A 238414-nucleotide genomic window follows, 5' to 3' on the forward strand; every position below is an offset into this window, starting at 1 on the left:
ATTCCCAATGTTTTCCCTATTTTTGTAGTTTGTGTATCTTATGGGGAAAAAAGAGAGAGTTTCTGAATGTGTAGAAGGTAGTACCAGCCTAAATGAAGAAAAGAGCACCTCTTTTTTGGGACAAATGTCTGTTGTTCACACCCTCAAGGACAGATGAGCTATCCTGGGCTATCTCCAAGAAGCCTATCAGGACAGAGTTCACTGGGTTCTGCCCCGTCGTCTGTTTAGTGCCCTCCAGTTTCTGTCTTGATTCTGACCAAAGCAGGTACATGTCCCTGACTCAGCTCTAGGCAGAGCTGGTGCATGGCTGTCACACCCTCCTGTGCAGCCCCTGAGCCCCCACACTGCAGCCAGCATTGCAGTACCCAGCCCTCAGCCTGGAGCTGCCCCTGACTGCCCCTGGAGCCAGACCCTGCTGTTCACACCAGCTCAGCTGGAGCTGCATGCCCTCAGCAGTGGCTGGGCCTGCAATGTGCTCATGCTGAAATCCAGTTCATCTGCTCTGAACACACAGGTGACACATGGAGGGTGACCAATGTTTTGACAGGCAGGCCCCGAGGGTTTGGGATCACCATTTTATTCCATCTGTAAGCTGGAGCAATTGCAGTACTGACCTCCTTCTCCCTCTGTCACACACAGCAAAGTAGATTAGAAGGAGAAAAAAAAATCCCTTAGTTTTCTTATTTCTTTCTGCAGGGCAGCCCTGACCCTTGTGGCACACCTGGCCATGGCTGTGCCTGGGGAGATTCATCCTTCCCAGCTGGAGCTGGTCCCAGCACGGGGAACTGATTGCTCAGCAAGGCTGGGCACAGGTGAGGGGCATTAGCAGCCATTAGAAGGGTTATAAAGAGGGAATGAGGGGCAGTGGGAGAGGTCTCTGTGCTCTGGAGGTGACTGGCTGGGGGCTGCACTCAGAAGAAGGTCAGCGATGGATGGGGAAGTAAGTGAGTTTTTTTTGTAGTAGTGGTGTGAATCTGTACACAGTGTAAAAAGCAGCTCTGTGTCCTGAGTCTGGCCCCTGAGCTTCAGGCAGACTCTGGGCTCATAAAGGGGATAGATCTTGAACTGTGAAATGGTAGACAAGGTGAACTCTCATTTTGGTATGTGCTTGCCTTTCTTACTTCTCCATTTCCTCTTATCTGGAGATTACAGCAAAGCTGAGAGCTGAGTGAGATGGAAGGCCAGGGTTTGTTTTTGAGTGCCAGGAGCTGGGGCACCCAAAAAACCTGAGGCAATGCTGGGGGAATTTGAAGTAGCAACTGTCCTGTTGCCTGCTCTTTCCCTAGGAAAGGATCAAGGAAGCAAAACAAGAAGTCACTGTGGCTGCCTTCCAGATGTGCTTTCTGGAGGAGTCTGCTTTGGGGAGAGCTGGGCAGGAGAGAGTTGTTTGCTCTTGAGGGCCAGAAGCCTTGGAAAGCCGGCTGGGCCTGAGCTGGCTGGAGCTGTTTGTTCCCTGTGTGGTACCACTGCCCAGCCTGCAGGCTTCCCTGGTGGGGAATTGTGTGGCCAGACTGGAAAGAAAGGGCCTGTCCTGGCACACAGTCAGCTTTCACAGTAAGCTGGACGTTAGCAGGTGGTTGTAAATCCTTGTGAGGTGCCATGGAGGGAAGTTGATGTGTTCCCCCACTCATGTTTCCAATTGCTGTGAAGGTGCATTTTTTGGCAGGGCAGTTGAGGGAGGCTGCAAAGTGTTGTTATTGTGCCATGTGCTTTGTGTTTGTGCTCCAGGGCTCAGCCAGGTTAGTTTGGGTGCAGGTGTGTCTGTGTTCTGCTCAGATGGGTGTTGGGGAGAGGGGCTGTTTGCCTTGCAGGGTGCCTGCTGTGAAGCCCAGAGTTTGCTCAGCTGAGCCCTAAGATCTCTTGATCAAGTGAATTCAGTAGTTTGGTTATTTCCTTACTTGAGGAGTGTGCTGCCTGCAGGTTGGCCTAGGATTACCCTGCCTGAAATGCTTGTAGGAATGACTTCACTGACCCAAGCAGTGTGAGAGGCCTCAGCAGAGCACAGGTGTAAGTTTTAATGGCAATGCACAAGGGTCCCAGGCTGTATTATCAGAGACCTTACTCACTCCTTGAAGTCTTCAGATCTTTAAAAGCAGAAATTGTGCATTGCAGCCTGACTTTGGCTTGTTGTATTTTAAAGGCTGTGATTCCTCACCATGCTAAACTGCCTCATTTCTCTACCCTTCTTAAAGAAAGAAAACAATGACCTGGGAAAGAAAAGTCCTTTTCTGGAGAAGTGTTGTTTAGACCACAATTCCTATCCTATTGTTACAGCTCTCCTTGCTTGTGAGCACAGCTAAGGGGCCTGGTTATATTCTCTATCTCAGCTGGTTCTAGACATGGAGATGAGCAGCTGCTGTCTCATTTCTTAGTGAAATCCTCATGGGACTTATCTTGAGGGTGTGGAGCTAAGGGACAGCTTCCCTATGGGTGACTTGTTAAAAATGCAAACAAAACTCCAAGAAGCAAATCCACCAAGTGCTGGAGAGGCTCATTCTGCTGGCTCTGAAGAATTTCAGGCAGGTGTCTCAGCCAGGTGGTAGATTCATTGTTGTGCTTCTCTGCATAGCCTAAGTAGTACATCAATGAAAATAGGCAGAAATCAGTCCTCAATTTCAGAATTGTAATCATAGAGTATGAAAAGAAAAGCTGCCACCTTCTTTTGCTTCTGCAACAGAGCCTCACAGCCCCCTTTCCTGGTCTGCTCCAACCACTGCTTTTACCTACCATTTTCCATTACAGGTGGTAGAATGGGAGTTCCTGTTTTCTGTATTCCAACCTCTGGTCGATTGTGAAAACCAAATGGGAAGGGTTTTTCTTTATCTACTTTTGTTTTACCTGATGGCTGTAAGTGCATCATGAACACTGTCACCGTAACTGTGCTCCCTTCTTGGTGTCTGACTCAGCCAGTTGCTGTTCTGTTTCCTATCCCTGATGCTTAGTGAATGAGGGCTGTTGATTTCTGTGTGGAGATGAGCTAAATCAGCAGTGATTGTCTAGATCTTTGTGCATTTTTGTAATTGCTGGAGGATGTGGTTATCTTGGGATAATATCCTTGGGATGATATCCTTATCATCCCTCACAGGAGATAAGGTTGTTTCATGCAGCCCTTTTTATTCTTGAAATGATAGCACCCTTTTACCTTTGAGATTTTTAACAATGCAGGGAGATAGTATTGCATGACCTTGCTTTTGGCAGTGAGGATGACTGAAGGCAGCCTGCAATGTTTTCATTTGTTCTCAGCTCAACTTCTTCCTTTCCAGACCTTTTTTCTTATTTGCCCTTGTAATTGGAGATAAGATGGACACACACAGTTATGCAGCATCAGAAATGTAATCTAGACATCTCTTCCATGAAGCACGTTTCTAATGTGCCCTTCAAACACAAGTCCGATGCCTACAGTCTATTTTCTGTGAGCTGCTTGGAAAAATCTGAGCTGCAGCTATTGAGGGATACATGTCTGAGGGACACCTGGAGGTGTCTGATGTTCTCACAAAAACAGCACAATACTTCACAGAAAAGCAGCTTTGCTCAAGGACAGCTTTATCCCCTTCCTAAAAGGAGATCAAGCTCTTCATAGGAGGGCAGACAGGGGCTACTAGGGACTTTGATAGGGTGATGAAAGCCTCTAAGTGTTTCATGTTTTGAGCAGAACAGGAGCTCAGGCTGTGCAGATCATCAGAAGAGATTTTAAAATACCCTCTCATGCTGTCTGTGAACAATGGAGGACTAGGTGAAAGATCAGGTTTGCTTTCTGTCTTTGTGCCCAATCCAGGCCATTTTGTTACTGAACAAAAGCCCTGCTTGCTGTGTGATGAGAGCTAAGCAAGTTCAGATTCCCAAAGCTGGATCTTTTATTCAGAACATCACTGAGGTCTTGCCTTCTGTTCCAGATTGAGAAACTTGTAGAACCATGGAGAGGAAAGTCGTAGCTGAGGGGAAGCCAGACAGGGGTGAGCAATTACATGCTGGGATAAGCAAGAATTTTTGACAATTGTGATTTTGAAGTGCTCCAAGTATAAGACAATTCTTATTTCCAGGACTTGTCCCTATCCTCAAGATCTCCCTCTTGGGAGGTTTCATGGCTGCCTACAAGCACAGCTGTTATTTGGCAAGGCTGAGGCCAAGGAAATGGGAAGCCTGGAGGAGGGTTGAGGGAAGTATCCAGACCAAAAAAAGGTATATGGGTTGAGAACTTGAGGCTTTATTAAAAACCCAAAGGTGTAGATTCTGAAGCCTGTAAATACAGAGTGAGTTGTTCAGATAAGTGATTGCTCTGAAGTTTCTGGTTGTGATGGCTCTGTGAGTTCTTGGAAACACACAAGTTATGCAAATACTACTGCATTTGATTGAAATTGTGATTATGTTCCTTAGGTTTCCCCTCTGCACAAGTCTCTAGGGTCTCTGAATCCTTTAAGTGGTGAAAATGAGATGTAATGCTCTGGAATGCTCTGGCTGAGTGGTCAGTGAAATCCTGTGTTGTGAGGCCCAGTAATGCTGGGTTATCCAGATTAGACACTGCATCTGATTATCCTGCTGATAATCCTGCCCTCAGTAATTTAATCAGGATGGGGATTGCAAGGCCAGGATCAGGCAGAAATAATGGGTGATTGCCCCCTTGTACATCTGTAGCAGTTGGAACTCCTTGTTTGTGGCAATATCAGTAATGCATTTAAATAAACGAATGTGTGTGGTTGTGCTCTGCTGTCACTGGTATTGCAATGGGAGTCTCCTGGTGTTCCTCGCAGTTTGTGAGAGGTTGGTTATCAAGCAGCTTGGGGGCTACAGAGATTCCTGCATTGCCTCCTTTTAATTCTCACAAAGTGCATGTGTGAGGGAGTTGTCGTGTGATGCCAGCTTTAAACGATTTGGGATGGTAAAGAGAGTGACCCAGCCCAGTAAGAGGAGCAGATGGTTTCAGCTGAGGCAGGACTCCTTGCCCACTGCCACAGGAGAGCTGGGTGAAGTGATCCATGTCCTGATCCCATCTCTGGCAAAGGCTCTCCCACTGTGGGGTGGGAAAGAAGCTGCCTGGACACGTGTTGGTAGTAGTGCCTAAAAGGGGGGCTGTGTGCTTATAACTGAGTTTGGGCAAAAAGGCAGGGATTTAGTTCCTGACACCTGCAGCACTAGGTCCTACTGGTACCCAGTTTATTTAGCTCCCCAAACCAGAAATGAATTACTGTGAGAACCACCTAAACATGTGCACGTGGGAATAAGAACTGCTAAATGGAAAATAAAGAGGCACCTTTTGCTGTGTACTGAATGAACCTGGCTCCAGCAGCTAAGCAGAGTGTTACTCAGGGATAATTGTGCCTTAGCATTTGGGATAATGGGTGCGCTTGGAGCAGCTCCATGCGCAGCTGAGTGCCACAATCTACACGGGGCTTTTACATCGGTGCCTAAATGCGATTTATCGGAAAGGCGTTTGCGAAATGCCAATGTCCATTTACACTGCTCGCAGAGGTATCAGCCCTGTATCATCCTGCGCAGCCCCGCGGCATCTCGGGCATTGTTGATGCCGAGCCTGATGCTCGCTGGTGCGGAGAGGCCGCCGGCACCGGGAATTCCCCAGCCCGCCGGGAGAGGGCGGCGGCGCCCGCGGGGAGCCCGGGGCAGCGGGGCCGGGAGTGGGGGGTCCAGGGGAGCGAGGGGCCGGGCTGGGGGAAGCGGGGGGGCACGGCGGGCGGGATGCCCGGTCCGGAGCGGTGATGCCCGGCCGGGAACAGGGGACCAGGGGGAGCGGGATCCCCTGCTCGGAGCGGTGGCCCGGGGGAGCAGGATGCCCGGCCCGGAGCGGGGCAGCCGCGGCACCAGAGCGCTCTGTTGTGCCTGGAGACTCTGCATTGGTGGAAAGCGCACGGGGAGGAGGAGTTGGGGGGGAAAAAACCCAAAGAAGAGAGAATGGGTGCTGCGGGAAGGGGAGGGATAGCAGGTGGCAGCGGGCACGGAGAGCAGCTTTGCCTTGTGTGGCAAGCGCGGCTCGTGTCTGTGTGCAGCTGCCGGGATCGCAGCGCTCGGTGCTCGTAGGAGGCCCGCACCGGGAGCGGGGGCAAAGCTTGGCTGGGGAGAGCCTGCACCACGGGCCCGGGAGCTCCGGTTCAGCATCGCTCCTACCCGGGATGGCACATTAGGGTGCAGCTCTGACCCCGGCACTGAGGATGCTTTTTTTTTTTTTTTTTGCTGACAGACTCATGATGTGGGAAATCTTCAGGATCAGGCATGGTTTCCAGTAAATGTTTTTAGTTTGGAGCCCTTTGACGGTGCTTTCTTAATCTGACAGGAAAACCTCTTCCTCAGGAAAACAATTCCATTGCTTTTCTGCTTTTCCCACTTGCTGGCCTTTTTTTCCCCTGCTCCCCCGACTTGGCTGCACATCCCATCACTTGGTGTTTCTTGGGCTCTCAGCCTTGACAATGCATCTTCCTATTTCTTTGCTGTCAGTCCTCTTGTTTGCTGCAGCTGATCTCTTCCCATCCTGAATCTCTCCTCTTCTCCGCTGCAATGTGGCACTTGTTGATTCCCAGTGCTTTTCACTCTAACCTGGGCTTCTGCTCCTGTTACTTGGAGGGTCTCAGACTGTATTGCCATGCTGAGTGTGCTAAACTTTTTCAGTTTTGCCACCTTGCTGACTAAATAGTTTTCCTTCTCTAGCTTTTTTGTTGGCATGGGATTCAGTCGCAACTGGCTTCCTGCCACCTTGAGTCAGTCCAAACCTTCCTCCTCTGCCTTCATTTCTTTTTCTGACCAAAATCTCTTCTACATTTAAAAAGAAATGCAAGATGATATGCTCTTCTTTCTTGTCCTAGTCTCTTGGATGTGAGCACCAGCACTTCTCCCGTCTTCCAGACTCCCTATATCTATTCCTATCCATGCTGTTATTCTTTCCCTTCAGCCCACCCTCTCTTCTGGCAGCTCTTCCTTAAAAAAACAAACTTGCTATTGAAGCCCCCACACGTTTCTCTAAATACTGCACCTTGACTTGCAAAGTGCCTCCATCAGCCAGCCCTTCTTTCCTCTCATGTCCTTACTCTTGTCGCTTGGGATGTTACTCCTCTGTTCTTCCCTTCTCTCCCTGGACTGTTATCCACAAAGTTCCTTGGGGGATGCTGTTTTTCCCTTTGGCCTTTTCCAATCTAAATTTGTTCAAGTGTCCTATATCACGCTGTCCTTGGGCTCTTTCTCTCCTCCCTTTACATCTTATTTGACTGACCTAATCCAAGCAGTAAATTGCCTTTGTGGCTGCCTTGTCTGGTCTCCTCAGCCTGAGAACAGGAGGGGAGAGGAAGATCTGGAAGATCTCTGTGCAGATCCAGGTATTTGCTTCAATCAGAGCTCTCCAGTGTCCCCTCACCTTCAGCCCATTCCTGCTTTTCCAGTGACAACTGCCATTGCTGTAAGGTCCTCAATGTGCATGTCACTTAACTTGAATATGGCACTGGGTTCTCAGGTCACAGTTATTTTAATGCATGCTTCTCCCACACCACACAGATCTTCACTGGCACCTTTTTCTTTTACTGACACAGTTTTGCCTTCTTGGTGAGAGTGATCCCAGGCTTCTTCTGTCTATGCTGAGTGTTGATTTCAAGGTGATCCCTTCCCTAGCCCAGAAGAAATATCTGGTGGAGTTGGTGCTCTACAAACCTGACCCCTAATGCAGCAAATGCTGTAAACGTGCCCAGGGGATTGCTTGGTTTTTTTCCTCACCATTCAGTATCTGTGCAGCTGGTCCTCTGACAAAGAGAGGAATGTCCTCTTAGCACTGTTTGCTGAAGCTGCTGCTTGGTTCTGATATTTAAGTTTTAAAGGGTAGCCACTTTGACTAAGAAAGAGAAATATACTTTTTGCTCATCAGTCAGCTGAGAAATGCTGGGCAGAAAAGGCTGATTATGTGTGGTAGAAAATTAAATTCTGGGAAAGGGCAATAGTGATGCTGCTTTGACCCTCCTGGAGCCAAAGGAGATCAGCTTTGGGCATGGCTGGGATGGGCAGGGGCAGGACTGTGCTCCTGGGCACCCTCCTAGCTGGCTAAGCTTTATGGCCAGCTCTGGTCTGCATGGCAGGTGTGTGTAGCACTGAATGCTAAAATCCTCTGCTATTCCAGAGCTTCTGGGCCATAGCAGGGCAAGGGTGGAAAATAGGTAGAGAAACAGGAGCCTTTCTGATCTCACCTAGGTGTTGAGTGCTTTCAGAACTTGGTTCTTGAAAATGCCTCTCAAACCCACTTGGTCATCTCTCCTTCATGGGAAAATCAGCCTCTCACGCTTGTTAAGCTCTGTAGAATAAAGGAAGACTCTTCCCAGGAGTGGGGGGCTCTTCCAACTCAGGGCTGCACTTGCTGCAGTCTATTTGAACATCTAACAGGCAGCAGGTTACAAATGCTGCCCATGAGCTCAGTCTTGCTTCATCATTGCTGAAAGGCCTGCAACAGAGCAGAGATGGGGAACAGATGTAGAGTGAACAAAATTGAAGGAACTTGCTGGCTGCACTGAGTGCAATTCCAGGTTCTTTCTTGAGTCTCCACTACTTTCTACATTTATGTTCAGCTGTTACTTTGAAAATGCTGCTGCAATGTCTAGAAAGAGGAGAGTTGTACTCACTTGCTGAGCTCCTTCTAAGCAGCCATGCTTTGCAAGGCTTGGGTTACAGGCATGAGGTTTGGTTGTGCAGATGGGAGGGCAGCTGAACCCCCCAGTGAAGAGTTTCACTCCTAAGGACTCTTCATGCCATTCTCTCAGGTGACAGTGAGTTCAGTTAGGATTGCCCTCTGCCTTTGTCATTTTCCCTTCTTCACTTGTCTTTGCCTTTTCGATTGTGCATCTCGCTTTTATTTGAATTTCATTTCTCACTATTTGTCATGACACGGGCCAAGAGGAGTTTAAGCTCTGAACTGGCCCAGCCAAAAGGCTGTCAGTAGTGCTGGTATCAAGCAGTGCTTATCTGTCTCTTGTATTTGAACAAACTGAGTTTCAGCCTAAAATATCACAGACATCCAAGTCCCTGAGGCATGGAAAAGCTGCACTATGAATACACTGATGATAATAGTCCTGGCTTTGCGGGTTTTATTGCATTTGTTATTTTCTAACATTCTGGAAAACATAGCATTAAAATGAACAGGGTAAACACAGGCAAATAGAAGATGTTGGAGCTGGATAGGAGATGACTCTGTGCTCAAGGCTCTGTTGTCCCCTACATCAGGGTCACTGGAGCAGTCTGGCACATGCTTAGGGTTTTGGGGGTTGTCCCTTGGCATTGAATAGCCATCTTAGGGGGTGTCTCAGGACTGTGGTGTCTGAGGGCAGAGATCCTTGTTCTAGAAATGGCTCTTATGGGGTAGGAATAAGGCAAAGAAATTGCTTTCTGGGCCTTGGCAGAGGTCAGCTTGCTGTGATTTCTTGAAATAGCAGATAAAGAATGTGACTGCTACTCAGCTGATGGTGGTAGAATAGTGATGAGCTAATAGATTTATTTTTTAATTGTAGGAAATAGACATAGACAAATAGGATTTTAAGGTGAATAGTCTATTGTCTGCAAGCATTCAAGCACCTGGCTCTTAGCAGGGCTGAGCTGACAGCAGGGAGCTCTTTCCTGCCTCTGCCCTGTAAAGCTTTTTTATCCTGCATAAATTCCAAATGCAGGTAATTACCTTTTCCAATCAAGTCAAAAAGGGACTAGAGCTTAAGGAGCTCTATTCAGCGGCTAATTTTCATGTTTTATCTACTTACATGAAATTCTTAAGCTTTTATAATGATATAACAACCTGACTTCAGACACCTTCCTCCCTGTCCCCATCTGGTTGAGGATTTCTGACAAAGTTATTTACCATACTGAGTAACTAGAAACCTGCAGTGGGGCTCAGAGGGTCAGAGAGTTAGCCCTGAAAACCCAAAGCATTTTGCTGCAAGGACTGAGAACAACATCCACCTTCTATAGGTTTTGCTGAGCTTGGGGTGCTCAATATCTCACAAGAGACTACAACTGGGAGTTGAGCTGTCTACCAATAAAATCAACACCAATACTCTTGTTAGTGTAAATGGTTATATACAGATGTTTATGAAGAATAGTAGCAGAGGAAAGCTGGTGCTCAGAAGGAACTTCCTGAGTCAATAACAGGATCGTTCCCCTATCCAGGATTGTCTTCCACAGTAATTTTTGACTTTGCTGCAAGTAATTGCAAAACCTCTCCTTTGTTTTGGTACTTTTGGAACATTAGTGTTTTTCCTTTATTAATAAAATACTGACTGATTAATCTCAACAACATTTAATCAATAATTTTATGTAATTAAAATCTGAGCTAGCTCAAAGGTTGTGGTTTTGGTCTTTATTTCACACTGAAGCTCCTAATGCACTACTTCTGCTTCTAGCAACTACTTGGGTGATGTAAGGAGGTGATGATGTAGTAATAATTTGTGTTTTGTTCATAATCAGAACTTATGTACATCATTCTCAGGGTGACGGATTAAAGTTTGTAAAAATGATTTTGTATTTTACCTATATTATTAAAGAGTTATGGTCTCTGTTTATTCCTCTTTCCCTCCCCACTGTGTTCCTTGCTTTCTCAGTAGTGTTAGAGGTCCTTCCTGCTGCTGCTGTGTCATGGCCTACTTTCTTGGAACCTGCTGCTCTGGCTTGTGCTTATCTGAGCACAGCTCATGGCACGTGGACATCTTCTGAGCATGGTGTGGTACAGAGCTGATTTCTTTTTCTATCCTTAAGGAATCTGCTCTGCTGGCTAATGATGGTAGCTAGCTAACAATGCCCATTGGTAGCTTTGGATAGATGCTTCAGAGGTCAAAAAAGGAATTCAAGAAGCACTTAGCTGATTCTTGCTTGCCATTGCAGCTGACTTTGAGGTCAGGCCCACTCAGAATGTCAAAGTTAGTAGTTACTTCTCCCTCTTGGCCAGAGCTCAGGGTAGTTCCTTTTTGACTGAGCTGTCCATTTCCTTTAAGAAACATCTTCTTTAAACCTTGTGTAGGAGAAGTGATATTCTGTTGCCTGCAGTGAGAGCAGCTCTGTCTGGCTGGGAATTCTTACTTGGGTGCTGAAGTTGGTTTCTGGGCAGTTTGGAAACAGGCTGAAACATTGGTACCTCAACTTGCACTCTCTTGAAATGAAAGCAAAGCTGACTTGTGGCTGCTTTTGTGCAGAGCTTGCTATAGAAGCCAGTGGGTCACCTGGCCCTTGAGACTGTGCCTTTTTGCCTTTGTTTCCATTTTGGATGGTCATCCCCAGGAACTGGCACTGGGCAGGTGATCTCCCCCCAGTGGCAATCTGCTCCCTCCTGGCACTTCCAGCCCCATGCAGAAGTAGCCCCTGTATGCATGGCAGCATGTGTGGCTATCTGCACACTTTGCAGGCTGGCTGGTGTCTCTGCCCCTGGGAATGGAGGTTCCCTCTTAGAGAAGGAGGCTCTGTGCCAGGGCAGCAGATGGGCAGGAGCAGCAGCAGCTGGGACACCATGCATGATCATCATGCGGACTTACTTACAATCTGCAGCAATGCCAAAATGGCCACTTGTCCTTATCCTGTCTGTGGTCAGGGCTGTTTCTAAGCCAGCAGCTTATGGAAAGGTGCAAGGGCAGGCAGTGAGCATCCACCATCAAGGTGGGGAGCAGCAGGCTCTTTGAGGGCTGAAGGGCCAGGAAACATTTCTATGTCTATCTGGAGCAGCCAAGCTGAGCCCTTGCTGCTCCCTCTCACCTGTGCAGGCTGAGCAATTTGTGAACCTTGCCTCCAGCAGTAGGACCTTGCATGTCCTGCCACCCTTGGGAAGAGGGGGCAGCTCTCTGCTCTTCAGAGTGGGTCAGTCTGGTGGAGAGGGCAGGTCTTCAGCAGCACAGGCTGAGAAAAAGCCCCACTCATCAAACAACAGGGCAGGTGGCCATGAAGAAACCCTGTGTCTGGAGCCCCACAAAAACCACTCAGGACTAAGATCAAGGAGTAACTCTGCCTTTCCCAAATAGCAATGTCCTTGCCATGACAGGGGCGAAGGATATGCTGAGGCGTTTTGGGAGAGCAGGGTCTGCACAAGGTGGTTTGTGTTTGGATTGAGCCACTTTGTTGATTGCGCCATGATTCCAGATTACTCACAAAGTTTGAGCATGTGAAGGGAGCAGCCCTGGCAGCCCTGTGGGCTCCACACAGCACAGCAGAGCTTCAAAGGTGGCTCTTCCATCTTGGCTGAAGGGTATGAGTAGCAAAGATTCCAGGCTCAGCACATCTGCACCTCCTGAGTGCTGCAATGCATTCTCCTGCTGTGGTTTGGGGAAGAACTCGATGCCATTAATGTGTGTGGTGTTATTTGATGCTTGATACTTGCAAAGCCAGAGTAGGCTCAGACTTTCCTGAGGGACTAAAGGAGAAACAGTGATCTAACTTGAGCTGGTCCAGCTTGCTTGAGACTTTAATGCAGGATGTACTTTAATGTAGAATGGAGCACAGGCAATATCATATTTCTCTCTACTGATAAGTAATTTGAAAGATGACCTGTAAATGGCAAGGGAGGGAAAATATTCACTGGATTTATTCCCTTGAATTTGCTTCTTTGCATTGAGGAGAGAAGCCTTGAAGGAGCAAAGGGAGGGACTTCTCTCTTCAAGCTGGCTTTTTAAGAATGTGCATCTTAAGGCCTTGTGATGGTTTCATGATTTGGAAGTGAAATTGTCATGTCCCAGACGTGACCCAGAAAGCTCTGATAAACTGTGATTGAAAATTGAATGTGTGGATTAGTGGGTTTGGATGTCTGTTTGATCTATGTTTCTACCCTCTGTTACCTCAAAGGAAGAAATGCTTCACATCTCAAAAACAAAACATTAATTTTGCCTTGCTCTGCAAAAGCAAGATCTCTGAACAGCTAATTAATGTCCCCCTCCTTTGACAGAACCTCCACAAAAACCCCAAACCTCAACCTGCCTTTGCCAGTGGGGAACATATTATGGCTGATCCTGTCAGGACACTGGAAAAATACATTTCCTCTATTTGAGAAACTTGGTTTTCATATTCTGCTGACAAGCAGTGGGGCTCAGCTTGATGCCTTCAGCTAGGAGCTGTTGCCCAGCTTTCTCAGTGAAGCTGAGTTATTGATGGCTGTTAGCTTTCCAGGGAGTGCACAGCCTGGAAATGAGGCTCTTGGTTCATTGGTCCAGTGCCTGCTATTACAAATGGTGCCTCAGATTGTGCTCTTGGTAAACAGCCTGGCTGCACCTTAAAAGTTAGGGTATTTCTGTGCCTTCTCTGTCTGTTGAAAGTTGTTCTTGAACTTGGATGCCAGGAACTTTAATGTCCTTTGAGATTTTGCCTGATGTTTAATCTGTGGGAGTTGATAATTTGAATCCAAGAGTTATAAAAAACTGGCTAAGGAGTTGTGGAGCACTCTCGTGTATAATCTGATTGTATTTTGAAATGTTAGTGAGAACTAACAGAACCTTGAATGAGTCATTGTTTCATTGCTTTTCAGAAAAAGCACACAGATTGACCCTGGAAGTGTAGTTGAGTCAGTTTGGCATTGATGGTGGGTAAAGATACAGCAACAGGGAAATAGGATCCCACATCAGTCAAAGAAAGAATTGATGATTTGACTAGAAGGTCAAAGTAAATATCTGTTGCATCTTCAGTTTCTGAGTCTGTTTCATCAGTTCTCTATAGCACAGTTTGACTCACAGCTTGCCTACAGTACCTGACTATTCAGTCCTCAGATGAAAAACCCTAATTTCATTCTTCATGATAGTGTAGGACCTAATAAATTGATAGGAGCCAGTTAAAATGTGCTGGATTTTATGTGCTGGGTCTTCATCCTGGGCTGTTTCTAACTTAAGTTCCCTGGCACCTTGTGGGGTGGCAGCTGAGATTGGAGCAGGTACTGCTCTGAACTGCCAGGGAATGATGTGTGCAGTGTTCACCTCCAGAACCAAACTCAGGGTTTGGCTTTGGGATGTGAATGCCCCTAGGTAGTGTCCTCAGGATGGTTTGCAGTAGCTCAGAATGAGAGACCGTGTAATTACAGAGTGTTTTGCCAGTCCTAGGTAAGAAGGGAAGATCTGAACACCAGGATGTATACAGGAACAGTAAAAGAGAGGAGTTACTGTTCCTGTATTTAGAAACTTAGATCGTGCTGGAGCCATCTATCCTCTATTCATGTAGCTCCCAGGATGCCACGAGCTGCTTTTTCAGTAACACAAATCATAAATGCAGAACTGGGTTTTACCATCCCCATTGCACAAAAGTTTAAAATCTGAAAAAAACTTAAGAGGTAATTCCAGGGACAAACTGGAACATCTCTGGTAACAGGAAAGAACTCTTTGTTCTCCAAAAAAAAGTGACTTGATCCTGGTATGAATGTTTTATCAACTTATTAGCGGGGGACTGCTTATTTTATTAATGAGTTGGAGGATGAGTGAAATGCAGGAATGAAATCCACCGGCTAAATGCAAAGGTGGAAAAGCATAAACTAGCCAAGAGGTGGATGTTTTATGAATCAGCATAATTAATCTTGAAACAACACATCTAGGGAAGGCCTGAACCTGAGACCGGGCATCTCCTGAGAGCTGCTCTTCGAGTCTGCAGGTGTGCGGACTCAGCCTGGCGCAGGATCGGGGCGGCTGGGGGCGAGCGGAGCGCGCTCCCCGACCCGCCTGGTGTGGGAGTTGTGGTCTGGGGGTTTGCGGGGCACCTGCGGGACCGGCCGCGCTCCTGCAGCAGCGGGGCTGTGGGCGCACGGCTGCGGGGTCCCGGCCCAGGGGCTCCGCTGGCGCTGTCGGTGCCCGCGCTGAGCACCGAGCGCTGCCGCTCTCCGTGCGCGGCCGGTGCCGGTTCCCCGAGCCCGGAGCCGCTGTGTGTGCGCGGCCGGGGCCGGTTCCCAGAGGCAGAGCCGCTGTGTGTGCGCGGCCGGTGCCGGTTCCCCGAGCCCGGAGCCGCTGTGTGTGCGCGGCCGGGGCCGGTTCCCAGAGGCAGAGCCGCTGTGTGTGCGCGGCCGGGGCCGGTTCCCAGAGGCAGAGCCGCTGTGGGTGCGCGGCGCGGATCCCGCAGCCGGGCCCGGCGGTGCCGCGGTGCGGAGGCGGGGCGCGGGCCGCGGGCGGGGCGCGCATGCGGGCGGTGCCAGGCAGCGCGGCGGGCCGCGGAGCCACTCGCCCCCGCAGCACCGCTCGGCCAGGGACAGCTCCCGCCAGGTAACGCGCTCCCCCCGCGCCCAGCCCCGCTCCGCTCCCCGCGGGGCCGGGAGGGCCCGGCCGCTCACGCCGTGCCCCCCGTCGCTTGCTTGCTTGCTTGCAGCTCCGGGGCTGTGACAGCGCCGTCCCCACCGCGGAGCGAGGCAGCGGCGGCCGGCTCTGCCCGCCGGGCTCTCGGCTGAGGAGGGTGCGCGTCTTCCCGCAACTTGCCGGCGCTCGCAAGGCTCCGCGATGGAAGGGAAAGGTGGGTCGGGCGCGGGGGGGCGGCGGCGGAAGGACCGCAGTGGCCGGGCTGGTGCGGGGCCGGGCGGCCGAGGCTGCCGCTGTGCTGGGGACATTGCAGCACCCGCGGGGAGCGTCCCTGCCGAGCCGCGGGCTGCTCGGCCCGCTGCCCACGGAGTGAGGGGAGAGGTGCCCGGTTCTGTAAATTTATTTTCCTTCAGGGCGAGACAGATGTTAGTTAGTGATTTGTTTTCTTAATGCTAAGGATTTGTATAATAAATATGAGGTCTGTCCCATGATTTTTAGCCAGTCAGCAATGGGGAGGTTTTTAACAGATGAAAAGCATTTTATGATTAGAATGGGTTTAAAAAAAAAAAAATCTAATTTTTCTTTTTTTCTTAAACGAGATCAGGGCTATAGAGCTCTGCCCTCATTACATTGCATATTTAATACATCAGAACATCCTGATAGATTGGAAGAAATGCAATGAGTATTGTGCTATTGAACTGTCCACCCTAGAAAGAGGAGATAATTAAACCTTGCCTGGCTAGCTTGTGTGTTTGCATACAGAGGTATCTCATCCACATATATCCCTTCAGGTTGTGCATATGCATTTTGTTCCCATACATAGCTGTGTGGTCCTGCACACTTATTTACCTATCCACCTCTACAATTGCACTGGAAATCACACATTCAACTGGTACGTGAACTCAAAGCCTGTACGTGTTAATTGCCAATGAAGTACTGATGGTAAGTCAGTGCATGCAGAGGAAAGGCGAGTTGCCATTCCCACCCAACGTAGCTGCCAGCTCTCCTGTACAACACAGATCTGTGAGCAGTTTAATTGATAGTGATCAGGGCAGTGGGGCAATATGGACTATATTAATTCAAGGAAAATTATGGTAGACTTGTATAACACAATACTACATACCTTCCAGGGAGACGAGCAAGCTATATTTAAACCCGGGGTTTATTTTTGTAACTATCTTGTCAATCAGGGCTATAGTTCTCCTGTGTGGGAATATCTGATTATATGCTGATTAAGGAAGGAAGCTATTTCAATCATAAGGAGGCAGTATGTCCTATAAAGTACAGTTTCTTGTGGGCAGTGATCAATAAACATACCAGGGCTTGAGGAACACGTAAGTACCTCTTAAGAAGGCGTATCTGCAAAGACTTTACTTAAATTAAAAAGCTCACAGCAGTCATGTTAGCCCTAGAGATATTTTTTGTACTCTCCATGCTATTTTCACAGTTAACCTGAGATGGCCACCTTTGCCTTTTGAATGTCCTGTTGGTACTTGCCTTGATGAGAAACAAATGGACTGTGACTTGAGTATAACACACTGCGTGCCTTGTCATGCACTACAGGGGCAGGCAAAAGGCTCTCTGTGGAACTTCAGATGGAGCTCGTGTAGCTGGAGCAGTTGTGCAGGGAGCAGGAAGGAAACATCTGCAATGAAACAAGGATCCAGGTAGCTGGTGGCAAAAGCACCTCCAGAAGGAGAGTTGCCCAACTCCTATCGTGTGCAAACAGTGACTGTTACGCTGCAGTTGCTGCCTGAATTGGCAGTGAGTGTCTGCTGAGGCAGGTTTTGGGGCTGCTGGTACTGGTGTTTATATGGGCTCCACAGCAGTCCATGTTTCTAGGTGCTTGGCTTTGGTGGGATAGTGGGATTGAGGCATGCCCAAGAGTCAATACTCATTTTGATGCAAAAAAATTCAGAGCAGTTTGCTGCTACTAGAGATTTTCCTCCATGGGGTAGAGGATGGGAACAAATATTCTCTGGGTTTCCTCTATCTATGTAAAAAGAAGGGCTGTTGAGAGCAGCCCAGGAGAAATCAAGGTACCAAAATGGGACAGGTCCAAATCAGGGACAACCTTAAAGGAAATACACAAGGAACTTTGGCATCTCAATGAATAAATGAGAAGGCAAAGGAAGTCTTCTCACGGCAGGGCTCCAGTTGTGCTGGCACTGAAGTAGTTTTTGTGACTTGGGTAGTGTTGGAGTGGCACGAGAAGGCCTATGGTGCACAGGATCACAGAGCAGTTTTGTGTAGGTGTACAGTGAGGCGCAATGCAGGACACCTCCCCAGAGGAAAGCTGTGAGCCGGACTAAACTCTTCACATCTTCAGCTTTTGAGGCTAATCCTGGATGGATTTGCAGCTGCATAGCCTGACTATGCACTGGTTCACATTTTGTTTTCATTACTAACCAGGCCTCTGCATTGCCAGTCCTCTGTTAGGAGATTGTTGCTTGCAGATGATGCTTCTCCAAAGTCATCTCTTGCTTTTTAAATGCTTCGTCCTGCAGCCTTTCTCCCACCTCTCCAGTCTTCCTCAGTGCAAATCTCAGAACATCTCCAACTCAGTGTTGTGCAGATACTGAGGAAGAGTGTGTGCTATATTAAGCAACATAGAGTCTGTTTAAGAAAACCTGCCGTCTGGTCCCTGAATTCAGCTATCCCTGATGAATGCTGTGGACATTTCTGCACAGGATTTGCCATCAGTAGAACTTGGTTTTCTGAATATGGCTGGGGCTGGTGCTTTGCAAAGCCTGCAGTCTGCAGTAAAAAATGGGCTAAAGAACCATCTCTGGCACTGCTTAGAGCAGCCATAACTGATTTCACTGGTTGGGCTTACTCATGAGAATGAGGGGAGAAAGATATATCCTAGTTTTTGTGCAGTGGGATGTGGGACTAAGGACTTTACTGTTAGGAATGTAGCAGTAAGAGTACAAGCCAAGAGGGCTCTGTTGAGGTTTGAGGAGGTGGTGCAGCCTGCCTGTGCCATCTTCCAGCAGACAAAGCTGGCTAGAGCCAAACATCTCTATCTCCTCACCATGCCTAAAAGATAAATAACACTCTATGGAGCTGCAAAATTACCAACACATCTTGGTGATCTAAAAGTAGCATTTGGCCTCATCTAACTTACAGCTTCTGTGACTCTGTTCTGCACATTCACTGTCTGCAAACCTTTTGCAGAAGTAAGGAGCTTAAAAGTTGTAGCTGTTCCCAGAGCTCATTAGGCAGTGGGGGATGCAGGGCACCGTGGGTGAGAGCTCTGTTTTGCATCTGCTACCTGATCCCTGTTCTCTGAATCTCGCCACTACAGCAGTTCCTGTGGGCTGCAGCAGTAAGCGATACCACACCAGGCATCCCGGGAGCTGGGCTTTGCCAAAGCTAACAATAGTTAATGTGGAGGTTAAAGAATACTTGGTCACTTGCCAGATTCTTCAGTCACAGTTAGAAAGATGCTTAGCAGAGGCAGGAACGTCATGCAGTGATGTTCAGACTCAGAGGCTGGAAAAGGAATCAGTCGAACAAGAGTCAAGCTGCACGGTGTGGAATGGATCCCTGGGCTTCTGGATGGAGTGGAGAGGGACTGCAGACTGGCCTTGCTGCAGGGAGAGCTCCTCTCTTCTAAAGGTGCAGTATGCTTTTCTGTACTCCTGAAAACACAGAAATCACATTCTCCCTCACTGCTACAAAACACAGATTACTACTTTTATCTTGCCTGAGGTGGGGATTGGGGTCTTGATGTGTCAATGTTGTATGAGGGGCAGGGCCAGGCTGCCAGTCTGAACCTTCCTCAGGGGCTCAGCCAGTTCTTGGGGCTCTCTGCTATCCCTGGAAATCAATGCTGGGTACTGGTGGCTCTGGGGTGGCTGGGCAGGCTGCCTTCAGCACAGGATGCTGTTAGCTAGGAAATATAGCAGGACTTGTTCCTGTCAGCTGGTCTATGGGGACAGCAAAGCTAAGGCATGTAGCTGAGATGTGGAGATGCTCCCCTGAGCCATGGTCCTGCCTTGCTGGAGAGACATTCTCCATGCAGTAGGTCTGCCCACAGGATCCCCATCCTCGTGCTCAGGGGGCTGTGTGGGGGAAGCCAGGGAACCTGTCCTTCCAGCTCTCTTCTTCTCAGGGTCCCAAAGCAGCAGGGCTTTGAGGAGATGTCTGCAGAGGACATCTCTGCAGTGTGACTGTCCTAGGCAGGTGCTGCCACAGTAGTGCTACCTGAGTCATGTTCTTTTCCCAGTGACAAAGCTGGGAGCAGGATTTTTCCTTTGTAGAAAAGCCACAATGCTGCTGTTTGTAGACATGGGATATTCAGGCCTTTAAGTGGAAGGCCTTAAGCAGTAACATCCCATTTACTCAGGGCACAGAGTTCCCCTTCCTGGGAACTCTGGAGCTCTTTGCATTGTGCTGTCTTGTGGATATGAGAATGTGGAGAGTGGTTTGAAGCATCTTGTCCCACCAGAGGTGCTCTGAAGCCTCCTTGGCCAGCCCCAGCACTGTGGGCCTGCTTCCTCTGTGCAGCTGCCTGCATGCTATGTCTGTAAAGGACGGAATCTTCACCTTGAAGAACTTGTGATCAAAACCCAACAAGAGCCAGTGAGTGTTAGGATTGAAGACAGACTTTGTGGACAAGGTGAGAGAGGGTGGCAAGTGAGAACATGCAGTTCTGGAGGTTAGTGTGCACTGTTCCCACCTCTGTGGCTTTCTTCAACAATCAAAGGAAAGATCTTAAAGATCCAAGACATAGTTCATGTCCTGAAGCTGAGATGCTTATGTCAAACTTCTGTACCCCATAATACACCTTCCTGACCTGTCTTGTGTTTGTTGGGGGTGAAGTCTGCAGCACATACTGTCACATGTGTGTTGGAGTAGTGCAGATTGCTTTGGAAAGTCTGGGTCCCACAGGACACTTTAGGTGCTTATTTGTAATGCAAACAAAACAGTGGGACTGTTACTTTTGTTACAGAACTGTTTTCTTTTTTGGGGGGGGGCTTGCATGTCTGTCAAGATGGTCAGAGGCTCCTCTGAGCAGTGCATTTTGCTCAGGGGAGGCAGCTCCATGTTCTCAGCCTTTCACAGTGATGTGCTGTGTGAGATCCAGGGCATGTCACTGAGGCCAGCAGTTCTCAAACTGGCTGCTTGAAGTTTGACACAGGGAAGCATATTTGGGGAGGTAAATCAATGGCCTGATCTTTTTTTGCTTGCTCCCCCATGCCCCAGGCAGTGCATTTCAATGTAGGTACCAGCTTTCTGTATAGTAGGGGAGCACTTTGATTGCCTGACCTTATCACCTTATCCCTGAGGCTGGAGTGGGGTGCTGTGAGAGACTACTTTGGTGCTGTGCTTCAAACTCCACCAAAAGAGGAGGGGAATGTCAGGCACTAAGTTAGTACTGCAGTCTTGCTTTTCTTTAATGCATTTCAGAAAGAGAGAGAAATGTCTTTTCCCATTGCTTTAGAAATCAACACAAACATGACTGTCCTGGGAGGGCTCAAAGAGAAGAGCTTGGGTTGCTGTGTGGCTCTGGCAGAATGAGCCAACGTTGGCTATTTGCTGCCACCTAGAAGTGCAGGTAGGAGTCCAATACCTTTATTAGCCATCATTGGATAGCTGCTGAAATACTGTGGGTGGGCAACTGCAGCTTCTGAATGAGAAGGGTGATCCAAGCCAATCTGATGCTGAGGGAAGTAGATGTGGTACCCCAGGAAGCATCTGAGCTCTAACAGGCCTCTAACATGCTCGAGCAGGTAATTGGGGGGAAAAGTAAGTGGCCATGCTCATGGTCCTCCATACCAAGAAACCCACCATGTTACTAAACAAAAGTGGGAGGAGGACCCTATTATTAGTCTTAAGTCTTATAAAAATTGGTTCAGGACTTGGTCATCAGGCTCTTGTGAAAATCGTTCAACCCTTTTACACAATCTACATGGGAACTGTGGATGTTGCTTTTGGACTGAATGGAATGCGAGAGTAATTGAAAGTAATTTTTTTTAATGCATTCAGTTGTTCTGACATACCATTTATACCCAGAGTGGCTGGAGGCATAATCTGTGGATACTTTGAGTAATGACCTGCATACAGCTGTTTTCATCCCTAGGTCACATGGGGTCCAGAAATTTTTAAAAAAAGTGTGTTTTTTTTTTTTTTTTTTTGAGGCTTAGCTTACCAGAAGATTTTCCTTATTTGCTCTTATCTTTCCCTCTCTATCTACTCAGCTATTCAAATCTTGTCTGAATTGCACTCATTTTTTAATGTGCCATAAAACTTGATATGCAAGAGCTAGTTATTTAGGGAGAATTGCAGAAACTATTTTAGTCTGTGTGTTTTGACCTATAAATGAGGTAACATTATTAATTTTTACATGCAAATCATGGTGTTTATTAGCATGGTAAAAGGCAATTTGACAATGAAAAATATTCCTGATGGATATAGTAATTAATGCTTTCACTCAAATTGTAAAGACTTTAATAATGCTGTTATGCTTAAAATGATTGAAGAAAAAGTTGACTATTTTCCTGTCAGTGATGCAAGGAGGTTTCCTTTTAATATAACTCCTGTATCCGTGCCTTTCCAAAGAGTTCTTTATAGTCAATAAGACTACAAATCACCAGGCTAATTCATTGAGTTTCTTCTCCCAGGTCTCGGGTTTGGATGAACCTTATGATTCGATACTTCTGTGGGGATGCACATTGAGAGCTCTGGCTTTTCTGCTGAGATTGAATTAAGGCATTTCTGGTGTCGTCATGTTTCAGTAGGGATCTTGTGGCTGGAGATGATGGCTGCTCCGTGAGCGCTCCTGCGGCGCGCGCGGCCGAGGGAGGCTGTGTGTGCATCAGGATGTGCACTTGGAGAGGAGAACTAAGGCGTTTCTGCTTGCTATTTTTAATAGCATGTGCAAAGCAAGAAATCAGGGAAGCATGGAACAGCATTTCTAATTTGGAAAGCTGTGGTTTTTTTTTTCCTTGAGCTGTGCTTCTTTCTTCTGTGTTTCGTCCCCCCGCTGGAGGCTGGCTTAAGGCTGGCTTTATCTGCCATCAGCCTTCAATAGGTAAGGTTAATTTGCTGAATGTAGCTACTTGGATTTTCTTCGTAAATCCTCCAGAAGTGCTGAATTTCTTATTGGTATAATGAGGGAAAGTTGCCTTCCTTCTCAGTCACTGGGAATGTATTATTAATGTAAAAACACTTTCCTGGCATTTAATGTTATTTCCAATAGAGGCTGACAAGCAGGAAGGCCTCTTCATGTTGACTGAGGCCCATCTGGTCACTGAGAGTTGTATGCAATACTTACTCCAATGTCAAGTGCTATCATTGGTTATTTTTCTCTCCAAGTCCAGGTAGACAAGTTTGTTGGTAGGATGGGTGTACTTGAGTGCTGTCATTCCACCATGCAAGCAACTGTGGAACTGGAGGCCCTGAGGGATCGTCAGTTGATGTTGGTCTCTAACAAGACCCAACTGAGGAGCTTGAACACTCTGGTTCCAGATACTGGACCTCACCTCTTCCTCCTCTCACTGGCACTCTGGTCTCTACTTCTCATTTCTGTGTTTATCATTACTTGGGGCATTGAGGAACAGAATCCAGAGGTGGTGGTGGTTGTTTGGCTGTGATTTGTTTGGGGTGGAGTGGAATTACAGGGGTCTGTGCAGGTTGAAAGATCAAACCTGTATGAAATTGAGCAGGGTGAAATAAAGTTCTTCTTTGAAGGACAGCCCTCAGAGCTTCATCCTTTATTGATGTGTAGTTCTGAATATATATTTTGGAACACTTCAGTGAATATGACACTTGTCACAAATATTTTGCAGCAGTGGCTTTAGAAAGATCAGAAACAAACACTAACATATTCCACATATGCAGAATTATCATTCCATTATAGATATTATTTTAAGATTCAGTTTAGTTTTCTGAGTTTTTTCAAGGAGAGCACATAGAGTATTCATTCTCTACTTGAGAATCTTTACACACACTGCTTGCTATGATGCAGAAATGTTCATTTCTCTGCCCCTTTAGAGTGGCTCTGAAGTCAGTCTTATACATGCTAGTGGCTCTACCATACTGTAAGTGACAGGGGAACAGCAGTAATGCCAAAATGAGGAAAAATGTAGAATCCAGCACCTTCCAGTAAATGGAGAGGAAGAAAAAGTTAATTATACATGAAGGGAGATTTGGATTTCCTAATTTGATACTAACAAGCCATTGCAGCATAACTGGGCTGACAGTAGAATAAGCTTCCTCAGCAAGACCTGCTTTTTATAATATTTCCAGCTTATTTGATCTCTTTGAAAGCTGATTCTGAGCTTTTGAGATATTTTCTGGCCTTGAATTCACATTCCCTTTTAGTATTGACCAGCGCTCCTGGTATTCTGAGACTGCCCGTTAACTGGTGCCATACATTATCAAATAATTGCATTGACAAAGTCATCTGTTAATTTTTAAACTTCTTATTCCTATCAGTGTGCCCCAGTGGAGAAATATCATGCTGCAAATTATAACCATTTTGTTGCAATATGAGAAGTGCTGGGGGAGTCAGCACAGAAGTTTAAAAATTACTGTCCTGAGTCTCCTCTTCCAGTCAAGATTTTAAATGAAGTACATGAAGTTCTTGATTTGCAGTGGTGAGATAAATGCCTTATTTGGTCAGTAGGCAAAGGCCAGGTCTCTAATGCCTTACTGAACTGAAAACAAAGGAAATAATACTGATGATATGGTGTGAGACCTATTTAACTGCCTTTAGACCTTGACTATTAACTATTGAAGAAGTAGTAAAGGCTTGAAGAAGTAATTTTGTGTTGGTTCAAGGGGATGGTAAACTAACAAACATTTGTGGCTTATTTACCTTTTACTTTCTTCCAGCCACTTTGAAGGCAATTTACTTTATTGGTACAAATTATATAGCCTTGAGGCATTTGTGTTAGCAGCTGCTATTAAAATTGCTATGTGGTATCACTGAAGTGGTATTGGGGACAGCTAAAGGTGATACAGAGATTTTATCATCAGAAGGCATGAAAAGACACTTTATTATTAGAAATCTACAGTTCTTATGGAAACAGTGGTGGACCTAAGACCTGATTGGCCTTTAGCAATCTTCTCTTAGACTGTTGGTGAACTATGAATTGTACACTCTAGAGAACCATATCTATAAACAATGGTTACAGAAAGAGAGATAATAATTGTTTGAATTATTTTTCTCTAAGTTTCCCACAGCTTCTACACAGCCTTCCAGGATTTTCCTGGGAGAACAATGTCTCTCCCTGTTCAGAGGATATGTCATTACTACAAAGTGATATCTTCAAAAGTCAGATTATCCACCCCATCTTAAAAATGACTATGAATTACACTACAAGTGGTTCTGTGCTGAGGCATGTCTCTGCCATTGCTACTAAACATAGTGCTGGATATCTAGATTTACCTGTCAGTTTTATTTGCATGATTCATCTCTCAGTAACATGCATTGCAGGCTCTCAGACCTAAATGGTGCTTTTAGTGCATTCCCCTCTCAAAAAATATCAACATCCAGGAACAGCAAGACTTTTGGGGTTTTTTGTTTGTTTCTTTAAAAAAGGGAAAATAAAGGCACTAGGGATGAATTTCTCCCCTCCTTTGATTAGAAGGTTCCCAGAAATAGTGAGGACAAGCCTGACATAATAAAGCATACAGCCGTGGGCAGTATACAGAGACAAAGAACAGAGTGTGTTTAAAATCTTAATTATTTATAGTAAGAAAATACTGGTTTTGGTTAAATTGTCCCTTCTGTGGCACCACCCTGAGGTTGATGACAGCAGATCTGAGTGCAGAATTTAGCCTCATGCTCTGCTGTCTGTGAAATTGAGACCCGGGCGTTGAGGCTGATGCTGAGCTTTGCATTCAGGGGGATCTTCTAGTGCAAGCAGTGCTCTGTGCTGTGCTAGTCAGCCAGACAGTGGGGATTTTTGGGTGGATGGTCCATTACAGACATACTGCTGTATACATGAAAACACAGGCAGGTCCTTTTTTATTTAAAGGTTTTCAGGAGCAGTGAATCCAGAAGAGTCTCACTGAATCTCAGTACTGTTAAAGCTGGCATTGCCACCACTGAAATGCATTTATGCTCATGTGAAGTATGAGTTTCTGCTCGGTAATCTCAAAGGCAGGGCTGTTACTGTATTCCTGAAGTCAGCTTTATTACCCAGAAGCTGCATGGTGATTTGGTAATCCAAACCAAACAGAGCATGTCCTGACTGTAGCTCCAGCTGATTTTGAAAGTAGCTGTGGTGGGCAATTGGCTTGGAGAAAATTGGGATTGTGTAGGTGGGTATCTCCCACCTCATTCCCCCCTGGTACCTTCAGGTCAGTTCTGTCAGTGTTCTAGCAAAGCTGAAGGCAGGACATTTTGGGCTGTTGTCTGTCTGTCAGAAACACTGAAGTTTAGCATCTACCTCTTTTCCCTTCTGTTTGCAATGGAGCTGCCTAAAAATCAGATCTATTTTGCAGGAAATCCAATTTTCTGACATTTCTGTGCTGAGCTGGATGGGACCCAATAGTTCCCTTACCATCCAGGCCAGTCAGGGCCTGCCTGGACTCTGCACTTTCTGATGGATCTTGCCTTAGATTCACAACAGTTTGTCAGCACCTGTGGTAATATAAACAGCACAAATGACAGTGAACTCATGTTTGTAAGCTAAACAATTTTACTGTGCGCTGTTTTTGGAAGGAGGTATCACAATAGCCAACTCTTACAGATTTCTGAGGGATTGGGGATTTCATGGGATGCTTTTAAGGCCTTTCCAGGTGGAGGTACATATGGACCATAAAGCTTTATCACGGTTTTTAGCTTTTGTACTGTTTCCCTAATCAACTTTACACATCTTCTATCTGTTGAAGTATGGAGCTTAAGTTGTTGGGAAAAGTGATTATTTCTAGGTTTCCATTTCATCTTCCTTTGTAAAAGAGACACAGTGCTATTTGCCAGAAAGGAGAGATACCTCATCAGAGAAGCCTGTGTATTCTTCTCTTCAAAAATACTGATTTTCAGTTCTAAATAACATGTTAGTTTGAAGTTGTTTTGAAATTATTTCCTTTGGGGGAAAATATTATTAATTACTGTTATTAATACTATTAACAAACAATAATGGGTTATTGAAAGCTTTAAAACTAACTTTTTCCTTAGGGTTTCCCAGGACAGTTCAACAGAACTAATCTCTACATTGCAAGAGTTACAATTGACTGTATCACATATGTCTGTGCAGAAGGTCCCAGCTGCAAATGTTCTGCCCGTTGTTTGCCAATGGTTATTGGCTCAAATGTCATGCAAGGCCATGGGAAATGGTTTAGTTCCATGAAGATGTGACCTCATCTGCATAGATTACTTTGTAGCTTTACCAAAAAAGCACCATTCAAACCACATTGGTTTATTAACTATGTGGCTTTCCCCCCATGTCCCAGAACAGCCCCAGCTGGCACTGGTGGCTATGGACTCCATATATTTATAGTGGTGCTGCTTGGTCCCAGAAATGGTGACCAAGGTGGCCATCAGCCAATGGCTGCTGCATGCCTTCCCTGAGTGTAATGAATTGAAAATCTCATGTACCTCCTTGAGGGGAAAATACAATCAGCTTGTCTCTAATTATGACCCCAGATAATGATGGAGCAATCCAGAAATATCACAGCATGGGCAGTGAGCTTACTTGATATAAGACAAACCTGAGTGGGTCTGATATTGGATCCTTCTTTTTTGCTGAAAGACATATTGGACTGTCAGTTCTGTTCCTGGAAGGGCTAATTACAGCTACATGAGGCAATAAATCAGCTCCTGCTCCTCTGGAAAAGAAACCCCTTGGCTCTCAGCTCAACCCATGCTGGCAAAAAAGTGTGGGGATGGAGAGCCAGAGTTTTACACAGCTGTGCCAAGTTCTATACACCAGTTTTTAAATCACTTGGGTTCAGCCCCTTATGTCTGTATTCCATAAAGAAAGAATGGTTACAGAACTCTGGTTAGTGGAGTTACTGTGCATGGGGACTGATTTTGGCTCTGAATTTAGTCTGAGGCTGTCTGGACAGTACGTGTTGATGAGTGCACTGGGGTTGAGGTCTTCATTTTCTTATGTAGGAGTAATATGAGGAACCCAGCATGGCTTTAGTGTGAGATCAGTGCTGATCTGAGACCTTTCCTGGGCAGCATTTACAATTTGGGAGTGGCTGGATCCAGCTCTTGATGTTGTGTTGTTGGCCAGACAGCTCAGGGAGCTTTGGAAAAATCATCTTTACGGTCATAAGGAAGAGGATAGTACAGAGCAGCAGGACTCCTGGGTTATATCCTGCCTCTGAATTGTAAAAATTGTTGAAATTGCTTTTAAATCTTCTGTGCTGCTCAGTGGAATGAAGATTGGTACATAATATGCAGCCTTGAAAGCAGGGCACTGATGTTTTCTTTTCTCCTGCTAATCCTAAAGGTTTTGAGCCATTACACTACTAAAACATGTGTTCACCCCCAGCCTAGTGCGGTGATGGTAGCTTCCCTCTGCACCTTTTTCTGAAGTTCATAGCTCACAGCTGTCTCTGAAACATCTCAGATGAGTTTAAACTGGAGAGATGTGTCCCATGCCAGCTGCCATCATGACTAGCAAAGTTGAAGTTTACCAGTTATTTCTTGGAGGATGAATCCCAATAGCTTTTCACCACTTCAGCAACAAACAGAGAGCAGTGTTCAGTAACTGTGGGTAAGATGATAGTGTTGGGCCTGGAGGCATTGCAGTAGGGCTGCAGCAGCCTACATGGAGGTTGAAGATTGTAGAAGGAGCTCTTTTAGACAAGGACACAAGGAAACCTCTGTTCTGTTTGTTTGGGTTATTTTTTTGAGTTTTTTTGTTTGTTTTTTCTTTTCCAGGTGATCACTATTTAACATCTTGTATTCTGTGGGGTTTTTTCTTAGCTGTTATCAAGGGCTGTATGTTTAGGCACTCCCCTGACATGGGTCTCATGGGGTGGTTATGTCCCTGCTGTGCCTCAGCCCTAATCCTGTCCCTAGTAAAGATGGTGATGCAGAGGCACTAGGAAAACATGGGGTCTGAGAAGTGTTCCTGTAAGTTTGCTGTGTTCTCTAGGCTGATCTGGGCTCTCACTGAAGGACACCCTTATGGAAACAGAGATGAAGGGACAGAAGTAGCAGTCCTCATAGTTGTCCCATTTCTGCTACAATTGCTAATCACCTGGCATTTCATAACATCTTTTTCTCCTCCTGTGCTGTCAGCTCCAATACTTGCTGTACAATCTTGTAGTCATTGGGATGGCAGAAGATTGCAGTCCCATAATTGTGTTATAGCTGGTTTGCTGTGAGCCTGGCAGATGAAAATTCCCTTGACTGGTAAATGAAATTAGGAGTGCATGTGACCAAACGCTGAGTGCGTCACGTTTTGTCAAGTTTTGTCCTCTCCACGTTTTGTCCTGCATGTGTAACATTTCCATTAACCAGGACTGAAGGACTTATTCAGTTGTTTGCACCATTTTTCAGGACACACCAGACTTCTGTGCAAAAGATATTGTTAATATTTTTCCTACTAGAAAGAGCTGATTGATAGGCTCTTCCTGGTGGGACTGAAATCCTTGGGATAAGAGAGCTCCTCTTACATAAAACATTTAAGACTTTAAAATATCTGAGAATTTTTATAGAGCTATGAAAATGTTATAGATTGTGGATATAATCACTCTTAATTTTAAAATCTACATGTTTCATGAAATTATTATAGTGACCATATTTTAAGTTTTAAATAGTGTAGTTGGTTTGGCTTAATAATCTGTAAAGGTTCCATGCACAGTAAATCTAATTTTTCATGCAGAAAAAGATCTTCGAAGACAAATATTTGAAGTAAGAAAAGTTAACATAGAGAAATGATGTGCAAGAACATTATTCTTTGGGTAATTGTTTCCTTTCTTTTTCTTATGGCTCTTTGCTGGAGGTAAATACCCAGGGCTCTCTGTGTGCTTCTAACAGGTGGCTATTTTCAATCACCTTTCTATGAAGGAAGGGGAAGAAGAGTTGTGCTGTCTTGATTTTGAGTGGTCTCAGGTACTAGTTGGCTGTTTCTCTGGGTGATGGATGTGTTTGGGACTGTTCAGAGAGGTCAGTGAGTCCATCTCACCAAACCCTGACAGGGGCACACCACTCACAGTTACATAAAAGTGTAAAATGGCCATTGAGAGGCCCAAATCAATAAGAACCTGTATCAGTGGGTGCTTTTCCTGTATTTGTCTTGTCATGTTCCCTTTGACTTTTGCAGTCACCCCTGTCCTGGCACTCCCACCTGTGCCTGCAATAGAACTGGCACAGCTCAAGTCAACATCTCAGGCTCTTATGCATTTTATGCTCCTGGTGCTTAAGCCAAGGTGCTGTAATGCTCCCTACCTGATCCTGTCTGTTTGAATAATGTTGCTATTTCACCAATACAGGGTAGAAACCAAAGAACCCAAAATATTTTTCTGAAAATGGTCCATTTTGTTCTGTTGCAAAGCTGGGTCAGGGAGAAGCAATGACAGCTCCTTATGGTGGTGGTGCTGCTCACCATGTAACTGTCCTGGGAGTAAAGTAGAAATATTGGCAAAGGCAAAATCTTTCAGCTCTGGTAGAGACTTGAATACCTTTTGAAATACCTATTTCCTAAAAAGTTCAAATATTTCAATACTAGCAGTTGTTCAGACTAAGGAAAGATGGAATGGGGAATTTGTGGGACTTGAAACCATTTCATCAGTATGGAATTGCTTTGTTTTGATTCTTCTGTTTAAGCCTAGATCAGCATCTCAAGGATGTTCAGGTGACACATGTTCATGTTACATTTCATGTTTTGCCAAAGGAGCCAAAACTTCATTCTCATAGGTTTCAATGTTTTTCCTAATGCTACATGGCTTCTGGAGCTAAGTCTGGCAGCTGGACTCCATTCTTCCCTCTTCTCAAATCAGCCTGCCTGGTGAAATGCCAGCCTTTGTGACATGCAACACTAAATTGTTGCATAGCTCTTTGTGTTTGTGGATATCAGTGCTATAAAAAGGAAACCAAGAGCTTTATCAGTGTTGCAAAGGAAAAGGAGGAACAGAGTAGAGCCACTTACTGAAGGTCACCCTTGAAAGTGCCAGGAAAAGTCTCATTCCAGCACAGTTAGGAGTAAAACACTTTTCCATGATGCTCTGAGCTAGAACATCAGAAAATTCATATCTCTAATGAGCGACAGGGAGACTCCTTATTGCAATGTGAAAGATGTAGTTCTCCAGGGACTTTCCCTTAATAGGAGAATGGGGGTGTGAACCACAAGTTTGAAGCAGTGTGTTAGTAGGGAAAGGTAGCTGAACTTATTAAAAATATTCAGCTATTTTTGGGTTAGTTGAAGAGGGCAGAACATTTTTATTTGTATGATACTTCACTGCAGTCACCCTGATGAGATTGTCTCTTCGTTGGAAAATGCAGAGTTGCTCTTGCATAATTGGTGGGGTGGGGTAGAAATGCAAAAGACAATTCTCAATAGTGGTAATAAAGAAAGTCATGGGGCTTGTTGAGGAAGCACCTGTGGCCCTGGTTCATATGCAGATGACCTCTCTGAGTGAGGATATCATTGCCTTCCTTTGGCATAAAGAAATGGAGCAGCAGTAAGTCAGCACAGTAATTATGCTTGCTTTTAGCACATATGATTCCTGGATTTAGGGGTTTTAAGGAAATGTGATGTTTTCTGCTATTTACTCATATGTAAATATCTCAGTGGATATACAGAGATTAAAGGATGTGGATTTTAGTCTTAAGTGAAGGTTTTTGGAGTTCAGAGAAAGCTAGATCTCTAGGGTGTTCACTTTCTTTATCTACTTGCCTGCATCCTGAGAATTCCCATAGGAGTACTGTGGTCCTTATAAACTGGAGTTCAGTGCCTGCAAGGGTTTTGATTTTCCTCCAAGCACGAGGCTCCCTGAAGGAGTAACACAGACTCAGAAGAGGGCTGCTCTGAGGACAGCAATGCCTTTGCTCGGCGTGGCAAGCATGGAGGCTGTGCTTTTGGAGGCATGGCCAGCCTTCAAAGATAAACAGCCTTTGAACTGCAACTTCAAAAACAAGTTACCTGCTGGAAAATCAGGGAGTACAGGGAAATGGTTACATAATACAGATTTAAAGGTGTGGTTTTGCCAGAGGTGGATGTGAACTGCTCAGAGATTGAGAGGTGAGTACACATTCATTAAGGTGTGCCTTTCAGTAATAGGGCCTTGGATCCTAAGAAATTAGTAGAAATGAAAATATGCAGAAGTATCTATGTGTAGGTGATACTCCTGCCTGTTATGGAAAAGGAGATTTCAGATCACAGTGTTTATTTCTGTAGCCTACACATAAGGATACTTTGTGAAAAGATAATATAGCTTTGCTGGTCCCCAGTTATTATGAAGTGTAATTTATTTGAAAGCCTACACTTAATTTAGAAAATAGCAGATATATCTGGGCAGATTTAATTTTTGCTTTTACTCTAAATTGAAACTGTTCACTCTCAGTGGTTCAGTGTCTCATGGTTGATTGCTCTGTATGGAAGATGGATATTTCTCAAAGATCTATGCACAGTGTTCACAACATCAGCTGCTAATCTCTGCTCAGATAGTATTGAAAAGCAACAAACAAATACTAAGACACTTCTCAAAACCTGAAGGAAAAGTCTCAAGATAAGAACTGCTGTATAGTGTGTGCTTTCTTCAAAAAGCATTGTATCCATATGAAATGATTTCTTAGATTTGTGTAGATCTGTGCTGCTGGCTAGTTATCTTCAGTGCTTTTACCTGGGTGACAGGCTACTTCTTGTATAAGCCAAAAAACCCTGGTTTTGTTAAATTCCATCTAGAAACTAGTCAGAAGCTTAGGGCAGACATGGGAGTGTTATTGTAACACATTCCTGCATGGGCTGTAGGTTGTCAGGACCATGGACAGAGTGTCAGTTTAAACCCTTTAGATGCTTTCTTCATGGTGGTGTCTTAAAGGCAAAGGGCTGAGTTCCAGTGTGAGTGTGGGCAGTGGTCCTTGCTCCATGGGGGCAGCAGCAAAGCAAGTTTATTTTGAGCTACAAACTGAGCTACCTAAGCCAGTACAGAGCTCCTGCTGCTGCAAAACCAGTCCTGCAGCTGTGCAATCTCACTTTTATTCTGGGTTTTTCCCAGCCCAGGGTCTCATGGCACAGTGGTCTGTATGGGCTGCCCTGGAGGTATTGCCCTGTCCCATTGCTCGTGGCAGTGCCTGGTCAGGAGCCCCTGAGCAGAGGCTGGGCTGTGCAGGTGGGGCTGGGATGCTGGCCTGGTTTTGGAGTTGTTCTCCCTCCTGGCTGTGTCAGAGCTGCATGTAGGGCTGTGCTGGCAGGGTTTGCCTTCTCCCAGGTCTGCAGTCCTGGTGGGAAAAACCTGCTGCACAGAGCTGTGAGAGAAAAGCTATCAAAAGTGTCAGCTCTGTGACATGTGCTGTGGGACAGCAGAGTGTGCTCCCACTGCTGCCTTGCCCTGTGCCAGCACTGCTTCTGGAAAGCTGTTTAACCATGTAGACACTGACTTTGTATCTGGCCCTGTGTGAATGACAGAAGAGTGTGCCAGCACTCCAAGTCACTGGACACCAGCCTTACTGAGTAATTTGCCTTTGCACTTCATTCTTGTTTTTGGATAGGAAACACTATGCATAGCTGTTTATAGATTTTCCAGGCCTTTTCTGAAGCTCAACCAACAAGACATTAATGGATGTTTCTGTCATCAAGAAATTCCTTCCTCTGTTGGTTACTTGGGTTTATTGATTTATTTTGAACTATACTTATTAGCATATTACACAGAAGGATTATATTGAAAAGTATCTGGTAGATCTAGAGTTCCTTTCCTTTCAGTCTCTGCGTAGTTACTTGAGAAAACAGGTGACAACCCAAACCTTCACTGCTTTGTAGGCCAGCAGGGATGCCCATAACAGGGATGTACAGTGGGATGCAGACACAGACACTTGGTATCCTTATCTGTCCAGTGCAGGATGGTTTCTTCCCAATTCTATCTTTATCAAAGTGTGGGGACAACCAGAGATGGATGTTTGAGGGACCTGCAAATCACTGACCAAAGCCAAGCTGAGCTGAGGGCTGTGGTCAGTAGAAGGGACATTTCCTTTTGCTGAGCCTCTGCAGCCCCTCAGAGCAGCAGTGCCTTGTGTGAGTGTGGCTTTTTCCTTCCTATCCCTGCCTAAGAGAGGAGAAGGAACCACCTGATGCACCTGAGTGTCCCAAGGCATTCTCAGCGAGCTGCTGTTAAAAGGCACTTGGTTTGAATGAAGAGAAGAGGGGTCAAATTTGGTTGTAAGGAGCACAAATTACTGCAATTTTATTGCAGGGATTTAGGGTGAGAAGGTCAAGCAGGTGAGCTCACAAGTCACAGTTAATGGACAAATTAAAAACCCCCAAGCATTTGATGCTGTGCAGTTTGAGCACTCATGAGCTGCTCTTGGGTGCCTTTGGCCAGCAGAGTTTTACTGGAGAGAGAGCAGCATCAGATCCCTGCCCTGAGCTTGAATTGCCCATAAAATTTGTACATCTTGGATCCTCCTTGGGTGCCTCAGAGGAGCTAAATGAATAATGTACAACCTTGAGGAGAGTAGCACTAATTATTTAGGAATAACCCTTGCTAAGGCAAATATATTTTAAGTGGAGTCTCAAATGTTGCCTCAGCAAGCAGTTTGCCTAAGACACCCTGATGGGCAGGTGCTGAGCTCCAGCAATTCCTCTGTGTGGTTATCATGAGATTGCTTAGGTCTGCTAAAATATGCAATATGGTGTGATCAAAGAAATTACAAAATCATTGTTTGTCCTACAGAATATGGATCTGTGAAAGCCTATTTTCCAGCTAGGCACTTTGGAGAAGTTTTAACGTGCATCTAAGCACTGCCTTGGCATTGTATGTGTGTTTGTGTTTTTGCCCCCCACCGAGTCTCATTTGCCAAACAAATTAGTGTCCCACAGGTGACGCTTTAGAAAGTGAAGTCATCCTTGAGTGGTCAATACCAGCCAAATCTGCCCTGAAATAGGGAAAAAAAATGCCTTCCTTCTTGGATGCTTCTGAGTTGCTTCTCCTCAGGCCTTTTGTGCTCTTCTGGAAAGTCCTAGAGACTTGGATACAGCATGTCTGATGGTGGCAGCTTGTTTCTTGTCAGAAGAAGGGAAAATAATTTTTTAATTGATTTTTTAATTGCAGATGAGGGTCCAACACTGGAAAAGTAATGGGCGTAGGTTGATCTGATTCCATACTGGATAAGTGGCTCTATTCAAGCATTATTGGCTCTGGTACCCCTGTGCTCTGCAGTGGGGCGGTGGCTTGGGGGAATGAAACAGGAGTTTCAGGCTGGGAGTGTGTGTGGACAGTGCCCATTGCTGGGAGAGCACATGGTTCCTGCCCTGGAGGAAGGTCATGAGCTTCAGTCTAGGGTGGCTTTGGCAGCATAGGGTTCACAGGTTTGCAAGGTGTTGGTGGAGTTTGATTATCAGGCATAGGTGTTGCTAAGCCCAAGCTGCTGTGATGTCAGGACAGGCAGTAGCTGTAGAGAGAAATATCAGGGGGATGGGGAAAGGTGATCAACTGAGTCCCTGGTCTGAACTCCCAAAATAACCCTGAAATCTATTTTATTCCGCTCTGAAAGAATAATTTCCTTGCCTGGGAATTAACATAGCTGTGATGCTATTCTAGCACCATAAATGGGATTGAGAATGTGATGTTCCCTGCCCTGGAGAGTCACTGCCTCAGAAATGTGCTGGGGCTCTGCAGTTGTCACTTGCATATTGTGTCAGCATCCTCAGCCTCATCAGCGTTTCAGTTTGAAGCAGCATGGGCTTTTGATCGTAAACCATTTTACTTTTGGGACAGCATGAAGGAAAGTGTGTTATGCTTTGCTCAGAGAAGGGGAAGGAGGGGTCTGTGCCTTTCTGTGTGTATTTTTGCAGCACGCTGAGCCAAAACCTTCTAATTTAATGGGACAGATTTGCAAATTCACACCTGCAGAGTTTGCCTTCACAGGGTTTTCATGCACAAGCTTTTTATTCGTGCCCCAAGAGCGGCCTGCACCTGCTTCATCTCGCCTGTGAGACCAGCAGCTCAGATCTATTGACAGTTCACTCTCTCTGGTAATAAAGAAATGCCTCATCCTGCAGCATGGGCCCCCTTTAGAGGGTAGTAAGGCTCTCCCAGGTGAGCAAGGACCACAAACACAGCCCTGCCCATCTGTGCTGCAGACACTGCCCCAGCACAAGTGGAACATGGATGACACTGCTGCTCTCTAAGCCTGCACATCTCCAGGCTGTCAAGAAAGTTTTTTGGTTGTTTTTTTGTGCTGGTGCCTGCATGTAAAACATCAAGGAGCTGTTCTACACAGCTGCCTAGAAGTCTGGCCTTGTTTCTGCTGCTTCCTAACAGTGGCTCATGCATTGCATTTTTTTGCCTGAGATGAGTAGCTCAGGCTCCCATAACCATGGAAACCTGGTTTGTCTTCCCTAATAGCTTCAGCTGAGCTCAACATCTGTCTGCCTGGGAGAAGGCAGGCTGCAAGCTACAGGTTAGCTGTGCACACCTCTGGGGGTGCTAAAAAACCCTTGAGCACCTCCAGCAGCACCCTGGTGCACCAGGATGAGGCAACAATGCTGAGATAATGCTTGAGGGGCTTAGAAAAGATATGCCAGGCAGGAGGGGAAAACAGGGAGTGAAAGAAGGCTCTCCTGAGGCAGGAAGGTGTTAGGAAGCTGCCTAAGAAGATAGTGCATTATGGTTGTCTTGCTCTGTGTGTGTTGGCTTGACATGCTGGGCGTGTGGAGCATTCTGTTGTGACTTTTAAGCTTTAAAAAAGCCATTTTCCATTTTAAGTTAGAAACCCTTTAAACAGCTTGCTTGTAGCAGAGAAGGAAATCTGGGTATAAGCTCATGAGCATAAAATAAGCTTTGAGATGGGGTAAGTGCCTCTCTGTGGTAACAGCAGGGTTCCATGCAGCTTTTCACTTAGTTATTAGAAGAATGGTTGTTGATAAATGTGTCTCATAGCTCTAACTTGGTGCTGGCAGTGTTGCTGGGCTAGTTAACATGGGGGAAAGTGGGGAGGAGTGTTCTTAAAAAAAGCTTAAAAATAATTCAAGAGGGTTCATTCTGCTGCATTTCTGTATGGATGCACATAAATTTCCCATGGGCTGCAGTTTAAACTTTGAAGCACAGTTGCAGCCCTGAACTTCAGACTTCCAGGAGCAGCCTGATAGTTGCCAGCTTCTCAGAAAAGTCATTGTGGAAGCTGCCAAAGCTCCTTTCCTGATGTGCAGATCCTGTGTCTTTGTTAAATTAGCAGCAGGCCTGGTGCAAGCTTTTGGAAGTGGGTGGAGAAGTTGTGCCCACACCAGGGAGGTGCTTGGTGCAGGGACCTGTGCCAGGATGCTCTGTAAGCTGGAGCCAGAAACAGAAATAGAAGTAACATTGTCCACTGGCAAGTCACAACCTCAGCGTGTCCATCTGTGAAAGGGAGGTCATAATGTTTCACTGTGGATGTCTTAAGGCTCAGATAGTGTTTATGAAATGTTCTGAACTTTGAGATGGTGCCTGCTGCAGAGGGCACTTAAAATGGTCCCCAGATGTCTGTGTTGACACAGCACACACATAAAAACACTGGCATCTTCCTAGTGCATAGAACAAAGGTGCTGGAATTACTCTCAAGAAAAAAACTGACACTACTAAACCAAACATTTAATATTAATCTGACAGTTATCACCTGCAGGTGTTGCAGAATGAAAAAGAAAATACCAGGCAATCCCTAGTAAAATTCTGTGTTGAGATTAGTGCCTGAACAATAAAAGCTGTTTGGGAAATTCTAAATAATATATTATTATATATATATAATATATATTCTTAATATATATTATATATATTATTTATATATATTTTCTGAATATATAAATATTTTCTGAATATATATATTCTTAATATATATATTCTTCATATAGCTATTGATGTTTTGCATCTAAGCACAGAGCCCTGACACTTTCTCTGTGGACATGACGAGCATAAATGCCTGCTTTCTCCATAGCAGCCTGGCAGGAGGGTTTTCATGCCAGTTGCTGCAGTGTTGGAAGCCTGGGCCAGATCAGGGAGCCAGTTCTCCCGAGTCCCCTCTCAGTGGGGACTCTGGCCAGCACAGCTATGCAAGATGCAGCCTGGCAATAACAATATGCTTCACAGAAACTGTTCTTGGATTTCTGGCTCCTTGGGTGTTTGGTGAGCAGGGAATCAAATGCTGGTCTCTTGTCTGCTAAATCCAAGTTAAGAGCTTGGGAATTATCTTGTGTTTCTGCAGCCATGTATACAGCAACTGCTGCAGGTTATGCTACTGGCAGTTTAAATTGAGTATTTTTTTTTCCTCTGCTGCTTTTTCTTGGTAATAGATGCTTTTCTACTGCTTATTTAGACAGAAAGGAATGGTCTGGATACCTGGATAACCCATCTGTTCAGAGTACTGGTCTCTGTTGCTAACCTGGACCTGAGAAACCTTTTCCTCAAGTAAATTTAATCAAGATTGCTTCTCCTAATTAGGCTTCAATTAAAATGCATTTATGACCAAAAGACTTCTTTAAGAGCTACCTGGGAGCACTTTTTTCCCCTTGGAGCAACTGGGAGCCAGCAGTTCCACATGTTGTCTGTGTCAAAAGGCAGAAGTGCACCAGAAGTACACTGAGCTGCTTCAGTACTGTTGGATGGTACCATTAATTGGTCCAGGTGTGCAGTTTTGTCCTCTTGTATTATTAGGGTTTTCTCTGGTAGTACCAAACAGCAGCTCTCTTTGGCCAGTGACTATGGACAAGAACATACACACTCTGCATTTTTATGTTTGTGTCTACACAGAAGTACAAGAAATACCTGTGCTTATTAACTACAACAGCAGCTGTTTATCACACTGTGTGTGCCACTGATAGAAGTAGTGATGGCAAATGTTACCTGAACTCTGATAGCAAATTTGCTTAGTTAGAGCTACACTGCAAATACTGGGTTTTGGCTTTTTTCTAAGTCGCTTCTAAAGTTACACAGGTAAATTCAAAGGTAATCTCTCTATCAGCACTTCAGAACTGAGAGTGCAGCTCCAACAACATTCAGTTGATGTAGCATAGACATTGTGGGGGTGTGAGAAATTACCTGACTTGGAAGCAGAAACAAAGTTGGACCTTCTGAGGTGTTCTAGAAAATAACTGTTCTGTCTATACTTGAGAGCTGGGCAATGACTTTGAGCTGGGTCTCAACAATGGAGATGGGAAAATGAATGGAAGTGTATTTATGATGAGCAAGTTGGCATCAGGAGCTGGGCTGGTTATTCTTGTGCACTCATTGATTTGAAGTTGCCAGGGGTGACTTTGGTTTCCTGGGGGTAGTGATAGCTGCTGGTTCTGTCTGCTGAATTACATTTTCCTGGTGACCTGTTTCTTGCCAACCCAAGTCTATTTTTGGATCAAATGGTGAATGAATGACTACTGTTTGGACTGTTTGTGGAGCTGAGCACCCAAAATGAATGTTGATGCAGAAGTGACAAATCATCCCGTGGCTGCTGAGAAGAATATCTGATGATGACTGCAGCTGTGGTGCAGCTCCACTTACTGTTTACATTTCTGCATCAGTAAGATAGGTCTACACAGAAATAACAGCCAAGGGCCATGTTCAGCAGGTAGGCAGCTGGTCAGGGAAGGAGAAAAAGCTGCTGGAAGGGTTTCAGGACATGGTGGTAATAGTCTTGTCTGTCCATTTATTTGCTCTGACCCTTGGTCATGTTTTGTCCCTTTACCATGCTTTTGATGTGCAGCCAGATTTTTTTATTTACCTATTAAAATGCAAACACTTGATAAGAGCTGTCTCTTTTGTGTGTCTGTGTCTGATACCTGGTGCTTTCAGTCCAAGTTCCAGTCATCCCTTCAGGGCATTCCTGCTGAAAAGGATCAAGTAGCAGTTATGGTCCATAAAGAAGCTGAATGTGACCATCTAGGGAAATTTTTCCCCTTTCAGGGATTATGTCTTTAGAGAGTTCAAAAATGGTTTATATGTTTCTGCAGTGTCTAATAACAAGCTCTCTAAAGCTGAGGGAAATCTGGAGGTGATGGTTTGGTCTTATTGATGCATGAAATAGGGGAGCATAGAAAACAGTGGGAAAAACTTCAACACCTTTAACTTCCAGAAGTGCTGCACGCTCAGGCCTCTTCATGCCTGTAGGCTGAGGCCAGGCAGAGGTGGCTGTGGCTCATTCAAAGCAGCTGGAAGCAGAAGTGGTCTGTAAAGCTCTGCACGTGGGCCAGCTCCTCCTTGCAGATGTGCAGCCTCCCTTTGGTGCCTCAGAGCTGCAGCACAGCATTACACTGTGGCAGCCTCACAGCCTGGACTCACTGGTCAGTATTTCTGGCTGTCTTGAGTGACTGCCTCCTAAATCTCACTGACAGCTTCTGGTGTGGTTACAGGTGCTAAAGCAGGAGTGTCACATCTGGGCCCCGTGCAGAGGGAGGTAAACTTGGTGCTGTCCACACTGGAGGGTGAGGACTGCTGAGAGCTAAGCAAGCATTAACTTTGTTCAGGAGAAGGTAGTGCTGATCTCAGGATAATGAGATCAAAACACAGCTTTGCTTCAATATGGCCAAGCCAGACACACAGTGCTGTGCTTTGTGTGGGGCAGGTTAAACCCAATTACTGCAGCAGCTTCTCTTGGACTCCCAGGCTGAGAAGTGACTATGGCTTGGCTTCTGGTGTGTCATGGTATGGTCTGTCAGAGCAGCATGTGTGCAGGAATTACTGTGTCATCATGCTGTGTAAAAGGAGCATCTCTGGTTTAGCAGGAGCCCTTTAGCTGGATTCAGGATCTAGGTTTTCAAAAGATGATGTAATCTTGATTCCAAAAAAACCAGGGACAGACAGCTTGGCTGGTACAACACACATGGAGAAAAGGCAAGGAGCTTCTCTGCTCTTGCTGTTCCCCCTGGCTGGGAGCTCAGCTGGGCCTGAGGCTGTGCCTTTCCCAGGAGGGAGGTGCCCCTGATGGGCTCCTTGCCACTGGCAGGGGCGTGTGGCTCCTGGCTCTGGCAGCATGGCAAGGTTGCATGTGCTGAGCAGATGCAAAAAACTGCTTGTCTGAGCAGAGGGAGTCAGGGAGGGGACCAAATGGATCTGAGCTGTCATGCCAAATTTTTTGGCTGTTCTCAGGTTTGAATTGTGCATAGGTTCCAAATGCAGAGATCCTTTTTGTAAGGAACAAGTCTAATGCACCCTGTTTTTAAAAGTATTATGGATGTCCAATGGAATTACTTCTGGCATTGCTGCCCTGGATGTGAAAATGTACACTGAAAAGCTGGCAAGGTATGGGCAGGGATTTTTTGGTGGTTAGGAACTGTAGTGCCTCTTTGAAGAAATGAAGTTGATGATGCTTTGAAAGGTAACAGATTTGATAAATGATTGCACACTCTTTTAAATGCAATTAGAAGCCATATGAAGAGTCTCAAAGTCTCAATTTAAGGCATCCTCAATCACCAATCATTTCTGGAAAGTAAGTAATGTTTTATTTCTTTAGGAGTGCATTCAGAGCTAGAGCTATGTAACTGAATCTGGAAAAGAGTCTGATAAAAATCTCTATCACTCCCTCCCCAAATTCAAAAAAGACAGAAAAGCATCTCTAATTAAAAATTTAAAAGGTTTCTTGGCTGGCGGACTGCTTGTGTGTTCTTTAAAATAATACATTATTTTCATCTTCTTTTCTGAAAGATCTCTCACTGAATGCTCTGAGTACCTCCCTTGCTTTATGCTCCATGATTCTTGATATAGGAGAGCCAAACCCTCATTTTCTTGTTTAAGAGGGCTTTTCCAGCAGCTGAAGTTAATAAAAGTGAAGATGATGTAAACCTAAGCCCATAGAGCCTCCACAGCTGGATAGTAGCTTTGAGTCTGTGAATTCTGCAGTCTGTTTTGACCATGTGCTTTTAGCTTCTAGTGGTTACACTGCACAAGGCAAAGCAGGCACTGCCAGCCCTGGATGTGCATGGTTGGTGTGGAGGGCTCTGCTCAGAGCAGCACCCAGAGGTGACAAGCATCCCTTGCAGGAAGGTCTCTCCTGCTCTGTGCAGCCCTGTGGGGTATGATAAGGGGTTGCTGGCCTGCATGGGGACTGGGGTCAGTAGCAGGTGGGGTGGGCTCCTCACTGCAGCTCTGCCCATCATTTAATTTCTTCAACTCTGTCCCTGATTTAATTTCTTCAACTCAGGCTGGGACTAGGAGTTGATCTTTTACCCCCTCTATTCTTACTGGAGTAAGAATTAGCTCCAGCTGATCCAGCACAGCTTTCCTTGCTCATGGAGAGCTGAGGGTTGTGCTGTTTCAGATGACTAAAGGCTCACATGGACTGACTGCAGAAGCCAGAGCTCATGTGAGCATCTAGTGATGATGCTCCAGTTTTGTTTCCAGTTATTTATGTCTGCTCGTGCCTTGGAAATTTCTTTGTGGGTCTCAGCTACTATGGAGCCCTATCAAGGAGACAGGTTTAAGTCTAAAAATTCAAGGGCTCTAGAGACTGAAATCAACCTCTAAGGGGAAATGCAGTTTTCCTCAGCTTAAAATAACTTTGTAATGTCCTTTACTCTCCAAGGTCTCTTTCAAGGCTCTGCCTGGGTTTGCTTTTTGACTTGTGCGGAGTCAGGCTCCTGTGAGAAAGGAGGGCCGGGAAATTCAGAAAAGGCAGTTGGGGAGGAGAAGGAAGGGGGAAATGCTGATAAGGGTGACGAACAGTTTCACCTTCAGGAGTGATGAACTGTGGGAGAGTTGGCTGCATTGAGGGTCTGGCACAGCTTCAGCACATGCACGTGGGGATGGATCAGCTGAGAGAAATGACTGCATTTATTCAATGAATTTACATGAGGTGCCTGCCTTGCCAGAAAGGGATGGGCTCCCACCCCCTCCAAAACATCAGTGGCTCCATGCAGGAGCGAGGAGTGGAGCAGAGGGAGCAGGGCTGGGAATTTTTCAGCAGAGCCTTTGCTGTGAAGGCTTCTTCATGATGCACCTACATTCAGAATAGAGTTCAACTGTGCCCTGGGCTGTGGCTCTTATGAACTGAATTAATAAATAGTTAATTAATAAATGGTTACACACTGCCAGCCTGCTGCTGGTTGTTCTACAGGCTGCTTTTGCCTCTAGCCAAGCTCCCTCCCCTTCTCATCCAGGCCCTCATTCCTAAAAATCCACCAGCGGCTTTTTGTACTTCTGGTTTGAGGTATTAGGTTCTATTCTGTAGTTGTTTCCCTTAAAAACAGTGCCTGAATGCTGTTTGTAGGGCAGGAAACACGGATTTGTACTTAAATGTAAGGGACAGAAGAGGAGGATTAGATTTGAACCAAAAGGTTGGAGCTGCAAATGCTTTCATACAATATGGAGAGAGAACTGGGGCTTAATGTGGGGGATCCAAGGCCCCTCATGCATCCTTAGGGTTTCTCAGAGTGTAGGACACTGCAGTGCAAGCCCTGAGGATACAAACCTCTGGCACCCAGGAGTCAAAGAGCTTCTTAAGAAAACTGAAGAGCTTAAATTACCAAAAAGGTGGTGGACTGCCCACCCATGGATGTGTTCAAGATCAGGCTGGATGGGGTTCTGAGTAACCTGGTCTAGAGGATGATGTTGCTTGGAACATCTTCCCCTGAACTAGAGGATCTTTAAGGTCCCTTACAACACAAGCACTTCTATAATTCTACTTATTCCTTAGCACTGCTGGGTTATTAACAAAGTGACTGTTGAATAGGCTGCCCAGGTCTGTGGCTGGGGTGTTTTTATACAAAAGGCTCTTCTCAGTAAAACCTATGGAACCAGCAGCAGCTGGGGTCCTGCAGCTGATGCTCTGCTCCCTCAGCTTCCAGAGCCAAAGAACATTTGAAAGAACGGCACATCCCCCAGTCCTTCTAAAAACAACCCACAGTAAGCAATGAATATTTAATTTTAAAATGGGATTAAGTGCGGATTGGATACTTCACTTTATGCCTGTTATAGCTGTTACCTTACTGCATGGGTGCTGCAGGATGTGACCTGGGCTGAAGGTTCATAGGCTCCGTGGGAATGTGCATGTTCTATCCCAAACAGTCACATAGTGGGAGATGCTGAGGGATGAGGTACTGTGATAAATACCAGCTTGATGTGGGAATGTTAGCCAGCTCATGGTACAGCAGAGAAGCTTCAGTCTTAAAACTTTAATTCCTAATAGATGCCAGAATGACAGAGCCTGTCCCTGGTGCACGTCACAGTCCCTACCTTGGAATGATGCTCCTGCTGTAGGGGCCTCAAGGGACACAGAGGGCTGCTCATGTAAAGCCTCTGCTGTAAAATTCCCTGGCTGCTCTGAATTAATTCTTTTTTAGCTAGAAAGCTGCCTCTGAGTAGGGGTGGAAGAAACTCATGCCATCATGTTTTTAATGTGTGATTGAAAATCCATGACAGCTTTTACTGTCCTGCATTCAGCCTTACTGACAGGTATCCATACTGGTAATACTGCCAACATCAGCTTTAACTGGCTAACCATCATAAACATATCTTGGTTTGGGCCTAAGTTTGTCTGAATTTTGCATTGCCTCTTGTTAGACCAGATTTGCTAAAGGACAGAGCTCTTTGATCGAATTTCTGTTCCTTACGTAGGTACTTGAAAACTGTGATCAGATTGTCCTATTAACCTTCTCCCTTCATTAAGGAGAACAGATGGTGCTTCTGGAGTCTTTCTCTAAGCTGCCCTTTTGGTCCTTTAATCATCCTCTTGGAGGTTCTTTGCACTGGATTCATTTTTTTCAATATTCCTCTTGAATTGCATGCATTAAAACTTACTATAATTTTGACAGAGCTAATCCCACGTGCTGGTTTATTTTTTAGTTTGAGCTCCCACATCCAAAGTTCTCTGAGCTTCCCTTGAGCAGAGGACCATTCCAGCACTGCGTGCTCAGCTTCCCTAACTGCATGTTGACCATGAGGTTCCTGCCAAAATCAATGAATGGCTTCACTGGAGGCTGCCCCATTGTTTGTGTGCTCTGTGTGTGGGTGGCACTACTGGAGTCTCTGCTGTGTTCCTTGGGGGAGGTTATTTAGCCATGTGGATCTGTTGTTCCCTTCTCAGCTATTTAGCTGTCCTACAATGTTTGCCATCCTCAGGTTTGATAAGTAATGATTTCAGATTCTCTTCCACTCATTTACACCACAGAGCCAAGGAGCAGCCTCCGCCAACTCCTCAACAGGAACATGTGTGTGTACCTGTGACTCTTCAGTGCCCACTGCATGGAATGATTTTCATCCATTAATAAATGTCATATTATTTCCTCATCTCCATCAAATAATAGTATAGCATGAAGCCAAATGCTGTATGGACAGTCTACAATGTCATTTTAATGACTAAAATCATGTTGAAGAGTACTTTTTAAAAAATCTATAACACTAGGTACTGTGCATTCTGGAGAATTTCCAATTTATACAGATTAATTTTATCACACTCATTTATTGGAGATCATTCTTAGGATTGTCTATTTAATTCTTAAAATACTTGGCACATCAGTGTGTTTTTTCCCAGCTACTGTGACTTCCATGTACCCAACATATTTAAAATTGATATCAATAATAGAGTGTTTCAGGATGTTCTTTTAAAACTGTGGTGCAAGTCATCCAAACCTGCTGAATTTAGGTTCTGTTTAATTAGCTGCACTTTCAGATTCTGCTTAGTTGGTAATAGAATAAGGAGTGTGGAAGTGATGATGTAACACATGCAGGCACCACTTAACTGCTGCCACTCTGCAATGAAAAGCATTAAAAATATCTTATCATTTTTTGACCCCTGCCATGTGGAACTGATTGAAACAGCAGTTAATTGCCTTAAACTCCACCTCTATGGTTCTTAATTTTTCTAGCTAAATTTACCTCTGAGCCTTCCTTTGTTAAACTTACAGTTGCTGGTTTTTGGTCCCTTGTCATCACCTTTCCCTTTCTCCAGGGTGATGTGTGTTTAATCCTGTGCTTCCAAGTGGCTGATTGTCGGACACAGCAGTTTTGAATTAGTGCATTGTCATCTGGGGGGTGGTGATAATGCTTGGAGGGCATTTCAGTGGCAGCCATGTGGGACCTCCAGGTTTTCTGTGCTGAAATCCCCTGCAGTATCTCAGGTTTTATTCTCCATCCATTCCTGATGATTGTTAAAGAACAAGAGTAAAATCTCAGCTTTATCTTTTATCTGAGCTATCATTGACTCAAGGAGAGTTGTTCCATTTCTCCTGTATTTGCCATTCAGAAATACATTAAAGCCATTTATGGCACTGCTAAGGAGTGGAGTTTCAGAAATGAGCAATTCTGGCTTCTCTGGTGTGTTGTAGTCTTCTGCTGCCTAGACAGATGAAACCAATTAATTTTAACCATATGAGAGACAGAGAGGAAACAATTCTGAGGTTTATTTGCTTCAATTTTTTTTTTCTTTGGGAATCCATGCTTTGCTGTTGGTTTCCAGTGAGAAACCCTGAAGAAAACCTTTCCTGTGCTAAATTGTACATCAGACTCTAACAGTTGGTGGAGCATCATTGCACAAAGTGGATGTTCTTTCTCTGTGCCCCACAGGGTTCCCTGGTGCAGCACTCGTTAGCTGAGAAAGATAAATATGTTTGAAAAAGAGAGGTGTTACCTTCCAGTGAATTGCTCAGATGTGGCTGTATGCAGTGAATCACTATTAGGCCCTTGGGATATTTGCCAGCAAGATTCAGAAGCCCTGAAAATTTCCTCTTGTCCTGGATCAGGTAGGACAGCAGGCTGTTCTGTTGTCTTGCCATCCCAAAGAACACTCCATGCAAGGTTTGAGAGCTGTTAGTGCAGAGGGCTTGTGGGGATGAAAATTCCTCCCAAGTACATGTATTATGAAAGAGCATGCATAGTTAATAGCTAAAGACAGATTTCACAGGGACAGAATAGTGCATTATTCCCAAAATATATGTAGCTCACCTGTATGCACAAGTCAGTGCAGTGCATAGTGGGAAAATCAGCTAATCCACAGCATCTGAGTGCAGAGCATTTGGGGCAGGGGAGCAAACACAAAGCAACTCAGGCGTGCTCAGCTTGCTTTCACTGAAAGATGAAATTATTCAAGTTGTTTTGTGTTGGACTTGAATTTAGGGCTTCCTTAGCTTGGTGTAAACAGGGTTCCTTGTTTGTCTTGTGCCTCATTTGTCTTATTCTTTAAACAGTGAGGGAATTCTTTGATGATTTGTGTGGCACTCAATTAGTGGGATTTTTATAACTAGAATCAGCTGATTTGTAGAAACAAATAAAGAAAATATTTTTAAAAGGCTTCCTTTGTGAAAACCACGTCTAAGCGTTATGGATGACCTTGATATCGAAACAACAGACACATCACACAGCTTCTAAGTTAGCCTTTCTGAAATCTCATCCATACTCTACCTTTGAAGCAGTTCTTATAAGGATTATCTCCTCTACCCTCAGCCTCTATCCTCCATAATTGAAAGTTTATACAGCAGCCATGTGATTTCAATATGGGCTGCTGGCAAATGTGACTTCTTTAATTCTCTCCCTGTGCCACGATGTGATGGGAATGACAATGGCAGTTGTTACACTTGATAACTGCAAATACTGTTAATGTTGGCAGACAAAACAAGTGTTCAAAATTGTATGGGTTTTTTTTCCCCTTTTAATTTTGACCCTCCCATCTCAATTGGGCTGAATTGAGATGTGATGAACTCAAATCTACCAGCTTGGTGATGCAGAACAGTCTCTGTAAGCCAATGTCCCACATTGGGCAGGTCTGTTAGCTCTGTATTATTGGTATGTTCTGTGTTATTGGCTAGTCTGTATTATAGGTGTGTCTGCCTTCTGCACTCAGCTGTAATGTAGCTGTTAGTCACTAAAAACACACAGAATGAAATATGGCCCTTGTCAATGCTACTACTGTGGTGCACTCCCAAGTCAGGACCCTTGAGAGCAGCTGCAGGTGTTGCCAAGCACACACTGTACCTGCAAGAGGGAAGATGTCCTTTGGAAAACACAGGTTGTGGGTGGTTAGGAACTGATGCTTTAAATTGTAGTTTTGTGCAGATGGCAATAACAAACAGCATTTTTACCCTTCTGCTTTATAGTGTTTTTTCCTGTGCTGTATGTCTGCTTCATGTGAATGTACCCTAAATTTTCAAAGCAGTAGCTGGAGAGGGCAGCCTCAATTGTCCAGCTGGCCATGAGCTGGAGATACTGAGCCTCTGTTAATTAGAGCAGTGTGGCAGGATCTTTTCATTCCCTGAATAGTGGCATGCACAGTAGTATGATGCTGGAAAATTTTCTTTTGCCAAAGACACATCTATATGCTTTAAACTTAATGTAGCAAGCCCAAGACTTTAAAGATGCCTCAGAGGTCTCATTTGTTATTGCAGATGGTGCCTCTGCTGTGTGATGATTTATGAGAGATGGCTCCTGTCTGCTTTGGAGAAAGTACTCTGTGCCCATAAGCAAGTCTCTCTGACACCCTGTTGGCAGTGGGGTGTGAATTCATTGCAGGGGAGATGTTATTTGAGTCACCTCAGAAGTGACTTATGGTAAACGATCCAGGTTGCCTTCAAGAGCTGTATTTTTGCTATGTGTAATGTTCAAGGCTTGAGATCAGATTTTTGGGACATTTCCTGCTGGAGCAGGATGGAGGCTGAATGTTGTGTACAAGACATGGTCAGGAGCTGGTCAGACACAGTTGACAATGGGATTCTGCCTGTCTTCAGCAGGAAGCTGGAGTGTTTGTTCCTGGGGTTCAGTTCCAAAGCCACCGTGTGCTTGATGTCACAAAGCCACCCAGCAGTAGGTTCAAGGAGCTCTTGTTGCCAGAGCATTCTTGGCTCTGAGGACGTGGATCATGTCAGCAGAGCAGGTGACTTTGGGTGATGCAGATTTGCAGTCCCCCAGACAGAGTGGGTGTCTCTGAGCATCAGCAGGATCTTGCTGCAGGCCTGTGCTGACTGTGGCCAGAACCTTCACTCCCACATCTCCTCTGTGCTTCTAAATCCTTGATGCTACAGGTGACTTTGGAGATGAGATCCTGGCCTGAGATTGTTCTGGGAAATGGCTCAGGAAGGAAATTCCCCTGAGATACCCTGCAAGGGCTGTGATCTCCCCTTTGGGGATGATGTGGTGGTGGCTGCATCCATCCCAGGGGAGCTGCACTTGTCAAAGGAGATGTGAATGGGATTAGTGAACACTGATCTCCCTCAGTGTTATCAAATCACAGAATCACTGGTTCAGGAGACACTAAAAAGTGTAAAATCATCAGTGAATGTAAGATTATGTGGCAGTAGCTAATATGTGGTGTGTACCTAGATCCCTCTCTCTCTCCCTGCCAATACTCTGTAGAAACAGGATACTGATCTGTGCAGCCCATCTTTATGCTATGAATGGAGAAATCACTGTTTGTGACAGTTCACATTTCATATTAAATTTCAAGTTCCTCATGCGCTAAACATTAAATCAAATACCATGGTGCCAGCTATGTATTTTTATTTTAAGCATTTTAATATCTCAGCTGCTTCTTTGCTGTTCTCTCTTGTTCAGAGAGACAGTTCTTGGCATAGAAGATAAAATGTATTTGTTTTCACTGTTAATAAACGTCCAGTTAGATTCATTGACAGGACAATGAATCAGTGCAGGAATATGCCAAGTCTGCTGAGGCCACTTCAGGAATGTGGTGCTGCAGTTCCCTGCAGACCAGGCACGAGGTTCTCATGGGTCTGTTGTTTTCTGCTGTCCACCTCAGAGAAAATTAATTGCAGAACATGGGAGCTTTTTCACATGCTGCATATGCTGTGAGCAGAGATGAATGGAAAAGGATTTTGAAAATACCTGAGTCCTCATTTTGGAAAAGGTGGAAAAATGATCTATTCATCCCTGGTGGGATTCTGCCAGTGTGGAGTAAATCACAAGACAGATTTGTTGTCCTTACAGTGTTATCTTTCTGTAACAGCACAAACTTGCTTATTTGGTGGATAGAAAAGGTTTTACAGCTTAGTTATTAAAGAAGTGAGAACCCATCTGGCTGCACTATGAAAGAGATGTGCTAATGTGATTTCAGCGTGAAATGGTCCCAGACACTGTGCTCCTTGAAAAGCTTTTAATGTTTGGAAATAGTTTCTAGTTTTAGAATTTGGGAGGAAAAAGTGATTTGATTTTTTTTTTTTTCCCCACTTAGCTTTTCCTTTCTCTTTTTTCACTTTATATTTGAACTAGAATGTAGGAGAAATTAAACTGTTTTGCTTTAGTTGACAAAGACAAAATTTTCCCTTCTGTTTTGTAATAGATTTTTTTTTTTTTTGTTTGTAATAATTCGTTTATTTTTGTCTCCAGGCTAAGAATATTTTCCTGTCCTCATCCCTGTAGTTGAACATAGGTCTTGGAGTCTGTCTCTTGTGTTTTTCAGCTTTTTCCACGTCAGCAGGCTTTAGCATCAATAGGGCTTTTTTCCACCAAGCTACTTTGATCTACAACACAGGTAATGATATCCAGGGCTCACCTCCCTTCTAAACTGGAGCATGTCTCTTCACAGGAAAAAATCTAAAGAATTACTTGTAGCAAGGAAATAAATTCAGCGTGGAGTTTCATATCTGATTTCAGCTATGAAAACTGTTCTCATAGCTAAAGGGAATATACTTTGTTCTTAAAAACAATTACTTCAATTATTTTTGCTATGCTGCACTCTGCTGATGGCATGTGTGGCCACTGGGACTTACTTAAAATATGTAAGTTCTTAATATCAGCTCAGAAAGAAAGCTGGAAAAAAATAAATGTAATGTAAAAAATTAGATTGTTTTTCCATCTGACCTTGCCTCTATCTAGTTATCTCAGATTTTGATGTTGAATTTACAGATTAATAATTGTAGCTGCTTGAGCGAAGTCAGGGCAGAGAACAATTACAACTGTAAACAAATCCCTCTTCAACTCTGCCTTTTCCTCATTTGGAGTGCAGTGTCTACAGCAGAGCTGTAACTGTGCATACAATTACTTTCCTAATAACTCTGGGAAAACTAATTACTTTTTCAGAACCATTTGTAGCCAAAGGAGAGTTTTCTGCTGCTGGTGGAGCTGAGGGTCTGGGTTTATCCTGCAACATCGTGATGTTCCTTCACTATGTAGCAGCAGCAGCAGCTCAGAGCCTGGTTAGGGCCACAAAGGGTTTTTCAGGCTGGTTTTGTTAAGTCTGTGCTGGGCTTTACTCAGTCCTTGTTTAACCTGCTCTGTGTCCCTAGTTCAGTGCTTTGTCTGGCTCTGATGCCTCCCCAGGCAGGCTCTGGGTGCTGTGTAGGGCACATCTGGCTGTGCCTGGGCTGCTCCAGCTGTGGTCAGTCACTGCTGCAGGGGCTCAGCTTTGCTTTGGTCCCTCACAGGTAACCTTTAGAGCTTGGAGTCAGAAATGCTGCAGTGCCTGTGGCTGTGTCAGAGCTGCAAAGGTCAGGGCCACCTGCCCCCCAGCAGCTGTGGCATGTGACTGCAGGTGTGGCTCCCTTGCAGTGTGTCTTCAGAGCACACTCTGTTCTTGGAAGCCAGACCTGAAACTGGCTGTGCCTTCAGGGGTTTGTAGTGGAACAGCCTGTTATAGCTTAACTACCTGAATTTTGGACTTGCAAAGACTCTTAATCATCTCATAAATCTAATCAGTGCTGTAATTTTTGGAAAACTCGGGATTCAGCTTGGAGTTGAAGCCAAGTGTTCTTGGAGAAGATCTAAATCTGTTGGAGAAGGTGGATCCTTGAGCTAGGAGTGTGATATAGAACAGACACCTGTCCTCAGTGCTGCCGACAGAATTGAAGAGCTGGCGTCCATGCTAAGCAGGTTTTATTTTGCATCTGTAGGTTTGATGGTGCTTTTAACCCAGAGCAGTGCTCACCAGATCAAAATGATGATTAGAAAATTAAATGTTTAATTATTGTCTCATTAGATATACGGACCTGCTGTACGGAGCCTCCCTGTCCTGCCTCTGAAGTTTTTTCTAAAGCTTAAACCTTTGAATGTAGGGGTTTTCTGTCTACTCTAAGGCATTTTTTAGGATTAAAGACCAACTGATTTGCCTGTAATTTGTAGCCCAGATCTCTGTTTGATGCTAGTGGAGTTTGAGAGCTGACTTAGTGCTCTGTCCAAGTGAGAATGAACCCCTCTCTGGGAAAGGGGAGTTCTCATGAGTCTTTCATGCCTCCCTCACTTCATCTCTGCCTGGATTTCCATGACTGTGAAATGACTGATAAACTGTGGAGCTGTGAAGGTGCAAATAACTGCAGTGCTCTGGGAACCTCTCCTGTGAAGTGGTAGTGAGAAGCAGTTTTATGGCTATTGCTCCTTTTGTGCTTTATGCACACCAGCCACAATCACCACGACACCACAGGTAGCTGCACTGCTTCTAGAATTAGCTGATGGCATGGGGAGCAGTGGTGAAGTAAACTTTCCTTGGAAATACATCAGCTACTTACCCAATCTATACTGGAAAGGGCCCTTTGAGTCACAACTAGCACTATTTCAAATGTTCTGTATGTGAAAGGAATTAGGTTTTCTAATCTAGTGTTACAGCCAACTAACTGCCTCACTAAGAGAGCAGAAGGGCATTAAAGTGCTGAATTTAAAGCAGCATTTAAAAATATTTTTGACTAATAAGTCATTCCAGGAGGTGGATTTTGCCATATGCCCATGTTCCTGTTCCCACCAGCAGCCTGTTTGATCTCACATGTGGTTTTGCACCGTGTCATATCCTGTCACAAAGTTCTCCCTTCTCCCTACCCAGTCCTATCACTGACTTCAATGTTGCTCCATTCAAGTGTGAATGACTCAACATGGAGGAAGTCTGGGAGATGGGGACAGAGCCTGAGCAGAAGGATCCTCCCTCTCTTCTCCCTACTGCCAGCCAAGCCATCAGAGGAGATAAATCCATTTTTCTTCCCCTCCCTATTTGCTGTGAGTTTTCCTGGAGTGTTTCATAGGCTGAGCACTGCCTGCATCTCACCTTGTGCTGTTGGCTGTGTGGGGTTTTGGGGCAGTAGAAATAACCAAGCTGGGAGGCTGGTGGTTCATGGGGCTACAAAGGTGATGTCAGCCCTGAGCATCCCAGCTCTGTGCTCCTTGGGGCCTGGAGGCTTCCCCACAGCCCTGTCCTGACCAAAATGGGCTCTAGGCAGGGCAGCAGGAGATGTGCCAGCTCTTTGACTGAGGGTCTGAGGGCAGAAGTAAGTGTGAGATTTGATGGGAAATCACAGAAGCGCTCATAGGGCAGTAAGTGTGGCAACTTGCACCCAAAAAACCCAAATATTCATTTTGATCTGCTTCAAAAGTTGTGTCAGGAATGACAACTGTTTCTGTAATGAAACTGGGGATTGAATTCCATCTCTGTAAGGAGCTGTTCAGTTCTGAGGTACCTGTTTCTGTAGCTTCCACAAGCCCCAGCAAAGGCAGGAGTGTGGGATGCAGGAGAGGTCCTTGTGTTGACAAGCTGGTGAAACACTTGAGTAAACACTTGTTCCTTTGTATGGTCCAGGGGAATCTCTAATTTAAATGCTGGTGGATGCAGAAAAGATGCTAATGAAGCAAACCTAGCAGCCTCATTTACCCACAAGAAATCACTATCAGTGGATAACTCGTTCTCCTGGAAAACACAATAATAGTAATGTAGTATACAGAACACAATGCTGCCCTCTAATAAGTCTGACAGGCAGATTGCAGTGTATATTTAGACTGTATTAGCCAGCCAGAGATTGCAAATGCTTTTATGTGCAGACCCTTGTTTCTCAACTCCTGCTCTTTGCTGGTTGAGCTCAACTAATTAAAGAAAGATGAACTATAGCTGAGAAGTCTGGAAAAGCTAAAAGCAGGCTTTCTAAACAAAATAAGCCTCCAAAATGAACAGCTTTCAGTACTTTTTGCAGAAATGAAAGTTTATTTGTTGTTCTTTGGGAATGGATATGGATATGATGCTACATTTTGTTCAGAATCTTGGGTTCATCAATATGTACCTTTATTTTTGCAGACTATAAGCACTCATAAGGACCTGCATTACCTGGCTCTTCTGCTCTTACAACGTGAAGTGACAGTTCTGTCGAGACAAAAGTCATTTAGTGGTGCATGATATATGGCCTGCAGCCTCCGAGCAGCAGCACTTCTGGTGTGTGTTTAAAGGTTTAGAGTTCATTGTGGCTGAAGTGTGCAGTGCCTGAGGGCTGCCTGCATACCCTCCTTAGAGCCTGTGAGCTCTGCAGGGCTCTCCTGCTTCTCCCTTGGTGTGCGTGCAAAGCCTGCCCCTCTGCTCCGGCTGCCACAGCACAGCTGTGTCCTTGGGGGCTGCACTGGGAATGGCTCCCGCCTCAGGGCTGGAGTGCTGCTTGGGATCTGCTGAGTAAATGTGTCAGGGCTTTTGTGAGGGGGGTGTTACAGTAAAACAGCTGCCAGGTGCTGTGGAGCTGTATTTAAAGGGTGCCGGTGGGTTTGAAGGCCTTACAGCTATGGGAGGTAAGTTCCACAGGACATCCTCTCCTCCACACAGCTCCATAGGGATCAGACATAGGTGGGTTTGGGGTCTGTGCATTGAATTGCTCAGCAAAAGCACCATCAGGATCAGTCTATCGGTGAAAGATGGTCATGGTCTCACTGGTGTACTCAGATACCTAGAGGAGTCCTTCCCATGTCCTATGCTATTCCATGGGTTGGAACAGAATCCAAAAATCCCAATTTCATCTATTTTTTGAAGACAGCTTGTTCTTTCTGGGATATCTTCTTCTGAAGAGCAGATTAACTTTCTGAAGCAGTGAACTTGTGCATTTTTCTCTCCAGACTGCAAACACTGCATGCAGCTGGGACTGGACTGATCTGTGCTCATCTGGGTTAAACCATTGCAGAGAGACTTGGGCAGGCTCAGGCTCCCTCCTGGCCTGTCTGAATTTAACTTGAGTAGCCTGTTCGTATCTTCCTGATGGTGAAAATTGGCCCAGAGTAGGAAAACTTTTTCTGTGCATGTAATGTAGAGGCAGTATCTGCCTTGAAGTAGGAATGTAGGAGCTGCAGTGCTCAGCCTGTTCCCTCTGCTGCCGGAGTTTGGAGGACGCGTTTGGCGTTCGAAGAAATACTGGCACGCTGTGCTGTTGAACGCTGGCCCACTTCAGCTGCTGATGGAAAGATAAAATACATTTTGCTCTTGGCTGGCTCCCTTGCTTGCTGATGCTAATAACATCACGAGCTAAGCATTTCAAGGGTCATCTTGAGAGAAGCAGAGACCTGAATCCCCCTGATCCCACCTTCCTGATGTTGTTGCCATTTCAGGGAAACGTTGTTGGGTCAGAGATCAGTGTTTGCACGTCAGCACAGTGGGTGCCAGGTGACTCCGAGGGCTGCTGTGCAATTGGAGTCATGATCCAAAGCAGGATGGTGGTGATTCTCCTGACTGGCAGGTTTCTCCATGCCCACCTTTTAATTTTTGCACTTTTACAAAGGTCAGACTGAAGACCTGCAGGACTGCAGCTTTCAAAACCACCTTTATAGGATACAAGGCTGAGGAATACCTGGTCATGTATGTACATCTTTATTGTCCTCTAGGAAGTTTTCTAATCTCTTCAACATTTTGTAGCACTCCAGGGAGCTTTTCTGTCTCTGCCAATTAATTTGCTGTGGTTATTTCAATTTTGTTCACAACCTGCCCAACAAAAACTCCTTAAAGCTAGACTCTTCACATCGAGAGAGGAAAAGCACAGGGCTGGTCTGGATCACAAATAACAGTAGGAGACATAATGCTTAGCCATAAAAATTGCATACATGCTTATAAGCTGATGCATTGAAAATGCAAGTGCTTCCTCAGCTGCCTGCCACTATGAATTTTAAAGATGATAGAAATAAACTTTAATTTGTTCATTAGTGTGAAAATCAAACAACTGCAAAGCCAGCTTTTATTATACCTCACTCAAAGGGGTTTTGTGACTACTACTTAATGCCAGTTATTTCTTGATCAGTCATTGTCGTAGACAGCACTTTTCTTTCTTCTAGACTGATAGCGGGAATTTATGCTTTTGGCACCTGATTATGGAGACTTTGGTTTTGCCTGGACACCCAAGAAAGCTGGAAGAGGAGGGGAAAGCACGTGGTGTCACCAGTCACTAGTTCTAAAAACATTTAATTGTGAAATGACCATGCAGAGTACTGTTTAAATGTTCCACTAGATATGTTCACTGTCTCCCTCTTCCCCACAAAAGGAGAGAAGGATTTTCCAGGATTATGATTTCCATGTGCATGCTGCTTCAGTGCAGGGCTTGGCAGGTAGTGGAGGGCTGCTGTGCAGTGCTCTGGCTTTGCTCAGGGAGGCTGTGCCATCTCCCCTGCTCATGCTGTCAGGCAAGCTTTGACTCATGGATGTTAATTAACCCCAAATCGTTTTTCAGCCTCTACTGTGGAATTTTTCTTTCTCAGCACTTAGGCTTCTGCATGAAATTGGCTTATTTATCCCACATTCCCCCAGAGTGGAGAATTGTAATTCTGTAAGCACCAAATGTCTCTTTCTTCCTCTACACAAGACTTTTTATTGGCCTGCTGCTGCAGATCAGTTATTAGCTACAGAAGGGATGTTTGCAATAGTATTTTCTACCTGGGGAGGTTGCAGGAGGTGCAGGGTGGCAGCAGCTCAGCCAGTCCATAAGCAGACACCCTATTGCCAGCTCTGCTCCTGTTTGTGCTCCATCTCCTGGCAGCTTTCTCTAAGGGTGCTGCATAATTGCTCTGCTGGAGGTATTTTCATTAATAATGGAATTTAACTTTTTAATGTGCCATTAACTAGATTTCCCTCCCTTAGGCTGATATTAGCTGTGGTGGTTTATGGGGCTTTTCATGTGCACACAGATGGAATTGTGTGCACAATTTGGAGCTGTCACTCAGGGTGATGGGTCCCAGGGCTGTCAGTGAAATTTGCCAACTGACCTGAGGTGAGGCACTTGGATCCTGTGAATGTGAGTTTTTCAGGAAGACTTCATGTTACTGAACTTAAAAGTGCTGGAGGCTGCTCTGGGAAAGGGGGGATGTCCTGTGCCTCAGTTTTCTCTAGTAATTTTAGTCTAGCTGATAAAATCACTCTGATTGCCTGGAGCCTTGACGCTTGAAGCAATTTAAAATGGTGTTGCCTCTGTTGAGGATTCACTGCCATACAAACATCAGGAAGCTCATGGACCCTCAAGAAAGATGGCTTGATAAAGCTTCCCCTTGCAGATGTGAGGATGCCCAGAGAATCCAGGGGGACTTCATGTCCCCTCCTGGGAGAGTGGCAATAGGGACTGTCCATGTCCCATCTCAGCTCATTGGCACAATCCCATGAGGAACTTGGTGTTTTCTTGCAGAGCTGAAAGCCAAGTCAGATATGCTTATCTGGAAAGGAATTCTGGCTGGTTTCAGGTCCCTATATTTATTAAAATCTTTTTTTCTTCTCCTGGTTATAAATTAAGGCAGTGCTTTCAAAACTCTTTAATTGGGGCTGTAACAAGGCTCATCATATCTGGCAATGATGAATAAAGGGTTTGACTGGAGCATATGTTAATGCACAGAGAACAATGACGCTTTAAATAAACGTCCCCAAAGTGCCATATTTGGCAGTGGCTGCAGGAAATCTGTAGTAAATGATGCAGTGCTGCTGTTGTGCTAGTGAAGGGACCACAGCAGTTTCTGGCTGGTTCAAGGATTTCATTCTGCTGAGCTCCTGTGTGGGCAACAAACTGCAGTGAGTGTCTTGCATGGAGGTTTTCAAAAGCAGCCCCTGGTCTGAGCTGTGTAAGAGGTTTGTTCTCATTCCTTCTGCAAAAGGCTGTGAGAATGCAAGGCATTCAGCATCAGATACAGGGACTTTGGGGTTCTGGGGGGTCAGTGGGTTTGAAATATGGGCTGGAATTTGATTATTTATTTAAGGTTTCTAGACTGCATGTAGTCAGAGTGCTGAGTGTCTATTTCTGGAATACAGATCTCTCTGCCTCTGTTACAAGATGCCATCTACCAAAAGGTGGCCCTGAATGTTTATTTGCATTTGTGCTATGTAGCCTAAATCACTTGGATGTAAGAGCAAAGTGCCATTTGCACACAGCTTTTGCACTGACCTGGTGTTTATATCTCAAGCAGAGCTATTTTAGCATAATACAAGCTACTTTCTTTTGCAAAATTGATCTTTTTTGTCTTTTGCTCTTATATTTACTGCCTTAGCATGTAACTGAAACAAAAAAGTGCCTCTTATTTATCACTGGCAAGGGTTTTAGTGGTGGCAGTATGATGGCCCTGGAAAGTCATGTATTAAAAAGCTTGGGGGGGTTGTAAGCTTTCTGATTAGTAAGAGATTTATTTCTCATCTGTGGGAACAAAATTTCTGTTACACATCAATTCATTAAGCAGATTAAATAAAGCCAACCAAGTTGGCTGTGAGCATAGTGGCGTTTTCACATGGAACAAGAAGGGATGCACAGACAATTAATTTATCATATATTTGGCAGTAAAGTTCAGCTCAACCCTTATGCCTCCTACCATTGCTTTCATTTTAGGGGACAAAAAATCAAATCTGAAAGCATAGGTGAAATCTGTAACCCTGCATTTCCAGAAAGGAGGTTAATGCAGAGGACAGGGCAGCACAAGGTAGAGAATGGGACTGATTGAAGGGTTCTGCTCCAAGAGGCTGCAGCCACCTTGCAGGCTTCCCAGGAATGCATCTGGAAGATGAGCAAGGTGAGGGGAAGGAGAGGGAAGCACTCATATGGGTGGGGATCAGTGTTTGCAGTCAGTTCTGCTGTTCCAGAAGGGTTCCATAAGTGTTTGCACCTGACCCAGGCTGGTGCTGGGCTGGCCATGGGCACTGGAGCAGCTCCAGCACCCCATGGCATGTGGGACAGTGTGTCCCTGGATGCTGCAGCTGGGCCAGGGTCCCATCCTCCTGGGGAAATGAACCCTGCAAACTGCCTGCCTGGCTTAAACCCAGCCTGCCCAGAGCCTGGGATATAGGCAGGTTTTTCACCAGACCCTGCAGGGCCAGCCGTGTTTTCCAAGCAAGCATCTCCAAGCCCTGTGGCAGGAGCAAAAAGCATGGCAATGTTTTTTTCTCTCTGACAAAGCAGGGCTGCTGCAGATGCCACAGAGAAGATCAGTGTTAGACAGCTTGTAGCAACACCCTTGTCATAGCTAGGAGTGGACTAGGGAAAGCTGAGTGGGAGAATGAGCTGCATGCCTGTGCCAGGATGATCTTTTGCTTAAAAGATTCAGGAGACTTTTTTTTTTTTTAGCTGGAATGGCTACAGATATAAACTTGGAGTTATGGAAGCAATTTGTATAATTGCCCTAAAGAACTGTGGTTGAGAGTAATGGGGATGTAGGATATTGTGAATAATAGAAAGAAAGAAACCCCATTAAATAAAAAACAACAAAAATCTACCTCTCCAAGCAAAACCCTCTGCTAGAGGGTTTCCAAACCTCAGCTGGTTGTTTCTTGTTCCATATTCTGGGAGGGCTTATTAAATCAGCACAGTGCTGACGGTCTGGCTGATGGGTCAGATTTTCCTGGACCTGCTAAGTCAAGCCAGAAGTCCTGTTAGTTGTGACAAACCCTGCTAGGTGTCAACCAAGCCTCCCAAAAGGGGTTTTGGGGGTTGTGGTGCCACTGATCTGCACCTGGGGAGCCTGCCCAGGGCAGAGTTTGGGCTCCTCTGGCAGAGCTGTGCAGACACCAAGGAGACAGAGGTGCTCTTACTGACAACGATCTAGAAAAAGAGAGTTGTTTTCCTCTTTTCTGAAAATAGATATTGCCTGAATAAACTCCCAGTTCTTTAAAGAACACCTGACAACCAGCCTGGCTTTTACAGCACGCTGGGATTCAATGCTGAGTGAAGGCTTGGTTCACTTTCAGTGGTTGCTTTCTCATTAGGATTGTGCTAGGGAAATGCACTGTCAGTTCAGCAGGGAGGGAAATTAGACTAATCCTTTGGGGATTTTCTTGTTCTTACTCCAGATATTGCTTCATTAATGAAACAGAGGAAAATAGGGGATTTCAGACTTTTCTTCTTCACCAAAAAAAGGCGATAAAATGAGCTTGTAACAACTTTTAACTTTGAATGAAGAGCTGATATGAATTAACCAAAATATTTGTTAAATAGTTTAAATTTTTTTATCACTGTGGGAAAGGTAACAAGGATGGATCTACACTAAGATCAGAACCCTGAGCTGGAAAATCACCTTAAGACAAACCCTATTTGCTGCCCAAGTTACAGCTTCCAACCCACCAAGGCTACTCACACAGCAGAAACATGAATTTGTGTTTGTCCTCGCCCACCCAGTCACCGCTCATCTGTAGGTATGACATCTGCTCCCAGTCACTGGAAGCCAAAATCTCTGCTTTTCCTCATGCTAATTCTGTCATGTAGCTCTAAGCAGGCTTCACTGGAGATTAACATGTTTAAAAGCTTGTCCTGTAAATTATCTTCAGCTGTATTAATTGACAAGTTCTTTAGTTCTTGCTAGTGTTTCACTGAGCCTGAGCTGCCTAAGAGGGAAATAAATGTCACTGCCTTCTCTAGGACAGCAGGACTTCGTGAGCTTGCAGTTGAACTGAGACATCCCTTGGGATTGCCTTACAGGCAGAAAAAGTCCTGCAGACTGCATATTAAACTTCCTATTTTTAACTTTATGTCAGGTTTAGAGAGCATAGCAAGACAACCCGATTTTCCCCTGAGGATTCAAGCAGAAATATCACTGTCATTTCAGTTCATTTCTTGGGGATAATTAATTACCGCTGAGGACAACTAATTGTTTTAAGGAATTTTTTTTTTCTTGAGAAGGGCAGGAACAAAAATAGGGTAAAAGTTTCTGGCTGACCCCCCATTAGGCCAAGCCAAAGCACACAATATACAAAATATAGTAATCATTTGCAGCCCTGAGCCGTGGGGGTCCAGAGCGGGTTTGCTGGAGTTTGGGTTCCTTGGTCCTGTCCTTGATGGGTGAAACCACAACTCAGTTGACATGGACAGTTTGTTCAGTAGTGGTTCTTGATTTCAGGGGACTGTGGAGAAAGCTCTGCCTGTGGGAAGGGCCAGAAGGGCTCAAAACTATATAAATGAGTTGTTCATTGGGCTTCTTGGGCAGTTGAGGATGAAAGGGCCTTGAGGCTTCCTGGCTTTCTTTTCCATCAGGCCAGCACCACAAGCCCACTCAGGAGGAGGTGTGACAGCCACTGAAAATCTTTTGCTGTGCATGTGATGGCTCAGGACTTGAAGATCTCAGAGTGCCTTAAACCTCTCTGATACCAGCTGCTGCTCTCCTCCCTATCATCCCATCTCATACTGATTGCTGGATGCTCTCTGTATTGCAGAGCCAGCCTCCTAAGGACATGGTAAAAAAGGAGCTTGACATGAGCTGCCTTTTGCCAAGTTCAGCTGTGTTCCCTCTGTTTTCCTGGCAGGCCTCATTGCTCTGATAAGCATATCCACAACTTCCTGAAAAACAAGGTGATTCTCCTTCCAGGACTCTCAGGCATGTCACAGGTTTACAGACCCTGTCCCTTCCCCACACCATCCCTGAATGTATCTTGACAAAAGCATCTTTCTGCTCATGCTGCTGGTACCAGTTTGCAGGCTTGTGGTGGCAGAATCATTATACTCTGATGGTGGTTTTGAGCCCTGACAATCCTCCTAAATGTCACATGTGGACTTTAGATCATGTTGGCAGAGCAGGGGCACACTGAACCAGAGGGAGTGCATGTTCTCGGCTTCAGCCTTTTTCCTGTGATCTCAGGACCACCTGCTCAGGTCCTGATGCTGTTGGGCATCAGCAAAGTTTTCTCCCTGTTGCTCTTTCAGATACCTACCAGTTTTTAAATATGCTTGCCATTGCTTCTGTACTGACTGCTAGGGAAGTTTGGAAAAGTTGTCTGAAGGAGGAGAAGCAAGAGTCCATTCCTAATGCGGCAAAAGAGACTTTTATAGAAACAGATGGAAGGTTTTCCTGAACTCTGGTAACTCTAGCTCTCCAGCAGGATGTTAGAAGGCATCTATTTTCTTGTTTAATTGTTGCTTTTTATGAGCCCATAAAAACCACAAATGCATTTAGAGTTTCTCAAGCTCTGTTTCACAAAACCCTGTAACCACCAGAGGTGATGCAGTGGCAGATGTTGCTGAGACAATCCTTTCCTGCCAGTACAGGTAGCCAGCACCAGCCCTGCTGGTGAGCCTGGGGATGAGGGAGGGGGAAGATAGACAGACACATTTAGTGTGCACAAAGAGGCCTGTCAGGGTCAGATACTGCCCTTGAGCCATCATGGTGCATATCCTAGGCGATCTCACTGGCTTAATGGAGGATTTAATCAAGGGTGATGTAAACCCAGACTTTCTTCTTCATCGCATATCCATTTTCTCTGACCTACTTGTTCTTACAGCATCAAGAGCTATGGTGTGTACACAGGACAGTGGGGAAAAGCAAAGGGTCAGTGAAGCCAATTGTATAAAGACTTGTTTTGTAAAGTAATACTGTAATTATGTAATGTTTAGATAACTGGCCCAGTTGAGGATGGGTGTGATCCAGCACTGCATGTGCAGCCTTTTAGTGCATGGCTGAACCATCATACTGTGAGCTCATCCCAGGGCTCCTGCTGAGGAAAAACATCACGCCCCTCAGGTGGGAGAAACCAGGTACTGCTGGTGCTTACCCAACAGGCTTATCGTGCCATGGTTGCTTCTCTTTTTCTCCTTAGGCCATGGTGTAAGTGTTAATGTAAAGCCACGAATCTCTCAATGTGTTTGATATTGTGACTTCCATAGATATGTACAGGGCAATTATATGGATTGATTTCCAATGAACAGACACTTCAGAGCTAAGTGGAACATATTCTGGTAATGTCATATCTAGAATGTTTTATAAATAAGTCATAGCTGTGATATGTGGTGTGAGAGTATCTTATGAATAAGTTAGACTGCCTGGGGTCAAGCATGCTTTCTTTAGGTCATTGTAAATGTGACAGAAAACTCAGTTTTCTACCTATACTGTAACTTGCCTAGGGAAGTGGGACAGACTGGATGGTGGGAAGAAACACAAGCTAATGGTAGAAAAAACAAATAATGTTGCCTGGACACTTTTCCAGAAAAATCTCTCTCCAGACTGAATAAGTGATACTTTAATTTCTCAGCACAAATCCCAAATACACTTCTTGCTTGGTTTACTCTGTCCCCAGTTAACCTGGCTTTGTCCCAGTCTGGCTTCTCTGAAGGAGAGTCATGATGGAGTAACCCCGAGGTTTTAAATATTCAGACCCTTGTGCAGCAAGCTCATCTGCAATGGATATTTGGGATTTTGAGATCCAGGCATTTGGAATCGTTTCCCAAGGAAGTACAGAGAATAATCCTAGTATGAAAATATGTCTCCAAGTGGAAGACTCCTTATTTTGCAGGCACTTAAGTAGCAAATATGACCATGCGTGCACCTAGCCTTTGGTCACGTACCATCCAGCTGGTGTCCTCTCCTGCCTGGGAGTTCTTGCTGGACTCAAGTGGTGCTTTAGAATCTGACCTGAGTTGGAGGTGAAATGCTCCATGGGCAGGGACAGTGTCCTGGCTGGGTCTTTGCTTCATTCTTGCAGCAAGAGGCTGTTGCAGGTGCTTTTGCTGCAGATGAATTCCTCAGTCATGGCTGCTTTGCTGCTGGCTGCCTGAATTTTGTCCAGAGTCTGCAAATACTGCCAACAGATGCAGCAGCTATTTTTTTTTCCCCCTGCATAGGATTGAGGACAGCAGAGCTTTTACATAAATCAGGTTTATTCCTGCATGCATGTAAGTCCCCAATGCTGGCTTGTATTTGCAGCTGGTTCTAGCCCTCTGTTAAACAAATTCCTGAGTTCCTTGTTTGTTCTTATTCCCGTCAAACCTGTGCTGAGCTGATTGAGCATTTAGCAAGAGTACATCTGTAAGAAACACTAATTGAGAGCAGCTGTTATTATCTTGAGGGAAACATAAACGTGCATCTTCCCTCAAGGTATTTGTATTTCAAAACCAAGAGAAAATGTTTAGACAGTGGCTGGGCCATAGGGGGAAAATGAAACACATTTATAAAGAGGGGTCTGATTAAAATCCCCCTCCATCTTCACAACCTGCCATTATGCCAGCCAAGGAGGGGCAAAGACATCCCTGGCCAGCTGCCCTTTCTTCATCCACTTGCTGAAAACCTCATTGTACACCATGTTCATGAACTTCGAGTGCCCTCTTAAAATCCATATCCTGCTGGGAACCTGCTTTGAAGCCATCTTGTGCTGATCAAACCTTGCTTATTTCTAGGTTATGTGTATTCTTGGCCATATTTATCTGCACTGGGCTCCAGTGCTGTCCTATAAATACCTCAGGGAGGATGATATTCCCTCTTGCATTCTTCTTTGCTGGGTTTAAGTGGGCCAAGCTGTTTTAGTCTCTGTTGTGCAGAGCTCTGCTTGCAGCTGACCCTGCTCTGCTCCTGCTCCAGATGGGATCTATCTCACCCCAATGCTGCAATGCAAGAAAGCCACTTCCTTAAATATAAAAGTCTTTCAGGTTGATAGGCTTAAAGATCAACATCTTGTCTGGCATAAGGCTGGAGTCTGCAACTTCAGCATTTGGACTTAAATAGTTTTTCATTTTTCACACATTTTTAAAAAATTGCAGTATACACAGTAAACAGATGATGCTCAGCAGGGCACTGCATAAGCGGCTTTCTGTTGTGTATTGCTCTCAGTGATGGATGAAATTAAGCTTCAAGAGTTGCTGGCAACCCTTTCCCAGATCTGTAGCCGAGGATGTTTTTTGGTGATTTCATTTTCAACTCTTGCGCCATCACTTCTTGAAGTGCTTGTTTAGCTCTGCCAACCTTCACAGAGGCTGAGGAATGTAGGAACACTTGGATCCAAACACCTTAAAGGGTTTATGAAGTTCAGATCCAGCTATGAGTCTGGCAAGTGCCAGCTAATGGAAGCTGTCACAGTAGCTGAGATTTATGGTTGGTTTTGTCCATTATCTCCCTGGCCGTGTCCAAGGGCCAGTGCCTCACCAGACCTCTCACAAAGCAGCCACAGCTCAATGGCTCTGTAGGAAAAGTGTCTTCCCAGCCTCCAATATTTGGCTTATTCCCTAAAGCAGGAGTGTTATTCTTCATAAAATGTGTCAGCCAGTACCTTTGGATGTTTTTTCTTATAAATAGATGATCCTTTGTGGATTCATGCCAGTCTCTTCCAATATAAGGCACTATTACACTGAGTTTCAAAGGTTGTTATGGCTGAATCGTGCAAGGAGAAAATAGAGTGAATTTTGGAAATGCTGTGATCCAGCTATAAGTCAGACTTCTTTAAATTTATGAATTTTTATTGAAAAACGGAGTTGCACATAGTATTGTGCAACAAATTCAATGAAGGCTAAGATTTTTGTAGTATGACTTTTTCTTTGGTCGTTTAATATACAACCAGAATTACATGAATTTATTAAGGCTCATGTTAATATCCTTAGTTCCACTTTGTTACTGAACCTTAAATTAAGCTTAAATAATTGGTAGAATAAAAGATTTGCTAGGAACATGGGAGTTAAATGATTTCTGATACTTGTGTGGAATGAGTGAATGTGAACGAAGCAGCAGAGCAGCAGTTTTGAGGTGACTGCTTTCCCAAGCTGGTGTAAGCATGCTGTTAATTAACATTTTGCAATGCTTTGAAAATGTAAATTGCTCCAGGAATGTTAAGTATCATTATTATGGCAGGCTTGAAAAGTAATACTTAATCTATGAAATTGAGTCCATTCTTTAGAATTACAAGTGGGACCATGATGTGGCTGCTAGAATAGCAAACTCCAATTCAGGACATTTGGTTCAGCTCTTGTGGCTTTTTGTGGGGTCTGTCTGAGGTCAGCTCGTGGCTGTTTGCTGCTCACTGTGAGTGACCTGGAGGAAGGGTAAGGCAGATGAGGACAGGTCTCTGATGGAGAGCCAGGAGTTGCTCAGAGAATTAGCACAAGGAGCAGTATGAAGAGGGTTACTTGCAAAAGCAGGATTTGGACACAGAGAGCTGAGAGGGTGGCCTGTTTATGGGAAGCAGAAAGTCTGCAAAGGCACAGAGGGCTCTGCTTCACGTGGCTTCACTCACTGGTCAGGTGAGGCAGAGCCCTCAGGACTTGAGCTGAGGACTTGTTCCCATCCCTTGTGCCTGTGATAGGGCAATGATGCTGCTGCCCCAGCAGCCGAGCCCAGCCCAGGGAGCTCCGTGCTGGGAACTGAGTACAGCAAATGCTGTCTGTGGGAGGGCAGGCACAGAAATCTGGAGAAGTAGGAAGGTGAATATGTTTTCTCCAAAATTAGCACTGGTGAGATCTCTTGTAAAATACCTGAGGCAGTTTCTGATACCTGTAATTAGAAAAAAAGATACTGGGGGGAAAAACATACCAGAGATAAGTCAGAGAATTGCATGTGAATGATCATAAGGCATGATTTATAATGAGAAGCTGCAGCAATTTGATTAATTGAAGACTGATTTGATCTGTCTGGTATCTAGATGGAGAATAGTTTGTAATGTACTGCAAGATCCAGTGGTTGAAATGAAAGGTAGGCACATTCTGACCAGAAATAAAATGAGATTTAACTGTGCACCTAATTAGCCATGGGAACTGTATCTGATGCTGAGGATTATGGTGACCTCTTCATCTCTAGGAAATGTTAAAATGAAGTTTAAATGCTTTTCTACTCCAGCTTTCATCAAAATTGATTCAGGACTATGTCTTGGTCTCTGCGTAAGGTACAAGACCCAAACAGATAACAACAGTGGCTTTATTCATTCACTGTTTTGGGCAGGTTTAATGGGGGTGTTGTAATTTTAAGTGCTATCAATGAAGTCGAAGCTCTAGGGTTTGTTCAAAGGCAAAATTATGACTGAAATTTCCAGGGTCAAGGTTTCTCTGATGCTGACTTTTAAGAATCTTGAATCCTCCAAAGTCTCTTCATTTCAACTGGAGTTTGCTCAGCAGCTGTGAAAATACAGCAGTCAGCTGGAAAAATGAGTGTCTCCAGAACTGGAGGTCAAGAAGAACTGTGCCTCCAAGCCCACATCTACAAATTTTGCCTTACCCTTGCTGTGAGGGCAAGTTTATATTCCTGTGAAATGAGAGTTGATGTTGACCATTGTCTCCTAAGGACACTTGTGTGACCTCATGAGCTTTTGGAACAAGTCTCACAGGAGGGTGGCTGCATTGTGCCCGTCCCCTGGCGCTGCCGGCATCTGACGCTGCCAGTGCTGCCTGATGCTGAGCTGACCTGCTCTCTGCCCAGGGAGCACCAGGGCTGTCTTGCAAAAAGGAAAAAAACCCAAACAGTCAGGATCCTGATGTGCATTGGCTGTAAATGCTTCTGTATAAAAACCTGAGGAGAGGATGTGTGAGTGCTGTGAGCAGGACTCCGAACATGGAGTGCTGCAGGAGGAGACTAAAGCATCACTTCTTCCTATTTTCTTGGAATCGTTTTGTTTGATTGATTTTTTTTTTTTTTGCTTGTTGTGGCTTTTTGTATGTGTGTGCTTTTGTTGTTCTGCAGTGTTTTGTTTAAAATGTAAGCTCTAAGCTCTGTTTTAAACAGAGCAATTCCACTGAAACAGTTTAGTTTGAACGAGCTAGTGTTTTGCAAGAGAGGCATTTTTACCTAAGTGAGTCTTGGTAACATCAGAATGGTCCCTGGTCAAAGGGGAGACCCTTTGGAGTCTGCAGCCTCTGACAGGGAGATGGTTTGAGGCAGGCCAGCTGTGTAGGGATGGGAAGGTGTTCCTTGCTTTAGTGTGCAGGTTCCCCAGTGTACAGTGAGAGGATAAAGGGGATTTGTGTTCTTGAGGTTCTTCTGGTTTGCCTGAACTCGCCTCTCTCATCAGGGTATCTGCTAAGTGAGGGACAGGGCTGTGAGTGCTTTCTGCTGTGGTGCAGCAAACAAAGAACTAGTTGTCACCAGAAGGTGACAGTATCGAAATGAGACCCCGTGTGCACAAAGTGCTTTTATTTGCATGCAAACTGCCTAACCTGGTATTAATGGATACATCTTGCATCTATGGGAACCTAAGCATGACCAGTCACTCCAAATGCACAGGCATCAAAATTTGACCTATTCAAAGTCACACGTTGAAGCAGGAAGCAAAAGCCAAGAATAGATTCAGGGTCCTGAACTTCCCCAACCTCCAGAATGGGAGCCAAATTTCATCTCTCACTTGTAATTATGGTCAAAGCCTGGGCTGGAAATGAGAAGCACTGATTTCTGTTTCTGCTCTGCAGTAGATTTGCTGTATGACCTTGGAGAAAAATGTGTCCTTCTGTGTCTCAGTTTACCTCCTACTAATGGCAACAATTACACAGTAAGCTTTAATGGACTCTGTTGCTGCATCTACTGAACTTAATGGCCCTCCTTGCAGTGGGAGGAGGACCAGATGCACTGTTTGAAGTGTCTGGATGAAGGGAGGTTGCAGAAGGGAGGCAGATATTCTTTCTTTTAACATATGGGCCCAGGTACAAGCCATATATGCTCAAGAGTGGATGGCTCACATAGACAGTCAGGGATCACAATTCAGCTGCAGCACAGCAGCTGTCCTGACCCTCCTTGAGCTGCTGCTCTGTGTGGTCTCACCTGGTCCAGGTGCTGCTGGAGCACCTGAAGGAAGGTGGGAGTAGGGGAGTGGAATTTGTAGGAAATCCAAGACCCAAATTCATCAGAAATTCACTGAGGTGAGTGCTAACCTTGATGCTACGTGTGATTGAGCAAATACAGTATGTGGAGAGCTTCTGGCTGAGCAAGGTTCTGTCCTGTGCCTTGTTTCCCTCATGCATTCCTCCAAGCTAGCTGTTTTTTAAGTGTGCAGAAACTACTTGCAAAGATAAAGCTGAACATTGACTCACCATGGTTCATAATGCTGAGCTAGAGGAGTTATCAGTCCCAGCACCATGGAAATGAGTGCAGCACCTCTGGCTGCTCTGCATCGCCTCCTGTGCATTGCAGTGGTCTGGCTGGCTCTTCTGGAAAGGTAAGCTAATGTTGCCAAGTTTATCTGATGTGTTTTGTGGTAACTGGTGTCACCAAGTGGAGTATTTCTGGCAAGTGGAATCATGTTTCTCTATTCTGTTAGTAGATTAGGTCTAAGCACTACTATCAGCTTACACCTTTTGTGCTGATTCTTTGTTTCCTAGGCCAAGGGGTAATAAATCACCATCTGATCTGCTGACCAACCAAAAGTCTGTTCAAGTAAATTATCCCACAAAGGCTATTGCTGTGCATTTTACTTTTCAGTTTTTCTAAACCTGATTAAGAAGTCCCTGTTTTGTAGTATCGAGGTTGGTCAGGTCTCAGTGCATCAATACCTCCTCACTTCTAGCACTGAGGTCTCTAGACCTTCACTTATTGATGAATTGTTGGTTTCCATGCTCAGCAGGGGACTGTGGTGCCTGACAGAGACATGCAGCTACATCCAAACCTGTGTTACTGCTCAGGTTTGTCAGAAACTGAAATAGATTCCATTGATTTTACCAGGTGCATGATTGCATGCTAAATACATCTTTCATCCCAAAAAGCTTATGATTTGGAGAGGGCAGAGGGAGGTTTAAGCCTCCAAAGTTCCTGTGTCAGGGAGCAGTCAATGTGTTCCACTCCTCCTATCCAGGAGGAAGGACAGGATTGTTCCTTTGCCATTATGAGGCTTCACACATTCCCATACACCCTCACCACCACTTTTTTTAAATTCTAAAATGATTTTCTCATAAAATTGCCCTTGATCTCCAGCCTTGAGACACTGATGCATATTTATAACCCGTCCTCTGTACTTTCTTCTCCCTTGACTTAACCAAATCCCAGTCCTTGCCTGAGCTGGGGACAAAGCACAAGCTGCAGCCTGAGTGGGGTTGAGGCCTGGAAGGACTCTCTTGCTCTGCTTTTACTCTGTTCTGCTCTGAGCTCCAGATGTATAAAGGGGCACTGTTTTGCTGCCTGCTTATGAAGACATTCAGTGGGATGAAACCTGTTCTTATTCAAATCCCTCCAGCTCCAGGACACCTGGTGTCACTGTACAGCTATCCGAGGTCCTCTGTGAGCAAACAGTGCATGGCAAAGTCCCCCCACAGAAGGGGGGCTGCTTCCACATTCTTTCCAGAGGTGTACTGCTAAGAGACTGCAGAGCAGAGGCCAACTCTCAGCCAGTGTTGCCTGTCACAGCTCCATCATCCCCTGGTTCAGTTGCCCTTACAAAGGGCTCATGCTCACAAGCCTGGGGTTTGTCAGACATCTCCCAGTGTCTGGATCACACTGGGGAAATTGCAATCGTGCACCCCCAGTCAGTGAGCAAAGCCTGCACAGTGTCTGAGGCTCAGGCTGTGGCAGTGAGGGTGCTGACAGCCTCACAGCTTCCTCTGAAAAGGTCCCTCTTCTCCCTGAGAAGCAGAGCACAAAGCAGGACAGCATCTCAATGCCAAGCCCTGGGTTATAATTCAGCAATTCCTGCACCATAATCCCAGGGGCTACAAAAACTGCATTGGGTTGGTGGGAGGCTGTTAGGAAGAGCTGTAAAAGCATGTTTTACACTCTGCCCTTGGATGCAAAATCCATATTCTGAGGGTAGTGAACATTTGTATTCAGATGATTGCCCAAGCTCTGGTGTTGAACGCTGTGGAAGAAAGTGATTGCTGTTGTTTTTTCAGGCAGAGATGAAGTGCAGGGTGGTCTAGTGAGCTGCTTTCTGAAAGCTGCTCTTGAAGATGTGTTTATTGGGTTCTTTTGTTTGTTCTCTGCTTCTATAGAGACAGTCAGAGCATTCTGCTTTCTTTCATCTGCTGTTGGTGCAAGACAAAACCCGATTCCCTGCACAGGTCTCAGTGAAAGGCCTGGTTATAGTTTGGCAGGTGGATTTCTGCCTGCTGGTCTTTGTAAATTATTCTGGTGTCCACTAGATGTGAAGCATATTCACACAGAGAAACACTGCCTGCCTTCAAGAGTGTCTGGGTTTTGAGGTTTTTTTTGGTGGTGCTTTTTGCTGCTATTCATTTTGGGTTTTTTCGCTGCAAAACAGGGCTTTGCTGTGGCTTGGACAGGGGCAAGCCTTTTTCTCTTCTGTCTGACCTGTCCATGTCAGAGCCTTGGCTTCCTCCCTTGTGGGAATGAAAGGAAAATGTCCCTCATGAGCTGTGCTGCAGAGCTGTCAGCCAGGAGTTGCTGCATGGGTGTTCTCTGCTCTGCATCTTTGCATTGCACTGTGATGCTGCTTCAGTGGGGCTTCTCAATCCTGGCAAGGCTTCTCAGGAGGTGCTGAAAGGGCAGGGTGGCCTCTGAAGGCATGGAGGGCTCTGCATGGTGGGCTTCATCCACTGACACAACACACCTTTTGATGGTGCAGGGGGAGTTCAGGGCTGGTGCTGAATGGGACACTCCAGCTGGTGCCAGGGATCAGCTGTGGAGTGCTGGCTGAGCACACTTAGGGCCATCCCACTGAGTTCACCAGCTGTGCCAGTTAAGTGCTGGCTGCACGCTTCATTCAGAGCCACGGCCTTCTGGAAGCCACAGAAGTGATCATCTCCACTGGGAAGGCAATTTCTGAGCTGCTCCTGTGGAGCAGGTGTGAACTGTGTAGAAGTGGGGTCATCTTTAGTTAAGTGCCCTCAGCATCAATCAGCTCCCAATATTTCATCTCCCTTCCCTGGTGCCTTTGGAGGCATCCGACATCCATCAGATAAAGCAGTCTCCAGATGGCCCCAGCATATGGCCCATGTCTCGGAATAGCTGAAATCTAAATGCTTGCCTCCTTGGGAAGCTGCAGCCCCTTGCTGAGTCTCAGCATCCAAGGGAGATGCCTGCTGCTTTAATCAATGTGTGTTCCATTTTTTTTTTCTGCTTTGTCATAGTCATAATAATAAGCAAGTCTCGCTTCAGCATCCCTGGCTGCAAGAGCCTTTCTGTGCTTGCAATACTAAATGCGTGTCGGTCTCTTTCTTTCCTCTTGTCTTCTCCCTCCTCACTAGGACCTACTGATCTTCTGAATCCTCACAGCACTAATTACCCTCCTCTTCCCTCCTGCTACTGCTGCTCTTCCTGCCTTCCTTCTTCTAATCTCTTATTTGTATAAATCACCAAGGGTGAAGGCAGAGTAAATATCAATAAAGCAATTCAAGCCACTCATGATGTTTCTAAGGGCTGCCCAAGGGGAATGGCAATTAGTGGCGGCTGTTATTGGTCTGTCCCACTTCACACCCAAGTTTGTCTCAGTCTGTCATCTCTTCATTCCTTTGTCCTCACTCTGCTAAGCATTGTGAAATGGCAAAGCAATTCCTGAGCCTCCTGGGATAGGCCTCCAAACGTGTACTCCTTTATAATAATATTCTGTCTGATTTGATGCTGTAGTCCTACTGTGTCTAGGAGTACTACCACCATAAGTACTGGGAATTGGGCTGCACCCAAGGAAAAGTAATATTGAGTCTATAATGACCATTTTCCTTGTCCCTGTTGAAATCTGTTTGGAGGGAGAGCCTCCAGAAGAAGACACACTTCTGTAACTCCTGCTCCCTATCAAAGCAACAAGTCTTTAAAAAGTAATTCTAAAAAATAGGTTAAATTATTGAAGTTGGATGGAAAAAAGTCTTTGCACAAGAACTTCAGATGGATCTCTTCCACTAATTCAGTAAATATATCAGGAAAAAATGTGTGCCTTTAAAAGTGGCACATGTGACTAAATATGTCACATATCACTGCATTTAAAGAATGTAAGTAGTTATGAGATGATATTACTGCATTTAGGGTATGTAAGTAGTTATGATTTGTACATATTTGCTTTGTGTACAGAAGTATTTGGTCAAGACTTACCGAAATCAAAACTGCAGTTAAAATTCCCATTGAAAAAGGGCCCTGCCAATCCATCTCTGCCAATCCAAGCCCTGAAGAGTTGTTTGTGCTGCAGTAGATCTGTCAATCCTGCAAGGTCCATAAACTTTATGAAGTTTACCTTGTGAGTGATGTAACTCCATGTTACAGATGTCAGAGGCTGAACAATCTGGGACTCGTGCCCTGGTCCCCTAATGGCTTTGACCTGCTGAGCTCTGCACAGGTTTATTATAGCAGAGCTGAGTTCACACACCCTCCAGATGCTGATACTGCCCCTCCAGTGGTGCAATCTGCTGGGATGAGATCTGGCCTTGTGTACTTGTCTGTGTAATCTGTGGCTCAATTAATTTAGCCTGTGGCATCCATTTAGAAGCCCATTGCTTTTTATCTGGCTTGGTGGTAGTTCTCTGCCCTGTGTTTGTAATCAAGGCAGCTGCTCCCTAGACTGTACCTGAGATTTTAAAGGTCTTGATAGTGGAGAGCAGAATTAGATTCTGCAATGTGAGGAGTTATTGATACCTTGGTTTCTCTTTAATTTTCCATGGAACTTCATGCTTTTTGGAGCCCCAAAGTCAAGGAAAACCATCTCACTTATTCTAGTCCAGGCTGCACAGAGATGTGGGTTGAAAGTCCTGATGCTTCATGTTCCACCACTGTGACACCAGACTGTCAGAGGTGATGTGCAGCCTTTGTCTGGGCTATCTTTTGGGGTCAGACCTTGCTTTCTTATACCTGTTTGCTGATACTTGTCCTCTCTGCTACAGCTGCCATCAGGGACTCCTGTTAACACCCACTGCTCTGGTTGATTTAGTCAGATATATCCAGTTATGTTACCTAAGTCACCAAAGAGCAACACATAGCAGCAGCTTCCCAGCATGACCCTAGAGCTGTCCCCATCTCACCCTCTCCCTTCCCCCGAGGTGCCAATACATGCATGAGTGCTGTGGAGTGAGCAGTTCCCTTGTGTGCAGATGGCGGCCTATTCATGTCTCTTGTAAATTATTTACAAGTCTTGATAATTATGTGCAGGAAGTATTGTGTCAGTGTTGGGATTACATTAAGGAATTTAGTCTTGAAGTTACAAAAGAGTTCATGATGAGCAAAAGGGCAGGGCAGCCTCGTCCTTGGCTGTGTGGGGCACAGGGCATTGGTGGGGCAGCAGTTGAAACAGGCCAGGAAAGTGTCTGCAGTGTCTCTGCCTCCCCAGTCCCATGGTTTTCCTTTGCCTAAATCCCTGCTCACTTCCCTCTGCTGTTCCCAAAATCCCCATCCCTTCCATTTCCCCCCTTCCCTGGCACCTCAGTCACCTGTCCCTACCCCACACCTCACTGCCTGCAGCAGAGCTGGTTAAATAGATCCCTTGCCATGAGCTGGTGTCCTCAGTGAGCAATGGGAATTGCAGCAAGCACTGTCAGCCTGGAGCCTTCCCTGCACCCCAGCACAGCAGTTCCAGCTCTTTGTCACCAAGGGCAGATGCCTTTTATAATTGCTGCTGATAATGGCTGTAAGACACATCCTCTACAAGATGTGAGGGGGTACTTAGCAGAAGGAGAGAAAACTCTTCCAAACCATATGGTGGTATCAGCACTTGTTTGATGCCAAGCTTGGCTCTTGGTTAAATTGGGATCCCACTTTGCATGCCTACGTCTGCTGAAGGAAAAAAAGTTTGAGTTGGGGCCATGCAATGATGAACTTTTTTCATGTTTATTTCCATGCTTTCTTTCTACATGTAAAGCATACAGCTTAAAAAAACCCCACAACTATAGGTATAATATTTTGGACTATGGCATTGTACTAAGATGAGTCAATCCTGTCTCCAGTGAGAAGGAAGAAAATCTCTGTGACTGTCATGCTCTATCACCTTTCCTAATTGCTTTGAACATACATTTCTGAAGATGCCCTCTCTATTGTCTCACACACCAAATGATTTATACTGTGCTTTGAAGACCACCTCTGGTGTAAGGGAGTACACCACATCTCTGGAAGGCACTCAGGAATGTTTCAAGGGTGGCAAGCTCCTTATTTCTGTGGTTATTCTCTGTGCATTTATTGGTATGTTGATGGGTACAAATAAAAGCTTGTGGTTTTTCATTGAGACCTTGTTTGGTCTACTCGGGAAGATGATGCATTATGAAAGAGCAACCTTTTTTCTTTTGAGTTCACCCTTGAATAAGAAAATACAAGAAAATTGTTGCTTGTACAAACAGATATTGAAAAGAAAAAACTGTTCTGGAAAACCTCCTGAAGTAAAACTGGGACCTATGGAAAAGGAGGGGTGGGAGGTGTGAAGGGAATTTTAACACAGTTTGTTCATGTAGATGTGGGGTCTGGGATTGTGAATACAGGAGGTGTTTTCTATGGATGCTCTGGGTCAGTTTTATGCCCACCATGTGGTTTGCCAGACTGGCTTAGTGGCTTGGGTGGTCAGAGGTTAAGCTGTAAGTCACATTTCAAGTGATGCAGAGCCTTGTGCCTGTGTTTGAGACTGTGCTGAACTGTATGGATGTAGCCGGTGTGTTTTGTCCCCAGAATTTTGATTTAAGTATTTTTCTATCCTACTTTCTCTTTAAAATGCTCATTTACAAAGCTTCATATCACAGTTTTTACCAGTTCGAAAGTTATAATTAAATCAGCCAGAAAAAGAAGAGACTGAACACTCAGCATATCTGAGATGGGATCAATTTAAGATAAAAAGGTTTTTAATGCATTAGAAGAGCTTTGGGTGTCATCTGTCTCAGCCTGTGCCTTCCCCACTGCCTGATGTGAATGCACTTGGAGCTGCTGCTGAAAGCACACTCACAGCATGATGTTATTGTGGAACCTGGAGTCTGCACACTAAACTTGACAGATAGAATTGTGAATTGGATTTTTTTTCCTTCTGATGTTTTATATCTTCATTAAAAACTAGAATCATACCTAATATCCCCAAATAGCAAATGTGTGAATCAGAAGCTTATAGATACGACATTTTGAGGATACTGCATTTCTTAGGCAGCATTTAATCTGAAATACCATAAGAAAATCCTGTATTATCTCCTCTCAGAATTTGCAAGCAGAGCTTTGAACAGAAATAGAGTTTTAGTAGAGGCAAGTATCAGTTCTCCAGGTAATCTGATCAATCCTTTCCTGTTACACCACATGCTCTGCAAATGCTTTTTTCTCACACAGTTTTTCATAGTGGGAAATGTGAACATTTTTCCCTACCCAGCCAAACTACTGCACTTCTTCCAAGCTGCTGGGGAGGAACCCAGGCCCAATGGTATATTTTTGTAGGGAATGTAAAATGAAACAAAGATTGTGAAGTCCTTAGCACTTCAGTGGTTAGCCTGACACAAGGCTTTTAGCAGGAGCACAAGTGTATGCTGGCAAAATGAGTTCAGTTGCATGTTGACTGACTGAAGGCAAAAGCAGGCCTGTCCAGACAGACTTCATGGTGAAGTTCAGCTGCCAAGCACTGATGTTTAGTGCCATTTCCCTCTCCCCAAGAAATGTAGGATGTTAATGTGGGCAGATGGAGCACCAGTGCAAGCAGGACTAGTACAGCCTGCAGACCAACATGAGTGAAACCTGAGTCTAAGAGTGGGTATTAAGTTAGTGTTAAGAATTTTACTTGGAGAATCTTTATTAGTGCAGTGATGCAAAGGTGCAAGGGCTAAAATAGTTGTAAAGGCTCTCTTCTTGCTGTGTGTTTTGGGACTTTTCTGACTGGGTAACTTCCATTACGATGAGATCTTAGAAGTTTCACAGGAGAGGACTCCCAAAGAGCTCACAGTGCCAGTCTCTGCCATGTGATTTGTCCACGGCTACTGGTCTGCATGGACAGAGCTGTGATCCATTACAGACCTTAGCTCTGTGTGCCACTGTTTGCAGGACAAGACAAAGGGTGTATAGGACAGGTATGATGTTGTGCAAGAGTGCTGTCTGTTGTATTGCTTCTGGTTTTTTTCTTTACTAAGGCTTGTTCTAAACCCTCTGTCTAAAATCCTTCTGTCTGAGTCACCCAGACAGGCTCCGTGAGAACACGATCTAACCACCGTTAGCAGACTTTTGCTTTTATTATCCTTTGGTCCAGATTTCATCTAGCTCTCACTAATTCAGATCTGAATATGAATGCCTTTGTCTTCCCACAGCACTTCTGTGCAACTTCTGTCATGCAAACTTGAGTTTAACTCTTCTCTTTCTGTTGATTTGACCATCTTTCTATCCTTACTTTCACCCTGCAAGAACTAAAATGACTAGGAAAAAACAGGCTTCTAAGGGTGGATGTTTCTTGAGTGAGAAACCATGGATAGCTTTTGTCATGATTTTTTTTTTGGTTGTTTATTGGGACGTTGTCAGTATCTCTCTTGTCTCATGTCTCTGTGCTCCGAGAAAGCCGGTCCAAGCTTGTTCTGTAAAACTGCCAGTCAGTTGTGCAACAACACGTGCTCCATCTTCTATAGAAAGGGAGAGTTTTGCCAAGAAAGGGCATCTGCTGGGCACGGAGGACTTATTAATGTACAAGGACCTTCTGGCCTCTGTCCCTGCCTTCAGGGCTTGACGCAATGTCCTGAAGAAGTCAGGAGCAGCAAGGCTGGAAAAAGGGTTCGGGACCTCCTAGCTGGCTTTCTTGTTCCCTGAGCAAAATGTTTGTCGCGCTGCTTTCCATCTCTGTGGTAATTGTATGTTTGTGCAGACATGTCAGTATGGGGAAGGTCGTTACCTTAACTGCATTCAGTCATTACATAAAAGACTGTCAACTGAGGAGCTGTAACTACTCAGGAGTTTTAATTACGCCCTGACGTGACGATATTGTCCTGGCCTTGCACACTTCTGTGGGTGTATTTCTGAAGGAGGTGGCTTTTGTTGCTCCAAGCAGATGACTCCTCTCAAGAAGTTGTTCTCTCCATCAAGGTGACATTCTGGAATGACAGTGTGACACGTCACTGAGGAGGAGGAGGAGAAGTGCCTAACAAGGAACTGCGACTTCAGTGTGATGTTTCCCCATATTGCCAGTCTTTTGCAAAGGGGAATGTTTGTGATTCTCCAGGGTTTCCTGTGGCATCACTCCTAATAACCATCCTTTTAATCCTGAAGAGAAGTTGTATATTCTTAACAGCTGTACCTTCAAACAGACTGAGAAAGGACCTGTTTTAGCTCCTTGTCTTGTCCTAAGATGTCTCAGACTGCAGGTCAAGGAGAACTTGGTTGAATGATTTGTAATAACAGATTAATTTATATTAAATGTCCAGACATATTGGACAGATGAGGAATCTCAAATTGAGATACCCATGCTCTGACTACCCTATCAAGGATGCTCAATGCTTCCAAAATATGTTGTCCCTTTGAGGTCTCCTGACCCCAGCTCCAAGAGAATGAAATCGCCTTTATATATTGGGTACTTTCTTTAGGAAGGTCTGTAAACTGATCTTGCCCAGACTGTGCTCTTGTGCTGAGTGTCTGCTGCTTCACATTTGTAATTCATGCAGAGGCTGTAATGGAGGAGTGAGCTGCTGGGCTGGATTTAAAGGATGCTACAGATTTTTCGTAGCACTACAAGAGGGTGATGCTTCTGGCATGTTTAGCTTTGGTGTCTTTTTTGAAGAGCCTGTGAACAAAGGTGTTTGCTGTTGGTGGGGCAGGACTGATAATCAAGTGCTCTACAGAGGCAGAAGCTTTTCCCCAGAACTGGAAGTCTGCAAGAACCTTTCCTCTTCCTCCCATTGCTTCCTGACAGTGTGGTAAAGGGCTGGTTCTCAGGTCTGGCACAGCACCTGGATAGAGCAAGTGGGATAGTCCAATTAGGAGTACAATTTGTGGAAAATGTATTTAGTGACTTTCACATCTCTGTTATGGAGACTGAAAGCAGCTGCTCTGAACAGATACAACTTAATCCGTGCTGTCAGCTGCACTACAGTGTTAACCTACTGGGTAAGACATCCCTGTAATAAATAAATAGGATAGATCAGGATAGGTTAGTTTGTTGTACCTTTTAGCAATGGGCACATATCAAAGACTTTGTCTTTTAGGGGCTGGAGGATTTCTTTGCGCTTAGGTCTAAGTGAACAGAAATTTTCATCTCTGCAAGTGCAGCTGGATGAATAATTTGTAGCGAATAATATATCTCAAGGCTTTCACTGCATTTGGGATTGACAGAAAACACATCAAAATTTTAATTATTGGGAATGATTTGCTGAAATATTCAGGAGCTATTTTTGGTTCCTGCAGACTTTGCATGGAAAAGTTAGCTATTTAAAAGCCAGACTCTTGTCCCCCCACCTCCTCCCCTGTGCTACTGTCTGGTCTCCTTTCCCCATATAAGCTTCCCAGAGCAGGGCAGCAGGTCTCCCTGCATCCTGGCTTGAGACTTAACACACAGGAACCCTGAAATAATAATAAAAAAAGTTATTGGAAGTCTTCCTACTCTTACACTCAGCAGAGGGCATGAGGGTGATCAGGATGAGGTTAGTTTATTGGCTTCTTGAGGTGCTTGTGGAGCTGAGGGCTTTCTATGTGACTGGGGTAGGAATCTGCAGAGTGGAGAATGGACACATTTAGAGAGGCAAGGAAAGCATTACAAAAATATTATGTCCCTTCCTCTCCTTTTAACAGCTTTGAAACAATCAAAACCTCAGGAGTAGCCGTTGCTGATGTTATCTGTTATCTGAACACTGTACTAGCAAGGATGTTGGGGTAATCCAGACTCCTAATGTGGTGTAACCAGTTTTCTGAAACTGCTGGAAACAGCTTTTTGCCCTCCTGACCCTCTTCCCCTCCTCTTGCCCCCCCAAGCGTGGTACCCCACTGCTGAACCATAGGCCATCCCCACAGGACACGGCTTGCTGCCCGCTACTGCAGGGGAGAGCTGGCTGGGGAGGGATGCACACTATGAAGAAAAAAGGGAGAAACAAGCTTCTTTCAGGGAGAAGGGTAGGAATAATTGAAATATAAATTTTCCTTCTCATTGGCGAAGAAAGCAAGGCGGCAATTGAAAATGGAATTGCTAAGCATGAAAAAAATTGTAATTTTCCTGAATAACTGAAATAGCAGCCAGAAAGTGAGGAGGGAGAAGCAGGTACAGATCAGGCTGCTTTGCCTGGGCCTCTGTCAGCTGCTCTCTAAAATGCTTTGCTACCCTCTGGTGGCTTCCTGAGGATCTGTGCAGTCTTGTTTCCGTTCCTTGAACAGTCCCCTGCCAAGTTTCTGAGCTGCATTGAGGAATCCAGATCTGCTGATGGAGGTTTATATTTTCTCTGATTCCAAAGCAGCAGTGCAATAATAATGAAACAGCAGTTTTGGGGTTTTTTGGTTGGATTTCTAGTTTGAGTTTAGTGTTGGTTTTTTTCCCTGTAGTTTGTATGCACTCTCTTTTGGTCTACAGTTATAATGACAAAGGTAGCTTGGTTGGGATGTTCAAATGAAAGAATAATAGCTTTGTAGCTTGGTTGTCTGTGTAGTGGGGAGTTCAGAGTTTGGGAGTGACACGGGTTTTGTAGTCCTGCAGAATGCAAACCTTGTCCTCTATTACCTGCAAAGGACATGAGTACCAGTGGAATCAGTAACAGCCAACATCCCATCATCTGCAGGAGTTCAGAACAGATCCTGCTCAGCGTGGTGCAGGGGCAATGTTCAAAACTCCATCATCCTTCACTGTGCATTCATCAGTCAGTAGCTTCTTGTTTCTTCCCTTTTCCATTTTCCCTGTTCTTTAATCGATTTTCCATTTGACTTCATAGCACAGAAGCTGTAGGTAGGGATTTAAAGGGCAGTGGTTTGACAGATTTTACAAGAAACTCCTCCCAGGTATTAATTCCTGGGTTATGGGGTCAGAGAGGCTCTTGTGATTTTTCAGTCTGACCTCCTGTGGAGTGCAAGTCACAGACTGCCCTCAATTGACTCCTGCTTGAAGTGCAGTGCTGAATAAAGAAAACATCATCCCCTCTTGCTTTGAAACTTTCCATGATGGAAGACTCACCTTCTTAAATTGTTCCAATGCTTTATCACCTTCAACATTAAATACTTCTGAACTTTGCTTTGTTTAGTTTCAGCTTCCAGCGTTGGGCTTTTTTTTTTTTTTTTTTTTTTTTTTTGTTGCTTTGTGCATTTGGGAAGCCATGTGTTGCCAGAACTCTGTCCCATGGACTCGTGGTCTTGAGAGAGTTGCCAACCCGGTGAGCTCTGAGAGGTACCTTGGTTGTAAGAAGTAAAAAGTTGTTAATGTTATTGGCTGGGTAGGTGTGGGGTGGGATGTGAAATCACAAACTCATCACCCAGAATGAAAAAAGCAATACAAGGGCATGATGTGTGTGTGCTTTTCCCCAGTGTTCTGCACTGGGTGTTTCTAGTGTTTACATACTTAAAGCAAACACTTAAGAATGATTTATGCAGGTTTTCAAATGAGATCTCATAGAAAAAGTCTTGCAGAGGTTTAGTTTTACGGGAAATTTCTTGAATTACAAAAACATTTGTTGTTTTGAGTGTGTGTTTTTGTAAATCAGCTGTGCTGAGGTCCTTGGGGACGTAGGCTGCTATGTTCAGCACAACAATTGCTGTTAGCTTCTTGCCCTGTTCCAATTTATGATACATTTTATAAGCAGCTCCATCTATCTCACAGCTTGGCAGAGGTTTGCAGTGGAGAGCAGCCAGTGCCTTTTGTGCAGGATTAGCCTGAGAGAGAGTATGACCACAAGCCTGGCAGGCAGTAAGCCCAGCTATAAGGCCACCTTAAAGCAAAACAGCTTCTTGTGGTTCAGGCAGAGGACACAGATGTGGTAGATTTGGATTACTTAAACCAGAATGTGCTGTGACAGCAGATAACCAAACTTTTTCTGTGGCTTGACCTCCATCAAGCACAACTTGCTCTTTTTAAAGCCACTGGACATCCCACAGGAGATGGTGGGAAGTCAGAGGTGTGGGACAGGCTTTTAGGTTTCAGAGCCTTGCCTCTTCTTGGCAGGCCAGCACATGGCACCAAGAGTCCTCAGTGCAAAGCCTCTTGTAATACAGCTCCTTCCAGGCCTTGTGGGCTGCTTGTGTGAGGCTCTGGGAGCTGCTTATTGCAGTCCTGCTGCAATATCCGTGCCTGTGAAGTGGGGACAGAAATGCCAACCTCAGCGTCTGTGCCAAGGCGGGCTGTGAGGGTTTGTGAACGTACACAGCTGCTGTGGGAACAGCTCTGCTGCTGATGTTCAGCACACCCAGTCTATCTTCTGGCATTGATGCTTTCTAAACTAAAGAAGTGTTTTGAGCTGATGCCAGTAGTCATGGGTATGTCTTACAAGATCTTTTGCAGCCAGATGCAAACTTGTCTGGGCTGTGTTTTGGGCTGGCTGGACTCAAGTCTGCTTCAAGACTGCAGGCTGTGTAATTACACAGCTGGGGTGTCTGAGCTGATAAATCCAGCCTCCCAGCAGACCTTAGTGGCCAAGTGTGGTGCTTTGCTGACATGGCTACAAGGCTTCGGGCTGGAGACAGTTTACATCCCTCCCTCTTAGGGAAACTTTTGTCACTTGACAATAAAAGAGTGTGAACATTACTAAAAAGAAAGCATGTGCTCCAGCCTCTGAAAGCTCTGTAGCCCCTTCCCAGGAACTCTAAGGGGATGGAATGGAGTATGAAAATGAGAAGGCTTCAATTGAAGTGTTTCACACTTTAAAATCACTTTTCTTTTCAATGTCCATCTTGATCTTGTCAGACCACAGCTAGTTCTGGAGGAAGACAAGATGCAGACTGACAGCCTCTAAATCAGGCAGTAAGGGAGGTCACAAGGTATGAATGTGAGCACCTGTGCAGAGGGGACCCCAGACTGCTGCATTCCCCCTGATACAGCCTCTCTGTGTAGTAACAGGAGATTATTTTCCTGCAGGAAATCATGAGTATTTCAGGAAATCAGTGTTTCTGGCAGCTCAGCAAGAAAGCACTTTGCAAGCTGAGGATGAGGGTATATCTGTGATCACTGGGACTTCCTGAAAGCGGTTTCTTCCCCAGCTGCCTGTATAAGAGGGAATCAATAATGGAGGTGTGAAAAAGTAGAGTCAGAAGCAATGAATCACCCACCACTCCAAAAGGATAGGGAAAGAGACAAAGGGAGAAGAGCTCTCCAAGTCCTTAAAAAACAGTCTTTCCCATCAGCTTGAGAAACAAAACTGGCAATGGTTAGGAAAGAACAATCCCATCTACAAAATTCACCAGTGGGGTTTGGCTTCTTAGTACTGAGGGGAAAAATGGACTTTGCAAGCTGCATTCCTCCCTGTTTTCCAGGGCACTGCACCCTCTGGCTGCAAGTGCATCAGACAACTTTCCCAAAAAGGCACTTTGATGATGTAGCCTACATCTCTGGAAGGAATTGAATGGGGAGTGTGTCTCTGCTAATGAAAGCTGCAGCCAGAAATAAGAGTTCTGGAGGTTGAAAACTAGGTTAAAAGCAGCCAGCAACGGAAAGCAGCTGAAGATGGAGTGGGTTAAAGAGCTCTTGAGCATTAGACAGTGGATGGTTTAGCTTCACTCCCAACTCCTGGGTAATGCAGTCCTGGCAGATTGACAGGGCTTCTGGGGTGAGTTGTCTCAAGATGCTTCAGCTTGTTGGTTTTTTCCCCTTAGATTTTTATTTTTAGTTGAATTCTCCCATTTAACACACACTACAGTGACCCCTACTGCTGCCTGTAGTCAAGAACCCATTTCAGTACAACCATGAAACTATGGGAAAGTATTGCCTGTAGTCGTAAAAACAGATAGTATCATTTATAACCCTTAATTATGCGGAATGTTTGCTGCTAAATTCCACATCACCAAAGAGGAAAGCTTCTGTAAACCCTTGTGGTGCTTAAATTGTGGGTAAAGTCTTTGTGTAAAGAATAAGAATCAGCCAAAGCCTTCAGAATAAACCTGTTCTCTCTTTTCCAAAAAAGACTGGGGAGGTATGCTGACCAGCTGGGCCTCCCACATGGCAAAACTGCTGTACTGCAGCACATGCAGAAACAGCATCCTTGTGCTCCTGCTTGGTCCCAGCCACCAGGAATCTCCTATTTTTAAGGAGCACTTGTGGGGTAGGAAAATCCTGACAGCAGTAAGAATATGAAAGGGTATTCAAGGCTACTGCCCTTAGGAAAGTGGATGGCAGCTGCTCTGTCTTCTGTAATGCCTTGTGATGGCTTAAGAGCCTCATACTGGTCTGCACACAGCATTTCGTGTCTGTGTTAAACCTATCCTGACCCTGGGCTGAACCATCACCTTCTTTATATTTGAGCTCTCTTTTCAGCAGGATTTTTCTGGTGTGTAAAATCTTAGCAGGGACATTAGGATCTTACAAAGAGATGGTGAGGAAATAAGAAACTTGTAACATGGAATAAAAGGAAGTTTGAAAAGTTGGAATATTAGATGTAAATAGCAGGTCTCAGTGAAGTGCAGTGCAAACACAGCTGCTGTGTGGCAGGATGGCCAAGTCCCCATTTCCATCAATCCTAATTTGTATAAAAACCCATAAGGAAAATGATAATTGGCCTCAGCAGGCATCTTCCATGAAGCCTTCCTTGGTGAGAGTGCCACTGTGGAAGAAAAATTATGGGGTACCAAAGACATGGCCCAACAGCTTCTACAAGGTGAGTACCTAACTAGTAAAGCAAGTTGTGGAGGAGCAGAACAATACTTTAAAATGAGATTATTCAAGCACTCTGCCTGCATCCCTGACAGACCAGAGCAGGCTTTCCCCTATGAGTTGTTCCCCAGGAGTTGCTCTGTTTCAGTTTTAGCAGCTCAGACTATGTCAGCTCCGAGGTTGCACCTGATTGTTAATTTACTTTGTGTTAATGTAGCCCATTACCAGATGCTTGCCCCAATGCTGTACAAGTAAAGCTGTTGTCTGTTCTAGCTCATCAAAAGCACTGCAAGTTTTACCTGGAGACTGGAGCTGCCAGGTGTTCTGTGCCCATTGAGAATTGGGCTGGATAAATGGGCAGAGACACAGTCCAGGTGCCCTGCCTGAGCCTAGGGGAGCTCTGCCCAGGGGCAGGGTGGTGAGTGTGGAGGTGCCCGAGCACCAGGAGGGATCCCTGGCTCTCCCTGTGAGTGATGCCTGCTCCTCTGTATGGACAGTCTGACCCATGGCCATGCTGTGTCCAGTGCACATCCATGGGCTCTGGCAGCCAAAGCTTTTCTCCCCAGCTGCAGATTTAGTGATGCCTCGGGTCTGAGTTACTGCAGCTGTGTGGAGAGCCAGGAGTCCCACTTATGCACTCTTTCAGAAGTTATCTTTGACCATCTGTCCTCTGAGAGCATCATCCTGAGATGGATCCTTCTGCCTGCTTGCCTTCGTGCCGCTGGCTGCTGACATGAACCACCTTGGGCATTGGTGGCCTTGCCTGACAGCTCCTGCTGTACCCAGGGGGTGACTGAGGGAGCAGGCTGAGGAGCCAGGCTGTTCTGTGCCCTGCCTTGCTCTCACTTGCTATTGCTGCAGTTCTGGGAGCGAAGTGTATAAAAATGGGGAGTATTTTGGTATCAGACTCTCCTCCTTCCTGCAACACTGCACACTATGGCATACAGCTCTGCAGAGCTGAGCCAGAGTGCCTTTGTGCACTGCTGAGTGGTGCTGGATTCCTTATGGCTTCATTATGGCTTGACACTGAGCACTGGGGAATGAAAAATAGATGATGTGGCTGTGACACTTGCTGTAACTCAGCAGGGAAAAGGAAAAGACACCACCTTGGGAGCCCCCCTTCCCATTCCTCACAGCTTCCAGTGTCGTGTGCTGCTCACAGAGTGCCTGACACTGACCTCAGGAGCTCTGGGGTTCTGCTGTCATGAAAAGCAAATAGCTAAACTTGTGTTTTACCACAAGCTGCTCCTGTGAGACTTAGGCAAGGACAAGTTGGGGCTGTGACAGAGGGAAGCAGCAGGAGGTCCCATGGAGTTGGGTCTGTTTTTCCTCAGAAAGCAGCCATTGCTTCCCTTTCCCTTGTGCAGAACCTCCAATCCTGACCCAAGGACCTTCTGGAGACAGGCAGTGATTGCTCTATAGCAGGAAAATGTTGAGCTGTCATTCCCTGGTTCTGAGTCATCCTGCTAAATCTGTGCACAGCAGCTGGCTGAGAAGGGGAGTGGGAGATGGAAAATCCCCTTTGGGATCAGGATAACAGTCAAGGAACCAAAGTGATGGAGAAAAATAAGTCAAGCCTCTGAATATAGGGATTTGGATGTGGGGCTGGCCTTCAAGATATCTAGATAGAGCAAATGGAATCCTCACTGCTGGGATGTAACATCTAAGGAGGGTTTATGTGAAACTGAATGCTGCATAGTTGAGGTTGCCTCTGTGTTGGGGCTTTAAGCAAATGCCAGCTGAAAGGAAATAATTTTGTCAGTGGTCTGAGGATGTGGATGCATGACACATGAGAACTGGCTCAGAACAGCTGTGCTTTAATTGGACATTTTTCCCCATTGTAACTTCTGTTTCCCTGCTGAGTTGCAGGATGCAGCTTGTTGGGAGAGGAAAGTGGTGCCTGTGGTTCCACTCACTTGTGAGCCCCCTGTACCTGGTAGGATCCTTTGTACAGGGACAGAAATGGTGTGTGGGGCTAAGGCAGCACTGGGGACTTGGGACAACTCAAGCCTGCAGTTGTGGTTTTTAATTCTGCAGAGGCTTTCTCATTTGAGGGAAATTCCCAAAATTTATTGCTGCCATTGGGTGACACTTGTTTAGATAATGTCTGTGACTGTCCCAGTGTAAACAGGCAGAGGGCTAATGCAGGTCTGGCTGGAGGTCAAACATGTCCTGTAGCAGAGCCAGTGCAGTGGCTCTGCCAACAGCCTGGCACACAGCACGCTGTGGTGACTTTTCTCAAGTAGCTGGAAAAGGCATCCTGGCCACATGCCATTCACAAGCTAAGGTGAGGATTAGAAAAGGTGTGTTTTAGTGACTCATAAATAGCTCAGCACATGCTGACGGAGCAGCAGCTCAGCTTTATGATTTCAGCTTTGCATCCCTAAAGTGCCTGTTAGAAAAAAAATAAAGTACCTGTGCCTGAAATGCATGGGCTAAATTCAGACCTCCTGGAGCAGTATCAGTTTAGCAGATCAGAATCTAGCCCCATCTCTCTAACATTATTGGAAAATCCTCTGCACCCACCCTTGTCTCCTTTAACCCTTCCTCAGTCCATTCTGTTGTTGCATTTTGTGCTGTGCCAGGTCCATCTCATGTGCCACGTGTGGGGTGTGGTCCAGGTTTTAAACTATGCCTGTGGGAAGTAGACAATCAGTGCAGTGCTTCACCTTCAAGGCCTCTGGTAATGCCTGATAAAGAATTGCCTAGTTGATTTACCTGCTCACACACAAAAGCATTTTCCTCCTGTATTTTACTCCTCTTTTGAAATTCTACCCATTGGTCATCCATCTTTTGTGATTTCCTCTTTCTTGCTGTGCTCCACAGCAATAATCACATAAATAGTGCTTCATCTTTGACTTTGAACGCTTCTTATTCCTCCCTGATTTGCCAGATTATGCATGTTTTGGAATGGGATTTGCTAGAATCTTTATTCCATCTTAAGTGAAATATCTTCAGCTGTTGAGGAAAGCAGGATTTTTATGTTCTTATAGGGGAGCAGAGTTCTCCAGAGGCTGATAATCACTCTGAGCTGCCTGTGGGCTGGCAGTGCTGTGTTTTCAGCAAAAGCAGGGTAAGGCCATTACTGAGTATGTCACATGTCAGCAATGATTCCTGTCCCTGGGAGCCAGCCATGTTACCTGTCACTGGTGTGGTTATTGCAAACTGGTGTTGCTAACTTTTAGAAGATTTGGGGCCTTTCTTAAATCCCTGAGCCATTATGTAAGAATAGTAACTTGGCATATTTAGATTTCCTGGTTCTAATGGCTGCAGAGAAAAGCTAACAATAGAAACCTTTAAAGATGCTGGACCATGAGTCAAATGCAAAAAAAGAACCTAAAATGTGTTACTCAGGTTTGTGTTTTCTCTTACAGCAGAGGTAGAGAAATTGGTTCTGCCTTGTAGCTGGCACGGTCTGAGCCTGGTCGTACCAACTGCCTTCACCATTTGTCCTGAAACTATAAACAGAGAAAAAACCTTCTCTATCCCATGAAGCTGGTGTGTGGTATGTGGATATCCGTGTGCAGGGGGCTGCAGAGCAGAGGGGGACTCTTGGGCTAATGGGGAACAAGTCAAGTTCTTCTCTGTTCACAACACTGTCAGCCAAACACTCCTGGTATTCCTCATTTGTTTGAGAATCTTACAGAAATGTTTTGTTTTTATGAGATCAAAGCCTGTCCTTGCAATTTTATTTTCATAATAGTGCTAAAGTACTTCAGCAAAGTTGAGACACTTTAGAAAAATGTCATTTTAAGGAAAATAACATGTTAATTTTTTTTTCAACTTCCCCAAAGTAATAGTGTGCTCTTAGAAATAGACAGATTTTTTTTTTGTTAGCTCTCTTGCATTATGGTGAGGACTACATGATATGAGTCTCAGAAAAGGAAATTTTCCAGACAAGAATTTTTAAGTTCACCTGGAAAAAAAATGTACCCAGTAGGAGGTCCTGTCCTAACAACCCAGGATTTCAAGGGTGGCTCTTAAAAAGGTCTTGTAAATCCCATCTTCAGATCTCTTGAAACATTAATTTTCCTTTACCTACATAGACTTTTTATAACTGTGCTGTAATATTATTATTTAATACCTAGCTTTTGTCATTTTCTTCCTTTCAGAACCAGCAGGGACAAGCCTGTGTATAGGTCTGATAAAGAGCCTTAGCTGTGCTACACTGCAGAGACTGGCAATTGCATGTTCCAGAATAGTGGTCTTTCTAGAGAAATCTGGTTCAGATGTGTCTCTGAGCACTCTTCAGCCATGGCGGCCACTTAATGAGTGAGGGTCTGATCTGTGTTGTCCTGATCGTGGCTTTTCTGTCATTGGAGCGGCTGTGAATTGGAGCAGAAAGCATTTCTTGTACCATCATTCCCAAGGCAGGCAGTTAGGCAAGTACTTGCTTGTCTTGATGAGGCTGTGCCACATGTGTTGTGTTAGTATGCCAGAATAAATACACTTCAGGTCTAGACAACAGTAAAAGGCTCTGTAAGTGTCACTGGAAGTAGGCAGATGGGGAGACTTGTGCTTCCACAGCTGCTGCTCCCAACCTCAGATGCCCTCTGGAACATTAGGAGTGAGTTTGCTGGAGGGGAAGGGGAGATGGCTTTTGGCATGCTTCGTCTATTGTACTTTTACCCTTAGAAAATCCCCTTTATTAAAGCCTGACAACTTTTCCCTGTGAGGTGGATGGATTGGTTGCACTCCTAGATTAGGAAAGCAGCCTGCCAGTTGTTCATGTTTCACGCAGGGAGCTGGGGGGAAAGCCAGGAGCACATCCTGAATTTGGAAGCTGCACCTATTCCAGCTCTGGCTGTGCCTTGGTGGCTGCCTGCTGAAAGCAGAGGAGCCAAGGGGCTGTTGGTGGGCAGAGCCCAGGAGCTCTGCTGGCCAGCAGGCTGGATTGCTGCCCACCCCAAACCCTGGCTCAACTGTGATCTGCTGCCCTCACAACCTGGGTCATGCCTCAGGAAAAGCCATCATTACCTACTGTGGATTAATAACCTCAGTTACTGGAGCCCTGTGGGTCAGATCTTCCTGTGCTGGCTGCATTACAGCCCTTTAATCTGCTTTCCCCTCTCATAACCTCAGAGCCTGGAGGGATTGGCAGGCAGGGGAGATCTTCTGCCTTCCAGCATGTTATCCCTTGGAAGGGCTGCAGATGTGGAACAGCAACCACAGCTGGCAGGGGACTTGAACCCAACAGAGAGGTGCACCTAGAAGGTGCTTCTGCAGCTCTCGGGTTCCAAGGACAAATGTGGCAACGCCTGGAGGTTTGCCATGAACTACATCTGCAAAAAATCACAGCAGCCATCCTGTGGGGGACTGGCAGTCAGGCTTGGTCATCTAGGCAAGGGGCTGCGTGCCTCTTGAGGGGAACATCCCCCCAAATTCCTTAATGTTCCCTGGGCAGCTGGGTAAAGGTGAGACACAAGTCTGGATTTCTGAGATGCCTCTTCACTGGGTGTTTTCCCTAAAGAAAAAAGGGCAGGTCTCATGAGTGGGGAAATGGCCAGTGAAGAGGGACTGAGCTGTGCAATCTTGGACATGCTCCTAAATTATCTTGAAGAGTGAGAGGATGAAGAAGAGACAAAATCTTTGAAGTAAGAGAAACAGAAACAGACATAAAAGAGCTGCAGAAGGAGCATCTGATATGGAGCATCTGCTGAACTAACAACAGTAGAAACTGGGGAGGAGTGCAGGGTAATGCACCCATTGATGAAACCCAAACATATGGGGGGATGTATCTATAAATATTTTATATATATATATATATATATATATATATAAGGGTAAGGGGTGCTACTGGGGTCCTTTTCACACATTTCCTCACTGGAAAAAGACCACAGAGAAAGTGAATCTCTCCAGAAGTGCTAGCTCAGCAGATGCAAGCAGAAATTATTGGAAAAGGTACAGAAAGCAAATAGGAGCTATCATCCTGCTGAGCTAGAAATCCCTGGAGCACTTGCACCTTGAGTACTGTGTGCAGCTCCAGTTATCCTGTCTCAGAAAAGATGTGATAGAACTAGAAAGGCACAGGAAACAATGACAAGGCCAGTGGAGCGTGAAGAGGAGCTGCTGCCCAGGGAATGATGGAACAGATTAGGCATTTTCAGGTGCCTTCAGAAATGAAACAACTGAAGAAGGAAATACGACAGAGGGGTATAAAACCATGACTGTTATGGAGAACATAAAATTACTATTTCACAATATAATCTTATAATGCTCACCTTAGAAGTTAAGGTGAGCATTAAATGATTAAATGGAGCTATAGAGAAGGAGTTTTAAACTAATAAAAGCTTTTTCCTGCCACATGATTAACCTGTGGAACTCCTTGCCAAAAGATGGTTAGGAGGCCAATGGTATTACTGGTTTCCAAAAATGAGTATAAAAAGTAATTGGGGAGAAATCCATCCAGGGTTCTTAAAAACACATTGTGAGACATCCTGTAGATGAGGGCATCTGCTGGGCAGTGGAAGTGGGTGGAAGGAACAGTGTCTGGCTACCTTACTTTTTCCAGAGTATCTGTTCTGTGCTGCTCATACTACTGCCAAAATGTTTGGAGATGCCCTAGAAGTTCAGGTTCTGAGGAAGTGTCACTTTACTGAAAAATATTCAGAATAACCACTTCTCCCTAATTCAGACTGGAGACACAAAGCCTTCTTTACATGTAATATTAGATTTCTTCTTAATGTCAGGAAATTCAGCTCCTGAGTGCTCATTACTATAAGCTCTTTATGTGTCTGAGGGTAAACCTATTAAATGATCAAGGCTATGGGACATCTTTTCTTTTGCTCTGGAACCTGCTTTGGTGAGCTCAGAAAGGGCTGAGATTTTACCAAGCCAGTCTCTCCAGCAAGACCTGGAGTTGGTGGTTTCTGTTCACTCTTGCTCAGAAAAGCAACTACAAAATTAATCTTTCTTGTCTGATGCACGAAATCAAGCTTTTTTATTTTTGCACCTTTTATTTGCTCTCAGAAGGTGTGTGGTATACTTTATCCATGGTAGAGTTTTCAGAAGAACCTTTCTTTGCCTTAGTGCAGTTTTATCCTGATAAGGAAAAGGCTAATTCTCTCATTAAATCACCAGAATGAGGACTGACTGATGATTCCCTACTTGTCCACAAATTTCTTATGTGACCTTCAGCAAACCCCTCACCTTAGTGCTGCAGTTCCCACTGTCTCTGGTGTGATTGTGCTGTGCTTTGGTGGAGCTGGGTGCAGTAGGAGCTGTATGTGGCTGTTATGTCCCTTGCCAGCTTCACCAAGAAGGGGAAAAGGGTGAGCAGAAACAGCCAGAGAGCACAGTGGTGACAGTGGTTTGCACTGAAAAGGGCTTGGCCCGTTTTGGTAGATTTTGCTCTTGCAAGGAGATGTGTTGTGGAGTGGTTCTCTGCCACCACTGAAGAATATGCAGTCAGTGATCACATATCAACCCATGGAGTGAGCTTGGAGAAATGAGCACCAAGTGCCAGGAGTTTTGTAAATTTACAGAGAGAGGGACAAGGTGCAAGCTCTGCATCAGCACCAGCTTGGACAAAGCTCTTAAGGTTAATGGGCCCTTTCTCATCATATCCGCCCGTGTTTGGCCAGAAAATGCAACAAGGGCAGAGACTTGCAGCAAAACCCAAACCAACCAACCAGAAATAACACACCTGCACAAGCTGTTTGTGCACCCATCACAATGTCCAAACAACTGCCAGTCAGTATGGATGACAACAGAACAGCAAAGATTATTACTGCCTGTGTTTGAACACAAGGAAATTAGCTTTCCAGCTACTCTCTTCTTGGAGCTTTTGTAGATTTTCTTTTTTGGCTTTTGTAACTGGTGAACTCACACACATTATGCTATTTTAATATCTAGCAAAGAGCCTTGTCGGCTAAATCACCTTATTTTTCTCTGATCAGAGTGCAGTACATTCCTCTTTTTAGCAGAAGGTATTAATTTAAATTCCATAATCCTAAACATATTCTCGTTTCTGTTCAGTGCTTCAGAAGGCCAATGGCATTTTAATTTAATAAGGGAGAAACACACATGACACTGTGTTCCCTGTAAATGTCTTCTGACCTCAATGAGGCTTTCACAGCTTTCTTTGTGTTCCAGCAAATGCAATCTCTGCTTTTATTCAAGCACACTATCATTTCTAATACCTGTGTTCTACCATGGGTAAAAATTTAAATATCTCCAGCGTTTTCACAGTAACTTTTGAGATGTTATTAGCATTATTATTTAGTAGTGTGAGCTCATCAATGGAGCCATAGTGAGATTTATGCACCGCTGTGTCCCATTGAAGTATTGTTTGGGTACATGCTGTCTCTCTGCACTAAAGTAAATTTTATTTTGGTTTACCTTGTTTTCAGATTAAAATGAGTTAACACATCTAGCAATGTCTCAATTTATGTCAGCTCCATTTATCTTTTCAAATTCTTTAAGCTTTGTTTACTGGACTAAGATTTACCTAATTGGGTACATGATATTACTGAGTATTTTGTAGCATGTAAACACTTGAGTCATATGCATCACAGTTCTTCCTTTACCATTTTTATGCTTCCATTTTGCAGTCTAAACTTACTTAAATCTACTCAGTTGGCAAGAGCACGTGCTTGTTGCAGTCCTTACGGCCCTTCTTTGGAAATGTCAGGTAATATTCATTCTTTTCACTGGTTGAGTATGCCCTCTTTTCCTCTAATGTGACTCAGGAACTGCCCCTTAGAATGTGCCCACAAAGGCTAGATTATCAGCCTTGCTGCAAGGTGATGGAAACTCCCCAAAGAAATGGGGATTATTTTATTAGTGGGTTTTATGGGTTATTTTGAGTAGATTTTCCAGGAACAGCTGTGTCTAGTTTAATGAACAGAGGTCTCAAAATTCAGCTACCTGTTGCATTTTCACTTTTTATTCTAACAAACATCTGTATCATGTCCAAGGCACTTGCCCTTGCATGTTAATGAGATAAATCTGCCCATTTCTATGCTAGGTTAATACATACAACATCTAAGTGCAACTCTTCCCTCTTAACTAGTGCTGCACTTCAGTCCTGGCCTCCCTAAATGAGAGCCCCTCACTTACAGCTCCATGTTGGCTGCTAAGCAAGGAGGGCACCTTGACTTTGGATCTCACTGTACTGTACTTGATCAGCCAGATCCAGAATTGTTCTCATCTCAAACATGCTGCTGAAGCATTTGCAGAAAGAGGACTATTATTTTTTTATGCTATTACTGAAGTACTGGAGAACCACCAGCTCTGTTTTAGGGCTTCAGGGTGCACACTCCTTCTGGCCTTGTTCCAGCAGGGCTGTAGGCTGGTTCTCTGGTGATCAGGTGTAGCAGAGGACTGAAGGACAACTCTGGGAGAAGGGTGAGGTAACCACTGTAGTCTCAGTTTGCTATGTGCCCTGACATGGCACCATAGCCTTTCATGATGGCTGTGGAGCAGGGATTGCTGAGGAGTGTGATGGAGCGATGATCCTGGGTAACTGGGGACATGGGGAAGGGCAGTTTCATTCAGCTTTTTGCTGACTTGGTGCATGTGCAAGGTCCTGTCTAAAATAGCTCATAAATTAAGACAGAGTGATGATTTTTCAGCCTAAGTCACAGCAGATAACAAAAACTGAGTTTAACATGAATCCCAGGGATATTAGTAACATCTTCCATCCCTCTAACAGTCCTCAACTGTATGCTACTGGCTTTGCTTCCAGATAAGTGCTGGTTTTTAGCATATGAAGTAGAGTTGACTGGAAAAATAAGAGCTACCATATCATGAAATGTTTAGCATTTTAATTGTTTTTTCCCCCCCTTTATATTCAAGAGTAAATCTGAAAACTGTGGAGTATTTATTGAGGGCATGAAAGACTCCGGATGCTCTCAAAAATATTCATTTTGCCACACATGCTTGATAGATTCTCACTCCTAAACAACATCTCTTTTGTTACACCTGGGTTATGTGCCTCAGTACTCTGATCTAGATGTTAACATCTAAGTGTGTATCCCCACTCTCATACCACTGAAGTGCTGGCCAGAAGCTTGTTACATCCTAGACTGCATTCTCTGGAAAAATATCCATCTCATGAGCTGGTCAGACACACCTGGTCACTTCTTCCAGGTATTAAGGGAAACAAAAGCAGAGAAGGTTTTGGAAGATGGTGTGTGAGTAGGTAACCCTGCTTGAGCACAAGGTAATTCAGTTAAAAATTCACCCTTCTGCTGGGTTCCTATTTGTCCCAGAGGGAGCTGCTTTTTAGTGCACTATTAGAGTTCATTCAGGTGAAAGAGTTCTTTTGAACCACTTTTGTATGTGATAGTACTGTTTTGTCGAAGGAGTTTTTCTGTGCTCCTGTTCTTTCTAGCCTTATGCTGTGGATTTTGTGTAATTTCATGAACTGGAGACAGTTCTGGTTAGTTTCCCATCCTTGCATGTGAAATATGTGCCCTACCTTTCTCTGTGCAGCGCCAACACTGAGACTTGAGTCTGCAGCGCTGTAACAGCGACAGTTTAAAAATGGGTAAAAAAGAAGGTACCTTGAGTTTCAATGGAGCGCCCTTCGCAGGAGGCTGGTGCCTTGGGGCAGGTGGGAAGACGGAGCCTCCCTCGTTTGCAGCGTGCTCATCAGGGAGCCCTCCCGTCTGGCCATCCGCACCCAGCAGTGCTTTAGGACCAGAGGTGTCCCTCTTCCCGGCCCCGCTGCCGGCCCCGCAGTTCGAGCCCCGGCAGGGCCGCGCTCGGTGCCGTCTGTAGCTGGGGCACCAGCCGGGCCAGGCCCCGCACGGCGGCCCCGGCGCTGCTGGGGCGGGCGGCGGGGCTGTCTCCTCCCTCTCTCCCTTCCTCCCTCCCTGCCGGCACTCGCAGAACTCGAGCACGGCGGGACCGGTACCCGGGGGGGGAAGCGGCAGGGCCCCCGCCGGAGGAGCGGAGCGGAGCGGCCGAGCCCCGGCGGCGGGGGGGTCCCGGCGGCCCGGCCCGCCCCGGCGGGGGCTGTGCCGGCAGGGGGCAGGGCTGGGAGCCGGCCGCGCGTGTTTCTAGGGCTTGACGTCCTTCCAGCCAGCCCGCCCCGCTTCCCGGCACGGCCGGCCCTCCGCCGGCGGACAAGTCCCGAGAAGTGGCGGCGGGGTCCCCCTCCCTCCCCCGGGCGCGGCGGGGCCGCGGCGATGGGCCGGGAAGTTTGGCGGCGAGGGGGCCCGGCGCCCCGCCGCTGAGAGCCGGCCGCTCCGGGGCCGGTCCCTTTTCCGAGGAGCGGGAGGGCGCCACAAAGTGAAATCCATGAGGATTCTCGGGCTTCTCCTGGAGAAAGGCTCGCATATGCTGCAGTGTCTCTGTGGAAGGCGCCTGAGATCCAGCCACAGCCCAGGTGGGGAGCGCGCGTCCTTGTCCCCGCCGCCCTCGCCTCCCCGCCCGGGCGCCGCTCGGCCCGGGCTGGCCCCGTTTCCTCGCCGCCCTCACTCCCTCCCTCCTTCCCCTGCGCCTCCGTCTCGCCGGCGCCGCGCACAGGTGGCCGGGATGGGCCGGGCGCTGTCCGCGGTGCTGACCCCGCCGTGCATCCCCGCACCGAGTACCCTTGATTCGGCATCCCCACGCCCGGCTCCCCTCCGCATCCCCGCCCGCTGATTCCCAACCCGGCCCCTCTCTACCCGAGGCCTGGCCCCCACCCCACCCTGTGCCTAACCCCGCCTGGAGCCCCCACCCACACTGAGCCCCCACGTGTGTCCTTTGTCCTCACAGAGATTCCTGCCTCACACGTGACCCTCATTATTGTTCCCCGTCCTACCTGCAGCCCACTCAGGTCCTTTTTCTTCGTATGGGACCCCTGTATTTCTCATCTCACCTGAAATCCCCAACTGTGATTTCTGTTAGCACCTGGCCAATATGGGGATAACCCTCCCCAGAGTGCCAGTGGCCCCAAACAACTGTAGGGTTGGCCCCTGTGTGAGAGCTCTCAACACTTTGTGCTTCTGGTAGTAGTAATGTCGCAGTGGTTTTCTGGTGGAGAGTGCTGAATGAGTTTTTGAATGGCAGTGTACTTACAGGCAAATAGAAATCCCTGCTTGCTCCTGATCGGGGGCCTGAGGAAACTCCCAACTCCTCTCTCAGCTCCTAGTCTGTTGGGGAGAGAGCATTTCTCTAGGATGGGAAGGAAGTGCAGTGGGGCGAATTTCTGAACAATATTTGTGATCTTAAACACTTCCCCTGAGCACTTCTTGAAGAGGGGAATGAGTGCATGAGTGCCTTGGTTTGGTGTGGTACTACCCCTGAGTTTTAGGATATCTTGTTGAAGCTTTTAAAGTGGTGTTCCTACAGTTTCCTCAGTGCTACACGTTTCTTCCATGAATCTGAATTTCCCTCTCTAGAACGCTGGGTAAATGGTTCTGGAGTGAAATCCTGTGTTATTGTTGTTATTATTAACATCTATAGAAACTACTAATTGGATGTTTATGAGGGCGTCTCTTAGAGTATTCTTTCCTAATGCTTGTGTCGGGTTTTTTTGTGAAATCTTGGTCCTAGAAGAGAAAAATGTCCATGCCTCTAGTGCAAATGCTTGGTGTTCTCTTGAAGAGAAAGGCAGTTCTTAGGGGACTACTGTTGCTGCGGTAGCCTGGATTCCCTTATGGCCTTGCTAAGGAAAAGCTGTTAATGGTTATAGGCACCCGTTTATGCCTCAGTAGCCTCTTCCCTCCCATGAAACTCTTGTGTGCAAGTTGCTATCTGTGACAAGCTCATGGCAACAGGGGAATCTTTGGGAGAGAACACTGGACTCCCTTCAAAGCATGTTCTGCCCTGCTTTGAAGAACAATATGATAAATAAATAGAATAAATTGTGGCTGCATGTGGAAGCCATATGCACACTAGTCTCTTTCCAGTAAAAAACTATAGTGGAGTTTTCATTGTAGTGCTATGTGTGAATGTTTGGTATGTGTCTTTTGGAAGAGCAGTAAAGAGAACAATAAGCTACTGGTAAAAGTGGGGTGTGCTCAGGCCATGGGGGATGCTAGGCTGTAACTTTAGAGGACTAGAAGTCAATGATAGTGTCCTAATAGTTTCCTGGCTGAGCTGATTTGGCTTTACAGGTGGATCCTATACTGGAGTGTGTTTGATGCATATATGGTGCTTGAATCTTTTCTTACGTTCCCTGTTCTGAGGAATGATACTGAACATTGAGTAGTCTTTGTATTTCCTGATGTTGTGCTGTAAGGAGACAGACTATGGGAATGATTTCCTATTGTAATCTCCAACTGAGCTTATTTTCCAGGTACTAGCCCCATGCCACCATGAGCCTGACAACTCCAGATGGGGTCTGTTGCTTTGAATCAGCATGCTAAAATACATTCCCTCTCCTTGACTGAACTTCTTAATTTTCTGTTAAGGTTGGGGATTATGTTCTTGAATAATGCACAATAAAAAGGAAAACTTCCACTTATAAAAGAGTCAGTGTGGGGTGGGCCTGCTGGGGGATAAATCTCCTTGCTAACTTTTTCAAAAGCTGAGCATGCCCCAGGAGACAGGTGTATACTCTGGCAACAACCCTAAAGGCGTGTGCTGTGCCCAGTGTGGCACTGTGGGGCCAAGCCAGTCAGAGATGTAAACCAGCCTAAGGGTTATAAAATTATGGGAGTGGAAGGACTGTGGAAACATTGACTACAACAGTGGTGGCACAGAATGTTGTGAACTACCTCCGTGTCCTTGATCCTCTGATCTGAAGTTATTCTGATGGATTTACCAAGCCTTTTGCCTTCCTCATATCTGTTTTCTTTAATGCAAACAGCTCATAAGGATGTAAGCACACGTTTAAAGTCAGATTCATATTTGTGTGTTGTGCTGACTCAGAGCGTTAGACCACTCCTGATCCTGACAGAAGCTAATGCATGACACTTCAAAGAGAAACAGTGAAATATTGAAGGTAGTTGTATAGTACTGTACAGCTCTATTGTGATGTTAGCAAAAACATTAGCAAGATTTTTTTTTTTGTTATGCAAAGACCTCTCACCTCTTTACTTTAGCTAACTCTAACCTGTTGTTTTCTTATGCTCCACTTCCAAGGTGTGTGTATCTTGTCTTAAGGGCAGGCTGGGGTTGTTTGAACACCACCTTGCAAAATGGGGCTTAATGGGTCTCCAGGCAATCACAAAAGTGCAAGTAATTCTTAGTAATGCAGAGTAAGAGATTTATCCTCTTCCTTTCTTTACAAGTATTTTAGCACAGCAACATCCTGTGTCATCTTTTAGGTGCTTCACTTGTTATCTTAGTTTCAGACTTTGCAAGCTGACTGATTGTATTGCATGGACAGAGGTATTTCCCATTCAATGGTGCAACCACAGTTAATTTTGTTAAGTGTTTTTTCCTTTGATTTATTTTCTCTGCTAACATTCTTTTCTCCTTTGCTTAGGAGGTGCGGTTTGCCAGTCCAGATTTTTTTTTTTTTTTTGCTTTTGGCTTCCTAGCCAAAAGTATGAAACAGATAGCTACTACACTGTTAAGTTCAAGGTAAACCTTAAATAATGCCTGCATTGTTGTTGTAGCCGTGAATAGAGTTGAGAAAAACTATTTTTGCTGATCTGTTCCTGGTTTGCAACCACTTTGATGTAAAAGGCCCTGTACCCATAGACTGCATAATAGCAGCATGGAGAATTCTGCTAGTGAGTGTGTTTTAGTCTTCCTCCATAAGGATTTCTTACTTGGCTCTATGAGTGGTTCTGTCTCATGCCTGTCCTCCCCTTGGTTCTGGCCAGACTCTCCTGTGGGATGCATCATTGCTAAAACCACAGATACTTCTTACATGAACCAGCAACAGCATTCAGCATCAGTGCATTTTCAGCTTTATTTTCAGTAGTAGAGGTTTAGTTGTATCCAGAGACTGATCTATTCTCAAACATTTACAAGAGTACTTCTCAGTTTAAGTCCCTATTTTGCAAATTGATGCCTTCAGTACAAATTAAGCTCATATTGAAAGTAAATCCTGAACTTGGCTTCCATGGGAGTCTCACACTGGTGAAATTTGGAGATGCTCCTGGAAATATACTGATTGATGCTGGCTTTATGGCAAATTAAAATGATGTCTGGCACAGTAGGTCTTCATATTTCTCCAGGCATCACAACAATAAGTTTGATATTTGGGGCAACAGGAACAAGCATTCTGTCTAGGTAGGCAGGGTCAGGCTGTGCCTCTGCCATTAATCAGCCAGTCAGTTGCTGCGCATATAAATCTTTGCATTTTCCCTGAGACTATTTAGGGCACTGTCATAACGAGTCTGCACGTGCAAGACATCTTCAGATGCAAATGGAATCACACACATAGGAGGTACAATTGTATATGCAAGAATAGCATTTGGCTTATGAGCAGAACAGGCACTCCTTTGTTTGCTTGTGCAGTCATCTGTGCATCCATCTACATTTTATTTACATGCACTAGTTCTTGAAAATTTTCCTACTGCTCTTTATTCAAGTAAACAGCAAGTTACAGCGTGCAGCAAATATTGCACAGTTCAGCTTCAAATTACTGGAAGCAGCAGCTCTGTGTATGTAAGTGACAGATAGTTGAACCTGCAGAACCTGAGTTCAGGGGGCCCAGAGAGGCTTTGATCTGTGGCAGCTCAGAGTGTGGATGTGCAGTGCTGCTGGGAGATGGGAGCGGTGGCTTAGTGGGGCTGAGCTGGGAGTGGGTCACAAGGCTGAGAAGCACTGGGATCTGGCTGGGGGTCATCAGTACATTTTCCTTCCCACACCAGGTGTGTTGCCTGCCATTCTCTGCCACTGTTATGGTACATATTTTGTTCGGGCTCCTTCTTCCTGTTTTGTGTTTTTGGAAAAGTAACACTTGCTGACCAGTGGAAGTTAAGTAGCTGTGCTGTTCTGGGATAATGGCTATTGTTGACACTCATATGCTAGTGGAAAGAATATCTTTGTCTGATTTAGTTTAATTCACCTGGGAAATGAATTAAACAAAACTCTGAAAACTCTTTTTTATTATAACAGGAGCACTCCTCTGGGGTATTATTCAAGAATAGCTATAGCATTTTAAATCCATGCTTTCCTTTTTTCTGAAGTAACCCTCTCATGCAGATATTGGCTAAGCATCTCTCCTGGAAGTCCACAGTGCTTGTGCATCTTTTTAAAAAAATCTGTTCTAGAAATTATGAATTTTTTAGCATTTTTATTTGGTGAAATTACTTGGTTTCTATCATACAAAAATTCCAGAGATACAAATGATAATGAACTTAGTTATACGCATATAACTTTTTTAAGTGCTTGCAGCCAGTTCTCTGTAGTTATGCAAAGGAAAGTCTTTGATATTATGCAGGATTTTATTTTTCAGTTTGCAATAAGGTATTTCATAAATCTTCAAAAGAAATGCAGGTCCAGGAACACTCTGGGTGTAAAGTGGCTTAGCAATGCAGAGCTGTCAGCCAGATGTCTGAGGTTACAATGCTGGGCATCTGGAATTGCTGGATCTTAACTCGGTCCTCTAAGTACTGAAACTTGTCTGGGTCCTACCAGAGCATCACTGATACTGAATCATATTTGAAAAATGTTTTACTTTCTCTGAATGAGGAAATACAAGCAAAATAAGAGTCATTTGAATTTTCTTAAGTACCTGTAATCAGGATGATGAACAGTACTTTGAAGCAGAGGTTGGCTGGTTTATGGCACTTCTCACCTAAAGGTTTGCATGGTTTTGCAAAGGAATAAAGCTTCACTTCCTTCGTTTCCCAATCTCAGCCAAGAAAAGAGTAAGAGGTGTCTGAGGTGTACAATTGCAATGCATTATAAACTGAAATATTTATGGGAAATGTTAGCTAACAATATAATGAAATATTTTTTCAGCTTTTCCATTTGTTTTCCTGAATGACTGTGTGTATAAAATTCTGTGTTGCTGTTTTTCCACTTGAACTGTAACTAAAGAATGCAGGGTCAAAGGGAGATATTTAAAGTTGACTTTCAGAGCAGATGCTTTCAGCTTAAGAGCTGTGTGACCGTTGTTAGGTTGTGTCCATCGAAGACCAAGGAGCATTTCCGGAGACAGGTCTCAGCTCACTGAACCATGTGAGTGCAAATTTAACTCTATTCGTGCACCTAGTCCCAACCAGAACCATTACTGAACCATTAGATTAGTGGTATGTATCATCCCTAAAATTATTCTTGTTTGCCCTGTCCACAGAGCATTGACAGTAGGCTTGTTTTCTGCTTCCAGCAGATCCCTCTGGAGGTATTTCATAGCCATCAGTTCCCAGATGAAAAGCCCTGTTCATTAAAGAAATTGAAATCTTCCTGCTTTGTTTGTGAGAGCGATCTACTTCTGGCTCACTGAACTTTGTCTCAAAACCAAGCCACTTGTCTTCCCATAGCCCTTTCTGCTGCTTTCCAGAAGTAACCTGTTTAATTTTTTACCAAACTGATGCTAGTTTTAAATTTTTTAGTCCAGGTTGTACATTTATCATCAAAAGTTCAGCATGGTCTGAAAACTAGATGAGATTTCTTGTAGAATATTTTTTTTTTCAGTTGTAAAAGACCTCTAAGATTGAGTACAACTGTTAACCCAGCACTGCCCAATCCACTAAGTGCCACATCTGCATGTCTTAAATACCTCAAGGGATGGTGACTCCACCACTTCCCTGGGCAGCCTTTTCTAATGCTTAGCAACATTTCAGTGAAGAAATTTTTCCTAATATACAATGTAAAGCTCCCCTGATGCAATTTGAGGCCATTTCCTCTTGTCCTGTCACTTGTTACTTAAAGAGACTGACCCTTACCTTGCCACAGCCTTTTGTCAGGGAGTTGTAGTGAGCAATAAGGTCCCCTATGATTCTCCCTTTCTCCAGGTTAAACACTCCCAGTTCCCTCAGCCACTCCTCACAGGACTTGTTCTCTAGACTCTTCCCCAACTCCATTCTGGAGCTGGACGGATCACCTCAGTGCCTTTCTTGAAGTTAGGGGCCCAAAACTGGATACAGGAATTGAGCTGTGACCTCATAAGATGCTTGTAATGGATAACAGATGCAATGGTAGTGTGCAAAGCTTTCAGTTGTGTGAATAAATGTTTGATTAATGGGCCTTTAAATAATTCTTCTTCGCCTTGGAGGAAAAGAGATGTGTAATGTTTAATAATAAAAATAGTGTTTCTTCCCATAGCCTGAAATGGCATGGAAGGAGGTAATCATGTTTTGTATGGCAAAGCATTTTTCTAAATGGCATGTTTATGCCTTTCTAGCATGGTGGCTGCAATTGGCTGCTGGGCCGATTTGCATGTGCTAAATTGCAGTCCTGGGGATCTGTGAAAACAACCCAGCAAAGCCAATCTCAGCTGGGAGCATGGAAGCTGCTGCTAAATTTGTGATGAGCCACCCCCAGGCCCAGCGTGAGTCATTATCATTGTTTTGTTTTCCAGAAGTTGGTACCAAATGCTTCCAGGATCCAAAGTGTGGATTATCTCTGGAATTGTATTTGTTCCCACAAAGCTTTGTTTGTTCCAGATAAGAGGAAAGAATAGGAAAGAAATCTGTTTAAAAAAAAAAAGAAATAATTGTTTCCTTATTAGTGTTCTCTTCCTGCTTTTAATGTGCACTCACAGCCATTTGTTCACTTGCTAACCCACTTGTGCATGGCCCAGCAGTTGCTGCTCAGTCCTAATCGGTTTGCTTTGTGCTGCCAAGGCAATGTGGGGGCTACAGTAAATACAGTAGCATCAGGCAACTTGACTGAAGTCATTGTTTGGCTCTGGCAGAGCTGAGGTGGGGAGCAGAGCAGTTTCTGCTGTCCCTTCTATTTGCCTTGCTGGTTTCTCAGTGAGTGTGTTTATGAAGCCACAGCTGTGTGTGGGACCAGCTGGGGCATCCATTTGCTGTAGGTCAGGAGTCTTTGGTCTGAGGAGTGCACTGGCCTGATCCCCAGGATCTTACACCTGATGCCCACTTGCTGTAGTTGCTGGTCCTTGGGGAGATAGGACAAGGTGTTGAGAGAACTAAAACCCCTGCCCTGTGCTGTGATTGTGACAAACAGTACATTTGTTCCCAACTTCTAGCCCTTGTTTCAGGCTGTCTTCTGAAACAGACTTCCTTGTGCCATGGACTATGCAAGTGTACCTGCAGGGACTGTGGGTGGGATGCAGAGGAAATGCTGAGTCCTGCAGAGGAAAGGTCCAGGAGTAGGAAAATGCATGTGTGTGGGCATACAGAAGCATATAGAAGTGATTAAAATTCAAAACTTCAACATACAGTGGGTGGAAAAGACATGGACACCGTGGGAGGCCTACATGAGCATGGGAGTGGAATAAGGAGCTGAGAGCACTGAAAAAGAGGAACGGACAAAGGGGAACTTCTAGTGAAACTGGTTTTAAAATGTAGTTAAACATGCTGTGCTTGCTTTGTGGACAGAAGTACCCAATCTGGTGTTCCCTCCTCTGCATTACTGATTCTCAGGGTGGGGAAGTCTGCTGGGAGGATCCAAAATACATCTGGAGGGAGGGGCAGGCAAAGCACTCTTCCTTATGCAGCTGAGGGTGAAGCTGGACACAGTTGCACAGAGCATTCAAACTGGAAAAGCACAAAGCATCAAAAGTGTCTGTGACATTCCACAAGGCTCAAGCCTCTCTATGATGTTGCTGTGTCTACAGATAACCACTGGAGTAGTATTGCAACGTCCTCCGTGCTGCAAGTTCCTTCTCAAGCTCTGGATTTCCTCTTTTGTTGCAATGTGACATGAAAACAAAACCAAAGAAAATAATAATTCTACTTCTGGTGGGACTGGACAGCCAACACGCTGCCACTGCTTTTCTGAGTTCCTGTGACTTAGTGTTGCTATTGTTTATCCTCTTTTGTGACTTTTTGGTGGTGGAGAGAGGGGCATGTGAGCCTGTGTTGAATCGCAGCAGTGAAAATCAAGCACAGACCCCTTTCCTGTGTCCCAGTGCATGGTGCTCCCCTTGCTCTCAGTTCTGTGTGCCCAAGCCCTTTATTTCCCTGCTGCTTCAGTTTAGCAATAGCATAGGTGTATCCTGGGTGGTGTATTTGTGAGGCTGGAGGGAGTCTTAGGTGGTGTTTTTGAAAGGCTGATTTCCCCAGGTATTTATGCTCAGTGCAAGCAGGGTATAATCTCTTAAATATTCAGCTGGTTGATCAGACAAATATGTATATAATTATTCACATATGGCTTAATGTTCTGTGGCTGTGCTTGGGTGTTCCTCTCTAATAACTCTAATTTACCTTTAATGGACAAGACAAAGAAACCTGGTTTGCTTTTTCCTCCATTTCTGCATTTGCTGGAGTTTCTCTGATGAATCCTTTACTGTGCTCACCCTTAACCTGAAGAGGCAGTTGTGGGACTATAAATCATGCTCCCAGATGCTTGCAGGCTGCTCAGCAACGAAATGCACTTTCCCTGCCCTGTCTTCCCTGCTAAATGGCTGACACACATCTTAAAGCATCTTGCTGGAGATCTGTTCCTGCCCTGCAGCTCGTTTACAGCACCTTGGCTGAGAAGGTGATGCAACTGTGTTTTAGGGTTGGTTTGGGGCTTTGTTTTTGAGGTTAGGAAAGGTTAGAGTTAGAACAATGAAATTTGTTCAGATAGTGTGTGAATCATGAATAAGGAGGACAATTAAATGGGAGCATGTCCTTTTCTGAGGAAACACTTTAGTGAATGAATTTCACACTTGTTTGGCATTTCTGGCAAGTGGTGGGTCTTGCTGAGAGTGCTCCCATGAGAGTTTCTCTCCTACTCATCCACAGCTCATGCCCTTTGGGTCGATACTTCTCTGTCTAACATGCTGTTTGGCAGGGAATGCTCCCACATCCCAGAGAAGGTCAGGCAATACATGTTCTAAATGATAGTCTGCTAAGTATGAAAATCCAAGCCAGAGGCTTTTCTTTGTTAGTAGTGGGAAAAAAAGTAACTCTGAACTGGCAGAAAGATCCAGGGAGGCACACTGCTTTGTGAAATAGCCATGGGTACTTCTTGGGAACTGTGCTAAGGGCTGTCCTGCCATAAGGCTGTGTCTACTCCATGGAAAGAGTTTATTGCTTATGTGCATGGCCACTGAAGAAAAGTGTTTCAATGAGAAAGTCAGATTTTGATAAGGGACTGGTAGGGTGTAGAAAGAGAAATGTAGAGCCCTGAAGTGTTCTGGGAAGATACTTATGGGTCTAATTTCCACCCAGAGCAGGGACCAAGGACTTGTAAATCCTGCTCACTCAGCCCAAAGGCATCACTTCTCTTTCTCTCCTGTCACCCTGTTCACTTGTGTGACCTCCAGACTCACTGCAAGCCTCAGACTCAATAGATTTTCCCTGATGCTTCTTTGCTCCTAGTCTGTAGAAGGGGAGGACAGCACAGTGCTGAGGAGGAGAGAAAGGCATTGAATCTCTATTATTTATGGGAGTGTTGTTCATTTGGCTGGTAAAATGCTGCTGGGATTAAGTGTTAGAGGAATGATGGGCTTGTTACTCAGTGAGCACATGTTGCCCCACTAACTGCCAAAGGACAGTCGTCTGTTTTAGCACTTCTATAATCGCTTGTTAAGCTTTGAGACTAAGAGCCAATATGTCTTACTCCCTACTTCATCTCTGCTTTATCCACAATGGTGTTGTGTTATAGAGGCAGATCTTCACTGGGTTTAGTGTAGCCTGGAAAGAATTGTTTGGAAAAAAATGAGAGAAACCTCTGAAAAAGTCACCAGTAGAAAGATAAAAAGAAGTAGCGTCAATTAACAGAAAAATACAAGAGCAATTAATCTGGGCCAGAATAAAGTGTCCATCTAGTCCAATAGCCGTCCTCCATCCACATCAAACAGGAAAGAGTAAGAAAATATGATCTGTCCCCCAAATGCTCTCCCAGCTGCTAGCTATTTTCAGCTTAGAAAATTATCTGAGTCAGACGTGGTTCAATGTACGTAAGAGTTCTCAGTGGATGTTTCTTTTCTGTACTTGACCAGTCTCCCCTTGAGTTCACGTATATTTTTAGCATCATAGTGTCCTGTGGAAAGGATTTCCCCAGACCTGTTACATGAAGAAGCCTGTCTTTTCCTTTGTTTTGAACTTGATTCCTGCTTGGGTTAATGCTTTCCAGAGACCAGTACTGAACGAGATAGCGAATAACAGACCCCATCCTCCTCTCGTGCTACTTGTGATTGCAGAGACCACAAGCATACTCCTGCTAAGCTGTTTCTCACAGTTTGAAGTGTCTTGGATCTTATTGCTGCCTCTCTCTAAACCATTCCCAGTTCTAATAAATGCTTGTTGCAGTGAGAGCAGCACAGCATCACATGCTTGCCTCAAGTAAGGCGTTGCTTTTCTTTATGCCCAAGGGTTCAAAACCAATGGGGTCAGTTCAGCTGGAGAGACAGCAGTTGTCATGTGGGGTACAGAAAGGAAAGCGGGCTGGTGAGTAGGCTGTTATGGCCAAATGATGAGTTCTGTAGCTGTCAGTCCCTACAAGCTTGTGATCAAAGTGGCATCTCAAGCTGTGGGTGGACACAGCCTCGGTGAGCCGCGTCAGGAGATGAGGATGGCCGTGCCGGAAGCTCCGTGTGTGACGAAGCGTGGGGGATCACCTTGAGACACGACTTCAGCTCGGGAATGCTTTGAGCTCCGTCCTGCCTGGTGAGCTGTGCTGGCAGCTGGCTGCCCATGGACCAGAGCAAGAGAGGGGGAGCTGGTTCCACTCTGATATGAGAGGCTGCCCCTCATATCCAGAAGAGAAAAATCAGGATACCTAGGGTGGAACTGAGCTCCTTTCGTAGCATATCCAGATTTGGAAGGGACCCACAAGGACCATAGAAATCCAACTCCTGTTTTAGTATGCATCTGCCCCACTGATTGTGTTGGCAAGATCTTCACCAATTGTAGGGGAAGCCAGGGAGAGTTGCTCAGTCTGACATTTAGGCTGTGGGTACCTGCACATAACTCCACCCTGAGTTCCACCACACCTTCCTCTGCCTTATTGCCTGTTTGTAGTGTGGAGACAGTGCTGCCTTCTTTGCAAAGTACCTGTGTGACTAACCTAGGACCTGTGTGACAACAGAGGGACTCTGAGTCTCAAAGCTGTTTAATATTACTTTGTCTGTACACTGGAACTGGAGAAAGGGGGTAGGATTTTAGGTATTTAAGAGAAAATGCACCATGAGAATTTTAGAGTACAATTGAAATTCCTCATTTGTGCTTTAAGAGGCATTTGAGACTTGCAGCCATTCAGTAAGCTCCCATTAAAAGAACATGCATTACAAATTTCTCATGTAAAAGTATTTAATGTTCAGTAGGAGTGCAGCTTGCCAGGGAGAATATGCTGGCTGCCTATTAAGAGAAACAGATGAAGGCAATTGCTTTCTAAGGGTTAAGTATGACCTGGTAAGCCAAGGCCTGCAGCGTTAGCAAGTGCCAGCCAGCAGCTGGAATAGCTCAGTGATGGATAACAAGTGCCCTGTTCTTCCATTCCTCCAAAGAGAGCCTTGCTCAGTGAAGGTTTCTAACGCTGAATCAGCAACAGCACTGGCTCTCTAAAGGGCTCAGAGTTAACAGCTTCTGCACACTAAAGGTTAATGGTGGTATTTCAGGAGGTAGATTTCAGAGGAAAAAGGTTTTTTTCACTGTTGTTTGGGGTTTGCTTATCCTCTCTATATTACCTGCAGCAGTGTGCTAACGCATGGGCAAAGTGGGCTGTGACCTCAATCAGCTAGTTAATTTTAAGCCCGTGCTTAAGTGATTTGCTAAAACTGTGCTTATTCAGAGAAAGAAAGCTGATTGTATTTTCATTGCTCAAGCTAGGTGAATTATAGCATCTAAGTGATTTGAATGATGAAGGAGCATATTATGCTTTAAAACAATTATTTACGTTCCCATGAAGAACATTAGTATCAGTCAGTATGTCTGATGATTGATGGCCATGCTCATACTTGCTAATAACCCCCTCAAAGCTATTTGAAATACTGTATTGTGCACTTACATTTTTATCTCTGTAATTTTAAGATGAGCACAGCTTATTAAACCAAAGTATTTTTATGTCTTGTGTCAATAGAAAATGTTCTTTTAATGTTCAGAAGGAATTGGTTACAGAAATATGGGAGAGGGAAGAGATTGTTTTCCTTTCGTGTTCAGTACATTCTTCATACTTTTGCTTTTTGATGACTAAACTGTTCTGTATTTGCAATTGAAAACTGTTGATTGGAAATTCTTGTGAGACTAACATAAATGGGGCTTGATTTTGAGAAATACATTCATGATTGTTTGCCTAATTTGTGTGTGCAATTAGTGTGATTGCCACTGGAAATGGCCATCTGAGAACAGACTGTTGGAGACTTACATCTTTTTCTGATCTGTTTTCTCTCTCTCCTCCTTAAGGTGCCAACTCCTATGATGTCTAAATATTACCCATGGAAGTTTAATTTGTTAATATGTTTATTGATATCCTTTCATCTCTTACCTCTCCACTTTCAGGTGTTTGTTAAAAGGCTGAGAATGATTATTCCCTTCTGCTTCCTTCTCAAGTCCACTTGACACAACGTAGAAGAGGTTCTTTCATCTAAGTTGTTGATCTTGCAATTCAGAGAATCAGATCTCACTGGCAACTCTAAAGACTCTTACGTGGCCATAGTAATATTTAAGTAGTTTCCAGATGTGCACAAAAGATTACAACTCTCATCTGTTAGGTCTCTTGCTCCCTCCTGAGGAAACTTGTGCTCACAAGGGACATTTATTGGTGACGAGGTGGAATTGTTTAATTTTGCTTTGTTTTAAACATGTGATGAATTAAAAATGTAAGATAGATGAGTCTCTAGAGTATTCCCTTCAGTGAAGCTGTGAAACCTGGTTCAGTTTAGGGATTTGAAGGGCATGTCAGCTCAAGACATCTTTGAGCTGACTTGGAGTCCTTTTTGTAGGAGCATGCTATCAAGGTTGTAGTTCCTTAATGGTTTCATTGATGGGTAAGAGAAGGGAATGAGCTTGTGACCCCAACCTCTGGGAGCAGTACTCTTATTGCCTCCCATTGCTGGTGCTGGGGAGCAAACCAGTGGGAAATTACCCTGTTCTTATTATTGGTATTTTAAAACTGAATTGCTTTTAATCAAACCAGCCTTACAAGAGTAATTGTGGCTATACAAGTGCTGCTGTTGTAGGGAGGGAATCAGCAAGAAAGGTGTAGCCTGAGACAGGGAGAGGAATGGGTGGAATTGCCCCTGTTTGCAGCTACTTCCACGTACCTGGGTTTGAAGCAATGGGCACAGCCCCACTGCTGGTGACATTCACGTTGCATTCATTGCTCCTGAAATGTTCTCCATCCTGAGGTACAGCTAAGTCAGATCTAAAGATTAGGTGTACCTTCCAGTCTGGGGTGTGACTCAGCCCTACAGCTGCAGAGGTGGGAGAGCTGTGGCAGTGAACAGAAGACAAATATCCCCTGGCTCATTAATGATGGGATGGAGAGCACATACTGCCTGATTGCTTATTGCCTGTGGCCTTTCATTAAGGGTAAACTCAATTTGCCCAGTATTGACAGCTGCCTGGTGGAAGGGTCATGCTATGTGGCAGGCACTGAACTGCCAAGAACAAGCAACCAGATACAACAATATGTCAGAAATTATACAGGCAGTGTATTTTGTTCTTTTCTCCTGTGCTTTATCTTCTTGTTGAGAAGAAACAATTTCTAGGGATGAGACATTAAATATGTCAATCCTGCCTTGTCTGCTAGCTAGGAAATGCTGGAAAGTTAATGAATTTAAGTGGGGAAGATGGTTATTGTTTGCACTTGCTTGTTCCTGGCCTGGGTTGAAACTCATTTAATTAAAGGAGTGTAGTATCCTTTCCAACAAGGCCCCCAAGCCAATCAAAACCTTTGCGTTTTTTCCTGCCCAGTGTTTCTGATCCTTCCCAAAGCATAAACATTTATTATGCTGTGAGGGTGAAGTTTAGAAAGAACAAGCAGACCATGATTTGCCAGGGAGCATCAGTTTCTGCTGGCCCTAGCACCGCTCTTCCCCCTGCTCTGTCCAACCAAAGGCCCTCTCCATTAGCACAGCTCGCTCAAGCATCTTCCCTCCTCATTCTGAGAGCTGCTCCAGCCCCTTCCAAACATATAATTATAGGCATGAAAAAAATAAATTTGTTCTTATTCAGCACCTGATAAAATGGTGACTCAGACATTTTCATTTTCCATTGGAAATGCAAGTTCTCGCACATTCGGAGTGCTCACAGCACACAGCCTGAATCTTAAAGGGAACTCTGTCTGCCCCCTGGAAGGGCAAAATAGTTACAAATGCAGGATGCCAGGTGGAGGCTCTCACAAGTAGCTTCATTTGTCCACATGGTGAAGCAAGCCAAGGTCACTTACCTGTGTCCGCACTTCCCCCTGCAGTGTAGTAATCCCAGCAAAACCCCAACCCACACCCAGCAGTGGGCTATGGAGACCTGGCCAGCCTGGCAGCCTGGAGCTTTCTGGCCACTGGGACTGCATGATCAGCCTGGCATTTGAGACAAATGGTGGAGTAAAGGTACTTGGTAAGGTTTAGGATGGCCCTTGTGAAAAGGGTGACGACACTCTTCCTAAAATAAACATGTTTCTGTGCTGTGTCAGGAGATGGCTCATACACAGGCTGGAAGGAAGCAAGATACTTGCTGAAAGGCATAAACCTTTCTAACCACCTTCAGTGGTTATTTTTAAGTTCAGGGCATGCAGTGCTATGAATCCCATCCCATTAGGGCTGGAAAAGTGTTAGTCAGGAAGATGGGTGCTCTGGAGCATGAGAGTCCTCTTCCTCCAGCCCACATGACCTGTGCCTTCCAAAGAAAACTCCTGGGCTGTGAAAACATGTTTGATTTTAGTTTAAAGTGAATTCATTAAATAGTGTTTTATTGTATTCTTCCAGAGCAGCCAGAGTTGTAGGATAAATATTTATATGGAACAGCTGCTGAGTTAAGACAGAAGTACAAATATATGTTTTTGCCTTTGCTTCTACCTGAAGGTCCCTGAGGACTTGATTCTTATGGGTCCCTTCCAACTCAAAATACTATACAATTCCATGACTTTGTTGGAATCAATTATTTCTTATACTACTTATGGACATGGCTTTTTTTTTTTTTTTTGTTTTGTTTTCATATAGTTCAGGAAACAAATGCAAATGAGGTAAAATACAAGTCCATGAATGCTTCTCCTTTATTTTGTGGCCAACCTATGCCCAAACTCACCACGGCCTGGCAGCTTTTCATAGGAGTATACTGGACCAAACCCAAACTAGTGTCTAGTCCCTCTTTCTCCAAGCATTTACACTTTCATCAATTGCTGATGTAGCTTAGCAAACAGGACCCCTCGTGGGAAGGACTGCAACATCTCTGAACATGAGCCAAAATCCTTTAATCATAAAGAGATAATCCACTAAATAATTTGAGCCCAGCAGTCTGCAGGGCATGGGGGGCTGTTTTCTGGCTTTGCTCCCAAAGATTCAAAAAGTTCTTCAGAAATGGCTGCCCTAGTGCATGATGCAGCAGGGAGAGCTGGGAGAAGACAACATTTTTTTTTGGCTTTGTTTTTTTCCCTATGACAACATAACTTCCTAAATGCAGAAAAGGATCAACATCTTGGTCTATTTGGGACAAGATGACATTTCTTCTGAAAAAAAGAAGGATCTTTCCATGGGGTATTTTTTACACTTGATTCTCCTCTGGCAAAATGTGGGTGCATTTTTACTGATGGAAAAAGTCTTTCGCTAAATGTTTGAGGTGTAGGAGCAGTGGTGCTTTACAAATTGCACTCTGTCAGGAAATAAATGACAGGTGAGTGTGCATGTGTTTGTTCATGTGTTTCCAGTGCCTGGGGTGAGCTCTCTCTGGCTGGTAGCATCGGCAGAAAGGCCTCCCCAGCTTGGGCAGGGGTGGGAGATGTTTTGGAAAGACAGGAGTGCAGGATATCTGTTGAGTGGGGCAGTCCTTTGAACAGCACACAGAACAGAGGAGAGGTTTGTCAGTGCCCCAAGAGCAGGACATTGGTCAGACCCTCAGCTCTTGGTGACTGTCTGGAGTCCTTTGAACCACTGACAAGGGGCTGATGATGTGAGAAGAGACCTGGGATGGTGCTGTGGTGGGGTAGGAACTCCCCTGACCCTGAGTGGTCCTGTTAGGAGAGCAGGGCATGTTTGTTGCCTGATGACTACCTGGGATTTTTGGCCCCTTATGGTTACAAGAGAGACTTTGCTGTTGCCCCATCAGTTGTGGTGGTTGCACCTCTCTCTGTTTAAGTCTTGTTGCATTATGCTGCTTTGGGTGATCACAGGTCAGCAGTGACAGCCTCTTTGGAGTCTCAGACACTCAGACCTGGCAAGTCCCTCACACTGCAGAGCTTGGAGCTCCAGCTTAGGGCTCTGTGTCACCTCTGTCCCCTCCTTGGCTGAGTCACCTTTGTGAGTAACATCTACCAGTGATGCTGCCTTTTGGAGTGGGCATTAGCAATCACTGGACTGGTACCTTTCCCTGCCTTTGTTATAGTAGTAGTCTTCTTTTTTCCCTTTAGGATGTTTGTAGTGAACCTGAGGATTTGCAGGGCAGAGATTTGCATGTTTTCTTTAATCTAGCCAGGTCCAGCAGCAGTAACAGTGTTGGTATGTTCGTCACATAAGCACATAACCAGAACAGCCAGTGTGCTGGTATAAATGATTCTGCAGTTCAAGCATTTTGATTTTTTTTTCTGCTACTTTTATCATTTAAAATAAATAGATCATAGTTAGATGTGCCTGCCAATAGCTCAAATATACCTTCAGTTAGGTTCAGTAACATTCCATCTCAAACCATACCCTCTGGGACTTTCCAGGTAAACTTACATACCGTAAGAAACACAAGGATTACTCCTGTCTTGGACTATAGCTAGTATTCTTCCAGTTAATGTGATCATTCCTAGAATAGAAAAATTTTGAGCACCCAGCTATTTTCAGCCAAGCCCCTGACGTGCCCAGCCTCTACCACTTGAAGGGAATGTCAGATATTTTCACATGACAGAAAAGCGTGGCCAAATTCTGTTCTATAAAATAGTCTTAACTTTGGAGTTACTGTTTCTTTACTGGATTTCAATTTCTATTTATTCTTGAAACTTGCAAAAGATACATATCCAAATCTGCTAGATAGTTTTACAAATTACAGCCTAGTTTAGATGCATGTGTAGGCCTTTTCCTTTAATGATAACCCTCAGCTAGCTTGAAAATTAGTGATACAGACTGACAGATACACCTGGAGGCATCCACAGCCTTAAAATATCAGCCCATGTTTTCTGCCTTTTATTTACTTGTTGGTTTTTGTTTGTACTGTAATATTCATGGAGTGAAACAAAATAAGGAACTGAAAAGAGCATTTTAATGTAATTTTGTGATCCCTGGTAAAGTGCTTTGTGTGTTTATCAGAATGAATCACTTGTGCAAAATTCTGTGTTCTTTTTGCTTTTCCTGACACTGAAATGTCTACATACCAGAGTAGGGAAGGAAAGCACATACAATATGGGGAGCAGAGATGCAGGTGGGGAGTGTTTGCGGTGAATTCCTGTGATGATCGGGAAAGAGAAACCCCTGAAGCCAGCTTTGAAGAATGTCCTGTGACAGCCAGGCTGAACTGGAATGTGTCCTGGTATATTTCCATAGCGAAACAGAAAATCCTGCAGCGAGGCAGTCGATCGAACGCTGCCGACCGCTCGCTCAGCCCATGCAGGAGCAGCCTCCTCACCTCCCGCCAGCAAACGGGGTCTGAGCAGGGTGGCAGCAGCCGTGGCTTTAAAGCATTCCTTGCCATATGTCACAGTGCTACCTGAGCTCGCCAGCCTGAGCCGCAACACAAACAAAACCCGTGTCCAAAAGGTGTGTGCCAGGCAGAGCATGTGTTCCTTTTCTCTCTGCTCTCCAGAATAGTCACTGCGCTTTTTTTCCTCTGTAGTTTGCGGCTTTTCATCACCTGCAAGTCACTGGTGTTTTCTGAAGGCTGGAAATTGAAAAAGAAATGCACCATTCACCTTCTGACTGCTGTCTGTGCTGTCTGCCAGCACCATCCAGGTCCCCCATGGGCATTAAGGCCAATGCCACCCACATCATTACCCAGCTGGGAGACAGCTGCTGGCAGGGACAGCCACTCTCTGTGGAAGCAGGGAAAGACTGAGGCTTTTCACAGAGTGCACAGATGCTTTCCACGAACATATGCTTAATTAAGAGGCAAACTCACCACCTGCTCTGTAGCGTGGGTATCCAGGCTCCTTTCAGGCAGGTATTTGCTTTGCTGTGTGCTTATGCTTTTACAGGGGTCTGGAAGTGCTTTTGGTAGTGTTTGTGCAGCTGTGCCTGAAACCCCAGGCATCAGGTGCTGTTAGCATGCAGAGCTGCCAGCTTCATTAAGGTAATTGTGCCCAAGGCCTTTCCTTCCTTCTCCTGGTTTAATGAGGAGCCACAGCATCCCCTCGATGCTTCCAGTGGCTGCAGGGAGCTGCGCGTGGGTGGGAACTGGAGTGGGTTTGCCCTCTGCCCCTACAGCCTCTGGGGCTGCTGCCAGCACTGGGCAGGGAAGGTGAGCTCCTAAAGGCAGATTTTGCTGCTTAAACTAGTGCCTTATTTTTTAAAAATGCAAAGAAATTCATTGCTCCTGTTAGAACACTTGCTTCTGCTAGAATGTTGCACACGTTTGGAGCCCCTCATGAGCCCTTGCCTAAGCCTCAGCCTCTGAGTCTGCAGCCAAATCCCCAGCAGAGCTGGCAGCGCTGCAGCAGCCCGGGCAGGGATAAATGGGCCATGCACTCTGCAGCCTTGGTGGCAGGGACAGATTAACCCTCTTTTGCAGAACCAGTGCAGTGATGGCAGCTGGTGGGTGGCTGAGAGTCCCCTCTCCCTGGGGTGCCCTGAAAATGGGCACGTGGCTAAGCACAAATACCTGTGCTGAAACATAAGTCAATATATCTGCCAAACTCGGCCTGTTTTCTTTCTTTGGACTGTTCTTTCCTCACCCATCTCAAAAATGCCTTTTCCACAGGTAAATGCATTTTCTGTGCCTAGTTTGTGCTGCATATGGCATCTTCTGTGAAAATGAACATTTCTTCTGCAGCATTTTCAGGCTTCTGTGTCCCAAAAGGAGATCATGCACAGGGATTTCAACCTGCAGCCACAGAATCTCTACCAAAGGAGCATGTGCAGAAATGCAAAATGCACATCTGTGCTCCAATCATGGAGCCATGTTCTTGTGCCCAGCAGGTTTCCAGCCTTTTCATTCATTAAAGATGATTCAGGATGAGGACAATTAATTATTCACTAAGAGTCATTTTGAATTTTCACTGGCTGCAAGGAAGTGCCTGTGGGACAGCAGGAAAACAAATATGGCAGTGAGAGAGGGGCTTGCTCCATGCTGGAGCAGGGGGTCAGAGCCCCCCAAGAGCCTCTCAGAGTGGCAGCTCCTGCCAGGCCAGGTACCCCACTCACCACGGAGCAGGCAGCACTGGGGGGAGCTGGAGCACTGTGCCAGCCTGCCATGAGCTCACAGAGGCAAGGAGCACGCAGCATGAAGCTCCAGGGACCCCCAGAGCCTGCCTGGGCTGCTGCACTGTGTTGCAAAAAGCTGTGCTGGACCCATGTTTTTCCAGCTGTGCAGACACACAGATGAACCAGGGGTTTATTGCTCTGCAGGACACGTTTTTCCCTGCTGTGAGACAGAAATCACCAGCTCAGGTATTGTAGGGTGAGAGGAGGAGCGGGAAGCCCAGACCCAGGTTGTATTCAAGATGGTGATAAAGATACTGCTGTGTTTCCTACCTGAATGAGGGCTAGGAGGGCTGGTTTGAGCTGTGCCTGCATTCCTGCTGCTGAGGTGGCACTGGCACAGGGGGCCATGCCCAGCTGCAGGCTGGGTGCCGGGGCTGTCACTGGTCCCTGGTGAGTGCACAGGAGCTCACAGCACTGGGGCTGCCAGCTCCAGACACAGCAGCAGCAGCAGAAGTGTGAGAGGGAGTTGGCTTGCTGCTGACAGCCCCTCTGTAAGCCTGAGGTGATTGCCCAGATTTCAGTGTGAGTAGGAACAGCATTTGCACCTCTTGCTTTTGGTGGGGTATCATGTGCCTGAGCCAGGGTCCAGCTCCAGCCAAAAGTGGCTGAACTTCATGCTGCTCACATTGGTGTAACAGGCATTGGCTGGGAATGCTTTGTAATTAGTACCAAGAAAATGAGAAGAACCTTCTAAAATGCAGCTATCCCATAGAAAGCTTTTTCTTCTCCTAGCATAAGTAACAAGGTGGAACACTAGAAGTGTTCTTTTTGAGTCTTTTTATCCAAATGGAGTTAATCTTATACCTGTGCTGTGCCTGGGGCTGTGCTGCAGATACATAGGAGGCTGTTCTGGCTGTTCTGACACCTTGTTTAAAACAAAACCTACTGGAACAATTGCCAAGAGGAGAGCTTGGTGTTGGCCCACCGAGACTTTGCAGCATCCTGTGTGTATTTATTATTTGCTGTGATCAATGGCACTGCAAAGGCTGTTCCCAGGATAGGAAATGCCTTATTGTATAAACAGGCTATACTGGGAAGGAAAATAGTACCCAGAAGAGAAAGCAGTGATGCATTAGAAGTAATGGGCTCTATCAGTGTGATTTTGTTGGGCAAGGTAACCTCAAAGATTTATTTAAATAGGGCAGAGATATGAGTGACTGCTACATTCTCACTTTGTAATGCATTTGCCAGTCAGAGAGCAGATAGCAGTAAAGGCATTGCTTTTTACAACACAAGTTCATTTAAACTGAGGCTCTGCAGAACTTGTTCTGTGGTGAGCTAAAGCAATACTCAACACCTTTCTCTGAGTAGGAAAAGTGGGTATTCAGACAGGAATAGCTGAATTTGTGAGTTTTTTTTCTGTTCATTTTCTGCAAGTTTTAAAGATCATCTTTAAATACTGAAGAAACTAATACTGAATAGATCTGTTTCCTGACGGGGGGGAAAAAAAAGAACAACTTCAGAGATTTTCACCTGTGATATATTCTCAGTTTTTGCTGTGGGGTCAGGATGTGGGACCAAGGGAACCATGGAAATTTCCTGTTTCTAGGCGAGCCACTAGCCAGTACAGCAAAACCCATTTTACTCTGTTAAAATGGAATACAGTGCTTGACATAAACGCTGTGGTGGAATGCTGTATGTAGCCTCTTTCCTACGTTAATTTCCTATTTTATAGGAGAAATTACAAATGTTGGGCTTGCATGACTGGCAGAGTGAGAACTGCTCAAGGCAACATAAACAAATAGCTATGAATAACAGATCCAGGAGTAGACAGACAAATGAACACAACTTGCTTGCAGACAAATGAACAAGCAGTACAGCTAAGGCCAAGCTAGTTAGCTAATGTTTTTCTTTGTAATCTGTGCACCTACATTACCCTGCAGGTGGTTATAGCCAGAGCTGATGTGTTAGTACATTGGTGTGATTGGTGTCCCTTACAGCTTGGCAGTGTATGCAGAGACGCTCCCCAGGTTTTGCTGGATGTATATTCAGGCTGCTGAAGTGCAGAACCTAAGCTCCCCCTCAGTCATCTTTGTATAGGATGACTGTGCTAAAACAGATGGGAAAGGGGCAAAAGCTGCCTCCCTTGTAAATATTGTGTGTGAAAAAACTGAAGGTCCAAGTGTAGGCAGCTTCTGAGTGAGTTCTGGCTTGCAGTGACCAGGACTAGGCAGGAGGGGAAGGCAGTGTGTAAGGGGTGGAAGGAAGCACTGAACCCCTTTGTTCTCTCTCATTACCTGTAGACCAAGGCCAAGGTGTTTAATGATGCCCACTCCAAGGCTGTGGCCAGTTTCTGACTTGGCTGCCTCTGGCTGCTCCAAAGGCCCCATCTCTTTCCTTTGCAGTTTGTCCCCTTGCCAGTGTGGCAGGCACACTGCAGGGTGCTGCTCTGAGCTGTTACACAGGTGATTTGTTCTGCCTGTTGCTGGTTGTATTTTCAGCAGGGAGTGAAGGTGACCTTAACGTGCACTCAGATTTTTGAGATCTGTAAAGCAGAGCAAGATATGTGGAAGCAAGTGGGCATTTACAGTGTCAGCTATACACCTTTACATTTATCAGCAAGCAGTTCTAGTACTTGGATTTGCTAGGTACAGAGCACAAAGGCTGCATGGTGCCAAGGGGAAAGGCAGTTTAATTTAATGCTGGGAGAACAACATATCTGGGGGTTTGTGCAGTGCCAAAAAGTTTGGAGGGAAGGAACGAGATTTGTCACACTTAGTCCAAAACTCCAACAGAAAAAAATACACTAGGTTTTTAACTTGTTGAACAGACTTAGAATAAAGATTTGTGGATAAAAGAACAGGCGGGCTTTTGACTTGCAGAGAAATAAATTTTCTCTCTTTTCATGTATTCCAAGTTTTTTTTTTTTTAACTAGCACTGTAAATTATCACAAATGCAACGGACTGGTCAAACCACGTGCAGATTTTTTTTTTTTTCTTGGCGTGGAGATGATGAAACAGATAATGTCATTGACCTGTCACCTGCAGCACAGGGCACCTGCCCTTCTGTGGCAGAGCTGCCACGAGTGCAAAGGCTTGTGACATGGAGGGGAAAGCCCTGCAAGGAACAACGCAGAGCTGTCACATTTCACTGGGAGCAAGCGGTGCCCCGGCTGGAAAGCCCTTGCCTTTGAGAAGGGTTTGGGTACGGATGGGTGCGGGTGCGGGCCGGTACCGGAGGCAGGCCGGGCTGCTGCGGCCCGGGCGCTGTCAGCGTGTCCCTGGGCGCCAGGTGGCACTGCTGCCGCGGGGACAGAGCGCTGATGTGGGCACAGACAGGGCACTGTGTGGGGACAGACAGAGCTGCCGCGGGGACAGACAGGGCGCTGCTGTGGGGACAGACAGGGCACTGTGTGGGGACAGACAGAGCTGCCGCGGGGACAGACAGGGCGCTGCTGTGGGGACAGACAGAGCGCTGCTGTGGGGACAGAGCACGGCTGTGGGGACAGACAGGGCACTGTGTGGGGACAGACAGAGCGCTGCTGTGGGGACAGACAGGGCGCTGTGTGGGGGCAGACAGAGCGCTGCTGTGGGGACAGACAGGGCGCTGTGTGGGGACAGACAGAGCGCTGCCGCGGGGACAGACAGGGCGCTGCCGTGGGGACAGACATAGCGCTGCTGTGGGCACACGGCGCTGCCGCCCGCGGAGCGCTGGGCTCTGGCAGTGCCCTGCGGTGCCAAACCCCTCCGCCCCTCCTCTCCGAGCGCTGAGCATCCTTCTCCTTTCACCCGTTTCTAGTATTTTCCAGTCCAGTATTTTCCAAGTGTGAGCCGAAATTATGTATTTAAAATTTCTGTTGAGCAGAGAGCCCCACCCTGGAGCCCAAGCAGTTGTCGCTGTTTTGTCGCACGGAGGCGTCTGAGGCTGCGGATCTGCGGGTGGGAGCTGGTCCGGCCCCCTGCCTCTAAACGCTGGTGTTCGGAAGAGCATCTCGGGCTGCCGGCAGCTGCATTTCCCTCCAGCTGAGCCTGCGGCAGGTCCCGGCCCCGGTACAATCCCCCGGGGCAGCTTTGGTGCAGCCGGCAGCCCCAGCTCTCTGCCCTGCCGGCGGCGGAGGGGTGCCCGGCTCAGCACAAGGGGAGCGCTCCCACTGTGCCTTCTGAGAGTGCTGGTGTGTGCAGAAGTCCTGCTTTATTAATGCAGGCTTTTCAGGTCCTTGTAAAAAAATTAATCTGTGTTTATACTCTAAGGTTTGAGTTTTCATTCTTTTCCTTCTCTTTTCCTTCCCGCCCTTTTGTCACTCTTTTGCCCCCTTCACCCTTGTTCTTTCCCCTTTATTTCTTCCCCCTTCCCCTCATATTTCTTCTTTTCCTTCCTATATTTTTCTTCTTTTTCCATTCCTTTTCCCTCCTTTTTTCTTCCCTTTTTCTTCCCTTTTCCCCTTTTTTTCTCCCGTTTTCCTCCTTTTCCCCTTTTTCCCTTTATTCCCTTTTTCCCCCTTCCCCCCTCTTTTTCCCCCTTTTTTCTTCCCTTTTTCTTCCCTTTTCCCCTTTTTTTCTCCCGTTTCCCTCCTTTTTCCCTTTTTCCCCTTTATTCCCTTTTTCCCCCTTTCCCCTCCTTTTTTCCCCTTTTTTTCTTCCCTTTTTCTTCCCTTTTCCTCTTTGTATCTCCCTTTTTTTCTTCCTTCCTTTTATATATTTTTCCTTTCCGCACTTACCTTTCTTTAATTTCCTTTTTTTTTTTTTTTTTTTCTTTCCCGCTCCCTCTCCTCCGGAGCCGGGGGTCGGTGCCGGTGCGGTGCCCGCGGTGAGCGCTGGGCTCTGGCACCGCTGGGCGGCGCTGCCGCTCCGCCGCCGCCGGCCCGTGCCGGGAGCGCCTGCCCGGGGCTCGCCTTGGCTGCTCGGGGAGCGGGGCCCGGGGGGCGAGCGCTCGCAGGCCTTCAAAATGAAAAGGAAATACAGAAAGGGAGGCAGAGCGGCGCTAAAGAAAGGCCTGGGTTAAGATAAGAGTCGGTAGCTGTGTCCTTCCCATGTAAATTCAGGGATCCACACCCAGTCTGGACTGATTTATGTAGGCAGTGAATTTTATCCTAATTTTCTGGACTGATTTATGTAGGCAGTGAATTTTATCCTAATTTTCTTAAATCCCTGTGTGTTTGGTTGAGAACCTCCTGTGTCTCTTGAGTTCACGTTCCTGCACAGGGCATCACTAACTGTGGCTCAAGGTGGATGGCCAGCCCCAGCGGGACTGCGTCGTAACTTGATGCAAAGAAACTCAAACTTGGTTTTTTCCTCATTTCATTGGTGATTCTTGTATTGTGTCTCAGTTTCCGCAGCAGTTCTGGTCTGGTCACCTTGCATGGCAGTGCTCTCCCTTTCCAGTTCCCATACTCGGCTGCTATCCCCCTCTGCTGTGTGTCATCTGGGGATCCTTGTGCCCTGGGATTGTTCACCTTCATTATAACAGGGATTAATTGAGTCCCTTCCAATCCCAGTTGTAAGTACCTCGTCCAAATTATTCCACATGAAAAAATAAAAAAATAGGCTTGTTCTAATCCACAGGCCCTTGGAAACGAAACAGGGGAAGCTTTGGCCTAGGTGCAGCAGTGACCAGGGTGCCCTCAAACAAAAATCAGTGTTGGATTTAAAGGCAAAATGATGTATTTTCCCAATTTTAGAACCACCCCCACGTCCCCCAAAAATAAATTAATAGCCTAGGGAGCTTTGCCTTCTTCCAAGTTGTTATCTAATTGCATTTCCAATTTTTCCATCAGAGACATATACCAAGATATTTTGTAATTCCCCCACCCCCAAAAAAGGGGAAAGTTTACAACCTTCTGAGGTTTCCTCAAGACTAATTATTCAATGTTTAAATAATATAGGAAAGAAACAAGATTAATTTAAATTAAAATAGTTCTGTGACCCCAATATTGTTTTCCATTTTTAAAAATTCATTGTAGGAAAAGAGGAAACTTGGTGCAATAGTGTATTTTACTATTTTTCACTCTACTCACAGGCATAAAAAAAGCCTGGAAATTATCTGAAATTGCGTGCTCTGAGAGCTGTAATCCCATAACCCTGTGAGGTGCAGTCACTCTAGTCATGCTGCTGTAGCTGGATTCCTCACTTATTTACTCAGGATGGAAAAGGATCTGAGCGGGAAACATCCTTGTGAAGCCCTGGTGTTTCCCCAGAGCAGGATGGAGGCTGCAGGACTAATCCCTGTTTTGCACACTGGAAATACAGGGCTTCTGTGATGCCTCTGAGTCTCTTAGCAGTGCAAATGGCTTTGTTGGTGCAGCCCTGGGGAAGTGTGGGCTTGGCTGGGATGAGTGGGTCTCCGCTGCTTGCCTGGTGCCACCTCCATCTCCCCTGCCTCTGCACTGCTGAGCTCATGGTTCTGGGGGCAGAAGGATTGTGGGTTTGAAAAATAAAGTCCTGGTGAAGCAAGGTGGCAACCTTGTCATTTATTGCAGTGCAAATACAGGGATCCTGTTAGTGTGCTGGAAGAGCTGCTGAGGAGGGTGGGCAGTGGTGGGGGGCCAAGGCTGCTCTGCAGCAGCTGTGCCCAGCTCCCTCTCTATGGCCTCACAGGGCTGGTGGGGTCTCTGCTCGAGCTGTGGAGAAGTTGAGCTGCAAGCAGAGGGGATGCTGGCAGAGGTGTCAGCTGAAAAGTGTCAGTCCCTTCCCAAAGGGGAGCCCTTCCTGACAGCTCCATCTATGCAGGCATGGGGAAAGCTGGGGCCCCTCCATCAGCACCTCTTGCCTGCACTGCATGAAAAATCCCACCGTGAAATCCATCTGCCCCTCAGGGACGTGTGTTTGCAAGCTCTCCCTTGGGGGAGGCTCACAAAAGCAGTATCATCACCTCACCCTGATTTCATGGATGGAGGAGCCGGCAGTGTGGGGTGGAGGGCATGCACCTGTGTCACTCCATGGTCTGGTGGCAGGCAGAGAGAGAAGTTGGTCAGGCTGGTGCTTTCTCTTGGCATTGAGGGTGATCTGCAGTGTTTGTGTCTCAAATGCTTCAGTGCTGTGCTTGTGAATCAAGCAGAAAGGCTGCTTTAAAAGCAGGCAGTCTAGTTTTAGAGCTGGCATAATCATAATTCCTACGCCACTAGGAGCAGGGGGGAGGAGCAGATAAAAATCAGAAAATTAGAATTTTTTTACAATAAAAGCCAAAGTGCTAGAAGCCAAAACTGTCATTGTAATGTGAGCTCTTTTTTGATAGTGTCCTATTACATCGTGTAAGAGGTTGAACACGCGTACAAATATCTTGGTTGGTAATTATCTGATTTGTGATATGTAGCTAATGTGAATTTGTTGTTCTGTGCATTATGCAGCAGCAATTCATTTCTGAGCAACATTAACTGGCACTATGGCAGTTCAGTGCAGAAATTACAGGCATAAACATATGTTTCACTTAGGCTGAGTAGTGGCTAAGTCGAGACACCAGCCATCCTGGTCAGGGGAGATGTGGGGTGAAGAGCTGAGGGTACATCTGTTCCTAACTCACCCTGGCAACAGAATCCTCCTCTCCCAGATGATGTTGGGTATCCTCAAATTACCCAGCAAGCAGAAAAGATCTGTGCAGACAGATGTGGGTACCAGCTGGCCAGGGGACCCCACAAGTGGGAGCTGACATCTTCCCTATTCTGGAATGAGTTTGTGGAGAGTGGTGTCTCTGCAGGCTGCACCAATCAATAGCAAAGATCTGCAGGAGTGGCTTTCAAATTAGATAAGCTTTGGAGCTGATGTCTGAATGATGGTAACAATATAAACACTTAACTGAATGCACTCCTGTCACTGCATCCCTAACTACTCTTAGATAAGACCATTTGTATTTTATGGGATCTTATTTGCTTTCGCTTTATTTAATGATACTGCTAAATAAAACCACTCAATAATTGTTGTTGCTTACTTCAATTCATCAATTAAATGTGCAAGGCTATTAGTATAGATATATTTTAAGATGGGTCAATGAGCAAAGGTTAAATAAAACATCCTACAGAATGTACATCAAATGTCTCCCCATTCTTAGAGTATTAAAAAGATATTTTTTGAAAGACTGAAAGTATTAGTGCTACAGATCAGAGAAAGGGTCTCTTGGCTCATGTTATTGCAGGCTGTGTCACATAATTTTTTCAAAAATGTGTACAAAAAGCCTCCTTGGAACAGAAGGAGCAGAATGAGATGTGCCCACTGGCCCTGTTGGAAGTGTCTTACTCCTCTGATTGTTAGAAACCATGTCTAATTTCTAGTCTAAATTTATTCTTGGCCAGTTTCTACCCATTTCCTCTTGTGCCAGCATTGCCCTTCAGCTTATCTGTCCTCTGACTGCTGTTATTTATGCCCTGTTTACATTTCTTTCTGCCTGGGCAATGAAGATCTATGAAACATGTGCATTCTGCTTCAGTTTGTAGGCAGTTTCACTTTCTTAATTGCTCTAGTGCCAGGGTTTCAAACAACACAAGGGAACATCCTTTGTTTTGAAAAGAAAAGCTTTCATTGAAGCTGCACAATATTGTGGGCATATTTCCTGTTTGACCAAGGCTTTATGAATTTTCTATATTTTTCTCAATTTTTATTTTCCCCATAAAATTGCAAAGCTGTGGGTCAAATTTAAGCTGACAGAGTCCATATTAAATTATTAAATAAATAAAAAAGAAAGACTTTTCAGACCCTACATTGTGCCAGGAGTCAAGGAAGAAACGTGAGAGAATTGCAATAAATGCTGGAGCTATCCATGTGCAAATAATAATAAGGCTGGGAGTAGCATGTATCCTTTTCTAGAACAAATGCCTGGTGTCTGCCTCCTTATGTCAGCTGGTTTTTGGCAAGATGAACTTTGCAGGAGTCAGTCTGGCATGTTTAACTGGGGTGAGAGCTGGTGCCTGCTGCACAGGGGTTTCTTGCACACCCCACACGGAGTATTGGGAGTGTAAGGGGTGGATGGTGGAGCCTATGGGGAGATCCCTGGAGCAACTCTAAGATCTGGAAGTTTGTTTCATTTATGTAGACTTTGATAATCCCAGCTCACGTTCTCTTTGGCTCATGACAGCTAAGACTTGCTGATGAATAAGCAAGGACCTCAAAGTTATTGAAGGTAATGAAGTGTCCATGAATTATGCTCTTTCACAAGGACATGTTTGTGTTGCATATGCTCCTTTTACTGCTACTGTCTTCAGGCTTCTTTATCTGCATCTGTAATGAGGAGACAGACACTGGCCTGGTAGCTACAGATCTACACGCTTAATTTCCTAAGTGCCCGACTTCATCAGTGCAGACTTGAAAGGAGCTCTGAGTCACTGCCCTGTCAAATCAGTTTTTTCGTCTGAGGGCATCTTCTTGCACCCCACATTTAAAGCATTTGAGGTGGGCTGAAGTGGGTATTAGAGGTACTAGAAGTATCTGGTTTAGTATCTGAGTTTCTAGAAGTATCTACTGCAATGGACTGAAGAAATAATAGATTTGTTTCTTAACTCTGAGAAGGGAACATGTATTATTGGCATTCTTTAGCAAACAGAAGGGTTCCCAAAGCCAAGCAAATGAGTGACAAAGCTTGCATCAGGCTTATGAAATGAGTTGGGGGAGAGAGAGCATCCTTGCAACCAGATTAGAACTACCCTGCCCCTAAGTCAAGCATAAGTCAACCCTCCTCCAGCCTGGAACTGCCCAGCATGTTTTGCTTCCCTTCCTTTGTATGGGGAGGTTGCCCAGGCATACAGAGCCTCTAAAGCTGAAATAGAGCCTGTGGAAGACAGAAACACCAGTGGGGCTTAACTCTGCAGAAGAAGAGCTACCTCAGGAACTAGGCAGTTTCATGAGAATAATTTTGTGTCTCCTTTTCCCTGGTGCAGAAAATCAGAGACTATGAGAATATTATTAGGATTTTAGCTTCTTTGCTGCTCTGGCCCTCTTTCAAGATTGAAGGATGCTTTTTGGGCAGAAAATCCCAACATGCCTCTGCAGCTCATGGATAGCTGGTCATCTCTCCATGGAGTGCTGAGGATCTCTGTTACCATATTGCTACCTGTACCCAGCACAAAGCCATTTTCTCCTTAATTACTGACAAAAATGTCTCTTCAGAAGCCTCTCAATAATTACTCAAATACCCACTTAAGTGGCTTTTAATTCAGGCTCCTCACCCCCACACGTGTGCATTTTCCAATTGCCAAGCACAGCTAGTCTTATGCATAAGCATCTGCCAAAAGAAAATGCTAATACCCTGCCCCCTGGTTTATACTACCTTGCATGAGTTTCAGTGAGCCCATAGCAGCTCAGGAGATGGTCTTTCCAACAGGCTAGAGCAGGAGCATTTAATCATAATGAAAGATGAAAGCTCTTGTTGTGAGTTGCCTACATCTGACAACACTTGGCAGTTCTACAGCATCTCTTGTTGGGCTGCTGCTGGCTCCTTTGCCAGCTCCTCTCGTTACTGGAGGCTGCCCCTTTTCCCTGCTCTGGGGCAGGAGTGCCCATGGGCTCCTGTAAAAGCTCTGGGGGCAGCTGGCAAGCACATAGACAATGTGCTGGATGCCACAGCAGGCAGCTGACACTGCCCATAGGGTGGTGGGAGGGCAGCATTTCCAACTTTGCAGCCTTCTTTGTGGGAATAGAAAGGGAAGTTCAGGGGATCCTGTCCTCTCACCCTGTAGGACTCTGCAGCATTCAACAGGGGATGCTTTAGATCATGGCTATGTGGGTAAGCAGGGTCTGTGCCTGTTTCTCCATGACTCACAGAAGGCACTGCTCTTTCTGCTTAATTCCACTGTTTACTGGGGTAGTTCTCCAGACACCAGGTCCAATCAGTGACCTGTTTGTAGCAGGCTCCAGCAACCCTTTAGTGGAATATTTTTTCCTGTTTCTGACGGAGACCGAAGGGACACAAACTCTGTCCCCGAAGTGAGAAAAGGATTGTGCATGTGAAGTGAGAGGGCAGGCAAGCACGTCGCCAGAGAGGAAGATCAGAATTCCTTGTACAGGAATTCCTTGTCCAAGATGGAAGCTGTAGAGAGGTCATGAATAAAGGATGCAAGGAAAAGGGGTTGTCCATGTCCAAAAAGCTCTTCTTGCAAAGTCCTAGGAGAGCCATAGAAAGTGGTCAGAACAGCTATTGAATCTTCTGCTTTCGGCATTTCAGGAGTTCAGCAGTCTGAGAGCCGAAAAGGCAGGAACCGTAATTCATGTCAGAGAGACACATGTGAGTGGTACAGGCTGGGAGGCTGTGATGGATGCAACAAGGAGTAGCCAAACAATCAGTAGAGGTGCTTTTTTCCCTTGAAAAATGCCACTTTGTCAACACTGTGCAAGGGAGAAAGGAAATAGTCATTTCAGAAGAGTGTGTTGTGTAGGGGTTTCAGTGCCAAATTTCATGCCACTGCTCTGCCTACTGCAAAAGCAGAGACTTGGTCTGAACAGTGGTGAGACTTCTACCACATCAGTGTGCTTTCCTCTCTTCTGGCATCTCATAGTGAGCTCCAAAAGGTCTCATTTTCATTTCATGTGGAGAAGAAACACAACTTTGAATGCACGATTTTCTGCAGAGTAGATTTCTGTTATCTTAGCTCTAATACCAACTGACGCTGGGTGAGTGTCAGAAGCCAGGCAGAAGGGACCAGTTGTGATTATGAGTCTGGTCTGCACCATGACTCAAATCAGGACTGCACCAAGCAAGCCAAGTAAGGCCTGTGTGACAGACATGATCTATAGGGCAAGAATCTTGTAGCTGAGTGGGATTTGCACTAAATGTTAGAAGTAGCCTTTTTCAGCTGATGGTGGTAGAGCTGCATTCCTAAGGGAGCTGTGGGATTTACAGTGCTGCAGGTGCCTGATCAGAGATCAGACCATCGGACAAGCCTTGTCAGTGATGATGGAGGTACTGCTGGCTCAGTACATGGGTGACTTCTCCAGGGTCCTTTGTACCCTGTGCCCTGTGATATCAGCTCATCTATTTTTGAAAGAGGTTGGCTCTTAGGGTGAAATGATAGCAAATTCATCACAACTCTTGCCATGTTGTTGTCTTGATTGATTACCTTTGATATTAACAATAAACATGAGCCTTGCCTTGACTTACTGCCTCCAGATTTCACTCTGACTTTGCTGGATTGAGACAGTCCCTCCTTTCAAAAATGTTCTTACTGAGAGGTGAGAGATTTATCAGTCAGGGCTAAGTTTTCTCTGTCATTTACTTGGCTATCGAGGCTCTCAACCATTTGTCTTTTGTGGCCAGTTTTTCAGCAACACCAAACTATTGGTGGCCATGGTATTAACAGGCTAAATACAGGCAAGTACCAAGAGTGTTTTCAAGAGTGGCCCCATGTGAATCCCTGTGGATGTGCTATTACTGCAACCAAGAGACCAAACTGCTCATGTCTTTCACTATATCCATATTCATTGTAGTCCTCAGACCATCTTTGTTTTGCCACTTCTGAAGTATGGTAACTAGACTTCATGACTTGTGATACTGGTATTTGCTGCACTGGTACAAATGTTTTTGTACAAATTTGGTAAAACGAGCATTGCTCATTTTTCTCCCTATTGCTCCATCCGTGTACGCATAGGCTTGGGCTCTCCTAGCTGCAGTTCTGTGCAGAAAGCTCCTCTTAGCTGTATCTCTCTCGTGGTTCCCAATTCCCAGAGTCACTGCTTTCTGAGGGAAAAAAATTGCCCAGTCTTGAAGTAATACAGACTGCACAATTTATCCCCAGAGATTTGATCTGTCTGTGTTAAAAGGAAACTTGTTCCTATGAACTCAGTTTCTGTGTCAGTTCAGTTTATTCTCTTCACCAGACTTACTGCGATCATTAATTACTACTGCATTAGGCTTTGTATCCTTGGCAAACTTGGATTTCCTTCCAGACCACTGATATCTTTATTGGTGTCTGGATTGCAGCAGCTCTCAGAGTCCAGGGAAAGAGGACATGGGATTTCATTTTGCTGGAGAGATAGAGGAGTTGATTTATTGCTGGAGAGGGAAATAAATTACAATGCAAATAGCAATAGGTGTGCTTGTAAGACAGGGGTTTGTGGGGGAAGCAATGCATTCACCCAGATCCTTTTTACCCAGCACTTTAGGTCATCAGGGGATAAGGGAGTCCTCAAACCTTGTCCTAGCTGCATGACAGCTGTAATCTCACATTTACTTTTAGTGTTGAATATGCTCTTGCAGTATGCAGGAGAAATAAGCAGGTTTTGTTAAGTAAGATGCAATCTGAATGCATGTAACTTCAGAGGCATCCTTAGGGCAGGATTAATGTCCCAGCACTCCTGGACTGCAGAGCTGGATGGCAGTGGGAGTACCAGGTCTTGCCAGAGCTGCTGCTTTTCTTTTGAGCTCTCCAGACTGGAAGGATGCTTTGCTGAGTGGCAGAGCAGTGGGCTGCCCCAGTGAAGCATTGCTGAGCGGACCCAGCAGGATTTGAGATTTGACCTAGCTCAGGCTGCAAATCCTGGCCTAGTGAATTTGGAGGCTGGATGAAGGGACAAGCAAAGTTTGGGTTTAGGGAACTTTCCATGGCTTCTTTAGGTCTGTCAGAATCCATTATGTGCAGATAGACAGATCTACAGGTCTGGAGGAAGTTTGATATTTCTCTTGGCAGCTTCTGGCCCTTCCTCCCGCTCTTGAGGTATGCCAGGGCTACAAAGGTGCAATAAGGAGGTGGATCTTCAGTCTCCAAGCCTTGACCTGATGTGGAGCAGATGGTACCACAGGCCTGCTGGAGGAGCATGATAGGGGTTTCACTCTCTCTCCCTCCTTTTTATCATTCTCAATCACATAATTGGGTTGGTTTGCCTCAGCCAAGATCTAATCAGGAAGGATCTCTTTGACTTTCAGCAAAGTCAGCTTGATGGAAAGTTTAAATGGAAAGGCTTTTCCTGACACACTTGAAAATGGTTTTGGTTGAAATTGGTGTCTGGCTGCATGGTTGCAACATGAAGAGTTTTCCCTCCTCCCAGGGAGAAGGAGAGGCAGCCTCTCAGACCTCCTGAGCCCAGGGGCTTGGGGGCCCTGGGATGGAGCTGCACTGTGGGGTTTCACTCCCCTCTCTACCCAGACCACACCTTCATGCAGGTAACATGTAAATCCAGTCACAGCCATGTTCCGTGTCCATGGGACCTGGGCATTTCTGGCATTATTGAAACTGTAGGCCAAAATGGGCTACAGGTTGTCATCAACTAGGATGAACAGAGGACAGGGGGGATGGCTGACCTCTCCTAGGGAGAAGAGTGGGAATTGTCTGTTCCTAAAAGTACTACTATCCTGAGGTGGGGACTGAGTCTCTGCTTTAGACAGAGGAGCATGATGTGTGTGTTTATTCAGCCTCGAGCTCATAGGTGGGGTTGTTTATTGGTGGCTATTCCACCTATTTCATGTCAAGCTTCTGCTCTGCATTGAAAGCACAAGGGATGTGGTCTTTTTCTAACACACTGTGAATGCAGATGCAAGACCTGGAGTGAAATCTCAAGTCCACACTTTACTTTCTTCTTCTGGGCTCCTGTGGCTTAAGGCTATTTGACGGGTAGGCATAGGTGAAAAATCCCTAAAGAAGTGGAATGAGGGAGTTGCTGGGTGTTGGGAGAACCCCAGTGAGGAAGAGGAGGTAGAGGGAGGAAGAAAGGAAGAGAGGCAGCTGTCTGTCCTGTCTTTTAAATTCTCCAGTACAGGCAAGAAGATACTTGAGTTTTCTTTCCAGATGTGTAGGTGGGTGTTTCTAAGCCTGGAGCAGCTGCTTGTCTGTGTGCCACTGGCTCAGCAAGGGTGGGCTCCTGGCTCTGCCTTGCACAGGGTGACTGCAAGCAGAGCGTCCATCCTTTCATTATTCCTTGATGGGAGATCCTTCAGCAGGGCCTCGTTCCTGCACTGCCCTTCTGACTGAAGTGCTGTGTGGGAGCTGTCCCTGGGCAGGTGTTTGCAGGCCCTTTCTCCTGGACTCCTGCCACTTGGAAAGCCACAACTCAAGTGTATCACTGCAAGGACAGCAGCTTTTCATGTCCTGATCCCATTGGGGAAGGCAATGACAGAATGGTTGATGAACAGGGCTGTTGGGCTGAGGTGATAAAAACAGATTTGTGATGAGCCCACCTTGAACAAGCCCCAGGTCTGGCTCTGGCATGTGGGACAGGCACTGACCTGTCTGCAGGGAGGTCTCTATATGTGGGAACAGTTTGAGATGCTCCCTCCTACTGCTCCTTTTCAGGCTTCATTTCAGGGAAATAATACCAGCAGGTGTTTCCAGAACCCTGGAGACAAAAGTCTATTCATCCATACAGGAGGCTTCTTAAAGAAAAATGCTTCACAACACTTTCATTTCTAGACAGCCAGAGTTCCCTTCAGTGAGGGGAAGCTTTCTTGTGTTACCCTGCCTGCATCTCATATAGGCAACCAGTCAACAAGGAGAAATAAAAGCTTCTGCTAAGTAGAAAACCTTCTCTTAAAAGGGGGGGGGGAAGTGAATTTATAAAATCCTAGTAGAATTATTTATTTTTCTGACTGCAGTTGGTTTTGTTGTATTGGTACTGCTTGTAGCTTACTTTTTGCAGTAGTGATTTCATTCTGCAGTGTGCCAGCTGTGTACCTGCCCCTCGCTTTAGCACCTAGACATGCCCAACTTCTCCCCAGGCTGGAGCTGGATTGAAAGACACCAGCTAAACTAATAAATACTTCTTGTGATGAGTTGCAAATTCTGTTTAATTGAATCTTTGAAGGCAAAAAAAGGGAGTGAAGGGCCCATTAAATGAATTATTTCAATATAGCAATCAGGTGATGCAGGCTTTTTTGTGTTTATTAAAAGGCCAAGTCAGCTCTAAGCTCAGCTGTGCGAGAACAGCCCAGAAAGCCGGCCAGTTCTTGTACTCTGCTGCTGTTTAAGGGCCAGATCTCTCTCCCTGAATAGCATATTTAAAGTGGCCATGTGAATTCTTATTAGGCATCCAAACATAGATACAAACTCATGCATTGTAAACAGAATTACCCTGCACAGAAACTGAGCAAAATGCAGCAAGGTCTTGTCTTTTCTTTATCAGGTTACCCAGGCATGTTTTTTTTTCAAAAAGTCCGCCCACGCAGAGAGACTGGGGAATGCCAGAGCTGCATGAATTTTAATTATGCTAGACATGCAACAAGGGGCTACCTTATAAAGAATAAAGTTAATAAAACATGGATATGGGCTTAATTCTGCTTAATAAGCAGCCCTGGCAATGCACATTTTAGATGTAATTTACACAGCGTGGAAATTTGGTACAATTCTTAAGAGGTGTCTGCATGCAGACTTTCAAACTCAACAGTGCTTTCCTATTGGAAGAGATTTGTTGCTATGCTGCTGTAAAATGGTGAATTAGGCCATTCATAATTATTGGCCAGAGATGGGAGTCTTTCTTTTTTTCCCATTCAACTACAGCAACATGCACACACATTTTAAAGTGGTATTAAATGTAAATCTCTTCCTTAATTTTCATGTATGCATTTTCAGTAGCTCTGCAGATAAAATAGCAAAAGAAACCCTGCATATGTTTGTATCTGTAGTTAGCTCTCTATGTACAGAATTAGTAAAGCAGAGATATGCCTAATGACTGAATCTACAGAACACAGCCCATGGCTTTTGAAGGCTCTATGAAAAATAAACAGGATATTCTGTTAGCAACCCTGCGGGAATTATTGCACTTCACTAAGGAAAGATGCCAATAACCTCCGTTTTGACCTAGATAGATCATTCTGTTTAGGAAGGTAAGGGAATGCAATTCTAGATCTCTTCTCTGCTCAAGTCACCAAAGCCCTGACATTCAGCCAGGCCTTCATTTTAAACCTCAGCACTAAGGACAGAAGAGTTTATTTATCAAGAGGGTGAAACCTCAAAAATGGTAGTGTCTTGAAATGTTAATATTGGTCATGCAGAGGCTCTTGTATGTCTGGGGTGGGGATATTTAGTGAGCACAGTGAGTCTGACCCTCTGCCTGTTCCTCTGTGCCAGATGGGGTCTTTCTCCACAAACTGCAGGGGGAGCACTGGCATATCTCTCCAATGTCATCAAAACAGTCTGTCTTGTTATTTCATGAATTGGTGCTACTCTTGCATTCTGTTTTTCATAGGATGCACTGTGCAGCTTTGCAGACTGGCACTGAAGTGAGGAGGAAGCCCAGAGAGAAGGGGCATGCCAGAAAAATTGCCATAATAACTATATAATATAGATATTATTTTATATAAAAACATGTTTTAAAATTATGTTCCTTAAGGAAAAATGCCATATTGGCCCAGTTTGCTCAAACAATTCAGCTTCCATTGGTAGTAAGGACAAAGGCAGCCTGTGAATCTCACAGGGGCTAGTTGGTTTGGAACAGTGTAGGCTGCACAACCCTCAAAGAGGAGTAGCTGATACAGATTAAAATGGAAGATGTTTTGAGCCCTCTTTACCCAAATGGAAGTTGAAGGAGAGAACCTTCACTGTTAGAGATGAAAGCACATGAAGGCTTTTCTGTTTCTCCTGGCAGCCCATCAGAGGTAATGTTTCACTGGTGAGAATGACAGTGCAGGAGCATGATGAGACTGGCCTTCCATTCTCCAGCTCAAGAGCACTCTGGGTTTCCTTGGTGTTTGTAAAAGCTTGGGCTCTTCAGAAACTCTTGTGAAGCTGGGGCATGATTTGACGTGTGCAGATGTACATGTCAGTAATGTCACCAGAGCTCATGGCACTGTGCCTGTGCTCAGAACCAAGCCCTGTGGACTCTCTGGCCATCTGGAGATAAAGGCAGACCTGCATGTTGGCAAATGCAACACTACATTCAGTTTCACAAGCTTTGGCTTAATTTTATTCAGTCACTGTAGAAGTAGGAAAGACCTGGGAGAAGCCTTTCTTCCTAAGAGTTGCAGCAACTCTCTTTTCAGGTCCACAAATCATCCGGGAAAAAAATACTGTGACCGACTTTATCACTGATTAGGATCATTTTTAAGTGCAGAGCTGCCGTTCTGAGTTTACAGCTACACAACAAAACAAATTAGTTGCACATCAAAATAACTGGAACTTATCTAATGTGGGGTGGATAAACTGGCATTTTTTCACCAAACTTGAAGACTACAGGCAAAAAAAGTATCTTTATATATAGATGGGAAATCTCTTTCTTGAGAAGATATGAAGATATGCTCACATCCTTTGAAGATGAAGCTTTGGATAATTCACTGGCATTTCAGATAGTGATTCTCTGATTGCAAACAGCTTTCTTTAGGCCATGCCTGTACCTTGTACTGCAATAATTCTTTGATGTCTAGTGAAATAATCCGATAGAGAAAATTAAAATCTGAAGCATTTTAGCTACAGGAAAGGGAAGAAAAATCTTTATTGATTGGGATGGTGAAATCTGCTCAAAAGAAGTTGGCAGTAGTTAAAAAGAGATCAACAGCCTGGAGAACCTGATTCCACCTCGGTTTGGTATGCATAGAGACTAAGAGTAAAAATCAGGAAGTAATGCCAGATAATGCCAGAGTTTAGTTAATCATTATGGACATAGTGAGTGGTTGTTTCAGTTCTTTTCCTCCCAGTACATTAACATAATTTAGAGCTGAAGTCTAGAGGTGAAGAATTCAGAAAATGTTTAGAACTTAGAAGTGAAGTAGTTAAAAAGATTATTTTGCTAAATCTGGTAATTCCTAGGGTGTGTTACCCACTGGTCCAAAATGCTCTTGTCAGCTGCGAACATGCATCACCCGTACACCTTCAGAGCTGGCTTAATCCTGTCCTGCCATTGTTACTCGCCAAAGTGTAGCAGTGTCCTTTCTCTCTTCCCAGCCGAGATCCCCTCTCCCTCCACCCTGTGCGCTCCCCTAGGGGTCTTGCTCGTCACCTCAGTAACCTGGCAGCTGCCATCGCTGTTACTTGAACCTGAAATCCGGAGAGCACCGTCCTTGTGCAGCAGCAGTTACTTCTCTGGATAACCAGAGATGTTATCTCCACCTTCAGTTTTTTTCGGTGCGGTTTTGTGGCTGGAGATGTGCGGGAGCCAGCCCAGCAGCTGCTGATGGCGGTGTGCGGTGGGATCGCTGCGGCGGGGGCAGCCCGGCAGTGCCCACCGCCGCTGGAGCCGCCCGCACGCTCCTCAACCGAGGCACCGGGCCCGGGCAGGGCGGCCCTCGGGATGCCGGGGTTATCCCTTCTCTCTGCTTCCACAGAGAGGCAGGGAGAGCCACGGACACGCTCGGCTGCCGAGGCTGGGCGCTCGGGCGTCGAGAGCAGCGGGCAGGGAGGCAGCCGGGGTGGCTGCGCGAGTGGCAGGCGGCTCCGCCGGGGGGCTGCGGCCCCGGGGAAGCCCGGCTGCCGGCGGGGGCGGCGGGTCTGCCCGGGCGGAGGGGCAGAGCCGCCGCGGAGCTGCAATCGCCTCGCTTTGCCTGCGCGATATTTCTCATCCAAACCTCGATCACGTAGGATTGCGTAGAAGAGGGCGAGCGGGAGCAGCTGCAATTCTCTCGGAGCCCGGAGCCCGGCTCCTGCCCGGCCGCCCGGCGGGGCTGCGGGGCTCCCCACCGCCTTGGCAACAGCCCTGCGCAGCGTGGGCGTCCGGGGGGGCTTCCCCGGCCCCTCCCTCCCCTCTCCTCCCCCTCCTCTCCTCGCCTTCCCCCTCCCGGCTCGGGCAGGAGGATGCAGGCGGGAAGCGGGCGCGGCTCGGCTCCTCCTCGCCCCGCCGCCGTCGGGCGGCACCGCGGAGCATCCTGAGCCCCGCACGGAGCAGCAGCAGCAGCAGTGGCAGCCGCACCCCCCCGCCCTTCTCCTCCTCCACCTCCTCCCCGCCTTGCATCGCTCCTCCCGCCGCCGTCCCCGCCGCGGCAGCCGGGCCCGGGGCCGCCCCGGTGCCGAGTGCTCGGCGGCCGCCCGGTCGGCCGGACGATGTGGGTTGCTGCCGTCGGGGAGAGCCGGTGCCGGGGCAGAGGCGGCGAGCAGGGCAGGAGAAGCTGCGCCAGCCATGGCGCTGTGAGCCCGGGGCGCCGAGCTGCGGCGATGTGAGCCCGCACTCGCGGCCGGGTGCTTCTTTTTTTTTTTTTTTTTTTTTTTTTTTTTTTTTTTTAAGAATTTAATTTTTTCGCCTTCTTTTTAATTTGTTTGTTGGCCTGCTGCTTTTTCCCGTGGCTGCTTTTTCCTTCCCCTCCCGCCCTCTCTGAGAGCAGAGTGGGTAGGGGGGGAGAGGAGAAAGAGGAGGAGTGCGAACAGAAATGCAGCGCGGCTCTCCCTGAGCCCGGCCGCGGAGCCGCGTCCATGTGCGCGCCCTGCCGCGCAGCGCCTCGGAGCCACCGCGCCGGGGCCGGGGCTGCCCGCGGCCCGAGGGGTCTCTGACTCATCCCACAGCCCCTCGCCGGAGGGCGGCCGGAGGGAGGAAGCGCCGCCGCCTGCGCCCGGGCGGAGCGGAGCGGCACCGCGCCGCAGGGACCCGCGGATCCTCCGCGCCCCCCTCTCCTTTGGACACAGCGGACCTTCGCCAGCGGGGCGGCCGCTCCCGGATCTACGCGGCGCTACCAGCCCGGCCGGGGGTCTCGCCGACGGCCGCCCGCGCCGGGATTTGCGCTCCCCGGGGACAGACCCATGGGCGGCGGGCTCCGGCGTCCAGCCATGGTTGTTAGCCCGGGCGCCCTGCTCCGCCTGGCCGGCTGAGCCCTCCCCGGCGCCGGGACTCGGGGCTGCAGCGCGTTCCGCGGGTCGTTCCCGTGCCCGGTCCCCGCGGGGCGCGGCGGCGGCTCGGCCCCAGCGCGCCCGGGCGGCGCACCCCGGAGCGGAGCGGCGCCGGGGGCCCATGAGCGGCGATGGCAGCGGCTATCGCCAGCTCGCTGATCCGGCAGAAGCGGCAAGCGAGGGAGTCCAACAGCGACCGGGTGTCCGCCTCCAAGCGCCGCTCCAGCCCCAGCAAGGACGGGCGTTCCCTCTGCGAGAGGCATGTCCTGGGGGTCTTCAGCAAAGTGCGCTTCTGCAGCGGCAGGAAAAGGCCGGTGAGGAGGAGACCGGGTGAGTACGGCGGGCCGGGGCCGTGGGAAGCCGCTTGGCGGGGATGGCTGCCCCGGGGCGCTCCGGCACCGCCTGGGACGAGGCTTGCTCCGAGCTGAACTTTGGCCTGGGTCCTGGTACATCTCCTCCCCTGCTCTGATGGGATGGGTGGGCTGTGACCTGCTGCCAGCGTCCCTTCACGACTGTCCGAAGTGTGAGCACAGAGGGCAAGAGTGGCCCAGCGGTTTCGTCTGTCGAAGCTTCACCCAGAATTGTATTTTTCCACTTCCTCGTAGATAAGTTTTTTAAATAGTCTCTCATTTTCTGCATGGAGACAAGGAAATCGATAAACTGAGGATCAGTTAAAATTGTGGCCATTTGATTACTAAATCCATCAAGTGCTACTTCAAGAGCTGGGTTGTACAGGGAATTTCATTAGCTTCGAAAGCTTTCTTGATGGCAGCTGCACGACGGTTACACCTGATATGGAGTTTGTGAGGACCTAGAAATACTCTTTAGGCTAGTCCTTTTAGTCTTGTTTCTTTTTATACTTTTATCCTTGTGTGTGCTCAGTCTTGGTTCCTTGTGAAGAACTTCACCCTAGTGTACACCCTAGTGCTCACATTCCCACGATGAAGTCCCACCACCCACAGTTTCAGTTCTGAGCCTTGCTTTGGGCTCTCAGTTGTCCTTGGTAGGCGTGAGAACTCAGCACCTGACAAGAATAGGCCCTCCATAATTTCTGAGTGGAATTATGATTTATGTCTTGCTTTATTTTCTTTACTGCTATAAGTCACCATAAAGGTAAGAAAGCAGAGATTGGTTTGAGAGGATGTGGTGAAGATGTAGTTTTCTCAGATATTCTTCAGTATAATGGTTAAAAAAGGGGGATACTCATTCACTTAGCCATTCAGGATGTACCATTAACCTGTGTAACCCTCCTATGTTTTCCATAAACATTAGTATTATGTTTATTTATCAGTTTCTTCATGAATCCCGTTCTCCACAGCTGAGGTCTGTTGGTAATGACTCTCCACCAAGGCGTTGGAGGTAGCTAAGGCTGCTGTTCTTGCCTATAGACTGATGTACATGACCTGGACTCATCTGAGCAAGGGAAGGAAATGGGACAAAGCCTCTCACCATAGAAGGCCACTTCTGTCAGCACTGTTGTCAAACAAAGGGGAAAGAATATTTACCATGGATTGCTGTCAGTGCTCCAGATTCACAGGCTGTGAGGCAGGGACCATACTTAGTTACAGGAATGTTTGAAGACTCAATGCATGGGTTAGGCTGTGCAAACCCATTTCTTTAATGGTCTGCTTTAAAGCAGGTATCACAAGAGGCTGTAAAATACTTAAAATATAGCATGACTCAAAGGGGAAAAGTTGGCTATCATTTTTTCCTACTCAAGTTGTGATGAGTGGTGGTTTGCTGGACTATCCTATATATTAGTTAATCTGGGAGCCAAGACCAGAACACGGCTTTTGCCCAAAAAATGTTGGCATTTTGTCTCGGGAATCACTCTTTGCAGGATCAAGAATGGGAACTGGGAGTCTTACTGATGTAATTTTTTATATTCCTCTTTTTTCTCCATCTTAATCTGCTATTAAGTGCAGTCTTCTAAGGATTGAAAGGGCTGGGAAGTGTAGATCTGTTAGCTAGATTTCAAGATGCTTTGTCTCATGAAAGTTTTAGTGACTTCCAGCAGGATGTGGTTGGGAAGGCTTTTTATTGGTCCTACCCCAGTGCTCCCAGCTACACAGGTCCAATTCTGCTTCCTTGGACTCAGTAAATGCCTGTGAATAATCAATGGATTTTAAGAATTCCCTCAGCTTTCATGGCCTTTCATGCTGGGGAACTTTTCTGATACCTTACAGGCAAGAGTGATTTTAGGAAATCTTTTTATTGACTTAGAAGGAGGATCAGCACTACTCAGTGTTGTAAAAATAGAGCTGCTCAATCTTCAGAGCTGTCAGTCAATCGCTTGTAACCAGTACTGTATTCATCTTATAAAATCAAACAACTAGAGGAATTAAGTTGCTATGAAAAAAAAAAATATGAAGTGTGGTTTCCTAGGCTATGGACTGGGTCTTCTTTAGTTCCCTGCATCTATCTTTTAACTAGGGATTCATTTCAGTGATACGTTGTATTCCTGGTCTGGGGCGCTCAGGAGGCACCATGCTACAGAGAGTCTGCTGCTGCCATTGTTTATTCAGGGGAGTGTACTGTGCCCCCAGATAACTTGCTCATTTCAGAATACAGGTTCTGCACAGAAAATGACATGCAAATGAATTGAAAGTGGTTTGAAGAAATGTGCATACATTGTGCAGTGACCCACAACCCCAGTGATTATGTGTACTTAATGATATGCTGGTTCAGTAGTTTGCAAGTCACTGAAGGGAATGAGAGGAACACCCCTGTTCAAGAGGTACAGTTGTATTTGGTGATGATACAGTGCCAGGGGATCTCTCCTTACCTTTTTAAACATGACCTTGTCCTGTGACTATGGGGAGTAACTGTCAAAATACTTCGAATTTACAGAGTGGTTTTAATCTATAGCACTCAACAAGCTCTACCAAATGGAGAGGATTCCTCCCATGTTACAGAAGATGAGACCAACTCCAGCTATGGAGCAGTTACCTGACACAGAGACCTAATTCCCAATGCTGGGACCAGCAAGTCACACTTTGGGCCCTGCTGCCACTGAGCTCAGAATGCAGCAGTGGTGGAGCTGCAGCTTGCACATTACACAGATACAACTCTGGTGGAGGTTCATGTTCCCTTTGCTCCTTTCTTCTGTAAAGTAACTGTGTGAGCTTACATTGATTAAGTAAGCTGTTTAATACATGTTTTAATATGCAAACAGTGCTGTAACTAAAATATTCAGTAAAGACGTGGGTGAGCAGAGTTACTTGGCACTGGTTGGCGCCTTGTGCTCCACTTTGCAGCCTGTGTGAAGTGAGAGTGGCATACTCCTGCTCTTGTATGGGAAGGGAGAATTTGCACCCTGGAGCAGCTGAGTCTCGCATACTGGACATGAGTAGTCAGAGGTTTTGGCAAGCTATGAGGAACCAGATCCATGCAGGGATATCTTGTGTAATCAGAGCTATCTGCTCCTGGGGAAAACAGACTGCAGAAACATCTCATTTGTTGGTTCCAATAGGGACTGTGTTGTAAAATGAGAACTAATTTTGTCTGTCTTTTCAATGGGCAAAGGCAGCTGTCTCACATGCACACTGTGTTCTTTTAGAGCTCTTGGATGTGTTTTGCTCCAAGATGACTTACTAGTTTAAGATAGGCCAAATAAGGACACTGAATGTTGTGGACTAAACTGAACATTTGGACACATGGGTTTAATCCCATTATTGTGAGTTAATACAGGTCATTTGCTGCAATTGTGCATCTATAAATTATATATTTTGCTCTGAACCATAGTGACTTGATAGAGGATTCGAAAGAAATTATTGTATGGCATGGCTTGTCAGTGTAGGTTCAAGAGGTGGATTCTTCCTCAGGGACTGATGGATCCAAGAGTTGAGTGCAGGAGATGAGACAAGGAGCTCTCTCCAAATGACTTCCCTGCCAACAAAGAGTTGAACCAAGTACTTTCATCCCCTTTGTGTCTGAATTAAAGCATCCAAGCGTGTCCCTCCTTCAGCCTGTTTTATAGCAGTCTGAAAAGCCTGGGCTGGTGGGTTCAGCTTGTTTGTGAAAGCTGTCACTGTTGCTTCACCAGCCATCTTGTCAGGCAGAGCTCACCCCAGAGGTGGCCTTCCATCATGCCATGGCCGCTGAACAGCAAAGCTGAGCAGTTTGGCAGCCTTGCACCAAGGGAAACAGGCTAGAGCATCAGGCACAATATCTGTGGGGATTGCTAGAAATTTCATCCAAGTGAAGCCCACTGAAAGGGTGTTATTATTTGGGGAAATCATGTTTGATTGGTTTGGGTCAGGTGATGCCACGCGCTGTGTAGCATTGTCTCAGTCCTCTCAGATGTTGCTTTTATAGGTGAGTTACCAGCTCAGAATGCAGAGCTCATTCTCAAACAGGTTTTTCACCCCAGGGAAAAAAAAAAAAAAAAGTGTTTTTTTAATTCCCTTTTTTCCCTGTCTGGTACATATTTTGTACTCTTTCAGGGGAAGATACTTTTCCTTAAGGATATATAAAGACTTCTTCCAAAGTGAAGGAAATGGCTTGCATATAGGAAAAAAGCAGTAACTTAAACCATGTTTTCCATTTGCTGTATTTCTCATTTTGAATAATAAATAGTGATTTGGAACTTAAAATGTATGGATGTAGATATTTTTGCAGCAGTATAAGTAAAATATAAGGGCAACTTTAGTTGAAGGACATAGAAGGACTTTGTTCATTCAGAGATTCATTTAAAGCATTTGAGAAGTCTGTCATCTGCAAGCTGTTAAATTCCCCGACTTAAATCCTAAAGTCCTTTCTGATTTCATGCAGGGTGAAAATGATGATTGAAGCTCAGGGTAAAAACCACCTTTTTAGCTCATAGTCCTTGCCTGCTTTTGTGGAGTAGTGCATCTCAGAACAGCTGTAATACCTCCCCAACCTGTGGGATTTGTCCACTTTGTTGCTACTGTCTGAATGCTGGCTGCATTACCCAGGGCATAGCTGGTCCCTGCAGGAGAGAATTCCACCTGGATCCCAGCCCTTCTCTGTGTGTCCATGCATGTCTGGGTGTGTGCCCAAGCAAGGGGATCCATCACATTCTTCTGCCTGCTCCTCTGCAGAATTTGGTGCTGTGTTCTCTATAAAAGAAGTGGCTGACAGGAATGGAAATGGCTGGAAATGTGACATCACCTGGACAGCAAGAGCTCCTAGAAGTGCTAGCTGAGATGAGGGCATGGATGGCAAGTCTCCAGGCAGACATGAGCCTGGATAACACCAAGGGGAAGGGCACAACCCTGAGGGCATGCATCCTCCTTGGTGGGGCAGTGCTGTCAGCTCCTTCTGCACCACCCATGCTAATGAATGCCAACATAACCAGGAGGGAGGAAGAGGCTCCCTGCTGCTGGTGACAGCTCGGCTGATGGGTTTCATTTTACCCAGCTGATGCCCGGGGGTGGTATCACACACATTTGTCACTTGCAGATGTGGTGGTGTCATGGTGCATGGCTGTGCTCCGTGTCAGATAGCAACTCTGAGCTCTCAGTGCCTAAAGTCTGGGGGAGAGCTGCAGGTTCCTGGCTTTCTCCAGAGCATGGAAAACTCAGCTGCCAGCCTGCTTCCCAGCACAGCTTATGGGTGAGCATGTCAGTCACTAAGCCGCTTCGGACTAGTTCTGGACTGAGTATGCTTGATGCCAAGAAAATCCGTGGAAGTTATCCAGGCTGTGAGAGGGATGGATATCTTCTGTCCCCATGGCCTCAGGGGTAGCTGTGCTTGTGAGAGCAGTGGAAATTGTTAGCCAGCAGAGGCTCACCATTAGATCAATACAAATGATTGATTCTTCCGTCACCGGCCAAATGGGAGAGTCAGGGCAAAAAGTGGTTTGTGAGTGATTATTTCCCTTCACCATAAAAGATCCATATAAATCAATTTATCGTTGACTGATACAACTGTTGGGTTTTTAATTTGGGGGGGGGGATAATGGTGCAATTTCATTTAGAAGATTCTGATATGATTCCTTCTTTAACTTTCAGGTATTATTCTTAATGAAATGTTAATTTGAAATATAAACCCAAAAGCTTGAGTTCCAAAAAAATACCAACATGGAGACAAGGTTTTCTTTCTTCCTTACTTGCTTTGCTGAATTCAACACAAATTTAGAATGATTCCAGTAGACCAGTTACTTCATATTTTAACAGATAAATTACCTGTTAACCAGAACAATCATCAGCTTGACTTGGGCAGTGAGGAGAGCAGAGCTGCCATGGGAGCTGATGAGGCTGTTTGAGAGACAAACATAATCACGAGTCTCACTGTGGTGGGGAGCAAGTGCAAATGCAGTTGGGCTTATCTGCTTTCCTTCCTTCCCCTCCCCAAAAAGGACTACCATGAACCACAGTGGCCAGGTAGGTGTTTGTTTCATCCCCATTTGTCTCATTTGATCTATCCTTCTGAACAGTCATGTGCATATTGCTTCTGAGATTTTTCTGCTCCTGCACAGTTGAAACCAAGCTGTGATTTGTTATTAAAATCAAAGGAAGAATTTTATCAAGCAAAACATGTAAGAGATTGATATCCCTTTCATATTTGCAAGCTCCATGGCTTGGCAGAAGGTGACCAAGAACATAGACAAGAACAGGTCAGAGAAAGCAGCTCCAAAGAACTAATTTTTAAATAAAGACTAATCATTGAATGCAGATATGTTTCTGTATGTTCTGTCATAATGTCATTGCCATGACTGCATTATTATTGTGTCTTGATCTTGGAAATGACCTGTTTTGAGAAGTGACCTGTACTGAAGTAATCTTCTCTGTGCCTGGGCTGTACTTGCTGCAGTCTGTTGGGGAGCAGCCCTTTTGTACTCTGTTCTCCTGTTTAATACGTGGCTCATCTCTATTCCCCAGCTAACACAAGATTCTTCATGTTAATGTATTATCCTTTCTGAGCATGGAGTAAGCTACTACACCTATTTTGTCTTCACCCTCTTCTGACATGTAGCAGAATCCTGAAATAACTCAGCCTTTCCAGAGGCTGGTTTTAATTTGCATCTCTCTTAGAAGCTGTAGGAGAACCATGGATGCACTCATGGGTGCCTCTCTTCCAGCTTGCAGGAACTGGGGTTTTGTTCTTTGAGGGAGTCAGTGCGGAGACTGAGTTTGTGCAGCATGGTCACAGGGCTGTAGGGCTACAGCTTCTTAACAGTACCTCTGAAAATAGCAGCTACAACACATTTCTAAAATGGTAAAGCAGAAGGCATCTTTCTTGAGAGCCGTGGAACACGACTGTGGGATTCACTGTTCAGGCAGACCACTCATTTTGGCTTTTCCAGCCCCCACGCTGCAGCTCAGACAAGTAACTGTGCTCGTTCCCAGCACTGAAATGAGGCTTTCTGACACTCTGATGGATCTTATGTGTCTGCTGAGAAAATGCACCTGGATGCAAGCTGGCACTTGTCACACACCTTTTCTGTCCTGTGTTAATTCCAGAATGCCCTGGCTAAAGGTGACAGAGACACAAGGCCACAAACCTGGAGGCAGGGTGATGACCTGAGTCCTGAGCCATTCCAGTCTTCTGGGAGGAGCTGTGGCTGGTTGTTGGTATGATGAGGCTCTATGCAGCACCTCTGGGCATTTCTGCTCTCTGCCCTTTCCCTGTGGAGTGCGCTGCACCAGGAGATGAAGGTTAATGCTGGAAGCAGCAGCATCACAGAAGGGGTCTGTGCAGCTGTGTTGCTGCATCTGCTCTGTGGCTTTGGGTTTGTCATGAGGAGCTGACTGTTCCTCTGTGCAGGGGTACCCACTGAGGAGATGCTGCGTGGGCTTCTGCAGCTCTAGGCAGAGCTCTAAGACTGTTGAGCTCCTGTGCTCAATAGCAAGGGGGAGGTAGCAGTAGCTGCTCCTCTTGTCTTGGCAGCATGTGCACCTGTTGTACCTGAAGTTTTGTGTGGGAGGTGGAATTTTGTGCAATCCCATCTGACTTGCATCGATGACCCCTCCTCCTTCAGTTTTACCAAGCACAAAAACAAACTCGATTTCCAAGGGTGCTTGGCTGGCCCTGCTGTGTTCCTGAAGAGGAACCCTCAGCTGTGGACCTCTGGCACTTCACTGGCCAGAAGATGGGCAGCTGTGGTAAAAGGAGAGGAGCAGGTCAGCTGTCACCTGCCTGTGTTCCCCATCTTTCTTTCTGGGACCTTTTCAGCACAATAGTTCTTGTTTGGAGTGTGCACCTTCAGTGATAGATGTCAGAAAATGGCTGGTTGCCTCTCATGGAGGGGGCTGTACATGAGGGTGAAGATCCAGGGCTAGGTACAGCCACTGCAGTGGTGGAGAGCATCCCACATCCTCTCACATTCCACATTCTCTCACATCCCACAGCAGCATCTGTGGAGTGCTCTGTGCACTCCTGTCTCACCTTCCCTCCAGCAGCCTGCTCTGGTAAGGGCATGTGTTACATCCACTGGACAGCTTCATGCTGTGAACTGGCAAAATAACCACAGAGAGGCAATGTAATTCTGTTACTTGTGCCTCTTCTCCAGCTGAAACCTGATTGCAGTTATGATAAAGATAAAATCCCCCTCAAATGTTCCTTTCTTGAGATACTTAAGCATTTTGGATTGGAATGAAGGAAGAAAAGAGAGGTCCTGGGGTTAATAGAACATGCTCACTTAATTGATATTTATCTAGAATAGCATTGTTGGCTGTCTCCTCCCTTGTTGGCTGCACAGATAGTTTCTTTGCTTAGCAGTTGCCACCCATGTTTCCTCAGCTGCCAAATAAATACATTTCATTCATCCCCCAAAGCAAAACTGTTTGCAAAAGGTCAAGTGGATGGGTCTGCTGCAAATGAGGCCAGGCTGCAAAAAGCCAGTCCACATTTTCCAGAACATTGAGAAGCAGTAGAAATTAGCAAAAAGACGGCTGGTTTTGGCTTCCAGCACCCATCTTAGGGTTGAGTTGCTGAAGGGTTTCCTGGGGTCTTGGGAGCCAGTGGGCTGCAGGAGATGCAGGGATCAGATGCTGGCAGGTGAGGGGCCTGGACCATCCACCTGCCCTGTAGCTGGTGGTTTTCTGGCACAGCTCCTGTAACTGGAGCTGGGGTGAGTCACTGGCTGCCTCCGGTATCGATCTGCAGCCATCCCTGCGCTCATTCTGTGGTGATCAGCATCACACTCTGGCAGGGATTGTCTGTTACTGGGCTAAAAGGGCTGGCAGAGCGTGGGGTGTAACCAGTAATTCTCTGCTGGCCTTCACAGTCAGGTGTGCTGCTCATCAGTATGGGCTCTGTCTGCTGGCAGGCACACAGCATCAGTACTGAAACATTTCTAAACATTTCTTTTGGCTTTCATTTAATTTCATTCCATGCCACTCCTACCCTCCTTGCTTCCATAAACATTTCTTCTTCTATTTTCCTTCCTGTTTCTTCTTCTACTCTACTTTCTATTAAAATTCTAAGATTTTAGAGCCACAGCCCCACAGCAGCTCTCGAATGTTTAGCAAGCACCAAGTGAAGTTTTAGAGCTTTCTGAGCACTCCTGGGCAGCTGGGGGAGCAGGAGCTTTGTTCAGAAACCTGTTGGAGAGGCAGATTTTCTGTTTTCACTCCATCTGCACTCTGTCATCCTCAGCACACGCATCCCTGGGGAGGGAGGTCACTGATTTCAGCTCTCTTCTGAGATGGCAGTTGGGTGGCAGGTGAGCCTGCCTGTCTCACTGGAATCCTGAGAGCTGCTTGATACCAAAAATGAGGTGTTTGTGCTGAGACATGAGCAATAAAACATCATCGTTATTTAAAACAGAGCTTTAGATTGAACAAAGTGGATGATCACTTTCTCACACCTGGAGCGTTTTCATTAGTTTGAAGGAAACCTTTGGCTCTAATAGAAAATTAAAATCATTATGCAGAATAAAAAAGGTAAAAATTTCCTTTTTTCACAAAGCAAAAGGAAAGAACTTCAAGTCATATGGTGGAATTTTGGCCATTTTTAGCATGATCTTACTCTTTGAAGTATAATATTTCAGAATGGCACAAGCAGCACATTTTCATTATGCATTTGGGTGTTGTATAAGATTTGTTAAAATTTAGTAACAGCACTGTTTGGAGTCAAAAATGCTTCCAGACTGCTTCAGAAATGCTTAAGTTGCACTAGTGCAGTGAGCAAAAAATATTCTTGTAATACAACTCGACTGATTCAAGCTTTAATTTTTTCCACATCACAGGCTCATTACCTGTTAAATAAAGGATTTTCACGTGCTCATCCCATTGGAAAATGCTGTAAGATTGCTTGAGGAATACTGTAGCAAAAGAGGATGTTATCACTTAGCACTATTTAAAGCTTGCAGAATGACACCGGGACCCAGATTTTTCCCTGAGTTGTTATCCAGTGATTATCCAGGGCTATAGGGGGATAGAATATAAGAAAATAAAGATAGTGTAGAAAGTAATCTTACCCCTAAGGAGTTGCAGCTGGGCCAGTTATCAAAGGTTTAACAGGCCACAGCTGTAACCAATGAGAAAGAGAGTGCTATAAAAGAGTGGGGTGGCTGGGTGAGAGGGGAACTGGAGTTAGTTGCTGCTTTGGGAAGAAGAGTCAGTGCTCTGAGGAGCTGCACATGAGAAACACCAAGGAGGTATGAAACTTTTGTGGTAAGGAGACAACAGTATGGGACCCCTGCAATAAGAAGACAACATTGGGTGCTTCTGTGAGCTGATGTTGATAGGACCAGGTACCTTCCCCAAGACTGATAGCATCTGGAGTGATTGATTTCTTCTCAGTGCTTGTTGGTAGTATATTCTGTCCATTTTCTATTTTAATGATTTTACTATTCTAGGTATTCAGAGCAGAGTGGAATTTTTATGTGGTTGTTTCCATAGTATGTTTTGCTCATGTGAGGGACTTCTTGGTGTTTCTGCAATATTTCAGTCCTGCTGGATTGATGGGGGAAGTGGAGAGATTTAACATCTGAGAGCAGCATAAATCCCAGCACTGTGGCAGGCCCGAACAGCAGGGATGGTGTCTGCCCTGCTCATGTGAGCACTGTTAGTGATGAGGTGCCTTGCATGGGGCACCTCAAGGTGAGCAGAGATGGGGGCTCTATCGTGGAGTCTCTCAAAAACTCGGAGTACAGAATGTGCTGATGCCACCATGTCATGGTCACCCAGCAGCAGGGCTGAAACGGACCCTCACTGTTGAGTAGTCCAGCTTCAGTCCTATACTGATTCCAGATGTGCATTCTTTGGAAGGATGTTCTTAAACTTGTTTCTTGTATCCTCCCATGGAGAAAATTCTGGGTAGAATGTCCTGATATCCAAACCACATTTCTGTAGGAACCAGGAAGAAATCTGATAAAGCGACCAAGTTTTATATTGCATTTTGGAGTCAAGAGAACAAAATAAAATCTTTCTAACTGTACACATGGCAGAGCACTGCCACAAGATTCCCCAGGATTTCTGATCCATCAAGCAAGTCCTTAGGATGGGTCTGACATGTTGCTCTGTAGGAAACCTTCTCTCTGGGAAGCTGCAGGCCAAGAGGTGCTGCAAGCATGGCGAAGATGACATTGCTGCTTTTCAGTTTCTCCTCCTGTCAGCTCGAGGTAGCCAAGCAAGCAGCTTCTGCAGACATCCTCTGAGCTCTCATTTCCACCTCTCTTAGCATAACCTATGTGGGAATATACCCCTTCTTCTCTGCTGTGAGCTTTGGGCTCAGTCATCCTGAAAGCTCTGCAGTGTGGGTGTTCCCATTTGTTAAATCCTCACGCAGCTCTTGAGCTCCCATTGCTGGCATGGGGAAAATCAGCATTTTACTCCCCATGTTTCCCCTTTGTGGGTGTTGGCTCAGGAGCTGGCACAGCCCGGGGGCCAGGGAGAGCCATGCTTGGTTGGTTCCTGAGACACATCTCCACCCAGATGAAATGTGCTCAGTGGCTGTGGCTCACTTGTAATATTTATGCTATCCTCTGTTTCACTCTCGGTGAATATGCTGTAATTTTGGCTAATTACACAATATGTCAGGAATAATTGCAGGGTGTTCCTCAAAATAAATAATACATTTTATATGCTCTGCTATCCATACTTATGAGCAGGCTTTAACCTTCAGTAGCCAAGGCATTGACTGTGCTGGAAAATGACAGCTTAGGAGCTGTAGCTACAACTTATTTTGCATTAAATTTCTAATTTTTTGAATTCCTTTACCTGAAAAAGCTTATCCTGCATAAATTCTGGAACAGCACTACATCTCTTCTGTATGCCTTTTGTTCCTGCCTGGCTTTGGTTTTATCATCAGAGCTGGAGTCAATACAGGTGGAGAAAATTGCTCTTGAAAGGGAAATGTTTTGAAATTTTGTTTGCTGCTAAAACACACTGGATCAACAAAGCAACACAAAACGCATCCTGGGGGAGGCAAAGACAAACGTGGCAGTGAACTGTATGAAGAATTAGGTTTTTTTAGTTCTCTGGTCAAAGAAAAGAAGTTTCTGGGGAGAAGAGGATTCAGACTCAATGCAGTATTTCATTGTACTTAAAATGAAACTTTGGATTTAATCTCTGGCTCTGTTAACATTTTTTTCATTACATTTCCAAAGAAAATACGATGTCCAAAGAAAAAAATGAAAAATTGCAATCTTTTCAGACCTCTCTTTTTTTTCTGTTAGTGAGATGGAGTTTGTATATAGCTTTATCTACTCTTATTCTGAACTTTTCAGCAAAACATTCAGCTAGACAGTTTTACTCAGAAGTAGTCAGCAATTCTGTGCCAAAATACCTCGTGGCAGGTGGGCCATCAGTTCTCATCCACTTTTTGTCCCACTGTTCCACCTGCAGTGATCTTTTGGTTCCTCTTTGGCCCTACATTGCTGTGATGGCTGTTTTGTCCTTGGTGTTTGTACAGAGTGGGTAGCTCATGTGTCATGTACATTAGCTTGGTGTTTGCCTTCTGGGAAAACTCATCCACAACTTCATACCTCATTATCCTTGAGCCGTTGACCTGAGGTGGCTGTCACATGGGATCCAAATCTTGGAGAGTGGGTGAGCTGCAGGGTGACTACTTTCTAACATCCATAGGCTGTCCTAAGACCATCTGCAGAGATGTAGCAGTGATTCCATGTGGCACCCCTAGTTTTCAATGCTTTATATGACTAATTTCTCTGCCCCTTACCTCAGACTTGTAGTAACAACCCTGTAAAGCTGATTCCTGGATATGGGAGGGTCTGCATAAATGCCATGGATGTGCAATCACATCATTTCCACCTACTCTACAAGTAAGAAATAAGACTTCCCTGGAGGGGCTCATCTTGGTTAGAGCAAAGCAGGCATCGTGGAGGGGTGCAGGCAGGCAGCTGTGCTCCATGCTGGAGAGATAATTACTATTCCTCCTGGCAGGCTCCAGGAAAGGAAATCACTTCTGTGGATGCTCTTTTTGCCTACAAGGTGCCATTCTGCTCTAGTGACTCAGTGATGGTGACAGGAGGCAATTGCACTGATGGTGCTGTCATCAGCTTGAGCCCATCATCCCCCTGAGTTAGGGAAATGTCATTTTTGGAAGCATGTCCTTCAAACAGAGAGGCCAGCACAGCCCGTTATTACATGTAATGCATTCTGGAAACACCACTTGTTTCTCTGTAGTTATTAGCCCTGGGTGGAGATTTGCACTTGAGATGAGTAAATACACGAGTGAACCATGCAGCCCTGTTGCCCCAGAGCCATCTTCTTCTCCAGATGAATGCTTTGTAATTGGAGGGTGACAGTGTCCCTGTAATAATGTTAAACTGAAGCTGGGTATGGCCTTTGTTCTGCATCATTGGGAAAGGAGGTGGGATTGACTGTTTGATGCCCCCATAACCACGGACCTTGTGAGCAGATCTTGATGTCGGTAAGTCTGTTTCCATCTCTCCATCCTACTCACAGGCTCAGTGATGTGCCACTGTGTTAAGCCAAATGGCTGCATCTGAACTAAAGGGGTTCATGACAGCTTTGCATGGTGGAGCTGAATGCCTGGCTTTGCTACAGAGCTCCCTCATGTTTGGGCAGCTGTTGTTACCCACCGTGACTGGACCTGTGTGCAGATAACCTGAAGAGACATCCAGATAAACACAAATGCTCCCCTGTGTCGCTCACTTCCCTTGGCTCTGCAGTTCTTTTGCTCTCTCCCTCCCTGTTACTCAGAATGCTGCAGGCAGCATTACCCAGGCCATCCTGGCCACCTGCTTGTAGGCTTCCTCAAGGAATACACGTCCTTCAGTTCCAAACAATTTTGCTGAGTTTAGTGACAGAAAATGGAAAACGCTGTGACACTGGGAAATAAATGTCTTGCCTCTGCCTGTGCACTTCTGTGCACTGAGTGACTCCTGAGGGAGCTCAGCACTTTGCAGTAGAATTTCCCACCTCTGCACCTGCCTGATACAGTTGGAGTGTCCTCCAGGATCCCGCGTGTGGCTCACGATGCTCCGACCTGCTCCGTGCGTGACTCGCTGCAGGTGCGGCCACAGCCAGCCATGTGCAGCATCTGCTGAGCATTTACAGCCACAGTCACTGCGTGGCAGAGCTGGTCAGGGTGTTTGGCCAGAGGAAACACTGGGTCTTCAAGGGCAGTAGCTCCTTTCACAGCTGCAAGTGGTGTTATTCCTGAGCTTCTCAGTTTGGGTGGATTCAGTGAATCATTGTAGTGAGTTGAGCTATTAAACTTCTGTCGATAGTGATGCATTTAATTTGAGACAGTCAAATTACTTCATCTTAACTCCCTGGAGAATTTGGCAGCTCCTGGCTGGGAAAACAATCCCAACATTTATCTCCCTCAGCTTTGCATCCCTGAGTTCTGTGCCTGTCACCATAGTAATCTGCATGGAGCTTGCTGATTCTCATGCCGATTTATTACAAGCCTTTATTAATGCTGTACTTCTGAAGGAGGGATTTTGGTGCCCTTCTCTGTCTACAAAATTTGTGTTTGCAAAATTTGGCTTATCGAGTATTCTGGAACCCATTCTTTTTAGGGAAGGGAAACTGCGGTTTCTGCAGTGGCACTTAAAATGCGGAGTTAATCTAAGTAAATTAGGAGCAGTTTATGCTCTGACTTGCATGCTGGGCTTGGTGTACTAAGGATTTGAGTGCTGGTTAGGTGAGTCATAAATCAGCCTCCCATTATGACAGCTGCAGCCTGAATGGGGGAAAATAAGAATAATGGAATGTGTAAATTCCGGGCTAAAATGTTTAATTGCAATAAACAAATGTTTGAAGAACATTTAGGTGAAATATACTCCTGAGATGTATTACATTTCCCGTGTTTGCAGTCACATCCTCAGCAAAACTGTTGCACAGGCACAGAAGGGAGTCAGCAGCATGCTGAGGTGGTTCAGAGGAGAGCTGGAAATGCTTTCTCCCTCACCAGACCGGTGTCCTTAGCAGGTGCCAGAGGGACTGTTCTGGGAGCCTGCTGCTGGCATCTCTCACAGCCTTGCTGTGCTCAGACCAGACACAGGCACTGAGCTGCAGTGAAAGAGAGCAAACAAATGGGCAAGTCTCCTGTGGAAATTCTGCAGTAGGTGCCTTCCTTGTACCTTATTGCAGGTTGCTGGATAGAAGATCGCTGCTTCCCATCCAAGCTTGCAGAGTCATCTGTTGTTTGACAGCTCGTTGTGCAGAGAGCAGTAACCCCATGAGCTTCAGAGTTTATGCCATAACCCACACTGAGTACCACTGGCACCCAGCACAGTAACTTCTGAAGTAGATTTAGAAGCAGTTCTGCACCAGTAACCTCAAGTGGAGGCTTGCCTGCCAACCAAGAGCATTGCTGTGCATTGCAAGAATCCTTGGAGCCAGTGGCTCAAATCCCTCAAAGGTCACTAAGCCCTTCATCTTTGTGAAGAGTTCATTGAAAAGTGGCTCCTCTGAGTTCTGTGCCATTGACTTGGAGACTTCAGACTGAGGTGACTTCTGTGAGTGTGGTTGAGTTCTTTGATAATTCCCAGCCCAAGGCAAAGTGGGGACTGGCTTGCTGCAGCCTCAGGTCATTGTGTTGCTGTAAGAAGGGGCATTCTGAGAGTTGAAAGAAAGGAGACCATATCAGACTGACTTCCATAGTGGAGTTGCATCTGGAAGTCAGTTTTGTGCCCTGTTCTTTGCTGCTTCAGGGTTTGGAGCAATTGAACTACCCTACAGTGATGATAAGAGAGTAGGGGTTCTCCCCCGGCGTTTAGTGCTGCTGCTTTTTGATGGAAATAATCAGGAGTTGGTGCCTTCAGTGGGTCTTTGCTAAATGCTGCATTGATGCATAACCTCATAGCTCCTCTCTGCTTTAGGTGAGTTATTTTACTTCTATGTTCTCCATTTTCCATTTAAGGGGTGAGTTCCTTATTTACCTTGAACAGGAGAGCTAAATGAAAAGGTCTTTAAAGAGTAATATTTCTGTCAGTGCTCTTGCTCTTTTCCCCATAGCACACAGCAGCTGTCTTCAGCAATGCCTGCAGCTTGAGGGTGAGGGACATGACTCTGCAGAGTGGCTGATTTAGCCATGATCCTCTGGCCCTCAGTGAGCATGCCCCTGGAGATAAACAAAGTGCATGTGAGCACCCTGCAACTATCATGTCCTTGGCAAGCCCCGGGAGGATGAAGATCACTGTGTAGCTGCATAATAAGGCTGGAAGCACAGCAGCTCATGGTGAACTGAGATGACTTTAAGGCTCAGCAGCAGGACAGCAGAAGTGAATAATGGCAGCATCACATTACCATTTAAGTAGAGACAGGAAGATTAGCAGTCAGATTGTGATTTAGTTGGCCTCAGCTGTGCCAGAGGGCTCAGAAAGTTAACAGCAGGGCAGGCAGAAGTGGTGAGTTTGGCCTGTGGAAAGGGTGACCAAGCAAGATGCCCTTCAGGGGATGTTCAGTGAGTTGTCAGTGGGTGACTGCTCAAAGAAGGGGCGTTAGGTGACAGCTGTCTTCACTGAAGGTAAAGTGCCCAGTCTGACAGATGCTGCACACTAGGAGAGTTACAGCTTAGCTCTTGCTCCTTGTTGTTGTTCTGTTCTGCACTCTCATCTCCCCATTGTGGTGCTTCCTGAGCATGATCTTCCCTTGCATCCTCCAGAATTGCCACACTGGAAGGAACTGACCTTACTGCGTCTGCATGAAGAGAGTCCACCGAGTTTTCTCCAGTACTCCCCAGCCCTCAACAGCTGTATATGAACAGCTAGAGCAAAATCTTTACCTGAAGTACGGTAGTATTGCTTATAAAGTGGGGATAAAAATATGCTTTTGCATATTGCATGGGAAACCTGGTAGCATGGGTCTTGCACTGGGAATGGAAGCTGCATGGAAATCTCTTCTGTTCAGTCAGTAGTTTGGGATTAAGGCAGCAAGAACATCTTTCCTAAATCCATTCTGAAGTGCTTGACTTTGTGTTTAGGGAGACACTAAGTTGGTGCTGAAGTCTTGTCCATGTTAGTTCAGTTCCATTTCTAAGGGAAAGCTGCTTCTGTAGCAGAAGGGAAGTACACATGGAGGAGCCTGAGGGGGAGGAATAGGTTTATCCCAAGTGTGTTATGCAGTATTGCACCTTTAAAAGCAAGAGGATTTGAGTCCCATTTGCTTTAAAAGGCTGAGGTGAGACAGTAGGTTTGTTTTGTGATAAATTCTAAGAATTATAGAAAAAAAATGCTCATAGCAGAGTTTTTGCTTATCTGTGCTGCATTTTTTTTCCTTTATTTTACTGTTTGATTCTTTCTCTTATTGAATATAGCCTGGAGCAGTACCATTGAGGGAAATACAGACAAAAGTATAGAGGTTGTGGGGTTTTATTGTATTTTTCTCCCCTAGTACTCCAATAAGCACTGTCAATAATATCTGCTGGGAAGGGTGGTTCTCTTTATTGCAAACCTGGAAAGTTCTCAGTCTATTTCATTGTCTTTCTGTTCTGACTTACCAGGATGTCTCAGCATCCTTAATTGACAAGGAGACTTACTGGTTTTGAGGTTTTTTTCTATAAACTGAGGTTTTCACAACAAAAGCTGCAGCATAAGGGTTAGCAATGCTGGAAGACTGATAGAATTGCTCTGTAGATGGAAAGAAGTGATGTTAAAATATATGATATGCCAAAAGTAGGTCTCTTAAAAGTCCCATGCAGCATTTTACCTCTGGGCTAGCAGCAAAATTCCCTGTGATGATACAATTTTCTCTTTCAGTAATAGTTCCACACTGAGAGGGGAAGATGAGTAAATCCTTGTTCCTTGTTAAAAGTTGTCTTCACCTAAAATTTTGTCTGTAGGCCTCCAGCCACGCTGCTTACTGTATGAATGGCAAATCCCAGCACCTCACTTTATGCCCAGACATAAGACAAGAGGTTCCCTGGTGGGAAGCAGCTACTCCAGCAGCTGTTGTCACCTGTGCACCTGTTTGTGTTTGAGCTGCTTCCTTTGCAGGCACTGGAGAGAGACTGGTGGTTTTGGGACCCTTTGGACCTGGCCTGGCCAGCCTGGGGGGGTTTGGGGATGCAAAGAGAGATCAGTTCAGGTGGAGAGAGGGCTGTACTGTGTGAGACAAATCACCCATTGCTCAGCCCTCCTTGTGTTAGAGGAGAGAACTGGCTGTGCACCTCCCTGGCTGCTTCTGGGTTTAGTTCAGGTTGCTAAAGATACCTTAAAGTGCAGCTTCTCTGCTGTAGAAAGAGACCCAAGGAAATGAAGAAACCAGGGAAGGAGAGACCTGTGTCTCCAAAAGGCTCTCTGATATTTGGGTGTCTGGAAGAGGCATTTTTTTGCTACAGGGTATCCTAAATGAGTGTGGGCAGGGATGTTCCTGCAGAAGAGGATCTGTGCAGTGAGGAGAGACAGGAGCTCTGCTGCTTTCAGTCTCTGTTAGGAACAAGAGAAATGTGGTTTTGTGTATGGCTGAGAACTCTCTGCTTCACTCCCTTTGAGTTTTAATTTTGAGTTTGGGTGTGAGCCTCAAAGTTCAGCAAAACCAGGTCGTGTAACACAAGATTTCCCCTCCACCTTGTCCCTAAGTAGGCAGTGACTCAGGAATGGCTGGCATTATGAAGACAGTTGTTAAAGCCGACCAGGTGTCTGTCAGGTCAGCAAGAGAAAGGAACCTGAAAGGGTTTACCCTGTATTTGCTATGCTGTTACAGCCTTCTGGTGCAAGTGTTTGCATCTATAGAAAGGATGCAAGGAAGCATCAGGGGATCTTGGGTGCTATTCTGATAAACTCTGAAAATGTCATAAGTTATTAATAACAAGCAGATTTGGTTGGTTTTTTACATGGTAGGCTATTTAGTATAAGTGAAAGAGATTTTCCTGTTCCAAAATTATTTGCATGGTTGAAATATAGCTTGCATCCCTAAGAAGGAGGAAAAGGTGCTATTCTAATTCTATCCTGTAGCTAAGTCATCTTCCAAGGAAAAGAGATAAGGTCAGGGTTGTTCTCTCCCTGCACCTCTTCAGAGAGCTTTAAGACAAGACCTCCCCACTTCTCCAGCACACAGAAAACCTCAGACTGCAGGAGTATCTTCTAAATCTCTCCTCCTGGGAGCTCTTCCATTTCATACAAAGTACTTCAACATTAAAATTTAACCAGTGAGTAAAATTAAGGCTAAGATTCATTCAGGGACTCAAATGTAGGTGTCTCATATCAAAGAGTGCCTATTAGTGCCTTTACTATTGTGGTATTAGATAAAAGGGAGGAAGGGGACAGACTTGAGGAGGATGATGCAGGCATCTGTGCCTGAGAATGCAGCTTTTCATTTCCTCTAGCTTTGATGTGCTTTTCTAACGGAAAGCAAGTTAAATCAAGCTTCTACATTCTCCAAAATAGGTAATTCATTTAGGTAAGAACGAGCTAAGTGTTTTGCTAGGTATCATTTTGACATATGTTGGCTTGACCAGCACTAGCTCTTAGTAGATGACCAGTACAATTGTACTTATTTACTGTCCCAGCACTGAGAGTTGCTGGGAGGAAGCCTGACTGCAGCCTACAGTGCTCACTGCGCTGAAATCACTTCTTTTTTAAGGCAGCACAGAAACCATCTGATCTGATTTATTCAGTGGCTTTTGGAGCTGTGAGAAAGTACCTGACTCTCCCCTGGCTGGGGTAGGGGTTGCTGAAACTGAAATCCTTTGCACCTGCAGCCTGTCTTCGTGTGAGCTGCCTGCTGCTGTCAGTGCAGGGAGCAGGGTGAGGGTTCCCCAAAGGGGAGTCGTGCAGGGATGCAGCGGGAGCGGGGCTCAGGATGGGAACATCAACACACAACGTGACCACGGTTATGTAACAACCATGGCTTATTAAACAGCCTCACCAGAGGCATGAAAGGCAGGAGCCTGACAAGATTTCGGTATGCTACGCTGGATTCTTTCCTGTCCATTGAGCCAGCAATAATTGGGGCTTATTTATTTACTTTTGGAGGGTGGTCACATAAAACCACAAAGTCCTGTGACACAAGGAGGATCTCCTCTACGCAGCAAGTGTGTCTGCTCACACACAGTCAGCTCACTTGTGTTCCAGCAGCAATGCCTGTGACAAATTTTTAAACTTGCATGATTACAACTGAATTTGGTTTTGACCACGTAGTTTGTGTTTGATTGGTAGAGTGATGAGGAGACAGGTGGTAAAGCTGCACACCTCTGCCATGTGAAGTTCAAGCTGGTTTTGCTTTTGTTCATGTTTTCCTTTTACCCTTCAGCAGGAAGGTATAAAATGTGGTAGAGGCAATAGGGAAGAGCCAGCCAGGGCATGGCTGGCTCATGATACGCGGGAGACAAAGATTGTAATCCACCAGAGTGTGTGGCACATGTTTTAGGAGGGAGACAACATGCAGGATTTTGAAACAGAGGTGGTCTGAAGTGCCCATAAATGCTTCAGAGGTCAGTTTTGGAAATGTTTTGTGTCTGTCCCTTTCTGAATTTTTCTCCCCAAATCCCAAAGAGTTGCACTCACATGCAGCCCTGATTCAGCACTCAGTTGCTCTGGGTTTGCACCACTGTAATACCAGTGATTTTAGCAGCTTTTCATTGGCATAAAACTGGCACTGCATGATAATGACTCAAGCATACAAAAAGCAAGGTGGTTGGCTTCAGAAGCAGAATAGAAACAATGGGCACATTCTTTGCAACAGGGTGAGCAAATACTCTTCTGAACAAGTGGCATATTCTAAATACATCAACTGTCTAAATACTTCCATTTGGTAGGTAACTTTCAGAGAATTGATGTTCCATAATCTGTTTCTACTGCACCAAGTATGCATTTCATTTTACCTGTTCATCTGATCTCAATTGTATTTGCCTGTCTGTGTATTATATGTGAATATTTTACAGCCATGCTTGAAAGGAATCACTGAAAGCAGTCTTAACTGCCAAGCACTTCTACATTTACTCCGGGCTTATTGGGGAGCAAGCAAATTGGGTCTTGTGCTACTCAGTATATGTGGTAATAATTATTATTTTTATTTTGCAGAACCCCAGCTGAAAGGAATTGTGACAAGGTTATTCAGCCAGCAGGAATACTTCCTGCAGATGCACCCAGATGGTACAATTGATGGGACCAAGGACGAAAACAGTGACTACAGTAAGAAAAATTAGCCTGTTTTGCAACCCAATTACAATCAAATGCATCACCTAGTGGGTCTCACTTGTGCAACTTCATTTTTGAAAAGATCAAATTAGGAGGAAGACAGCTGTTTTCTGCATATTTTTTTCTCTCTATCTGTCCCCTTTAAATCTTGCCAGTATCATTTCATATGTTTCCTCTCCGATCTTCTTCCCTCCTGCCCCGATTCTGTAACTGCCATCTGGGTGGGGTGGAGAATAAAACCCATGATTTGAATTGCTGCCAGAAGAGAAAGGAGATTATATTTATACACATGCCACGTGGGTAAAGGATACGGGGAATTCTCTCTCCAAGGAGAAGAGGAGAAAATCGTTTTCACTATTTTAGCCTCAAAAATTCGGCAAGCATCAGGAATTTCTAGGCTGGAGAAAAGCAGCTGTTCACTGAAGTCTCGTGCTTTGAGGCTGGTGTAAGGGCTGAGGGTATCAAATGACCTTGTCAAAGGAGGTCATCTTCCAAAACCCTGTTCAAAAGGATTGGGTTTGTGCTGAACAACAAAGGGCGGCAGAGCCACACAGTTTAAATGCCATGGCCATGTGCAGGAGCCATTCTGGTTTAAATGCATGCAAAGCAGGAGTCAGTTTTCCTTTTGAAGAGGAAGTTTTGTCAATGCTAAAGCTCTTCGAAAGGTTTAAAAGGGTGTAGAATATTTTCTGCAGCATCTCTGCATTTCATAGGCATCAGAGTGCTGTCCCTGAGTGGGCAGTTAAGCTCAGATCCTTGCTGCCAGAAATTGCATCAACAGGGTAGGATTCAAGTCATGCTTTTTATTATCTGTGTTGGTTTGGAGCTCCCTGTGCCACTGCTAAAAGGGTATTTAACCTGACCAGCTTGGAATTTGGCTTCCCAGTCATTATTAGAGGTGAACAAATGTTTATCTGTGTGGTAGGGGTGATGGAAGCAAACTTCATGTACTTTGTGAAAGGAGGAGCCTGCTTGATTTGCAGGCAGGTTTTGGTCTAATTCAAAGAAGCTCCTGGCTGGATTGACGGTGGCAGAATAGAACAGAATAGGAAGGCAAGGCCTGGGCTGCAGGTGAGGGGTATCTGTAGGAGTGCAGTATTGACACGGTCCTGTGAAGGTGCACTTGGACAGGGGTGCAGGGTGGCTGCAGCCCCACATCCCTGGTGTGTACCCCATCCCCAGGAAGCTGCAGGGTGCTGTAGCAGGAGCATGCTGTGTTCTGGGGCTACCCTGCTGCAGGCAGCTCAGGGCTGGGGGTCCATACAGGAGAGAGGAGCTGTGGGAAGATTGTGACTGAAACTGCAGGTGGCTGGCAAAGCCCCTGTGGAATGACCCAAGAGGCTGCATCCACCAGAAACATGGCGTGCATCAAATGCAGATGTCAGGTTTTGGTCCTTTTTCATACACTCATATTGAACAAATTAAATACTGCAGATTGCAGTAAGACCATTTCTGATTTATGAGTGGAGCAGGAGAATCTGTGGCCTTAGACACACACACACGTCTATGCTCAGGGACTCCTTCAAAAGAGTCTGGCCTTGAGATAATCTCAGACCAACACATGGGGTGATTTCAGTGGGCTGTATTAGCTTTTTCTTAAAGGAAGAAGACTTGGAGTGTTCTTAAACTGCAGAAAATCCCACTGGAGGCCTATTTGTCAAAAATATGGGAAGATATGCTAGAGATGACAGAGATTCATTGCCCTCATCTATCATGGAGGACTGAACAACAAAGTAATGGGCTTAAATGGGAGCAGGGATGAATTAAGGTAAACAGCAGAGAAATGTAAGAGCAGTTCTGCAATATTTCAGAGTGACAGGGGAGATGAGGGAAGCTGCTGCACTCTCAGTGGTTGCAGGGGAACCTCCTGAGTTCCCGTGGCTGAGGTTGGGCCCCCATTGCCCAAAGAGCTGTGATCTATTTATCCCCCCAGAAATGTCAGAGAGGAGTTTGGCCAGGTGCTGAGTACTCGAGAGCTGCTTCCACCCAGTGTTCTTAACTGGAAATAGATGGGCTGAGTACAGTTCTAGAGTGTAAATTTATCTGGTGAGATGGCAGCCCTGCCTCAGCAGCTTGGTGGGACAGGAGGCATCTCACTGAAGTGTGCCAAGCCACTGGCTCCAAGTCAGGAACTGTGCTGGAAAGTTTAGGCAAGTTTTTGAGAGAAGATCGAAGCCAAAGAATTCCCCATCTTCTGATCTCAGGGGATCTCAAAAGAGGGAAAGAATCCAACCTGATAATATTTGGCTTCTGAAAATGAAATTAGGACTGTGCTTTATTCAATTTTACATAGCTTTTTGCCACATGGTCTCATCAATAAATCCTCAGTGTGAATGAACATCTTAGAATATATAAAGCTTCCAGTTACAGCTTCGAAATGAAATCACATTTTGCACTTTGGAAGTGCCAAAATAAAGCTGATTTCCTTTTTTCTTTTCTCTTCCTCCAAAAAAATCTCAAATTTTGACCAGAAGAATGTCAAAAGTTACTTTTCTAAGTGAACAGCTTACAGATTTGCTTCACTGCAGTTTTCTGTTTTGAAGTGCTTCTGCAGAAGATTCCTGACCAGCCAGTCAGAAGTTTGTGCAAGAGCAGAACTCATCCAAGACTAGATAAACAATATTTTCCCATCCCTGAAGAGCAGTTGGTTAACTTGCATCCACGGCAGGGAAGAGCACTCTACAGGGCCACAGGAGGATCCTTCCCACCCTAGATGACCATCTATTCTCCACACAGAAGTCATCTTAGCACAGTTAAACAGCTGGTGAACACAGTGTTCCATACATTGCTTTGTGTTCTGTATCCCCACACTGATTATTCAAATTAGCATTGTGAAGGGATGCATAATTTTCATGGAATACATTAGGCTGGTTTACTCTGACAAAATAAATGTTTAAAATGAGACACGCCATGTCCCTCAGATACATCTGATGGAATTAAAAGTTCTAATAAAAACCCTGTTATTTATGCTAGAGGAACTGCTAATATTTAAGCAATTTTAAAATTAATTATCTGTTGCCCATTTAATGTATGTTCTTGAAGCTGATGGCATTTATTTTCCACCTCCTCTCACTTAAAGAAAAAAAAAAAAAACCCAGAAGCCAAATTCTAATGGCATTTGAATGGGCAGCCAGCCAGCTTCCCAGGAGCCAGCACTTGGGACATCTGTTCCTTCTGCCATGCTGTTAGAGACGTGCCATCTCAGTGTAAGCAAGGGGGCACATTCCCTGGCTACTGCCATTGGCTTATGTGAGGAGTTCTCTTCCCACTGGAGTGCATTTTCATGGTGTGTGGCCCCTGTTTGTGCTCCTCCTGTGATGTTTGAGCCCCATTTTGGGGCAGTACCTTTTCCTTCCAGCTCCAGTGATCTCAAGTGGCCTTTCAGGGCTCACTGCTGCTGTCAGTGCTTGCATTGTTACTGATCTCCCTGGGCTGAGCAGGAAAATGCCCCTTCATAGAGCAAGTGGCCTTCCCTGTCTGCCCACACAATCCTGCTGAAGATCTGAAATGTTTTGGCAAATGGATAGTAGAGAAAGGACAGGTGAACTGGACTGAGCAGGTGGGAACAGCCCAGCATATCTAGGATATTTTTTGGGGCTTTCCATCCAGAAATACCAAAAGGTTAAAGAGGCTTTTATTCCAGCATCCCACTTGGGTTATCTTCAGCTGTACAGAGCCTTGTTGAGTTCTTTCAAACAGTTCTAGGAATGAGCTATTCCATAACCTCTCATAACCTCTCAGATTCCAGTGCTGCACTGTCTTCCTTGTAAAGGATTTTCTTCATATCCAGTCCTCGTTTCTATTTGAGGCTTTTGTCTAGTGCCTCTTGTCCTTTCATAGTGTTCCTCTGAGAAGAATCCTTGCCTTCTTTGAGTTAAGAAAATGCAGTTCGCTCTGTTTCTTCTTTCATTATGTGTTGCACCAGAGCCTCTTGATCATCTCAGTATCCTTCCTCACTCCCCTCAGGACCTTAATCCTCACCACCTCATGCACTGAGGCTGCTCTGGCCCATTGCATCCTCCATCAGTTCTTTGTTATTCACTGCAGAACAAATGTCTTGCTCAAGAACAAATCACCTGTTATAAATTACTTTAGCTCCTCTGACTTGCTGCTGTTTAAAGCTGAGCATAGGGAGCACACCTTGTGTATGGCAGGTCTTGCCTCACTCTTCCACTTCTGTAGACAACTTAGACCCATAGGGGAAGAATGCATTCAGAATTTAGCTTATAAATTACCATAATATAACAGTGACAATATACTCATGCATTTAGGACTGGAGTGTGCTAGAAGTACTAGGGTCAGATGTAAATACCACTGGTTGAAGATGGTAAGAGATAATGAAAAAAAAAGGGGAACGAATATTCAACATTTTCAAGTTTTTTCCCTTTAGCCCATGAAGTAAAAGAGCATGTTCCTTCCACGAAGCTACAGATGGCATAGAATATGTGCCATTTGCAGAAGAGAAACAGTTTTAAAAGCATTTTTTAAATTTTCTGTTTCTCACATCAACACACCCAGTGTGCAGTTGTATTCTACCATAGCTAGTCCTTTTTCCCATTTTCAAATCTGCTGTTTCAAATCAATTTTTTTTTGAGACAAAAAATGAGGCATCTTGCTTTTGAGGTTGATTGAGGGGTTTCCCTCCATTTTTGCATTCTTACTTTTAAGCTTATATGCTTTTAAATCTGTTCAAAATATGAAATATTATTTGGAAGCATGATAGTAAAAGGCATCAACTTCTGCAAAGTGTTTCTAGATTTGAGTGCAGACATTGCTCTGGGAATTTACCCAAACTACTGGGGTTTTTTTAATAGAGGAAGATAATTGCTTCCTGAAACTTCTTTTGGCTGCCAGTTACCTCTGTCAGTGTTGTGTCCTTATGCTTGCCTGCCCACTTGCTCCCCTGCCTTAGAGGAGGGGATGCTCTGCCACGGGTGCTGCAGGGTCCCAGGGGTTTGGGGAACTGGCCATGGTCCTCCTGCTGTAGCCCAGCACAATAGGATTGTTCCTTTGCTCCCTTTGCATGAAGAGGTTTGGAAACACGTGGGTGCTTCCAAGTGGAACTTCTCAACCACTAATTCTGGGTGTTATCACCTTGCTGCCTAATGAATGCTTTGAATGGTCTGTCACAAGTTTCCTATGCAAGACAAATTGGCTGTAGGAAATGAATGATGATGCCCATTTTGTTTCATTATTAGCAGTAATATGCTCCATTTTTCAGTAGGAGGAACAAATAGGGAAGGGGAATTGCTTATAGACTTGTTAATTGCACAAGGTTTTAGACCTTCATGGTAGGGAGAAAGGGATAGGCAACACTTTTAATGCTGAGTAGTTACTCTGGGATGTGTTTGCCTTGTCCAGGGACAGGACCAAAGTAGCACTGTCCTTGACTCCAGTTATTCACACACCAATACCCAGCCTGGACTGCATTTTCCATATTCATCTATTGACATTCTCCCCCAAAAACACACATACAGACACTGGATTTGGTAAGACTTCAGCACATGCTTTGATGTTTTATGGAATATGGTGCATAAAAGCACAACAAGAGACTGAGTTGAGGGATTTTTCACTAGACTTGAGGTGTCTTCATTTTAGGCAGGTCATTGAAGGGAGTCATCCAGTCTTCCTTGGGAATTAAGTGAATAAAAAATATTCATGTGTACTGGAATTTATTGATCCTCTTTTGGAGACAACCAGCACAGCCAAGACACCTGGTAGATGTCCTGAGCAAAGGGGCATTGCATATTCTTGTTTCAGGACTGTTGTGTAGGAAGAGACCTTGAGTGAAGTATTTCCACTGTGTTTGTGCTTATATTTCTGCCTGACCCTGTGCCCATCTTTCCCTATCTTCAGCTTCCTGGGATGAGTTCTAATTAGCTCTTTGTAAGCTGAAGCACAAGGGATCCTGCAACATCTAAATACTCTTGTCCTATAAAGCTCAGTAGAAACAAAGCCATGCTAATGCTTCAGTGCTCAGTCTATCAGTGCTGATAATAGTCTCCTCTTTGAGCCCATGCTGTTAGAAATGCAGCAAAAGCCTGACAGCACATTAATGTATATACTCATGGGGAGAGTCTTTCAATGAGATACAGGGTCTGCTGGGTGGGAATTGAGCAATAAAGTAATTAACTGAGAGGAAGTGGTTGCAATGCTTTAATCAATAAGACTGCAGTAAAACTGAATAAGATCTTGTCCTCTTCTGTCCTCTCCAGTGCTGGTCCTGAATGGGGAGCAGTGCTGATGTCCCAGAGTGAAGCACTATCTCTTCTTTGGTTTCTTCATTCCCTTGACAGCCCAGGAACACATGGGCAAACACACAGTCAAGTTAATTTGCATTCTTCTGGCCATAGTTGCTGTCTGTGTACTCTTTTAGCATATGGCAAATGCAGGAAAGTGTGACTAGGCTTAAGTGTGTTTCAGGGGGAGCTAAACTGAGTTGTGGTGTTGCATTTGCCACAGGCAAAGTCTGTCTATGTGCAGTTGCTCTGGCTCAGCTGGCCCTCAGAAAGCCATCACAATGCTCTTGCTTGGGAGCACGGATGAGCCCTTGGCATTGCAAAGGCAGTGATCAGACAGACTGATGGGCGTGTTAAGGCATTTGGGAGGCAGCCAAACTCAGTACTTTTAAAAATTTCCTTTCACCATCAGCTCCATGGCTGCAGTCCTTCCCTGTAGCTGGAAGCAGGATGCTTGATCCTAGTGCAGTCACTTTTGTGAAGAGGCAGGAGTGGGGTGGGCTGGCCCTGGGGCAAAATCAGCAGTGGCCATGTAGGGTGACATGTCCATAACATTTGTTTTTCTTTTCCTTCCACAGCCCTTTTCAATCTAATTCCTGTGGGTCTTCGCGTGGTGGCAATCCAAGGGGTGAAGGCAGGTCTGTACGTTGCCATGAACGCTGAGGGATATCTCTACAGCTCAGTGAGTACTTTGCACTGTTGGGCTCCTGGAGTTTTGTAGGTGGGAGGAAGCAGACTGCGCCGGGACTTCAGCTTTTGCTGAAAACAGTCACGTATCAGCAAACCTTTAAAAGTAGCAGCGGGGGGAGCTGCTGCAAGGCCATGCAATATTCACTTAATAGTGTCTCCATGGAGATTCATGGCAGTATTTCCTGACCTGTGAAGATACATTTTCAGTTCCTTTAAGTATGTACTTAATGTAGGTCACGTTGTTGAGGCATTTGTATAGAGTTGGCTGGTCACATTCTGATTTCTCATTTGTGAAATGGCATGGACTCACTGGGATTGCTTCTGAATTGCACCCAGATAACTGATCATAGGTGGTACCCCAATGGGTCATACTCTGCTTTGACTACAGTGTAAATCCACAGCAATACCCTGACTCTCTTAAAAGGGTTCAGGACTGTTCTGTTGGCAGAAATTCCCTGTATTTGTGTGGTCTTTTTAATGCACATAAAAGATAAGTGCGGCAATTTTTGCCGACTAATTCCCTTATAACTTTCTTAGATGGCATGAAAGGGCATGAGGTTATTCACAAGATTCTCATTTAAAGTAAGTAATTGATTTTCACAGTAAATAATTGATTCGGTGATTTATTAAATATGGCAACCCTTTGCCAGAATTTTTATGCTTCAAATAACTTTGTTCTAGTTCTACATAGTAAAAAGGGATAGTTAATAATACACTTCTCATTTCTGTAGTTATGATAGCTTTACAGTGCATAGCCAGATTCTAATCTCATCTGCCTTTGTGTAAATTTACAGTGCAGTGATTCTGCTCTTGTCTGGGCACTTTTGCTTCAGAAGTGTTGAGCATGACGATGGGACCACTGAAAGGACAGAATTTTGGGTTGCTCTATGCAATTTTTCCTAACTTTTATCTTCCATCTTTGGTCAGTTTTATACTGGTCACATGATTGAGATTTCCCCATTTCCCTTGGGCTGTGACAAGGCTCTGTCTCCCCAGCAGCTCAGGGTAGGAAGCAGAGGAGGTGTTAGTATGCCTGGCGAGGTAGGTCTCAAAACTGGCTGCTTGTCAAGAAGAGACAGAGAGATCAGTCTGGATCTCTGTGCACGCCAGACGCTTCCTGTTCTTTCATAGCCCAGTAAACATAATTGACTGCTTCTAAATAAATTAAATTGGTTTACTAACAATGAAAACTTCCTCTCTCTGTAAAGCTATCAGAGTCCTAAAGGTAATGCCGAGCACAGTGTGGTACTGCATTATTGCATGTGTGTCCCTCTGGGCACATTGTCAGGGGCTCAGGACTGATGCTTTGCCCTGTATTTGCTGTGCAGAACACAGTTCTGGCCCAGTGCTGAGTCTCTTTGTACCATCAATATCCTGTAAATGAGGATTGCAGGAAATCAGAGTGTGCCACAGAGCCACAGCACCACAGCCAGCCAACAGGGTCCTCTTGGCCCAATGAGTGGTCATTGTTTTCTGAATAAGTAGTGCAGGGGAGGGAAAGGTGTGAGTCTTGGGAAAAGGAAATAGAGAGTTGAAAAAATGATGTTTGACAGCTGAGAGACTAGAGAAGATGCAGAGAAAAATCTTCTCTCTCTAGTAATAGTCAGACATGATATAAAGGGTGGGAGGGACACACCAAGAGGTGGTAGACAGCAGGAGGACCATGCTGTCCAGGAAACACATCTGTTAGTAATTTCAAGTATCCTAAAAGGCACCAGATCACACATGTATTCAAATGAGGGAGATTTAATGGGCCTGCTTATTTCCAACAAGTGTGCCTGTCTTGAGCAGGAAGGTTAATCAGGGAAGGCTGATGGGGAAGGATGCACTGTGATGGCCGGTGGTTAATGAAGTGAACCTCATTACATGCCACAGCTTGATGGCATTGAGCTCTGTCTGAGCTAATAAGAGTGAAACTGTTCATTTTATCAATGTGATCCAAGGTTTCTGTTTGCAGTGAATGTGTGATGCTCTACTCCAGGGTGATGGACCTTTTTGGATAATTTCCTTGTGATGACTGGTGGCTCTGTCTTTGTCTTACAGCAGTAAATCAATTAATTCACTGTGCTAGGGAGCAAACCCCAAAGCAAGAAAATAGAAAATTTGGGAATAAAGTGTGTTAGGAGCAGGGAGTATGGGTCAAGCTCATTGTAAAGGACAGGGGATGAGATCAGGATGCCATGAAAGAAGATACATCTTAGAAGAGCTCAACCTGTTTAGGCAGTCTCTTTTGGATGCTGCAGGTTTCCTTGTGGGCTGAGGGTCCCCAGGCCATGCTGCCTGGACCTCATTGCTGACCACACCAAGGGGACACTTTGTCCCTGGTCTTTGCTTAGCAGACCCTAAACTACAGCTTTGTTCTCTGTGTGTGTGTACCTGGTTTTTTTCACTAGCCTTTTTTGGGGGATTTCTGAAAAAAATGGGTCAACATTCCCCACAGATACTGTTCACTCACATGAGCCAATTGAGAAATGATTGCTTGGCTGCCTTCCATGCTGCGTGGAAGCTCTGTAAGGACTTCTTAGATCACCCTCAAGTCCAGGACTAGTTTCAAATAAAGTTGTCCAGGGTAATGGTTTTTTTTCTGTTTGTTTGTTTTTGGTTTGAGTTGGGGTCTTTTCCCTCCTCTTGAATCCAGATTGATGCTGCAACTGAACACATAATCACTGTGGGTTTGTTTTGGTTTTGTTTTGTGGGGTTTTTAGTGATGTTTAATCTCTGTGTGACAGCTGAGGTCTTGGCTGGCATCCTCTGCCCCGGATCCAACCAGAGGCTGTTATCAGCCTGGTCTTAAGGATGGCTTCTGCCAGCTCCTTCTGAGTTTAGGCCAATGGGCTCTTTAATGAATGGGCTTAGAATAACCAGCTCCTGGAAAAAGTCTTTCTTGTGTTGATTAGCACAAAAGTAGGGCTGAGCAGAGTCCTCTAAAGCCAAATGTGGTGAGACAGCATTTCCTAGAAACTTGCAAGACCTTCTGATGGCTTGGCCACATCGCTACCTTCAGCAATGAGTTTCCTCATCCCTGCCTCATCTGTTCAGGCAGGGATAGTGTCAGGCTGGGTTGAAGCCAACCATATATTCCTAGCCAGCTTTAGAGGCCTAAATTTATTGGATGCTAAACCTTCTTTGTTTGGGAAGCAGCTGTTTGGGACTTGTGCATTGCTTACTCACGCTAGATACCTGATTTAGTTTCCCCCAGACGAGGTTGTTGCTATCTCTGAGGTCGACATGGGAATTAGGTGATAAGCAGACAAGAAAATCATGCTTTAGTTGGAGGTACCCTGATTTGCAGAAAGTAGGATGCAAGCCAGTGTCTGCATAGCAAGCTTGGGGAGTCATTGGTGTGTTCAGTTTGGATTTCCTGGAATGTACAGCAGCTGTGAATTCCCTGAGGGTGCACAAAGGTTTCAATCAGCATCTGTTCTGGGGAGGGGCTTGACTCTCCTGAAGAACCACTGTTAGCATTTGAAGCCAAAGTGAAATTGCACAGAATGAATGAAGGGCAGTGGGTATAATTTACAGTGCCTCAGCACTTGGGAAGAATCTGAGACCAGGGGCTAAATGTTGTACAGGATTCAGAAACATGGCATAAAGAGGTCTGTCCTGCTCCTGTGAGTTTACAGAATAATCCTAACAGAAGAAGACTCAGAACATGCTCCCCTGTCTGTCTGAAGTTAATAGTTTCACCACAAAATTAATTTCCACTCCTGTGTAACTTTGTGAAGTTTCCCCCCTTGGTTCCCAGCTTTCCCTCTGTTATTCCCTATACAGGGGCATGGGGGAGGGAGTGCTTGTGAAGTATTTTGCCTGGGAGGCAAACCTGGTTTTCCTGGAACAGATCTTCACCATGGGGCTGTAGAGTCTCCACAGGTCCACCCAATCACTCAAGTACACTGGAAGTACATCTCTCAATAAGATGATATCTATAATTCAGTGGCATTGCAGCTGGGATTGGTTTTGCCCCAAGTGCAGAACACTTCTCTTCTAAAATGTATTGCTCTCACATATTCCTTTTTGTTTAACTTGGAGTTTTAATTATTTTGGAAATGGCAAATTGTGATACATAATTTATTGGGAAGACGTAGAAAACCCTAGCAGAGATAGAGAATACAGAGGAAAAAAAATGGGTCACTTACAGGAGCTCACTGTGGTTTTTCAGTATAAACCTATGAGTTTGAAATGCTGAAATTAGAGCCTGAATCACTTCAAAGATTCCTGCTAATAAGGGAATGATTATGCACAATAAAAAAAAAAAACTCTAAGCAGCATTGAGAAAACCCCAGTCATGCTAAAAGCTCAGTGTGTCTTTGCATTTTCTTTTCCTCTCCTTTTTTTCTGCTTTATCATTTTGCATAATAAACATGTCTTGAATAATAATGAACAAGCATCTGGGGAAGTATGTATATTAACTGTATTTTTAATCTGCTTGCAATGCTATAACTATTTTGCTACAACTCCTCTAGGGTTGCTGCACTCCTGTTTACATCACTCCAAGGTCAGGGGCTGGAATCAATAATGCTGCATTCTCTCCCCCAGTAGACTTGGGGTGTTAAACCTACTCCTGCCAATGCCATTTCTTTTGTTCCTGTTTGATCTCCAGTGGTGCTAGTTGATTTGGTCAGCAGTACAGAGAGGGCAGGCAGGTATCCTGGATGTTTTTACAAACCTTGTAAGAAAGCACACTTGTTGGGGGCATTCCCTAGTCTACAGGCCTCATTAGGAAGCCAGGTCAGTGGAGGGGGGAGAGAAATGTCTCAAAGGCAAGGCACAGCATGAGACCAATGTAACGTGCCTTTAATTTCTCTCCAGAGTACCCACTCTTCTTCACTGCCTGTTTAAAGGGACTCACTGAATGAAGGCATTAACTGGGAGATAAAAAGCTCCTCCTGTTCCCTGAATTTTTCATAAATATGGGAACAAAATGAATATTCAAAGAAGCAGCAGTCCTGAGAAGAGCGAGCCCCTGGGAACAGATTCCTGCCCTGCATCGAATGTTCCTAAACTACAGCTCCTGGCAGGCACCCTGGCCATGCCATCCTTGTAGCATGGAAACTTGTAAACACAGCTCTCATTAATAAAGTGGGCCCTTTTCCCCTGGTGAGATGTTGCCATCCGTGTTGTTCAGCTTGTCAGGTGGAAGACAGCAGCATGGTGCATTTCTGGGGCTCTTTGGGGGCAGGTTTCTCATCTGACATCCTGCTGAGGGACTGTCTTCCCTGAACTTCCCAGCACAACATTGTGGTACAGCTCCCAAAGGGAGAAATGGGGCTTTGCACCTTGAATTCACATCTGGAATGAGTTAGATCGGACTTTGCTGTTCAAGCAAGAGACCCTCAGAGGAAAAAATAAGTAACTGCAGGGCCTAATCCTGCTTTCCTAGCTGCTGTTGCCTTGTCTTATACGATAGCAATACAAATTATTACTTCAGTAAAAATATTCTTCTCTTAGCCTTAGTTGCACAGGATATTTAGGAAAATGCAATGGTCTACCTAACACCAGCTGAGGAGCAGGGATGGGCCATTCCCCTTGTGAGCAGTGGTCTGTCAGTGTTGGAATGAATTATGATCTTTTTGTTGAAATTTCATTTTGGAAGAAGACTAGGGGGAAATGCTCCAGAGGTGCTGACTCATATAATTTTGATACTTCCCCAAAGAAACATTACAGATTCCCATTTTGAAAGAACTTTAGAGTGGTTTATATTGCCTTATCATTCCTAATAAAATCAGAACACAGTGTTTAGATTTTGGTGGAGCATTTTGATCCCACATGATTCCCTTGAAATGTAGAGGGAGGGTAAAACACCGTCAGGGAGGGGTTGCTGTAAATTGAAGGGAAGGCAAGAGTAGAAACCAGAGAGATGAACCACTGGAGGCTGGCATCTCTTGCACAGTGTTTGTTTTGCTGATTTCCTTGAGGCCAGACAGGCAAAGCCTTTGGAGCAGGTGCAGAGCAGCAGTAGAGCTTAGGTGTAGAGAGCAATAGAGCTTACCTGTTTTTGTCCTGTGTGCTCTGTGTGATCAATTAATCACTGTAGGGGAAATGATGAGGTTAAAAAGCAGAACAATCAATGGCAATGCAATGGCAATGCAATGTCTGAGTTGGAATTTGGAAGGAAACTCTAACACATGTCTAGACTGAGGATAGGACAATATGCAGTGAAGCCCCTGTTTAGCAGAAATTATGTGCAGGTGGAGCACTTATCCCAGCAGGCAAAAACCAAAAAACCACTTTCAAAGTGTCCTTCTGGAGAGGTATTAACAGCAGAAGTCCCTTTTGTTGCCATTCTTTTGCTTGCTGGGGGATGCAGGACTGGCTGGTAACGGAGTTCCTTCCTCCACTACCTGGCTAATATTTGGCTTTTCCTAAAACTCTCTGGCCTGCTTTGCTTGTTTTTAATGCCATTTATCCAGTGTCTATTTTGACAATAAATTATTATCAAATAATTTGTCTATTATCTGTTTTCCAGAAGTGAAACCTAGACAAAACTCCAGGATATCCTGGGTTACAGTAAGACTATCATTAACATTTTATTTTGTAGTGGAGGGAGGACAAATATTGTCCTTCCTGAGTCCAGGACACTGATATGAAAAGAAGCAAGGAAAGTTTTGAGTGAGGATGTGTTTGACTGAGGTCAGGTGTGTGTTAATGAAATGATTTGGATCTTCTTTCTAATAATACCAAAGTCAAATACAGAATGGATGAAACTAGGAAATGGTGTGCCTTTTCCAAACAGTGACTAACAGTTCTGGAGGTGAAAGTGGGAGAGAGGCTAAAAAATCCAAGGAAAAAAGTTTACTGAGTGTGTGCATGTAATTATAACAGTGAGCCAAGTGACAGAAAACTTCAGAAATGGGGAATATTGAATTGAAATGGTGTTTTCCAAGGAGAAGGAAGAAAGACCAAGTCCCTGGGCTATTTCAAGACAGGCTGGCAAAACAATGGGGAATGTAGGGTACTGTAGCAGAAAGGCCTGGATGGGAACCTGAACTATCCCTGCTTTGCTGTCCTGACTAAGCAGCTGCAAAACAAAAATAATTTTATTGAGGTCTCTGGATCACTGGAGACTTTTGTTCCCATGGATCCCAAGATACAGGGCTGGCTTCTGGCACAGGAACCTCCTGAGGTTGTTGAAGTAGATGTGCACAGCAGGAGTTAGGAACCTGGCCTGAAATGTGTGTGTACAATTCAGTGAAGTGCTAGAATTGCCCCTTGGTGCTTTTGTGAATCTGTGTTCCCTGGTCACCCCTGTGGCAGAGACACAGGCCGTAGGGAACACCAGCCTCCTCCAAATGCTTCTTCTGGCATCTTTCTGAATGAGACACTCCGTGCTGCAAGGAAAGCTCCATATCTACCCATCTTCTCCTGCAGGGCATGCATCCTTGGAAGGGAGCATGGGCTGGGGGGGGTCTGTGTGTGCTGCTGTCCCTGCTGGCAGGTGTTGTGAGGCGCCCTGTGTTGACGGTGTGCTGCGCTCTGCAGAGGCCCAGGATGGCCAGCGGGGCTGTGCCAGGAGCCGTGAGCTGTGTGCGGGCAGGGAGGAGCTCAGGGGCACCTTGCCAGCAGCATTGCCCAGAGGCAGCCTGGCAGCAGAGCAGGCAGGCAGGACACACGCAGCTCTGTGTCTGCTCCAGGGCCTCCTGAGCCTCGCCTGCTCCCTGCATCTGGCCTCATGGCTCTGAGGTGTGCCGGGGCAGCGCTGCAAGGCTGTGTCCTGTGCCTGCTGGGACAGGGCTTGGAGGGCACAGCCTGCAGCAGGGGCAGAGCCTGTCCTGCTCACCCTTCACAGCCACTGCCACAGGGACTGACTTCTGTAAAAAATATGCCCAACCCTCCTGGGAGACTAAAAATGTCAGCCTCAAGGGGAAATGGCTGAGTGTGTCAGATCTGCTGGTTGTTTATTTCTAGGGCATTTAATTGTATTGGTCAACTTGTAAATTTTGAATGAATTCATATCTGCTGTAACACTTGGGGGTTTTTCCATAGTGGTTTTTTTTGCCTCTGGAATGGTTCTAGGTTGGGACCCACATAGTTTTGAGATTATGCCATCCGACACCATGGGGACAGGCACATTCACAGATCCTTGGTTCTTCCGGGCAGAAAGATGACACGAAACAAAATTATTACAATAGAGGCTTTGCTTTACCCTGGGCCTTCTACAAAGCAAGTCAGTTTAGCAATCACTCCAAACCCTCTGCAGCCAGTTAGTTTAACCAACATTCTCCAGAGCAGATTGTTTCACACATTAACTTTAATGTGAGCTCAAACACACACAAAGCTCCTTCATCCCACCTGCTGATCCTTGTCCTGCCCTGGAAGTTGTGACAGTGCAGGGTATTGAGCAGGGCGCTGCATGTGCTTGCCCATTGCTGTCTGTGCTGTCAGGAATTCTCATCAGCCCATGGGCTCGGGACCCCTTCAGAGAAGTGTCTGGTGACCCAGTGACCATGGCTGATGGCCACCAGCCCCACACAGTGGTGCAGTGCAGGAGGGAGCAGAGGGTGTAATCATACAGATGCAGGATTATGAGAAATTTGGGATTTTGAGAATTCCAGTACTAAAGTAATGGTCTCTTCTGCATCATGAATAGAAGGAGAAAATCCTCACTTCACTGGAGGCTGAGCCCAGACAGGATGATTCAGAGCAGAGTGTGGACTTGCAACTTGGTCCTTCTTTACCAAACTGAAATGAAACACTCTGCTGCACCAGCAGTTGTTTTTAGGCTGTTTGCAGAACTGGAGAACCAAGTAATCATAGTTGGACTGGTACCCATTAGGCCCTTTATGGTGTATCATCACCTTTCTGCCTGCAATTAGGTTACATGCTTAATCTTTCGTGACTAATTTCATTTGCTTGCAGCAGTTTTGCTGTTCTTTAGTTACACTTCCCAGCAGCTTCTGCTGCTCACCTTAGTTCTGTCATCCTCTCTCCTGTTCCTTTACCACTTCTTACTCTCACATCACTGTGTTTTGGACAGCATACCTAAACCAGCAGATGCAAACTATGTACTCTTAAGCTTGTGGCCTTCTCAAAAGCTTTTGCTTGATTCTGAACCTTCTTCACTGCTGATGAACTAAGGATTGCATACTTTGTTGTGTGGAGGTTTCTGCTCTTCTGTGGAAAACCCTGACAAGCCCTGAAATGTTTAAATGATATTAAATTAATCATTCCTCTGTGAAATCAGTAAATCCCTCACACACACACGTAAGTCACAGGTTAATGTGGTGTTTAAATGTCTCAGCCACTGAGAAAGCAGTAAGGAGACTATGAGGGTGCCCTGCCACCTCCCACATACTGATGGTATCTGAGGTGCAGAGGAGCTGTGCTTTTGGAGCAGTGGTAGCCCTTCATGCAGCTCTTCCCTATAAGTCAGAGGATTGCAGAAAGCTGAAAGTATTTTGGTATTCACAATGTGCTCCCTGATCCTCCAAATACACACCTATGCACCAGCCCCGTGCTAAAAGCTTTCTGAAACATGAACAACCTCTTGACATAAATTAGACATGGCACAATGATGGTAAGCCTTTGTCTCCTCACCACTTTCCTCTTGAGAAGACCAAAGGATTTCCTTCTCTTTGTAAGACATTTCCTTGGTCAGCTGCTGAAGGCTGTGCATCAAATGCATTATTGATAACAGCCCTTGGAAGCTGCATGCACACCTTACAGACTCCCAGCTGCTGTCTGGAACACTGCAGAGGAACAAATGCAGCTGGACAAAGATTATCTGCTTCTTTCCAAAACCCCCTGAGACAGAAATTGGTGTGAATCTCCTGCACAACCTTTTCTCTCCCACCACTAAATCATTGTAAGCATGAAGTAGAAGAGAAGAAAATAGAAACTCAGGATTTTGAACAAGGTTGAGTGAGGAGGCACCAAAAAAGATAATGTCCAACTTTGTAGACACGTGCAGAGTGAGATGAGGAGAGAGATTTAGCTTAATTTTGATATTCCCTCAAGCACAGCGGCTGTGCTGGGCTGTTGCTTCCCACAGCAGGAATCTGAAGCAAGCAGGGGTTGAGAAGGGCAGTTCTTGGTATTACTGCTCAGAGTTCAAAGCCCATGCCCTCATGACCAGACATGCTTTTAAAGTGACTTTCTACTTCTGGTGGCTTGAGTCCCCACATTGTTCCATATTGCTCTACATTGGTTCATGTGCACTGCAGAGAGGTTCCCGTTTTCCTCCCAAGGCTGGATAACTGCTGCTGGTGGAGCTGGGGCAGCTGATGGGTTTTGAGCATTGGATTATACTTGGTGCCAAGGAGAATCATCACCCCGTACAGCTGGTGCCTGCTGTCTGTTCCTGCAGCCCAGTCCTCTGCACTGTGTCTATTCCCATGCCAGTTACGGGGCTGCACAGAGCCTGTTCCTTCCCAGCAGGGAAGGGCTCACTGCTGGAAGCAGGACCTTTGCCAGGGATCCAGCCAGCTCAGGAGGTGAGTGCTGTGCACATGTACAACAAGTGGTTTTATAATGTTGGTTGTTGCCCTCCTAGTTCTCAGGAGAAAAGGTCTCACAGCTGTTACACTGGCTTGTCCAAAGCAACTTCTGTCTTCTTGCACCTCTTCCTACTGCTCTGGACATTTTGGCTGGACAAAGCACTTCTTGATTCTCCTGACATGCTGCAGAAGCTGTTGCTAAACAGCACTGGCTATGCTGTCCTTATAGATGCCCTGTGTCTTTTTTTACGTCCTGCTTATCTGTCTTCATAGAGGCTCACCACAATCTTGTCTACAGGAAATGTCTGTGGATATCCTGTCAGTTTCTTGTGGGCTCTCCCATACTCTCTGATAATTTCCCACTCAAACTGGGAAACTTCGTCATGTAGCTAAGGAAACTGAGTGTAGAGGAGTGATGTGTTAAGCCCAAGGTCATGTGTGGAGACTGGATTAGGCCTTCTGTTTTCCCTGATCCTAGTACTTTGCCTTAATCACAAGCTTTCTTTTGTATCACTGTGATCATTTAGGGAACTGGTGCATCGGCAGCAGCACAACTTGTTTGTGTAGTATCTCCTGTCTGAGAAAATCAGTTTGCTTTCAAAGCTGTGCACTGTGTAGGCTGGGATTGCTTTTCCCTCTGTCTTCCTATTGCATTTCTTTTCTGGCTCCTCAGCATTTATGTCCCTAGCAATCATCATTGAGGATAATGGGAGCAGGCAAAAGAACCACAGGAGAGTCGTGCTTTGCCAGCCATCTTCCCTTGCACATCTTAATACCATATGTCAAGTGCAGTTGCTCAGGGCTCCACAGATATCTCTTTTTCAGCCACCCGAGGAGCTGGGGCTGTTTACGGTGTCAGCTTCACAAGATGGCAGGTGGAGAATTAGAAACTGCTCCTGAGAAGCTCAGGATTGCAGCAGTGCTCTGAAAAGAAGCACTTGGTAATTGCTGATGCCCCCAGGAGCTGAACAGCTGGGTCTTGCAAGAAAAGTGTTTGCAGTAACAAAAGCAGGCAAGGGTTTTCAGATAGCTTCAAGCCCTGCTTTCAGAAGTATTGAGCACCCAGTACATGCCCTTGCTCTCACTGAGATGAAGGTAAGGGTGGCCCCTGTCGGTGCATTAAACTCAGTGTCCACCTCCAGTAAGTGCCACTCACAGTGACAGCTGGAAGAAACCAGTAACAGAGACAGTAGCAGAGTGAGCTCTCTGACCACTGAGAAAACATCTTGGACTGTGCAGGAAAACCTGGTTTTTCAGAGCTAGGTTGAGTTCTAAATACCATCCAGGTGGATTGCTGGGCAGTCTGTCTGGAATTCACGGAGCTTCAGCAGTGCTTTACAGTGCTGGTATAGTGCCATGCACTGTGTCATCCCCTCTCCAGGGCATCTCGTGCCATCCAGGCATGACCAGAGATTTAATGAGACCTGTGGGACAGCTCTAAACTGGTGGTTTTGCTTGGAGCTGGACTGGGTGGCACCCAACAGAAAACTCTATTCCATAGGATTTTTTCAGTGGTGGAAGCATGGCTGGAAAGCATCACATATCAAGGCAATAAATAGTGGAAGGATAAGTACAATTTCTGTGGTATTGAAGGATGTATTTTAGTGTCTTCTGTCACTACCGCTGGGTCATACCTCGAGCAAGCCAACTGGTATTCATTAGTTAACTGAGATGAGTGTATTTATTCCAGCATCCCTGAGACTCCTGCTCAGTCTTTAGGTAATGTCCAGTGGATGGGTGCATGCTCAGGTCACTGCATGTGTGGAAGACCAACTCCTTTTTGAGGTGCTGGAGTATGAATTTTCTGTGAATATTCTTTGTTAATAGTGATTGATGATTTTGGTGAAAAAATGGTAATTTATTAGAAATAGTGCCTGGCTTGGAAACTGGAAATTATCATGTCTTTCTGGGATGTGACAGCAAGGCCAATGCCTGTCTATCAGAAAGTTCAAAGTGATTGCTAGAAACAGGAGAGAATTATCCACCTTTTACACAAGAAAGGAGAGGTGTAGAAAAGGGAAGGGTGCCTGTTGGCCACTCTGATCTTTGGTTTGTAACTCCTTAGTGGCAAAGCACCCAGGCTCCCATAGCCTCAGCTTCTTGCATGACACAGGCCAATTTCAAGTAGTTTGTAAAATATTTCTGCATCCCCATAGAAGCCTTTCCCTCTAGATTTCGAGTGTGAATGTCTCAAACAATTCCACTGTCCAACAATCTCTGTTTTTGTAAGGAGCTCTGAGAGACAATTTATTACAGCTTTAGCAGAGTATTTTATAGTTTCTTGCATCTCCAGGAGTTTTGTGCAAAGAAGGTCTTTGTGAAAGTTTATTATTCAAATTTGGAAGGATGGAAGGAAATCAATTTCCTTCTTCAAAACTGCGTTTTTTCACTACTCCATTTGCTTATCACTTTGCCTTGCCAGGATTATTCTAATCAGATTTCACATACAAAAAATAATAATATAAAAATAATTCTCCTCTTTCAAGTCTTTGTGAGGCTTAAGTAAATTAAGACATTGATCAGATTCTGCTCACTGTTGAAGCTGTGAATACCATGGAGGGTACCTGTTGTGGCTGGGGATTGTGTCTGATGTGTTTTTTTATCTTCAGAGGGAGGCCCAGGAGGAAGGACTGAAATCAGACTCGTCCCTGGGGGTTACTTGGTTAAACCTGTGTTTCAGGTGGCAGCTGGGATGTGGACCTGCAGGGCACACAGCCACAGTCCAACCCAAAGGGGACAAATGGCAGAGGAGGGATGCCTGTGGGGCTGCAGGAAGCTGCTCCAGCAACCAGGGCTACCAGGCTGTGCTTCGCCACCACCTCGTGCACTGAGCTGCTGCAAGGGGAGCCCAGGGTCTGAATTGCTGGGGTGGTTTTGCAAGTCTGTCCTCAGCCTAATGCACCAAAATGCCAGCCTGTAGCACAGCTTCTCTGCATACAGCTTATTTCTGATTTGGCAGCTGTTGGGGAACCTTATTTGCTGTTCATGTCAAGACTGATAGCACTCCTACGGGTGCTGCGACCTTGAGCCTCCTTTCATTCTTCCTCAAAAAGCTCATTATGAGCTCCTAAATTGTCATCAGGGATTTGCCATGAGCTAAAATGAAAGTGTCTTTCTGTAAATACTGCCACAATGAAGTATGTTCACCTCTCAGCATGAGGTCTGGGCTTGTGGGCTTGGTGGACAAAGGCCACTCTGATACTGATTCTGGCCCCTTGTATGACAATCTGTGTTCTTACTGAGTTTGACAAAGAATAACTTCATATTCCATAGATCCATAGGAATCTTCTTGATAGTGGCTAAAAGATGTGGGTGGATGTTCATACTCAGACCAGAAGACAATTTACAAGCTCCTGACAGCAGTAGGTTGTTGTTTTTTTTAAAGTCCCAAGCACACAAAGCTTGGTAGTACTATTTAGTAATACACCAGGCCTGCAGTCAACATTTTTAAAAAAATGTTGTGTCCCTCTTTGCAGATGGGAGTTTTGTACTTAAGGGTACCCTTAGGACAATTTGTAGGGTTCAGCTCCCTGCTCTCACAGAAATGCCTTGCCTTGACTCAGTGATTCAGTTCAGTCGTCTAAACCTGGACATTCCTCTCTCTCTGCAATGTGCCAGCATCCCCTGCCTGCCTTCCACAAGACCATCAATCTCCCTTGGGACCTGCGTCCTACCTGCCAGCCCTGTGCATGTCTTGCATGGCCCAGGACATCTTAGATGGCATTGGAAACCTGTGCTGAGGTAACCAGATCGAGCCTTTAATCTCTGTGCCTCAGCTGCTCCTCTCTGTGGTGGAGATAAGATTCCTTTCTTGCTCCCATGGAGACAGAGTGCAGATAAGCATGCTGGTGATTGACAGGCACTGGATGCTGTGGTAAGGGCACTGTGCAAGAGCTTGAGTAGATAAGAGAGTGACTACATGACAGCATGAGGTTTTTTCACATTGTTCTTTACCTCAGAAGATTTTCTCCTTCACATGTCCTTTTCCTATCAGGTTGTTAGTGCTCTGAAAGAGATGAGCTCACATGAGTCTCTCACACCTGAAGCTTGCATTGACATTGCTCCAAACCTAGCTAGGTTTCTCTCTGAGTTCAGCCTTCCTGTCCCTATTTGACTTCTTTTCCCCACGTTGCTCAACTAAAGAAGTGTTCCAATACCTCAGCAGTGTTTGGAGGCAGCTTCTATTTGAGATAGCTCTATTATTCATTAAAAGAAATGGCAAAAAGAATCACTTGGTTTTCAGGTTTGTCAAGTTGGAATGATGCAGGGAAGTAGGGAAATCACTGTCTGACTTCAAAATGGAATAAATTGGCCTGACACCACCTGAAAGAATGAACCCAGAAGCTAGATACCATCTTTTTCAGCTAAATCACTGTTCTGACACCTAGTTACTTCATTACCAGTGGTGCTGTATATACTTGCAGCTCCCTGTGGTTTCAGTGGGATTTCAAAGTAATCACCAGCCCTGCAGTTCTTTCCCCTTTTATTTACAGACTTCAAAAGCTCAGTTTTGTGCTCATCATGTAGGACTCTCTTTCTTGTCATTTGTTTGGAGACTGCCCGAAAGAAATTTTAGCCAGGAGATGTTTTCAAGGTTTTCTCTAAAGGTACTGAATACTGGAAGTCTCTAGAACATAAGAGACCAAGACAGTCAAGCTGTAAGACCCCACTGAAATCTGTGGCAGGATTTGAGCTCATCTCCATCCTAGGATCTTTCCTGGGAAAGATCAAACCATTATCCTCTCCAGCAGAGGACTGCCATGCTCAGCAGGGGTGGTGGGTGTGCTGAGGGCAGCAAGAGGAAGCTATGAAGGGCTCTGTGCTCTGCAACAAAAGCTTCAGCCACACAGTTCTCAAAGGAGCCTGTACATCCTTCCAAAGACCCCACAAGAGAGTCTGCAGCGTGCACTTCTTAGGTCATTATGTCCTTTTATTTATCTTCACTTTCACAGTGTCCCCTTTCTTTGTGCCTGCAGTCATCAATCATATCTTCAAATACTTGGGTATAATCTGCTCACAGTAGTGTCACTTCAAATTGTAAAATACTTTATGGTTAACAGTTTCACAGTTTCTGTGAACATTGATGTAACTATCAATGATGGACTTTCCGTCCTGCAACTCTTGAATCTTGAGTCATTGGAACCTGCATGAAGTGAGCAAAAGCTGACAGGCATTCTGAGTGTTTTAAAGTTGGTGGCCTTGTGTAGATTCTCTGTTTGCTTTTATTCTTTGGGTTTTTTACTGAGAATGCTCCTAAGAGAAGGCTGCAGTGGCTGTTGCTGTGTTTCCATGCATTGCTGGCACTGGGAGCCAGGAGCTGTTCATATTCATCTTGTGCAAGCGGGTTATCTCTGGTGCTTATACAGTAACTAAGTCATGAGGGACACAAGCATATCCTCAATTCAACAGGAAATCTTGTATCTGTGGTTACTCCTCTGGTCAAGTTCTTGGCTGGACTGAGGAAGTGTTTTTCTTCAGAAGATCCTGGGAGACTAGCTTTTGATCTAGACCTCAGGGCACCTCTTGTGCTCTGCAAAACTTGGCAGCATCCATGTGGTGAAAATATCCCTCCCTGCATCTTTCTAACTCATCTCTCTGTAGGAGCCATCTGTCTGTCTAATCTTCCCAGGGCTAACGGATGGCTTTGCTTAAGAGTTTGACCATCCAAATAGAGTCCTCGAGTGATGGAGCCAATGATGCAATGATTGCTGGGGCATGGTGAGCTCTGTGCAGCCTGCCTACAGCTGCTTCCCTCCTTTCATTCCACCACTCAAATCTCCAGTGTAATTTTTAAAACTGCCATTGCAGATGACTGTATTCTTGTGGTTCCAATGCAAATATTGACCACGTTTCCTTTCAAAAATGTTTGGAGGAAGGAAGGAGGAATATAGCTCAGAGGAACTACATTGTCATCTGTACAAAGCTAAATCCACATTGAGTAGGACAATGACAATTTCCACACTCAGAATGTGTAATTGCATAGCAAGTGCAGTGTGCATGCTTGGTAGGTAAATTGTAGCTCTGAGGCTGTTGTAACAAAAATGTTGAGGGCAAAAACCAGATTTACATATTTGAAAAAGTAGGCTTACATATGACTCTTGCCCATTCAGATAAATCAGTAATGTATTAATGTATTAGCTTAATACATGACGGACACAATAGCCTTGACTTCTCAAATATACACATTCAGAGAAAAATAAAGATTTAAAAGCAATTCTTTTCAATAAATAGGGGGATTAATCACAAATCCAATAAAAATTGCAGTTTTTGCTTCCCCTTCTGCAGTCTTTTATGGTTTGAAAGGATCTGAAATGATGCTATTTCCTGATTAGATACCTTTTTAAAATTTCCTACCAGTAATTTTCATGGGTTTGGGGCTTTTTTGTGTTTCTTTTCTGTTTTTTTTCTGTAATAAAAGCCAATGAATAGTTTTTAGTGTGTGACAGCAGAGTCAGCAGAAAGCAACTGTCCAAATTGCAAAAGAGGACTTATTTAACCTGGTCTGTAGATTACAGTGAATAAATGAGAAGGGGAAATGTGTTTCTGAATGTTTTCAGCCTTCAGCAATTCAATGACCATGCCCTTTTCACCTCAGCTAAATGAAATATACATTCCTAATGAAGTTCTGACATTCAATTATTTTCATGTTTTCATCTTTTTTGTTTTTTTTTTAGATCACCTTCATTGCCCAGACAAATGGCACCTCTGTAGCTTTGTCAGTCTGTCCCTTTTCTGCTAAGGATATCCCATCACCTTTAGTGTTGGAATACCTGCAGATGTATTTGAGAAAGCAGTTGCAAGATGGAAAGTGTGACTGAACCCTCCTGTTCTGTGGAAAACAAGATGTAAGGCCCCTGTCAAAATTGGTTGAGTCATTTTTACCTAGAGCAATATTTTAATGAAGCGATTGAGCCAGGACTGGAGGGTTTTCATCCATCCTGTAGGAGGATGGTGTATTCTGAGTGACTGCTTGTCCTCTCACAGCAGTTTGGAAGGGACCTGCAAAGTTTCATGTGATGTGACAGAGCAGAGCAAACAGGGAACTAATGAGGTGTAGGCACATAGTGGGGCAAAGCAGGTCCTGGAGACAGTGAAAGTTTCATAAAGGTTGTGTGCAGACAAGAGAAAAGGAGATGAGCTCAAGCATCAAGGTGAGTCCTTGGATGCACAGCCTCACTGAGAAGTCTCGGTGGAGGGTGAACCTCGCTGTCTGAGATTCTCTGACGTTTCCCAGGAGAGTATTAGAAAGTTTAAAACAGAGAAAAAATATATTCTTCACATAATATGTGACGGCTGTAAAGGATACCACAGATTGCTGGAGATTCAGGGCTGCCAGCAGTGTTCTTAAACTTTGCACCAGTATAGCCAGTACTGATCTCTACCAGCAACAAAATACTCATCTAGGTGGGCCCCTGGCAGAAGGAAACCTATGTTCAAGAGGGTCTAGGAGCAGTGGGTTAGAAAAGGTCTTTGAAAGACCTGAGAATTTACTTTGAATCATGGTGAAAAGTCATTGCTCTCCTGCTTTAGCTATTGAACTCCTTTCCTACCTCATCATGTGTCATACAGATTTTTCTCTCAATGGCACATGTGCTGGGGGCATTAGCCCAGTGGCCTAGGAAACAATGGGGCAAACTTCATGGGCATAGCTGGATTTTTCAGCTGGCTCCAGGTCTGGAGGCGGTGGGCACAAAATTAAACACAGGAGATTCTGTCTGAACACTGGAAAATATTATTTTACTGTGAGTGGTGGCTGAGCACAGGCACAGGCTGCTCAGGGAGGTTGTGGAGTTTCCCTCCTTGGAGGGATTTCCTCCCTTTTTTATTCCTGGCATCCCTGGTATGTATTAGTGGTCTCTGCAGATGTCTCTGGAGGGGATTTGGAAGACTCAGCTGAAGTGGCTTCCTGGCTCTGGAAGGTAGGGGACCACGGAGTAGAATAAAGCCATCCAAAGTCTTCAGATGTCTTTAAAGTGCAAATGCAAATGTGTTGCCAAGATCAGACCTGGGGAAAGAAGTGCAGCAGCAGAGCAACCTGCTACAATAAGCTAGTGCATAAATATTCCAGCAGAAAGGTTCAGAGCCATCTGCAAAGACTACTAAAACTTAGCAGGGAAGGCAGAAATCAAAAAGAGAGTTAATAATCAGTGCTCAGTCTCAGGAGCATACGGGACTCTTTCCGCATTATGCTACATGAATGTCTTTTGTATTGCAGTATCAGCCTTTAGGTGGAAAAAAGAGGGAGGCACAGTGATTTTAAAAAAGCACTCAGATACAGACTGGAGCTATTAACTTGCTGGAAGTCCTGGTTGTTTTGAAGAAACAATCTGGTTGCCATTAAAAAACAACAAAAAAATCTCCTGCCTCCGAAAATTTTGCATGCTTGCATTTGTGTTAATAGTTTCCTTTGTGAGAAGTAGGAGGAAAGTGACAGGAAGGACAGAGAAGACTTGGGCATGAGAAAGTGCGTTGTGGAAGAGATTCATTATGTCATGCAAAACCTATCACCTCCACGTCCAGATTCCTCTCTGTCCAACTCAATACCACCCTAATAAATCTCCACCTCTTGGCTGATGTCTGCATCCAGGACATGTTATCAGTCACTGCTGACAAGGACTGTTAGTCATTATTGCCAGGATAGGAACTCAGTCTGAACAGGCTGAATGGCAGAGAAACCAGTTTCTTTGTGCTAGGAAATGTTTGCTGCCATGGGTGTGGTCTAGGAGTTGGTACAGCTCCTGCTGCCCAGCACAGTCCATGCAGAATTCCCATTTCTTGGACAATACTCACTGTTTTAATGAGTAACATGTCCCTTTGTGCATTGCTTCCCTTGGTATGCACCAGCCCTCCTCCCAGGCACTCCAGAAGCTCTGAGATGATCCTGCAATCATGGATAGTAAAAGTGTTGCCACTTAATTTGCACTCTTGTTTCAGAAGGAGGTGATAACATTCCCGATGATCTGCCTTTAAAGGGAGCTCATTTCTTGATCTTTCTCAGTGAGAAGGGAGAGAGATTGTCTTGTTCATTTGGAAACTGCAGTGTTAATTAAACGGTTTCCAGAAACCATCTGTGAGTTTTTATTACAACTTGAGGTTTGTTCCCACTTGTTCGCATAGTTGGAGGGGAGCAGGGGTCACAGGCTGAGGGTTTGCAATTGTTTAACTTCTGTGTATAGACCTGTGACCACATACAGAGCAAAATTTATTAAATGCAGTAGTGCTGTCTCCCTGCTTTTCCTCTGACAGGTTCCCCCAGTCACCCAAGTTCTCTGTATGGCTGTTGCCTCTCATTTTGTATCTGACATTTTTGCTACTGTGAGTTTTTTCAGCAGAATTCCTCCAGACGTGCTGTCATGGATTGTTCCAAGCCACAATCCAACAGGACAGAAGGTGCCTGAGTTAGCTTCAGCAGTGAAATTATACAGCAGAAGGCATTATTAAAAGTGGATCTTTTGTCCAGTAAATCCTCCTTTATGACTCAGAAATTGGAAGGAATTCAGAGAAGGGCAACAGAAACAGTTCTGGGGCTGAGGATTGAGTTAGAGGGGATATGTTAAGAGAGGAAAAGGTGTTGGCCTTTGTTAAGGGAGAAAATTGACCATGTAATGTGCTGTACTGGCTAAGAAGGGGGATGTTTTCAGGAAGCCAGCAATGAACATAAAATGCTGCAGATTACGTAGGAAGTTCCACCCTGGTGATGGAAGTGCACTGGTTCAGTGACTTTAGCTGGAAAATGGAGCTTCCCAGGTGTGTAGTGAATGTAAATACAGGTAGGTGATGGAAATCACTGTCCTTGCTCTGCTAGGGACGTGTCCCTCTGACCTGGCCCTTAACCAAGGGTGGGAAAACAGGGCTTAGTAGTACCCTCTCTTTTGGTACCCCTGTAAAAGAGACATTTTTGCTGTGACAGAAGAAAAAGCCCTCTCATTTGCAAAGAACAAGTAATTTGGAAGCTGGAGAAAGCTTTTATTATCCACCAAGTGTGTGTTAATTAACTGTCTGTCTCACAAATTAACTATTAGTAGAAGGTGCTTAAGTGAAATGCCCTGAAGCTTCTTAAGCATCTTCTCTGGAAAAAGATGTTGGGATTTGCTGTAGAGTCCAGTCACAGATCTGATGAGAGCCTGCAGCAATCCTGCAAGAAGGATGCTGGCAGCATTTCCATCCTAGCTCCATTCTCTGATCTCTTGGCAGCTTTTCATTTCAGCAATGACAGTATTCTTTTAACCCAGCTTTTTTACCTGTTGGCTTTTCCTGGAAGCACTGTCTCTGCTTTGTGCTGCATGTATTCTAGTCTGCTGGATTTTGGATTAATTGTAGATGCCTAAGACAGGTGCATCTGATCTTAAAATCTACTAGATAAAGGAGCCTGTAGACGAGCCATGTTTATGTTTTCCCAGTTCATTAAAGGAACAGCATGTGCTGCATTCCTGACTTTTGACACTTGGAATTCATTGTGGGAGGGAGGGGAATGTTGTTGTTTTCCTTTTGCAGTGTTTGTGGCTGGAGGTCGAGAGCATCTCCTTGTGCCTGCTCTGTGTGCAGGCTCTGTGCCCTCCATTTATTAGGGTTTTTAACTCTCCCCCTCAGTTGCTGTCTGTTACTTGCCTCCTGTGCCATTTCTTTTCTTGGGAAAGCATCATGGTGCTTGAGGCAGCAGTGACTGCTCTGTGAACACCCCCTGCTCCCTTTTGGGGGACAGGGCTTCTCTGTTTAGGGCACAAGGGAGCCTGAAAAAAGCAGCAGGGATGTGCACAAGGACTGGTCCCAGCCTGTCAGCAGCCCATCAGCACAGATGCAGCAGCGTGTTTCAGGCTGATGCCTCAGCACCTCCTTTCTCCATCTCCCTGGGAAGGCAGAATGGACAAGCCCAGCTCTATTTTCACTAGGGAGAAGTGAGAATTACTCACTGCAGCTCTGGGTGAGGCAGTCTGAATCTCTGTGGCGTGATGGGAGTGGGCTGTGCAGAACATGGGGGAGAAGGGGATGCTGGATTGCTTTGCTCCAGCACCAGTGCCCTGCCATGGAGCAGGATTCCTCACCCTGAGCCTCAGAGCAGGTTTCCAGCAGCAGGAGCACACAGGGCTTTGGTTTTGGTCTGTCCTGGGGTGGGCACCTCTCCCTCTGCTCCTGGCAGCACTGTTCCATTCCCAGTTTTAGCAGCCAAAGGTACCAGAAACACTTCTGCATACAGAACTTTGCTAGGGCATAACAGCTTGCATGATTTAATTATTTTAATTGGAATTAACTGGGAAAATAATTCCCCCTTTCAGCAGGAATAAGCAGGATACAGCCTGTCAGAATTTTTTCAAATGAGCTCTGCTGAAGGCAGAGGTGCAGAGATATGTAGTCAGCCTGCTTTAATGAGATTTGGCTGTAATTTTGTGATGAAATTATTCTAGGTTAAACTCAATCACACACAAAAAAAGTGTTTCATTGTATTAAGGCATATTTGAGACCCACAAATCTCAGTCCCATTATTGGTGAGATAAAAACTATCAGAAATTATGTCATTTTGAAAGATTTTCATTTTTCGAATAGATGTTGGAGAACAAATACTGCTCATAATGCTGGGCAAAGATTTACCAGGATGTGATAATTCATGGATTTCTTTCCCAAATAGTTATTAAACTAAGAAAAAGCAGTGCAGATTTGCAAACTATTGAGATTATTATAGAAGTCTTAGACATAGAAAGTGACCTTCAGCTGAGAGACCGTGAGTTGTTTCAATTTAAATTAGATGGAAGGCTAAACATTCAACTGTAACTGAGATTTATTATTTTATAAAAGTGAAGAAAACTGGTTATAAAGGCAAACTAGGCTGTAAAACTCTGGGCTTGAATACAAAAGTGGCCTGGATTTTTTTTTTTCTTTGTGAGAGAGGTAAAAAGCTGTATAATTAATATACCAGACCTAGGAAAAGTCTGCTAGGGAAGATATTTAGTCTAAGAGATTTTTTTAAAAAACCAACAACCCATAATAGTAGCAATGATAATAATAATATAAAACAACACAGAAAAGCCCACAAAGATAAAAAATGAAATATTTGCAGGCAGGAAGTCTATAAAAATGCAAAATGTGATTCAGTGAGGAAAGGTACTGCTCTTTGGTCAGAAAGCATAGGGGAGAAATGAGAATTACCAATATGGAGAGGAGTAAGATGACCATCAAAAAAACGTGTAGAAAAAGGAACAAAGAAGGGAAAACAATTAGTGGAATGCTGTTTAGCCACTGTTATATAAAGAGAAGGAATGGTGCTCTTCATCACTTAATCTGTTGCCAGAGAGGATGGAGACACTGAGTGTTTAGGAAGCAGAATGAAGCAATTGCATCTTAGTAGGAAATGGTGCCCCAGACTGCTGAAGGATGTGACATCCGAAATCATGAGTCCGTTGACACACAGTCATCTGCTCATTTTATGAAGGTTATGTGGAAAAATCCTTCATACTGGGGAATATGGGAAATTTTGTTTAAAAATGAGCAAAATAAACATTGTGGACATGAAGAGGTTCATTCTTTTGGTTTCAGTGTAATCTGGAAAGGGAAGAATCATTTCAAACGATGGAGATAATGAGATACAATGTAACCTGAGTTTAATAAAGGTAGATTGTGCAGATTATTCTGTTACTGGTCTCCTAGACAGGGGGAATGCAGTAAATCTGATTTGTCTGGATTTCAGTGAGCATTTGCTGTCATGCCACACGTGTTACTGGTGCAGTTGGGAAAGGCAGGATTAGCAGAAGAGAGGAGTGCAAAGGGAGGGAGGGAGGGAGGATCCCTGCAGTGGAGCTGACAACAGGTTGTGCTGCAGGGTGAGCCTGTCCTGGCTGCAAAGCTGCTGGAGTTTGACCGAGGGAAGCACGTGGAAAGCCAGGTCTGGGAGGTGCTGTCACTGCTGTGGGCAGCTGGAGCATTGTGTAGGAAACACTGGGGTAATTCTGGAGTGCTGGAGTTGGTGAAGCATCAGTGACACAAGAAGTTGTTGTGTTATATAAATATTAAAGAATTTGGCCTAGTAATAAGAATTTGCAGTCTTAAGTTTGCAGTAAAACTGTGAACCAGTAAGGGAATGCAACCCAGAAAATGCCAAATAACCACACAAGTTGTAAAAGGCACAGATCAGCCATAGAGAGTTGAACACATACTGAAATGCTAAAAGAATCACCACAGACACTGTCTTATTTGAGTGTGAATTAGTTTTATTTTAAAAAGTTGAGCAGAGAAAGCTCAGAGAGTCTTTTCATTTGATCTGCTTTCAACTGATTTGTTTAGTCCCCAGCAAAATGCAAGATGAAAATGCATTATAATTACTGTATAAATTACCACGAGGGGGTAAATACCAGCAGTGTTTGTGCTGAAGGCCAAAACTGGCACAAGAACAAATGGTCACTGCCTGGCAGTGAATCCAATCCAATAACTCATTTAAAAGTGAAACTTGATGAACTTGTGAAAGAAATGATGAAATATTGCCAGGAACAGGGCAGTGGTGAACTTGGAGGGTACTTTCCCTCTAGTAATTTACCTCTGTCTTAGAACAGTCATTTTTTATTGCCAAAAGTCCAGTTATGGTGAGATTGGTTTTTAAATGGAAGTAATTTATTAATGACATTTAGAGAAGCAAATTATAAATGACCAAAACCTTGTAAGTATTCCCTTGGAAAATTGCAGAAGTGTTTATAAATGTGCCTCTGTAGGATGCTGCCTGTGAATTAGAACAGGCAAAAGCAAGGAAATTATAAACCATGGATCATGGTGCTACCAAAAGCCGCTGCAATGGAAGCCTCTGTAAAAAAAGATGTTTTCCTGTGGTTAAACACATTTCTCATTAAGGGGCTTTCTCCAGCCATGCCCTGGCTGTCTCCTGGACACACCTGGGTACCCAGTGAGTGCCCTTTGTGCCCGTGGCACACCTTTGCCAAGAGCAGTCCTTCATTTTCCCCAAAGCTAAATGTAGTCAATTGCCTGCTCATCTCTTTGCATCTTCTGTGGCTCCCTCACTCTTTGCTGAGAAATGCAGATGTTTATGATGTTTTTGTCTCACTTGTGGCTTGGTGATTAATATTCTGCAAGTTGCTGAGCTTATGGGTACCGATTTCCTGCTCTACTTACTGTACTTAAGTCAGCTTGGTTTGTTTTTCTTCCTCTTGCTAATATATCCACCTGGTGAGTTAATTGTGTAGGAAAAGAGCCAGGGAAGACAGAAAATGCAGAAAACATGATGTCGAGCTCAGCTGGGAGTATTCTGCAGTTCATTTCTGTATTGGGAGTGTGTAAGGGGTTGGATGGCAGAATTTGCTGTGATTTGATCCCTTGGTAAGGTCCTGAATTGTGAGCAGGAGTGATGGGCTCTGTCCTGGCTTGCTTTATGGGTGGGCAAACAATGTGTGGATTCTGGACTTCCTCCCCAGAAGCCTGTGTAAGGGCTCACTGTCATTCTTGAAGGTGAACAGATATTAATTTTAAAGATATGCCACTCTGGTCTTCGATATCTGTTGCTGTTCTGTGAATTGATGAGAATTCACACTGCATTTCTTATTTTACCTGACTTGGAAAAAGATTTTACGAGGCTAGATTAAAACCAAAATCTTGAGGAGAAGGATATGAGAGTGTTCCCCTACGTGCTGGGTTGCTCATTACCAGGATAAGGTAGATCCTTGTTTACTGAGGGCATCCAGACTTGCATCTCCAAGCAGATCCTGTGAAACAGCAGAGTTTGGGACCTGGTACTTAGTTTGCATGCTTCCACTTTATGTAAATAAATATCCAGTGGATCGTGAGTTGGAACAAGTCCCCAGGACCACCAGGCAGAAAGAAGGGTGTATTGGAATGGGGTTGTTTGGGTGTCTCCTGGGGAAAGTGGTCCAGTTCATGGAAAGCATCAGTGGTCCATGGAGTAAGGGAGACAATGTCTTCCCTTCCAGCACAGCCCTGCCTGCCCACTGGTCTGATGTCTTGTCCTTAGGAGTCTGTACTAATTCTTCTTCAGTTTACTCTCTGAAATTGATTAATCTTAGTCTCCTTTTATTGATCAGTGCCCATTCAGTCACAGATTGCCTCCTGCCTTCTTCCTTTTCCCACATTTCCTTTTGTCTCTCTGGTTGGTGGTCCAACTTTCTCTCATTTGTATTCAAATTGGCCAACTCATCCATTTTGTCAGGATCCAGCAGAGAAGATAGATGAAAAGAAATCTCTCTGCTGTCAATTCAAAGCAGTCCTGGCACAGCCTGTAACCATCCAGAGTTGAAATTGCCAGGAATTTGTTCACTGGAATGCATTCAGTTTGGACAGAATCAGTAGGAAATAACAGCTCTTGAACTATAGCACATCTCCCCTGTACTCATGTGTGAACTGCTCATTTTCACAGATCATCAGCTTAGCTAAAGCTTGGGTGAATATTCTTTACTCTGAAGAATGAGGAATGTTTCTGCAGGAAAACTTCACCAGAATTAGCATATTTTTCTTATATTTTTCCCGTAAATGTCTGAGCTGTCATCACTGAAAGTTTCCAGGTGAATTCATCTTGAAATAGTTGAAATTATCAGTTTAATGGTTAAAACTTGGCAAAGTTAGAAGCGTGTGAAAACGGTGTTATCACGGGATTTGTCAGACAACCTTAATAATAGTTTCACCTACAACAGCAAAATTCAGTAATGCAATGTAATTCTGAGGCATCAGCACTGCACGGATGAGCACCATTAGATAAATGGGACCTAAGAGAGTGCAGAACACCAGGAGTACCCTGGTACTTAATGCCCTGGGTCTGCTCTGTATTCAGAAGGGTCTGAAGGTAATCGCAGAGTGGAAAGCAGCTCCCAGGATGTGTGTGCAGCAAAACCCGTGCTGTGTGCGGGTAGTCCCAGCACTGTCACACCTCAGCCTCGTTGCCTGGCCCACTCTTCCACCTCCCAGCTCGGATTTGAGCAATATTTGTGGCAGTGCCAAACTGATGGATCACCATCCCATTTTCTAAAATGTCCTCCCTGACAGCATAGGCTGTGCCAGCAAATCTAACTGAGCACATCCAGGATAGCAACTTCAGGCCATTTATCAAGTCCATCTAAGGCTTGCAAGATAGAATTTCTCACTTCTCTCAGTGATGGTGCCAGGAATAAAAGAAATCCATCCCCAGCAGGTATCCTCCTGCATACCTGTGTCCTCTTCTCAAGTGTTTTGAACCAATCAGTCCTGGAGCCCATATGTCAGTTTAGCCTATCCTTGCTCAATAGATGGAAGAGAAAGTGTGGGACAAAACAAGTTTATCCCTCCTAGTCATGTGCAACCTTCCTTGATCAGTTTCTTGACAGTTTATTGAGTTGCCTTTGCTCTGCCTTGATATAGGAAATACTGACTTAATATGAGTTTTGGTGTTCCAATAGGGTATGTGTGAAAATGTGATAGTGGAAGAGGGACAATGGCTGTAGCAAAAAGAAGGGACTGTGAGTTTTCAGCACTTGAAGAGCAGTCTAAGGCTGAAGGGAGAATGTTTCAGGCTCTTCTGCAAATCCATCTTCAGCTTACGAGCTGGAGTAAGAAAGAGCTATGGACTCCTTATCACGAGATACTATGAAAATGATTTGAGCTTTAAGGCATTCAGTAACTGCTAGAGATCAGGATGAGACCTAATATAGGGTATTTCCCCATTTCCAATTACTGTCAAGAGACCTTGGTCCTGGCCTGCTCCCATATTTTCCAAAACTTTCTGCAAGAAGGAGATTCCATGAGTCATCCTGGTCATGGTGATAAGCTGAACTAAGGCTGCACAAAAGCGTTGGAAGTGCTTTGCTGTGACAGTAGCTCATGACTTGCCTCTTGCCACAGGGACCCGGTGTTGCAGTGGGGTAACATCAGTGGGAAAAGCGGAGCTGTTTCCACTCACTTTGCTCATTAAATGGGCTGAGGTGTGCAGGGCATTTTGGGGAGCTCAGCCTGGGCTCTCCTTCCTTCTTGGTCTCCACTTTGGGAACATCGCTGCCAAGACAACCAGACAGCTTCTGCATATGTCTGATGGTTTGGGCAGGCAGTTGTCATGGTTATGAGTGCTGCATAGGAACTAAAATAGATGTATAGAAAGATGGTGATGGAAGCTGGCACATATCTTGTCTTTTCTGTACATGAGCTGACAGGATGTGGCATGGAGGAACCACCTGTGCCCTGGCTCCCTCCTGCTCCCTCAGAGTCAGGACCAGCCATGCATTTGGCCTTCCTTGCTGCAGGTGGCAAACGGAGCCAAGCTGTCTGAAAAAGGCAAAGTAAAGTTTTTGTGGGGGAAAAAATAGACAAGTGGAGATGTTAATTTGTGAGAAGAAGCTCATTTCTTGAGTTTTAGATTGCAGGGTATGAAAAATCTCAGTGTCTGAGAGTGTCAAGCTTTCTCTCTCCTTATTTCTTTTTTCCCTCTTGAAGGGAAATATCAACCCATAACACTGTCTTTCATCCTCTAAAACTGATTGTCAAATGCTAATTTTTTTTAGCAATATCTTTTTTACTGCTTCTCATCATCACAAAACTCTTCATTGGGTCTTGCTCTACAAATGCATCAAAACTGAATGGCAAGGAGAGTTCCACTGAAGAACAGTGAGCTGCTCCTTCATGGATATCTGCTTCTGATGGCCTACTGAGCACAGAGGGGAAGCAGAATTCTTCCTTTGCTCCTGCTGCAAAGGTCCATCAGGCCCCTGGAGAAACCAGCCCAGCCTGTGCAGCTGCACTACCTCGTGAATCTCAGTCACATTGAGAGCTACAAGGCAGAGTGGTTTATCTGTGCAGCAGGCAGGTGAGCAGCAGATTTTGCCTAAGTCCATTTTCTGCTCTGGGTTTGCAATTGGTCTAGAGGGCAAGGGAAGTCAGAAGACACAAAACAAAAGCATTGGGAGGAGGTGGTGAAGAGCTTTAATCAAAGATGTTGCAGGGTTCTGGATAGAACTTTGGTCAAACTCTGCAGCCAGGTCCTCACAGGATCCCGAGCCAAAGAATTTTGATTGGATTCGGGCTGCCAGCATCAGGGCCTGCATTAATATACCTTGTTTTACTGCCTTTCCTCTGCCCTCTTTCTGCTACAGAACCTAAAGCTACCTGTTTGTAACACATGGGATGAAGGGTGAAAGCAGAGGGGTTATTCTGAATGCGTTTGAGCCCAGATCTCCGTTTTGAAAGCCTCTTATGGCATGGTTTTAAATTGGTTTAGGGACAGAGCCTGAGTGTGATAAGATGTTAGTTAACACGGTGGGATAATCAAGTCACTTTGATTTCTCCCCAGGCAAACCTCTCTGCAGTCTATTAAAATGAAATATGATGCCACTGCTGTTTCCCTCAGCTGTAGTCAAGGAGATATTTGTTTTAATTCAGTACAAGATTGCCCCACAGGCTCCGATTTCTACTATCCATATTGATGTTTGTAATTTATTGCCCTTTTACAATACACACTAAAAGGATGTTGTATTTGCCAGGCTGGCTTTTGAGAACTTTATCTCCGAATCATTCTGTATAGGATACACTGAAATTGTTCCCTCTGTCGTTAATGTTCTGTGTCATACAATATTAACACAGGCTCCATTCGTTTTACAGGCAGCCTTGGGTTTAGTAAGGGACACAAATAGAATACAACATATTCACAGAATATAATTCTGTTATCCTGGGTATGATGAAAACAGATGCCCTGTTGTCCCAGCTTGCATAAATGTTCAACATGCTTCTGCTCAGCTGGCACTTCAGCTGCAAATGGCCTGAGTGACCCCACCATAGATGAAAGTATGTGTTCCTGTCATGTTCCATCCAGCAGGGATGCATTTCAGCGTGTAATTTATGAGGAATGTTGGGACAAAAGATGCTGCAAAAGTGCAAGAGCCTATTTCAAGCTCTCAGTTTAAGCAGGCCCATGGGAAGTGAAACAGTCTGAAGGTTACAGGCACCAGTGCCGTGTGAAGCTGTGCTCAGGGCAAGCCACAGGTCTGAGGAGTGGTGCAGGCAGCTGCTTCAACACTTTTATCTAATACATTTTCTAGTTGGCAAATCTGAGTTTCACAGAACCAGATTTTTTCAAAGGGAGAATGACAAATTGATGAGATGTTACAATATTTCAATTAGATGAAGTGAAACAAAGTTTTCATTTTGACATTGATATGTCATAACATTATGATTTGATTGAAAATGTCCTTTCTGCTATGACAGATTCCACTTTCATTTCTCCCCTTCCTGATTTCTTTTCGACTGCTTAATACATCAATATCTCACCCTGCTTTGAACTGAGAACATTCCAGACATTTCCAGAAGAAGAAACTTTTCCTAGCAAGGCAGTTGGTTCAGTCCCATTGTCTTGTGTCTTGATAGTTTAGCATCCACCATCTCTTTGGATCCAAATAATTACTGCAACTAAATCTTGTGCAACATTTTATATTTCTTAAGGCTTAAGAGAAAGGTGAAAGAAAGGTAGAAGCAAAATTTTTGGATGGAAAAGAGCTGCTAAACTAATTTAGATCATACTCTTTTGAGATGTGGCTGAGGATTTATAGTTGGATCTCATTGTACCTCAGTTTGTTTGAGATACTTTAGTGAAGCATTTGAAGCATAAAACTCCTTCATCTTTTCTATCCATCACCTCTTCCTCTTGCTGGACTCAAAAGCTTGGCTTATTAGAAAAATACAATAAAAGACTAACCGCAATGAACAGAAAATTTTAATTACTTCATTTACATATAGAGAATTAGTCTAAAATCAGTTTTAGGCTGTCAGTAAAGAAAACTAGCTCAATGGGTTTTTTCTGGGTTTTGATGTCAAGGAAATGTAAAGTTTAAACAATGCAGTTTGGAATACTCTTTGGGATTACTTTCCTCTTCTTCCCTTAGCTACTCATCCTTGGCTATTTCAAGACTCTTTTTTTCCCCCATGAGAACTGGAGAATAAAGGGAACTTCCTATATTTTCATTGTACTTGTAGAAAAAATGATAGCCAGTTGTATCTGCAGATCCAGTTGTCAGATGGTATTAGGAAGGGCCAGTGTTGTACACTGAGACTCTAAAGTCAAGGCTGAGATAGAAACACGGAAAAACAAAAACATGTTGACTGTTCTGGAGGAACAATGTCATCTTCCCTAGTTATGGCCACCACAGGTGCCTGGAGAGGCAAATAGACACATCCTGAAGTCTGGCCTCAATAAACTGGAGCTGTTAATCTTTCATCTCCCTGTGAGCAGTACTTGGTATAAATTACCAAGCAGAGCATCACGGAAGTGGCACACAGTTTTTAGATGTTATTTATTATTTGAAATTGCCTCTCTTTACTGCAGAAGCTGTTGCAATAGACTTTTCTCTCTTCAACATGGGGCTCCCTCTCCCTCCAAGGTTAAACCAAGTGGCAGAGTGCTGTCCCAGCAGCAGGACACTTGCCACATGGTGGGCTGGCCATGCCTTTGGCACACAGCAGGTGTTGGCAAGGGTCTCCACCACCCCACCAGTCCCTCTAGCTTAGCCTGGAGGGCAGCCAGCTCCCCTCCCTGCCTTGGGGCAGGATAAACTGTAGATTGGGTCCTGAGTCTCTTTGTACATGTGTGTAATGCCATACATGTTAATGTCACTGCCCAAATAACAGCAGATTTCCTGTAATTTTCATAGAGGTCTCAGGAGACATTTTACTGCTCCTGAAGTCCCCAGAATTACTGCCAGTGATTGATCCTTTGGGATGGGATGTGTGCTTGCTCCCTGCATTGCCATCTTAGCAACCCCTCTGGGTGCTCTATTCCTTCTCATCCACTGCTAACCAAGAATCCCAGTTCTCCATTAAAACTACTTTCCTATTTAAAATACAAGATTAAATAGAAGTCATAAAGAGCCTAGAACTCCCACTTGGTGAAAATGAGAGTTATATAAAACATTCAAGAGAATGGACAAAATGGAAGAGAATAAAGGTTTGATGACCTCAGATGGGTAAAAGAAGTTAGTTTGGATCATCAGTGATTCAGTTCTCATCCTGAGGCTTGATCCAGTCCTTGGATTTAGAGTCTCCTTGTTAAAGGAGACATTCAGAGCACAAGGAGTGTATCAGACTGCTATGGACTTTTGGATGAAGAGGTGTGAAGAGCTTGTTTTACTTAATATGTGGGAAAATCTTACCCCAAATGATCTTAGTAGGGACTCACTACCTGTCCTGGTTGTGTCTCTGCTCTGTGCTGTACCTGACTCCACTTGCCCTTCACCCCATCTCTGTCCCCCAGCACAGTGAGTGGGGCCTCCTGTGGAGCCACTGTGGCTTTTGCACTCGGGTCAGATGGGAAGGGCCCTCCTGCTTCTCCCTTCGGTGTGAGCTCCACTTGCACTTCTGAGAGATGGAAATTCACATTTCACAGGGTCATCCTTCAACACCCCCCAAAACTGGAGCAGCTCGTTTGCACACATCCATCTGTACTCAGCTCATGCTCCTGGATTTGAAATGTAAGGGGAAGTGAGCAGACAGGAGTGAAATGTGAGTTCTTGGAGAATGTAAAGGCTGTTTAAAGAGTTGCTGTTCCATTATAGTGATAGTGATCAAGTGTTAACTGGGATAGATGCTTTGATTCTGCAGAGGTGCTGCTATACAGAATTTATATCACTCTCATTTGCGGTATGTGAATGTGGACTCCCCATACACTGAACCCTGAGATTTCTGCAGCATTTTGGCCCAGGTGTGTAGCACCTGTTTTTGCAGGTCTCTCTTAAAGCCACCCCTAAAATTCTGGCAATTTGACATGCAGAGTGTTGTTTTAGATTCATCACATATTGCAGGAACATCTTCCAGTCGTAATACACTCTGGCTAGTTTTAAATTGTCCAAGCTTAAAGGCATAAAGAAAACAAAAACTTTTTAAATATAAAGATATTTATTTAATTGTATGTCAAGAAAAATAATTTTTCATCCTGCATTTTCCCCTCATACATAATAAAGGTCAGCAAAACAGAACAGTATCTCTTTTCATGGCTGATTCATCACTGACATGAACATTGTTCCTCTTCCTGCTCAGGGAGGAGATAGCTCAGCCTTTGATCTTCAGAGTGGCTGGGAATGGAAAAGCCCTCAGAAGTCCATAATCTCTCTTATTTTTAGCCCTGTGTGCATTGTCAGAAGGGTCCTGCAGGTTTTTCTGTACCAGGCTGCCTGTTAAGGTTTGTTGAAGGTCATGATTTCTGTTCCACTTCTCCCAGAGGCCTTTCTGCTCTGTGGTGGATCTACACCTATCTGCATACAGGTGTTGGTGTTCCCTGCCAGGGTGAAACTTAGCATTAGTGAAGTCTTCAAGAATGATAGCCACAAATCTAAGAAGCCAGCTGGTTCCCCTTGCCTTCTGACCTGTGGTGGATGGAGGCTGTGGATTACCCACCACAGTGGTTTAACTGGGCAGAAACGAGTAAGAAGGAGTGTGTCTCAGAGTGGGGAATGCAGACATAATGTGCTTTGATCTCACCTCTAATGAGGCAGCAGTGTCCCAGAAACAAATGGTGGGTTAGGGTACACATCATGTTCTTTATGTCTGCTTTTCAAGATTACAAATAACTATGTCATTGACTTTTATTAAATACAGAATATCTGCTCAGAGTCTTACAAAATGTTTCTGTAAAAGATGAAACTTAAAGGACATAATAGAAGATGCCAAAAGCCACAATAACAGTGTTAATTTTATGACTACAGAGGATAGAAATGAGACATCACGTTCAAACTTTGCATAAAGAAACAATATTTTTATATAAATGCAAACCAAAGCTCAGAACATTCTGACTGAGTATTATTTAGTGGCTCTTGTTCTTTCCCAAACAGGATGTTCCAAACACAGACAGATCCTTTATCTAGAAAAATACATCCGCCTCTTCTGTTCATAAAATACACAATTCCTCAGTCACCATTCACATGCGTTCTATATTACATTGATTTTCTTGTCTGTGTTGATGAAAATGGTTCCATTCAGACTGTATTTGAGAGGAGAAACAAGGACAGGCATATGCAAGTGAACAGAACTGAGTTCATAAAGCAAGCCATAATCCACACTAATGCCCAGAATTTTGTAGAAGTGCAGCTCAACTATGTGTATGTGGACTAACACAATACCAAGAGTTTTCTTAATTAAACCAATGACAGCCTCCTGTTTTTACCATATTTATTAATCCCTAATAAAATATAGCTGAATGTATCCAGACACTGCAAACATTTTTATGAATTGTGAATTAAGTAACTCTCAACCTACCCTATATTGCTGAAGGGAAATGATTACTTCATCTATTCTATATCACATATGTTTTGAGTCCTGGTCTTCTGAGTGTCAGTGGGTAGGTAACCATTCCTTATTTGCTGGTGACAGGTTTGTAATAGAACATGAAAGGGTAAGTAAAGCTGGGAAAAGCCTCTTAATAGGTACTGCCAGCAGCTGTTTGCTAAGTAGAAAAAAAATAAGGAAAAGTAACCAAAAATATAAATCTCAATTAACAGTCTGTGTTGAGAAGGAGCTGTGTGATACATTAGGACAATCCTTTGGGACTGATTTCCAGTTGTTCCCATGGTCAGGACCGTTTTTATCTCCGCTTTTCTCTCCCCATCTTCCAGGCAGTAGATCAGATTAGGTCTTTGCCCAGAGCATCTCCATGGTCCCTCCCTGTGTGGAGTTGTCCTGCCTGTCTCATGGAGCTGATTTCCAGACTTCAAATAGCAATGTGATAAGGGGTGGCAGGAAAATCATTCTGGTCTGTGGAGCTCTTGGTGTCACATGAGGATGAGAGTTTGGGAACAGCTGATGAGATTGGGGCAGCCAGTCTCTGCTGCAGAACACAAACCTGGGAGAGCATGGAGGCCCAAACCCACACCACAGGCGTCCCATCAGAACCCTGCACAATGCACAGATATTTTTATTTTCATTAAGCACTTCTCAATGGTAGAAGTTCCTTTTAAGCTTTAGAAATTTTTTAGGTTATGCTACGCTTTGCTTACTTGTAATTCTTTAGATTCACCAAAGAACTGTTTGAGAACATGAATTGTGAATGTACTGTGGAGGTCCCCAGGTCAGACACAAATCCTCCTTTCTCAGGCAGGCAGGGCTGGCTGTAGCTGTGGTGAGGATGGGGGCAGGAGGGCGGGTGCTCAGTCACAGCGATTGCCCTTCAGGCCTTCCCAGGTATAACATCCCTCCTTGGCAAGTTAATCCATCCTGGCTGCTTCCAACCTGGAGAGTACATCTGGGGACCTGCCCTTGGCCTGTCCTCAACTGCTGGTGGAAAGGCTGCAAAGGAATGGAGAATCTTCCTTGCACAGCCCCTGTGCAACTCATGGAAGGCCAGAGGGGGAGAGTTGAAGGCACTGTGAATAAACAGAGGGCCCTGCTAGTATGTGTAGGTGTTTTCCAGGGAGGATTTTGGAAGATTTCTCATGGGAGACATCCAGCCACCTGTGTAGGCTGTGATTCTGAAACCCTTCCTATTAGCCCTCAGATGGGAGAGATCACAGCCAGTTCATTTGATGTTAGAATCAAATGAAACTACATTTAATAAAGCAGATTCAGGGAGTGTTGCAGGCCCCCTTCTGCTGCTGCTGCCTCTGGGTTTGTTGTCAAGGTTGTTTAACAACCTTGACAAATGTTCTTAATAAGTGACAGGCTGCCTTGGCAGGGTTTCCATGCACATCAAACGTGCTGCTCGAGGTTAATCCAGCCGTCCCACTCCTGCTCGGGAGAACCTCCCAGACACAGCCTCATGGTTTGCAGCATCAGGGCTGCCTTGCAGGGGGGATATCCACATGGAGCCATGTCACAGTCCCGTGGACACAAATGGCAGGTCTGATGGAGGGGTAACATTTCTTCCCTTTTTTGTTGTTTTTTTGTCCTTGCAGCTGCAACATGTCAGGGCAGACGTGCCAGTGTCATTTTCCATCCTTGATCAGTGTGTGACATTTTTTATGATGGCCCTTTATAGGCCACATTATCTTCCCTTCTATTACTTAAAAGTCTATTACCTTTTTATGCATCAGTTCAATTTCCTTTTCTGCAATGAACTGCTTTGTGGTAGGACATGGAGGTTCAAAAATGCTACGGCTGTGGATTTGGCTTTCCCAGGAGGTGAATTGATTCAGTGACTTTTTATTTAATCCAATCTTTAAATTTTGGGGCTACAGAGGTAATTTTCATCAAGGCAAGTTACACCTTTAATGCCTTGGTGGAAGCACTTACACGCTCTCTGAAGCAGCTTGTGCTGCTCTGAGAGGGGAGGTTTTATTGGAAACCCCCTCGGTCATATCTGATGTGACAACTCAGTAATGTATAGTAAAAGAACTTGCATGCAAAACAATAATCTGTATCTGGACTTGTCTATATCCAATAGAGATATTAACTGGGAATCCCTCTTGGCAAATAAAAATGGGGAAATACAGTCTGAAGAAGTCCGTGATGGTTTTGACAGTTTGTGCCCTTTTAGACATGAAAAGGATTTTCTGATCTGTCAGGATCAATACTGAGCTGAGCTCTGCATGGCTGGTTGCACCATCTTTCATTAGCACAGCTCCCAGTGGAAATGATTTGAAATTATCATGTCACTAGATTTTTGAAATTGTTTTTCCCTTTCTCCCATGCCCTTGATTCAGTAATCAATATCCTCTTGATCTCAACAGAACCCAAATATTAGTTGCAGATAATGATAAAAACCATCAAAAGCTCAAAGAGCATGCTTTTCCTTCTGTTCTGCCCAGACAGTCAGTGCCTGGCACCAGGCACTGCTGGCCCAGCTGAAGCCTCAGGTTGGAGGAAGGTGAGGAGTAGGATCCCTGCTCTCCTCTCTGACTGCAGGGCCCTCCCTTTGCAGCACTGCCATCTTAGGTTTATTGGTACAATTCACCTACTGCTTAAGTCTGCAAGATTTCTTTTGAACACAGCCATTGTAATATGTGTTTGCCTGTGCAAATACATGTTTTAGTGCTTTTAAAAAGGGAAAATTTTAGTGGCTGAAGTTGTTTTGATCAATTAATTGGATTTACAGCCCTTGTGGCTAATAGGTAGCTCACTGTGTGAGCACCATGTAGCCCCTGTATGTGTTTCCCTGACTTCCACAGAGCCTGTCCACTAGCATGCCAGGGATAGTTCCTGTTGCAGTCTCAAAATGAGGATTTAGCAGCCGTAGCAGAGAAGCAGTGAGGATTCCTGTTACTGAGAATTAAATTACTTTCCAGAATAAGCTGTGGTGAAATGATCCCCAGCACCCTGTGAGGCAGTGGCATGCATAATTAAAAACCAAACTACTCGTGGCAAGTAAATGAACAGAGCTTGTCTTGTCAGCTTCCTCTTTTGTCTTTTTATTTTTGTTACTGTATATCAATCTTTGCTTTGGAGTTCACAAAACTCAGTCATTTGTGGTGCCTCTCTCATCATTAGTATGGCAAACACAGCCAGAATCAGCTTTCTTGTGTTAGTAAAAAACCAAAGCACAACAACTACCAGACTGGGTCAACTCCCAGTATTCCCATCTCATCCTGTAGCTTGTCCATTCAGAGTAGACAAAAAAATACTCTCCAGCAGATAGGATTGAGGTAATCTGCCAACCCTTCCCTTTTGTGTGTTGTTGAATTTTGCTCTCCGTGGCATTCCCTGTCCCAGTTTCCTCAGCTGTTTGCACTGGATGCCTGGTTGCTTACTGCCAGGCTATTTTCTGGAGTCAACAATCTGATTCCACTGAGGTTGTTGGGGTAGTGACAGCTCTCCAGGAGGCAGAACAGAGGAGAGAACAAGACAGGTGTGGTTTCTTTCAATCCTTGTGCAGTCCTCCAAAACTATCCTGGCAGGCCTTGTATCCTCTTACATCCCTGATCTATGACCCAGGGCAGGCAGTGCTTGGTCCCGTGCTCTAAAGCCATCCCCCCTGAGCTTCACTGTGACACTCGGGTTATTTCAGGGACTGTGACGTGAAGAAACACACAGCTAACTGTGATGGTGTGACAGAGCCACAGGAGCACCTTTCACAGCCCAGGAGAGGGGGCCAGGGGCTCTGCAGGCTCAGCATCCTGACTTTGCTACAGCTATTTGGGTATGAGTGCATCTACAGACCTGGATGGATGGGCACAGGAGCATCCTGCCTGTTGCACGGGCTCGAAACTCACCCAGACTCCTCTCACACAGCTCTCAAGAGCAAGGTCTCTCTCTGCTGTCTCCAGTCATTCTGCTTGCCGCCTGTGCCTTCAGCCCTGGAAAAATGTGAAACTTGAGCCAAGGAGAGAAAAAAATGCAAATAGAGGAATCTTAGGTGATGAGTGGGGAAGAATCCAAATTTCTCATCAGTCTAGCATGTCCCCTAAAATTGCTCAGAATCTCACAGAAATTTTTCTTATCCTGAAAATCAATAGAAGCTAATTAAGTAGAGGTGAGAAAGGGTCCTTGCTGATAAGCCAAATAAGCTTTTGGCTCCTTGCATTTACCTGCCAGGCTCATTAACAAAATCTGAATTTGTTCCAACGACCTGCTTGCTGCTTCCCCTCGGGGCTTGCCCTTCCTCCCAGCTCTCATAGCCCACCTCTGTCAAACAGAGCACTTTGAGCAAATCACTTAGCTAGGCAGCTTTCAAACCTTCTCTCAAAGGAGAGCTGAATTGGGAAGATTTAACTGAAGATGGGTTAGAAAAAAGCAAGAGAAAGCAAGGATACAAAGGGTCTGTTCCAAGGGGAAATAGCAGCAGCTGAAGAGCAGAGGAAAAAAAGCACTGTATAAAGAATTAGCTGCATGAAAGTCTATGCAATTTTTATAGACTTACTCTGATTTTTCCACATTCTGGTTAGCATTATTAACTGCCTAAACCTGTGTTTCTGAACAGAAGGGAGTTATATATCTGAAAAGCATGTAAGTGTGGAAAACCCTGTCCTTAGGCTCTCTTGGACCCACTGCATCTATGCAGTGACTGCTGGCAGGGTGCAGGGTGATGATGCTTCTTCCAGGACTGTGGTCTTGCATTAGTAAAGCATGGGAGATGCTGCAGCATTTCATTTCAAACCTGCCTTCTGAGCCAGAGCAGCTGTCTGACCTACGGGCCAGAGTGAAGGAATGAGAATGCCATGACCTGTGGGATCAGTGAACCAGTGAATCAAAGAATTCTCCACAAGGAACTCCCACCCCTGAATGAAGAAGGGGGGCTAGATTAACTAAACATAAGGTGGGTAGGCACATAATCAAAGAAGCTGCTCTGCACTGAAGTGTGTTGCAGTTAAATGGGGGACAGACTCTGAGGAGTCTTGAGCAGTTTGTGTTGAGTTTCATTTAAGCCAACATTTTCATTAATGGTGTATGCGATAGGAGACCGTACTCCTAGAAAAAATATGTGGTTTGTGCCAAATTGGGATTCACTTTGAAGGATATAGCCTGAATTAAAGTATCATCTTGATATATTGGAGAAGTACTCAAAATCAATAGAGCAGAATTCAGTAAAGAGGAGTTTCTCAGGAGTTACACTGTAGAAAGAAGACTTAAGTGCACAGATAAAGCATGAAAAATATGGAAGGCAGCAACACTGCAGGAAAGAAACAGGAACTTACAGTAAATTGAACATGAGTCAAGATTGCTTGGGAATCTTTTTATAAAAAAGTGCTTTTCAGTCTGGTTCTGAATGGATGTCATTGTTATTCTGCTTCTCATGTGAAAGACTGGAGCCAGTTCTGGGTACTGTACTTGGAAAAATTAAAGGAAAGCTTGAAAAAAAAACAGAAAAGAAGGCTAGAAGGAAAACAATATTGTTTAGAGGCAAAAAATATTAAATACTGGGAAGGATGGAGTGCATTTACTTTGATTTTTTTGTAGAAGAGAGAAGGTTATGTGTGGCACAGAGGCATCAAGACCATGTCAGGCAAGTATCTGTAAGTGTTGGGTTTGGTATGGATGCTGCTACCTCAGTGCAGATCAAGAGATTTGGGGTCTCTAGAGATACTCCTGGCCCTGAAGTCAGTGATTTATATGACAGCAGTATTTCCACGTTAAAATGATGCTTGACTGCTTGAGTGTCTTCTAAGCAAAGACATTTGGAATGGTATTCCATCCTCATCTTGGGCATCTGCAGTCAGTGAATTAATTTCTATATATACATAGCAGGCTGTAGGTGCAGGCACGTCACTGACCTGGGATGGCAGGCTGTAGGCACTCTGTGTATTTTAATTCTGTTCAATTCCTCTTCTTCCACTTTTTGAGACCTGTTTGATTACCAATGGCATTACAAGTCATTGAGCACTGTTAATAACCCCTTTTAATCACAGCAGCACATTTCCCCTTGAAAGAGTTCAAATGGTGAGAGTGAGCACAGCCAAGTTTAATGTCTCCACTGCAGAGATGATGTGCTCCCAGCTCTTACTGCAGGGCCATCAGGACCAGGCAAAAAGAGAGCTGCAAATATTTAGTGCTTCTGTGAGCTGGCTCTCCCGGAGTCTCGTTGGTTTCTCAGATGAGGCTGAAGATTCTCCTATGGTTTGGGCCAGGATAATAATTACAGTCCAGTTTTGCACACAGAAATTTGTTTGCTGTATGTTTTTTGTTGCATTAGAACTCAAGCCTCATCCCACATCCTGTTATTTTTAATGAGCCCTGTGTATAGAACAGCATAGCCACTTGTAAGTCTTAATGTAAGTCTTAATAGCACTAATAGTTAAGAGTACTTAGAGATCTTTATGCATCCTCTACTTTGCATCTACATTACAACACAGATTTCCAATAGTATTTGGATGGGGAAAGATGCTTACAGAAGCTTTGTAGGATTTACAGACATGCTTAAATGACTTAGGTGCCTAATTCCCCTTTGATGCTCAGCTGGAGCTAAGGTGCCAGAGCTGTTTGATCTCCTGAGCAAGTGAGTGAACTGCATGTTTGAAACTGCTAAATATCTACTTTGGGAGATGGGCATCCAAGCATGTACTGTGCTCTGGTACAGCCTGGCTGTGACAGTAATTAAAGTACAAAAGACAGATGATTTTAGATTTAAAAATGCAGGACCAAGTTTCCACTTGTGACTGTCCACTGTGATGCGACACATACAGAACTGAAACCATTAAACCTCAGGCTTATTACTGATCACAAAATTAAAAGAGCCACTCAAAGTCAATTAATTTTAATGCAAAAGGCCTCTGACCCTCAAACCTGAAAGCACATCTGGCACAGAAAAGGGCATTCATTGGTTTGAGGCCAACCTTAGAAAGGTTTAAGCTGCTCTGCAAAGTAGCTGTGAATCAAAAGAAACAAAAATGTTACGTCAAAAATGAAATTATTAATATTCATGCAGGTGCTAAGGAATGACATTTTGATTTCCTAACACCAGTATTAGCATTTTGCTTTTTGTCAGCAAACCTGAATTGATTTTTGGCTCAGTTTTGCCCTTTGAGGTAAATCCATGGTAATAAAGTTGTACTTTCATAGCTTACTGAGTGTGCATGCATGCGTTGGAAAGGTGGCTGCCTGGATGTAAAATGAGAGTCAGTAGAAAAAGTAATGTAGCAAGAAACCTTTTAGTAATAATTATTTCTGTTAGCCACTGGTTTGTGTTTTCATGGTAGCTGGATAGCCTGGTGCCAGGAACATGCAGGATAAAGAAAAGTTCATCTTCCCAAATCCAGATGAAACTCAGACAGGGTAGAGATACCCTGAAAGTAGCTGGAAGGAGCAGCAGGATACTCAGACAGGCAGGGCCCGGCTCCATCCCTCAGCAGAAACCAGCTGCAGGGGCTGTGCCTGAGCAGGGCTGTCACAGCACAGAGGTCCCTGGGGTAATTACTTCAGAGCCACAGTTGGGAGAGGATTTTTGCCCTGCTGTTGAGGTTATTTTTCTTAGTTTAAAGAGCCACACAGTGAAAATATTGTTGCTGGCAGAAGATCCTGGAGGAATGAAAATCTTGCAGTGCAGCTGGGCATTCACTGCCTGCTGAGCAGTCGTGGGACCTTTGCGCTCTGATTAGAAGCTGAGTGTGACACCTTTTGTTTTCAGAAACTCTCAATTTAAATTAATCAAGCACCAGAGCACATTTGGGCTGGCAGGACACTCAGGAAATCAGCTGGGAGCCAGGCTGATATCTCCAGCTCTCATCTTGTTTCACTCTTACTGCCATTGCTTGGTGACTCTCGATTTGAAAAATATTGGCTTAGGAGAAATGGACTTGTCACCTGTCCAAACATCCAATCTTCAATCCTCTGAATGCCTAAAGGATTTTCACTAGGTGGAAGGGAAGGGTTCATCAATATAAAAGCGGCATTTAAAATACAGAGCAAAGTTTCATCAAGGGATCTTAAAGGTCAGAAGAGATCAGAAAAGTTTTAGCAATCTGTGGGTGGTGTATTTGTCTTCTTTGAAGACACAGAACATTGCAATTAATATTATATCTGTATTGACAGAACAGCAGGGAAATCCTGCTGCCAGGCACAACCAGTCCTCTCCCTGGTAGAAATAAAAGCCTCCCAAGAAAAACCTCTGCTGTCTTCATCCAACACCAGAGACTGCAACTTTGCATAGGCATCATCAGACCAAGGTGAACATTCCAAATCCATGTGGTCCCTGATGGCCCTTCCAATTCACATCAATGTTTTTTGCATAATGTGAATAAAATATTCAGGCCCTGGATCATTGTCCTAAATAGTGCCTCATGTGCAGGAGGGATGGCTGACATTGTAAATTCCTGGAGAGTCTGCTCCTGGTTTCTGTGCCTCCAAGTGACGAGGAGCCAAGCACACTGCAATGAAACCTCACAGGCAGAACAAGCTGCAGCACAGCACCACTTTGGTCCTCTCAATGAGTATATGGATTTGGACAAAATCAAACCTAGAAAGCACAAACCATGTTACCCACTGATACCAAATTGCTGTCTGTCTCTTTTAAAGAAAGTCTCTTTTAAAAATATGCCTTTCTCCCTGAGCTGTCAGGGCCCCTGTTTTGTCACAGACCCAGCCTGCTGTGACACGAGGCTCTCTCTACCAGCCAAGCTCCTTCCTCTGTTGTGTATTCCAGGCCCTCCCCAGATTTTTTTTTCCACTAAATGGCTATATCTGTTTTAATAGAGAGGACAGATGTCAAACAAGAATGTGAATGCCTTTGCTGGACCCCAAACTCTGTTAGGGGTTTTCTCCCTCTTCCTTTCTCTCAACAGTAGTAATGTTGTTGTTGCTGAGGCCAAGGTGTAGTTTCAGTGTGGCTGCCTTGGGAAGACTGCTGTTTGGATAATGTAGGGATTGATGAGCAGAAGTTACTGAAATTCTTTGGCGACCTGCTCTTAAATAGGAGAGATAAACAGAAGGGAGGAGATACCTCTGCTGCCTAGAGTATTTCAAGCACATTTCGTGTATCTGTTGTTGCGTTTTTAGGCTAAAGACATCATAAAGCCAGTAGCTGAGGGAGTGATTATATGACAGCAGTTTCCTGCTAAGAGAAAAAAATGCTTTTGCTGCTCCCTGTGTACAATTGCTGTAGGGCTGTGTATGCAATTCTACGTGGCCAAACCAGAGGGATTATCTTCTAGCAGAAGGGAGGCTTGAGGTCTGTTTGTGTTTCAGTTTCTGATTGTCTTCTCTTTGTGAGCATGAGACTGCCCACAGTGCTCTCCCAGCTCCGGGACTGCCATCAGGGCACGCTGCAAAGGAGAGCAGCCAGGGCGCAGCATGTGAGCTCTGCTCCCCTCCTCTTTCCTTTTCTCCCCATAGCAGTGACAGCTCCGTGCACTGGGGCAGTGCTGTGCAAACCCCTTCCAGTCCTGGTGACACATTCGGGGGATGAATTTCTGCCTACAGCTGCTCCCAGCGATCAGTCACTGAGTGCTGCCTCTACTCCTTCCTTGGAAACAGCTTTTTCATGGAAATTAACCTGTTTGGCCAAGGTTGCTTGCTGTTGCTGTTTGGATTATTTTCAAGAGTGAGTTGACAGCAACAGCAATAAACTGTCGTGTGTTTGGATATGAGCCACATCTCTGCACCACTTCCCAGCTGCTGCCAGGGTTGCATACAGGAGGTTTGGAAAAGTTGAGGGGTGGACCCAGAGGTTCTTGGATGCAGAAGTGAGGCAGCAGGACCAGACACTCCTTTTCTGCATTAAAATTTCTCCCAGGCAGAAGGAGAGAGGTTTGTCCAATGCTGAGGTTTGATCCAGGGTGGGATTTCCAGCAGAAATCCCATGTAAGCAGCAGCTGCACATGTGCAGGCAGCACAGTATATACAAATCAGCTTAGAATATTTACAATACAGCATGTGTTGAACTCACCGAGCCTTTTTCTGCAGCACCTGTACAGTACTGATGCACTGGGACATGCTGAGTGTCTGTGCCTGCTGTGTGTGTTCCTGTTTCCCGTGGGTGAGTGACAGGAGTGGATGAGCCTTAGCACAGTGTGACAAGCACTCCCACACCCCGCAGGGCAGCGGGATGGCATCGCTGCAGGGCCACCCTGCTCGCCTGCAGGGGGATCAGGGCTGTGGAGGATCCCCAGGAGAATCCCTGCTGGCTCTCAAGGTGCCTTGAGCAGAGCCTGAATATCTGTTTCTGCAGAGGCTCTTTCCCAATTTCCACTATTATCACAAATAATTTCATGGTAAGGTGTGGTGATAAGGTCTGTTTATATACCATGAATACACAAGTGAGAGCAAGGGAAGGGAGGGAGACCTCTGTGCCATCCCATGGTGGGCACAAGGTGCCCTGTTAGCCCTGACAGGTGCAGTTCACAGCTCCTAGTTCTAGTGTTGTGGTGTGGGATTAGGCTGCCAGCCAAGGGGCCTTTATCTGCCATTGCTCTGTGCCATGATTCAGGACTGCAGCAGAGAGAAGGCAGTCCATGTGCTGAAATCAGTTGCATGGAACTTGAATTTCAAGTGTGCAGTACCTCAAGATGGCTTGCTCTGGGCTCAGGCTCTCTGTGCTGGTTGAGATGCTGACAGAGGCCTTGGTGCTGTTGTGTTCTTGCTCTGTCATGCCTGCAATGTTTCCCATGGGAGAACAATATGTCTCTTTCTCATTATGTTTGAAAAGTCCTTTTCCTATCTCACCTTTCTGAATGTTGGAAGTGGCCAAATAGGAGTTGCTTCTTTCAGTCAATCGAAGAGGAAATGGAGGGGGATCATATCTAAATGTTTATAGGGCATTGTGCCTGTGACTTGTGCCTGGAGGACCCATCAGAGTAGCTGGATTTCTAGATTACCTCAGTTATAGAAAACTGTGTCTCAGAAACAAAAGCTTACTGTGGTGAAATAAAACATTGGAGAATAAAGAAGGAGGAATGGGAAGAGGAAGAAAAATATTTTAAGTTATGAATTAAAGGAAAGGGAAGTAGTAGGTATGACGTGGCATTGCCCATATTGTGAGACTCAAGGAGACAAGTTGTTTGGGGATTTTAGAGTAAACTGGGATCCTGAAAAGCATGGGAGAGAGCACATCCCTTTCTCATTCCAGACTGCCCTAAGAAACACTCTGCAGGGTCATTCCTGAAAGGGCTGTTGTCAGATATGATGAAGATGAAATCCCTGTGCTTCCCTGCTGTCCCCAGCATATTTCTCCCAAAAGTGCAGTCAGTGCAGTTGTTCTGCATGGCCTGTGAATGCCAACACATCTCCCCAGTGCTCTGTCCCTGAGTGCACACCTTCAGCTTTCAAATGGCTTCTGGAGCTGAGGGATTGCCTGATACACTTCAGGAATCCCCAGCTTCTCCCTGGTCATCAGATTTGCATCAATTCTTTGCTTTCAGCAATTTCTGAGTATCTGGCCACAAATTTTCCTAATCCTGCAGTATTCTAGTCACTATCTGCACAGATTTGACTTTTGTCCGAGCAGTGCAAAGGGGTGGCAAGCAGTTTAGTACTGGGGGAATTTGCTTCATGAATAATTCATGCTGGGATGGCCCTGCATGATGATCCTATTCCATTCAAAATGAACGGTGAGAAATTGCACAGTTAGAACTCTTAACTGGAAGAGGCCCCTGAAGCACCGTGGCCACCCCACCTGTCACCACTTTTTCTGGTTTCTTCACATGAAGTCAGTGCATGTCACAGCACCCCATCTCAGAGCCTTTTGAGGATCCACAGGTTAGAGGGATTGTGCTGGTGGAGCTGTGAGCTGCATCTGGCTCTGTTTTGGCTTTTGATCACCAGGAGAAGCATGTGTCAGAGTGCAGCAGCAGGCATGGCAGTGTGCTTCATTGTGTTGCCTGCAGGGACAGCAGCCCACTGCTTGGAGCACACGGTGTTCAGGAGTTTGCCACAGTGATAAAGCGAAAGCAGATCAGGCTTTGACAAGTTACACTGGAGGCTGAACATTGTCAGCTGGAGAGTACATGCTAGCACATATACTGCATGCATAAAAAGCTATTTATCTCTGCAAAGGGAGAAGCTGCTGCTGCTGCTGATAGGGAATTCATTTCCAGAGACCTTTTGGGGCTTTTTGATGTGAATTCATTTCCAGAGACCTTTTGGGGCTTTTTGATGTGCGTGTGCTCGGCATCACTGCTGAGTGACTTTCACTTTCCCAAACGTTGTGCTGCTCCTGCTAGAGAGAGAGAAAAGATGGGGCACAGCAATGTAGTGCCTCTGTGCCAGGGACCTTTGGCTAGGAAGGTGATGTGGAGTGCAGCTTTTGGGTAGTGGATCCTGCTCTGCTGACACACCAGTATCTCCTCATTCTGTCTGAATGCAGTAGAGGAAAGCACTTACAGTGAAAGCTAGGATTCAGAAAATTCAGATCCTGACTCTGACACAGCCTTTTCAAGGATCTTATGCAACTGACCTCATTTCTCTTAGTCCATTACCTCCTCACCACGGTGGGACTTTCTTGTTGGATCCTTGTGTGAGTGGGATAAATGGAAATACTCAGTTGCTTTGCTGGTAGGCACCATTTGTTTACCTACAGGGTCAGACCTCCCCCCTTGCTTGTAACATTATGGATTTGATCCTTCTTCTGTGACCTGCCTGTGTAAATGTGAGTATGGCATGAGACAGACAACTGTGAGGGTCAGAATTGGTTTTGGCAGTTTTTGATCTCCTTAAAATATCAGATTTTCTTTTGCCAATTCCTCCCAAACACCTTGAAATCTCAACAATGGTGAATTTTCCATGGACTGAGACTGACGGGCACTGAGCTGGGCAGCAGAGTGCAACCCTGGAGCTGCTCTTCCAAGCTGAGCCCCACCAGCAATCCTCCATCCTGTAATGTTTCACTGAAGCCTCTCCTGGCTCAGGCCCTCCTTGTCTCTCCTTGGAGATCTACATCAGCTCCCACACCCAGCTCTGCACACGGAGTGCCTGCCACACTTCTGCAGTCCCACAGGAGGCTGGGTGCTTTGCCTAAGCACCAGGACACCCTTGCTGGACCCAGCAGGCACAAGCTCCCCACTGCCAAGAGCAAGCAGGAGCTTTCACTGCATTTTCCCTGTTTTAACACCTTTCCCTTGGTGCTGTTGCTGGCCACTGCCAGACTACCAATCTGTCAGTGGCCAGCAGTGCAGCAGTTCTTTAATCAGTTTTAATAAGAGTGTTTGAAGGAGGCTGCTGGCTGCAGAGGTGTGGAGGGCTGTCACACAGCGTGCCTGTCGTGAGCGTGTCTGGTGTTGGGATGAAACCCATGGCTCTGGCTGTGAGGCTGCAGCACAGGGGAGGGTTTCAGCAGCCCATTAAAAGCAGCTGATGGATCAATGTTGCCAGCAGACATTGTCCCCTGCATCATGACCAGTAATTAGTACATGGGGCTGTGCTGTCCTTTAACAATAATCTCTTCTTTCATCGCCCTCTTCAAAGGTGGCTTTGCATACAAGACCAAGAGTGAAACCATAGCTCATTACTTGATTGCATAATTACATTCTGCTACAGTGTAATTTGGTTATGGATGTAATTAAATGGATCAAGGTCAGCAGTAGGGCTCAGGACATAAGTGGGGGTGAAAAAAGGCCAAGAACTTCTGTAGTGCAGAGTACCACCTTGTTGGCAACTTCAGCAGCTCAGGGCAGTGTTTTTGTGGCCCTGCTGCTTGTCCCTCTGCCCTCAAAGATGTATGTGATACTTTTCAGATGGCTTCTCCATGGTTGTGAGGTAGCCAGCAGTGAGGTTGTGGCTGGCTGGAGGGCTGCAGGCACTTGGATCATTTGAAGACCCCCCTTGCCTTCCTGGCAGAGGTTTTCCACAGGAATCCCTCGAGACCCTGACCCCTGAATGTGTCCATAGCGACTTTGGGCTGGATTTGGCTGGAAAACAGAAAGTGACGACTATTGAAGCAGGTGTATTTCAAAACAGCTTTGTAGTATTTTTTGGATCACACAGTTTGTGAGGGAAAGAAATAGGGAGGTCATAGATGGAGCTTTGTTGAGAGCTGTTGTTTTATAGTAAGGAGAGAAAAAAATTCAGGAAGCCTCTTCCACACTGCACCCTCTGTATCGTGCTGCATTGGAGCATGGATTGTGCTGCACTATGGCATCTGCTTCCTGGCCATGGACATTACTTGGTGCACAGACTCTCCTCCCCATTCACAAAAATCATGGAAAGAATGAGCCAAAGGCATTAATGTGTGCCAAAACTTGTAATAATGAATTTATGTTCCTTAAAAAGGTAAGCAAGTCATGCAACAAAGTTTATGGGAGTTGAGCCCTTCAGAACAACCTAGTCTATCTACTGCCTTCCAGAGCCTGATATGAATAAATAATTTAATGGCTGTTAATGTGAATGCTGCTGATTTTGAGTCTCTGTTCTTACAATATTAAACCCTACAGCCAGTTCTGCCCTTAAGGAACATTTTTTCTGCAAAGGCTTTGTATCCATGCAAATGTTATCTGCACCCTCTGAAGAGGCTGCAGCTAAAGAATTGCTTTTGAAAATGTGTAGCGCCAGGATTATCACGCCTTGGTTTTTTATCAAATGTATGCTAACGAAAAAAACAAAAGAACAAAACCCAAGACTTTTCAATATTGAAGTTAAATTTAGAATGCAGACTTTTTAAAGCATCTTTGTCAGTTGAAAGTTTATTTTTTTAATGACCAGCTTAAAAAGCAAAATCTCGTAACTCTCATTATTTTTCTTTTGTGCCTTAGTTGCCTCATATTTTTTATTGCCCTCTTCTAAGTAAAATGATCCCCATGGTGCTCTTCCTTTCTGTGTGTTTCTCTAAGTGCAGTTGCATGTATTTGTGAATTAGCAGTTTGCTAACATGCCTTGCTCAGGTCAGTTGAGATGCAGTAGTGTGGGACTAGTAAATAAAACCCAGTGGTTTGATAAACATTCTACCACTTGCCTGATGGAATTTTTGCTTCACATGTTTTCACCTTCCAGATCCTTTCTTGTTGTGCTCTATGGTGATGGTTGTTCATGGCTACACTGTTTGTGACAGGACAGGCTGGGACACCTTGGCTGTTGTTGACCACAAGTGCCATAGATTGTGTGGGCAGAAGTGACTGTTCAGGTCCATTAGTATGAACAGATTGTCATTGTTTTGCCAGATCATTCTGCTTGCATGGAGTCCCTGCCTTTGGCTGAGTTAAATCAGACACTTAACAGAAGTTATCTTTGTGGGTTTCTGCCAGCACCAGAAGTTATTTTTCCACAGGACTTCTCATCTCTGCCTTCATCTCTGTTGTTATGGAAGTGATCATATCAATTTTAATACAAACATTCATGCATCAGTACTAATTCCTAGAACAGAATATTTAGTCCAGCTTTAGTGATTCTTAGAGGATCCAATTGTGTTCGTGTTGCTGTACTAATGATTCAAGACTTAGTACTGATGAAAATTTCACAGATGGAAACTAAGAAATATTGCAAATGGTGAGAAAGGACTGTTATGCCTATGAGCAAATGGTTTCTATTTTTGTGGGGCTTTTTTGGTTCAGTGGGGCCTTTTTCCCTCCCCCAGTTCTGTAATAGCACAGAAGAAAACAGGAATAACATTTCTTCTCTAGTGATATAGTCAGAACAGCTCTGAGATTTCCTTCCCCTTCAGCATGTTTGCTGAAACATATAAATAAGATTTCTTTAAAATTTATTATGCTAAGGAAAATATTTTCACACCTTGGAGGAGTCCAGCTGTGACATGTAATAAACTCCAGGCTTTCTGCAAGCCAGGTACTGATTTTAAATAAGCAGGCTTAGCAACTGCTTTGTTGGTACTGTGGCCAGTGTAGCTGTTTGTGAATGTTGGAAAGAAGTGCTGTTTGGAAGGCTTTGTGTTACTATATCCAGCGTAGCTGAGGCATTTGAGATCATAAAGGAGCAATCTGAAATGCAAACTCCACATGGCAGGAGAGGCCCTTGTGTGCAGCCCCCACCCAGGTTACAGCAGGCTGCTCACATCTCTGTTTTCCAGGGGGCATACAGAGCCCTCAGCCCCTTTTAGGAACACTGACATTTCCCATCATCACATGCCTACTTTGTTATACCCCACTGCAGTAAGCCAACTATCCCAGCTATCTCTGGGATTAGTGCTTTAGTTAGACCAGGATTGCACTTTGGAAAAATCCCTCCAGTCACCTTCACATGCAGCTCTTGGGTTTGCACCACACAGTGGTTCAGGCTGTGCAAACTAACTCCCCTTCTAGGTGAAGCTAAACTAAACTAGCTTCACTTTTAGGTGAAACTAAACTGAAGGGTTCTCTTTGGGAGTGTCCCTAAAATACTAGATAGTCAGACCATGGGACCAGGTGGCAGCTAGACCAGACTGAACCCATGCTAAAATGTCTACAGTGGCAGCATCCAGCACTTGGCACCAATACCTTCTATGCATTTGGTCCTGCAGTGTAAACACAGTCTATGTAAAACATAATCAAATGCCTTCAGATCTAAGTGTAAAATCTGAATCTCACTGAACCTCTATGCTGCAATAAGTAGCTACAAAGAAAAAGCAGTAATTTTTAACTCTGGATTGCTCTGTTGATTTTGAGTCATATAATTTAAAGACATTTGCACAGTCTTCTGTATACTAGTCCCACAATAAAATGGTCTCCTGCTTTACTGTGCATTGTGCCAAATAGAGTTAGTGTGTTATATTACTCTCTCTAGAGTGACTATATTGTCTTAGTTTGGAAATTGAAGTCATTAGTTGGCTTCTGAACAGGATCAGATGCCAAAGCTAATCTGTGTTCTCTAGCAAAGTGTGCAACAGAGTGAAAAATGTCACTATAGCCACTGCTGCAAAATCCCCTATGATATACTTCCATCTGTCTGATTCCTGGGAAGCAGAGCATCAGCCACGATGGGTCAGCTGGCTGCATGCACTGGAACAGTCAGATTGAGCTGTGCCATAGTGTGGGTCCATTCAAAATGTTTGTGCATTGTCCACAGGTTATTTCACATCAAAAGGAAGCTAACAGAAAAAGAACAAGTCAGGTTCTCAGCACATACATACCATGGAAATCCATTCAAGGTACTAATAAGCCCAGTATTGTCTGTGAAGTTGTTTTGGGTTGTGGGATTTGTCAGTTCATTCAAGCTGGGCAGAGATACTGTGGTCAATATGTGGATGGAAATTCTGTCACAGCAGAGTTGGTTGATTTTCTTAATTCTCAGAAAACCAGTGAATAAATGTCTAAAAGCTACAGAAATGTGCCTGCACACCCTCCACAGTCTTCCTTTATAGCACCTACCTACCTACCTACCTACCTACCTACCTTCACAGGGGGTTGGGATGATGAGCAGAGGGGTGTGATGTGTCACCTGAGTGTCACCCTGGCAGATATTAAGGGAGCACCATGGACCTTTTTTGCTGGCTTTGTCAGCAGAAATATTGCTGGGGCCCAGGCTTCAAGGCACAGATGACAGAGGGTTCTTCCCTTTGGCTCTCCCAGTGGGCAGCAGAGCTGGCCTCCTCCCAAGAATATTCTGTGAACCTTTCCTTCTCACTGTGTAGGCACTGCAGTGGGTACAGGGGGTGGGAAAAGCCACATGAATTGTCACACTTGGTAACATTTCATCTTGGTTGTGAGAACCTGCTGGTCCAACACCAGCTCACCCCATCCTCAGTTGATGCTTTAGACTGCAGGACTTTCTGTTAATTGCCCAGTTGTAGCCAATCTGTCAGTAAGCTGTCAAAATATTAATAATCTAGCACCACTCATTTTCAAAATGGATATTTCAACAGCAAAGAAATTGAATTTCTAACCCTGGTCATGACAGCTCTGAAACTGGTTTAATGCAGGAGAGATCTTTCCAGCATTAAGAAAGATAGAGTGTGTTTCCAGTGAGTCTCACAGTTTGAATTTAAGAGTCAAAGCAGAGAGGCTATCTCAGCACATCAGCATCCCAGGGCTGTAATAGGCCTGGTGAGCTCCTTGGCAAGTCCTCTTATCTTCTGCCCACATGACGATGAATTACACAGAAAAAATGAGATACACAGAAAATTGGGTTGAGGCCATTTTCTTCCCTCAGACCTGCATTCTGTGCAGGCTGTACCATGGGGTGAGAGCAGGGCAGTTTTGTCTGTGTTTTAAAAAACATAAAATATTTCTAAGACTATTCTTTACAAGGGCTGGGGCTCATTCTCAGTTCTTTTCTTGCTGACATTGTTGTAATTGCATTATTTCATTTATGTCAGAAAGAGAAGGTGTTTGCCTAAGAAACTGAACTGGAACTTGGTTGAAATTTGTTTCTCCACTCACTGACACCTCCTGTTTGCAGACCACGTAGCCAGCTGTCTGGTCTTTCAGTGCTCAGGACTTCAGCACAAAAATGTAGGAATGATGAGGTCTGCCCTGTCCTCCTGTCATTGTGAGGGCATTAATACTCTGTTATGAACCCTTGAGGATGTTTTTCATATCAATAATAACATGATAAACCCAATATTGACTGCTTATTTTCCACTAAAAGGTTTCCTTTGACTATGAGAAGAAAATAATCTCATGTTTATAAATGCATAACCAATACTTTAGTTTATCCATTCTAATTATTATCAACAATAATAAAAATAGGAGGATCACAAACATAACCAAAGGCAATAAATCAATTTATTCTGCCCTGTGCTCAGACTCAGATGGATGCCAAGAAACAGAGCTCATAGGTTCAGAGCATCCCATCTGGCTGTGTTTCTAGGGTTCTTACATTATTATTTTTCTTTATAGTTATTTCAGGCTGTAGCAGATGAGGCAGTACGATGCTAATTTAGGAAATCTGTTCTTCTTGTATGCAACTAACATATCTTCATCTAGTGCCATCTTGTCTCATGATCATTATGTCTGAAAGCAAAAATGTATTTCTGGATGGTGTTTTGGAGTAAGCAGAGTTGATAACATTGTTAGCAATTTCAGACACTTTGTCAGGAAAACAGAATGTAGAGAAGACAATAGATGAGTTGGGATTCCCCGGTTAGAAATTATTCTGGGGTGTCACCAGATCCCCAGGCTGCCAGGAATGCAGTTCCAGGGACAATGGTGTTAGGAAACACCCCTTTTGTGGGAAGCAGTTGCTTTCCTGGAAGAGCAGTGCTGCTCTGGATGGGCCAAGTGCCACCCGAGTGAGCTGTGCTGTGATCGCTGCTCCAGTTCACAGCAGTCCAGACTTTCAGGGGCTTTAAAATTACAGCTTGAAATAAGATCCAAAATTAAAAAACAAATCAATCAAGCAAATTCCAAATATACCTTATATTTTAAAAAGAAGGGATGAAAATTTACTCTGTCCAACCATGAATTTGAATTTGTGGTCCATCATTAAGAAAAAGTGAAGCAAAGAGCAGAATATGTGCCTTGCTCAGTTGCCACATGGGTGAGCAGCTCGATGTGCTGCCTTCTGCAGGTCACACTGCCCATGGAGCTGGGCAGTCACTGGTACCCAGAGCTGGCTGACAGAGCCTGTTCTCTCATCCAGCCCCCCTGGGCTCTGCAGGGAAACATGGAGTGAGCAGCCTGGCTGGAGGAGTCATCCCCAGTCATGTTCTTGTCAGCAGTCATTAAGCTGAAAGCTGTGCTCCTGTGAGGATTGCGTGAACAGCTCACCAAAGGCCCATGCAGTGAATTTGGGCACTTTATGAGGTATTTGGTGAAAGTGTGCCTGCACAATGGGCAGGCCAGGAGCTGAAAGGAAAAGAACACAATACTGAGCTGTGGTGGGATGGACAGGTCTGGATTAGGATGCCCAAAACTCATTTGCTTTGTAGCCAAGGGGAGACCGCGGCTTGTGTGGGTCTGTGTGTGCTCACTGGTCGAGGTAACTGGTTTATCTGGGGTGAAACAGAGCTCTGTGTCTGGCAGAACCTACCACAGGGTTTGGTCAATACTCTGCTGTGTGCTCTGCTCTGTGGACAGATGTCCTTGCTGCTGCAGGACACCTTGGCCATGTCCATGCTGCAATCACACCTTTGTCTCCAGTATTCCTCAGTGGTGGTGACGTGAATCATTTAATCAGTCCTTGAACATTTAAAGGTGCTTGAGGACAACCTTTGTCTGCATATAAAGACCAGCAGCCTAATTACAGAGGCTTGTCCAGCACTTGGATTTTTTTGCCTGTCTAGGAATATTGGGTCAGCTCACAAGACTTAGCAGATCTGCACTCCACTTCTTGTGTGGGTGTTTTAAAGGGAAGTCAGCTGAACAATTATTTACCTTGAGCACAGAGAGTTCCCATAAAAGTAAGGGCAGATAGCCCTCTAGTTAAATTTTCAGAGGCAGTAAGTTAGGTGACTTGCTAATGCTGCTTCCCAGCTCCAAGAGCTGAAGAACAGACCTGCATGGATGATGATTTATTTGAAAATGTGTTCCCTCCAGCCCACAGATGGTCCAGGCGGAGTCAGAATGCTTTCAGATACCATATTGCCTCACTGTACACTCCCATGTAGCAGCTTGTTATTTTAAAATGTATCTGCTCTCTCCTACTTCTAAAAGGCCACCAAGAAGACTTGTCACCAATCTCTTACAGAGCTAGAAGGGGGAGGAAGAGTGGAGTGTGAAGAGTAGAATATCACCTGCCATCTGGACAAAGATGTGATGAGATGTAAAGTTTGGATGCACATTTGCGGTTCTTGATCACATGCCAGGAGAGAGCTCAGCTACAATTATTTTAAAGCATTTCCAGACAGATGCAACCCTAGGTCAGGGGAGAAGCTACACAGAGGCAGGGGGGCACTGAACTGCATTGGACTCTGTGCAAAGCATCTCTGCTTGTGGCAGTGCTGCTGGGGTCTGCTCAGGGCTCATCCTGCAAATGGAACCTCTGTGGTTACAGACCTGTCCTGGCAATCAGAGCATGCCTGGATCAAGTGCTGTCGTATGAGGTTTGTGGTCACAAATTCCCCAATATACAAAAATATAGTCTCTGAGCTATGCAGGGATTTAAATGGGAGTTGGGCATTTGCATTTCATCTGAAAGCCCAAATGTCTTCAAGAATCCAGTGTCTTGCACATCCATATTGATTCCAGTGCTGAATTTCTCAGTGCTGTTAGCATCAGATGAGTGTTGATGAAACCCTGCCTTAACTGAGGTCAGTGGGGGATATAGAATGGGCTTTACTGGGTAAAGAGCACCATAAAACAGATGCTCTTCTCTAGTGCCATCCTTTTCCCTAGGATGGAACAGTGCTTACACAGACAAGTGAACACAATCCAATCATTCCATGCTCTGCCTCCGCAGCAACAGTGAAGTGCCACTGCTGATAGCTGTGCTGATATTTATGATTCCTACTTTAATATGTTTCAAATGAGCTGATGACCTCTTAAGTATTAACACTAACATCAGTAAGTATCCTGAGCCAGATTCTCTGGGAGGGAAGCCTTGCCATGCCATAGACTATGGTGCAGTTTAGTGCTTTTATCCCATCTGAAGGTCTGGCTCAGTAATTGTGCAGAATGTAAAAGAGAAACCCATAAGTGCTGTAAACAAAGGAAAACTGTTACTCTGGGAGTGTGTTAGTTAGATATTTCAACACTCATAATTAACATCCCTTTCCTAAACTGTGGCACAAACTACTTGCAGAATGGGTTTTTCTTTTATTGCTGCTAGTTTCAGTGACTAAATTTATTAAGCCATTAGGTTTGCTTGTGGATGTGTGTATTTGCTGTTCTCCTTTGGGTTGTAATAAAAGGAGATCTTAACAAAAAAAAAAAAAAAAAAGATATCTTTATTTATCTGGCAATTTTGGGAATGTTTGAATGTTTGTAGGGAAATGGTGAGCAATACGAACAAAGCTGCCCAGTCTGGGGGGACGCTGAGTGAGCAGCTGGGTTTGAATACAACAGCAGCCTGTGACAGTTTCCTGCTGGCTTTTCCTGAGCATTGCATATGGAAACCTGTCACCATTTCTGCCATGATCTGGGGACACCAGGGGCTTCTGGGGAGCAGATTGCTGGCTCTTGTGATCAGAACCCAGATGCACCATGCTGTTGCTTACTGGGGACCCTTTATTTGCCCCTCCTGGCTGAGGATGCTCAGTGGCAGGAATGCTCCCAGGCTGGTATGCCAGGGGCTGGCACTGTTTGCTTGAGCAGCACCAGAGCTATCCATTGCCCGGGCAGCACTGTGATTGCACCAGGGCTACAGCACTGTTGGGTTGGCATTTTTTGAAGAAGCTGAGATCTCTGAGGCTGTCAGTGCATTGCTGAATGCCCTGCAGCTTCGTGCCCACAGGTCTGACAGCAGTGCTTCTGCACTGATGTCTGTGTAACTTCTCCAGCTTTACAGAAATGCAGAGGAGGGTCCAGTCAAACTTACTGTGTTCAGAGAGATTGGGTTAGATCTACCTGACCAGGACAGGTGAAAGCTGAGGTGGATTTGAAAAAAATTGCCCTCTCAGAAACCACCACCAGTCTGTGCTGTGGTGAGGATAGGTGAGCCCAGACATTGCCAACATCTCCCAGAAGAACCAAACCAGCTCAAGTGATGCAGAGATTGGCTTGTGCCTGGAAGTCACATCTGTATTTCCATCTACAGATGGCATGAGACACTACCGGGATCAAGGATAAATGAAACATGTTGGTTTTCTAACCCAGAAATAACTCCTGGGTCAGTCCGTGGTACCTCAGACCCTCCCTGAGCAGGTCTGGCACACCAAATCCCCCCCAATGGCAGATGCATCCATTTAGCTCCTCTTGGTTCCAGCTGTCATTGAATGTGATCTCCCTTTTTTTTTCTGTGTGATGCCTACTGTGTTGGGGTTGTTTTTTTAGACTGTTAAATTTCCAGTAAAACTGCAGTTAGCACAAACTAGACCTATGTTTGTTTTTTCAAAGCAAATCTAATTACTCTTCTTAATACAATTGCCTTTTCTTCAAAGGGACTGGATTGAGATGCAAAATACAAGTTGCAAGCAGATGCTAATAATTTTGCATGTAAATAACTAATGGGTTTTTTTTCAAATATTTCATACAAGTTTTAATTTAATAGCTTAAAAACAACTGCTTTTCCAAGGCACTTTCAGTAATATCTGTAGACACTTAACAAAATACCTCAGGCTCTAAATCTCCAACTGGTAAAAAAATAAATGTATTTATTTACTTTGTATGCAAAAATAATTCAGTCAAAGACCTATTTCATATTCAATTAAATTGAGAAAATCTTTTTTTTCTACAAATCACAAGCATACTCTTTAATGAGAAGAACTGATGGGCTTTCTGAATGAGCTGAGTTGATGACAGTCCTGACAGGGGACCTCTGTGGACTTTGTGCAGAAAATGGAGTCACTGCTTATTTCTTTGTTTAAAGACTGAAAATGACTGGTGATTAAAATATAGAAGCCATCTGTCCTCTCACTGTCTTATACCTGGTCATGCTTTTTCAATCAAGGAGAGAGTTGGAAAAATAATTGAGTGGGACTGGTTATAACCCTGTTTCCAAAGGTCCCTGCAGCAAGTGAGGAAGTGAGGTGGTGCTCATGCCCAGGGCTTTACCCCATGGCATTACCTCTGGGGCAGGATGTCCTTATGTCCTGTCAGAAGCACGTGGGGGGCACAGCCTGAGGATCCCTTTGTTGTGTTTACCCACTCCTTATCTGAGATGAAGAGAAAGTATTGGACTGCAGGTGTGCTCATCTAGCATTTATATTATAAACAAAACCAAACAAATTTAAAAACCCTAAATCATGCATGGCCCAGAGATCTGGTGAATAGATCAGCAATTTTTTAAAAATACCTTTTGTTATCTCAAATTTCTGTCTACAGAAGTGGCTGCTACAAACTGCTTTGTTATTGTGCAGTCTGTTGTGCTCACCTGCACTTCTGTCTTTCTTTCCAGCTCATCTCAGCCTAAGACAACTGAAACAGTAGTTCCCACCTGATTCAGCATAATTGCACAATTAATTTTGACAGTGAAGCTTGTGGAGAGGTTCTGCCATTAATATCCCAATAGCCTTTTGTTATTGGTGCCCCAAAGCTGACAGCAAAAGGTGTGTGATGAAACTAAATGATGCAGGGTAGCTGAAGGCTGGCCATGGGGCACCAAGAAGACACCAGTGAAGAAAAACATAAGGTTTACATGTTAATGAGATCTAGAAGACACTCTAAAAATCCTGAGGCAGTTCTTGGGAGAGTGGCCCACGTCCTGCTCCTCTGCCCTGTCTCCTCTCCAGTCATCTGGTTCTTTCTTCATCCTCCTGCTCTTTGTGTCAAGTCCATGGTGCCCACAGAGATTCCTGCTGCTCAGACCTGTGAGGACCCTGGGATGTGTCAGTTTGGTGGCAGGATGAGCAGTGTCCCATGGGTGTCTGTCTCCACTTGGCCCAGTTGCTGCAGTTGACATGATATGCATCAGAAGGGTAATAGTGGATAAACCCAGTATTATTTAACAAGAAGTTAGCTTTCAGATCTGTGGGGTTTCTAGGCTGCTGAATGGACAGAGCTGGGGTGTTTCATAGTAGTGTTGCCATGGTTCAAATCCTGAAGTGCTGTTTCCACTGACTTATGGGAGATGAGGAATCAACCAGCCAGCTCACAAAACAAATGGGATGCTTTTGTTTGCTTGTGGGGGAGTGTAAACATTTAAAGGAAATCAATAGATTTTTCTTTATTTTCTTAAAATCTTCATTACTTTGATGTCTTTACATGTATTTGCTTTAAAATAATATAAGAGTTCTGTGTGGTAATTGGTACAAGTGGGTATACAATACAGCATCTGCTTTTATGAACTACTGTTGCATGTCATAAAATATTACACTGATTTAAAATAGATATTGAGCTGAAAATTTAACTTGCAATAACTTCTAATTAAAATATCTTTTTTCTTTTCTTTGTGAAACTACATTTTTGAAATGCATTAGCTTTGATATTTCTTCTTCATTGAAAATAGTCTTAGTTCCATGCTTTAAGTCAAGTTGGGAGCTATCTTTCACAACCCACCAACTTTTTAGTCCCCCTAAAGGGAATTTTTGTGATCAGCTTTTAGTGATGGGGTAATGAAGGCATGGCAAATGGGATTGAGTTGTCCAGTTTGGTTTGAGAGCTGCTGCCTGGCTGGGCCTGGTGCCAGGGAGTGCCCCCGAGCCAGCAGTTCAGAGGCAGCTCCTGCAAACCCAGCTCCCAGGTGAGCTGTGCCTTCCCAGGCAAGCCAGAGCCCGGAGATAAAGGGCAGATTAAGGAACACTTAAACACTGTTCTTTTGGGAAGCTACTTCAAACACCATTTTATAGTGCTCTAAGTCATCTAGATCTCTCTTAACTTGTTTCACTCTCTTTTAAAAATATTTATTTCTCTGGCACAAAGGACTCCCTCAGATAAGGCAAAATGGCCCGTTTTGCTGATGGTATTTTTACCTGTGTGGTGCTAATGATTGATGCAGAATTCACGTGTGCAGCACAGCTCTGTGCTTTCTGCTGTGCTTTATCTTCTGTAGCTTCGAGCCTGCCAGTCTCTGCGGGTCTGTTGCACACTGGATTTATTGTCACACCAGCAACACTTTATATAACCCCCAGATCGCTTGGGAACACGTTCCTGAGGTTTGCTGAGTGTTCAGAATGTTTGCTCTTAAACAAGGTCTGCAGTGAACATGTGGCATTACTCCAGATGCTGTGCTCAATGTTGGTCATGGGTTTTGTATTGGCAAAGCTGGAGAAAATCCCAAAGACTTGGGAATGGCTGAGGTTTGGGAGGGAGCATCACTTGCCTGTAGAAGCATCTGCCTTCACTCACAGGCCTCAGAAATGCCTTGTCTGGGACCTGTAAGAAGGGATTTTTTTGCTGGAACATTTTTGATTCAGAAAATGAATTTTCATTGTGGCTTGAACTTCCTTTGCAAGAATGTTTTTTAGAAAATTAGTGAGAGAATTTGTTTGGCTAGGATAGTTTTCTGCTCAATCTCAAAGTCTGGGAAGAAAACCCAACGCACTAACAATCACATATGACTCACTGAAGGTTGGGGAGCCCACTGTTACAGAATCCCCTGGCTAGCCAGATCTTTTAAAAGAGGTTTAATGTTTCTCTGTTCTGAAAATCTTGAATACTGGGACATAACAATTACTAGTCCATAGCTGAGTGCAGTTTCATCCTGGAGACTTCATGCAAAGCCAGGGCAAGTGGCAATGGCACAGCCACTCCCACAGCCATCACAGGCTCAGGGGATGTCCTGGACAGATCCATATGTGCTCTGCTCCAGGGCAGGTGTGGAAATGCTTCTGGGTACCTGCAGAAATACTTATGCCAGAAATCTTTAAAATTACTTCTTTCTCTTTATTGAAAGATTTCCAGGCTTTGTGCCAGCATTTCCTCAGACTGCTTTTGAAATTAAATGGTTTCCTTGCTTTTGTACTGTCATTTCCTTGAATCTTCTTAAATGGTTCAATAAACTGCCTTTTGCCTCTAAGAATTTGAAGCAACCTCAATATTTTAGACAAGCATTGTACATTTGCCCATCAGAGAAGGTATGAGCAAAGTCAGGGGAAGGCATCAGGAAGAGCAAGGCTGTCTCTGCTTTTCAGCTCTCTTTTTCTTTCTTTTGCTTAGTATTAAAGTCTAAATCCTGGCAAATTTGTGACTTTTCCTGCACATTTTTCATGGCTGTTCGCTGTGGGCTGTTTTGCAAAGCCCAGCTCTGCCAGGGAAGGACAGGCTTGCCTGTCAGCTGGGAGTTGTCTAGATGGGTGTTAGTGCTGGAGCCGGCAGTGCTGATGCCTGTTGTTTTCTGTTGCTAACTGCAATGCGTGACCATTGTGTATCACTCAGTGATGCCCAATTTAGAAAATCAGTGATTATTAATCCTTCCATTGCTTTCTCTTCTTCTCTCTCTCTCTGTTACTGCAGGATGTTTTCACACCAGAGTGCAAATTTAAAGAATCTGTCTTTGAAAACTACTACGTTATTTATTCTTCCACGCTGTACCGGCAGCAGGAATCGGGACGAGCATGGTTCCTGGGACTCAATAAAGAAGGTCAAATTATGAAGGGAAACCGAGTGAAAAAAACCAAACCCTCATCACATTTTGTACCCAAACCCATTGAAGGTATGGAATCTGCCCCCTTTCTCCCTCAGTGGGGTTTGGGTAGGGGAAGGTAACAACTTCAGTTAAGGTTTCCTGGGTGAGGATGTTGAGTTCAAAACCAGATAGCAAGAAGAAATGTTTGTAGCACTTCAGGTATGTGCTGGGCTGCACTGTTAGCATTTCCTCTGCTTTCCTTCTAGCCTCAAAGGGGTTTCTTAGCTTTGGGGGACTAAAGGATGAATTTAAAAGCCCAGCAGCCCAAGAAATTACTGGTAAAGAAAAGCAGCCAACAGTTCCAAAGGAATGTGATGCAGCAGTGATCATAATGTTGTCTTCTCAGAGGATTTTGCCAGTGTATTTCAGTAGATTTCCAGTCCCATACAGAGTCAGTAGAGACAGGATTCATCTCACCTGATTTTAGACTTTGGCATAGTAACAGAAGAAAAATGGGTCCTACCAGCACAGCTGTGGATGTTCTTTTTATGTCTACCCTGAGATTAAATCTGTTTTCCCTCATCTGTAAAGGCATCCTAGTTAGTCACTGGTGGGTAAAGTTGTTGTCCAAAGTTAGATGGGATGCTGTCATGCCATATGTCTTTGTCACAGTGTGAGGCTTCAGTGAAAGACATGGAGCTGAAGTTCTGCCCTCCTGCAGATGCCTGTACCCTCTCTGAAGTGTGCCTCAGGCTCCTGCCAGGACACTTTGCTTTTTGTGGGCTGGCCCCTAATAAATGGAGAGATAGTGTGGTAAGCCCAGTACTTAACAGGTACTAACTTGATTCTGGAAACAGCATTTTTATCTCTTTCTTGGGAAAAGCACTACTTTTTGATCCTCAAGCTAGGTATCTTTTCTGACCCCATCTTTGTCCTGGCATTTGTCTCCTTGAGGGACACAGTAGCCTGGAGCTGGCCTTGGCTGCACAGCTCTGTGCTCCCTCTCACTACTCCATGCTGGCTGTGGGAGAAGGTTTGAACTGATGCTCCCCTAACAGGTGCCACTCACAAGTGGTGGAGGCGACAGCTCTCTCCACACAGCAGTGGCCTTTTTAAAAGCTTCCCAGCTCAGGGGTGAGAAGTTCTGTGTAAGGAAAAGACCATCTGAAGCAAAGCATTAGAGAAATTCAGTGCAGCATTCCCAGAGTATCTGTGGCCTTTGCACAGGAAATGGAAATGTTGAAAGAGCAGAGAATGGCCTGGAGCTGCTTGTCCTGTGCTTGTTTTCAGCAGCTTCTCTGCAGCCAGGAGCCCTTTGTTGTTTATCAGAGGCATTAGTGGGATTGGTACCCTAAGCCCTGGTGTGTTGCTAAGGAACAGGGCCTGCTTCAGGCACGGGGTTGGTCACCAGCTTCTCTCTTGCCTTGACCACGAGGACAGTCTTTTACAAGCACCAGCTTTCACAGCTGGGGTTCCACATCCTATGGTATTTCTTCTCTGCCTGGCTGGGCGTTGGCACTGATCAGTGGGGTCCTTTGCATCCAGGCTTCTTTTTTAATCTAGCGTGCACAGTGTCTGCTGAACAGCTCAACAGTTTCCTTCTGCATTCATTAACTAGGCCATTCCTGTGGCTCTCCTCATGGAAAGCCTTGCTTTAACAGAGCTGCCTGACCCACAGCAGAGATCTCATTTCAACAAATGCCGCTCTGGCTTTCATTTTGAATAACCCAGCCCAGCCCGAGAGCTTCCCTTTCCCGCAGTTGCATCCTCCCACACTTGCCTCAATCACAGCTGTCACATAACCTCCGAGCAGCGAGCGCTTTGGAACTTGGCAGCCAAATTAAGGGCTCCTCCACTCCTTCCCTCCTCCACACGCTTTGCAGTCAGGCTTTGTGAGCGCTGCTGCATCAAAGAGCTGGCAGTCTCCCAAGCCAAGGCACGTGTCAGCTTCCCAAAGCATTCAGCTGTCTGGGACTGGGACTCCAGACGGAGGACTCTGTTCCCAAGCCTGAGATTCATTGTAGGTAGCAGAGGCTTGTGGGGAGGGTTGGAGTAAAACCTGCTCATCTCCACGTGACTTCTCTGCACCACATCCATCAAAGTCCCCGGGAGCAGAGCTTGCAAGCAGAGATGTTACAGAAAAGGGACAATTCCTACCCAGCTTCTTTCTCTTTGTTATGACTCCAAGGAAATACTCAAAGCACTCTCCTGCTGTATTTGCATGTCATTTCTGCAGAAAGCAGTGGCTTGCCCCAGTGTGTGGGCTTTGCTGCTTATTCAGGACACAGCTTCCATCCACAGTCACACCCCCAGGTTTCCTGCTGCTGGATTCCCACACCAGCATTAGCCCTGTCCCGTGATGGCTGACACAGGAATGTGTGCAGGGAGGAATCTGCTTCCCCTGGAAGGAGAAGTGCCACATCCATTGCTAGGAATCACTTCACCTGCCACTCAATAGCAGTTATATCTGAGATGAAACTTCCCAGCTGTTTCTGATATACAGAAACACTATGCAGCAGTTTAGTGAAGAAAGGGTTCTCAGGGAAAGGAAAGAGAAAAAAGCCCAGATTGCTCCCTAAGCTCATTTGATTCCCATTGCTTCATCCTACTCTCTGAATTCAGAAGTCTCCTTGAAATTGCAAATGGACAGAAAACTTATACATAAATAAGAAATAGCCTCACAAATTATTTCTAAATACTCATGGGAGCACGTATGCATATATACACAGTGGCATCTATGTATGGATGCATGTTATCTATGGCTTTTAGCAGCTACAGCTTTCTGCTGTGCTAAACACTCACAGTGTTTTGACTCACGTAGATTGGCAGGAGGCTGGAGGTATTTTGTACAAAATTCAACAGATACCAACTGGAAAAGTTTTGGGTTTTGGTCGGTAGGAGTTTTTTTTAGTTTAGTGTAGGTAGGATTTGTTTGTTTTTGGAAATAAGATTAAGCTTAATCAATATGAAAGCACAAAAAACTTACTAAGTAATAACAGGGGAGACGTTAAGTTCTTCTCCCATCTGTGCACAGGCACAGCCAAGGCAAACAGCCTGGTAGGCAGCAGTTGATGTACTGTGTGGTGCCAGTTTTGCTTCAAAACACACATACGCAACACATTTCTTTTGATATTTTTATTTCTGATCGCTGATTATTCAAGCTAAATGAACCCTAAAAGGAAGACATCAAGATTGAACTAGACTGCACAAGAAATGAGCTTGAGTATAATTGTCATTTGGACAACAAGCAATCTTTTGGAGAAATTTCAGTCTCTTTAAGTGTCTGTAATGGTTAGTGCTGGAACAATCCTACCATTCATAGTGCCTTTTGTTCTTCTAAATATCCAAATCCATCTTAATGTGAGAAGTTTCCAGTCATTTAAGTAGGAATATTATCAGATGCTTACTGTGGATGTGCTCTGTTATTCATATTTCTTTCTTCTTGAAGACATAATTTCCAAATGTAACTCTCCTAAAGAGTTACATTTCTTCTCGATCCTGGCCCAAACTAGAAAACATTTAGGGTGGCAAATCTGGCCACAGAAGCAGAAAACTTCCTCCAAGTCAGCAGAGCAGTCCCTAACTCTGAATTTATGGTGTCTCAGCCCTCATGATGTGAGCATGTCTCAGATACAAAGGTGACCTGTTAATGACTAGTCTGGATACATTTATTACCACTGATGAGTATCCAAGCAGCCAGGTCCTTCCCAGTGTCATTCCACAGGGAAATAACATCCAAATTTTGCTAAGGCAGTCCTCAGATGTTGTAAATAAGTACAAGACTGTTGACCAGAAAAATGCAGTAGGCCTTGTGAAAATACTTCAAAGGTATCACCTTAATACATAAAGCATAGAGTCACAGGAAGTCTTGGGTTGGAAAGGACCTTAAACAACATCTAGTCCAAATCCCCTGCTGTGGGGACAGATGCCACCTTCCCCAGATCAGGCTGTTCAGGACCTCATCCAGCCTTGCCTTGGGCACTTCCAGGGATGGGACATCAATAACTTCTCTGGGCAACTTGTGGGAGTGCCTCAGTGCCCTCACAGAGAAGAATTTCTTCCTAATGTCCATCCTAAATCACTCCTTTTTTAATTTAAAATTGTTCTCCCTTGTCCTGTTACTACCTGCTCGTATAAAACATTACTTTCCCAACATCCTAAAAAGTATTCTTAAAAAATCAAACCTCAAAATCTCCACACTCTATAGGTCTTTGCTAACACAGCTCCTCTCTTTGGGTCTGTCTTCCAGGTGGGCAGGCTTTGGTATGTTTTCTGTGCCACACTAACTCACTTGTTCATCTATCAGACTCTCAATCATCTTATTAGATGGCAAACGTGATGTATTTTAACCATGATTTTGCTTGGCTTTTTGCCATCCTGTGCTGCCTTTCTTATCTGAATAAAGTGTGATTCCACGTGGCAACATCCTTCACATTTTACATGTCTATCTTCACACCAGATAGACATGAGCTCACATGCCTCTGAAATGCATCAGCTGGGATTTAGAATTCAGTAATTAGAGGCAGAAAACGAGGGTGCCTAATCACTCACTCCCTGGTGTCCCTGAGTGCTGCTGCTCAGGCAGTTAATTCCCTGCACCAGAGCTTTGGCAAATACAGCCACTCGGGCAGATACAACACCCAGAGCTGTGGCACCTGTGCAGGCAAGGAGCCTGCAGGGCTGCTACCAGAGGATGTGCTTCCAGCCCTGCCCATCCTGGCACCATTGGGCACACGGTGATCCTGCAGGGCTGCCCACCTGCTGAACAGCAGCTTAGGAAAGTTTTGGTGTCTCCTGACTCGCAAGGGTCTGAGACAAGGGAAGACACAGAGTGAAGATGGATAGATGGGAAATATCTAATGTGCTTAATAAGCTTTTTGCCATATTCTAGAGAAAGGAAAGGGAGTTTGTTGCATCCCCTGAACCTCCTCAACTTGCAGTGATGCCAAGTGAGAAGTACTGGGGTCAGGACGCAAAATGATGCTTCCCAAACTCAGGCAGTCCCTGATGCCCAGGATGATTTCAGTGTCATCATGTGGGTGATGTGCCAGGGCCGTGTCTGGGAAGCAGAAATGAGAGTGTGATCCTGTGCCAGCATGTAGGCAAGAGTTTGAGCTGTTCTGGGTGACAGGCAGCCCCTTCCACGCCTTTGCCTTCAGGAAGTATGGTCCCTGCCACCCCCGTCCTCCTCACTTGTACCCTCAGTCTCCTTCCTAATTTTGATTTGATCTTTGTGCAAATTTTTCCCTTGTGCCTGAGTGACAGGCACTGCTGCTTCACAGGGGAGCAGGGAATCAAAAGCCACAAGAACCAGATATGGGCACAGCTCCACTGCGTTCACCCCCTTCCATTAATACTTGCAGCTCTTCAGCAGATCAAGCTAACAGCACTTTCCAATTAAAGCATGAATATGGATGTGTTGATTGGAATCTGGGGCATAGGAGCTGATTATCTGATTGAAACTCCAAAGCAATAGCTTGGTTTCTAGACATTAAGGGCTGTATTTGGCTAGGTGTGTGGGTGTGGGTGGGTGGGATAAGCAAGGCAAAGCAGGGAGGGAACTCTTGTTCTAGCTGAATTGCTCATCCTTCCAAAGCTCCTTGTGCTGTGTGCTGCAGCAGACCTCCCAGGTGTCCGGGCAAGACTGTCACACTGCTGCTGCTTTACCTCAGTGCAGGTGACAGAGAAGTGTGTCTACACACAGAGAGATCCCAGAGAGACCTGGCAGTGAGTGCTGCAAGTCCTGGAGCCCAGTGATGTACTTTGAAAGCTGTGAGGATCTGGGCACTCACTCGGGTCCGTTTGCCAACACCCCCTCCCCATCCATGACTAACATCTCCCTGCGTGAGTCACGCTCAGAATTCCTCAGTGCAAAGAGGAGCAAGCTGCAGTCCAGGAGCCTGTGTTGCACAACATGTTGGGCTGTCCTTGAAGCCCTATGCCTGTGCAGATGCAGCTGTGCACACCTGTGTGCCACAGTGCAGGGGATTTACAGCCCCTGCTGAGCCATGGCCACAGCTCAGCACATGTGTGCAGGCCTCTTGAGTAGGAGAATGTGCAGGCATCTCTTGTGCATGATGCCATGTAAGAACTGCATGCACTGATCCTATAGGTGTATCTAAATACTGAAAATATGCTTGTCCTGTACTGCTACAGATTTTCTGGCATGGGCTGTGGGCACAGCCTGTCTGTGCAGAGGCTTTGACAGCTCTGTCTGAAAAGCTCAGTGCGAGCAGTCTTCACATGATGCCCCACATCAGTCTTTGTATCCTGCACTAGACTGGAAGATAAAACTTATAATTCCTGCCCTATTTGTCAGGTACAGGGTTTCCTTCATTTGTAGCTGCAAATGTTGTTTACTTCAGTAGCCTGGTTTATATTCTTTACTCTGTGGGCCTTGTTGGCAGCTCAGGATTTTTGCCAAAGGCCATGGTGAGAAGCAGGGAGTTGAGTAAAGGCTGCATGCCATGGTGCTGCTGCAGCATTCACCTGGGCTCAGTCCTTGTGGTTCAGCACCTGACCCAGCCTGATGGGTTACTGGGGATGGGTGTGAGTGAGATGAGCTTGGTTCTGGGGGAAGAACTCATGGAGGTCCCTCCAGCTCCAGCTTGGGATGAGGGAGGTCAGGATGAAGGCAACAGTGCACTTGAGACAAAACTTTGTGTATGGAACGTCAGGGGCACTGGGACAACACTGGCACAAATACATAATTCTGCTGGGCAAACATCACAGCCGAGAATAAGGTGAGTCACAGCAGTGAAGCACACCACCCTCAGTGCTATCCAAAGACTCTGCAGCTCAGGCTAAGAAATCACAAGGACGTGGGTTTTCCTCTGTTGTTAACCATTTCATACTTTCTTTAGGATTTTATTGGGTACTTCACCCCAACAGGCAAATTCACCATCACCATGTTGTTGAGTGACACTCCCCAAGGTGTGAGGGGCAGCTCAGGACTGAAAGGGGATGTGAGAGCCCTTTTCCATCTGTTGCTGCCATGTCACACATTGTCCTTGTAGCATGCTGACAGCATCCATTGTCTGGACCTGATGGGCAGTCCTGACACAGCTCACCCTGGCCCAGACCCATGGGACAAATCCTTCATTTTCTCTTTTTTTTCCCCTCTAATTTTCACGGAAAAAATGGCTCCAGTTGCAGTAACAGTTTGCAGAGCAGTACCTCCTTTTAGGCTTGCTGGGAGGACCAGTGTGTGTGTGTGTGTGTGTGTGTGCGTTTAAACTGCTTTGAAAGCCTTGCATGAAAAATATGCTATGGGAAAAGTAATATTTTTTCACTGCTCGTATATTCAATTCAATATCCCTCCTATTAATACACAGTTGACTGCACTTTATCTTTGTCCTGTATTGTTGCACAGTGCTGTAACTGTTTATCTAGTCAGGAGTAAAAGCACAGAGCAATAATGTCATTTTCAGCCTGCCTCTAATTGCTGGGATTTATTTGCAAATCAAGGGAGATTATAGATGCAAATGCTTACATTGCCTTTTTGTACATGGGCTGGTTTTTTCCATTTCTTCAGATAATTTTTAAAGTTTTATTCTTGTTGATTACCCAGAACCAAACCATGATAGGCTCTCCCCTGTGTTGGAGCTCTGTGCCATTGTTTGTGATGTGATAACTTCACAAAGTGAAGCAGTCATAATCATTTCTTCATTTCCTAATTTTTGCAAAGATCTGGACATGACATTTGCAGTCTGGACCTGCCTTATGTTCTCAACTCCGCTGTGCCTGCCCTTGAGATGCCTCACTCTTTCAATCTCATTTGCACCCTGCCACATTTGCAGTGAGCTCATCAGAGAAGCTCTCCCTGGTGTGAACAGCTCGTGCCCCTGCTCTGGCACACCTCACATGGCACGAGGACAGCCGTGAGGACTTATTCCACATGGTGAGCTGGATAAATGCTTTGTCCTGCCCAGGACGTGGGGATGAGCCATGCCTTGGGCAGACATTGCCTTCTCCGGCTGTCTGGGCTCCAGTGAGCGCATTTTTATAGGACACACACTGCACAGCCAGGGTCTGGAGAGAAGGTGCCCTCCAGCCACCCTGCTCTCAGGTGCTGCCAGACAACCACGGAAAGCTGGGACAGCTCCTGACTTGCTGTCACTGAACTCTTCCCATGTGTCTGCTCACAGCCCTGACCTTGGCTGGCTGGCTTGATTTACTGAGGAATAAATAGGAAGTGCTGAGAGCAGACCTTGGCTCTTGGCTGATGGAGCCAAATGGGCTTGAGTCACCACTTCAGATCCACAGCTCAACACCCAGAAAGCCTTCATGGCTCAGCTGCAGGTGTAGTTTTGATTCAGGTCTCTCAAGGGCTTTGACGGCAGGTCAAGGGCTGGAACCGGGTCATTCTTGAACCTGTTGTTAGATGATAATCAGCATCTCAAGGCAGTACATGGCTCTGTCAGCTAAAATGTTTATTTTATATATATGAATATAACATGAAAAAGCTATAAAGCACATAAAACCTAGAAAGATTTATCTGTGAGCAGTCAATCTGCTGTTTCTCTCTGCCTTTGAAAGAATACAGAGACAGAAGCAAATGGCAGCAAGGGCAAGTAAACAGATCCTGCTTGGTAACACGATCTGCTGCTGGGTCAGTTGGGGTTTTGTAAGTGTGGGTGTGTGTGGGTGTGTGTTTGCAATGGGGCTGGAACCCAACATCATGTACAAAGAAATAATTTGTTATGGTCATGACTGTCTGTGACTTCAGGGCTGTTAACGGGAGTCTCTTGTGTTTGCAGTGTGCATGTACAGAGAGCCATCGCTGCATGAAATTGGAGAAAAACAAGGACGCTCAAGGAAAAGTTCAGGGACACCAACTATGAATGGAGGCAAAGTTGTTAACCAAGACTCGACATAGCTGACAAATACCCTCCCTTCTTCCAACTCCTCCCCTCCCACCCACCTACCCACCCCACCTGGTGAAACCACACTGAGATGATGACAACTGGGCAAGGCAGGACCTACCGGTAGTGGCTTGGAGTGTGAACTCCAGAATCTTTCTTTGTGTAGGACGAGAAAATCGAAACCCAGATCCTGCCTGTTGCAACGTTTTAAAAAACAACAACAACAAAAAAAAAAAGTGAAGAAAAAATGTTTTAAATCAGGACTCCATTAACATTTTCAAAAGCAAACTGTTTGCTCTGTGATCAAAGGGGGAAAAATCTCATCTCTGCATAATAATAATAATAATAACTAATAAATATAATAATAATAATAATAAAGATGTTACCTTTAAAAATAAAACAAAGCTTTTGGAAAATTGAACTTAGCATATGATGTGCAACAAACACATGGGAATTGCATCCTGTGACTGTGCTTTCTGTCTTATCCTTTCACCTCACGTTCACACTGCTATTTTTTACATCCTTGCTTCCCTGGGGATGGATGGGATTTTTCACAAAGCAGGAAAAGTAGGGGTACATTATGACTGTGTTTCCTCTGCTATCAGTAAAATATGGCCTGCCCGAATTAGGAGCCTGGCAGTTATGGGCAATGAAGTAGCTACTCTTTATTCAGCCTTTTCCATCTACATTCAAACCTTGCGTAGTTATTTGTTGCTAATGTCACTCCATGAGTATATTTGACCCAAGTCTGGCATTTTATGCCTTTTTATCATAATTATTTATATGCTTGTTTTACTGTATTAGTTGCCAGGGGAATTTCAGAAATGGGTTTTCAGGTCTCACAGGATGAAGCAATCATATTTATTAGGGTAGAGTTAGGAGATAAAGGGTTGGAGGGATAGCTGCTTGCTTTAAAATATGAAACAGATCAGGAAATGCTGCTGAAATCCTTGCTGTCAGATGGAAATAGTAAGGCATGTGCTGTATGAGAGGGTAGCAGGACTTGAGCAATGGAAAGAGGGATGTGGGGATGGGTGTGCCTAGGAGGGAGCAGGTGTAGAGGAACAGGGGTGGTTGTGCCTGTCCAGTTGTGCCAGGGTGAGGACATGTCCGTCTAGCAGCTGGGGTCTCCCTAAATGTTCTGGCTCCACACATACCACACATGTTCAAAGCAGAGGCTGCAAACCCCTCCAGTCCCCAGCCTTATCACTGCGATGGTCTGAGGCCCTGAGGTGCTGCAGCAGCCTGGATTGGTGTGTGGGCACGAGTCCTGCCAGTGCCAGGGCTGCAGATGCTGCAGCAGCACTTCAGAGGTAACGAGTTCCCAAGTGGGAAAAGGCCAGCAGGAGGGCAGTGGGGTGAGGGATGCCCAGTGCTGAGCCCATCTACAGCAACCAGGGCTTTAGTGGGGACTGGCAAGGCTCTCCCTGTCTGGTGATTTCTCTCCCTGTGGGTGGGGGGTCAGCAGTGAACCCTCGCTGCTGGGTGGGACTGAAGCAGGGCAGGGTGGGCAGTGGGTGCCCTGTTACAGGTCACACACATTGCCCCATCTCTGGCCACTTTGGGCACCAGCAGCAGCAGCAGTGCTGGAGCTGCTGTGACAAAAACAGGCACTGTCCTGGGTGAGGGGCCTGGGAAGCCTTTGCTGCTCAGCCATGGGTACAGGTCCTGCGAGGGGTGAAAACCAAAGGGAAAAGCTATCACCCAAGGGCCTGGAGAGGGAACAGAACAGTTCTTTACACACAGGGAACCAGCCTAAAGCCTTGCAGTTACAGACTGGGTGGGCGTTTGCATTGCTCATAACGGGCACCTGTGAAATTCCAAATACCACCTTAATTGTGGAGGCACCTGTGCCATCCCAGCCAGTGCCTCAGCTGGCTGGCAGCCACACAGGCAGAGCTGCTGCTGGCAGTGCCAGGGAGAGGGCTGTGCCAGGGCTGTGCCAGGGCTGGCCACGGTGCTCCTGCAAAGCCACCTCTGCCCCAGAGCCTCCCTCACTCCCTCCCCACACACGAGGCGATGCTGGGGCGCGTCAGGGCTCGGTGAGCAGAGAGACAGCCAGAGCTCAAGGGTATGGAGGATTCCCAGGATCAGCGTGAAGGAATGAATTTCAAGCACGTCCTTTTGTGTTTTGGAAAAGCTAAAACCTTGAAATAAAAGCCTCTTGCCACAGCTCTGCTGCCCAATGCTGCACCTAGAGCAGGCATCCCCCTGTGCTACACATCAGGTCAGAGTGGGTTCCTGCTGCCCTCCAGCCCCACAGCACTGCAGCAGGGCCACGGACACATGTTCAGCGTGGGAGCACACACCCAGCCCCAGCTGAGGTAGCTCACTGCCTACATTTCATCTCCCTCACAAACTGGAGAGCACCCCAAATGAAAGGATCACTGGAGACATGTGCACTCAAAGAAATGGAGTCTCAAGGCCAATATGTTGAGCTAGCAGGATCCTGAACCGTGTGAGTCACCAAACACCAGACCAGTGTTTAGGCACTGAGCCACAGGTTTTACAGCTGCCCCAGTGGAGGGAAAGCCCAGCACTAGCACAGAATAGAACACCCCCAACACACCTTGATAACACAGCCTCTTCTGTACCCTGCCATGGCAGCTAGCCAAGGGCATTGATGTCATCTAGAGCAGCTCCAACATGAGACTGAAAATTACTGTGGCCTTATGTGCAGGATACCCTTTGCCTAAGCCCCAAAAAGCTGTGGGCAACAGCAGACCCAGTCCTACCATGTGCTAATTTTTCCACTGTGGGACTCACCACTTCCCCCACTGTGCTTTTGCCTTATTAATACTCTTTGACCAAATCATAACAAGAAATGCCATATTGAGGCCTAAATGTCAAAATAATCTGCTCCTTTGTTCCATGGTGTTTGAGCTAATCACTTTCATGTGACACTCACTGAGTTTGCCCACAAGGAGCACCAACTGCTCCTGCTCTCACCCAGTGTCTGCACCACCTCAGAGCAGGTCTTCTGCCATGTGCTGAAATTAAGAGCTGGCTCTCCTTGCTCCCTTCTTAACCATGAGCCCCATCCTATGGCATAAACCATGACAAAACCCCTGAGGAAATACTGGTTTTTTTCCTGACCTCTAGGAAGCTGCAAAAGTCAGCTTGTGGTGTAATGCAGGGACTCCTGACATCAGGATAACCCAAACACCAGTGAGGCTGCAAACACAGCCCAGCTGCACAGTGTGCACCTGCACCAGCTGCTGACTCCAGGTAACCCAACACCCTCCAGGTGCCTGGGAAAATCCGGGGGATCCACAGCTTGTAGATACCATGTACAGCTTCCTGCATGTTTTTTTCACTCAAGTGCCTTGCAAGCTCTGTCCCCAAGCCTTATCTCAAGGAGGTGATGTGGGTTTTGTCGATTATCCATCTTCTGCTTCCCAATTTTCAGGGAAAAAGGGAATCCACAGAGAAATTTTTTTGCTTACTTTGAAGTTCCTACAGTCTCTTCATTGCTTCTCACTCTTCTTGCTTGGTGTTAAAGTCTTGATGAGTGATGTTTCTTTTTTTTTCTTTCTTTAGCCACACATACAGCAACCATTTAGGAAGTTTTGACTCAGTTTAACATCATAGTGACCTCAACCCTTGTCTGGCTCTATGTGATACTAGCAGGACAAATTTCCTTGCCATGATGGCATGGCTTTGGGCAAACACCTCAGAAAAGTAAATGATAAAAAAGAAGGATGTTTTCTTCTAACCTGGCCCATAACTACTGTTAACTTTGGTAAGGCTGCAGCAAACCTTTGCTCTCTGAGTAACAGAAGCTCCTATAAAAGATTTTGAGCATTAGAAATCCAGCAGCAGAAAATACAGCACAGAAATATGAGTACACTTAAAGCATTCATTTTGTTTCACCCTGTTTTTAATTGTGATGACAGGCATGGGTCTGGCTGCACACACTGTGCAAAACATCCCCTCTCACCCATACATCAAGGACAAAACCTGATAAAATGGCTCCAGCTTGGACCATAAGGATTTTCTTAGGAAGAAAATGCAGAAGAAGCTACAGACGAGCATGCCATACTGCGCCAGCAAGTTCTGCCACAAGTGTCAGCACTGGCATGTGACAATGTGCTGTGAAGTGAAGCTGACACTCAACAAAGCAATTTATGAAAGTTGTCTGTCAACAACATTTCTGTGTTTGCGCTCAGAGAGGTTCTGGCTGATAAAGGCCCACGCAATCCCTCAAGCTGTCACGGGCTTCACTTTACACCTTTGTGTCTTAAACTGCGCTGGTTGTGCACCAGGAGAGCTCCTGCCCAGCAAGGTGTCATTGCCACACCCTGAGCAAAGTGATGGTGTGAGCAGCCGAGGCTGAGCAGGACCAGCAGGAAGCAAGGAGTGCCATCAGAGTGCCATCCTGCCTGGTTCCACGCCAGCCAGGCTGCAGCCTGTCTGCATGACAGGCATGAAAAACATCTTGAGGATGACACTTCCTACAACAAAGAAGGCATAGAATTCTCATCAGTTAAAGCACACAAACCCAACCTTTACTAATGGGTGTGCAATAAAATACTTTTAACATGGGGGAGATGTTGGCCCCAAAACATATCAGGCACTAAAACTCTATTAACTGGGGCATAGTGTAGCCCTGCTCCTAAATGGCAAGGATCAGTTTGTATGTCACTGCGTCAAGGAAATAAAAACCAAGGAAAGACACAAGTGAGTGTCTTCAGGGAGAGATTTGTCTTCCAAAACTGAAACAAAATGTTTAGCTGCTGCTGTGGGATGACCCACTGCACACACCTAGGAGTAAAACCAAACGAAACAGCACTGCACTTAGTGAAGCAGAGATGTTTCCACGGCATTCCTGTTTTCCCTCTC

The 238414-nt window shown here is 45.2% G+C and overlaps 1 protein-coding gene across 4 annotated transcripts; it reads left to right on the forward strand.

The window, feature by feature from the left end:
- Positions 1–15076: 15076 nt before the first annotated feature.
- Positions 15077–233997, forward strand: FGF12 (fibroblast growth factor 12). 4 transcript variants are annotated; one of them, XM_063167018.1, is made up of 6 exons: positions 15077–15167; positions 15271–15411; positions 157028–157138; positions 163962–164065; positions 224597–224795; positions 233468–233997. In XM_063167018.1, the coding sequence occupies exons 2-6, from the start codon at positions 15399–15401 to the stop codon at positions 233584–233586; spliced, it is 546 nt and encodes a 181-aa protein (XP_063023088.1). In that variant the 5' UTR covers positions 15077–15167; positions 15271–15398; the 3' UTR covers positions 233587–233997. The 4 variants fall into 4 exon arrangements, with proteins under 4 accessions (XP_063023088.1, XP_063023086.1, XP_063023085.1 ...); XM_063167016.1 differs by lacking the exons at positions 15077–15167; positions 15271–15411 and adding an exon at positions 94855–94957; XM_063167015.1 differs by lacking the exons at positions 15077–15167; positions 15271–15411 and adding an exon at positions 135747–135987.
- Positions 233998–238414: the final 4417 nt, after the last annotated feature.

Source organism: Melospiza melodia, chromosome 12 (assembly GCF_035770615.1).
Source record: "Melospiza melodia melodia isolate bMelMel2 chromosome 12, bMelMel2.pri, whole genome shotgun sequence".
Taxonomy (NCBI): Eukaryota; Metazoa; Chordata; class Aves; order Passeriformes; family Passerellidae; genus Melospiza; species Melospiza melodia.

Bases quoted from the DNA above. Each gene is read 5' to 3' on its own strand.
- FGF12 (XM_063167015.1), top strand. From the start codon at position 135,789: ATGGCAGCGGCTATCGCCAGCTCGCTGATCCGGCAGAAGCGGCAAGCG. The intron at 135,988-157,027 runs GTGAGTACGGCG...TTTATTTTGCAG, and splicing joins GCCGGTGAGGAGGAGACCGG to AACCCCAGCTGAAAGGAATT. The intron at 157,139-163,961 runs GTAAGAAAAATT...TTCCTTCCACAG, and splicing joins GGACGAAAACAGTGACTACA to CCCTTTTCAATCTAATTCCT.